This window comes from Misgurnus anguillicaudatus, chromosome 22 (assembly GCF_027580225.2).
Source record: "Misgurnus anguillicaudatus chromosome 22, ASM2758022v2, whole genome shotgun sequence".
In the NCBI taxonomy this organism is placed as follows: Eukaryota; Metazoa; Chordata; class Actinopteri; order Cypriniformes; family Cobitidae; genus Misgurnus; species Misgurnus anguillicaudatus.
The window spans coordinates 30,322,180-30,610,537 of record NC_073358.2 but is presented as its reverse complement, the minus strand read 5'-3'; the positions used below and the strand labels follow the sequence as shown (position 1 = coordinate 30,610,537).

The 288,358-nt window shown below is 37.2% G+C and overlaps 1 protein-coding gene across 2 annotated transcripts; it reads right to left on the bottom strand.

The window, feature by feature from the left end:
* Positions 1 to 99,852: 99,852 nt before the first annotated feature.
* fibcd1b (fibrinogen C domain containing 1b) lies at positions 99,853 to 210,640 on the bottom strand. Of its 2 annotated transcripts, XM_055199613.2 has the most exons (8): positions 209,657 to 210,640; positions 180,162 to 180,245; positions 171,543 to 172,022; positions 161,406 to 161,565; positions 159,990 to 160,126; positions 138,540 to 138,636; positions 113,649 to 113,828; positions 99,853 to 102,761 (listed from the first exon to the last, which is right to left on the bottom strand). In XM_055199613.2, the coding sequence occupies exons 1-8, from the start codon at positions 209,726 to 209,728 to the stop codon at positions 102,493 to 102,495; spliced, it is 1,479 nt and encodes a 492-aa protein (XP_055055588.1). In that variant the 5' UTR covers positions 209,729 to 210,640; the 3' UTR covers positions 99,853 to 102,492. The 2 variants fall into 2 exon arrangements, with proteins under 2 accessions (XP_055055588.1, XP_055055589.1); XM_055199614.2 differs by lacking the exon at positions 180,162 to 180,245 and having other exon boundaries at positions 209,657 to 210,638.
* Positions 210,641 to 288,358: the final 77,718 nt, after the last annotated feature.

The window sequence follows — 288,358 nt, the reverse complement described above, 5'->3', positions numbered from 1 at the left end:
TACGTGGGAGAGCAGAATATACTGTAAATACATTGTATTGCACTATTTAGCGTTAAAGGTATAGCGGAAGATTTTCGTTTTCCAGGTGGATCACCACTGTTATTGGTCATCCCAGATGTCAATCATTCTGATTATATGTTGACGTATAACCGTCGTACGTGCTCGCCTCTACGTTCGCTTTCTGCACATGCGCACTTTCACGTGTATGTGTGTTGTGCTACGGTTTCAACCATTCATTAAAGGTCGCGTTCTCACTGTGTTTTTTTCAAAATGTCTGAGGGTCACACAAAAAAAAATGTCTACGAATTGTATGACAAGAAGTGAAAGGACTATAAAGAAAGAAACAAGACCAGAATGTTTATGGGAGACTATTTCACACGCTGGCGTGAGCTAAAAGGACAGGTTGGGTTTCCCACGCGAAGTTTCTACTGGAAAGGTACATTTTGTCATGCTATTTGGAGAAATTAATTTAAAATCACTGCCAGTAAAAGTTGATGTAAGCTATGATTAGCGATGCTAGCCCTGGAACAAGTCACGAACTGCACAGACACGGTAAACATGCCGACAGAAACTTGTAAACAGAGCGAAGAGAAGAACTGAGCTCCTGCATGCTCTCTCTCTGTCTCGTGCACGCGTTTAACAGGCGTTACCCCTCGGAGAGTGTTGCGTGTGCATCGAGGGGCGGTTGTTTTAAATAATTCGGGAAAATCTTCCGCTATACCTTTAAAGTTCAGGTGGGACGTTTGGCATTACATATTTAAACCAATAATTTTAAACCATACACTAATCTTGACAAACTACATACCGTTGGAAAGCTCTAGGAATGTAGTTTTTATATCTCAACACCATTTTGCTAAAATAATTATGTAGTAAGAGTCGTTTTCTAAAATGTTGAAGGCCAACAGGTGGGCCCAAGGCGTAAAAACATATTTATTTGTAAATATCCTATAAACCTGAAATAACCTTGTCAAACTATATATTGTTGGAAAGCTCTGGGAATGTAGATTTCATATTTCAAGGCCATTTGATGATAGAATTTTTTTTGTAGTGACAGTAATTTTGTTAATTGTCACTGACCCTGTAGGAGTAAATTTGAATTTGTATATATTCATAATTCTAATATTCTTCAAATAAATCAATAAATCTTCAAAAACCTTGACAAATTATATACCGTTGGAAAATGTAGTTGTCATATTTCAAAACCGTTTGGCATTTAAAACAATGCATAGACAGTAATTTATTAATTTGTGACAAGATAATGCAGCTAACCATTGACACCTAGTGGCTTTCTTTTGTAAAACCACTAAAAGTGTGTCAGAAACCTCATATTTTGTGTTTTTAACTTGAAATTTGGTTCAGAACTAGTTGAGACTTGTGCCTATATTGTTGTGGTATTTTGGTAGTAAAATATTTTAATTTTTATATTCATTTGATTAGAGAGTACATACATTATTGCATTATTTTTATTATATTTTATTTTATTACTAATGTTAGCTAATACACCCTCAATGTGAAGTGTTACCAAATTTATTTTTATAATCTGTTAAACCTTTTCCAAAACAAAGAACAGAAAGGTTATGTAAATGTTAAAGGTTATTTATGGATCCAGGCAGTCAAAGGACCTTTTCAGCTTTATACATTATTCACGACCTCATTCTTTATATTAATATTTTACATTCATAATTGTTGTTAAGTTCCTAAAATGCTTAAATAATTTTAATCAAAATGGAGACGCGTGCACTAATAACAGACACTGCAGGGTGGCTCTCAGAGTACAATACACAGTGGTTAAATATGTGTAAGGGGGTAAATATAAGAGGACTATTTCAAAATCTTGTGTAAGTGACACACTGCCTGCAGCCATTTCTTGCCAGTCTGACTGTGGCTCACAATAACCACATCAAGGTAGTCAGCCCCCATGAACAAACATACAGCTCAAGTTTGATCTTCTCAGACTTGAGCTGTATATTTTCTGCTAGTGCACGCAGAAAATATGAGACACTTCCTGTTTTCTTTTTTTGCCAAAAATATTGTCCCACCATGGCAACACTATTTGCAATTTAGCATCTGCAATATGGCAAACTGTTTGACCAATTTGTCACAATCATATAAATCCCCTAGCAGTAAAATGTAACTGAAATTTAGAGCAAGTATCAATAATCCACGTAAAAAAGTGTGCTAAATATTATGAGTTTAGACCTCAGGTGTCAAACTTTAGCTTTAACACACCTGCCTGCCCTGGGAGTTTCTAGTAATCCTGAAATCCTTGATTAGCTGGATCAGAGGTGTGATTAATTAAGGTTGGATCTAAACTCTGGATAGCGGCCCTTCCGAGTTTAACACCCTAACCTAGACAGACGAAGAGCCTTATTCTTCTTATTTTACATTTACTCAATTTTATATAACATGCTTGTACATATACAGTACTTGTCAGGAAGTACAGATGAACCCAATTGCAAACGATGTCGGGGTAACAGAAAATACTTTATTAACACGAAAACAAAAAACCCACGACAGGGTTCAAAACAGGAAACATGAAGAACAGGTCACAACATATAACATGAAATTAGACTAGTTTAGAAACATTTATACTTCACATGAAACGTTGAACAACACCAAATGAACCTGTACAGAACTAAGGACACAATGACATTAAATAAGGAGAACTAAACAAGATACAAGGAGGAACAGGTGATGGGAGAAAACCAATGACTAATAATAAGCAGGAAAACGAGGGGGCGGGGACAAGAGACAAGACACCGGAGGCACATGACCCAATAAGCAAGGCCATGAGCCTCCACATAGAGCCTGGGACTGCCAGAACCCTGCCACCATGCTAGATATAAATACAAAACAAGACTCCTTGGCAGGATCCTGACAGTACTGTGCAAAAGTCTTAGGCCGCCATATTTATTTTTCATTCTTTTTTAAGATACGAAGAGAAAATACTATAAGAATAATATAAGAACTAGATGTCTTCTTCAGGCATCAGTCAGTATTTAGTGTGACCTCTCTTGGCACGAAACACATCTTGAGCTTTTTTGAGGAGACTGAAGTATTGAAGTCATTCGGTTAGAAAGTAGGATTTAATTTTATTCAGGTTTAAGAGATCCTGCAGCTGCCTGCTGTTGCTCAAGTGGAAGAGGAGTTTACATTAAATACTTGACACTTCAGCTTATACTTTTATACTGTTTTTAATACTACATACACATTTACTGTATTTTCTGTATTCTAATAAAGAACCTGAGAAATAATTATATATGATTATTAATGGTAGCATGATGGCCAAAGACTTTTGCATAGTACTGTACATAGTGTCTATTTGTATATTGTATATTTTTTATTTTTATACAACTTTTATATCTTATTTAATTATTCTTTACTTATTTTTTTATTTTTTTTTCTGTTCCTTGCCACTGTCATTATGTTTGTGCTGTGGTAGCTTCTGTCACCAACCAAATTCCTCATATGTGTAAACATAGCTGGTAATAAAAGCTCTTCTGATTAAAAAACAAAATATAATATAAAAAAGTCTGATGTGTTTTCAATAGACAAATCATTTCCAGAATTTTACACATTATTTAAACTGTGTTGTCCTGCGGCCAGTTGGGGGCACTATGGTTATGACTCACAATACAAATCAAAAATTGTTATTTTAAATTCTCATGCATCATGTATGTTTTCTCATTTTAAGCACTTAACATAGTAGTGTATTGTTTTGTATTACCTCTGTGTATGAAATGTGCCACAAATAAATTTGCCTTGCCTAGCCACATGAATGTGATCAGACGCCATTGCCAAACACACAGCTCAATGTATGTAAGATGTATGCCACAAATGTATTGCCTCACAATGGCTACACTATTTGAGATATCAAATAACTGTTTGCAATTTAGCATCTACAATGTCTTGACATACATAACTGGCTTAAGTGTTGTGCCAATCACATGAAGACTTCCTATTGGGAAAAGCTAATACATATACTAACATACAGTACTGTGCAAAAGTGCTAGGCCACCACCAGCACCAGCTTTGTTGTTTTAGCAAAGTTTTAAAGTCCACCCATATTATTTTTTCACTCTTTTTATTAAAATACAAACATAAAATACAGGAAATATGTACACAAAATATTAAAAATACTAAATGTCTAAAGGCATCAGTCAGTATTTAGTGTGACCTCAAAAACACATCTTAAGGTTTTTTGAGGTAACTGGAGTCATGAAGTCATTTGATTAGAATTAGGATTTAATTTCATTTAGGTTTAAGAGATCCTGCAGCTGCCTGCTATTGCTCAAGTGGAAGGGGAGTTTACCCAAAAAACTTGGCACTTCAGCTTATACTTTTATAATGTTTTTAATACTACATACACATTTTTTGTATTTTCTGGTTGTATTCTAATAAAAAAACAGAGAAATAATTATATATGGTCACTATACAATTGCAAACACAACAAATCCAGTAGCATGGTGGCCTAAGACTTTTGCACAGTACTGTATATACAGTGTGATGTTGTTTAGTTCTGTACATGTGGATTTATACAATGTATGTACAGAGTTTTTGAGAATATTAAGTAATAAAGCTTTAAAACCTTAAAATTATTAAATTATTATTAATAATAATGAATCAACAACATACAGTCCTTTGCAGTTTAAGTTGTTGGACCATATGGACCTAAAACACTAGCTATATACTTACATGAATAGTAACACCCTCCATCACTAGATGGCACTAAGAGACCTCAGAAAAAGTTAAATCTTTCCTGAAGGTCTCATCCTGAGAAAAAAATACATCCACTACTTTGAAAAAAGACAGAGAAAAATATCTAAATTAACAGAAAGAAATACTCAAATTTACAACCAAACATGAGGGATACATAGGCCTACAAAAACCAATCCGTCATGAAGTTTGGTTAAACCTCTCACCGTCAGCCCACCACAACGTCAACTCTTCAAGTACTGCAGCATGAAAGCAGACGACCAAAACATAATGTTAGAGAGGTTTGATTGAGAGGCATGAAAGAATTAAGAGAGTTAGAAAATGGGAAAAGATTGAGGAAAATTACAGTGGTTAAAGAAAGACATGGAGAGAGAGATCCAGAGAGTTTTTGATGTGGTTTCTCACAGCAGGAGGGTGAGATGCTAAGAGTTTTAACTGAGCTCTGCGGTCACTCCCGCAGCGCGTCTAAGAGATGGAAATGCTTTTACTTTCAATTTTACTCTGCCTTTTTAGTACTTGCCATATCTGGTCTTAAAAATGCAATAACAGTCTTGTAATGAGATCTAAAAGCAGGTCTAAAAGAATTAAAACAAAGTGCAGATGATAATACAAGGAGCTTTAAAATATTCTGTTAATTAAAACATGCTTTTTAATAGTTTCATTCATTTACTTAACATGTACTGCTTGTCATACTAAACATGATGAAAAAACAACAACAATGTAAATAAACTAAGAGAGTCAAACCCTGTACAGTAACTATATTGATTTGTATATCCCAGAAAGAGGGCAAAAGAGTGCCAAACCACAAAACATTTATTTTTTAGACTGTAATGCTTTATGGACTGACTTCACAATAGACCAAATCTAAAGAAATAAGTACTTCAAATATAGACCCCTTCAAGGTTTGTAAACATTGAATGATTATCGGGTGCGCGCGCAGCACGGGGTCGAACTGTTCATACCATTTAGGCTTTATAATTTAATCTAACAGTGCTGAAAAATGATGACTTACCTCAAATGAAGTGAGCACTACAAACACACGCCTCTTTGATCTTTGCATTGTCCCAGTCTGCACGTTAATTGCTTGCAGACGCAGATGTTGTATTTTTTTGTTTTTGAGATTCTGCATGAATCGCGAAAACTTAACGGAAGACCTCGTGCGATTTTCACAGCCCACGACGTAAGTAGGCATTTTTGACGATACCGAATAATACGCAACTCAATCAGCTGTAATGACTTTTCTGACCCCGACATGCGCAGTGGGAACAGCCTGTGACGTGAACCGTGAAGGGGTCTATTGTATATTTACAATGTTTAGAATGATTTATTCAATCAAAATTTCTTCTGGAACTATTTATATTCACTTTTACCCATGCATATGCTGAGTGTTCCTCCCTGCACAGTGCAAAACAGAGAAACTACTGACAGTAATTACCATGAACATATGGGGTGTTGTGCTGGATGGGAGGGGGAGAGAGAGAGATGAATGAGTAGGTATTATGGAGCTTGAAACACACGGAGGCTTCCTCCAGTGGTGTGAGGGGCACATCCATCATTTCCTGCCCCAGTTGAGTGTACTGTTCCCTGGACACATACAATTTCAGACAAGCTTGTGGTTCAGTGGGAGTCCACCTTAGAAATGCCACAAGATTTCAGTTAATAATCCCCACATTGCTACACAGATTTACAGGAGAGTTGACTTCAGGAAGACAGGCAAGAAAAAGGGTGGAAGGAAACATTGGGTATTGTAAGTCAGTCAAGAATATATCACTTTTGTTCTTCTGAAAGATTATGTATCATTAAAGCACACATTGTGAAAGTATATTAACATAATCAAGCTGATCAGTGATTATTTCTCGCAATATATCATTTTTGCAACCAATGCAGTTGTACTGATTACAGATTTCCTTTTTTTTCCATTCTGACTGTGATGTGTATCAGGTAATGATGCATAACCTCAGGTATGTGGCACACAGTGTGAGCCGTATCTGTGAAATGCTTGTAAAAAGCACCCATCAAAACCACACCTCATTTCTGTCTTTTCCCAATTTTTCCAAGCAATAAAGCTGTTCCAGCTCACCCCTGAGCTTTGAAGTAAATCCATATTCTTTCCACCTGACAGCACTGCAACCAACAGCTTCAGTCAATACAGTGTTTTTTGGGGGTTTTTTATTTGACTTCTACAGTATGTCCACAAACTTATACATTAGCTGTCAGCCGATCTCCAGGTCTGGCGATTACGCTTTTAGCATAGCTTAGCATAATCCATTGAATCTGATTAGACCATTAGCATTTTGCTAAAAAATAACAGACTTTCAATATTTTTCCAATTTAAAAGGTGACGTGTACTAAGACCGACAGAAAATTAAAAGTTGTGATTTTCTAGGCCGATATGGTTAGGAACTATACTCTCATTCTGGCGTAATAATCAAGGACTTTGGTCCCGTAACATGGCTGCAGCAGGCGCAATGATATTACACACTGCCCAAAAATGGTAACTTTCAATAGCTCTGGACTATTTCTGTCAGTGCGTAATATCACTACGCCTGCTGCAGCCATGTTACGGCAGCAAAGTCCTTGATTATTACGCCAGAATGAGAGTATAGTTCCTAGCCATATTGGCCAAGAAAATCGCAAAACTTTTAATTTTCTGTCTGTCTTAGTACACAACGTAACTACAGAAGAGTCAAGTTTTAAATAGGAAAAATATCGAAACTCTTTGATTATTTTTGAGCGTGATGCTTAATGGTCTAATCAGATTCAATGGACCATGCCAAGCCATGCCAAAAGTGGTACCGCCAGACCCAGAGATGAGCTGCATGGACTTCAAAACGACAATAATCAAATGTTTAACACCAAGGGAGCTGGAAAATGAGCATATTTTTGAAAGAAGTGGGGTATTCCTTTAAGATGAGCTGAGGACTTCAGCTAACTAAAACAAGACAGTATTGGACCTGTGCAGGACCTGATAAAAAATAATAATTTTAAATATAAACAAATTGGCTGTATAAGTCATTTTTGACTGAGTTAAATGGGATGTGTGAATGTTTCTGAAATAGTTTAATCAAGATGATACGTCTTGAACAAAACAGACAGAACCACACTTTTATTGAAAGCTAAATGCATAATTGTACCTATACTGAAAAAGAGTCAAACTTTTTTTAGGCACGATAAAGCAAAACTATATAGAGGTATAAAACTGGGGAGCACAGTGATAAAATATGCATAATGTGAGATAATAGTACTTACATGTGACCCAGTCCAAAGTATTTTTGATGTTTTACACAAAAATCATCCTTTATTGTTAAAGGAATACGCCCAGATTTTGGGATTTTAGCTTATTCACCGTATCCCCCAGAGTAAACTAAGTCCATACATACCTTTCTCATCTCCATGTGTGCTGTAAGCCTGTCTGACGCAGGCCCCGCTAGCTTAGCTTAGCACAAAGACTGGAAGTAAATAGCTTCAGCCATGGCCGTAGCCAGGGTTTGAAAATGACCGAGGTCCAGGGTGGGGTGTTAAGAGTTAACAAATGCTATCCCAGGTGAAAAAAGTGCACTTAATTAAAATACACTTTTTAAGTAAACTTAGTAAATGTACTATTTTCGTGCACTCATTTTGTGGCTTATTAGGGCCCGAGCACACCGGTGTGTGAGGACCCTATTGTTTTTGCTCCGTTTATTATTATTAGGGCCCGAGCACCGAGGAGCAGGCCAGAATGGCCTGCACCGTGGGTGCAAAGCCCTATTGTTTTTGCTCAGTTTCTTTTTTGTCTTCTTCTCCAAAATGAATCGCATTTTTTAGGGCCTAAACATGCTCGAAAACTCATGAAACTTTGCACACGCGTCAGAAGTGACGAAAATTTACATGTGGTGCAAGCGTCAGAAGTGGGCATGTAGAAATGACTCTACAGCGCCACATGCAAAATTTCAAGATAACAGCTTTCCCGCTACGAAAAACGTACAGATACGAAATTTGGTAGGGTCATCTATCACCTCAAGACCTACAAAAACGTCCCTTAGAACCAAGCTCTAAACCCCACAGGAACTCAGCAATTTTTAATTTTCTCTGTGATTTCTGTGCAAATTTTGCCATTTCCAGGCTTCGTACTTTAACGAACTCCTCCTAGAGATTTAATCAGATCATCATCATATTTGGTCAGTGTCATCTAAAGGCCTTTGCTTCAGTCATAGCGCCACCTAGAGGTAGCAGGAAATGCCATGTTTTACGCCGTGATTTACTGCTCTTAGAGATTTAATCAAATCATCATCATATTTTGTCAGACTGATGTTAAGCCCTTTGCGGTGATAAATTGCAAAGATCTTGACTTTTCTTAGAGATTTAACTATATAAACGTCATATTTGGTCAGACTAATCTTGAGGCCTTTTGTTATGAGAAATAGCGACGACCTTGACTTTTCGTTAAAGGGCGTGCCCATGGCGGCCTGGCAAAGTATGGCTAAACTAATTGCAATTTTGACAGCCTAGACAAGCTTAAAAAGTCATGACACACGTGCACACGTTTCAAATGTGGTAAATATTTTCATTTGATATAGGCTTCCAACCTGGGGGTGTAAAAAAGGCTCGATAGCGCCACCTGCAAAAATTCAAAACAGCAGTCTGCCAGCTACATTAAACAAACAGATACAAAATGCGGTAGGATCATGTAGTGCCACAAGACCTACAAAAAAGTCTCTTGGAGCAAAGCTCTAAACCCGACAGAAAGTCAGCCATTTTGAATTTTCTCTTAAATTTGAAGGCAAATTTTGTAATTTCCAGGCTTCATACTTTAACAAACTCCTCCTAGAAATTTAATCAGATCATCACCATATTTGGTGTGTGTCATGTAAAGGCCTTTGCGATGCTAAATTGCGGAGATCTTGAGTTTTTGTTGGAGGATGTGTCTGTGGTGGTTCTCTGCCAAATTCTGTATTTCGCAATGAAACAGGAAGTTGTTCTAACTCAGGCTTAAACCGTCCAATCTGACCCTCGCTTCATATGTTTGATAAGTGTCCTTGCCTGAACACATCAACATGGCAATATTCAGTAAAAGGTATGGCGCCACCTGCTGGAAGAAGGAAATGCCATGTTTTACACTTACTGCTCATTAAAATATATTCAGATCATCATTATATTTGGTCAGTCTGAACTTAAGTACTTCAAAATGATAAATTGTGAAGATCTGGATTTTTCGTTAAAGGGCGTGTCAGTAGCGGCCTGGCAAAGTTTGATGTTTCACTATGAGAAAGCTGTTGTAACTCAGGCATGCAATGTACGACCTGTCACAGACTTCATGTTTTACAAGGGTCCTGGTCTGAACACATCAATATAACAACAATCAGTTACAGTCATAGCGCCACCTGCTGCACACAGGAGGTGTGGCACATCAAAGTTCCTTTGAATATCCACCTGAATACCCACTTAAATTTAAATCCCCTTGGTTCACTGCTTTACTAAGGCTATTGGGTGGCGGTGCACATGCGTGCGAGGGCCCTTCCATCACTGCTTGCAGCTTTAAATATTAAATTATAATTTAATACTGATAATCGGGTATTTTAATACTGATAAACATAAACAAAAAAGTTAATTGATTTGAATTAAAGTAAATTTGTTACAGTAATTTTTACAGTAATCTTACACTGCGGGGCTTATTGTTATGGATAAAATTGATAAACAAATTAATTTAACATTGAATGACCACGTGGCTCCCTAAATATATACACACAAGCTTGATTAGATGCGTTGTTTCTCTACACTTGGAATAAACTTCTTATTATCCTATTACCATCATCTGTAGTTTAGTAGACTATTCAGTAGCCTAATATTTGTATGAAATTGTAAAACATTACCTGATTATCTTCGGAGGTGTACTAGAGTGGGAAATTACGACAGTTGCAAGTATTCTCCAGCGACTCTAGGGGTCGCTGTTTGACAAAAATGCAGAAAATGCATAGAGTGGTTTAAGGTCAATTGTTACAGTAATTAATTTGTTTATCAATTTTATCCATAACAATAAGCCACCCAGCGTAAGATTACTGTAAACTTACGCTGGGTGGCTTATTGTTATGGATAAAATTGATAAACAAATTAATTTAACATTGAATGACCACGTGACTCATTCAATGTTAAATGAACCACGTGGCCATCCCACACTGACTAATCTCTCGAAATACAGAAAGCACACATGTTGTGGTCTAAAAGGTGTGTCCTCTCAACCTGAGATCAAGGATACCAAATTCGATAAAAAATGTGTTAATGTGCTGGAACAATGTAAAAAAAAGCAGCATTTTTGTCAAAATCAACATTTAATTTATGTTACTTTGACTTAAAAAAATAAATTAAACAATTTAACTTGATTTTATAAGTTATGTCAACAATTTAACACTGATGTTTTAAAAATTAATGTTTTTAACATGAAATTTCTCAAAAATTAACACTGAAAATTTAACACTGAAAATTTAACACTGAAAATGTAACACTAATAATTTAACACTGACAATTTAACACTGAAAATTTAACACTGAAAATTTAACAATGACAATTTAACACTGACAATTTAACACTGACAATTTAACACTGAAAATTTAACACTGAAAATTTAACACTGTTATTTTAACACTGATAATTTAACACTGATAATTATTTAATAATTTAATACTTAATTATTAAATTATAATTTAATACTGATAATCGGGTATTTTAATACTGATAAACATAAACAAAAAAGTTAATTGATTTGAATTAAGGTAAATTTGTTACAGTAATTTTTACAGTAATCTTACGCTGCGCGGCTTATTGTTATGGATAAAATTGATAAACAAATTAATTTAACATTGAATGACCACGTGGCTCCCTAAATATATACACACAAGCTTGATTAGATGCATTGTGTCTCTACACTTGGAATAAACTTCTTATTATCCTATTACCATCATCTGTAGTTTAGTAGACTATGCAGTAGCCTAATATTTGTATGAAATTGTGAAACATTACCTGATTATCTTCTGAGGTGTACTAGAGTGGGAAATTACGACAGTTGCAAGTATTCTCCAGCGACTCTAGGGGTCGCTGTTTGACAAAAATGCCGAAAATGCATAGAGCGGCTTTAAGGTAAATTGTTACAGTAATTAATTTGTTTATCAATTTTATCCATAACAATAAGCCACCCAGCGTAAGATTACTGTAAACTTACGCTGGGTGGCTTATTGTTATAAAATTGATAAACAAATTAATTTAACATTGAATGACCACGTGGCTCATTCAATGTTAAATGAACCACGTGGCCATCCCACACTGACTAATCTCTCGAAATACAGAAAGCACACATGTTGTGGTCTAAAAGGTGTGTCCTCTCAACCTGAGATCAAGGATACCAAATTCGATAAAAAAAATTGTTAATGTGCTGGAACAATGTAAAAAAAGCAGCATTTTTGTCAAAATCAACATTTATTTTATGTTACTTTAACTTAAAAAAATAAATTAAACAATTTAACTTGATTTTATAAGTTATGTCAACAATTTAACACTGATGTTTTAAAAATTAATGTTTTTAACATTAAATTTCTCAAAAATTAACACTGATAATTTAACACTGAAAATTTAACACTGATAATTTAACACTGACAATTTAACACTGACAATTTAACACTGACAATTTAACACTGACAATTTAACACTGGAAACTTAACACTGAAAATTTAACACTGATAATTTAACACTGACAATTTAACACTGACAATTTAACACTGATAATTTAACACTGGAACTTTAATACTGACAATTTAACACTGACAATTTAACACTGTTATTTTAACACTGATAATTTAACACTGATAATTATTTAATAATTTAATACTTAATTATTAAATTATAATTTAATACTGATAATCGGGTATTTTAATACTGATAAACATAAACAAAAAAGTTAATTGATTTGAATTAAGGTAAATTTGTTACAGTAATTTTTACAGTAATCTTAAGCTGCGCGGCTTATTATTATGGATAAAATTGATAAACAAATTAATTTAACATTGAATGACCACGTGGCTCCCTAAATATATACACACAAGCTTGATTAGATGCATTGTGTCTCTACACTTGGAATAAACTTCTTATTATCCTATTACCATCATCTGTAGTTTAGTAGACTATGCAGTAGGCTAATATTTGTATGAAATTGTAAAACATTACCTGATTATCTTCGGAGGTGTACTAGAGTGGGAAATTACGACAGTTGCAAGTATTCTCCAGCGACTCTAGGGGTCGCTGTTTGACAAAAATGCCGAAAATGCATAGAGCGGCTTTAAGGTAAATTGTTACAGTAATTTATTTGTTTATCAATTTTATCCATAACAATAAGCCACCCAGCGTAAGATTACTGTAAACTTACGCTGGGTGGCTTATTGTTATAAAATTGATAAACAAATTAATTTAACATTGAATGACCACGTGGCTCATTCAATGTTAAATGAACCACGTGGCCATCCCACACTGACTAATCTCTCGAAATACAGAAAGCACACATGTTGTGGTCTAAAAGGTGTGTCCTCTCAACCTGAGATCAAGGATCCCAAATTCGATAAAAAAATTTGTTAATGTGCTGGAACAATGTAAAAAAAGCAGCATTTTTGTCAAAATCAACATTTATTTTATGTTACTTTAACTTAAAAAAATAAATTAAACAATTTAACTTGATTTTATAAGTTATGTCAACAATTTAACACTGATGTTTTAAAAATGAATGTTTTTAACATTAAATTTCTCAAAAATTAACACTGATAATTTAACACTAATAATTTAACACTGACAATTTAACACTAATAATTTAACACTGACAATTTAACACTGACAATTTAACACTGACAATTTAACACTGAAAATTTAACACTGGAAAGTTAACACTGATAATTTAACACTGACAATTTAACACTGAAAATTTAACACTGTTATTTTAACACTGATAATTATTTAATAATTTAATACTTAATTATTAAATTATAATTTAATACTGATAATCGGGTATTTTAATACTGATAAACATAAACAAAAAAGTTAATTGATTTGAATTAAGGTAAATTTGTTACAATAATTTTTACAGTAATCTTACGCTGCGCGGCTTATTATTATGGATAAAATTGATAAACAAATTAATTTAACATTGAATGACCACGTGGCTCCCTAAATATATACACACAAGCTTGATTAGATAAGTTGTTTCTCTACACTTGGAATAAACTTCTTATTATCCTATTACCATCATCTGTAGTTTAGTAGACTATTCAGTAGCTTAATATTTGTATGAAATTGTAAAACATTACCTGATTATCTTGGGAGGTGTACTAGAGTGGGAAATTACGACAGTTGCAAGTATTCTCCAGCGACTCTAGGGGTCGCTGTTTGACAAAAATGCCGAAAATGCATAGTGCGGCTTTAAGGTAAATTGTTACAGTAATTTTTACAGCAATTTTACGCTGGGTGGCTTATTGTTATGGATAAAATTGATAAACAAATTAATTTAACATTGAATGACCACGTGGCTCATATGTTAAATGAACCACGTGGCCATCCCACACTGACTAATCTCTCGAAATACAGAAAGCACACATGTTGTGGTCTAAAAGGTGTGTCCTCTCAACCTGAGATCAAGGATACAAAATTCGATTAAAAAATTTGTTAATGTGCTGGAACAATGTAAAAAAAGCAGCATTTTTGTCAAAATCAACATTTATTTTATGTTACTTTGACTTAAAAAAATAAGTTAAACAATTTAACTTGATTTTATAAGTTATGTCAACAATTTAACACTGATGTTTTAAAAATTAATGTTTTTAACATTAAATTTCTAAAAAACTAACACTGATAATTTAACACTGAAAATGTAACACTAATAATTTAACACTGACCATTTAACACTGACAATTTAACACTAATAATTTAACACTGACAATTTAACACTGACAATTTAACACTGACAATTTAACACTGGAAATTTAACACTGATAATTTAACACTGACAATTTAACACTGATAATTTAACACTGATAATTATTTAATAATTTAATACTTAATTATTAAATTATAATTTAATACTGATAATCGGGTATTTTAATACTGATAAACATAAACAAAAAAGTTAATTGATTTGAATTAAGGTAAATTTGTTACAGTAATTTTTAACACTGTAAATTTAACACTGACAATTCAACACTGATATTTTAACACTGATAATTTAACACTGGAAATTTACACTGATATTTTAACACTGATAATTTAACACTGATAATTTAACACTGAAAATGTACACTGATATTTTAACACTGATAATTTAACACTGATAATTTAACACTGATAATTTAATACTTATTAATTATTTAATAATTTAATACTTAACTATTAAATTGTAATTTAATACTGATAATCGAAATGAGACTCAAAGTGTTAAATACCGGAATTATCCTTTAAGTACATTGAAGCATACTTTATTTTTACCTGGGATCTAAAATATTCTGTCTTAACCTTTTTACACTTTGGGTACACACTCTGTTTTGGGGAATGGACTGGGACTGGTGGATTATTTATAACTTTTTCATGCAACAATGTTTATTTTTGTAATCATTTTAATAAGCAATATTACAAAAACGTTACAAGATTTTAAACAAGAACTTGTTTAGTGCTCTTATTGTTTTCAGCAAGGCTTTAAAGGTTAGCCTCTAAATGAAATGAAATAACAGAATTCTTAATGCTTATGTTTTGTTGAAATTAGCTTTACCGTTTTACACTACATGTTTTAACATATTTGGCATATTTTATTTAAACCCAATTCTTCTACATCTTTGTACCAGAGTTATTTTCTGTTTTTTGATAGTGTTGTTGATTCTGTTGATACTCTTACAGACAAAACTATGATGATTACTGCTTTCATCATACCGAATGTAGTATCAGCAATGACCTGCTTACGCTGAATGATGGATCTTATTTGATAACTTTCAGTTTCCATGTTGCCAGATATTAGTACGAAAAACAAGCAAACATAATTGGCCTTAAAAAACAAAGTTCGTTTAAACCTTGTATTTCAGAAGTAAATCAGATAAATCGCTAATATTAACCTACACCTAACAATCACTTTATAGATAATGTCAAAGTGTCACATTAATTGCTAAAACACTATGTCTAAAGAGGATTTTTAACAATAGGAATTGGCAACACTGCAAATTCTGTACCTGCGTCGTCGCAGCTTAAACCAATCTTTGTCATTTTACACTAAACTATACAGTAAACTGTCCAAATTTAATTATATATCCGTATTCGTTTTGAAAAATGAATTAGTCATTCAGAGAACAAATTTTTTTTATATAAAAAAATTACCGAGGTCCGGACCTCTGTGACCTCATAGCTGGCTACGGCCATGGCTTCAGCTAGCATGCTGCTCCCAATAAGTGACAAAATAACGCAAACATTTTCCTATTTATGTGTTGTGATTTGTTTATTCACACCGTGTACAAACAACAAGGTGAAAATCACTCCGCCCAAGTAGCAGTGCTTCATCTTCTGAGAATATAGTTCCCAGTATGTATACTGTTAAAAGATGTCTGTGTCTCATATGACCTTGCTATTTGTACATGGTGTGACTATACAAATTACAACACATAAATAGGAAAATGTTATTTTGTCACTTATTGGGAGCAGCATGCTAGCTGAAGTTATTTACTTCCAGTCTTTGTGCTAAGCTAGAGTTACAGCACGCACGGAGATGAGAAAGGTATGTATGGACTTATCTAACTCTAGGGGATACGGTGAATAAACGAAATTCCCAAAATCTGGGCGTGTGAGCATTATGTGAAAATATAACCTTGATATCTCAATATTGACTAATTGACTAATTTGGCATGAGTAAGATCATGCCAAAGATAAAAATTAAAGTGAATCCCATGAGTGAAATCAAACTTTGATGTTCTAATTAGATTATAAAACGCTAACCTGAATTTCACAGACAGGGTCACATATATTCCCTTCAACAAGAACAAGAATGTTAACAATGCAAAACATAATAAACAAGAGCAACAAAACAACAGAAACAAAAGAGATCTGAGGAAAAACGGATCTTAGGAAACAAAACAGATCTGAGATGAATTTGTACATGCAAAGATCAAGCAATACAAAGAAAATAACAGAGAGAAAAATAAGTGATGGAGATATTAGAAATATCAGCAAGAAAAAATAAAGGTTAAAGATACTACAAGCTGATGGAATTGTAACTGCTGGCAATGTTGCATTTCGATTGCACAAATACTCAAGTAAACATGCTTAAAAGCTACGATTTACATGGTGGGTTCAGGGGAATGTAGGTGTCTGTGCTTTGAGCAGACTCAGGGCTAACAAACAAACCTACTCTTCTTCACCCAGTGCTGGCTGTGTCCACCCTCCCTTCTCTATACTTTCTGCATGCTAAACAGCCTTAGGTTTAATTGTCCCTGGAGTGGGTCTTCAGCTGTTCATTTATAATGCAGAGAGGCTTTGCCAGGAACTGATAACCTTTACATCAGTACAGAGAGAGGGAGAGAGAGAGAGAGAGAGAGAGAGAGAGAGAGAGAGAGAGAGAGAGAGAGAGAGAGAGAGAATGAATATAGAGGGAATAGTGGGAAAAAACAAAAGTGAAGGGAATGTGAAATGTTGAAATGAACAACATGATTTGTATGTGCAGAGAATCAGCTGCGTGAATCTTAGACTGTGCAGAGGTGGCAATGAGACAGTGATTAAAGGAGGATTTTTGTGTGGCATGTGTTTTGCTTGCCTTAGGGCGCAGTCACACCAAAAGCGCTTTAAACGCTTGCAAACACAAGGCGCGACGCACTGCAAACGCTCCCTGCCCATAGAATATCATTCAAAAAAGGCGCCTGCAACTGCCATAAACGCTTTTGGTGTGACTGAGCCCTTATGGAGACCAGTCAGTGATCACCACAAGTGGCTTAAGATGCATACTAATTAATGTCGTAGGGCCCTATTTTTACGATCTAAATGCAAGGTCTAAAGCACACGGAGCACAGTTTAAAAGGGTGTGTCCGAATCCACTTTAGCTAGTTTAATGACGGGAAAATGGTTTATGCGCCTGACGCACAGTCTAAAAGGGCTGCTCCTATTCTCATAATGAGTAATGGGTGTGTTTTGGGTGTAACGTTCAATAAACCAGTGAAAGTTTTATCTCTCATCCCCTCCTGTCGGTTCTTGTGGTTCCGCATCAAATCAAATCAAATTTTATTTACAGAGCGCCTTACAACAACCAAAAGGAGCACAAGGCGCTTTCCAGTAAAAAACATCAACAATAAACAATAAAACGCATGAACTCGAACAAGTCTACTACGTCATAGGTCGCATGATAACGTCAACATCGCGGATGCTGTCCATACTAACACGAACGTACATACTGTCTTAGCGCAAGCTAAGGTACTCAGTGAAATTCAGTACCTACACAGTAAGTATGCGATTTCGGATTCAGCCACTGTTTTGCTTGTGAGACTGGAAGTATTACTAAAAATGGTAGCTCGCAAGATGCTTACCACAAAAATTCCATTTGCAGCAGAAAGAAGAAGAAATAAAGATTATGAAGGAGGAAATGTTTGGAGAGACTCCTCCCTGAACTTCCAGCTGTCCTGTATTTTGCTCTCTCATTATTTTCAGTCAAATCACATTTCACATGGCATGATTTTGAATCGCCGACAGGTTCAGATATCTCGCATGACAGATATCTCACAGATGTCGGTGACTCGTCGGCGATTCTCTCAGAATGCGTCTTTGATAATTCACAATGTGTGATTGTCACTCGTGTGAACAAGGATCGATTTGCCTGTGATTTCGGGCATTTGTCGGCGATTCCTCAAAATCAGGGCTAAAATCGTGTCTGATCTCGGCATTAGAATAACTGTTACAGATTACCTATTTACATGGCGGAGTTTGTAAGCGGAAAAACTGTAAGCAGGTGAAGAAAACCACCAGTTTAAGATTGATGTTAAAAAATTGCGTTTTATAATAACGCAAAGATTTAATTATAAAAAACCATTTTAATAAATCAAACATAGTTATTTCAGTAATGGAGTAATAAGTAAAATAAGTAGTGTTTTAATTGCTAATAAAATATTACTGTATAATCTCAAAGAGTTTTTTTATAAGAATTATTTACAAATATAAAAAAAATAGTTTGCATGAGTTAAAATCCTTTATTTGTTACAAGCAGGAGATATTTACAAACGTGTATAGGCGTTTCAGCACTCGGACTGCGCAAAAGTGTTTTGAAAAATATTAAAACCTTAAAAAAGGTTCTCATCTCACCATATCCAAAAGTACAAAGTCATCATATACAATAAATCCGTGGGGTAGCATTAAAAAAATGCAATATTAGCACTTTTTAAAATAAAAAAAATATGTATAATACTTACCAGGCTTAACAGGCTACAGGTAAAGCAACTCTTCACGCCTTCGAAAATCCTGTAAACTGTCCTCATTTATGTCCAAGAGACTCAATAATAATCTTTAACATTTGAATCCTTTAATTTTTTATATTTAAAAAACATTTGTGCTGGTGCGCATTCATGCTTGTAAAGAGCAAATTTGCGTTGTCCCGTTTATAGGCGTATAATAATGCACTCTTTAAATAACAAAAACAATAATAGACAATAGTCTATAGTTACTTCAAAAAAGCAACGTGCCAACAATGCCACCTAACACACCTCATTTTCAGACCAGAACGCCCATAGGCACACAAATGGGCGCAAATGCATTTGCTGTTTAAACAGCGTGACGCTGAACGTGAAAATGATAACTTCGCTGGGCTGAAACTAGCAAAAACACTTGCGTCGCGCTTTGCACTACATTGCGCTTGGTGTATGATAGGGCCCTTAATGAGACTCATACAATACAAAATGGTTTAATCAATCTCCCTCATGTTGTCCCACACTGTTAGATTTAAAAAAAACACCGGCGGGTGACGTGTCTCCGGCTGCACCGGCGGGTGACGTGTCTCCGGCGGCTCCGGCTGCACCGGCGGGTGACGTGTCTCCGGCTGCACCGGCGGGTGATCCGGAGCGTCTTTCGTCCTTCTCCTCCTCCGTCTGGATGCGGAGGATGCGGGACGGAGATCAAGCGCAGGAGTGGATGAGGTCGGCGAAGAAAAGGTCTCCAGCACCGGAGGGACGGGAGTCGACCTCCCCAGTCTGACAGCCCCGGTCATAATCCCCCTCACGCTGGACTGAGTCTGGCGGGGTCCAGCAAGCCCAGTTGGTCGCCGCCTGGCATTCACCTCGGGTCCGCATACGAGTGGGTCATAAAACTCGTAACCCGACTCGTATGCGGGACGGGATCCTCTTCCCCGTATCGCCAGGCGGCTGCCAGCAAACATCCTCGCTGGGTTCAGTTTTGGTGCGTGCGTTCTGTCACGACCGGTTAAACACCGGGAAGTGGAAAACAAAAAGGAGAACCCAAACGCAGAGGAATGTATGAAAATATAACTATGAGTTTAATAAATATAACCAAAACACCCACGAGGGGGTAAAACAAGTAATAACAAAAACACTGTGATGAAACACAAAACAAAGCAGAACAAGAGAAACACTGGAACAGATAACTGGAAACATCCACACTGAAAATACGACAACGCACGCACACCACACAGAGAACACAAGGGCATTAAATAGACAGCACATCAATGGGGAACAGGTGAACATAATTAATCACTTAAGACATGATTACATAAGGGAGTAGGGTAAAAGTGACAAGACACTGGGAATACGTGTTACACAGATATGATGTGAATACACACGTATTCCCACATAAAACACTGCTGCCCTGGTCCTGCCCTCTGGATAATAACCAAGGTCAGGCAAGACCATGACAGCCACAAAACACTGGGAACACGTGTCACACAGATATGATGTGAACACACGTGTTCCCACATACACACACTGCTGCCCTGACCTTGCCCACAGAACATAGACCTGATCTACACTAAGGTCTGGCAAGATCACGACAGCAACAAGACACCGGGAACATGTGGCAGCCACACACAGAATGTGATCCCACATGTCCCCACACAGAACATGATACTGCCACGGTCCTGTCAGATGCACTCAGACCTACATCTAGCACGGATGTCTGACAGGACCATGACAGCCGCCATATTTCAACTTACTACACTGATCTGGATGTTTTTACGGATATGCATTGTATCGGCTACTAAAAATTTATATTAGTTTCTTTTAAAGGGGACATTTCACAAGACTTTTTAAAGATGCAAACATTTGGTGTTTCCAGAGTACGTATGTGAACTTCTAGCTCAAAATACCATATAGATAATTTATTATAGCATGCTAAAATTGCCACTTTGTAGGTGTGTGCGAAAATGTGCCTTTTTGGGTGTGTCCTTTAACATGCAAATTAGCTGATCTCTGCACTAAATGGCAGTGCCGTGGTTGGATAGTGCAGATTAAGGTGCGTTACTATCCCCTTCTGACATCACAAGGGGAGCCAAATTTCAATTACCTATTTTTCCACATGCTTGCAGAGAATTGTTTATCAAAACTAAGTTACTGGGTTGATCTTATTCACATTTTTACGCTGATAGAAGCACTGGGGACTCAATTATAGCACTTAAAAGTCAGATTTCCATGATATGTCCCCTTTAACAAACATATTGTTTCCTTGCAGAAGACAACCCAGTGGAGTCATTGAGATAACTATAATAATGGATGTAAGTGCTTTTGGAAACTTCACCATGTTGGCTCCATATAAGATAACATTTCTATATAAAATTATTTGCTTGTGTCCAACTGAAGAAACAAATTCATGTACATCTGGGATGGCATGATGGTGAGTAAATTATCAGAATATCATTGTCATAATGATAAACTATTATGGGTGAGAATAGTTTGTCATTATGTTAATGATATTATGATGACTTAGGTTGTATAGGTAGGGTAAGTATACAGAAGGTATCATTAGTTAATTAGATAAATCTTAAACAAGTGTTTGTTTACATGTATAAGAACGGTGTTGTTGATGATGATGATGAGGGAGAGTGTGTGAGAGAGAGAGAGGGGAGGAAAGAGGGACAGAGACAGAAAGATAAATGACAAAAGATGCGTTTGTAGGAAAGAGATGGATGAGCTATGCTATGAGCCGGACCTCACTGCTTCCATGTTTGTGAAGGGAATCGATGTTAACGAGGAAGACTAGAAGAGCTGTTAAAGCTGATAAGAGTGCGGCTCACAGTCACCAGAATAATGGCTAAGTGAAGACAAGCCAGATTGTAACTAGATTCCTGTCCTGAAGTTTGATACCACCAGTTGTGAAGGGTTAAGTGGGACCTAGGGGTCTAGGGACAGACTAATGCTGGGTACACACTAAAAGATAATCGGGCTGTTTTTGGGCTGATTTCCCCCCTTTCAACAATCCTAGCTATTTCCAGATTATCTTGATGGTTCTACAGATTATTTGATCAGATTTTCCCTTGGTGTGAGGTGTGTTTGAGAGTGTCCGAAGCTGATCGGAAGAACGTTGGTGCCGCCCCGTTCGTGATGTTTAATATTTACGGTCAGAAATCCTGATGTGTGTGGGGGGAACCCCGAGGAAAAACGCATGCACGCTCTTGAGATTATCATGTGAAACGAAACAATATCCAATCAGAAAGCGAGATGATGCAAGACGAAACCATAACAACTACAGTCATGGCACAGCAGGCACAGTCCAAAGTGAGATAGACATCAGATACGTTCAAAAGCACATTTTATGTCATTTCTTTATACCCGTTGTTCGCCATTTATGTTCACTGTGAAGTCACGTTTGGCCATGAGAGACATTGCAAGATCTCCGTGAGATTTCCTGTGTTCACAGTCGAGACTCTGGGTAAAAAAATCTGTTCGTGTGGTGTGCTGTCTTTGACACCTCATGGCACACCACACACTACAGGAGCAAAACGGTTAAATCTAGGATTTTTTATCCTCATGTTTGTGGTCTATCACATTTTTAAAATATTATAAGATATAAAAAATCTTTTGGTGTGTACCCAGCATAAGATGTCTTTACTTAATTCAGGGATTTTAAAGTCTGTTAATGTAACTTGAACTATAAAACTCAGTGAAGTTGTAAGAGAGTCTCAACCTTATTTAGAGATCGATTTGTTCACTTAAATAAGATAATAGCATGAGACAATGCTTTTAGGAATAACTTTAGGAGAGAAAGAGACACGAATACATGAATAAAAAGAGCCAGTTAAATGGTGTTGTCTCAATGATACAATAAAATAAATAAACCGTGTTTTTAGAGCCATTTATGCAAATTAGGTAATGGGGCAAAAAAGCCAATAACACGCCACATGCAATCAATATGTAATTCTATGACTTGCATCATGTCAGTTTTCAGTGCTTAGTTTTGGAGGGCGTACTGAGATCTCTTTGACCAACTCTGTTTAATATTTAATCATGTAGTATTATTTTTCATATAAAGCCGATTTGAAACAATGTAACATACATTGTAAAAAGCGCTATGTAAATAAATTTGATTTGATCTCTACACTGATACTTTGCGAGGATTGTACATCTTTGTGAGAGACCATTAGCCTAGAAAATCCCACTTTAAAATTTTCGTCGGGTCTTAGTACACAATGTAACTACAGAAAAGTTAAGTTTTAAATAGGAAAAATATCCAAACTCTTTGGTTATTTTTAGTGCAATACTAATGGTCTAATCAGATTCAATGGATTGTGCTTAGCTATGCTAAAAGTGGTACCGCCAGACCCGGAGATCAGCTGAATGGATTCCAAAACTGTAAAAATCTAATGTTTAACTCTAGGGGAGCTGGAAAATGAGCAGATTTTCCAAAAAAGTGGAATGTCTCTTTAATAACTAAACTTTTCTAACAGGACAAGTCTGTTGTAATATTTATATTTCTTTATAGATTAAAATGTATGGGTTTTAGAACCGCATGCACAAACTCACATATCTGAGGTTGTCTGCTGTTTGCTCATACTAATACTGTATTTGTGTGCAGTTCTGTTCACCCTGCATCTTATAACCAGAACTTTCTATTTCTCTTCTTTCAATCTTGCTTTGAGTTTCCTCCCTCACTGGAAACAGAATGAAGCAAACAGAAGACAGAGAAATAAAAGGAGTGGAGCACATCAAACAAGTGTGCGCTCACCACTACTGCTGTATGGAAGGATTCTTGTCTCCTATGAGACTAAAGCCCAGCACCTCTCTGTCCTCCTGTTTCATTACTCACATTCTCCTTCTCTTCATCTTTTCCCACCACGTTAAATATTCATCCAGAACTAAAATCTTACACATACACACACAAATCATCCTGACAGAGGTGATGAGTTCAGCCAGATATTGTAAAAGAATGTGATGTTATTCTGTATTATTTTATTTATTCATGCATTGTATGTCTTTTTTAAATGTTTAAGTAATAAACCCTCTTGTTTTTCAGTGGGCATGCTCACTGAATGTGAGTCTAAATGTTATGATATAGGATTGCTTCCTTTCCAGTTCTCCATTAAAACAAACCCATCTCTCTCTCTTCTCTCTCTCTCTCTCTCTCTCTCTCTCTCTCATGCACGCATGCACACACACACACAGATACACACACACACACGCACACACGCACACGCACACGCACACGCACACACACCGTACATCAAAGCTTTTCTTCTGCACCCTTTTTCTCAGGAGCCAGTTCTTGCTGTACTGATGGGCAAAATGGGAGCAATAGAGCTGTGTGTCTCCTATGTGCATTTCCTGATGGACTTCCAGAACATGTTTTTTTTGTTTTGTTTAAAATGCCTGAGGGACAAATTCCATTACACCAAGGCAGACGTTAGCCTCTGGGCTCTAAACGAAAGCCAAAAACAATAAAAATAATCCAACAAAAGTGAAGAAGGTAATAAATAATTCTCTTTGAGACATGCTCATGTCCAAACAAAAGGCTATAACTGGCAGTATCACAGGCTTGTTTTGGAGTTTGAATATCCTAAACCATAGCAGAACATCTGTTTTAAAAACATATACATTTTTGATCTTTTACACATTCAATTCAATTTAATTATATAGCGCTTTTCACAATTGTTAATTGTTTCAAAGCAGCTTTACATGAACAGATGTAGGGAAAAACACAGATAAATCCATAGATAATATAAGAAGCAGAATACAGCGGCTAATAATAAACCATACAAGTGAGCGTAGTAATAATGTATACAGTAAAGTGCTAAGTTAAGCCAATGATGGCTGACTCTCCATGGGATGAAAACCCCCCTAGGAGAAAACCCTGTGGGAAAACTCCTAGAAGGAGAAAAACCCTAGAGAGAGATACATATATATTTATATATATAAACCCAATAGGGATATGAAACGGGTAGGCAGATTAAACTGGTTCAGCCGGTGGTCGCTGGTCAGGTATTGGCTGGGCATCACGGTGAAGGACAGCCAGTAGATCAGTGGTGTGATGACCTTCACAGCATCAGGAACTGGGTCTGTTTGTCTCATTGTCTTCGGGGTCGAGGACAAGACAGGGAGAGAAAAACAGATACCTAGGGGGCTGTTTGCATGTAATGCAAGTGTCATACAGTATTTTGGAATAAAATACGCTCGGTTCCAGACAGGCTAACTATTGCGGCATAAGTATATTAACCAGATGAGTTATGTGAATGCTTTGCTCTGGACAAACTAACTATTGTGGGATAGATACATTTACTTGACATTTTATGTGAATGCTTTGTTAAAGCAGCAGTATGTAGTTTCCATGTAAAAATGACTTACAGGTCCCCCATGTGGTTGTAAAGCGCAACAGTGCCTGGTATCAGACACTCTTCTGCAGGCAGGGGGAGGGGCGGGGCTGTGTGCTCTACCCTCCACCGCCACTTTCAGAGTGTGCTTGTAGCAGCTAGGAGGTTGCTCAGGTTGCAGCAACAGTACAATTTGTCCAGCTAAAAGTTGTTCTATCACTAAAATAATTTTAGAGACATTATTTAAAGGTTAAAAACTACATAGTGTGGCTTTAAAGAAGAATGTCTTAAGTTTAGACTTAAAGTGATCGACTGTGTCTGATTCTCGATCTACCACCTTAAGACACTTTTGATATTCTAGGGATAATTAATTGGCTAGAATTTTGTGATTGCAGTGTACGTGATGGATTGTATTCTGACAGTAATTCTTTAATATACGAGGGTGCTAGGCCGTTTAAGGCTTTGTAGATGATTAGTAATATTTTAAGTTGTATGCAATATTTAACTTGTAGCCAGTGTAAAGATGCCAAAATTGAACTTATGTGGTCATACTTTTTAGATCGAGTAAAGCACTCTTGCAGTGGCATTTTGGATATGCAGTAATTCAGATCTAGTTTTAGAATAAACTACAATATATCCAAATAATCTGAATCATGGATCATTACCACAATGAAGAATGGTCTTCAAAACTAATAAGCGAAAAAAAGCAAGTTTATGCTCTCTATTTATATTTATTATATATTAATATGATTATATATTTATATAGTTATTACACGATTGCTGATCGTTTAATTGTAATAGTATTTTGTTAGTTGTTTTGTTCATATTTGCCTATTCAGACACAAAGGTTGTGTGTTTTACTGGCCTCCCGTCACTGCAGAATACAACAAACATTTATTCATCTGCTTCATGTGATGTTAAACATGTAAAGTGACAAACAGTCATCTTGTTTCTTTACAAATAAAAACACATATTTTAACTTATATGCTCGTCTTGTAAATAAAAAATGTGATTAAAAATTAAAATGTAAATAATAGCTATTATTTATTATCAATAAAATATGAAATGACTGAAAAATAACTGATTATGACAGATTTTTTACGACCATGGACAATGGAAAAAGTCTAATGTGATAATATATACACATATAAAAGGGAGGATGAGAGAACAATAGAGTAAAAATGCATACGCATACAACGTGTATTAGAACAAAAGTTTCAGATCGCTGTTTGCTTGCTAAGCGTCTGCTTTACCTTTTCTACCCAAGCATAACTGACAGAGACAATTACAACCATCTGTTTGCTCTAAATTGCAAGAACCAGCTGCCCCCTCATAGATGCATCGTGGGAGTTACCCAGAATGCACCATGGACACAGTAGGGAAGGGCACAAATGCTTATGGTGTCAACATCCTACTGTATGACACTTACTCCCCTGCTTGCTTTTAATTTTTTATGTGAGGATTATTAGTAGTTGAATTATTTAATACATTTACAAATGTTTACAAACAAAATCTACTGTAGCAGATAGTTGACATTTAGTCAGTAAGTAATCTTACAGAATGTAGAAATTGCATGAAATGCAGATTTTACTCACCCTTCCTTTTCTAAGCACATAGAGAAGCTACAGTAGACACCACAAGACAAACATGTCTGAGACAACATAGTGATAAAACAGTTTACAGCTACTGTAGAAACATGGTGGTGCAAAATGGCAACTTTCATGTAAGGGGACCCACGGTGTTTGTGGATGAAAATGTACCCATTCTAAAGTAATAAACACATAATGGTTTATAGAATCTCTATATGCACCACTGAAAACATAGTTATGTATTATTATATTGCATTTCTGTCAATAGATTCTTCTAAAAATTCACACCCTGCAAGTATAGCAGAGCAATGAAATAACATCGCCTGTGCTAACTGTGTCTAATGAAGGGGATGATATGCCTGGAAAGTGTATATATCTGTAGCAGTGAAGGTTAAGTTTGATTTATGTGGCCATTAATTGAGCATGTCCTCTCAGTTCACTTTTACTCAGACCTACAAGCCAGCTGATACAGGACCGGAGACTAGATAAACAGACATTTTATAGTTTTGCAGCTTTTTATGAAGACAGATCTATAAATCAAATTCTGAAGAACATCCAAAATGTTCTGTTGAAATACTTTTAAATAATTTTGGCTCATGTCTTCTTAAAAACTTCTGTCTATTTAATAATATTTGTTTAGCAAGGTGTTTCTCAAAGTCTGCATTAATCAGAAGTACAATTAAACCTACAGTAGCTATACTTCAGTATTGTGTTGCATTTCAGAGTGAAATAAATAAGGAAAATGGATTGGATCTAGAAAAGTAAGTGTTTCATTCAGAAATGAGCTGGAAGCAAGACTGAAAGTGGAAGTGAAGGGGTTAACTGATATTTTGCTCATCAAAGTCATGACGTCACTGGAGAACGTAAGGCATAAGGCGATCTGATTGGCTGACGTATGCATTGGTGCTTAAAAAGTTTATAAATGTTCAACCTCTGAGGCAAACAACAGCAGTGCCGCCGACGGATCCACAATTCAGTTTGGCAATGCATAACGTCACCCATTAAAAGTAAATGAGTAGTGTTACAGCTTACACCCCGTGTGAATGAACCGTAATGGGCTCTAAAAAAGGAAATAGGGTCTATTCAGATTTCATGTAGACCTTAGTTTATGTGTAAAGTTGATCATTTCTGCATGCCATTTTAAAAGTTGCAAATATAAATATGAATGCATTAGAATTACAGGTAGGCTAATTGCAAAAATGTATCACAAAGCATTATAATCAACACAAAGTGGTGGTTTCCTGGACAGGATTAAGAGTAATCCAGGACTAGGCCTTAGTTATAAATGGACATTTAAGTAGTTCTTGCAAACAAACCTTAAAAAAAAACAATACTAGTGTGAATCTTCAGACAAAATAATGGCACTGATATACAATATGTTAAAGGACAACACCACTGTTTTGCAATATTTTACTATGTTCTTACCTCAACTTAGACAAATTAATACATACCCATCTTTTTTCAATCCGTGCACTTAATCTTTGTACAGCACGTCGTGAATGTGTTAGCATTTAGCCTAGCCCCATTCATTCCTTAGGATCCAAACAGGAATGAATCCAGAAGCCACCAAACACCTCCATGTTTTCCCTGTTTAAATACTGTTACATGAGCACTTAGTTTGTAGCACTTTGACCTCTGCACGCAGTAACATCATAACTCCTGACTACTCCCCCTCTCCCTCAAACTTCAGTCAATATTACTGCGCCAAGGTCGAAGTGCTGCAACCTAAGTGCTCTTCCACCATACAATATACTTCTTATTTTTTATCTGCTTAAAAATTGCCAAGTTTTATTTTGTGCCACCTTACTTCCTCGTGTAACTACTCATGTAACAGTCCTCAAATAGAGAAAACATGGAAGTGTTTGGTGGCCTCCAAATCCATCCCTGCCCGGATCCCAAGGAATGAATGGGGCTAGGCTAAATGCTAACACATTCGCGAATGGTGGCGTTTTCCTTTAAGATTTGTCAGTACATGGTGTTTTAAATGAAGCCATCTCAAACATGCATTTTAGTCTGGGATTAAGCCCTGTCCGGGGGAAAATCGCACCATAATGTTTCAGTACGACAATTAAATACAGCAGCACAAAAAGTGCACACAAACACATCTTTAAGTCACATTTTAAGATTTTCTATGTGATCAACACTTCACATTGGATTGTAGGTAAAGATGAGCTTTTTTTCTGAAGAAGTGAAACAATAGAGTGATTATTTATGAGTATCTTATTAGTTCCCAGACTATACTTTACATAACAGCATGTATACACTTGATTGCTCCCTTTATTATCGAAGCTGTCAATGCTGCAAACATGCATCGCGTCGTTGACTACAGACACAACAGTCTCATTATCAGATGCACAAAGCTAGTAAAATTGTAGACAGGTGGGAAATGAAAAATCAACACAAAATGTATGTGTTTTTATTTGTTTAGTACCGTAAATGTTCACAGTCATGTTATGCAACACAGTGTAAGCATACAGTACTTTAACAGCAATATACTTTGTGTCATACCAATAAACAATTAACATCAAATTGTATACAACTGGATAGATGTACTTAACCCTGTATTTTACCTATTGTATTCCTGTTAAAGACAAATCAAAGTCAAAGAAAACATCAGTAATTCATAATGTCCACTGCAGTTAATGTAACATATGAGTGCTTTTAAAACTAAAAACTTTTTGTCAGTTACAGTAATGTAACCATAAACTCTTCTAAGTATTTTCATATCTCACACTCTTACAATGGAGAGGTATTATTACATTGTTTGTACTGCATGTCTTAAGTCTTAAGATCTATTGAGGAACGTGGGACCAGCGAGTCGTAAAAACCCAATGTTGGTGGGCCATCTTAATCTATTGGCTTTGGGAGAAGCTTAGGAAAGCAATCAATGTTTTCTCTTTATCACCTCTGATGAGCTATTTCACGGTAACCTTCTTCAATAAATGAAAAAACACACCCAGATGCTAAATCTGCAACAAATGCTAGATAACATTCAGTTTTATCTTCATTTCCTCATATGAGAGATGCTCTTAAGCGTGCTTTCACAGCTGGAACCCCTGCAGTTGCTCGAAATCTGGTCTTAAGGATGTCGAGCCCTTAGTCATAGTACGAAGAAAATTCAAAGTAATTTAAATGTGCACTTCACTAATTCACAGCACCGTTCAATGTAAGAAACAATTTTGAGGTTCTCATTGCTTTATTTTGCACCCTAGTAGTTCATAGGGGCGGTTTCTCAGACAGGGATTACACATAAATAAATGTAAAAGCTGTCCAAACCGAAAACAACTTGCATTGACATATCTTAAAATACATCAGTGCCCTTTGATTTGCCTCAAAATACACACAAGTAATGTTTTAGTATAGGCATGTTTGTTCAAACTCGTTATATGTCATAATTAAACTAAGGCCTAGTCCTGGCTTAAACTAATCCCTGTCCGGGAAACCACCCCATAGTGTTCACCTGCAATATACATTTAAGCCTGGTTTTATAGACATGGCTTACCTAAAGCCAATACTATAGGCCTTAGTTAATATTGTTTAAGCATCTTTCATAAACATGCACTATAAATGTGTGCGTTTTTTAAGACAAATCAATGGCACTGAATTTATTTTCAGTGTTTTAGTCTAGGACTTGCCTTAAGCCTTGAACGTGAAACTGGGGTTTAATGCCAGTTAGCAAAATGTAAGTCCAACACCACAAACTACACTGTCAAAAATAAAGGTACAAAAGCTGTCACTGGGGCAGTACCCTTTACAAAAGGTCCTACAATGTACCATTAAGGTACAAATATGTATCTTTGAACTGCCAATATGTACCTTTGAAGTACTAATATGCACTCTTTGGATACAAAAAGTGTACCATTTTGAAAGGGTACTGTCCCAGTGACAACTTGTGTACCTTTATTTCCGAGAGTGTACCAAAGCAAATATCCAAAGCTGCATTTGGAAGATGCATTTATGAATACAAAGCTTTAAAAATAGAGCTCTGCCTGTGACTTTAACTGCAGTGACATAATCAACCAAATAAATACAGACCACCACTAGGTGGAGCTAGGACACAAATAGACCTGATAATGTACACTCTAAAAAAACAAACGGTGCTATATAGAACCAAAACTGTTGCTTTGGATCGTAATCATAGAATAACCGTTTTTAGTGCCATATAGCACCAGTGAAGCACCTGTGTAGAACCATATAGGTGCCATATAGAACCACTATAGCACCAAATATGGTTCTACATAGCACTATATGGTTCTACACAGGTGCTTCACTGGTGCTTCACCGGTGCTATATGGCACTAAAAACGGTTCTTCTATGATTACGAGCAAAGAACCACTTTTGGTGCTATATAGCACCGTTTGTTTTTAGAGTGTAACTACTGTACACTCTTAAAAATAAAGGTGCTTCACGATGCCATACAAGAACCTTTTTGGCTGAATGGTTCCATAAAGTACCTTTAACATCCAAATAAGAACCTTTCTGTCTCAAAAAAGGTTCGGTGTTGTGTAAGTGGTTATAAAAAATACAGAAATGTATTAAAGCCATGGTTCTTTGACTGGAAGGTTCTTTGAGGAACCAAAAATAGGTCTTCTATTGCATCACTGTGAAGAACCTTTCAAGCATCTTTATTTCTACGCACTACTTATGATCAAAATACTTTTTAACATTAATGTGAGATAAAGTGTATTGCTTTACATCTCCTGTGCAGTAATGCAGTGAAACTTACTCTGACAAACTCTATCCATCCACCTGCCAATAAATATTTTTTAATCATCCATGTTTACATGCAAGAATTTGATTTAAGGAGGTTGTAATGGAGTAGCAGCCACACAATGGTCAAAAACATCATACAAATGATGACCTTTGGAGAGCTTAAGAAAATACTTAAGCTGTCTTCTGTGCATTGTGGATAATGTCAAAAATATCTTTAAAAGGACAGTGTCAGCGAGAAGGTTGTTATTGACGTGATAGCAGCAGTTGTGCTTGTCTTTTTCTGATTGACCGAGTCTTTTGCCAAAGGGAACAGCTTGGAAAAGAAGATTACTCGAGTGGAAGGGACGGGTGGTGGGCTTTGGTCCCCCTTCCTTGCCCTCAGGTTGTTGAGAGAAGGCAGGTAAACTCATAATGCGCTCTACAGATTTAATAATGTGCCATGGCTCGTCCTTGGTGTGGGCAGACGTGGCCCCAAACCAGACAGTGATTGATTATGTGAGAACGAACTCAATGATGGCAGTGTAAAATTCAATCATTCATTTGATCTATCCGTCAAATCCAGCATCTTTAAAAAATGGGGTATTCAACTTTGGCTACCTTCTGGTTAGATAAAGGCTATGATCTAATAAATGTACACTGACTCTAAGAGAAGCCCAGTGTGTTAAAAAAAACTGCTTTCCTGAAATGCCGATGTGTGATGGACTAATTTAGACTAATTGCGCTTTTTTGGGACTCCATCTGTAGCGCTCATTTCATGTCATTAAACACGTTTTCTCTTTTATTTTTTCTCTCATGTGTCTCCACATTTAGCAGAAGAAGGTGAGAACAAGTAGGTACGCTCACAATTAACCACTGGGGACCTCTTATTAGTTTTTTATTTTGCCTGAATATCTCATGAAGTATGATATTTTCTGCGTTGGTGTGTGAAAAGCTTATATATCATATCTGTACTGAGCAATTTGTACGTTTCACATATCTGTCAAACGTACGTTTCTGTGTATATGCTCACATTTCCACACCATCTCAAACATTTAGTATTTTTGACTAAAAGGATTTGTACTTCTTTAAGATTATACAGCACAAAGTAGCTATTTAAAAACTAAAAAACAAAACAAAACGCATTTGCTGAGCATTTGGCTGATTCACAATGAAGTGGCTGACAAAAGATAAATTAAAATGCATGGGGTTTTCTTCAGACAGACTGAAACAGCAATACATTGGATAATGCGATTGACTACAAAATAACTGAATTGTAATAACTTTTTCTTCTCAGAATGTACTGTCATCACACTGATGAAAAATCCATCATCCTGATCATTAGCAAAACATCTTCTCTCATATAAAAATATATAAAGAATATTTTTGCTAAGTTCTCTGAAAGACTCAGTTAACCCGGAAACGCTCCTCGTTTTCTGTGTACACTAATGGCCCTTAGGGTCAATATGACCCCAAAATTGAAAGCATAATTGTAAGAAAATTATACATTTTCAATAATACAAATAATACATATATATATTTTTGTTTACTTCTCATCTATACAATAAAGCTGTGTTTTGAGAGATTTGAAGTACTTTTGTACCTGTTTACCATTAAATTCCTTAACTACATCATTAGCTTGCCTGAAAAAAAATCAAATTTTTATAAATATTCACATAAATTTTGATCTAAATTTGATTTAAATTGTTTTTAGATATTGATATAGGTGTTGAATTCAGCCATCTGTTTAAAAAAATAAAAAACATAAAATAATTACAGTATAGGAATTGAATAATTTCGACCAGCAGATCCCCATTCATTTTACTGGATATGGGCAACTGCTCACATCACTACTTTAGTTATATAGTTTGTGTATTTATGTTTATATATTAACATTAGAAAGGACAGTAAAAATAAATATTATTTCAAATAGTAATTTTTGTAGTTTTGATGCATTTTTAAATGTCTGTTTTAACAAAATACCACAGAAATTTGACTAAGTGTAAGTGTGTGTGTCTGTGTGTGTTTGTGAGTGTAAATGTGCGTGCATTAGGCCACACAGTTTTTTGTGTATTTAAAGATCAATTATTTAGGAAAAGTCAATTTTTTTAATATCTTTGTGATGAAGGAGGCCTTTTTTAACTAATGAAATGTTGTTTGGGGTCATTTAGACCCCAAGGACCGTTTGAAAGTTAAACTATCAATAAGCGAGGCTAACCATGGCAATTATTTTTTCCTTGTTGTTGCCATGAATTGTATTTTTTTTATTATATATTGTAATGTTTTTTTTTATTATTAGTACATGTTAGCGATATGCAAAAGTTACAAACCCCAAAGTAAACGATGACGCGAGTTATCGTCTCCAACGTAAATCTCTTTTCTTGGACCACAACAAACACATGGATTGTAGGCAACAGTTTACTTCCTGGGCCAAGCCCGACATTATCATAATTCCTCCCGCTTTGACTCACAGCCTGTAAGTTAACTCCTGTTAGCATTGCATTGTAAGCAAATCTTTTAAACATGGTACAGTAAGGAGCGTCACATTTCTGGCTGACGTCAAAGGTATTCAGGCCAATCACAATGTACACAACTGACACGGCCCTTTTAGATCGATAAGCTATGTACAAAATCAGAGCGTTTGAGGAAAGCAGTATATCTGGAGCTACAAAAATTTACGATATGTGAAAAATAATGTTTTTTTTTAACCATAAACCATTCAAACACATTGTATTATACCAAATACACGCTACTAAAGACATCACGTAGGCGTGGGTTGTTGCGTTTATGTCAAGTCCTAAAACTTAAAAACTTTGTGTGTGGTTTGGGGTAAGGGAATAATATATGTGACGTGGACCACAAAACCAGTCGTAAGGGTGAATTTTTAAATCGAGATTCATACATCATCTGAAAGCTAAATAAATAAGCTTTCCATTGACGTATGTTAGGATAGGACAATAATTGGCCGACAAACATCAATTTGAAAATCTGGAACTTGAGAGTACAAAAAAATCTAAATATTGAGAAAATCACATTTAAAGTTCAAATGAAGTCTTTACCATGCATATTAATAATAAAAAAACTGTTTGAGCAATCTCTACTGGCTTTATAATGACGTTGATGACTGAATGGGGGAAGTTGTAAGCTCTTGCATAAACCAAATTTTAATGTAAATGTAGCAAAGTGAAATTTGTAGAGTTTCTGGTCAATTTTGTTAGCGATTTTGCCGCATCCACTTACTAAAGTTTTGTTATATTTCAGAAGCTGTTCCGCTTGGATCATGATACAGAAAAGAAGAAAATCAGTACTTTTGTCTTATAATGACTTTACAATTCATCTTTGATTAAAATCTAAAAATGTATGTCCGCCTGCTTGTGGTGATACTTTTCTGATGACATCAGTTTGACGGCCAGGGCGGGGAATCTGTTAACCCCAGCCCCACATACTTTCTAGATCCAATCGCTTCACAGTAAAAAACACAAATCACACCCGCTATTTTTTTGTCTGATATTTCATTTCACTCGGAAATACGTCAATATATGGAAGTTGATGGCGACTTCCTGTTCATGAGGACTTTAAATGAGGCACAACTGTCCCCATGTTATTCTGCAATATAATCAAAACCTAAAATGAACAGACCCTAATAAAATTATTTTTTGAGATAACAGAGCTGGCATCAGAATTTGTGATCAAGTGGAAATTGAAAATGGCAAATTATGCAGCTTTACTTTACTTGGTTTATTACAGTGGAACCCTTACAGATACCCTTTCGTGCCAAAAGTTATATATAATTCATGTCATTCATTACTGGCAGCAAAGCTTAATAAAGAAGCACCTTTCAATGCAACACGATTAGCTGTGATATTTGGCAAAATATTCTTGGATTCGTTGGTGACCTACACTCTTAAGAAAAATGGTTCTTCAAAGGTTCTGAAACGATGGTAAAGGTTCTATATGGAACCATAGCTTACTGAAGAACCATTTTTTCCTGAAATGGTTCTTGTCTTGACAAAAAGGGTTCTTTATTTCCCTCCTTTTTTATTTTAAATTTAGTCAGTTATTTTTAAGCTGCCTCTTGATTATTTTCACCTCTAAAAGCCCTGAATCATCAGTCCGGCTGAACTGCCTGCAGACTTACAACACAAACGGGTAAGAGAGGCAAATATTCATCATTTACTGTTAAAAACATTTCGAAAATTGAAGTTTTGTGTTCTTATTGTAATTTATTTATTTTATAGCAGGTAAACTTTATACTATAAGCTTCATTCCCTTTATAACAGGTAAGCTTCATACATTAATTTTTAAATGATATATTTAGAGGACTCTGCTTTAAGACTTAGGATAATGATTTGTTAAAGTGTTAAAAAGCTAATACATGTATATTGTACATTAAGTTTATTAAACTAATTATCGGAAGAATGTGGTACAACGTGTTTAGTTTTTTTTTATAGATATTTCAGAGTTTTAGTATGTGAGGTAATCTTGCTGGGAGTGAAGGCAGTGCTTATGACCGCTTGATATGAGAGACACATCCTGTTTTTAAAGGTGATGTATGCATGTTACCTTTAATGCTGACATTAAAATAATAGTTATTTACTGTTTAAACATTTTGGAGATTGTGTGTGTGATCTTGTGGCACATTTACTTGTAATAGCTATTTTTGTCTATCTGTTGTAGGTGGATCATGAGTGAAGCTCTGCAGGTCTGCCATTGGCTTGATAACAGTTGTTTATGTTTATTCAATTTATGAATAAATCTCTCGCTAACCATTCACCTATTTACTGACACAACAGGTATCTTGAGCAGAGTCATATTAAAACTTTTGTCAAATCATGTTTTACATACAGTAAGCAAACTCCAGGCTAATATTAACTTGTTTTGTCTCCATGTCTTGTCCTTTCTCCCATGTCCAACAGATCCAAATCTTGTTCGGTCTGATGCTCAACCTTGTATGATGACGACCACTGCAAGGTGAGGGGAATCTGTGGTAATCACAGCCTGCGGCTCAAGATCAACATGACAATAGCTGACCATCTCTTATCTTACTCTTATCTGACTAAATGTTCAACTTCATTGCAACAAAACAAAGAACATTGGATGGAGTGTTGGAGTATGTAATGTATAATGATCCAGCAAACAAAATAATATGGACTTTTTTGGCGAGATTCTACAAACATTGACACAATCCTATTGACTTTTATTTTTACAGTTAGTAATGTATTATTAACATCCCCTTAATTTGTATTCTATGTCATCTATCTGTTTGTGCTAAAATGTTTACATCTGAATGTAATGTCATGTTAATATTCAGTATTTATTATCATTTGCATGTTTTAATGTTGCATTTGTCATGATTTTAATGATTTCATGTAATTGTTGTCTATTTAGAATGATTGTCTTTGCCAAATTTTATTGTTCATTTATTTAATTTTGAAGCTGTCATTTAACATCCATATCTTATTTGAGTAATGATTTGTTATATTTGCATAATAATTCATATATTTATTTTGATTGTGATTTTAATGCACATATTTATTATTTATGATATCTCATGTAATGAAAAAGTGAAAATAAAAGTATTTTTCTGATGTCTTGCAGTTCTGTTTACTGTTAAACTGTGTAAAGTGCTATAAATAACAAAACAAAACAAAAATATAAACAAAAATAATCCTCCTGACTGCTGATATATGAAAGGGTTCTTTATAGCACCACTGAGGTAGCACTTTTCAAGGCAAGGTTCTATATAGAACCATCTAAAAAATGGTTCTATATAGTACCAAAGAGGGTGCTGCTATTTTTACAAGCTGAAGAACCCTTATTTGGTACTATATAGAACCATTTTTCTTAAGAGTGTAAATATCTCAGTTTGCCAGCCAGTGGCCTTTTGCTTGAGTTTCCATCAGGTGAAGGACCAGGTTTAAACAGCATTTTAAAGACATGTATGATAAATGAGTGTTTTCATTTTATAGGTTAAAAGCAATATGCAAATTTCTGTTTCTGCATAATATAACACATTGGATATAACCACTAAACACATTTGGTGATGGTACATAAAAACAGCTGGTATCGTGCACATCTTGACATCCAAAGTCTTGTTTTGTCAGTTAGTCCAGCGATAAAGTGTGATTTTCCATGACACCATCCTTTATCCCTAATTTTCACCAAACAGGTTAATTAGCATGCCAGACAGTGACTAAGTGACTGGGATGTATATTTAGCATGGCTTTCTCTAATCAGAGCTGGCAGTGTTCAGTCAAATGAGTCATAATTACTGTCACACCAAGTACCTGGGTCCTGTTGCACGAAGCAAGCTGAACGAACTCAAGTTGAAAAGTACGTTTTGAGTTGACAAAACCTGTGTTGGTTTGGATTTACACACTCATCCAACTGGTACAGACTGTCAGCTCATTTCCCGTATAAAGTGCAGAAGATCACAAACTAATCAGTATTACCATAATCACGTCACAATGCTGTTAACAGTCTTTAGCCACACTTCACATTTAAGCGTACGTAAATTAAAACAACGCATAACTTACCTTTATAAAAAGGCGGCGTGTGCGAACATAAAACTTCCTTAAAACAGTGTCCTTTAGATTTGAAAATTACGCCTCGATCTTGTTGGCCCTAATATCAAAGTTTAAACCAACCCGTGTCTGCATGAAGTCAAATGGAGCAGGTGGTGCTGGTTCATTCTAAATGTTATCCATATTTTACACGATCCATAAAATGTTGCGAAAAATCATGTTTGCTAGTATCAAGTCACATTAATACGCTAAAGACGTAATGATGCATGAAACGCCACAATGCAACCAATCAGAGAAACTGGTCTATTTTACTTTAAAAAAGCATATATCAACTATATTTTCCTCATTTTATTACACAAAAAGTCATGAAACATATACATTTTAATTTATTTTAATTATTTTTGATATATATTAAATTAATAAAAAACTATGTAGGGGCACAACAACCTCTTTGGGGGGGCACGGCCCACAAATGCCCCCCCCTGACGTATTTTCAAATGAAACGGAATATCACACGAGGAAAAGAGTGGGTGTGGCTTGTGGTTTGTGAAATGATTCAATATAGAAAAGTAGGCTTTAATTTCCTTCAGAAATGAAACTCACTGACAGTTGGAGGGACGGGGTTAATGGATGCTCCCGCCCAACCTTTCTAGCTGATGTCATCAAAGAATAGTCGGCACAAAAGGGCGCAAGTACATTTTCAGATTTTGATTAAAGTGTATTAAAGTCATGAATAAAAAATAAATAATAACTCAGACAAATAAATTGCCAGTTTGATTTCATGCAATAAACAGCCTTCAACATGAAAAAAGTAGGTGTGCATTTCACTTTAAATAAATTGATTATATGCACATTTTAAGTAATATTAAATAAAAAGCAACTATTCTTGTTGTTGATTAACAAATGAGGATGAAAACTGACAAAAAATTCAATGCCAACATATTTCAGGGAAATTAATTTAAAACGAATGTTTAATATTAATACAATATAGACTTGAATAACAGGATGACAATGACAAGTTAAAGATAATGAAGAGTCAAAGATAATACCATAAAAGATTAGAAAATATCTTAACTGTAAGGTTTTGTCTTGTATTTTCTTGTATTTTGTGTATTTTTGTTATTTGTACTTGTATTTTGATTCTCTGCTCTGTTTGGACTTTTATTTTGAAACTCATCATGCCATGTCATTTTTCACACTTCCTGTTTGTTTCTGTATATAAGTCACTTCCTGTACACCTGTTCCCCACTGTATATTACATTCGTATGCCCAGCCCGTTACCTGTTTGTTCTGTTACCTGATCTGTTCTTTGTTATTTCTGAATCCTGTATTTTTATCTGCCTGTTATCTGACCCACGCCTGTTTATTGGATTATTTGCCTGTCTGCCGCCTGCCTTGATCTATCGCCTGTTTATCTGGATTTATGATTGTGACTCTGCCTGCCTTGACTTCTCGCCTGTTATTTGGATTACGTTTACTGGATTTGGATTTGGTTGCTGGCCCTTTATGGGATTTTACTAATAAACACCTTTTGCATATGGATTCACCTCTTCGTCGCTTTCATTAAAGCACCACGTTACATTAACACAACTTTATAACGCATCTTTATAATACTTTGATGCAACCCAAACTCCTAAAGATCTTGTCAGCAAGTTAAAATGAAATACTATCTTTTTAAAACATTGTTTAAGGGTGTTTTCACACTGTTTAGGTCGGCCCAAATGACGTGTCGCTCCGAGTACGGTGCGTTTGGGTCAGTGTGAACACAACAGCCGCACTTGGGTGCGCACTAAACGGCCGCTCCGAGACCGCTCTAAACAGGTGGTCACGGAGCGGCTGTTGCCGAACTCTGGGGCGACCCACCTGTGGTGTGAACACTGCTGGACCTCGGGCCGAACCAAATACAGGAAGTTCTCCACATGTTTGAGCCACTGGGCTTTCGTTGTGACGTGAGCCGGGTGTTATATTGTGGGTTAACAACAAACAAGCCAATCCTGGTCCGTTGCATAGAGATTTGCTGTCTCCTTTACGTTTGAGCTGATGATTTTATAAATGCATAGCTGTCCTCCACACACAAATAGTGACATTACGGGCTTTTTAGCAAACGGCTCCGCGAGAAAAGCTTTAATAGAACAGCTACGCAATTTCGCGTTAAAGCAAAGACGTGCATCGTTTATCTCCACATCTTGATAGCTGCGCTCTCCCTGTCAGGCTGGTTGTCGTGGAAACGTGGGGGTGGTCATGAGACGGTAAGAGCTGTCAGAGACCAATGACAGCACTGACCATTGTCACATGGTGTACGGTGCAGCATTTCGAGTAAAGTAAAAAATATATATATGTGAACACGGACCGCACTAACTGAAAAATGATACAATGTATTTTGGTGCGCTCCGAGGCCGCACCACGGTGCGCACCAACATATGTGAAAACAACCTAAGGTGGTGAGAAAGTGCACTGTGGTCTTTCTTGTCCTTTAATGCCTGTGCATATTATAGTAAAATGTATGGTTTATCCCTATTCTTTCCTGCCGAAGTGCTCTTTATATCAACACTAAAGGGTTAACTTAACTGTGATGCATAATATTTACGTTAGCTGTGTGGTCTAGTTATCATTGAAATTAACCCTGATTTGAACAAATTCAGCCCGAAAACTCAGATTTTGCTCAAACTTATCTGTGTAGACACTGAAACAAGGTTTGTGCAACAGGTCACTGTTGGGTTATTTTCAACCCAGCATTGGGTCAAAAAGGGACAAGCCCAGTTGTTGGGTTAAATTAAAATTTTTATATTTGACCCAACAGTTGGTTAAAGCAATCCAGTATATTAAATTACAACCCAAGGGACTGGGCTCTTCCCTTTTTGACCCAACGCTCGGTTGAAAATAATGTATGCTAAGAATAAAACGGGTATCTGTGTCATAAACAACCTCTGTCCCAATTTGCATACTCGTCCACTATTTCCCGTGTAATAGAGGAGGCAGGACCAAACATTTCAAAGGTCACGATTTTCCTGTGATTTTGAAGCCTTGATTGTGTTTACGGTGTACAGTATAACATGTGTTCATGTTTTGTGTGTAGAAAACCGCGGTATATCTCTATACCGCTGTTTTCGCTGTCCTAAAATTGGGCTGATGTCTTCCTTGTTCTATGAAGTCCCTTCTTCAGAAATACGTAATGAGTTCTGATTGTGTAGTTTGTTTAGTGTGTTGTGATTCGAAAGCAGCTTAGCAGAGGCAAAGCTTGCGACTGACACATTCATGTGGGCGGAGTTTAGTCTAAAACTCTTAAATTGACGTCATTCAATCGGGAAGTAGAAGTCTGTAGTCCAAATCGGCCATTCGCTGAAAGCTTTGAAAGGGGAATTCTTTTAAAGAAAATATTTCGCCTGGCACTGAACTTTGAGCTTTATTTTTATTTTTTGCAGGTATTATTTATGCACTAACAGGAACCTTACACACCAACTAAAGTTTGAAAAATGGGATCACGAAAAACGTGACCTTTAAAGAAACAAGTGGCTCATTTGTCTTTTACCTGACAAACAGCAAATGTTTTGGTTCAGTAAAAAAACTTCAATTTGGGACAATACTGTTGCCTAAAATTCATACACTATAGACCCCTTCATGATTCACGTCACAGGCAGTTTCCACTGCGTATGTCGGGGTCAGAAAAGTCATTACAGCAGATTGAGTTGTGTATTATTCGGTATCGTCAAAAATGCCGTTGTGGGCTGTGAAAATCGCACCAGGTCTTCCGTAAAGTTTTCGCGATTCATGCAGAATCTCAAAAACAAAAAACTACAACATCTGCGTCTGCAAGCAATTAAACGTACAGACTGGGACAATGCAAATATCAAAGAGGCTTGTGTTTGTAGTGCTCACTTCATTTCAGGTAAGTCATCATTTTTCAGCCCTGTTAGATTAAATTATAAAGCCTGGATGGTATGAACAGTTTGACCCCATGCTGCGCGCGCACCCGATAGTCATTCAATGTTTCCAAATCTTGAAGGGGTCTATAGCTCCTGCCGTTGACGTCATGCAGCCTTTACTCCGCCAGTTTGGCAGGCAACCACAGAGTGCTTGAACACTGTAGCATTGGTATCGATAGGTTGAAATATTTCAACATGTTGTATAAGGGTTTTATGTTTAATAGTAACCTTAAAATTACATGAAAGAAAATGTCTGGGCTGATACATGGTAAAAGCATTATCGGGATCTGTTATGTTCCATCTATTACACTGTAACAAATTATTTTCTGCATTACATTTTTTGTTCAATCAACTCAAATTCTCTAGTCAAGATAAATACCAAGTTAAAATGACTTCTAAATTTGAGTAAATTTAAGGCATCAAATAATTTTTTACAGTACAAGTTTTCGACGTACATATTTATATCTTTTGCATTAAAGTATGCAATAAACTCTTTTGCCATGAAACTCCTGCTGGCGCCATTCATTTCATATTCGCTCCCAGCTGTCCTTGACTGCCAGTATGGTGGCGTAAACAGAATGGGTCACATGACGTCCGGAAGTACTGTGTAAAATACTGGCTGGAGGCATCAAAAACAATTACTGGTTCATTTGTGAGTTTTCATTAATGAAAGTAATACAAGAAAAATCATGTACTGTGTGCCTGTGACTGTTATTGTCCCACTCCTCAACAATAATGAAGTGACACTTGAGACAAAGGGAAGTTGCATACACAGACATTTATGGATATTAATGCTAGCACAGGAGTATTTGCTATGCGACAACACTGTTGTGTTGCATACTTCTTGATGTCACATGCTTTTGCAGGGTTTTTTGATATTTAAGTGTTGTACATGAACAAGCAGGACCTTTCACTTGTGGCCTTTGTGATGTGCAAAAATAGGAAATAGCAATTAAAGCCATCTGTGGTGCGATTAGCCTGTGTCCTCTTCAAAGCTTTTCTCAAGAGATCCCATGTTCTCTAAAAACACACAGATGTTTCTGAGCTAATGAGGTAGAGAAAGCAAGAACGGAAATATTCTGTATGATACGTAGCCTACACTTTGGGAGCCGAAAGGAACAAGAAACAAACATATCAACAATAATTAGGCTGAAAACAGCATGCATTTCTGGAGCCAATACTTCCTGTTTTGTTGAAGTATAACAATAGAGTAAGATATAGTTTGTCCCAAATCCAACATGATTGGCAAGTCGTGTTATAGTCATGAAAATTGTTATTAATTTATTCATGTCCAATGCACGAAATTTAGCAGTCTTTGTCATGTCAATGATGATTTTCTTTTTTGTGTCATTTTATGTATTGTTTTCTAATATTTTTCTATTTTTAAATCATTGTCACTGGGGGTTGGGGTCAGATTTGGGGTTTGGGTTAGGATGTACTTTTATGTATTGGTTTCTACATGTTTTTCTTCCACTTTAAAAACTATTCTCGGCTGCAGTTGGGGTTAGAGTTGGGGTTTGGGTTAGGATGTCAAAAATGTAACAAAAACTGATTCTAACCCCAACCCCAAGTGACAATGGTAAGAAAATAGGAAAAAACATTGAGAAAACAATACATAAAATGACAAAAAAAAGAAAGTCGTGCCACGGACATGAAAAACTATTTATAAAAATTACTGTTAGTGACACGAAAAAGACGTTCATGCTCAAGGCACAAAAAAAGCTGAATTTCGTGCCATAGACACGAATAAATTTATCATTTTTTTTTATTTTACACTACACTATTTTGTAGTATAAATAGTAAAAAAAATACATGGATGAAACACGTACTTAACCAAAAAATTTAGTGTGGAATGCACTCAACATTCACAGTTTTGCTTACACTCCCCTTAAAGGAATATTCCATTTTCTTAAAAGAAAAATCCAGATAATTTACTCACCACCATGTCATCCAAAATGTTGATGTCTTTCTTGTTCAGTCGAGAAGAAATTATGTTTTTTGAGGAAAACATTGCAGGATTTTTTCTCATTTTAATGGACTTTAATAGACACCAACAATTAACACTTAACTCAACACTTAACAGTTTTTTTCAACAGAGTTTCAAAGGACTATAAACAATCCCAAACGAGGCACAAGGGTCCCATCCAGCAAAACGATTGTCATTTTTGACAACAAAAACAACAAATATACACTTTTAAAGCACAACTTCTCGTCTAGATCCGGTCCAGCGCGACCTAACGTAAATGCGTAGTGACGTAGGGAGGTCACGTGTTACATGTATATAACGCACATTTGCGGACCATTGTAAACAATAAACTGACACAAAGACATTAATAGGTATCAGTTGACATACAACAACGTAGGAACGGTCCTCTTTCAACACACTTGTAAACACTGGGGTGGAGTTTTGCATTCGTCCTCTGTGATCTCTTGACGTCATGACGTATTGCGTGGGTTCACGCTGGCGTATCATGACCGGATCTAGACGAGAAGTTGTGGTTTAAAAGTGTATATTTGTTATTTTTATTGTCAAAAATGACAATCGTTTTGCTAGATAAGACCATTATGCCTCGTTTGGGATTGTTTATAGTCCTTTGAAACTCTGTTGAAAAAAAAGTGTTAATTGTTGGTGTCTATTAAAGTCCATTAAAATGAGAAAAATCCTGCAATGTTTTCCTCAAAAAACATAATTTCTTCTCGACTGAACAAAAAAAGACATCAACATTTTGGATGACATGGTGGTGAGTAAATTATCTGGATTTTTCTTTTAAGAAAATGGAATATTCCTTTAAGGATTATTAGGAACACCATACTAATACTGTGTTTGACCCACTTTCACCTTCAGAACTGCCTTCTACATGGCATTGAATCAACAAGGTGTTGAAAGCATTCTTTAGAAATGTTGGCCCATATTGATAGGATAGCATCTTGCAGTTGATGGAGATTTGTGAGATGTACATCCAGGGCACGAAGCTCTCGTTCCACCACATCCCAAAGATGCTCTATTGGGTTAAGATCTGGTGACTGTGGGGGCCATTTTAGTACAGTGAACTCATTGTCATGTTCAAAAAACCAATTTGAAATGATTCGAGCTTTGTGACATGGCACATTTGTAGTGGAGATGAGTGGTACCCGGTGGGGTCTTTTGCTGTTGTAGCCCATCCGCCTCAAGGTTGTGCGTGTTGTGGCTTCACAAATGCTTTGCTGCATACCTCAATTGTAACGAGTGAATATTTCAGTCAAAGTTTCTCTTCAGCTTGAATCAGTCAGCCCATTCTCCTCTGACCTCTAGCATCAACTAGGCATTTTCACCCACAGGACTGGCGCATACTGGATGTTTTTTCTCTTTTCACACCATTTTTTGTAAACCCTAGACATGAAAATCCCAGCAACTGAGCAGATTGTGAAACACTCAGACTGGCACGTCTGGCACCAACAACATGCCATGCTCAAAATTGCTTAAATCACCTTTCTTTCCCATTCTGACATTCAGTTTGGAGTTCAGTAAATTGTCTTGACCAGGACCACACCCCTAAATGCATTGAATCAACTGCCATGTGATTGGCTGATTAGATAATTGCATTAATGAGAAATTGAACAGGTGTTTCTAGTAATCCTTTATTTGAGTGTATATACTGTAGCAACAGAGTAAAGGGTTTATCATTTCCACCAGCCAAAGTCAAAAACAGAGTATACAAAGAGAAACTACTCTCTATTAAGAGAATAAATGTGTATTTTTCCCATTTTAAAATAATTTGGTGGGTCTTCAGATAGATTATACTTGTCTAGGTGGGTCCTGGAATGAAAAAGTTGGGAACCCCAGGTGTATAATATGTTATTTGGGACACAACTTTAGATTATTACAAGCCTGACCGGTCGATTCAAAAGTCATTAAACACAACACATCTAGGGATTAGGTGATATCGGATTGCTCACCAGGGCTACTTTACCACTGCTACTGCCACTGCTATAACAAAATAAACTAATAAATAATTTTTCTCAAAATATTTTTGTGTATGTTACATTTATATGATAACCAGCTTCATGGTAGAACAGCAGGTCAAGCTACATTTTCACAATGCATTTTTCCCCAACTGTCATTGAGGCAGAAAAGTTTGCACTTAAAGAGATCACATTAATACCTCAAATGTACACAAATGTGCATATTATGACCTTTTTAAAGGGTAGCGCCATATAGCTTTCCTGATTTTGCCGCATGGTAGCAACATTAACATTTTAATCAACCAATCAGACTTTAGAAAAAAAATGTAGAGTTTGTTTTAACTTTAAGCTCACAATCAGGATTAGTTGCTTTTAGGCTATTGTTTTTCACTTATCATTTCCCTCTGATTTTAGGGTTCAGTTAGGGTTAGAGTTAGGTTTAATTTTCAAAAATGTTGTCCTTGCGTCAACACATTACGTTGCCCTGAGGACATCTCTCACTTGGCAAAATCAGGTCGAGCTACTGCCCCACTGACAGCTCGGGACCATTTTTTGAGCATTTTTCTGACATTCACACACATACACTCTACGCGATTGCCTGCTTGCTTTCTAGACTCAACTGAGTGAAAGCTGTGAGTTATGGATGAACCTCACTGTGACAATATAAGCTGTTTTATGACACCAACAAAAGGAGGGACAGAATCTGATGTATGACTCATAAACCTGATATAGCGACACAAACACGCGTGCATCACTGGAGAACAGCCCCTCGGTACAGGTCATAAATCAGAGCACATGCATCTACATCCCGCTGTTACCTTAATTACTGCTTCTATTAACTGCTGTAATTAATCCATCATTATTTCACTCACACACTAAAACTGCACTCATTCACCTGCGTAGATGGACCGTCTTCGTTTCACTCTATAAAATTTAAAAACTTTCATAACTGAGATAGAAAGAGCATGAACTGATAAAGCAGACAGACAGACAGACAGACATGGAGACTCATTACTAAGATGTTCATTTTCAGCCTGTGCCCCTTGAATACATAAATACAGCACACACATAAATCCCTTTATATATCCAGCCGCAATTCCCCTCACTTGCAGTGCAGACATGGAGACGGCAAATGAATTCTCAAAAACAGTCCAGATCATAGTGGGCAGCCTGCTGATAACATTGAGGGGGGCTGTGGGCCAAGCATTGAGTATCAACAGTACCCAGGTGAATGTTAATAGCCCCAGCGCCTGACACTCGACTGAGTTAACGGCTCTACTGACTCTCTTCAGGGCTTTTTAAACATCCAACAGGTTGAAATATATTGGTGGAAGCCACACTTTACAGCTCCACCAGTGACCAGGGAGCTTCTCACCTCACATAACAGTAAACAGGATTGTGTCACAAAGCATTTTTTTAGGGGTTTGGGCGAACAGAGGAAGAACAGTCTGTGTTTATTGTGTGAATCTTTTTCTTACTGTATCTGACCAGTTCCCGTAGCACGCATGAACACATTTTTACGGCAAGCCCTGAAGGGCCAAACACATCACATACTGAATCTTCACAAAGCGAAGGTTTTTCCTAAATTCAGTGATGGTTGTTTTTGTTCAGTCAGTACTTTTTTCTTCTTTGGCAAACATCACATTGATTTGCAGCCAAAATTGGATGTTGTAATATGAGGTGGGAAGGTTCAGGTTTTTATGTGTTTGGCTATTGTACGTCTACTGACTGGACACCCTGCTGGAAAAACCAGCAAGACCACCAAGTGACCACCAGCTAAACCAGCACCAAACCAGCATGGGAATTATGCTGGTCTATGCTGTTTTTTCCAGCAGGGGAATATAAATCATCATTAAATATGGGCATAAACATACATACAGACTTCCAATTAAATGTAGTTTGGGTTTCCTCATGCTGCCTTGCACGCAAATTTATTCACGCTGCAAGTCTAGCATGGAAACCATGGACCTATTTTCCCCTCAAATCCTATCATGTACATGTCGGACTATTCTTGTACTTCCAAAACGCTCTCAATCCTCAAGGCTGTTAAGCCAGATCAAATGAATCAATACCAGATTCAGACCTAAAACAGCTGTTTGTTTGTGAACAGGGATGAAAACGTACAAACATCAGCTGGTAAAGCTCAGCGCTCAACAATCTGGACAAATTGGATCATGACCACAACCTTTTCTGTTGAGGAGGGTAATATTGATTTTCTCTCCCTCTGTTTTCACCTGCTCTATTTTGGGTTTAATTTGCTTTAGTGCCTTTCAATTTCTTCTCTATACAGCGTTAATTATCTTTTCATTGTTGGACATAGATTTTATATCTTGGGAGATGTATTTATTAGGCTTCCTAAATCTTTCCTGTCCTGTTTATTCATTTGAATAGTTGGAGGGGTTGACTACTGCTGTAGTCTTTACGCCACAGATGTCTAAAGCTGCATTCACGCAATACAAAATACGCGCGTGGAGACTTTTTAATGTGCCACAGAGGAGACATAAATGTTTTTACGCAGGAATCACAGTCTTGTTTTGAAAATCTCTTGTTCCTTGTAAATCGTACCCTCTACCAGCACTGCATGTCAGTAAATGTTTTTTAACAGTAAATAGGCCATTGTGCCTGTTTGTAAAATAATGTACACTGACAGGATGGTTCACCCAAACATTTAAATTCTGTCATCATTTATTCACGCTCATTTTGCACTAAACCTTTTGAGTTTCTCTTTTACGTTAAACACAAAAGAAGATATTTTAGAAAATGATGGAAACACACAGTTTATGGTACCATTCACTTTCACAGTATCTGTTTCTCTACTATGGAAGTCAGTGGGTAACATCAAATGTGTGCTTACCATCAATTATCAAAATATCTTCTTTTGTGTTTAACAGAATAAAAAAACTCATACAAGACCTCGAGATAACAAAAGTTGTTTTCTTGTGACCTCGACATAACAACGTTTTGTGATGTGATTAAAGCTTACGTATACTTAATAGAATGTGTTGTTTTGTTTGTAGACAGCAAAAGATATTTTGCTAAATTAGATTTTATTTGGATCAGGCATTTACTCAAGCTGATTTGTCAATAATTGATAATTTGATAGTGGTGAATTTAGGGACCGTCTCCAAAGTAACTCCACAATATACACATTTCTACTTTAAACAGCATTTAAATGGAAGGACTTAAAGTCAACAAACAGTCACAAAACTAACTGTGTTCATGTGGTTGTCAGCTAAAATGCACACTTTTTATATTTTTTATATTTATTCAAATAAACTGTTAAATACTATTGAAGATAGAAACGTGTACATTATTACTTTAGAGATGGTCCCTAAATTTCCGAACAGCAAACCGTCCAAGGGTGTGTCTTAAATCATCTCCCTTGTTTAGTAGTGAGGGCACTGATCAGGGAGTCGGACATTTTAAGGGCTCAACCGCAAAATCCTTCCAGTGCACTAGAATGTCGTTCCCTAAAAATTCCCACAATGCAACGCAAAAACCAGTGAGCATCGATGGTCCCTATGTTCCCTTACCGGAAAACACGTGACCTTTTCTGAAGCTATAAACACACATCGCTAGACAGTAAGGGACCACAATCTATTCAATATATAAAATAATAATATTTATTTAAAATTGTAAAATATTTTTTTATATTTAAAATGTAATTATATTCCTCCAATTTTTTGCACGAATATGTATGAGAATAATGACAGCATTTTCACAATGTACTGTTTAAAATTAAGTCAGGTTGTTGATGAGTAAAAGGTGTGAATAATCACAACGCGCTTAAAGGTGCAGTTCAATTTTTTTCAATTCAATTTTATTTATATAGCGCTTTTCACAATTTGGTAATTGTATCAAAGCAGCTTTACATTAATTGAAGCAGTGAAAAGCACAGAAAATCTACAGATAGCATAACATAATACACGATAGCACACGCAGCTAAATTTGCTGCGGCTATAAATCAACATTAAAGCGAATGTATTACTAATGTAACGTATAGAAGTTAAGCCCAAGAAGGCTGCCTCCCCGGGTTGAAAATACTTTTTAGCCGGGGAAGTAAAAAAAAGTCCTAGGAGGGAAAAACCCTTGGGAGATATACATATGAAGAGTTTGGTTCCAAAACGCAATAAATCCATTTTGACAAATTTTGGTAAAAACGTGTTTTCTATACCAAGAAAGTGACAAGATGAAAACAACTATTTTCTGTTACAAACTTTCACATAGCATCTTTAGGTTATAAAAACATAAAAAATTCAAATCCATAACTTGATTTTCAAAGATTTATTATAAAAACTGATTATTTTTTCCACAAAATGCAATAAATCCATGACAAGTTTTTATTCAAAATGCTATAAATCTATTGAATCAATAGCCTATATAAATGTGCATTCATCTTTGCCATGTTATATTCATTTAGTTGACTAGTTGTACACACCAATTAAAAATATAAACATTAATGTCATTAATCAAAACACTTACTTTGTCATATTAAGATCACTGTCATTGCGGTTACGTCGTCGCTTAACGTCTTTCACAGAGATCAGCTGTAAAATGTTTTTGGTCCTGCTCGATTTTCGTTGACTTTGAGTAAAATAATGTAAAGTTTTCATAAGATCCTCTGGGGTCAATGTGTTAGCATGAGAAGCTTGATGCTGTCTGGAGAACAAGCACCCGTCTCCCGAGTTCCTCTCAGGGAAAATATTAGATGTTGATGGCTTACGTTTCTTTCCCATCACAGAAAACCATCACAGGTTTAGCAATGCAATTAAAGTATTATTTTGTTTTGTTTGTTGATCACGAAGTAAAAAGTAGATGAGGAAAACTAGGACTCCGTGTACTCAGCGCGTCCGCCATTGTTTGTTTACATTGCGTGACTGGTGGGCTGTAATATCAGAAATGGATTTATTGCGTTCTGTAAAAAAGGAGGAGTGGCGTTTATCGCATTTTGGGAAAAAAGGGAGAAAAGATGACAGAATAACACGGCGGATATTGGATTTTGCGTAAAATTAAGAATTTACTTTTAACTACTGACCTGATATAATACTCATTTTGGCAGTAACTCATTTTTTTCAAAAATGGCGTTTATCGTGTTTTGGAACCAAACTCTTCATATATATATATATATATATATATATATATATATATATATATATATATATATATATATATATATATATATATATATATATATATATATACCTTAAAACGGATAAGGAGATTAAGCGGAGATTAAGTGGATTCTGCTGGTGGTCAATTTTAGCGGCATCTAGTGGTAAGACTGTGAGTTGCAACCAACGACTCGTCTACGGCTCACCTCTCGCTACGGTAGCTGCCACCGGACAAACATGTCATCTTTGGAGACAACATATCAAACAACGTTTGTCCGTTAAGGGCTTCTGTAAAAACATGGCGGCACAAAATGGCGACTTCCATGTAAGGGGACCCGCTGTGTATGTAGACAAAAATGTCTTATTCTATGGGAACGAATTGAGACACAGGGCAACTTTATTTATTTATAAGTTTATCGGCAATTAGCTACACGTGTGGTAACGGCGAAGACCCCAACTTATGCATCAGCCGTTCACTTCAAAATACATGAAATAATATGGACAGGAAATGACATTATGACATTTGGATTATCATGCCAGGATCACAAGAAATTAAGTTGTGCTCACGAGAAAACAAGCTAGCAAAAATAAAAATATGGATGACCTCTCGGTATGATGGTGAGTAAATTTTGACAGAATTTTCATTTTTGGGTAAACGTGTTCATCCAGTCAATGCAGTAGATTATCAGTTCATTCTGACAGTTTGGGTACATACAGTTGCTTCATTATTCTTCACAGAATTGTGTTATTTATGTGACTGCATAAACAACAAAATTTACTCCAAAAACATTCAGGTTAAAAAGTATACGCATTGAATCGGCATGGTGTGAAGAGAACTTTAGTGTCATCTCTTCTTCCTCTGCACACTACACGATGTTCAATCTTTTTCTCCATGTTCAATTAGCCGTGTCTCTATACATCTCAGCAGCTCCTGCCTTAAATACAGTACACTTCTAAAGCCCAAAAGTAATTATGAGATGTGGGCCTCAATCAACCCTCAGACTGCTATATTTAATTAAAGTGGTAATGATTGTTAATGACTTTGCTGATGGATTCAAAGAGGGATGTGGGTGGTTTAAAACACATTTTTTTTCTTTTTTCTTTTCTTTTCTTCTCAGTACAGTTCAATGAAATCACTCATGTTGTGTGTCTAGTAACACACGACTACACACAACTCTTTTTGGTACTGTATGTGTATGGTTCCACTCCTAGTGGGATTCGAAGCAGTGACCACGACAGCATGGAAGTCAGGCACATTAAAATCCAGCTCTCACAGGAATTCTCGGCTAAATTGCATGAATTTGTACAAAGTGAATCGTACAAAAATGATCATTAGTAAAAAAATTAATAATGAAGCCCACCCCTTACCGTCTCGATACCCATTGTCACTGGGGCAAAGCAAATTGTACTAAAATTTGTAAATGACAATGTCTAATTTTACACACCAAATAGCCAGCTTGTAAAATGATGAATTACCATTAGATTGTTGTTGGTTTACCACCTGGAGTCCGTTACATGTCAAAATAAATGTATTGTATGCGTATGCATAAACTTGTTTGTATTTACATAATCTCGTTTTATCCTCCAAAATTCTCTTGGGGATTCAAACAAGTTTTTTTACTCGTGAGAGCTGTGTTTGTTTGTGTGTGAGGATGCATGAGAAAGCTAAAAAAATCCCATTTTCTTAATTCCAATGGCGCATTACCAGCTTACAAGCTTTTTGAAGAAAACTCCACATCAGCTAAGTCACATGATCAATATATCCTTCTTTCTAACCACAGTAAGGGCTTTTTTTTACACAAAACAACATGTGCCTGTGTTTGCATGCGATTAAGATGTAATGTGTCCATTTTTATCAGTGTTTGCTGTATTGTTGGTCACCACAGGGGCTAAATATAAAGGTAGATGATGTTAATGAAATTGAATTTAAAAGGCATGTACTGTATGTGTTTAAATAATACCAAACCAGTCTGTCAGAGCACAAACATTGTAGGGAGAATCAGTTAGCAACCGCTGCAGGACTATTGTAATGGTGAGGGCCAGTGTGTCCTCTTATCTTTGTCCACACAGACTGTAACTTCATAGAGACCATGCTGAACAAAAGTATGCAAAAAACCTTTTCACTGATGTTTTAAGTCTCATTTCATGTAACAACAAACTGGGACTCATGGCCGCAAGGCAGAATTGAAGGGCAAGTGGTATTGCGTATAGTATTTAACAACATTCTGTAATGATACATACACTGAAACACAAGGGGTAAGTGAACAGTGTTGTATTTATTAAGGGTGTCACGATTTTGATTTTATATCAAAATCGATCAGAATTAAGTCACAACCTCAAACTTCGAATAAAAAAAAGGAATTGTCGATGCTGCCACGACCCCATGTCACGTCCGGTCTGCTTGCCAAGTGGAAAAAAAACACGTATTGAGTGCTGCGAGTCAACATCCTCTAACTTAGCTAGCTACAGCCGGTCAAAAGATAGCATGGCAGATGCAGGAGACACCACGCGAGCTGCTCTTTACATGTGAAACAAAAAACAGCAAGTGCCTCTCGCCTTTAGATGAACTCAATCAGAGCAGAGCGGCATCTGTGACAGGACCGGCAGTTTCTCTGAACAGAGATCTGTTTAAGTTTCACAACAACTTATTTCAGTTACTTTATGCTGCGTTCACACCAGGCGGTAGAAGCGCGAGTGATTTCAACGTTAAGTCAATGTGAAGACGTGTTGATGCGCGTCTAGAGGCGCGAATGAGGCGTTTTGTGCAGACAGTAGACGCGATTCCGCCTCATCCGCACAAATGACGTGAATTGAGCGTTGCCGCGGCAAACACGCGAGTTGAAAAATTTTAACTTTGGCGAAAAAACGTGCCGCGTTAACGAATCAGGAGCTTGCTCTAGTAGTGATGTGATTACAGGAAGCGAGCGGAGTCGTAGAAGCTCTTCCCATGATGCGAATTTCCATGTGAATGTCTCAATGACTATAATTTCACGCACAAATGAAGCGAGTAAACTCAAACTTTTCAAGCGGCAAACTGGGCACGGTAGACACGATTTTGATGCCTCAAACAAGGCTGGTGTGAACCCACGGTAAGAGTTATAAAAACAGCATTTAAACATGATTTATTGGGCTGTAGTCTCACAATCTCGTCTGACGGTAATTAAAGTGAGTTTTTAAGGTAAGAGTTATAAAAACAGCATTTAAACATGATTTATTGGGCTGTAGTCTCACAATCTCGTCTGACGGTCATCTCCCAAGGGTTTTTCCCTCCTAGTACTTTTTTTATTTCCTCTGCTAAAAGCCCGGGGGGGGGGGTTTCTCCTAGGGTTTTTTTTAACCCGGTGAGGCAGCCTTCTTGGGCTTAACTTAGCTTCCTCTTCTAGACGTTACATTAGTAATACGCTCGCTTATAATGTTGAGTCATAGCCGCAGCAAATTTAACTGCTTATGCTATCGTGCATTATGTTGTGCTATCTGTCGCTTTTCACTGTTTCTATTAATGTAAAGCTGCTTTGAAACAATAAACTATTGTGAAAAGAGCTATATAAATTGAATTGATCAGGTATGTGCGCGTACCGCATTTTTCCACTGGCAGCAGGACTAACATGGCAGGGCATCTCCGAGTTCAAGGTCAGATATTATATTTCATAAAAGTCTAGTCTAAAAATGACATAGCATTTTTTGTGCTTTAAAAAAAGTAAAAACTGAGAATCAAATCGAATATGTAATCGAATCGAGGATTTGGAGAACCGTGACACACCTAGTATTTATTATATGATGAACACTATTGTATTTATTGAAGTTGATAAGCATATATAGCACATATATAAGCATATATAGCATATGTGCATATATAGTAGAACTGGAGATGATAGGAGTAGACTGGTATGTAGCGTGCGCACATGCATGCACGCACAGAACAATTACAGGGATCCCGGTTTGCAATAATTACTTTCCTTATGTCCTTAGGAGGGAGGGATATCTGACAAGAAATGACGACAAAGGGATTGCTTGTTGGAGATATCAGAAGTCTGGTAAGCACACATCTGAAAAGAAAGACAGGTAAGTCACTATGGAGACCAGACAGTGACCGAGTGAGGTTTAAATAGTGTGTGGTAATGAGTGAATTGGGAACAGGTGGTGCTGATTAGAATTCCAGTGAACGGGATCGTTGGTGAGTGAGGGAAGAACCTGGCGAGACACATTCCTCTACTACTGAGCGCTTTAGGAATCGCAATATATTAAACTGTAATTAGGATCACACATCATAGTCAGTTTTATGACCCTGGAGAAGTTTTTGTAGTTTTGAATTTGCCTGAGAAGGCGGACATTTAGAGCAGTCGAATATTTACAGAACATATTCAAATAGTAGATCAAAATACTGGAACCGAAGGAAAACAGAACTCATCTCAAAAATATTGCACTTTGATTAAATAAAGTTTTAATTAAATCTGCTTGTGTTGTGTTTCGACTACAACTGAACAGAAAAATCAACATAGCCTCCGTGTTTGAATACATCTTAACCAATTATCTAGTTTATATATGAATTAAGTTCAATTCTACCATTAGTGAGATCTTACAAAGTAAAATGTTTCGTGATGTTTGTCTTGCTTTTTCATCCTCTTTTTCACATGGAAAACTGTTGTGAGGATACAATGTGCGTGCTGGGACTTGAAAATCAAGTTGTGAAAACAGTCTGACTTAACAGACCTTTAGAAACCCAATAAAAGCACTAGGCAGATAAATCATGATACTCACAAAACACATACCTTACACACTTTAAAGGGCACATGTTATGCAAAGTCCACTTTTACAAGGCGTGTTGGCAGTGTGTGAACACAACAACCTTACAATGAAAAAAATCCACCATTTCCTTCTTACGTAACCACAATCCTTCTTCCTTGCCCATTTAACCAAAGCAGTCTCATTAGACATGCTGTTTTGATTCTCTTGTTAATGTGACATCACACAAACAAAGCTCACCCATGGCCACTGACTGACTTTTCTAAATGTGTTTCTTAGCACATTGTAGTGCCATTGCGGCTAAAGATACTATTGTCTCAGACTGTATTCACAGGAATCAGATCTATTTTAACCAAAGGCGTCCACTGTCTGTTGATAAGGGAGTTAGGAGCGGTAGCCCATTTGCATTTAAAGGTACACACATGTAAACAGTGCTTTTTGCTCACACCCAAATAGGGGCATTTTAGGCATGCTATAACAAATTATCTGTTGGGTATTTTGAGCTAAAACCTCACAGATACATTATAGGAACTTACACGTATATTACATCTTGTAAAAAGTGCCCTTTAAACATGTCTTATTGCAACCAATATCATAATATTTGGCATTAAAGGGACAGTCCACTTTTAAAAAAAAATAGGCTAATTTTCCAGCTCCCCTGGAGTTGGATATTTTATTTTTGCCGTTTTGGAGTCCATTCGGCTGATCTCCGGGTCTGGCGCAACCACTTTTAGCATAGCTTAGCCTAATCCATTGAATCTGATTAGACCATTAGCATCATGCTAAAAAATAAAAGAGTTTCAATATTTTTCCTATTTAAAACTTAAAAATTAAAAGTTGGGATTTTCTAGACAGATATGGTTAGGACTCTCATTCTGGTATAATAATCAAGGACTTTGCTGCTGTAACATGGCTGCAGCAGGCGTAGTGATTTTACGCACTGCCCGAAAATAGTCCCCTGCCATTGAAAGTAACCAAGGGGACTATTTTCGGGCAGTGCATAATAACACTTATCTTTAAACCCTTTACATCCTATTTTGGTCTTTTGATGCTTTAAAGTGGCCGGAGTCTATTTAAGACTGCTGGCCGTTAAACATGATTAGCACCGCTACATAAAATCTGTATGTGACAGCATTAAATTCAATCCCAGATGTGTTTAGCCTATCTTTCTTGCAGCTTTCCATTAAATGGAAATTTCACATTCAATTTCGTAAAAATATGATTGAATAATCACATTAGATTTGTATTATTAAAAATGTCAGGAAGACAGATTTTTATGGGTATACTGTCGTGCAGAATGTGTTTTATAAATAGCAGCTAATTCACAAGAAAACATATTTGTGACCATGGACCACAAAACCAGCCAGTAGCACAGGCATATAGCCAACAATTGTATGGGTCAAAATTATAGATTTTTTAATGCCAAAAATTGTGAGGATATTAAGATCAAGACATTTTGTAAATTTCCTGATGTAAATAAAAACGTAGTATTATTAACGTGTTGATAAGGACTTAATTTGGACAACTTTAAAGGCGATTTTCTCAATATTTTGTTCTTTTTGCACATTATTAGATTATGAGGCAGTTTCACGAACAGGAATTAACCTATTCCTAGACTAAAGTAAATGTAAGAGCTGTCCAAACTGAAAACAACTTGCACTGACATATCTTAAAAAAACATCAGTGCCCTTCGTTTTGCCTCAAAATGCACACAAGCAATGTTTTTAGTAAGGCATGTTTGTTCAGACTAGTTTTATTACATTTGGTCCCCACAGCGTGATAATTGCAGGTGCACGCAAGCGCGTACACACACACACACACACACACACACACACACACACACACACACACACACACACACACACACACACACACACACACACACACACAACCACACACTTCAACACACACCTTGGAAACCTGTTTTATGTGGTGGACGAGTCTTTCAAGGCTTATTTACTTAATTCACTCGTACAGTACTCGGCTCCAGTTTATTAACCACTCTGCAACCTCACATTTCTTTATTTTAATCTTTATCTAATCCTCATTCCACCTTTTAATTTCAAACCCAATTATTTTTAAAACGCTTAGTGTAATTCAATTTTCACTTCTGCAAAGGTGGGTAAAAACGGTGTGAGCGTTATGCTCCTTGGAAGAACTGTTCGTTCATGAAATTCCTAAAAATTGTATTTTTTGCATGTGAAAAGCAGCATATAAATTACCCATCATCCTCGTCGTCATTTGCTAGTTAGTTTTTTCCTTTTTATTTTACAGAGCCACTTGTAAAAACTATCACCTTCCATTCACTTTCAACACTTTCATTGCAATTGTCAAAAGCCTCCCAGAATAGTGTGTATTCTCAATTTATTTTCTCTATTCTATAACATCAAATCAACGACTACGACATGTTTTTCAATGTTCTCTACACACTCAGATACAAGCCTGAAACCTATCATCAAACATTTTTAATCATTTTGTGATTGAAATTTTTGTACTTTTTTAGGTGAATGTGTATATTTTCCACTCAGTAGATTTGCAATCTGTTTCTTTAAGCAAACTGGGCCAGACACAACAACACCTGCTTGAATATTACGTATTGTGGGCTTAGGGTAAGATCTATTTGTCCTACCAATGGCAGATGAAGAAAATGTATGGAATCACCATTGGTACAAAAATGACAAAGTTCACATAAAATTCTTCCCTTTACCCATGCAAGGCACGTTACTTTTAACATAAAGAATTATTAATTGACAATTAAATTCCTTTGGCCTTTTAAATGCTTAACAATGCTTATCCAGTGCAATACGCTAAATTCTGGCTCAGCCAAAACAGACTCAGATATGACATAAACATGGTGCTTGAACATGTTATGTGCACGTGCACAATGAAATGAGCCAGCTACTACACAGCTTTGTTAATTTAAACTCTTTAGAACAACCAAAACGGCAAAGCATTGTGCTAAACTCTCAACTTGATCATTTCTGTATGTTGCTTTCAAAGCTTTTATGGCAGTTATAGTGAATAACCTTTTATTAAAATGAAATTGGAGAAGAGAAGAGAGACAGAGGAACAGGAAGACCTTTCTTTCTATACAGAGATGTTTTTGTAGTTGATCTTCATTAAAGCCTCCCTGAGGGTTTAAAAGCCCCACTAGAAAGCTTGACTGTAGCAGTTAAAGCGTGATGAGAAGAGCTGATGTGTATCTCTATGACCTCCTGAGCAGTCATCTGCCATTTTATGACAGCATATTACGTAATGAATTATTTAGCATTTCTTTATCTTCTAAATTTTCTTCATTCATTAATAATGAGGCTGATTTGAGTTTAACTGAGCAATCGTGTGGATTCCAGTCATCTGACAATGTTTTGGTTAATTCAATGCATAAATACCATCCTGTTCTCCAACCCCTAAGATTATTTTGGAAGTTTGTCCATTCCCTCAAATACGACCAACAGATGTGTTTACTAAATTAGCTTCTCTACAGGCAGCAGATATGAAATTAGTATGAAATTATATTTTGGGGTATTGTTTGGCTATGATGGCATTCATTAGGATAGGATTTTCAATTTAAACTGCTAGATTCATTTTATTAATAATACACTATTCAGGCATACCCATTTATTTATTATATGATATAAAACACAGCATTCAAAACAGTCACAACTTTTTTCAAAAAGTATTTAAAATATTCCAAGTGTCGCAAACTCAAACGATCGATTTATATGAAGAATAGACGCAAAAGTGATCACACTCAGCTGTAGATCCAGGGTACACAAAAACTGCCGCCAGAAGAAGCAATGATACGTCATCTTTGTGAAATAGCATCAGGCTTGTTCGATTTCATGTGGCGCCGCAAGAACTGGCAATCGTATGACATCACACTACTGTGAGAGTGATTCGACAGCTGACTCCTCCGTATGATTTTTTAAAATCCCTCTCGCTGTATTTTGAGGTCATCCGCCTGTTGGTTTCTCGCAGTGCCACATGAAGTCGAACAAGCCTTTTTTCTTGTGTTTCATGACCAATTGCATCATTACGTTAGCTAAGAATGTGAAGCGCTATTGGTTGTCATGACCGACTGCGTTATGCTCTAATGTGCCGATTTATGTTTGAATGACACCCGACTGTGCGTTGCATTCATGGATTTCTTTATATAAAGTAATCGAATGGTTTCAATTAACAAAGGTATGCAAAATGTTTGAAATGCTTTTATACTGTTGTTGTTTTTTGGTCAATTTATGCAAAAATACCTGTGACTGTACTTTTACTGCGTGTTGTGTTTCATATGGTTGAAAACTGGTTGGGTTCAGGGTTTACCGCATTTGAGGCGTCAAAATTGTGTCTACCGTGCCTAGTTTGCCACTTGAACAGTTTGAATGCATCTTCTTCGCTCTAGATGCGCGGAAAAAGCAAGCATTTGACGCGTGTTAGAGGCAAAATCCGCTTCTTGTGGAAGGGGCAAGTGCTATGTGGTTGTCTGTTTGCATTTATCGAAAGAGTTACCGGTTTGTATTTGGTAACCTTACTATAGGGGGAAAATAAACGGCACGGGCGATAAACGTCACATGACTCAATAGTGAAATGTGTATTTACAACTTACCAGGTTGCCAGATGTCCTCACTGACACTCTTCCAAGCAGGGTCCTTTTTATTGCTGTCTCTATAGAAATAAGAACTTGTGTAGCTCCGGGTGAATGTTTACGGACAATATCAAGCATTCCTTCATGTTGAATGAGTGACTCCAGGCGGGGCTGCCGCCACAGCAGCAAACATGCTCCTGATTGGTTAACGCGGCGCAAAAATCCGCCAAAGTTCAAATTTTTCAACTTGGGCGTCAGCCGCAAATTTCCCAAAATGCACAAAAAGCACCATTCGCGCATACCGTGCCAGACGCTCAATTCGCACGAACTAGACGTGGGAATGGGGCGGAATTGTGTCTACCGCGCCGCGCCAAATGCCTCATCCGCGCCACGAGACCTAAAGACCTAAAATGTGACGTCTTCACATTGACTTAACATTAACTGGTGTAAACGCAGAATTACACGTACCTTGACGTAGTATTATGGTGTTTGCACAAACAAAGGTTTTTATATTTGGAGGATAGTATCATACATACTTAAATACATAAATACGTAAATTCTGGTGCTATAATTTAATTGGGAAGGTTGCACTCCTAACAGTGCTGATATTTAGTATGATTTTCTAATTTTCACCTCCACCTGTCTGTGTTCACTGAGGTCGGACTATGTGAGTGTGGAGGGGAAGCTGTGTTTGTCTCACTCCAGAGACAAAGATTGCTTTGAGCAGGAAGTGTCAATTCACTCCAGTTACATACAGTATTCTAATCTGAGCAATGATGGCAAACAGAGCTTGAAAATAGATGGGAAATGTGTCAAACCTCTTTTGCATTTTCTGTGTATAATGTACTGTACAGGGGCGTAGCGGGCATTTTAAAAGTGAGGGGGACAGGGACATGTATATGTACTGTATATAGTAAAGCAAAATAAAGTAAACTGTGACATATTATACCCACAAAGTATTTATACAGTGGTCTACAATTTATTCTTAAAGACAAGAAAATGGTCAGTAAAAGAAAGGAAATAATAAATATATTATATAAAAATTATGAGCAAAAGCCAAAGCTCAAATAGTTATAATATAACAAGCATACAAACAAACAGTACTTTTTATGTTTTTCATGTTGGTCTGTAGAAACATAATCAAATGTAAAAAAAATACTGTATGCATAGTCTATATTGTACAGCCTAAATTAACTATAGATTAATCCTTTTTGCAGTTACGAAAGTTAATTAATCAAGACAAATTAATGATTTTTCTTTGTCCGTTGTTTGATTAAGATTAGAAACAGGAGGCCTATATGAGAGTAAATGCACAGATTCACTAGGCTAGCCTACTATGTGTTTAATTTCTCAATTGCTTACATTTAACTTAAGGCATAGACTGTGTTTATGAGGATATACGCCATTTTTAGATAGTTTTACATAAATATGTGTGTTTAAGTGCAAGATAACATGAACTTAGCGTTTAAGCGCTGTCTGAAACATTAAGATGCAGATTTCCAGGCACATGCTTCCAGTTTTGGGGGTAACGCATTAGGGGCTTATTTACCGATAACTACCGGCTGCCTCTACATTATCCCTTACGTAATGCACGTACTTCTAATGCGTTACCCCCAAAACTGGAAGCATGTGCCTGGAAATCTGCATCTCTGTAGTTAGAGTTTTGCACATGTGACTCCGGTTGTGTCCACTGTCGTTTAGCAATCGGAAAAAAAAAAACGGTATTATTGACTCTTCTAAGTTACAATAAAGTATTACGATATCCTTTGTCACCATAAGTCTACGACCGTGGTATAAATTCATGCTAATTGTCTATACCGCTGAACTAAGATGTCCAGGAATTACATTACTATAGGCAGGCTATAGGGAGGTAAGCCTGGACCTCTGATGATATTCCTTACTTTGATTAAGTTGTTGGATGGCATATGATTCGCTATACCAGGTTAGACGGTGCTAACTTGGACCTCTGGTCATAGTCTGAGATCTGTATTAAGTTGTACATAGGTAGTTGGCTGGGGTTGCGTAAGTATTTTTAATAAGGGCACGCCAGCATGGGGCAGTTGCTTCAACCATTTCCTCTGGTTACACGGATAGACTAATTATATAACCCTAACTAAGTTGGGTGTAATTGTGATTACTATAGGCAGGCTATAAGGAGATACGCCTGGAACTCTGTTTATTACCTCTACTTTGATTAAGTTGTTGTATAGTATATGATTCGCTATACCAAATTAGAAGGTGCTAGTTTGGACCTCTGATCATCTTATGGGTTTGTATCAAGTTGTATATAGATGGTTACAGTGGCCAATGTTGCCAGACCTCTGGTGTGGTCGAGTTTTATGTTTCAGAATCCGCACAACGGCTGGTGTGGGCGGATATGACATTGGTAATCAAATGAACGGGTTTAATGTAAACATGAGTAAATGGAATGATCAAATGTTTATCCAAATTCTATATTTATATCAATTTGATTCATATTACAATATGTCTTTATCTTTTTGGAGTCAGATGAAGCTACCTAAGTTGCGTAACATTAAAGCGTCATTGATAAGCGCCGGAAAAGACCGAACGCGCGACAATCCTTCTGCCATGATGTTTGGATTCCGCCATTGGGCCAAATGGATGGATATATATTTTTATTTTTCCCCTTACACTCTTTCACTCTTTTGAAGCTCAAACAGACGCTCGTGCATGAAAGATGCTTGCTCACTTGTGATTGGGTTAATGATACTTCACTTAAATCTAAGCAACAAACAAAAATACATTGGCGGAATGGTGACAGGGAGTTAAAAACTGTGGGGGGCATGTCCCTCGTGTGATCTACGCCCATGGTAAATTACTTGATATTATGAATTGATATTAAGTACCACAGCATGATTGCTTGTAATATTTCTTAAAAAACACAATTTATAAAGGAGACAAACACATGAGAGGAAATACAGGAGATGGAAAGAAAAGCAGTGTATGAACATTTGACAGTTCTTTGTGACAGTGATATAGACAAGTAGGGGTTGTTAACAGCTTGAGTTGCACATCAAGAATGCATGAAAAGACAACAATGCTCTTTGTACTTATGCATGTTTTCTGCCTGTCATACCAGAGAGTTATTAATTGTGATCCTGCATTCTTGAAGAAAAGCATCATTCCGTTAAACACAAAGTATCCTGCAAACACACTCTCGGACAATTATATTAACCCAACTAATTGAGAAGTATGTCAGTTTGCCAGTGCAACCAAGTACAATTCATTATCCTGTGTCTCCTTAGTTAACTTTTCCTAACCTTTTTGTGTTCACAATAAATCCCGTTTTATTATAGTGTGATTCTCAGTTTGGGAGGTTGCGAGTCTGCCTTTTTGCCATCTCGCCTCAGTGCATGTATCTATGATGTTGCTGTTAAAATGATAAAAGGAAGGGAAATGTCAGAGGAAAATTAAAGTGATTTTATTACCATGGCAGCTGCTTTTATTTCTTGCAGACCTGACGGCTGTGAATGAGGGAACCTATATTAGCATAACAATCAATACCACCATGTAGAGGGAAATGGAACGAGGCAGATTTATTATTATTATTGTTTTAGATTGAGCATCAGGTTCGCCTATAGGAATTTTCCTGCTGGCTGTCTCTGTAGCAAAGGTAAAAGTCAATCTTAGCAAGTACATCGAAAAGAATATGCATGTACTTTTTATTTATTAACCTCTCTTACACACACACACACACACACACACACACACGCACACGTACACACACTTTCCTTAGTTTTTTTCTCCGATTCTTTTTCTCTGAAGAAGAAAAAATAGATATTCTATTTACAAAAATGTCTCATAAACCCATAACATACAACCCAATCTCAAGGCAAGTCGTGTTATAGTTATATTTAATTAATTTATTCATGTTCATGGAAATTTTCGTTTTTTTCTGTGCCATTAAAGGAATAGTCTACTCATTTTCAATATTAAAATATGTCATCACCCCAACCAAGAACCGTTGAATCATCCCTCTGTCATCTGTGTGTGTGCGCGTGGGCGCTGGGGCGCGCTGCGACGCTGGGATGGCGTTTGGCTTGGCCCCATTCATTCAATGGTACCATTTAGAGATAAAGTTAGAAGTGACCAAACACATCAACGTTTTTCCTATTTAAGACGAGTAGTTATACGAGCAAGTTTGGTGGTACAAAATAAAACATAGTGCTTTTCTAAGCGGATTTAAAAGAGTAACTATATTGTATGGCGTAATAGCACTTTTGGGAGTACTTCGACTCGCCTGAAAAGTCCGCTCCCCTTCTCACTCTCATAATGGGAGAGGGAGGGTGTTACTGCGCCGAGTCCAAGTACTCACAGGGGTGCTATTGCGCCATAGGATGTAGTTGCTCTTTTGAATCCGCTTGGAAAGGCGCTATGTTTTGTTTTGTACCACCAAACTTGCTCGTATAACTACTCGTCTTAAATAGGAAAAACGTTGATGTGTTTGGTCACTTCTAACTTTATCTCTAAATGGTACCATTGAATGAATGGGGCTAAGCTAAATGCTATCAAAGCGTCGCAGCGCGCTCCAGCGCTTACGTGCACACACACAGATGACAGAGGGATGATTCAACAGTTCTTAGTTAAGGTAATAACATATTTTAATATTGAAAATGAGTAGACTATTCCTTTAAGCATGAAAGTCTTTTTCGTGTCACAAATTTCTATAAAAAGTTTTCGTGTCCATCGCACAACTTTCTTTTTCATGTCATTTTATGTATTGTTTTCTCATTGTTTTTTTCCATATTTTATTACCAAAACAAGCTATAAAATAAGTTGAATCAACTACAAATCAATATGTTTATGTTTAATATGTGAATGTTTGATTAAGCTTTTATCAAATACACATCTTTCTATGTATGCCAAGCTCTATAATATTTGAATTTGATGGAGTAGGGAGGAGTCAAAAAGGTTGAGATCCATTTATTTTGTTATTCTGTATTCGCAAATATAAATATATGCCTAATTAGCCCTGTAAGAGTTAGAATTAGTCACATGTTAACCCCCTAAGGGTCTTTTTTCCTTTGACAGTTTTTAATAATTATTTGCATAATTAAGATCATAGGCTAATTACAACAATAGATGTTAATAAAAATATAATGCTTGACATGCGTAGCCTTTTGTTTACATAAGAAATACTATAATTGAATAAATAAAAGTAACATTAGTAATATTTCAGAAAATATGCAGTGATTCCCTAAAGCAGTGGTTCTCAAACTGGGGGCCGGGGAGCGAGATGGTGCCAGGGGGGCCCCAGTTTTATGACATTTTATAAAACACATTCATTTATAATGAATTCTGTGTAATTAAACCTAAAAAATAATAAGCCAATTAACCAACAGCACTACTACGTATAATTTAATGTTTTGTTTAATTAAAATATTACATTTTAGAACTGTTTTTGTCATAAATTTTCTTTCGGGGGCCGCAAAATAATGCACTGTACACAAGGGGGGCCGCACCCTGAAAAAGTTTGAGAACCACTGCTCTAAAGAAATATCAATTTCTTTGTCTTGTTTTATATATAAATATGTAAATTAAATATAAATATATAAATATAAATATAAAAACATAAAAAAATATCTAAATGGACGTAGTGTTTGTGAAGAGCTGTCATGAAGCTTAAAGTAGGCGGTGCCTCCCGTCGCCATCTTGACCACGCGCCATCGCGCATCACTCATGGATAACCGAAAATGGGTAAAGAGGCGGGACATGCACTCTGAAAATGTCTGGGTTATTTTTTACCCATAATGGGTAAATATTGGACAGAACACGTGCCGAGTTAAAAATCACCCCGTGCTGGGTTATAAATTACCCAATGTTGGGTTGTTGTTATGCAACCATGGGGTATAATAACCCAGCTGTTCGGTTAAAACAACCCAGCATTGGGTAAATTTTAACCCAGCTGTGTTCTGTCCAATATTTACCCAACATAGGTCACAAACAACCCAGCCATTTTTAGAGTATGGGTGAAGCTGAAGTGGCTGGTTGCTGAAACCACGCCCGCCTAGCTCGATTCCAGTGACAGCAGTGGCAGTTCACCTGTCACTCAAGTGGCCACACCCTTAATTATGCAGAACTTTAAGGCTTAATATAATTGAAACAAATGAGTTACAAAAAAAGTCACAGTTATCATAAAGGGCAAAATGAGCTATATATCAGAAGGTTGCTCCTCGGTGACTATGCACTAAACATGTAAATCAATACATGTCAAAGGCTATGAATAAACCTCCACATTAGAACAATATAAGGATGATTAAAAAATGACTTTGAAATAATTTAGGTGTGGACTAATTATTTTAATCTGCATAGGTACCAAATAGATGCTACACTAGTCTCACTCAAAAATGTGTCTAGGTCTTTCTTGCACTATTAGAAAAAAAATAAGCATGTGTGTGTACTGTAGGAGCATGTCTACAGCTGTCATTGCTGGGTTTGATGTTCGTGAGGTGACGTCCCCACTTCATCTCCCCTGTCACAATCCCATCTCTCCCGCTCGCTCACACATACTTTATTTTGTTTTAATGAGAGGAATATGTCCATCATGACTTATTTGATCCGCTCTCTTCTTTCTCTTTCATCACAACACTGATGCGCTCCTCTTGTCATTAGCTGAACATTCACTGTATGAGTGTTTGCCGTGAGACATATCAATAAGCATCAGATGTCCTGGTTTAGAGAATGTGGAATGTTAAATCCATCTGAAAAGCTACTGTATAACAGTGTCCAGTGGAATGTTTACTATCCTGAGTATTGCCAACTTTCTCAAGATATCATACACATTTTGGAGAGGTTTCCTGGACAGGGTTTAGATTAAGCCACAACATGGCCTTAGTTATTTTAGGACATTCTAGTAGTTTTTCCAAACATACCCTACAGAAAACATTCCCTTAGGCACGGGCCTGTTGATACTGTAGTCCTAGAGGGTTATTGTACTGTAGAGTTTTATTTAAACTCTTAATCAAACACAAAACTTTTTGTTTCTTTCTGTTGTCCATATGTTTGCGTGTACTGTATGTGTGTGAGTGTTTGTTTCAGGGGTCCTGGAGGACATAAGCTGAAAAGATAGAACAGAAAAGGCTTTTCACAGCTACTGATAAGTGAAGGGAGTTCGTCACATGATTCGCAAAGCACAAAGAGCTGCAAATGGAAAGGGAATGATATCAAAGGGGAAAGGTAAGCATGTCTGTCTATCCATTTTTGTGTGTTTGTGTGTGTGTGTGTGTGTGTGTGTGTGTGTGTGCGTGTGTGTGTGCATGTTTCTGTCATTTACTGTAGTTTTTATCACACTGATGTAAATTCAAGTGTTTGTTTTTAAAATAAGTTTGTTTTTAGTTAGTTATTAAATGCTATAAAAACAATGATGTGATGTCATGATTGACAGCTGTGATATGCACATTCTGCGAGGGCGTGGCCTTGATTTCGCAGCTTTACTTCCTGCTCACCAGAGTCCTGCACGGGTCCATTTTTGGAGACCCGCTTCCGCCCGTACCCGCTCACGCATAAATCGCACACACTTAAATTATTCCAATTAAAGTGCTTTATTTTTTATCTCGTACCGCTCTCAACATCACAGCAGGATCATGAATGGGCTAATGAAACAGGCTAAAGTGCACTTTACCTACCATCACAACACAGTCTCACACCCTATTCGTCACATACTGCCGTTTGGTCATGACCCCCTCACGTCCATAGCGGACGTTGAGGGTACCCCCTATTCGTCGCTTGAAAACGTAGAGGGTCGTCCTATAGATTTGAATGCAAACCCCTCATCTTTGAATTTTGACGAAATGGGTTTATCGGTTTGCCTGCGCAATATGGTTTTAGGCGATTGATTTTATGCTGCAAATGTGCATTTTGCACAAGCGTGCGGCGCATAAACGGTTACAATCATTATTGATGCGGTGACCAAACATTTTCGTGGAGCGGAAAGCCTTCTGAATCGGTGTATCACGACTTTTCTCTCTCTTTTTATATAGATATATTTGGTATACAATAAAATGACATATTTACAGGGCTGTATTTGCTGTGTGTTTAAAACATGCCTTAATTAACGTAGATATTTTATTATTTTCGATCACGCACAGTTGGTCATTCCCCCTCACGTCTATAAGCTGACGTTGAGGGTACCCCCCAATTCGTCGCTTGACAACGTAGAAGGGTCGTCCGATATTTGAATCCAAATCCCTCATCTTTGGATTTTGACGTAATGGGGGTATTCATGCCTGCGCTGCAAAGTATGTTTTAGGCGATTGATTTTATTGTTCAAATGTGTATTTTGCAGTAGCGTGCGGCTGTTAATTCATTGGTGCGGTCACTACATTTTCGTGGGGTAGAATCCCTTGTCTGAAGCGGGATCACGAATTTCTCTCTCTTTAAGTTTCTCTTTAAATATATATTGTTCTACATTAAAATGACATGTTTACAGGACTGTATATTTGCTGTATGTTTAATTAAGATATACCCAAGGCAGTTCGTGTAATTTAATCGATTCGTGTCCATGGACACGATTTTCCCCTTTTTTTCGTGCCAGTCAGAACGACTTTCAATCTAATGTATTTCAATAGGAAGTATTTTTCGTGCCTGCACCACGTTTTTTTGTCCTATTATTTTTTTCGTGTTTATAAGCACGAATTTAATCTAATGTATCGCAATAGTATATACCAGGGATTGTTTTACTTTATTTGTCATTAATTGATTACACTTTAAGCGCTACTTTACTCAACATTTAATCAGGAGATGTTTATCCTATAATATTGATTTTTTTTGATCGGTTTCGTGTGTCAAATACAAGAATTAATACTACAGTACCCATGAGCCTTATCGACATCTACTATGGTGAAGGCACCAGCTAAAACTACATGTGGGCCCGCTGCAGATCACAATATTTTCTCAACACATGAATACTAACGTGTGCTTGATAATTCAACAATACGATGTTATGGCCATCAATTTTGATTGTTTCTACTTTGATTGTAAAAAAAATAATAAGTCAGTTTCGGACGCCTGCATTTCCCAGAATCCTCTCTGCCTTCGTTGCTATGGAATCTGAGCCAGTCCTCTTTGCTATTGGGTGATTTCTTCTTCGGTACTCGTAATTGACAGGGATTCTCTCATACGCGAAAATCATTGTCCAGGTAAGTCACGATGCTTTCGTTTAAAGTTCACTATTTGTTTAAATGTTATAATTCACGCCTTTCTTTTGGCATTACGCTGACATTGCCATAGCCGTACGAAAATTAACCATGTTTTTGTGGTAAAAGTGTAGTAACTACGGTTTGTGTATCGATTATTTGCAAAATGGTTTTACTAAACCAAACATGGTTTAACTTTTTTTTTTCAAATTCATGGTTCTTTCTTAACTTGCAACCTATCTCTATATATACTGCATCTGTTGTACCTGTCTGTCCAGCTGTGTGTTTGTCTTTCTGTCTTTGTCTGCTTTGCAATGGCCACCAGATATACCCCTCACAAACAGGATCCCCACTACCAAGAGGGGAGGCTCATGGCTCTTGAGCTGAACCATGACCACATTCTAGCTGAAGCCAAGGTTAGAGTTTTTATTTACCTGTTAGTTTATACTTAAACATAATGGATGTGTGACAACTTAAAATAAAAATGATAAATATGGAAAAGAGATGAGTGTTGAAGATTTAATACGGTATATTGTAATAGCAACTTATTTAGCAACTAACATCCTATAATGTTCCGTGGCATGTTTTAATAAGGTAATATATTTTGGAAAAGAGAGGTTTCATCCCCTGAGTTTCAGAGACTTGGAGAATCTATGCCAAGGCTCATTTAGGTGTTTCAATACTTATGCTGTGTTTCCTTTTAGTTGTTGCATGTCTTTCACGTCCTGTACCTTTATTAGTCTTACAAGAAATATTCACTTCAACACACACAGAGCAGCTGTGGAGACGAAACGTTTATGCCCTAGAAGAGACCCTTCACAGACCTCTAACAGGATCTTTGTTGGCTGGGGCAAGCCGAGGGGGAGGCAAGGAGGGTTACGCCAAGCCTCAGCTACAGGGTATATCTGAATTATTTCAGATTTGTAGGAATTGAAATGTAAATGGTGGACCAAATCAAATTACGGAATAACATTGTAATTGTATTTGAGTATTAACAGTTTAAAACATTTAAATATGACAAAACACATAAGAAATAGAGTATAACACTTAAGTATACTATCATGTCAAGTACTTCGTTATGTCTTTACCAAACCCTTAACAGAAATACATCTGATTTCATAAACAGTTCTGTATATATGTTGAAAAATATCATGTATGTAGTGATAGCCTAACCTGTTCTGTGTACTGTTACAGTGACTTTTACAGGTTGAGTGCTTCCTGTCATCCATTGTGGAGTTTCCACTTAACTGTACCCTCAGCAAAACTAAATCCTCATGAGGAATTTGGTAAATCGCATTGATTAATTTGAGTTTAATTTTATTTAGTCAATAATATTAAACTTTAATTACTTAAAGTATGCTTGCTAAGAATTAATGCACAGTGCCCTGCTTTATGGTTTAAGATGCATGTTTTTGGGGGGGATTTGAGAAACCAGATAAAAACACATTTAAGAGAAAATTAAATCTAGGACCTTCTTGCTGTGAGGTGATAGTGCTAAACATTGAGCCACTATGCAATCCTATACAAAAAAAATCAAACCTAGAATCCAACTAAATCTTGAATAGTTTGGTTTAGTGTATTATTTTTATATGAGTTATTCACCTAGAATAATGTTAATTTATTTTTCTCCCTAGGTGCAGAGAGTGGTTCTGTGTGGACCGTGATGTATTACGTCACAAAAAACAGCCACTCCACAATAGGGAATGTGTAATTAATAGTTTTTTTGTAGCCATCCGTCCAACCAAATGCATCATTAAAGCGGAAGATGGATATTGCACTCAACACAAGGTATGTTCTCAAAAAAGCCCTAATTTTGATGTTTTTATGTGTCTGCAGCGAGTAACAGGTAATCTAAACTAGTGGTTTTCTTTCTTTTTGGCAGTCGGCAAGATGACATACCACTGTTGTAAACGCACAAACGTAATAATGCTTTCAGGCAAACCAATCATTTTAATTACCATCAATGGTAAAACCAATTCACAGTTTAGATTTCCATTTTAGATTTGATGTTTTTCACACTATGTTTTGATGTTTTCAATGCTGTGGCATTGTACTTTCCAGTAGAGTCAAAGTGCATTGTATAGCACATTACAATCCAAGTAGGGCATCGTGAGCAAGGCCTGTTGTGGGAGTCTAAATGGGGGTCAACTGCATGCAATTTATGTTTAGTTATTATTTATTTATTTTGTGATTTTAGATATGTTCATCATTCATCAGTTCTCACTTCCCTGGACTTCAACCTGGCTACACACATGGTATCGTTATTAATCGAAACAAAGACAGATATCTTTATATTTTTGTTCTCTGCAGACAAACAAAAAATGTTAGCTGTTGCAAAGCAATTTGGTGAGTTAGCAAATGATACTACTCGAGAAGTTAGGCAGAAGGAGTGCTATACTGGGATTATAGAAACTTATAAGATGTCTCTTAAACATTCACAATGTGCAGAATGAACTAACTGTTTTAAAATAGTATGTGGTAAATGTTTTTTTTCCAAGGGCGTTTTGACTTGCCTCAGCCACTGTATGTCTGTTAAACATGCAAACAGCAAAGGACCCCAGACCTGAAAGACCTTCTGAGGAGTGGATATTGGCCAGCTTCAATAAACAACACAACACTTTACACACTGGACCTCCTGATCTCCTTTCAAGAACTCAAGGTCATCTCTCCAAGATTTTCCAGACAAGCCTTCGGAAAGCTGCTGGAGCATTGCACGAAGTGTGGAAGAAGAGTAAGTGTAAATGTTATCATTTTATTCAAAACTCCATAAGCAGACAATATCACAATTACTGTTTCATTCTATATATCTTCCAGTTTGGATATATCAACGGCGATGCACTGCAATGCAGCTTCTTGGAGTTTTCATACGCTTCATTTGAATCAGACCAGCTCTGGTGTGGTGCTCCTTTCACCTGCCCAGCCTGAACGCTAGAATTGTTGGCTGCTTCAGCAGATCGAAACAGAAAGCTATATCGCTTTTGCCGAAACAGAAGGTGGTCTTTATTCCAGTATTTTTATTGGTTTATTTATTTACTTTAATTGATGGATTTCCTATTTTTCTTTCTTAGCTCTGGTGTTCCTGTTTTTTGTTTTCTTTTTTGAGGGGCCTTTTGTGGCTGAAGACAGTGCGGTGTCTAGATTTGTCAACACCATACAAAAAGCACTGAAAATGCAAGTTTTAATCATAACTTGACAAAATAGTTGTTACACAAAAAATCTTGTTCGGAGTTGATTTCTACTTTTGCCTACCAAGTACTCCTAAATCAAATTAGGAATAAATGCCATATACTGTATTGTATGACACCATCACTTTAATTTGATTTGTTGTGTTTGTTGTGTGTTTCATAGACTGTGGCTTGCAAATATTGGCCATACTTGAAGAAAGTTGCTAGTGTCCTTCCTGATCTTCAGGAGCTGACCTCAATGAAACCTTTCCTTAATGTCATGCATGCTTGAGCCACGCTACAACGTGTGAGGTATGTATAATATTTTTGCTTCATACGTACATGTGTAATGTACATTCATAAGAAATAGAAGTTAATGGCTTGACTACACTATTTAGATTCTTTTTGGCATAACCATTTCTTGTACAGGTTGTAAAAGCCCTTTGAGGACAAATGTGATATTGGGCTATATAAATAAAATGTATTTGAATTGAATTAGTCTTGAATTCTTAAATTAGTCTTCCACCATTTATTCACAGATTAAATGAAGTGGTAGGAACCAGGAAGGAACAGGGACAACCACCGGTGAGTGGAGCAAGTGAACAGCTACCTTTCACGTTGTGCCCGTACAACCAAATATATGTCCAAAGCAGGTGATCAGAGTGTTTGTAAGATTTTTGCATACTTTTTATATTGAGCATCATACCCTCATTATTTTCTTTCAACAGCACCGGTGGACATGCTTACATTGCATGCAATGGGCTGGAACCATAAAAAAAGTATCTCTCTACATCAGGCACTTTCCACAATATATGTGAAAGTAAGTTTTTTTTTTATATATATATAAATGTTTTGTGTGTCTTTTAGTTGTTGTGTGCATTTTGCCTGATGTTAATTGTACAATGTACAACAATCCTGATTATTGAATAACAGACATCCAGCACGAGACTGCAAGGCTAGCAGAACTAAAAACAAAGCTACATTGCAAAGATGAAGTGCCGTCACAATGGCTTTCTGATGTGAAAGAATGGGCAGCTGGTGGTAAGCGAGACCAATATTCTTCCCACTACTATCTGAATTTTTCAGTTTGATATTAAACAAGTGCCAAATATGGTAGGCTTATCATCTATTTCTTAACCTCCTAAGACAGGGGTGTCCAAAGTCGGTCCTGGAGGGCCTGTGTCCTGCAGAGTTTAGCTAAAACTTCCCTCAACACACCTGCCTCAAAGTATCTAGTCTGCCTAGTAAGACCTTGATTAGCTGGATCAGGTGTGTTTGATTAGGGTTGGAATAAAACTCTGCAGAGACACCGGCCCTCCAGGAGCAGGAGTGGACAAAGCTTCCTCCCCTAAATGGATCTTTCAGTTACCTCTTTGTCAATCTAAATTGTAATTTTTGCATAAAATTCAATTGCTGCTTTCCCTTTTGCTTGTAACATTTTTTTCTTGGTGAACAGTTCACAAACCCCTGTACATGTCTTTCTACACAGCAGCATGCTTCGCCACCGCCTTCGAAGTAAGCTGGCAGAGGACAAAAAGCTCCTTCTTCAGGAGATACAGAAATACAATGATCTTGTACTAGACTCTGCCACAAACATCATTGACCTAGCTTTGGTGGAGCATTCCCTCACTGGAGAGAGCAGTGTGTCTCAGATATGGCCGTGTGACCTTAATGGCAGTGGTATGTCAAGAATTTATTTACAGTTTTGCTTTATAGAGTATTCTGAACAAAAGCATGCAACATAGTCAGTGTTAAAATATTCATTTAATTTATTGGTGTTTGCTTATTATGTATCAGTTTGTAAAAAGTATGCATAATGCTATTATGCAATATTGTCTCAAATTAACATATAACTGTTATTGATTCTTAGCAAACATTTCAGTCAAGAAACGATTGCATGACCAAGTGATGTTGACAATGTGACTGCAAGAGGAAAGGGGCATTGTGGTGTTGGAGATGGCACAAGACTACACATGTGTGCAGAGCCTGGCAGTGGCTCTCAAGAACAAGATGGCTGAGGAGGGTAAGTTAAATAAAAATCCTGTCCATTCAAAGTTTGAATAAAGAAGTCACCCTCAGTCTCTGAACTTGGATGGAGTAGAACGGTTATTGCTCTGTTTACCATGGTCATTTGGCTTGTACATAATAAAATAGGCATTATAGTTGTTCACAACAAATACGGCTTTGCTAGACTGTGATTTAGGTAGTACTAGTTAAACACAGTTAAATATTTAACACAATGCCAGTTTCTTTAACTCACAAAAGTGTTAAAGGGGTCACATTACGACATTTTTTATTGTGTAAAATAAATGTTTGGTGTCCCCAGATTACAAATGTGAAGTTTTAGCTTAAAGTACACCACAGATAATTTATTATAGCATGTTAAAATTGCCACTTTGTAAGTGCGAGCAAAAACATGCCATTTTGGAGTGTGTGCTTTAAAGGAAACAGTCAACATCTAAACCTGGGTTAAGAAAATAACACATAACACAGAGATGGTGATAGAGAGAATAAAGTAAAAGATTGCAGATCTTCATCAGTGTTACTTTTTAACACACTTTAATATTGGGACTATATATATATATATATAACCCAGCAGTGTTAGTTTAACTAGGGTTGAAGGACAACAAACACAAAAAGTTTATAAAAGTTCATTACAGTTAAAATCGAAGCATTAAAAATGAGTTTAAATAATTTAGTTTCACTAAATGACAGGGGACCAGCCCAAACGGAAGACTGAAATGTGTGGGTGGACTGTAATTGCATCTCTAACTGTACGTTCACAACGCTGATGGAGACTGCTAAAAAAAACACTCTGGCTGCCCTGCAAACAACGCTATAGAAAAAGAGTAGCGGACACTCGAATACGTTCTACAGAATCCTTTTCCACCTTCTGATTGGTTGCCGCCGAATGTTTTCTCTGACTTCCGGCCACATTAACGCTCTCGTCGGTGGCGGTGTGAACGCATAGTAAGGAAACTGGCATTATTAACTCTGTCAATTAACTCCAACTCTGAACAACAATTTACTCTGAATATGTTAAATTTACTCTTTAGGTGTTCAATTCAAGTCAGAAATGTTTAACACTGAAATTTTTACTGTCCAATTTTGCTGTGTACTTAAGCACAACTATATTGAAGATGAAAACGGTTAACCAAAAGGACCTATCAGACATTGGCTGAAACACAAAATGTGTTTTTTTTCTGGTTTTGGTCTTTCTGCATTAAATTACCTCAGTGATCCATCATGTTGCCTCGGTTTATATAGAATCATCTAGCCGGGTACCATTGCAACAATGCACAGAAAAATGACAGCCATTCTTGTATGTAGATTTAAATGGGTGAAATTGTTTTATTCTATTGAAGTTTTTTGGCCTCAAAAAGCAAAGTTAATATCAAGTTAGTTTGTCTTTAATGTAATCTCATTTGTATTTTAGACAAGGGAAATGAAGGAGTTTGCTGTCTCTTAAGAAGAAGATCGTCAGTGGTGTCAGAAGGGTTGCAAGTCGTCCTTCAACAATACAAGACTGCATTAGGTCTTGAGGTCTCTGTCCTTCTACATGTTGAAGAAGAAGATCAAAGTGACCTCAGCAGTCCAGATACCAGCGAGGATGAAAACATAATTTAGGTATTTTATTTATTTATTTATTTATTTGTATGTATGTTTGTTCTCAAAAATTGACCAGAGGCTATTCCATCAAAGTGGATAAAGGAAAAGATTTTTGATAAGTCTCACAAATTTAAGTGGGAGTTCTGTTCCATTACTGTGGCTTAAGCCCAGTTCAGATCAAAGATTCACAACAAGACCAAGCTGTTTTAAAAGTTACAGGGGGAAGTTGCAGCAACATGAACTGGCTCATCTCAGCTCTACTCAAGCCAGCTAATGGGGTTGCTGCAACACAGCTTGTCAATTCGCCAGCTTCTGGTTTTAGAAGGTTTCAACACACAGTCAGCTTGTAACAGAGTCAACTGGTCAAGTGACTATTCAACTAAGTCAACTATTGGCTGGTTCAAGTTTTGGACGAAAGAAAGTGGGGAACAATTCGTTTATTTGTTTGAGGAACAGCTGTGTCTGTTTGACTAAAAACGTTAAATGTACTTAACTCTTCAGGGCACCTTATGTGCACGAGCACACTATATACCTATTCTGGCTCGGTTAAAGTCAACATGGACTTGTAATTGCTATATTACACTGACTTTAACTGTAGGCTCAAGCCATTTCACTGACAATGTTAATTTAAGCAAGGCTTTTTCAAGTGAGCACAGCTTTCCTTAGCTGCATTGATGGAATTTCCCCATTATTTTTACATGAAATCACATTTTTGTGTAATTAATAATGCTTTACACACCTAAAACAGCTGAACTTAACATTCTTTTTCTACCTCTTGCTTTCCCAGATAGAAACTGCACAAAGGACTGCGTTTAAGGAAATGGACTTGGCATATATCTGTGTAGTGTTAGTATGCTAACTACATTATTATCTGTATGCATCCTATATTGTTGAAATGTTCAACCTGTGTCTAGATTATCAAGCATGTTATTTAGCACGTTGATGCTCCTTAAATATGAACAAACATCTCAATATAGGTGTAACAATTGTATGATATTATCAGATGTAATAATTGAACTGATGTTATATTTGGCTAGTGTATTCATAATTTGTGTTTTTAAAGTTGCTAATGGGCATTGTTAGCCACATCACAAACTCAATGTTAAAACACTGCTTTTTGTGCTTTATTGTGTTTATGTACTTGCATTGGTGCAGTAATATCGATGTTATGCAGTAAGGTAATTGGTGTGTTTTACAATGGCTTTGAACAGAGCTCAGCCAATCAGAATAATCATTGATAATAAAGTAAAAGTTTTATAACGGGTAAGTTGGTATGAAATATTGTAAGCACATTCATCAGGATGACTTTGCTGACCTTTTGACCTTTATTACCACATTTAGGCCAAACTGTGAAAACTCTACTTGATTGAGTGTATTATAGGATATAACTGTTGTGCACCATTGAAGATAAACATCATAAATTCTTTCTTAAAGATGGATAATTTGTTGGCCATGTGTCTGTCACTATCAGTTCTGTTCTTATAAGCACACTGTACATTAAGCACTATAGTATGCAAAAGAAAAATACACTACATTTATATTTTATGATTATACTTATATTGTGTATTACTACATTTGATAGATAACTTTATTCCCCTGTTCTGCTGGTTGTTTTCAAGTGTACTTAACAGTTTAGTGTTATTAAATTCAGCCTTATGGCTTGATTGACAAATTTGCATTTCATGTATTTTCACTGCTTTTATTGTGAAAGACAAAAAATAAAGTGTTTCTAAACATGAACATATTATGTTTTTACTTGTTCATACATTGTTAGTTAAAAACAAAATGTGATTATGCGTATTTATATGGGCGATCTTGGTTAATTTGACAACAGACTGCATTATACAATAAATGCATTACTTTAAAGCAGGGGTGGGCATTCCTGGTCCTGGAGGGCTACTGTCCTGCAAAGTTTAGCGCCAACCTTAATCAAACCTTTGATTGCAGCCTTTGATTAGGGTTTTTCAGGTGTGTTTGATTATGGTTGGAGCTAAACTTTGCAGGACAGTAGCCCTCCAGGACCAGGAATGCCCACTCCTGCTTTAATGCATGCATTGGTCTCCAACAAGGTTGCCTTGTGAATTGTCAAAGCACACTCTACTAATAGCCTGTTTTTAATTAATTTATTAAACAGGACTATTTATTTATTACATATTTTTATATTAGCTTGGCTTCTTTTATGTACGTTAACATTTTAAACTATTATAAAACATTAACAAGTAAAATAAAATAAAAATCAAGTAATACAAAAAAGTTTTTAGTAGACTATTTTAAAAAAAGTGGCCCTGCAGAATTGTTTTATCCATTGTGGTAGCCCTTGCTCACAAAAAGGTTGGGGACCCATGCTTTAAGGCAGGGGTCAACAATCCTGCTCCTGATGGCTCGGTGTCTCTGCAGAGTTTAGCCCCAACCCTAATCAAACACACCTGAAGGGCTGGAGCTAAACTCTGCAAAGACACTAGCCCTCCAGGAGCAAGACTGGTGACGCTTCCTTTAAGGCATATATTTTACTTATCTTCAAACCGCTTGCTTTTGCTTATATTTGATGATGTAATGATTCTAGCAGAAGTGTTCTAGCAGTGGTAGAGCTCAAACTAGATCAGTAGGACCCACAGCTCTGCATATTTTGTATGTTTTCCTTAACTGACACACCCAGAACCCAGATTTGTAAATGGATCTCTCCCTTAATGATGATCTAAATCAGATAAGGGAGACATGCAAAATGTGCAGAGGAGTGGATCACCTGGGTTTCAGATCATCAGCTCTGAGATTATGGAGAGATCCATAAACAGAAATTGGTTTGTCAGTTAAGATAGACCTAGAAATTATGCATAGCCGTGGGTCACCTGGGACAAGATTGAAAACCACTGGTTAAGGCAGACAACATAGATCTTGGATGTCATTATCCAAATAAGGTAATAATTCAGGCCATGTCAAATAGTTTCTTTTCAAAGGATTCTGTGAAGCTATGCATGCAAAGTCATGTCCAAGAAATTATGAGAATTAAAACTTTGTCACACGACTAAACATATTGAAGAACTCAAACTAATTTGGGCACTATTTCTACATAAAATAACTAAATAAAAATGAAGCTTTGTGTTTATTTGTGTATATAATAGGCCTTCGAAGTGCTCTCTGAACTAGGCCAGGGACAGCTTGAATCAGTGAAATGAGGAAAAAAAAACATTTTATTATAGAGCTATACCAAATGCATCCTTGGAAAGGTCTTGACCTGGGGAGTAACATATGTGAGTGTAAAGATTCTACATGACTCATGCTTTCTAAATTCTGACCCTTGAACCTTAACATTTTACCATTGTTGAAAGCTTATAATCCAGCAACAAGAATGTCTACAGATGTGAGACCAATAGTTATACACAGTTCTGGACCTCACTTATCACATGAGTATAGTCACTAATGGACACCATCCAAAAGTGCAGTACAAATAGCCCATAAGCAATTTTCACCCATTTAACAATTAGACTTTTAAAATCTGACAACACTAATGTTTTCCCCACCCCTTAAAACCCCTAGAAGTACCATCAGTTTTATATTACCACTTTCTAAATATGGTGAATATACCAATGTATTTAAAGACTACAATTCCCAGCAGAGACACGCCCTTGAACTTTTTACTAAGCATGCAAATCGGTGTCCATATTTGAAGTTCTTCAGACTTGAATTAGGGTTAGGGCTATAAAATGTATTTATACTATGCGTTTCAATAACCTACTACAGGTAAAACATACATATACTATATAGCGAGGACGACAGTTTATTGGTGATATTGTAGAGCGTTCAGCCTTCTCCAATGTGCTTATAAACTACAACATCCAGAGTAACGCGCCATAGAGCTTCGTACAAAGCGTACAAATCAGCCATAATACTTGTAGTTCTTCCGGTTTTCAAAGCGTGAATATGGTTATACAGATTTACTATTTATAAATCATCGATATTTTAGTTTGAACAGCCGAAACATAAATTATTATTTTGTATTTACATGTTCATGTTGAAAAACACGGCAGTATGTCAGTTCATTCGGGGTAGTTTAGCTAGTAGCCTACGAACTGAATTCAAGGTCAATGTCGGCGGGTGTACTGTACACTTCAAATAGCGATCTTATATTAAACAGTAAATACTTTCAAAAGCTGCAATGTCTACTCTCCAGACAAAGACTTTCAGTTCACAATAGTTGTTAACTAGTGACAAAAACGGTTTAATGCTAGTATATAATAGTGATTCAGATAAGTGGCCTATATTTATAAGTATTATCTCTAATTGGCATTTCAAAACCATCCACTTAAAACAACCTAAGGCAAAGTTATTTCTTTGTTCTACTTTTTCATAACCATGTCACCGTCATATTGTGTTTGGAATTAATATGATGTATGGAATAGTAAAAACAAAAAGGATTATCTTTTGCAATATTTGTGGCTCTTCACAAAGATACAGGTAAAAGAGACCAAACGCTTATTTATTGCTTAGTTATTTACTAGAAGCTTAAAGAGTGATCAAACAAATGCATTATTGAGATGCACAACAAATTTAAATGATGCAGCCTTTGGCAAATTGACCACATGTAGGTGCAGAGAAATGCATGATATATAAAGGAATCCTCAATTGGAGTCTAAACACTGGTGGTGGTGGTGATGAAGAGGTGAATAGCAATGCTCAAGCTCCTGGTGAATAAAGAATAAAGAAACTCCATGCGTCACATTTCTTGAATTTCTTGAACATTTCCACCTTTTACCACTACAGAAGGAAAATATGACTTCAAATGCAGCACAGAAAAATGTAATAAATAGTCAGAAACCAAAATGGAATTTTAGTGTAATACAATTTTTATTTAATTATTTTAATTAATTTGGAGAGAATCCTTTGGCTGCCAGGGATGGGTCCAAATCTCATCACTAAAACAGAAGAGAAAGTGTGGAGCACAAATTATAACATGTCTTTTATAAATATAAGTTTCTTTTTTGTCATTTGTGAAACAGTTCAGATAAGAAAATTATTGTAGCCAAATAAAAAACAAACAAAGTTAAAGTGAATAAATAAATAAATAAATGATGCATGCATTAATTGATAAAGCAAGCAAACAGAAGATTACATACCATACTGGACAGGGCTCCCAGTCCACCAAAATGTCTGCTTTGCCCTATTAAGGAAACAACAAAACAAAAAAGCAAACAGATGAATTTCATTTTTAGCATGATGTTTAGATTATGTTTGGCTATAGGCATAAAGTTTAACTAACACAGTGGGTCACTGTTGATATTTACAGCATCTGATCATGGATTTTTCTGTTCCTTCTTAGCCTGTAATTCAAAAAGACTAAAAACAGAAAGTATCTACCTAACAATTATGATGTCAATGTTATTTATTACCCACAAGGAAGTATTTGAATCCTATATTAGACTCTGCATATGGTCTACACTATGCATTTCTTTTATGACTGTCTAACCTTTGTGACTGTTGTAAGTAGTTAGAAAAATAAGCAATAGAACTATAACAAATAACCAGGGGTAAAATAGCAATGTCAACACACTGATAAAAGCATCAATGTTTACGTACACTTACTCCTTTTAAGCTTTTTTCTTATCAGGCATAAGCTTTGGTCCACCTGTAGGATAAAAGATTACAGTCCAGTCATATATCCACTAAGAAAAAACTCATTAATAAAAAGACGACAAAATGCTTAGTTGTAATGTGTGTCTGGTACTAAACATGGGCATCAGAAACAAAAAAATGTGGGTGGTTCTAAAATATTTACTGGGGTAGATACCATTTTCTTGTATTCTGGTGCATTTTAATATTAAAAAAATGCTTTTATAACCTAAAAGCTTTGTTTAGCGTGTTGTGGAAGTGCATCATGCAAAGTAGTAAAAACAAAAACAAAATGGAGTTTAATTTATAGGGACTCTAAATTAGACAAGTGAAACGGATTTGAGGAAGCAGCAACTAAAATGTGGAACGCAGTTGAATTTATTAAGGCATTACTCTAGTGCAGTGTTCTTCAACCCTGGTCCTGGAGGACCTCCTTCCAGAATGTTTTAGATGTCTCCTTAATCAACACACCTGTTTTAACTTATCAGCTTGTTAGGAAGACATTCTGGAAGGAGGCTGATGAGTTGGTTCAGGTGTTTTAAATATGGAGACATCTAAAACTTTCTGGAAGGGGGTCCTCCAGGAGCAGGGTTGAAGAACACTGCTCTAGTGGAATAGACTTGATTGCCGGTGCCCTGACAAGTGAAAAGACTAAAGGTACATTCACATAAGCGATTTTGTCGCTCGTCTCTTCAAGAGGTCGTTTGGGGGTGTTTCTAAATCTGGTTGTCATAAACAAATGAGTAACGTCTACTCCAGTAACTGATAAGAGACGGATGACATGAACTCCACTGCTTCGCTCTCACTGGTAGTTGCTCCAGAAAATCACTCATCATTTGCACAAAGTTAAGCTGCATTCAGACTAGCAGTAGCAGTGCGACGCGACCTCATCCACCTCAATGGAAGCTTGGTGACTTCTGGCGACACGACTGACAATGACCGTTGGCTTCTGAATGGGTGTGTCAAATTTGAGACAAGGTTGAGAAAAGTTTAACTTTATACAAATGATGAGCTACTTTCTGAAGTGACTACCAATGAGAGCAAAGCAGTTGAGTTCCTGTCATCCATCTGTAATCAGTTACTGGAGTGGACGTTAATCATTTGTTTATGACAACTAGATTTAGATACTCCCCTAACGACCTATTTGAAAGAGACGAGCGGCACAGTAACAAAGTCACACGTAATATGTATGAGGCTTTAAACTTTTCTTAAATTTGTCGTTCGGCTGGACATGCCCAATCTGGTCGCCAAAGGTCACTGTCACTCGTGTCATCGAGCTGGCATTGAAATTAATGAGATCGCGTCTCTCTGCGCTAGTCACTGCTAGTCTGAATGCAGCTATATGCACTAAGATTAAGATGCATTCTAGTCGATCGGATTACAAGTGGACTAGACTAAACACAGGTTTAAACAGTGTTCAAAACGTTTTGGGCTCATCCACTTTCGACCACATTCAGAGGTAGGCTTTCATTTTGTGAGCATGTAAAAGTTGTGCAAGCTTATTTCATCAATGGCTCTGAAATATCAGAGAAAGCTCTTACATAAACATGTACAAAACACTGTGCAGCATGTTTACTAACACCACAAGCAGCGACTTTGACATAATATTAGTTTGCGTCAATTTAAACCCGCCAATTCTCCCGCTCACTTTTAAACGAAAGCAGAGGGACTCGGTCAGTTTCTCACAGTAATTAGGATGAAGTGGTCGAAAGTGGACAAAACAGATCAAGTCAACTCAAGGTTTATTTATATAGCACAGATTTAACACAAGTGTAGTGTGTTAATCCATCTGTAAAACAGATACATTTAAATACCACCAATAATTACTCTACAAACATTATTTACATACCTGGCTTTTTCTTTTTGTGACAGAGTGCAAGATTTGTGACTGTGGCTGACCATGTGTAGACACCTGTGGGTTTGAAGAAAGAAAATTACTCATTAACCAAATAAACCTTTAACTTCTTATTTCAAATACTGGACAATCACAACATCACTGTGCTGCAGTACATGTATAAGTGTGAAGTACATGTATAGTTATTGTGATTTAAAGTTTTAAGTTAAGTGTTTATAAACAAGGACATTAAGGATCTACTGTATACATGATACTTAACATCTTCTGTAACTGTTTTTTTTTTTTAAATAGCCTTTTGTTATGGGTGATCTATAAGCAATGTAACTGTGTTTCAGCTGGTGCAAAGAGTTTGCTTTACTTTTAAAAATGTCTATAGTGTATTGCATGTACAAAAAATGAAGCATGACCAAAATCAAATCTACTTTATGGTTGATCTGAGTGGCAAAATATTCTGCTGCGGCTGAGCAGATTTATACAACGTTACATGTCATCTTGTAAATACAGATTAGTGCTGTCAATCTTCCTCTGTTATCCCATTCAAAGTACATTTCATAGTATTTTTAATATTCAAATTATCCCAATATATTGACATCTTAAAAAGTAGCCTGGTCACAGGCCTGTAATAAGCACATCTAATCATTCAATTGTGTCTTTATGAAACAAGAAAGACTATGACCATATTTAACACCTACAGCTACAAGTATAAGTGTAATAATTGACTCCGGTCCTTTGAATTATTTGAAATTAATGTACACCTGCGGTGTGATACTTCACTTTGCATCATGCCACATTACCACCTTGAATGTGCATTATTTTTGAATATTCGACTGCCCATCATCAATTATTCCTAACGTAAAAAACATAGGAATAGTAATTTTGCACTTAAGATTTTTTGCACTTACAAATGACAATCCACATTGTGTGTTTTTTGATGTCTTGATGACACATGACAAAGACACCTATTTTAATGTCAGAAAACCCTATAACATGACATGTTTGAGTTCATTTTCGCAACTTGATTTCATGCGTCCTGCAATGTGACCATTTCACATGCACACAATGCAATGTTGATGCTGAAAATATATCAGCCTTAACCTAAATAAAGCTCTATGGGAAAAACACTGGACAACAGGTAGCGTTAAGGTAACCCATAGCTTAAATACTTGAAACCCAGATATAAATTGCAACTCTTAAAATCTGTCTTAATTACCTTGGCCCTTTGTAGTGGTCGCCTGCTCCAGCTGCCCTTCCATAGTGTTCGCTGCCTCCACCTGTCCCTCTGTAGTGGTCGCCTGCTCCACCATGTTTGTCATCTCTTCCAGTTGTTTGCATTCTCCAGTGGGTCACAGGGTGTGAGGTGCAGTGTAACCAGCTGATCATAATGCCACTGGAATCCTGGGTCCAACCTGTGCAGGTTAAATCATATGGATGTTTTAAAACATAAGACTTTAAAGGGATAGTTGACCAAAAAATTTATAACTTTTGATCCTCATGTTGTTCTAAACTTGTATGAATTTGATTTCTTCTGTTAAAAACAAACAGATATTTTGACAAAATATTTTCTTTGTGTTCATTTGAAAAAAAAAAGAATCACTTTAACCATGAGATTGGGCTGTGCCTCTTAAGTGTTTGAATCATATGGTCTAATTTTTCCAAACCAGATTTATTGGCACTTTAGATTAGAGCTGAGGTAATGATAGACTACTGGATGTATTAGATATGTGCAAATCTATATTTGATTGATTCTATAGGACTATAACAAATACAATATATCTTTTGATCAGGAAAAAACTGAGTGCTTATATTATCAATTCAAAGAATAACACCAAGTGTGATGTTTGTTTAAAAGAAAAATGTATGCTTTACGCTTTCAAGTTAGCAGCAGCGCAAGTGTATGATGTCTCCAGCCAACATTTGATGGTTTCCTTTTTTGTGTTATTTCTGCTAATGGTCCATCTGCATTGTAAGCTCTACATTTCATACACAAGAGTATAATGAGATTCATTTTCATTTGATTCGGTAACTGAGTGACCTAAAAAAGGACTTTACAAATTTCATGGGTCTAATTGATGTGTGTCCCTACAAAAAAATGTTTAAGTCAGTGTGCCTAAACATTAAAAATAATGTTGTATGTGGGCTGAAAACAAATAAAATATGGCTTCTACAAAAAATAAAACATTCCAAACATAATAATTCCAAAGTTAACAGAGTATGTATTCAGGTATATGCTTGAACCAAGTTAACTATGGGTACCAAATCCCATCCGCTTGTTTGTCTGACATCACACAGCACTGCTTCCGGATCCAAAAGCTCATCAGATGCTGAGGAAACAACAAAAATACTGATATACAATCACAATTCTAACCTCTCTCTCTATGTGGACATCCCAGATGATTGTTCAGTCGTTACAAGGGTAGTGCTGCGAGCCTGGAGAATGTAGTGCACAGTCTGAGTTTATAAAAGCTTAGCTTAAATGCGTGAAATCAATAAACTACTATGTTGTAAATGTCTGTTTAGATTTCACTCAAAATAAGTTTTTTTTTTACATTTTCTAGGTTGATAGAAGCACTAGGGACCAGTATATTGATCAAATCTTTTGCCTACTCAACACAAGCTGTGAACTGTGACTTTAAAAATACAGTGCATGCATCTCACCTTCACAAAGGTATTCATAAAAGGAACCGATCTTCTGAAGGTAGTCCTGGGCATAGGCGATAATCTCTCACACTTAATATTTTGCTTCTTGGTCTCCTTTTCACGAAGCAGAACTGGCTTGTATCCAGTAGCATGGAGTTTTTCAAGCTGCAATGACAACATTGTGTATTTACTGAATGGAATATTGGTTAATGTCATTCAGGATATTTTTTACTTCATGGTGAGTTTAGCTTTTGCATAACCAAGTATGTGAAACAGGAAAGAGTAATACATTAAAAGAAAACAGCAAAAACATAAATGACATCATAAGGTTATAATAGAACGTTCTGTAACATTAGTAGGTTTGGCTGGTACTATGGTAACTATTGTGCAATTGGACAGTGACAATCTACTGTATAGATTTATTCAAAATAAAGTCCAAACGTTAATCATTAAATGGGTTGCTTTGGATGAACTACAGAATCTACAATAGTAGTATGAATGCAGTCTATTTGATAATTGTCATTCACAGAATTCCCGAGTGTCACTTATATTTTGTTGTGGTAGATAATTTAGGACTGTGATGTGTTAAAGTGAAAATGTGGTTACTGAAGGGAATTGCCACTAAAAAAACCAATATATTAAAAGAGATATATAAGAATATGTAAGAAATTCTACTTACTACAGCTGCACGATAAATCACATGTGATTTTCATGCGCATCTCGTCAGTAAAGCCGGTTGTTTGATTAGTAGTACACCAACATCACCTGCTTTCAGATGGAGCAGCATTTACTACACAAAGCCATAGTTCATTGACAACCAGGGCAACCTCGCATTAATTATCGCCTGCGATATGGCCCAGCTTGTCAGTGAACTATGGCTTTGTGCAGTAAATGATGGCTTTTAAAAGTGCCTTTGGGTTTATAAAATAAGCAACGTTAAATCTAAGTTGTGACAGGTGATTCGAATGACAGGATCTGCAGGGAGAACAGAAAATTTTTATTATGTAGTGTAAATTAGCTCTAATATAAGGCTTAAATAGTGTACCCCAATAGTTGGGATTCCTATTTTCTTACAAATATTATAAGACAAATATTAAAACTTTAGACAATATTAAGCTCACACAATAAAACAATGAACACGTTAAGTTACCCTAAAGGTTGATAACTTAAACTAGGTTAACGTTAGCTTATTAATGGGACTTTAATTAGACTTCCCTTGCAAAAATTAACCATTGTTTTACTACAGTTAAGAAAGAACCATGAATTTGAAAAAAAAGTCAAACCATGCTTGGCCCAGCAAAACCACCCCGCAAACAATCGACACACAAACCGCAGCCACCACACCTCCACCACAAAAACATGGTTAATTTTCGTACGGGTATGGCAATCTCACCCTAATGCCAAAAGAAAGGTGTGAATTATAACATTTAAACAAATAGTGAACTTTAAACGAAAGCATCGTGACTTACCTGGACAATGATTTTCGCGTATGAGAGAATCCCTGTCAATTACGAGTACCGAAGAAGAAATCACCCAATAGCAAAGAGGACTGGCTCAGATTCCATAGCAACGGAGGCAGAGAGGATTCTGGGAAATGCAGGCGTCCGAAACTGACTTATTTTTTTTACAATCAAAGTAGAAACAATCAAAATTGATGGCCATAACATCGTATTGTTGAATTATCAAGCACACGTCAGTGTTCATGTGTTGAGAAAATATTGTGATCTGCAGCGGGCCCACATGTAGTTTTAGCTGGTGCCTTCACCATAGTAGATGTCGATAAGGCTCATGGGTACTGTAGTATTTACTCTTGTATTTGAAACACGAAACCGATCGAAACATCAATATTATAGGATAAACATCTCCTGATTAAATTTTGAGTAAAGTAGCGCTTAAAGTGTAATCAATTAATGACAAAAAAAAGTAAAACAATCCCTGGTATATACTATTGCAATACATTAGATTAAATTCGTGCTTATAAACACGAAAAAATAATAGGACAAAAAAACGTGGTGCAAGCACGAAAAATTCTTCCTATTGAAATACATTAGATTGAAAGTCGTTCTGACTGGCACGAAAAAAAAGGGGAAAATCGTGTCCATGGACACGAATCAATAGATTAAATTACACGAACTGCCTTGAGACTGGGTATATCTTAATTAAACATACAGCAAATATACAGTCCTGTAAACATGTCATTTTAATGTAGAACAATATATATATAAATAACTTAAAGAGAGAGAAAGTCGTGATACCGCTTCAGACAAGGGATTCTGCCCCACGAAAATGTAGTGACCGCACCAATGAATGTAACAGCCGCACGCTACTGCAAAATACACATTTGAACAATAAAATCAATCGCCTAAAACATACTTTGCAGCGCAGGCATGAATACCCCCATTACGTCAAAATCCAAAGATGAGGGATTTGGATTCAAATATCGGACGACCCTTCTACGTTGTCAAGCGACGAAATGGGGGGTACCCTCAACGTCAGCTTATAGACGTGAGGGGGAATGACCAACTGTGCGTGATCGAAAATAATAAAATATCCTACGTTAATTAAGGCATGTTTTAAACACACAGCAACAGCCCTGTAAATATGTCATTTTATTGTATACCAAATATATAAAAAAGAGAGAGAAAAGTCGTGATACACCTATTCAGAAGGCTTTCCGCTCCACGAAAATGTTTGGTCACGTACCGCATCAATAATGTGGTCACCGCATCAATAATGATTGTATGCGCCGCACGCTTGTGCAAAAATGCACATTTGCAGCATAAAATCAATCGCCTAAAACCATATTGCGCAGGCAAACCGATAAACCCATTTCGTCAAAATCCAAAGATGAGGGGTTTGCATTCAAATCTATAGGACGACCCTCTACGTTTTCAAGCGACGAATAGGGGGTACCCTCAACGTCCGCTATGGACGTGAGGGGGTCATGACCAAACGGCAGTATGTGACGAATTGGGTGTGAGACTGTGTTGACCATCAGCTCAAATGGAACCTCATATAGACCTATTAATAAAAAAAAACAAGAAAAAAAAAACAACCTACCTACACAGGCCCTGCTGTGCTCCTAAGTCTCGTCTCGAAATGCTTTCTAAGACGTTCAGCTTCCGGCTATCAACGGCAAAACTTTATGCAACTCCTGCAACGCTCGCCCCAACTAGGCTACGAGAAGAATCAACAAAGGTTGCGCACTGTCGCAGTGGCAATAACTTAAAGCAACACTAAAGACTTATTGCTCTTTGCTCCCCCTACAGGTTAGAAGCGTAATTATTCATTACCACTGTCATAAATACTGCAGCATAGCTGGCTCTGATTGGATTGTAGGTCTGCCGTAAAGCAAGTTTTTGTACTTTTCACTCGAACTACAGGACCACTACCCGACGGTTGGAAACTTCTTTAGTGCGGTTTTGGCCGATAGAGGGCTGCAAAGCGAATGTGAAAGTGCCATTCACCCTGTTTTGAGTGGATGAACCACTGAAACTTTTTTGGAAACGTTATTTTAAGGTAAAAAAAACTCTTTGGTGTTGCTTTAATGATTCGTATGATTCAGATTTACACTATTGCATATGCTTGTCTCATGTGTGTTATATTTATTTATGCAAGTACATCTATGATTTACTTTCATCGTCCTTGGTTATAGGTGTTATCTATGGCAAGAGGCTTGAGGTTTAAGCTTATATTGGTGCCTGCTTGGAGATGCCATGACTACAGCATCTGGTTCTCAAATGACAGCCCTGTATTTGAAAGAAATACATTTTTTGCAAGTAACACATATTGATAATTTTTTCAGTCATCATATTTCATAAGAAAGAACACTATTTTTGGGGTATCTATCTAATGTTGTGAATCTGACTAAGATTTGTCACATTTTAAAATGAGCTTGGGACCACGTTCTTGTGTCCCATTCAGCATTGTCATGATGTTATTTTCTTCAGAGCTAATTCTCATGACAGAATTCAGGTGAGGTGGCAGATTTCAAATAGAATACCTTGTATACAACCTGCAGACTACCGTTTCACATAGACTCATTCAAAAGACTCTAATGTGAATATATAGAGCACTCTGGTGAGATCGAGAAAATGAAAAAGGATAGTTGAAAGCAGGAGTAAAAAGTTAATTCAGCATCGCAGAGGTCATCGCTGTTCCATCAAAAGAGGTTAAACCAATACTATCTGGTAACCAATGGTAACACAGGTTTCAGTTCCCTTATCAACAAAGCAGTTTTTGAGCATATAAAAGGCCAAAAGAATGAGATAGTCTAGATGATGAAGATTATATGTCTTTATATCAACAATCATTTTATTATGTATTAAGAAAATGACTATTGATGCGAACGCCCGAGTCACTTTGCGGGCAAAATGAGTTCCAGGTCTCTGCGGACCCAGAGCTATTGACTGAAGTGTCTCTTACAGGGGATGATATTTTTCCTATAGCTTTGCTCAGTGTTAATGGTGTTTGTAGAGCTTTAGGCCCTCAAAAACACACAGGATTTAGGTTTATTGAGGTGGTCTGTTAAATCAACACAATCCCTCAAACTGAGACTATGTGTGAGTGTTTGTGTGTTTGTTTGGAGACAAGATGTTGACTCAGTAAAGCTGAAAATTTGGTAGAAAGTTGTCAGTAAATGATTCATCAAGCACTAATGTCGACGTCTGCAATTGTTTGATGTTAAAGAGCACCTTTTTCATTGCTTAAAAATACGTGTTTGTGTGGTTTATGGTTAAAAAACACATTATTTTCCACATACCGTACATTTTTGTAGCTCCAGATTTCACTTTCTTCCTAAAAACGCACGGATTTGAAAAGCTCTGTGTCCTTGATTGGCCAGCTAATCTGTACGTTGTGATTGGTCTAAATACCTCTGACGTCCGTAAGAAATGTGACGCTCCTTACCATGTTTGAAAGATTTGGTTCCTGACAAGTGTTAATTTACAGGTTGTAAATCCAAAGCAGGAAGAATTATGATAATGGTGGTCTTGTCTACATCACCAATCCTAGGAAATAAACTGTTGCCTACCATCCGTGTGTCTGTTGTAGTACAAGAAAAGAGATTTACGTTGGAGACGATAGCTCGCGTCATTGTTTACACTGAGGTTTGTGCCTTTTGCATATCATTAACATGTAGTAATACACTTACACACCAAGAGAATTTTCAAAAACGTGAATCGGACAATAGGTGCTCTTTAGATAGATCTATTGCTATTGTAATTGCCACTTTTTTTTAAGTGTACGCAGAAGGTTATTAGCAATCATTTTCAGGACTGGATCTGTTTGTCTAACCAATAAAAGACAGTGGAGATATTTTAGGAAACACATTACTTTTGCATTTGCCTTTGGTGACTCTAATGGAACAGTTCACCAAATTTGCACAAATTGTGCTTTATTTTATCACTGTGTCAGTCCAAATTTCTTCCGTCAAACATAAATGAAAATTTTCTGATGATTGCTCCTGTAGGTGCCACTTTTCACGCAATTACAAAAACACTTTAACGATACTTTTATGGTTCATTAGTGTCCTATTGTACCTTTTGTATTAAAAGCACCAGCCCCCCGTACCCCTCGCCATTGCAACAGCATAGAAAAGAACATTTTGTGTTCAACAGATGAAGTCATGCAGGTTTGGAACTACAGGTCAAACTATTTCTTGTAGAAGTAGCTTCTCAAATCCTGGCACAGACTCAAGTCTAGATTACTGTAACTCAATCCTGGCCAGACTCCTAACGTATGCAATCGAACTTCTGCAGCCCATCCAGGAAGCAACTGACAAGTCGATATTCAGTCTTCCCAGATACGAAGCACCTGGTCTGTACCCTCACTGGATCTTATTCCTGCTCAGGTCATGTTCAAAACCTCTGCCTCGGCATATTAACAGACCAAAAGCACTCTACATGCAGCCAGTGATAAAATGTATGACTCAATCCTATCTGGCAGGCTTTGCCCAGATAATCTTCCCACAAGCATTTAATGACATTGCATTTCATTACATAATGGATTAATAATGAAGAGCTAATTCTTTAAAATGATTTAACTATCAGTACATGCGTTACATAGTGTGTAGTTTCATGAAAATTGTTTATATATTTGTCTATAATATATGTGCCCCTTATTGTGAAAATCTGTTTAAATTCTCAAATGATGAAATTAGGAGCATCAAAGTTTGAGTTTAAGTATTTGACATAGACACTATTAAATATATGACGATTTTATTTTTACAGAATGTTCTTCCAATTAGATCCATACCAGGATACTATAAATGTAGGCATTCACACAATTTATGAGCTATACACATATACAAAATGTATGTGGTAGGGTTCATTGATACTGCAATAAGAATTCTATGAATCTAACCTTGCTGTAAAGTTTATTGGATCCCCATAACCTTATTTTACATCTAGTAGTATAGTGCCTATTTATTTACACATACACATGATCTGAGTTGATACACCTGATCACACTAGTGCATCACTGCATGTTATTTTGCAGATTTAAAGTGAGACAGGCAATAGGAAAGAGAGATAAAGAAAGTGTGTGTAGTGAAATGAGACTGACTGAGAGAATCTTGCAATAATTTATCAGGTGGAATTGACTGAAGTCATTTGGCAATCAGTTTGTCCAGACACACAGAGTAACATACTGTATATTGAAATGAAAATTGTCTTGCTCCATGCATGGCATTAAATATTCAGCATTTTTTAGAGTAACGTTGTGGATTTACGTTTGTGTCAGTTTCAGGCACTCTTGAAAACAAATAAGAAAAAAATATGAAAGACTTGGTCACAAAAATGTATTTTATAAAACGTCCGTATCTGGTTCTTCATTCTGATTGGTTGAAACACGTTCTAAGCCGTGATAAAATTCCCCGGTAAACCCACGGTTCAGACCGCATTACATAAGTATCACTGCGCCACTGTTGCTGCGTACTGATTTATGAAAATAAACACCACAGTCTTTAATCATATTTTTAATTTGTCTACAATTGCACAATTAATGGTGATATCCAGATCAATTTCAATAAAGATTGTTAAGTCATCTCGTCAATAAAGATAAAACATTCTCTGAGGAGTTTTTTTTTACCTCAAATTTATATTTCCGCTATCCACTGGGTGGCGATCTTACCCAACTTAAACACTGATCATTCACTCAACACTAAAAACAGCGTTTTGATCGTGGCTCTGAATCTGATCTCTTACAAAAGTTCTTCACAAAAATGGAATTATCTCCGCTTTTAGCTGAATTTGAGAGGTGATAAGAGAACAAATGAAGGTAGGATGAAACAGGGTTTTTTAAAGCGGAGGGTCTGTTTTTTCATTTGATATTTTATGTTTATTCAAAGAAGATTATTTTTCAGTAAGGCATTAAACTAAAACTGGGTGGCAACTTAAAAGAAAAACGCTGACGGGGAAGAGTTAAGCATGATTCCAAGCATATTTGATCATCACTTCAACAGTTGCACAATTTAAAAAAACACAACAGTCTTAAATCATATTTTCATTGTGTCTTTGCTGCATCTGTGTTGGTTGGGAACTGCACTCTGTTTCAGCCACACTTGATTCTGATGAACTACTTTGTTTTGCGGAAGAGTAATATTTGTACTAATGTAATTACTACAACTTTTTTGTGTTTCATTTTTGAAACCCTGCATAGGAAGTAACCGTTTTATAAACGCAATAACCCCCGCGAAGCAGTGGGGTTACAGTGCATTCTATAACAGCTAAGGGGGTCTCAGGCACTCCGCTTCACGTCATGCCTAACAACGACCCTTAGCTGTTATAAAATGCACTGGTAACCCACTCCTTCTTGGGGCTAATTGCTTTTATATAAATAAAGAATACTAATACTTTAATTAACAAGATAACAAAATAGCATAGTGTAATCTGCAATATTAGAATATTTAACCCAAAATTTGTGTGTTACTGTGTATTTTTATATATATCATGTACTTATATAATCATGTATCATATATGCTTTTTCCAAATGATATTGAGTTTAATTACAAACTCAACTATGCTGGTTAGCATCTTTTGTTTTTTCTTCTTTCTTTTGTTTTGCTACCCTGTGATTGGATAATAATTCCTGAGCCCTTTCACATTAACATGAAAATACATAATACACTACAAAAAATATAAAGAATAAAATGCAAATAGAAAAGCACACCTGAAGATAGGATCATGTATTTTAGCCCTTTATCCATGTCGTATGTTTACATGCCTGTGTGTTTTCGTGTTTACTGCCTGAAAATCACACTGGCCTTTGGTACAAAAAAGCCAGCTCATAAAAACTTTCTATGTCTTGCATATTATTCAACACAAAGGTTTGTACAAACAAATTAGATGTTGCAGTGTTAAATTTATATATAACTGCAACAACGTATATGAATTACAGCTGTTGCTGTCATTAGAGCAACATTGGTTGGTGGCGAGAGGAAGGTATGGGACAATAAATTGGTTTTACTGCGGAAAGTAGATTGTGGAAAGGTGCTGACAGGTTTATGAGCCCTAGCAGGACAAACAGAGTGGACTGCTTCATGCTGAAGCCTCTCTGCGTCATGTTAATAGCAGGTAACTGAGTGCTTCCTCCTTCTGATCAGAGCCTAATATACATCAGAGTCACCACAGGCAGTCTATGCCTCAGAGAGAGCCATACAAAAGATATAATGAATACAAAAGTAATCGTGTACGATGTATAAATTATATATAGTGTACTAGAATAAGTATTAAAGAATAGCATGCTGTGGAAATAACGGAACTTAATTTTATATAGTTGCTTGAGTAATATAATTACAATTATGGAGTGCACTTAAAAAGCGCACATGGGGTAAACAAATGTTTCTTTATGCGTAACAGTTTTATGGAACACAAAGACAAAGTTTTTAAAATTTAACTAAGGCGTCTTTCTATACATTTGCTATAGGGGAGAGTGGAGGAGAAAGTACAATTTTTTAGAAAAACTTAATTTTAAAAGATAATGTTATAGATAGAGATATATTTTTGCTGTGGTCAGTAACTCACAAGTGTGGTCTATCAATACAAGGTGCAGATCTTACGTTTTGGGGGTAGTGTTACAGATCTGCTTGTTGGTTGAGGGTCTGCAGTTATATTTATGAAATACAAGAAGTTATTGTGTTTCTGATCTGGCTCAGTCGTTATACTTTCTTTTGGTTATAGCTCTAAATTAGACATTAGCATGCAGAGTCATTTTGCCAGCATGGGTCACATTTTCATAAAAAAAGCCCTTTGAAATGACAGGAAATATGTCACCATGGGAAAAAGAACTGCATGAAGTTTTTAACACTTAGGCATGGCACACAAATAGCACTCCTCACATGAAGCCCACAGGAGACTCTAGTGTGGTTAACACATCATTTCTTAACAGTTTAAAGTTAGCATAATAACAAATCTGTTTTAGAAGCAAAAACTGTTTTTATGATTGTAAAATAAAATAATAATCAAACACGATTTGCAATTCCAGCAGCTATAAATCCTTTTTGAACTGATGGGTACATCTGCTCTACAGATATAATTATACTGAAGGTCTTTCTGTAACTGCAGTGTTGCATTGAAAACAACCCTGACAAATAAAATATAACCACTGACCTTAATGGGCTGCCGTAATTGCATCCTTTCTGACTGCGGTCCTCACCTAAACAGCACTTTATTATAATTTGCCAATTGTCAAGACACTGTTATCCAGTTGCACTCAGTGTAACGATGAGTGGCCTTTACACTGAATAAGCATCACAAATATTCATCCAGACACCAACAAAACAATTTAATATCAACATACAGTAACAGTTTTCAACCCATTCGCAAGAATCAAAAGTTATTTTTGATTGATACAGGAAAAATGTGCAGGACCTAAAATTGATTGAAGTGGGGTGTTTGAAGTAGAGGGGTTGAGAAGGAAATGGGGAATTATGAATTAGCAAAAGAAAGCAATTATCTGGAGACAATGCTAGGTTTGATATGTAAGGAATAATTGATGACGTGCCATTGAATTATTTGAAAATGATGCCCATGCAAGGTGGTAATGCTCTACAGTGCGGGTGGGCATTATTTTCAAATAATTATTCTGCTTATCACATAAACATTGCCATGATGGTTATTTTAAGTTTAGGTGTGCATTTTACAAAAATAATAACCAACAACCAGAGAACATTTCTCAACCAATCAGAATAAAGCATTCAACAGGCCCGTGGTATAAAAATATTTATTCCACTATCTGTCACGCTGTTCTGGAAGGATGACCATTAGGCCGCCTCTTTATTTCTGATCTGATATTATTTCTTCCACTGGTATCTTCACTGGGGAGTTTGTCTTTAATACAGCAAAATATGAGCCCAGACGAAATCATTCAGCAGTGAACACACAGTCCCTTGTGCACCTCTCTATCATTATCCATCTCTGTTTGTCGCTCAGCCAAAATGCGTACAAGATCCAGCGAAACTGAGATAAAATTTTCTATCTCCCAACCCTAGCACTAAACTTAACCCTCACAGAAATGTTATGCATTTTTAATTTGCAATAAAACATATGGCAAGTTTATTAAGAAATTAATTACAGGAACAGTTGGGGTGTCCTGATCACATTGCAAAAGACATATTTTTTCTACATTTTGGTCCAATTATTGTAGATCAAACCAGCACAGACAGACTCACACTTCTTTTTAAACTGGGAAATGAGAACAGTACGTTCTTCGACAGTTGCCAGTTGGTTTAAAGCACACATAAAGATTCTAGCAGAAAGAAATTTAGACTTATTTATGGTGCAGATGTTTGAGGCAGACCAAAGAGAGCAACTGAAACTGTGCGTGAAGTGTAATGTGTCGACAGCAAACACTCTGAAAGTAGTAAAAAATTTCTGGAGAGGGCAAGGAAAGATTTTCTCCTGCATGAAGAGATGTGTGTACGACTTTAAAAATTTAACTTTATGAATTGTTTTATTCAAGTCTGCAGTCTGAATTGAATGTTATCATACAGATGAGTCAAAATACGAAGAGTTTCGTTGCAAAACGAGATAACCACCGTTTTTTTAATTGTTCAGAAATCTCGTTTTTTGGTTGTGCATTCCATTTAATTTCAATTCAACTGCAGCTGGTTTGTTTTGATTTAAACCTTCATAACTTAAAAAATACAGCTAAGTAGCAGCATAAAACAAAATATTAACATGATAACATAATAATAAACATGTTTTGACAAAATGTAAAAAAATGGATTTATCTCGTTTTGCAACGAAACTCTTCATATGTATTTCTTGGTTTGTGCAGCTTGAACTGAAAAAAAAGACATGTGTGGCATGACATGGTGTAGTCTGATGTCCAAGAGCTGGTTCTTTTAAAAGGCTGCTAACCTAGGATTTTTTAGCAATATAAAAGTCTCTGGTATCCCCAGAATGTGCCTGTAAAGTTTCATCTCAAAATACATTATATGATATTGAACATGGGCACTTGTGGACGCAATAAAAAATGCACTGTTGTGTGTGTCTCTTTAATTGCAAAGAAAGCTTCTGTTCCCTCCCCGTATGCAAAGTAGGGAATAGAGCGCTTACAAATGTGCTTAGGACTACATCAAGACATGTCTCTCGCAGAAGGTTGAACTACATGTTCAAAAGGCAAAGTTTGTGAGTGGTTATGATTGGGACGTAATCAATGTGACATCACATTGACAGGGGAACCCCAACAGCCTGTTTTGTGTAACTGTTGTGGTTTAAAGAAGATTCAGTCCCTCCAGAAAAAACGTGAGTATGCGAGCGTATGATTCAATGCATAATCAGCCAAAGTCCGCACATTTATGCGGCGGCCGCATTTTTGCTGAATAAATGGAGCAGATTTCTCCTCGCAAAATATGCGGGGCTTGCATAAATTTATAATCCCCACATTTTTTTTTACAAAACGTCATATATGTCTTAGCAGAAATTGGAAAAAGTTGCATTTACTTCACAAATGTGGAGCCATGTCCCCTGTTGTCATTGGAATGTTAGGAAGTGACGTAGTTACATGACGTGAACATCTATGAAAAGCTGCAAACAGATTTTGCAAGTTCATGCAGTTTTTGCAAGTTCCCACAATTTTGGCAAGTTCCCGCAATTTCATTGCATAAATATCCTGCATATTCCATTACATTTTTTAAGAAAACGTGCCACAAGATCAAGGATTTTTGCCAGCAACAATCACAAAAAATGATGCATTTTTCTGGAAGGACTGGAGATTACACAAAGAATAGATGGATTTGTATAATAACAGGATGTTTCTGCACACACACTGGCGACTCATTTTCTGCTAGAAACACATTTAAAAGTGCATTTTTAAGGTAAGGGGGCTTTAAAAAAGGTCTGAAGAGGGTAGAGATTTGTGTATGACTTTAAAAATACAATTTTGTGAATAGTTTTTTTTTTTGAGCTTGCAGTGTGAATCGAATGTTTTCGGACAAACAAATAAAGTCACGACAATGTGTATTTATTGGTTTTTGAAGCTTGAACTGAAAAAAACAAATGGCAAAACATTGTGTAGTCTGATGTCCAAGAGCTGGTTCTTTTAATGAAAGATTCACATTAAACCAGGCAAACACTGTGTGATTTACCATCCGTATTTGAGCTGATTTCTGAGATGTGCAACTTTAGTCAGGCCGGATTTCAGCTTCATGGGGTGTCATTTGTCACGCAGTGTGCAGGGGGAAACGAGAGGCGATTAACCTGGTCAGATTTTCTGACATAAGGGTTTGAATCAATCTGATGAATCATCCTCAGTGAACTCACCTGGGATCTCATTTATAAAACCGTGCGTAAGATCCTTACTTAAAGTCTACGTACGTCACGCACAAAAGTCACAAATTGCATACGCCAAAAAATATGAAGACTTATAAAAAAAAGCAATGTTCCCTTTATAAATAACAGATCACCTGCAAGTGTGCGTACATGAATCATCCTCAGATTCCACCCGGCAAGCCCATTCTCCCATTTAGTTGGTTTTTTATAGATCGCAACCTTTGCGTGGAAACTGGCTTTCGCACGTTTCGAGCCCCGTTTTGTGCGTACGCATGCTTTATAAATGAAAGCCCAGATCTGTAAATACTGGACTAACTAACTTGCGGCATCAGTTTGACTTGAAGCAAGAAATTTAAATTAGTATTTTGACTGACTGCTCAAGACACACATTTGTAATAAATGATAAAGATGACAAGCACATACAGAAATTACACCACAGCAGATCTAACTAAAAATCCATGCAGTGCCAAAGCAGAAATCTGTTTATTTCAATGTTGTTTATTGACTTTTTTTAATATGCACACAATATGAAGAGCCAATGTCGTACACAGAAATAACAATTTACTTTTCTTTACACCTATATTTTTTGTTTCATTCACTTTCTCTCTCACACACGCATACACACACATTTCCGCACACACACACATTCTGACAAAGACCCTAAATTACAAATTTCTTTCCTGTTATAATGTGCACTCCTGGTTTCGTCTAGTCTTTTTGTCCTTTCTCAATTTCATGACATTGTTACATAATTTAACATCTTTTCCCTTCATTCACCAGTCTGTTAGCTTTTGTTCAGAGCATCGATGCCATGGCAACGCACTGAAGAAACGTTATTGACAGCCGAACAGGCAGGCATGGTTAACTCTGAGGCAAATGATGACATAGAGAAAAGCGACTGATTGCCGTGTAATTCCACAGAAAGAGAGAAAGGGGAAATCACAGTTAAGCATGAGACGGGGGAAATTGGGGGAAAAGAAGGGATAGACTGAACAGAGACACAGAACAACCGAGGCAACTTTGTAGTTAAAGCAGTGCAGTTTGAAGGGGACTCTAGAGACAGAAGTTGAGAGATGGTCAAGGGATGAGCACTTGGTCGGTCTTCAAGTGTCCATTTAAGTCTCCATCATCCTCCAATGTTGCTTTTACAGTCATATGTGCTCATTTTTCGTGATTGTAGCTTTAAGTTTCACCCCTGGCAGACCGGAAATTCAACAAGAGTCCATTTTTGTGACTTCTGACCCATAGCTCTTTAAAACCCACGACATTGGACACTTTACAGCATTATCATCACAGTACCTATTTTTGTCCTTTCTGGTTTCTCACATCATTTCATTTGTGTGCTTTTGTCAATTTCCTGTAAGAAAACATTTGACATGCGCTAAAAGTCTCTAAAACACACACACTGTACATGAAATCTACACATAATTTAAAGCTCTTGATACATTTATGAAGTAACATAACGAAGAAATATTGCTAATGAAAAAAGATCAAAAAGTCAACACTTCATCATTTTTGTAATAAAATCTAAAATAATGAAATGGACATTTGTTAGTGCGTTAATCATATTACAGTAACAATGCAAATTTCTCAAAATTTAAGAGAAGTTGATGAAAATGGATCTTTATCAAAAGAGTGAAATAATTGGGTGGATAGGGGGATGAATAAAAAACAGGGAGATCAAAGGAAGAACAAAAGAGAGAAAAGGGAACAAGTCGGAAAAGAGCGAACAATGCGGGAACAATGAGCAGTGTAATTGTACTAAATGACATGTTGACCTTTTCTACTTCCACAGGGGACCGAAGAAAATAAACTCCAGGAGCGAGAGAGCGAGGGGGAGTGCAGAGGTAAAACAAATGAGAAGAAGATCACAAGAACAAAGAGAAGGCGAGTGATAAAAGAGAGAGCGAGCAGAACAATACTTGAGAGAAAAAGCACAATATTCAGGTCTGAGATGTCTGACCTTTGCAAAGTGAGCCAGAGGCAGTGAACGTGCCGACATACGTGTCCATGTTAACGCTTAAAGTGAGTTGTGTAGGGCAGCTAATTTAAATCAACAAAACAACACGTGTCCGTTTGTGTGTGTGTGCATCCGACGGGTACTGTATGTGTGAGGCAATGACACTTTGCGTATATGTGGAGGGAGCATTTGGTAAGTAAACACACTCGATCAGCGAGTACGTCGAGCCGATAAAGAGATCCCTCAAGAACACTCCAGCTCCACTAAACTGTCATCCTGACTCGGAATTGCACACTTGCGATGACGACGATATCACATTTCCATTTTATTTCCGTCTGTGTCGCATAAGCGCGTGCGGCCGGCCTCCATCTGTGTATGCGTGACATGAAGAGCTTGGCTGATGATCACTTGTTGGCAATGGCGATCAGACAAAGTGGCCAATATGCTTGTTAATGGCCCGTCAGACAGATGAGAAACAAACTCCCATAGAAACCTCTTCACTCCTCTACTTCCAGCTCGTCCTCTCATATTTCAAACCCGTCGTATTTAAACTACTGTAGCCCTCTTACTTTAAACACAAAAATTTTGGCTGGTTTTAGCATATTGATATGGTAAATAAAGTGTAGTGAAGCAACTGTATGAGTGAATTGGTAGAGCATTAGGTTAGCAACGCGAAGGTCATAGGTTTGAGCACCGGTATAGCTTGAATGCACCATAAGACACTTTTGGATAAAAGCGTCTACCAAATGCATGAATGTATATGGCAACAGGAATGGCATTTGGAACCGTTCTACTGTGTCTTTGTTGTACTTTCTCCTCTGCTCATGAATACTCGGGGCAATATAATGGTATGGTTCATTTACTATCATTGAAAAAATGTAAAGTGTGACTTAAAATAGCTGGGGAGTACAAAAAACGAGGGCCTGATCATTAAAGATTGTCACATGGAGGGCAGGACTTACAGCAGCCACACGACACACGAGTGACTTTTCCGCCAAATGAACAAACTAAACGAATAACAGAAAATTGCTAAGCTATCAACACAAGCTTTCTTTCAGGTGAGCGACAACAACTGTCCAACTGTTGTTTTCCACATTATAACTTCCAGATTTAAGTCTTTTTAACACATACGAGTATTGATTTTTTTTATTCGTTTGTTTACTTGCTCTCTCTCTCTTCGCGCGTTGGCCGGATCTTCATTTCCGTGAATTTTAGCGAGTACTGCCATCCAGTCCAGGACGACCACTCGATCCCGTCGGCGTAGGAGGTGTGCTGTCCGCGCAGGTATTGGCCGTTCAGGTTGGACGTGTGGCAGTTGCGGTACCACCAGGCGCCGTGATAGAACGAGGCGCAGTTGTTTTCGGAATGATCGTTGTCTCTGTCCTTTGTCGTGAACTTCATTCCGTTGTGCTTTAGTAAGGAATCGCCTGTTTGCAGGGCACAGTAGGAGAGTGCCAACAAACACACACACATAAACAAAAAGAAGAGGGGAAAAAGAGCAGAAAAAAGGCAATTATAAAAGTTGAAACAGAGCTGACTTGCAGTATTTTTAATACGTGCACCAAAACACACACAGAAACTCATTTCACACACAAACAAACACCAATGAATACAAACAACTCAAGACGGCGTGCGCACACACTTTCTAGCACACACCGGCAAATCTGCCTCATCTCTGTAGCCCAGACAAATGACAATAGCATTTTCAGCACTTTATCTTATTTCATTGTGAATTACGCATAGGAAGTTACCAAAAGCCTACAATGACTTGGATGAAAGCCATTTGGTTCTCTGAATGTCTCATTTTCTTCTCCCTCTTCCTCATGTTAACACCCTTCAAGACTTTGTTTTCATCACTGACGCACACTCACTTTGTGATGACATCATAAATAAACTTATTTATAACTTTATTTTATCTTTCTCACACAAACACACACACAAATAAGCAGATGCTGCTGTTTAGTTGAACAAATGTGTCACGTTAGGCGGGATCACAACTTAGAGTTCACACCCAAAAATTCCAGTTTAAGATGTGTTTTGGTCAATCGGATGACAAGTGGACGAGAAACACATCTCCATTCACACCTGGGGTCTCATTTATCAACAGTGCGTAGAAAATACATACTTTGTTCTACGAATGAAATTTAGTATGTGCATAAGTCCAAAAAAAATGTGTATTTATCAAACATGCACACGTGGTTCTTACGCACATCAAGTAATGCTTGTTGATAAATCCCACGTGTTCTTAAAGGGGTCATATATTTTGAGATTCTTTTATGATGTAAAATAAACGTTTGGGGTCCCCAGAGTGTGTGTATGAAGTTTGAGCTCAAAATACCCCACAAATAATTTATTATAGCATGTTAAAATTGCCACTTTGTAGGCTTGAGCAAAAGTGTGCCGTTTTTGGGTGTGCCATTTAAAATGCAAATTAGTGGATGAAATGAAAACCCTGATCACAATGAAGGTGGTTTGTTGTAACTGAAACTTAATTATGCTGTTAATTCCTTCTTTTCTCCCTCTTTCTCTGCTGTGGTTGGATTAATGGGCAGTATTATTGTAATTCGCCTTGCTACCTACCTCACAAAACAGGCGAAATCTGAACGCCTAATTTTCACATGGTTGCAGTAAATGGCTTACCCAAACAAAGTTACTAGGTTGATCTTTTTCACGTTTTCTAGGTTGATAGAAACATTGAGTACCCAATTATAGAGACAGAGCGCAACGCGTCATAACCCAAAAACCATGCCCACCGGCGGGAAAACTATCCATCCCTCTCAATTGACTTAGTATTGCGAGAGGCTCCCTCCTTTTCATTTCTGGCTTATAACAAAAACAGAATAATGCCTAAAAACTGCTGTATGACAATATGTACAGCTAACAAGCCAAAAAACCCAGAAATACGTTTTTATAAGCTGTTGACCACAAAAAACAAGCGTTTTTTTTAATAGAAAAGAGTTAAAGACACAAAAGTGGAAACAAGCAACTTTTCATAGTACTACTATTAGTAGAACTGGCCCACTAGAGGGAAACGTAGTTGGTGATTCACCTTTTCTCCTTAAAGGCTGGGTTTTACTGCTCGACAGCTTATAAAAACTTATTTCTGGGTTTTTTGGCTTGTTCGCTGTACATCTTGTCACACAGCAGCTTTTAGGTATTATTCTGTTATTATTATCATTCTGTATTTTGTTATAAGCCAGAAATGAGAAGGAGGCGGCCTCAAAGTGAATGGAGACGGGTGGATTTTTGCATTCTGAAACGCCTCAAATGAACCATATATGGTGACAACACCCTTCCTTAGTCACGTGGTTGTGCTTTTTACCCTCACCGCAAAAAGGGGAAAGAGAGAAAAAGAGGAACTTTACAGACACAGAAATGGAAGTACTGGTGGATGAGGTTGAATCCAAGTAGCACATACTGTTTGGTTCACTTGGTGCAGGAGGAATGACTAACAAAATTAATGACAAAAAAACATTGTTACCAGTGTGGTTAATTCCGTTGGGTCTGAGGAGAGAACACTTCCAGAAATTAATAAGGTGGTTTGACATTAAATTATCGGACAACAAATGCGTCACAGCACACCGACGTGAAATCTGGAGGAGGACAGACAACGCCAGAACTTTCCACCTTGGACAGCTGCATATAGCCAGCATCATCGTCACGATCTTTGAAAACGAGCTCCCGGCGGAACGCATGGTTTGCCAAGTCTTCCAATAATGCAAGATAAGCCATTGCACTGTGTCAAGCATTTGTCGCAGCTTTCTTTAGACACCAATTTGATGACACATCACAAAAAAATCATTAACTTCAACACTGATTTGCTGTTACTTTATTAACACTAATCCACCTGCTTGTGAATAATAAATACACACTTCTTTACACAATGGGGATGATCCTGTGTAGTATCGCTATCCTACCACTAGATTCCCTACGTAAGCATGCTCAGATGTGTGCGTATATTTACACATATTTTCGTAAGCACGGTTGATAAATGAGGTCCCTGGTGTTTTAACCAGTCTCTTTATCTTACTTTTGACCGTTTTTGTCCTGATTACTTTGAGGTGATGGTCTATGGACGAGTGAGCGTGAGAAATGGCATATTAAAGTTGACGTGCAGTAAAATTATGTCAAAGTACCACTGCTTGTACATTTTGTACATGTATATGTAGGGGATATTTAAATAAAAGCACACGCAATACATTTAATTCTTTCAATTCAAATATATCTATATAGTTCTTTTTACAATTGTTTAATTGTTTCAAAGCAGCTTTCCATAACAAATGCAGGAAAAACCCAACATGATCTCACAAAGTTCCGTGGGGTAGTCACAGATTTTTTTGCCCATTTTTCCGTAGAATTTTAATGGATCTCCGCATTTTTCCGTGGCCCTACCACGGACTTTCTTTTCCGTGGTATTCTCACGTATTGGTTACTCAACTGCTTTTTCCTATTTTCAAACCATTGTCGCTTCGGTTTAGGGTTAGATTTTGTGTTTGCATTAGGATGTCACTTTAAGTATTGGTTTGTACTATTTTTTCTGATTTATTATTTTATATTTTCTAAACTTTAAACAACTGTCGCCTAGCGTTAGTGTTAGAGTTGGGTTTGGGTAAGGATGTCATTTTATGTAAATCTAACCCTAAACCGAACCAACAATGGTAGGAAAATTTGACAAAACAGTTGAGTAACCAATCCGTGAAAATGCCACGGAAAAGAAAGTCCGTGGTAGGGCCACAGAAAAATGTGGAGATCCGTGAGAATGCCACGAAAATTTGTGAGATCAGGTTGGAAAAAACAGAAAAATCAATTGACAACGTCAGTAGCAGATTACGGCTAAGATTAAATCGTACTAGTGAGTGTAGTAATAATGTAATGTATATAAGAGGGTGCTAACTTAAGGCAATGTCAGCTGACTCCCTAGGGGTTGAAAAAACTCCTAGGACAAAAAACCTCCGGCTTTTTTAGTCAGGAGGAAAAAGTCCTATGAGGAAAAAACAAGCTCAAGCTTACACTTGTTTTTTGCATCGTCCAGGTGTGATCCGATCGACCAAAATGTATCTTCGGTGTAAACAGGGCCAATGTGGATACTTCTTAAGACTTAAAAATCAAGTATTCCATTTGATTTGTAATGCTATTGAAGAGGTTCTAGTTCACACAAGCAGTTCAATGATCTGTCAGCACCAATATAAACAGATTTAAAAAAATGATTTATTTATTTAACGAGAACATATTCTGAACACAGCTGTAAAAGATCCAGTACACTATGTTCTACTGAGAGAGAGAGAGGGCAAGAGAGGTAGGAATAGAAAGAAAGAGGGAGTGTACTGTAAGTGGATGAGTACAATTGAAGTAAATGTCAGGTAGTACAGCGTAACCTCTCCGCGATTCTATAATCCTGTTCAAAACCCATTTGTGTTTAACCTTTCGTCTGGTCTAAAGGATAAAGAACGATTCATAATAGAGGATCTCATATACAGTTTGAAGCGAAGCGGTAGGCATCTACAGTATTTGTCTCCTCTATAACAGTCCCTGGCCTTGAACATCTCTGGTCTTCTGATCCTCAATCAGTTTCTCTCAATAACATCAAAGACCCTAAACCAAGAACTGATTCCAAACCAATGCTGTATTTTTCTCCCGGAAACACGCGTCATTCAAGCTTGACAAATTTCCTCTGCAGCAATGAAAATAAGCCATTAGTCACACGAGGGTGACACAGAGTCTACCAAAAAAAGAAATACTTTGTGCTGTCTTGACAATTCTGCATAGGAAGCATTTTATCAACTCATGTCCTTGCAAACTGCCCGATTCAGTCACCTGCTCTTGGGAATCACTGTTCATTTTTCATGGCACGATATTATCACCTTTAAAACCCTTAAGGTGATGTGGTGGTAATATCATGTGCAACTGTCTGAAAAAGCTTAGTTAGGTGCACCACCATAAAAAAATCACTGTAATGTTTCGCGCGGGGTTGAGTATGTATGTGCGGGGTTGTTTGTGCTCACATGCTAGAGCGAATACCGAGTCACCTTGGAGCTGTCGGATTTTGAGTTGCAATAGACCACACCAAGCCGGTCCAGAAGAGATCTACCTGTCAAGCTCCGATGCAAATCATCACAATGATAATCTCAGTGCTGTGATTAGGGAAGACCTGTCAGGGAACATGCAGGAAAACCAGCAGCTCAAGGACATGAAGACGCTGCCCAGCAGAGACCACCTGCTCGACTTCTCGACAGATATGCTACGAACACGATCAGATTTGAATCTGAATATACCTGCTGTAAAGACAGGGGATCTCTCACCCCTCCTTCATGCTCTTTCATGGTGTGTTTATGTCTCTCCGTACCCTCCATTTCTCCTCACCTCTTGTCCTCTGGTTTGAACACAAAATGCACTTTCTATTTCTGTTTATCTCTTCGCTACCTGATGTTTGTTACAGGCTCTGAGGCGGTTTTCAATCTGGTCTGTGGAGATGCATTTGTCTATGTTCTTGACATTTATGTCAATGGTAGTAATTGATTTGGAGGCATTTCGTCTCCCGGACATGTGTCTGTGTGTGGTTATTTTGAGGAAGAAATGTGATACAGTGGTGTCCAGAAGTCAGAGAACACACGTACAAATGCTTTAAGTCTTAACAGACCATTTTCATGATTTAATGCTCCAGAAAGCGTGCTTTAATGGGAAAAAATAAATATGACATTTAGCACAACATAGCCCACCATGGTCAATATTACAGATCGTTTAGTGACCCTAAATATTTCATATATTATTTTATTTCTTGCTGTATATGTTCCTTAACTCATTCCCCGCCAGCCATTTTTGTGATTTTCACAAATGTTTCACAAAATGCCTTCCAGGAAAATGTTCTTCTAAAAATATACACAATATATTTATATGTAAAAATGTAAACATACAAATATGTCAAATGAAAGAACAGACACTCTGCTTTTAAACGAACAATTAACAAACAAACAAAAACGTGTCATCCTATCTATATTTTTCCTCCACTTATAATCTCTTAAAGGTGCAGTGTGTAATTTTTGGAAGGATCTCTTGACCGAAATGCAAAATCATATACAAAACTATATTATCAGGGGTGTATAATGACCTTTCATGATGAACCGTTATGTGTTTATTATCTTAGAATGAGACGTTTTTATCTACATACACCGAGGGTCCCCTTACATGGAAGTCGCCATTTTGTGCCACAATGTTTTAACAGAAGGTCTTAATGGACTAAGTGTTTTTTCTAAGTTGTCTCCGACGATGGCATGTTTGTCTGGTGGCGTTTACCGTAGCTTCTCAATGTGTTTCAAAAGCAAGGGGTGAGCAGTGGACTGAGCCGTTGGCTGCAATTCGCAACCCTTACCACTGGATGCCGCTCAAATTTACACACTGCACCTTTAAATATGGGTATTTTTCTTTAAAAATATTTTTTTAGCAAAAAGCTGAAATAATTGAATTTTTGTGAAGGAATTTTGTTAGAGATCAGATTCAGAATGATTACCAAAACATACACAGAGTTTAAAATGAATAAATAACGTTTTGGCTTTAGTTTTTTTCATAAATTGGTTAAGTGCTTAATCGCAGTTAACCATCTAGTGGATAATCGCGGTATTGCAGATTAACATAAAAATTAATCAGAAACGCCTTTCTTATGTAATTTTTTTCTCTTAATTGACCAGATAACTTATTAATGGCGGGGAAAGAGTTAATGGTGTAGAGCAGGGGTGTCCAATCCTGCTCCTGGCGATCGACTATCCTGCAGAGTTCAGGTCCAACTCTAATCAAACACACCTGCCTTCAATTTTCAAGTAATCTTGAAGTCCTTGATTAGCTGCTTCAGGTGTATTTAATTTGGGTTGGAGCTGAACAGTCGATCGCCAGGAGCAGGATTGGACACCCCTGGTGTAGAGAGCATTATGTCAGCAATGCAAAGGTCATGGGTTCGAGCTAAGAAAACACTTTGGGGCATTTTCCCGGACAGGGCGTAGGCTAATCTAGGACTAGGCCTTGTTTATATTAGGTAATTTAAGAAGTTTTTACAAACATACCTTACAAACAAACACTACAGGTGTGCATCTTGAGACAAAAATGTCACCGATATATGTTAAAATTGGTCAGGAACAGGTGTATTTAAATTAAAGCAACTCAAACATGCATTTTAGTCTGTGGCTAGGATAAGACAACGTGATCTCATGAGAATAAATGTGTATTTTTACGTTTCAGTGTGGTTGTACAATTATGTACATTTACTTACGTTTAAAACACACTGAAACGTATAATATTGACGTTCTGACCAGACTAATGCGTAAAATATTTACGTATTTACAGCTTTACAAACTTACAAATTTGTACGTAAGTTATTCCTATTCATAAATATTAAAATTGCGGGCATTGGTGTTTCTTACTCATATTAATAACAATTTTCAGTCATATTTTCTGGCTTATTTATTTAAGACAGTTTACCCATTTACGTAATGATATGATTATGATATTCAGAGAATTTTACAACATTGAACATTTTAAAACCTTAAAATGAATAACATTTCTGTTTTTTTTTTATATTTTTTAATATTTAGTTTGTTTGCCATGACACACAAAAACGTGTTTTGTCCTATGCTGTCTTCTATGCAATACGTTATTATTAATACTAAGCAATAATTACACCAAAATAAAACATAAATTCACAAAAGATGTTACTTTTATTCATTTGCTGTAATCCACATATTTAAAATTCATGCAATTGCGAGGAATGCAAATACAGCCCTTTATGAAGTGACCTTGATCCCAGTTCTCATCAGCAACCGTAAAGTCAGATCGCGCGTTCATTATAAATTTGAATTAAAATATCGGGCCTCAAGAAGCTTTACGACACATTGCTTTACGCCAGTGATATCAAATGCTCATTGGCTCTTTGCATAAAACGTGACATATTTCCTTCATTTCCGTTTCCATACATTTGAAAAAAGAAAATGCGCTGTGACAGAGGGAAGCCGTCCCGGATCAATGTTCTCTTGGATTAATAACTTTAATACTTCTCTTTACTTTACTCCATATACTCCAGAGAGGACCTTGGCTGCATGCAGCACATCGTCATTTTAACTACTTTTGGTACTGATTTATTTACTTTTTGGTACTTTTGGTATATAAATAAGTTGTTGTGATTACACTTGTCTGTCTGTTTTTTGTAACAGTAACATTAAATTATTTTAATAAACAGTTTTGCGTAAGACTGTAGTGGCTTAAAATATCCTTTGAATGCTATATTGTTACTATTGTTACTAAAATGTTCCTAAACATATCTGTCCGTTATGTTACATAATATAAAAAGAATACATTATGTATTTAAACATTTTTTATAAAAAGAGTTTGGGTTTAGGGTAAGGTTTGGGGTAGGGTTAAGGTGGTAACATATCGCTAAAATGGTTAAAGGGAAATTATACATCAATCTTTATGTAATGAAAGATACGTAAATGTAAAAGTTATTTTTAGCTGTAAAAACGTAATAATGCTACATTTAAATGTTGTAAATACGTCTACATTGTACGTTTAAGCATCTTTTTAAACATACAAAAAATATATTTTTTTGTTTTTTAAGGTTAAATGTAGGGATGCACCGAATCCAGATTTTTTAGGTTCGGCCGAATCTCGAATCCACCGTTTAAGATTTGGCCGAATCCGAAACCGAATACCGAATCCTACTCGCATCCTTATTCCATTAACACAGTAAAGCACATTAATGAAGTAAACAACGTCCGCAGTGTATTTTTTTTTATTTTAACTGTACATTATGCCAGGATGACAAGTTGGAAAAACTATTTTGACAATTACCATAAGCCTATGCATAATGAAAGCGATGCGTTGCGACACGCTCGTTTTTCCAATAAGCAAGCAGCTCCGCGTTGAAAACTATATTTAACTTTGAGTGAGAAGCTCCGCTCGTCAATGTCAGTTTTCACACGGCCGTCAAATTACAGTGGTGGAGGGGCGGGACATTACCACAGCAACCAACCGGCTTACAGCTGAAGCATCACAGCTACCAAGCGTTCGGCTGAAAAAAACAGCTGGCATTTGGCGTCCTCAAGGCGTTTTTTAGCCGTGTTTAAAAGTTTTGGTGTGTCCAGCCCCTAAGGCTCACCGAAAGAAAAAGCTCATCTCCACGTCAGCACCCGATGTGTGTAATCAACGGCCGCGTGACGTCGACCAGGGTAGCGCAAGCCAGTGCTGGCGCCAGCCGAGCGCTGATGAGGGGGCGTCTTAAATACCAGAGGGGGCGATCACACAAAATGCATTTAATTCCCCAAGCTAGAAAATACATATAGCTTTGGTACGTCCCTTAAGCTTTAACGTGTTATAAACAAACATCTCTGTAATACAACCACAAAAACTACAGCTATAGTGAGCAACGTACATGATCTGAACACTTTTACTATATACAACAACAAAAAAGCATACCTAAGGTTACTTAACAGCACAACACTGCTCATTTGAAGTTCAGACCCAGAGGTAGTTTCTTTTTAATCCATTTCGACTGTCCATTGTGAAATTAGTTAATGCAATATTATACCCTGAAATTATGAAATGTTCGTACTTCGTGTTTGCTTTCCGTAGTGCAAATAATTTTTACGTAATGGTGGGGGACAGTGTTTGCAAATGGTTTTTAGCGCTAAAACGGTCCAAGCGCAACATTTTATCAAAATTTTGGTTCAATTTGATCATTTAACGTAGTTATTTTAACTGCCACAAGTAATGCACCATAAGCTAGCGATTAAACACCAGCAGATAGAGAACCACAATAGCAAAATGACAATAATTCGTTTACACATTTAGCTATGCTTTAGGATAGGCTAATTCAAATACCTATTCGTTAACTATAAATTCAATGTCTGTTTTTTATCTATGAATATTAATAATAATACACGTATTTTACTTCTGATAAACAGGTGTGTGTGAGAGAGAGATAGTATGCTTACCTTTAACGTTAAATTCAGAACAATAATAGGTTGGTTGTACTTTAACTTGCAAGGATGCTGAAGAACATAAACATCTGAACTTTTCAAAACAGTCTGGCTGTTCATGGTGCCAGAATTGACATGACAGCCGAACATTTGGTTCTGTGCACCTGAAATGCTCCGATAATAATCCATGCCACGGCATTAATTGACGTGTGATAATCCGGAGTCCGGTTTGCAGAATTTGCAGTCCTATTTTACATATATCCATTGCTACAGGGCAGGCCCGGGTCACTCTCCCACTCCTTTCTGTAACTTTTGATATACTCTCGCACTTCGACATCTTGATTTCCCGCTGAGACTGACGCGGGCTCATTGTCGACGTGCGTCAAGCCGTCAACACAAAAGGCTTGTTCAACTCCATGCGGCGCTGCAAGAAACGACAGCCGGATGACGTCAAAGTACCGCGAGAACGATTCGAGAAATCATGCAAAGTGTAATTTCGTCTCGCTCTCGCGGCGCTTTGACGTCATCGCCTCACAGTTCTAGTGGCGCCGCTTGAAGTGTAACAAGCCATGAAGTGGGCGTGTGTTTATTAATGTCACCGTAGAATACATGCACACTTGATTTTTTGGTTTTGTTAAATAATTAGACTCTAAAATTCACTTTAGGAAGACAATACACAAGGCAAATGTGATTTTTAAATAAAATATTATCATTAAAATAAAATCCCATTCAACATTAATGGTGGTCTGAGGGGGCGAGATAGTGCCTGTGAGGGGGCGACGGCCCTGGCGCAAGCCTAGGGTTCGGTTCGGTGGAAAAAAAATCTAGGATTCGGCCGAACCCGAACCCCGTCAAGAAGCCCAGTATTCGGCCGAATCCGAATCCTGGATTCGGTGCATCCCTAGTTAAATGTAAAAACTACGTATTAATAGTGAGACCAGGCTGGATAAGCCCTGTCTGCGAAACCACCCCACAGTGATAATGCCAAATGCATAAATGTTAATGCAAATAATATTAGCCTACATTTCTAATTGTTTATTTCAATGTTTAAATTATGTTTGGAATCTAATAGTTTCATAGACATTTGCATCTTTTAATTTATGCTGCATTAGCAGGTACCTAAGTGAGGGCATTAAGTGCTTTGATTACTCTGACTGTGCCAACAAACACTGAAATTGACCAATTATCTATTCAAATAAACACTTATTAATGTTGACACAGATTTAATCTTGTCGAATTAATTTGCATATGAGGTCTTTCAAAGTAAAACCTGAATATTAGTGGTGAAACTGACCCCCAGTTATTGCAGAGACATGAGGTTGCCCTGTTATATGTACTGTACGTGTGTGTATATACCTGCGGTGCCAGTGTAATCAGCGATGGTTAAGGCGTAACCGTCATCTTCTGGATCAACTGAGAACAATCCAACGCCAAAGACGCCGTACTGTGCGAACGCCGTGCTGTTTTCAAAGTCCTCGAGATCTATGCGCAGTTCGTAGTTGCCTTGAATGGAGAGAGCGTGAATCTGTTTCAAACCTGAGGAGAGAAAGAGTCATTTGTTCAATTTCACTCTCATTTTCACTTTCATTATGCGCGAATAGAAAAAGTGTAATTGGATTAAAAGAGAATTGTGTGAATGTGGGTGTGCGCGGTTTGTCTTTCCTCTGTGTGTCCTGCATATCAAACAATATAATAATAAAGAAGAATATCAAATTTCTTTTCATTATGCAGAGCAGGTGCACACTTGAATACATAGCAGTTGTGTATGCATCTTTAGAGTAAGACTGGTTCTGGTGGCTTTCTTTAAGGCCCTAAAAAATAAAAGTCAGTACGGAGGTATCGAGAAGACCCCCTTTCTACAGTAAATAACCAATAAAATTTTGTTCCTGGCAAAGTTCAGTAAAGCTGAATTTGACAGCTTGTGAGCGCCACAGTTGTATATAAAAAACATAGATATATATGTACATAGATGCAACATTAGGCAGTTCCAGACATATAGTTCATAGTTTCACAATATTTACGTGAATTGCATGTTTGCAGCACATATTTTTTTCGGTTTAGAGCATTTTCATTGCAGTAGTAGAGATGAAGCAGCAGCACCGTGATCATTTCAATGCAGAGTCTATGCGGCACCCATACATATCTATGGCCACTTATTCAACTGTTGAATGTTGATGTGATTGGTTACACGTTTGTGTACGTAGGAAACCAAGGTGATCTCAAACTGCATTTTGAGTCTGTCTTTGGAAAACTGCAATTTTAGAAAGAAAATACGGTAACACTTTACTTGAAGTTGTCATTAAGTGTCATTTGTTCAATTATGTCATTTTTTAACGCAAAGATGACGTTGTTTGAAGTTTCTTTGTTATGACAACTTGACATAAACCAATACATCATAAATTGTCATAAATCTGTCATAAACATGACATAGCAAAATAATGATCAAACTTAAGAAACTACCTAGCTTTATGGGTTAACATTACATCAAACTGTAGTTTAAATGTCATTAAGTGTTAATACTGTGTCAAATAATTTTAAATAACTTAAAATGCAACAGACACGTCAAAATATTATACTGTACTTAACTTTATTTATGTGAACAATACATAAAAACTGACATCTAACTGTCAGGATTTTGGAACGAGGAAGAACCCAAATGCGGACGTGATGGAACAACACAGGACTTTATTAACAAACAGGGTAGAAACAGGAAAACAAAAACCCTCGATATAAAAATATTAATGACGCCAAAATAAAAGTATTAACACTTAATTACATTTTAATAACAAATTATATTTGTACCACTGTAGTTGATGTCAAGAAAAATATTCATTACGCTGTTATAAAACTATGACAGAGTATTAACACTAAATGACGTTTTATTGACAAATTCAATTTGTATCACTGGTAAAAAGTGGTCAGTTATGTTGTCTTGGTAATGTCAAGTTGTCATGACAAATTATGATGTATTGGTTTATGTCAAGTTGTCATAACAAAGACATCTCAAACAATGTCATCTTTGCATTAAAAATTACATAATTAAACGAATGACACTTTATGACAGTTGTCATAAAAGTGCATAAAATCTCCTTCATGTTCATGGCACGTGTCATGTCATATCAGTCTTATGAACACCCCTTCAAGTAAAGTTACCGAAAAGGCTTGGAAATGGTGTTGCATTATCCATTTGAATATGGTTTGTCTTAAGTAGTTTCTTTTTTTTATGCATTTCTGAAAGGACTTCACTAAGGATGAGAGAACAGAATGCACCTCATGTTTATTTTCTTAATTTTGCCTTGCCCTGGGTGTATACTGTATAGTGAAGGGATGAGAGAAAAATATGTGCACACATGTGCAATACATAAACTCTCAGGTTGTCACAAGCGCATACGAACCGAATCCTTGTTTCTTTCCCACTACTTAAGAAAAAGCATCTACAATATAATCTATTTTTAAAAAGAGGAAGAAACTTGCTGCTTTCAGATGCAATTTACATAACATTAATTCAGACATATTTAAAACCCTCAAGACTTTCCCAGAGGCTTTTCTGAAATAATTAAACATTGAGGGAGTTTACATCCATCCTTTTTTCCTTAAGAAAGGACCAGAGAGATGAGTCTGAGTGCATTAAACATAGGTGTGCTCCAATTTTAATTAAACATTATTGTGAAGATATAAACTAAAAACTACGATGCACTTTGTAGGAAATTATCATACTGATTGCTCAATTAACAAGTGAGAGGTAATGTGATTCAGAGTGTGTTGCTTCATCAGGTAAATGTTCTTCCTTGATTATTTCAAAACAGCACTTATGACGAAAAATGAATCACATCAGGGCAGGGAAACATTCTTCATTTTACTTTGTTCATGTGATGTTCATGTCAGGATTTATATAGTAATATCCAGTATTATTCTTTATGCATTAAAACGAAAATAATTCTGATACAAACAATGCATTTCATTGCAATTCATTAATCTTATTTCTTATTATTGCATAACTTCTAGGATAATTTCCATTCTAAACTCTTCATAGAATTATAAATGCACTATGTATTATGGGGGTAGTGGGTTGGAAAAATAGCAGTTATAATGCATAATGTTAAATATATCTCACAACGTTTCATAAACACAATGTGTACATGCACAGCTGACAGACAATAAGCCGCTTGTGTTCGCTTAAACAAAGGGAAACTTTGAGGTGCAGTATAAAAATAAAATGCATTGTCATTCATGCTTTAAATCTTAAACCCTCACAATAAAGCATATATATAAATGTCTCATAAATGTGTATAAAATAATTTTATAATAACTCTTGAAATTAACTCAATAGACCCTTTTTCAGTAAACATTGCGTCGTATTGGCTGTGTTTATGTGGAGGCAGACACTAGCTAGCTATGTTTTGTTAGTTTGTTTGGTAAAACTTTACAATAAGGTTGTATTTGTAAACATTAGTAAAAGCATTAGCAAGAAGTAACAATAAGCAATATTGTTTTTCCATCATTTATTAATCTTTGTGCTAATACACTTATTTATGATACCTCATGGTGCATTAACTTTTGACGGTTAAAATGTATTAGTAATTGCTAAAATTAAAGCAACACTATGTAGTTTCCATGTAAAAATGACTTACAGCTCCCCCATGTGGTTGAAAAGCGCAACAGTGCCTGGTATCAGACACTCTTCTGCAGGCAGGGGGAGGGCGGAGCTGTGTTTCCTACCCTCCACCGCCACTTTCAAAGTGTGCTTGTAGCAGCTAGGAGGTTGCTCAGGTTGCAGCAACAGTACAATTTGTCCAGTTAAAAGTTGTTCTATCACTGAAATAATTTTAGAGACATTATTTAAAGGTAAAAAACTACATAGTGTTGCTTTAACATGAACCAAGATTAAAAATGTGTATTGTTCATTGTTAGTTCATGCTAGCTAATGCATTAATCGAAAATAATGCACAGCCAAGGTGGTAATGCGGCATGTTGCGAAGCAGAGCATTCCTTTCATATAGTCAATTATTTTGCTTAAACCACAGTTGCAACAGACATTGCTCTGGTGGTTATTTTAAGACATTTGACAGGTCAGGTGTACGTTTATCAAAAAATAATGCATACTCGTGGAAAATTTCTCAACCAATCAGAACATAGCAAGTAACAGCCTTGTGGTATAAGCTCACTTAACGGATGGATGATGTGACAAGATTTCCTCCAGTTAAAGCTCACATAACACACGCCGTTTCTGCATTTCTGATGTTAATCTGGAGTACTTATAGAGTAGTATTACATCCTTTATATCTCCGAAGAGATATCCTTTAGTTTAATCAGATTTATAAAAGAAAGATTAGCTTTACCGATTCTTATCAATAACGTACGAAAAATGGGAAGGAGGAGTTACTACCACGGGAAGAGCGAGTACAAGTCATGCAACAATACAACACTGTTTAACTTATGATTCACTACATGTTCGTGTCATTTATATAATGTGCACGCGCCTATTTCCAACAAAAGACAGAAGTATTTCTTACCGCATGCAACTCATGACCCGGTTGGGACTTTTCAATGAAATCCAGCGCATCAAACACACACGCAAAACTACGCTGCTACCATGGATAATAAACTATATCCATTGTTTCCATAAGGCTGGCTTTCTTTTCCTTACATCCAAAAACACACTTTTTCTTTCGTGCCATTGTTGAGTTTTGAAATTAAACAAAGCTGTGTCGCATGATGTGATGTTTGCAAGTTCTAGCGTCTCCCGCTGATTGACGGGTGGGCGGGGTTTTCTAGGGGAAGTGCCCATAAAAAGAAGTGATGCGTATAGAAAACCCCGAAACGTCAGCTGGACCCATAATCGAAAAAAACTTTCGGAAACTTGTACAAACCCTGACGAAGTGCATTCAGCACAGAAATACTCTGTAACACGCCCAACTGCTTTTTTTGACACTTTGCCTACGTTTAGCATGAGGAAACAACTCTATAACTGTGTTATTAAGTCAGAATGCATGCAATACCATTCAACCACCCCTTTAAGTGGCTGACATCTACACCTATCTTATAGAGAAACCCAGTATATTACAGAAAATTGAGAGAGTATGTGCTGAATGGTCATTAACAGGATATGAAATATGTTTCTGGATTATTTGTTTCTATCCATTTTAAAGTCAACCATGATATGACCAACTTTTGAGCCTCTTGGACTAATAAGGATTACCTCAAAATCTGCTCACAAATATAGCCAATTCAAACCTGTACACTAATGGCCCTTTTTTGCAATGTAAAAGCACCAGATACACATTTAGAGAGAGAGAGAGAGAGAGAGAGAGAGAACAGATCCTATCCTCTCTTTTTGTCTGCCACAGAATTATTTTATGGGTCTTCTATTAGATGTCCTGTTATAGTGATACGGGCAGTCAAAACACAGAGGCTTGGACGCTTCCTGTTTTCCAGTAAATATAAATCGTCAGTGATATATTGGGGCAGACAGTGGATTGTGTGTTGAGCACAAATTTAAGGGAGCGCTAGAATAAAAAGCCTACGGGCAGGAGCTCTCACACAGCACACCTGTGATAAATACCACTCTAAAAATGACATATTCCTGCAATTATGCAGGTAAAAATTGGGTCAGAGCAATCTATAACGTTTCAAAGCTCCCTTGGGTCATCCTGCACCACCAACACATTCTAAAAGATTGTATAAAGAACGCAGAGGAAACATAAAAGAGTCCTTTCTCCATGCTCTTATTCACACATTAAATTGTTACTCTCTTCACCCTTGTGTTTTGCTAAGATTTTACGTTTGTGCTCCAGTAGACCCCAATAATGAGCCTCCAATGATGTGTGTGCAAAAATAATGCTAAGACTTTTAATAAAGCTTCTCTTACCTGACCAAAACCCAGTAGACCTATTTAATTGAGCTTTTCAAAAATGTTACTTTTATCCATAAAACATTGTTTCTACTTGGGGTCAAACTGAAAACCTGCAAAAACTCAGCAGCAAATCTTCACTGCATTAGTCAATATCTATACAGTAGGGGAGCGTTTTTGCATATAACAAACAATTGAATTTCTTTATGCTATAATATTCTGGGCCTCTGATCCCCAAATGCACCATTTTTTTAAATATATTGAAAATGTTGCTTTTTATAAGGTATAAAAAGATAATGTCACGAAACATCAACCTGATACATTTAGATTCAATGTACCCTGGGGTCTCTGAGATCCCACACAAAACATAAAGATTAAAGTAATATGTGTCATCAGCAGTTCAACAGACAAAAGGCATCATCTTTATAATGATCAATGTGTTAAAAGTCTTCGATCTGCACCTAATTAGAGTGATACAATTGTCTGGCTCATTAACAATTTATACACAGTGCAGAACTATATTTTTTTCCTTTTTGCAACAGTAAAAGGTTGAAATATTAATGATTTATTTGCTTAGATTTGAAAAGTATGTTTCAAGGGAACTAGTGCGTGCATTGAGTGCTTATAAATATTCCCATAAAATAAAGCCATTCTTCTGTATATTCCCATGGAAGAAAAAGACACATTGCTTGAATCATTACACTACCTATTTCTCTTTCTTCCTATTTCAGTGACATTTCTGTGAGTTAAAATATTCATCATGCTTTTTCTCTATATATGACGGCGTGCAGGAGAAAGGAAATAGTAGGGAGAGTGAAAGGGAAAAAGAACACAGAACAGAATGTGAAGTGTGTGTCTGTCTGGTGGAGAAGAATGCGGAGAGGGGTGAAGAAAGCTATGGAGGGCAGAGGAGAGGGCAGGAAGTGAAGAAGGTGTCTTTAAACACCTGTCTATTCTTTCTCTCTCCCATCAAGACCAGAGAATAGAGGAAAGGATCTCCCATAGACTTCAAAGAGAGAAGCTCAGGGGGGAAAACGCAATTTGTGTGAGCTCCCACAGACACCCCATACCCGTACATGTGAGTGAAGGATACACACAATAGGATTTGTAATGAAGCGCAGACGCAATTCATTCTCATTTTTTTATGTTGACCACAGCTTTGAAGAAAAAGTTTTAAAAGCGCAACTTTATGAACAAAAAGGACTAAATAAAGGGGCAGTATGGTAATTGTGGGGTCAGTTAAACACGGTGTTAACACACAACCCAGTGCAACCACATGCTTCGAAACCCGACCGCCTTAACTAGGTCAACCAAAAAAAAAAAAAAAACATTTCGCTGCACAAAAGGCTGTCAAGTGCATCTCGGAGAATAGCGCGTACGCGCTTCACACCGCGAGCAGGAACGCGCTTCACACGGCCGATATGAGAAAGACGTGGTCCGAACCGTCACTGTCTGGAGGATAACTAGCCAGTTGATAAAACATCTCGGAGAATAGCGCGGACGCGCTTCACACCGCAAGCGTGCACGAGCCGAGTCTCGAAGCACCCATGGGATTGGTGCCTATGTGCGTGTTTATTGTAGGAGTTTCATCCATGAAACAACAAATAAGGAACCTTTTTAGGGTTATAACATACACTGTAAAAAATATGGACGACGCAACGTCGCCTCCCTCCATTGTAATGAACTGAAGCCAAAAATCTCCAACCATGGCCGCCGCCATGTTACGTAAAAACGTCAGTTTGGAGACAAGGCATATGCAGAAGGAATCGTCTGTGGAGCCAGAGGCGGAGCTGCGTTATCAAACGTGCGCGCGCTCAATTCAACCACGCCAATCATAACGACACGCCCCGTTTCTATAACATTAAATTACTAGCTAAAATGAAACTTATCACAAAAATGAACATTTGAACATATATCAGCGTGATATACTACCTGAAAGGACCAAAACCATCTTTCGGAAACTTTTATTGGAAGTGTAAATATTTTTTTTATTTAGAGCAGAGTCCCATTCGTTTGAATGGAGAGGGCGGGGTTTATGACTTGTACTGCAGCCAGCCACCAGGGGGCGATCAAAGTGCCAGAGGCTTCACTATTCAAGATTTATGAGGTACACCCAGGTTATAATGTTTCCAGATCACTTTCTAATGGTGTACTGGTAGCATAGATTGATACTTTTTTCACAACCTTGAGTGACCAAGAGAGAATATTTTGCCTCATTGCTCCGCCCCCAAGCGAGTGTGTCATCACTGATATCAGTTGCCTTCTCTTGCAAATAGCGCACTAACTCTGAGTCTGCTGGCTGTTTGCGTACAGTCTCCCTTAGCAAGATGTCTTCAAGTTTGTGTAAACGCAGACTTTACTTTATATTTTTCATAGTTTGTGACGTGCACACCACCACAACCCGCACTTCATCACCGCAGTGGTTATGACAACCGTCACTGCCCTTGAAATAATTCTAATGAACTAAAATATTCAGACATGGGGTGTAGTTGAAAGCACTTTCTGCATTATAAAGAACCACCACTGTCTGGATTCCAGTGAAATGATGTCATACAGTTACAATAACAGATACTAAGAAACAGTCAGCTGCACCCTCCAAAATCGAGCACTCACAAACAGCCTTTATACGGGTAACTGTGCCATGCAAATTGCGCTCTGACTGAATCCTTTCTTTATAAGCTCAAAAACAATGCAGACATCACATTGTTTGGGTTCGGTTAACAGTAAAGCTTTTTATGGGTCTTAAGGAGCTGGATAAAGACATTTGAAAAAGGCAGATGCCCTGAGATACACCAGAAGCTGTGGATCAGTGTGGATGAGACTGTCACCTTCTTTCACTGTGTTCCAGCATACACTTACAGATGGAAAACTAAAACTTGAAAAGCAACTCGGGGAAAGTGACACCCCTGGGAAAAAGCAGCTGTGTAGTCGCTAACTCTGTTCCTGACACAGTGTCACATGTGTACAGATATTCAAAAGCTGTGTGGAGAGAGAGAGAGAGAGAGAGAGAGAGAGAGAGAGAGAGAGAGAGAGAGAGAGAGAGAGAGAATGCCTAATGCAAACCTAAGTGTAGTCAGGGTTTCATTTGAGACACAGCATGCATTTCCTAACATATCCAGGGTTGTTTAGGAGTCATTATTAAAATTAAATTATTACCAACACAATTCTAAATTTAACATTAAGGTTATTTACAATTGTAATAAAATAATGCGTTCAATCCGTAGTTTTCCTATGAGTTCCACCAGAACATTATCAGAGGATCTAAGCTTGCTGGCTCTAACATGCTCTTCTGCCCCGTGGCCATAGCAACAGATGAGTGAACATGGAAATGGAGATAGTTCATGGTGCTGATATCACAGGGTCATATTTGCAGAATCAAAAGGTGTAGAGCTATGGTTCAGTAGAGGTGACCAGGCCCACACAGCAGCTGTAAATACAGAATACTAGCAAAAGCGCTGCAGATTGTCACAGAACATGAATACCTGTCATTTATCAAATGCTGTGGCTCTGCTTCAAACTATATTGAGTTACACATAAAGGTAGCATTTTAAGCCTTTATAGGCAAACTGCAGGTGCAAAGGCAGTTTCAAAATATAACCGTTTCTTATATAACATAAGAACAAAATGATTTTGGACAATATTTACAGCAGCATCGCATCTAAAATTTAAAGCAGTGATCTCAATTCCAGCATTCCACATTTTGTATTTCGCACTTTTACCCATTTACTCCTAAAACGCCTGCTAAAAAGGCCTATAAAAACCTATGTTATTCTAAGATAAAACCCTTATCTCCTGAGGGTTTTCAGAAAAAATACTAAGAATTTTCAACGTCTACCAAATACGTAATATCTAAACCTCTGTAACACTTACAAGAAATAAAATGCATTTTAAAGGTAAGAATCTCAGGTTTTATTAAAACATGCTCCCTTGCACACTAACATAACACCACATGTTTTTAAAACATTCTTAAATTAATGAAAAAAGATGCCGAATACAAAATGCTGCACCCCGCAGCTACCGGCAGGAGGTTCAGAGTTGCCCAGTCCAGTAACAGGCGGTAGATGTAATGTTTCGGCACGAATGGGTTAAAACAGGGTTCCCACACTATAGTTAACTTCAAATTCAAGGACCTTTCAAGGACTTTCCAGGTCCAATACCCTCAAATTCAAGGACTAAATGTGGGGAGACATTTCAAGTGAGAGCAAGGTTACATCATGTTACCTTTTAAGATACATTGTTATAGTTCCCTTTCGCTGGGACTCGCTTTGAGTCACTGCGGTGACACTTTGGGAACGCCTCCAGGGGTAAGTGCGTCTGAATGTGTATATCAAATTCAACCAATGGTGAGGCTTAACGACAAAGACGGGAGCCAGGAAGTATATCGCTATCTGAAATATTGCAAAAGTCGGCGTTACAGGGACGCAGAAAGTATGGCAAGGGAGATGCAGCGTCTCGTTCCTTCTCAGGGAACAACAGTTACATACACAACCCAAGACGTTTTCATGTGTCAAACCCAACTATGCAAAAAAGCATTTTGGTATGAATCAACATTCGCATACAGAAGATATAAGCATTTAAAGCGAACAGTTTAGCACGTGTGCTTAAAAAAAAAGAATTTTTATGATATTATCCTACACTACACAGGGAATAATATGGATTTTTTCCCAGAAAACATTGTGCTTAAAATAGATTCAAGCACTTTCAATGACCTGTATCTATGTATGTATATTTTCAAAAACTTCCCAGGGCCTTGAATTTTCCCCCCAGATTCACAAACGTTCAAAGATTTCAAGGACCCATGGGAGCCCTGTAAAACACTTAATTCAAATCATCAACTCATTATGAAAGATGAATTGAATTGAGCCTGTTAGATAAGAGAGATATACAAAATGTGCAGAGCAGAGGGTCCCATGGACTGGAATTGAAAACTGCTTTAAAGTAATAAAAATCCCAGAATGCATTGCAAATATGAAAAATAAAAGATATCGGATGAGGCTGGAGTAATGTAAATTTCTATCATTATTAAATAAATGATTTGGATTAACAAAATAAAAATAGTTTTTGGCCAATAATTGTGCCAATAAATTTATTTTTAGACATTTCAGAGTATCAAATAATATTCAAACAATATGTCTATTGAAATCAATTGTAACTCAATGTTCTTTAATGGTTATTATAAAACGGGCAGTTCTGGTTCTTCATTCTGATTGGTTGAAACGCGTTCTGATCTGTGTTAAAATACCCCAGTAACCCCGTGGTTTGGACTGCATTGCATAGTATCACTGCGCCACTGTTGCTGTAGCCTACTAATTTATAAAAATAAACACCACATTCTTTAATCATTGTTTAATTTTTTGAAATAAAACATCTGAATTTTAGCTCAAAATTTGACAGCTGATAAAAGAGAACAAATGAAGGTATGATGAAACTTTGGTTTTTGTTTGAAAACATATTTGAGCCACACTTCAACAGTTGCATGATATAAATGTTAATGTATAAATTAAATTAATGTTAATTTATGAAAATAAACAGCAGTCTTTAATCATATTTTCATTGTGTCTTTGCTCCATCTGTGTTGATTGGGAAGCGCTCTGTTGCAGACACACTTGATTTTGAGGAACTACTTTGTTAGGCGGAAGAAAAGTAATATTTCTACTAATATAATTAAAACTTATTTGCGTTTTATTTATTTTTAATTCTACCCTTTTATAAAAGCAATAAGCCCTGCGAAGACGTGGTGTTACAGTGTATTTTATAACAGCTAAGGGGGTTTTAGGCACTCCGCTTCATGTCGTGCCTAACAATGCTCCTTAGCTGTTATAAAATGCACTGTAACCCACTGCTTCTTGGGGCTTATTGCTTTACTGTGTTGCGTTACAAGGCAGCTCCCTATGTAGACAGAATTTAAAATGGAGTCTAACTTTGCCCTACCCATCTCACGTTCGTTAACTCAAATTACTTTTGAATAAAATTACATTTTATAAAATAAAAATTCAGGTAACAAATACATTTAAATATATTTTAATAAATGAGACAATGCTTTGAACTACCAAATAAAACCAGTATAAAGTAAAATTTTAGACATTTGACATGAAGACTTGCTGAAAAAGTTTACAAATTTTTAACTAAATAAATAATAATAAAATGCATAGTGATCAAGATGGGAAAACAATATTTGGTTTACTAGTCGAAAGGGTTAGGGAGGGAGGGGAGCAGAATGGAGAAAGAGAAAAAAATCAGCAGTAAGTAAAATAATTGCCCATAATTCAAGTAAATAGCAAGTGCAATGTAATCAGTGTATCAATTGATCAACAGAATGGTGCCAAATTTATTATAGTTCAATTTTAAATAACTTATTGGCCTTACAAAACACACACACACACCTTTAAAGTGTATGCATAACTTTACTTTCACCTCCGTGACACTGGAATGAAATGAATGCACTCACTCACTCACTCACTCTCTAAAACATCTTTCATCTCAACATCCGCTCTCTCTCCCCTTCATTCTCCACCTTCTTTTTATGCGTATCATATTTCTTAGCAATATTAAACTCCAATGACACCCATAGTCAGCGTGAGCTGGTGCATTATGGAAAATGCACTCGCTGTGCTCGAGCTTGTGTGTGTGTGCGTATAAATGGGTGTGCGTGAGGGGGGCAACTTACAATTCTGCACAGAAAATGGATGCTCTTTGTTAGACCACTATAAGGCATGATTGTATAATTGATATGAGAGTGTGAACAACTGAGTAGGAGAGAAATAAAAGAGGAGATGCTGAGAAAGAGTGAGAATGATGGAGGAATGTCTTAAAGTCTAAATAGGAAGTGATAATGATCTCTCATCCGCTCCCGTCATATCTTCCCTGCAGTGATAGAGAAGCTCAGTTTAACACGGGTTATTCAATCTGATTAAATCTGATTTGCAGTGAATAGGATGAATATCAATGGATAAAGCAGTCAGTGACAGAGCTCTCCTTTAATGTGAAAGGCTGTGTTTCAAAATGTGTGTCTGAGACATAAAAAGGCTGGACTGTTGGAGCCGTGGCTCAGTGCTAGTGAATATGCTCTCAGCATATAAAAGCCATTGTGCTAAGAGGGATGCAAACTTGAAACCAGTTCCTGTTAAGAGATGTTGCCATTTCATCTCTCTGTTTCTTTTAACCCTTCTGTCCATTGAAGACCAAAAGTATTTTTTTTGCAGTGAATGAAAGTAGCTTAGAGGTTAGGCACAGATGTTTATCAACATGTGAAATTTAATTTAGGCTAAAATAAGATATTTTATTAAATTAAAATATTGGTGTAAACAGTTATGCATATGTCCTATTACCTTAGAGTACCTTAGAGGCATTGAATGGATTTGCTGTTGTGCTTTTCTGCCATACAAACACATAGATTCAACAGGAAAGATGTAGAAATTAGTTTGCAAATGGCCTGTGTAAAATGATCTTTGCCTAACAGCGGTTCAGCCTTTGATGAAGATAATAGCCTCCGAGCACCTTGCGGTGCTATCAATAATTCCCATTTTGTGCACTGGTGCTGGCAATAATGTGCCATTCTTAAGAGATAAATAGTTTTTGCTCCTCAAGGGTGGTCATTTTAACACCCTGTGCCAATGCTATTGTACTCGAACAGAACTCTGACAGCATTTCCACATTCGGATAAATAAATCCATACATGAATACTGAATAATTTGTTGGTGACAAATTAAACATAAAATGTAAAAATTGGTTGCATGAAAGACAAATTGAAACAATGAATGATGCAGAAAAGTAAGAGTGGCCATGGGACATTCAATGCGACTGTTAATCAAATATTGGGGTAACCAATATTTTTGCCCATTACCCCAAATTCACTTTGAACCTAAGCATCTACACCAGCGTTCAAGCAGATTATTCATTATATGGTTTGACGTCAGTGTTGTTCTTTCATTGCCAGGTGTGTGAAATAAGCTCATTTCTGGTTTTCAGCATTTTGTTGTACATCTAAATGCACTAATGAATCATGAACAGTACCGCCGCTCCCTATACATAGAGTATGCATTTTGCGTAGGGCACCAACTCACGGGGGGCACCATCCCTGTTGTTAAAAAAAGTTTCATTCTGTGTATATATATTATTCAAAAACAACAAATATGAAAATATTTATGCAGCATTTTGTAGTAAGCACATGTGACGGGCGTCACACGCCATCTCCGCATCTGCAGCGCCCCCACCTGATGTTAGCACCTGACCGCACATGATCATAATTTTGTTCATATTCAAGTGGCACTGAGCACACTGTAAAAAAAAATCCGTAGAAATTGCAGCTGGGTTGCTGGTAATTTACCGTAGATTTAAATGTATGTTATTTGCTGGCAAGATTTTGTTCAAAGTTAAATAAACATTAGACATTTACAAGTCTTTGTCTTTACAGAATAAAACTAGAAAAACAGCATCAAGCAAAACATTCTGCGAAACAAAATCTGAAGCAAAAAACAGAAAAAGGTTGATGATGATTTCTGGTTCCCAGAATGCTTTGAATGAGGCTGTCATTGTATAGTTTTATTCTGTAAAGACAAAGACTTGTTAATATTTAAAATTTATTTAACTTTGAACAAACTCTTGCCAGTAAATAACATAAATTTAAATCTACGGTAAATTACCGGCAACCCAGGTGCAATAACATTGTTTTTACAGTGCAGATCGAACCGTGTATTACATTAAAGTTCTGTGTTGGCGATTCAAAAGCATGCAGAGCTGGTAGTCATGTGCCGAACGGTCTGTGCAGTACCGCAGAACACACTTCACAATTGATGGGCAGCTATGACCAGGAAGAAACAGCGGCTGGTCTGGGAACGAAGGGAAAAAAGTCCAAACTTTAAAAAAAGAACCAGCATTTACGCAGTCAGTGACACATGATCCAGCACTAAAGCTATACAGGTGCAGATACAGAAAAAAATATTCATATTTTTGTGTAATTGTATAGTTTGTACAGTACAGCTGTTAAGATACAATTATAAAAACCATATATTTTATTATTTATTTATTTATTTTTTAAATAAGACATATATTATACTGACATATATTAGATGTCAGTTTTATTCTGACATCTAAGTTATAGTTATAGTTGTATGTGCGATGTTGTTTTTTAACTGAAGAGGTTGGGGCCACCACAATACAAGACCGCTTAGGGAACCTGGCATTTGGCCAGCAGCGGCCGTGCACATGAACAATTTGAAGCACAATGCTGGTGGAGCTGCAACAGTTTAGTAGAGATTACCACAGTTTGCCATCATTAGCCTGGGCTAAAAAGCTGTTTATGAAGCATCTGACATTCAGACAGGACCCCTGCTCAGAAGAGCTCAGCCTGGTATTCAATCACAGCAAAAGAGGCAGAATCTCTCACTTCACTATGAGTGCGCTGAACTTCTCTGAATTTCAAGAATGCTTTGACACATGAAGTGATCTGAATACATACATATATTATTATTAATTAAAAATATGTCTGAAACAGTACGTCTACTACAGACAGAGTAGACAAAGATCTATTCTATTATATTCATAAATTAGAGACAGTGTTTAAGTGTAGTTATGGGATAGAATTAAGGGATGAAAAATATAGTCATGCATTAATATGTGCTTTATAAGTACTAATAAACAGCCAATAGGCTAGTAATATGCAAGATTACCTGCTCATAAACAGTTTCATTGTGTGGGTTACTTTAATGGTCTGCAGATGTAAGTTACTTTAGTTCTGCAATCGAAAGTTTAAATATTTAGAAATTGTAGTTATTTATTCACCCTTGGGTAGGGTTGTCATGGTAAGCGCATAAACAAAATACTGCCCTTCATTCATGTGTAATGTTTAACTAATTGGTAATAAATTATGACAGTAGGTTTTTATTCATAAATTATTCAAAAAGTAAAAATTCAATTTCACTAAATTTTATGTTGCTGGCTGTAAATGCATGAGAGAATAGTATCATCTGCCGCTAGATGCAGCGAAATCTGGAATTACTTGGATCAATCAGAGCACATTTCATTACAGCCATGCTTACTGTGAACATGCTAAAGAGCTGACTTTGTAGATCCTCAACAAGTAGTTTTTCCTCAACAAATTGTTGTGAAATATAAAGATTATCCAGATTGGAGTGTTAGGCAGTCTGCTTTATTTATTTTTTTTGTTCAATCTTTCCTTTCACACACACATTCTTAATGTGTCCATCTAAAAACCATAGGATACAACATAGATTTCTTGTAGTTAGATAGCTCATTCTAAAAGGGGCCAAAATCGTATTGCTTAAAATAGCGTCTTTCTCAAACTTTATTTAAATATAGTTAATGATTTTATGAGCTCAAACATTTAAATAATAATGAAAAATGCACTAATAGCCTCAATATTCAGTGCCTTTTATATTGCATTAGTTACGCACAATTAGTTATTCATTTTCACTACATTAAAAGTCCACTGTGTTCCGGTGTAATTTGTACAGAGACTCTGTAGATTTGCACAAAACAAGCCTAAACAATTAGCTTTCATTTATTTTCGTCTGCCAATTTATATTTAAATCATACTGGTTAGGCTTATATATTTTTTCCCATTATGGAGAAAAGGTACACAATCTACCTCACATTCTTAATGCAATTCACTGCCCGCAGTGTTATCCATTTAACACTAACAAAATTAAAAGTATTTACATTTCAATTCAACTGCAGTAGGTTTGTTTTGATTTAAACCTTCATAACTTAAAACAGTGGTTCTCAAACTGGGGGCTGGGGCATTTTATAAAATAAATTAATTTATCATAAATTCTGTGCAATTAAACCTAAAAAAAAATAAGACTACTAACCAACAGCACTACTTCGTATCATTTAGTATGTTTTGTTTAATCAAAAGTTGAGTTTTAAAACAGTTTCTTATCATAAATGTTCTTTGTGGGGGCCGCGAAGAAATGCGCCGTACACAAGGGGGGCCGCACGCAGAAAAAGTTTGAGAACCACTGACTTAAAAAATACAGCTAAGTAGCACCATAAAACAAAATAATAACATGATAACATAATAATAAACATGTTTTGACAAAAAAAATGTATACTGCTGAATGCTAAATAACAATAGCCCAAAAATAAGACACATTTATACAGGACTAAGAATAATTGAAGATGTAATACTGCATGTCGAGCCATTCAAAATCCCTGGAAGGGGAATTGACCATGACAGCACAAACAAACAAAACTTTTAAATCTAAAAATCTTTCAAGTGATATAAAATTCCCATGTTTCTGTAGCATAACTTATGTTGTCACTTTTGTTAATGTTAACACAAAATAACACAAAATGACAGATAATGGGGTGGTTTCCCAGACAGGGATTAGCTTAAGCCAGGACTAGGCCTTAGTTTAATTAGGAAATATAACTAGTTTTAACAAACATGCCTTACTAAAAGCATTTTGAGGCAAAACAAAGTGCACTGGTGTATTTTAAGATATGTTAGTGCAAGTTGGTTTCAGTTTGGACACCTCTTACATTTATTTTAGTCTAGGACTAGTCTAATCCCTGTCGGGGAAACCACCCCAATGTGTTAAAATGACACATAATGTGCCAAATAGTATAGCACATAAAATGTGTAATCTTTTTTTAGAGTGATTCAGAGGTCATTTGATTAATCACTGGACACATTCCACCCCTTTCTTTAACATTGAAATGTTTATATGACAGTATACTGTATAAAGAGACTGAATAAAGAAAGAGAGAGTTAGCAGTATTTTTTCCCATTTGCTTATTATTTTGCTCCAATAAACAGATGGTCTTTCCCTAACAATGTGTTATAATTATTCCAATTACCAACCCGACATTTGTCAATATAGTAAACAAACAGAACAGATCATGCGTTGCCATTAACAGACTATGACCAATAATTTTTTTAGCTTTCCTTGTGTCTGTTTTGGAAGCATTTTGAATTAAATCAATGATTGATTTATCTTAATGGTCATTTTAGTAATGAGAGGGGCCTTCGTGCTATTTGTGCATTGATCACAGCCGGAAAAAGAGGAACTGTTTATGAAAGTAAAAAAACACATCATTTCCATTATTATTAGTCTGAGTTATGAGCTCTGTAATATTAAGTTCAAGAAAAACAGGTAAATGTGCTCCCACTCGCTATGACTGACGACTCCTTTAGTCCATTAAACAAGATAAACGAAAAACACCATTAAAACACATTACATCTTTCATATGCTCTTCCTCCCACACATAGCCTATCTATTGATCACAGTATTAGATGAACTGCAAAAATGAAAGAGAGATGAATAATTTCACAATAAAACAATTACATTGCTGCCCATTTTTGATGATGGTTAGTTTTGGTCTTATTAAGAAAAAATATTTACCTTGCAGACCTAAAAATATATATTTTGGTGTGGTTTGTTGACTATGGTGTAAGGTAAGGCTGGTAATACACAGAATATTAGATGTTATCAACATAATTGTGTTGAATATATACAATTGGAGAATCTGGAAAATCGAAATATTATAATTAATGTCTCCAAGAAAGCACTCACCCTTTATGTCTCAACTCACTATTATCAAAATGGCAACAACAAGTGCCATAAGTGTGCAAAGTCTACAAGAAGACAAGTAAAATGTATATGTTAATTTAGTAAAAATTACTACTACAGTAGGTCAACATTTTTACAGTGGCATTGTTTTAAATGTTGTATCATCATGCTTTTTTAAATTGGTGCAACAAATTAGTATTCTAGACCTGCAGAAGTAATGCAATTACTTTTTTAGTTTAATTAATTCAATAAAAAATTCACAAAATAAAACTATGTAGTTACATTATGCACTCTATGCGTACACGCTTGTGTGGGAACAGTTTGATTCAGAAACTGAGATGGCAGGCCAGAGCTCGTCATTTTTGTGTTAAAAAATATGCAATTTCTGAATGCAGAACTTTTCAGTCGAAACACCTGCAAGGCCTGAAAGAGATCAAAAGGATCTAAAAGGTAACGTAAACATTACTTTCCATGAAAAGTAACTAAGTAACGCAATTAGTTACTAATTTGGGAAAAACTTAATATTGTAATGCATTACTTTTAAAAGTAACTTTCCCCAACATTGTTCTAGACCAAAAGCAAAGGCAGCAAAATCAGCCTGATCTCAGGAATTTGTACGTATTTTACGAGTTGAGTAATTTGTATGAATTCATATATGAAGTGAATCGTACAAAAACATATGATTATCCTAAAAAAATTAAAAAACGAAACCCTACCCATAACCCCAACGTCACTGGGGCAAAAGCAAATCGTATGTATGAATGTGGTCATACAAATGAATATGAATTAGCCACTTCGTAAAATATGAACTAATTGCCATGAGATAGCTTTGGCAAGATCGACATCACTAAACAAATCAAAATTTGGAAAGATACAGAGACATCAAATTTTATATATATATATCCCACTTTCCTTTAGGGACTTAAATTGTGAGGAAACAAAATTATTGCTGATCTAGACTCTTAGAAACGATCTTTCTGCAACTTTTCAGTGCAAACTTTTTTGAGAGCAGACCAGGGAGCACAGTGTTGTACAATTGTACTCTTTCCCTATACACATACAGTATGTAAGTTTGAAAGTTGCTTTAACTCTTTACTTTTAAGAGTCAAGGCAACAAGCAAACAAGTTCAGAAACAAATACAAAGCAGCTATCTGTAAGTGCCGATATGTGGGTTGCCCTTAGTCTGGCTCCACTTGACACTGTGCTCTACTCCAGCATCAAGCAACTTATAAATAGAAAGAAAATATTTTTCCAACCAAGAGTTGGAAAACAATGTTTTGTGGTCCTAAGTACTATTTGGATGGGATTAGTTTTACATAGGGATGTGGGGTAAAGCAATTTTTATTAGAGCTTCTCAGTGATTTTAGTCCTGTTCGAATGCTCCATGTCAGTAATCATCATTTACTTGTATTCTAGGCGGAAAAACAAGTCAGTTCCTGAATACCCCGACACAAACTTCAAGACATCATCGCGGCCGCTGTGATTGCGTGTTGTTCAGAGAACTGACGAAACTGCGTCTTTCCTCCTTAAAAATATAATTACCTGAATCGTTGAAATGCTGAATTAAAATCGTTTTGGGGGTCGAATCGAGATCATGATCTTATAACGATTAATTGTGCAGCTCTACGCCCAACACCCACTCCCAAATCCTTCTTGTCGTTTATTGGCTGGAACACTTTGTTATGTTTCATGGTGGTAGGTTTGACCACTTTGTTTTTGTTGCAGTTTGTGGAGCCTGGGCTGTCTACAGATATGTTTACTGTATGAAACAAAAAATGTTGTTTTTGTTAAAAAGTAATTTGTTAAAAAGTAGAAAAATCTTGTCTCAATTATCTAATCTTATCTCAATAATTGTGTTCCTCGCTGAAGATTATCTTGTTGGCAGTGCTTTAAGTGGCCCAAAAGAGGTGCCGGTACTCTCTCTTTTTTTTTTTGCTGATTCGACTCCTATATTGAAGGGGTTTTATATTCAGCAGTCAACAGACGACCTTGTAAAAAATAATAAATCCTTTTATAAGTTTGTGGATTTGCTTGAGCTAGAAATAGCTACTGAACATAAATAAAATGTGCAAAAGGATTTTGAAAAAATGCCCTTAGAAAGAGCTACTGTAGAAAGAGCTATTGAACATAAATAAAATGTGCAAAAGGTAGATATGCGAGTAAAATTTTCAGCATGGTTAAATGCTAAAACTAGTTGTTCAGATAGAAAGAGCTTGAAAAAAAACTTTAAAATGACACCAAGACCATGTCTATGGGTTCAAGAATAACAAAATACTGGCCATCTGAAACTCGAAAGTCATTTATTTTGTCCTATTGTTTTCTATTTTGGGGGTGGTAAAACTACTGTGCACGTCGTTCAAATTTATTGAAATTTCGTTCACTTGTAGTTTAGCAATTAAACTAAATGTATATTACAATTTCAGGAATGTTTTCTGCACATCGCCTGAGGAAATCCAAAGTTGCGTCGAGGGGAACCAAACTGACAGCCACGACAACGGAGATTATCACGTACCTACAAGGCTTGCGTCTGACCTGCAGCTATCATTCTGGCTTGGTGGGATGTCAGCCAGCGAGTCCTCTAATTCTGACCTTGTTCTTTTACTACTCAAGTCTAAAACAAGGAGGGCATATTAAGTGTTCATTGTATTTTCATTTTAACAGAGCAGCTATGCTTGCGCGTTTCACACACAACCACACACCTCTCTTCAGAGCACATTGACACTGACTGACCGACGCATGCGCTTTTAACTTGTAAATGCAAGGGTGTATGGGTAATGTAGTCTCTTGGTGGGACGAATTAGGAAGCGTACATTAAGGGCGCTCTGAAAAGCCACAGCGCAGCCAAAGGATTTCTAAACAGATGTGCAAATGAGCGTTCCAGTATGCTAAAAGCACGTTCTGGGCGCACAGAGAGGTGGTGGTACGCTCAAGAGCTATTTTTGGAAGTGGTGGTACTGAGTACCGGCGCGTTCCAGCCCACTTGAAGCACTGCTTGTTGGACAAAATGTGTTATAAACCTTTATTAAACACATAGTTTAATATACAGTATGCAATAATCCAAAAGTCTATTGGAAAAATTAATGGGCTTTTTGGCGAGGGGAACCAGTGTCCCGCTAACTTCCGGATTGGCCTACAAACATGTCATCCCTGCAGCACTTTATAGAAAGTATCAAATCATAGTTATTGGGCCCTTAAAAATACCTCAGCTTCCTTTTCAACAGGAAATACTTTAACACAGAAAGGAACGCTGTGCTCGCCAGGCGATTTCCTGGGTTCTTTCATAATTCCTCATAAAGTCATTCCAACCGAGAAACTGCAAAGCAATGCCCAATTCGCATTTAACTCAATCTTAAAAGAGTCCTTGCTGCTATAAATGTGAAAAAAATCAATAAATGAATAAAAGTCAGATACTGAAATATTGGCAGACCTGTACTTTTCAGTGCAAGCCGTTTTTTACTTTGGCACAGATTGCAGGCTGAAACTGTAACAGGGTAAGCTCTGTTTTCCAAAAGTCGACTGTTCTGTATCACAAAACCAGAGGTGATTCATCAAAAAAGGGCAGCTTTTGCCATCACTAAAATTCTCATGAGTAAATGTTTGATGACACGGGTTAAGAGTAAGGAAGTAAAGTCATATGGGAATTTGAAAATTTGACTGGTTTAAAGGAACATGATGTAAGGTTTATCTAAATCTCAGGGGTAAACAATGTCTCCGTGTGTGAGATGGAAAGAGGCGATTCATGCTGAGAATATTGCATGCTACTCCTGTGCCTTTCTCAGCCTGTGGGGACCGAACAGAACAGTAAACTCTATAGAAATTGCAATGACCGCCATCCATCTGCAACACGTCGCACACAGTGAATACAAGATACAGTATGTGTCTGCTGAAGGAGAAACGGGGTTGGAGAGTTCACACTTGACTAAACCAAACTGTTCGTCTCTTTGATTTAAATCTATTTAACATAGAAAAGACACAGGGAATTTATTTCTATTCATAAGGATGCCCTTAGGGAGCAAAAGCCTTACTTGGCCACACCAGGGAGATGAGATGAAATAACTGCAGATTGTATCTTCATCTACGTTCTCATGGGTCACTAATGCACATCCATCTGTCATCTGCACACGATTCACTGATTTGTGACCTCGCATGGTGTGTTTTAGTTGTTTAAATTCTGTATTTTTTCTTTCTCTCTCTCATTCTCTGTATCTCAATAGAGACCAACACGCCAGTTGCCACTGCTCATCTCATTATGCACACAGAGAAACAAAAACACTCACACACAATAATGATTCTGGTTTAAACCTCTCTGCAGGTTAAGAGCTTGATTATAGCGCTTTGGCTGTCAAAAGCCATTTTGGCTCGCTAAAATGGTAAACACAGCAATTTGGGCTTTCTTGCTGATTTGAATCCCGCTTGCTACATGAAGAGGAGGAAAAGTAGAGAGAATGAGTGCTGCTGTTCATACTTTGATCAGGTGATAATACCGTGTTATGTTCAATCTCAGTCTTTATCAATTCAGGTTAGAACCTCCAGCCATCATTCCCCACCGCTATCAAAAATGTTTATTCATCCCATTCCAACGGTAATGTCCTCTCCAAACAGTGCTAAGCATAATTAACTGTGTAAAACTCAAAACATGACTGTCTGAGATCAGGTTTAGCAGCAGAGTGTTATAAGCCATTTTTACAATGAACAATGAATGTGACTCTTTTGTTATGTACATACGCAAAACATTGCATTTCTCGTTATAGATTACTCACAGGATTAGGATTGTGTCATTCAAATCTTGCGCTCGAGTTAAATATTTTCAATGTGCATGAAGACGCATGTGCACCGCCACCCCCCGCGCGACTTTGTGTCTATTCGCATTTTTGAATTGAATTTGTGAGTATTCTACTCGCGCAAAACGTTGAATTTGCCTTTGGTGTGTACGCCCCATTACTCCTGGATAGTCAGCAGCAGTTTCTTTGTCATTCATTCAACACATAAGTTATTAACCCTCAATTGGTCCTTGGGGTCTATGTGACCCCAATCGACATTTCATTAGTTAATAAAAGTGGTTCCCTTCATCTTAGAGTAGGGCTGTCACAATGATTAAATAAACGTCTCATCGTGATTGTTTGACCTCATCTTGATGATTTCAGATCACCGCAATGATTGCACATATCTCTATAAACATAAGGGGGAGCTGCAGCGCCTGTATAAACGAGACAGTATCAGATAACTTTTAAATATGTGTTATAAGTATTAACATTTACTGCCAGGTAAACCTTTCAAAATATTTAATTTAAATAATCACAACAATCTGTGAAATTATTTCATAAACAAAGAAAATTTTTTATAAAAATTAAATGTCAAAGCAATAAAATAGAAAAATAATTGTCATAACCGTCAAAGCCCTAAAACAGTCAATTAATCACCATTATAACCGTGACAGCCCTATCTCAGAGATAAACACTTTTGTGACTTTTCTGAAATAATCTATTTATACATACATAAAAACTGGGCTTTATTCAGTTGTTCTGGAGGTATGTAAAAAATAATCTGGTTTTTGGGGTCAGTATGACCTGAAAATCGGAAAATTTCCACACAGAAATGAAGGCCTGGTACTTGTGCACAAATGCATTGAAAAAAAAAACATGCTTACACACACACACGCACGCACGCACATGCGCACACGCACACAAACACACACACACACACACACACACACACACACACACACACACACACACACACACACACACACACACACACACACACACACACACATACACACACACACACACACGGGTATGACTGCCACAGAGAGCATTTGTATAGAATTAGGCAAATAAAATCAGCCACAAATGCAGAAAAAAATATATGAACTGGACCATTTGAGGGTTTACATATATATAAAAACATGTTAACTAATTACATTTATTCCGTTTTTTTTCGTTATATGCAAAATATGCATGAAGTGTTAAATATAACAAAAATACCCGCAAACACACGAAGAACGCTTATAAACATTAATTAACAAGCAGTTTATGTCTTGTATGTGCTGTACTGTATGTGTTTTTATTGTTATCATATATAATATCAGAATGTATACCAATCCATTCAATTAAACCAGCAAAATCTGCATATTTTAATTTTTAAAGTTTATTCTTAGTTGATTTTTTTATATTTTTGTATTTATTGTTCACTTGCAGTTGCTTTGAAAGGCTTTACTGTTTTTACCGTGGTTTTAACATGGTCACGCACATCAGATGACCGCACTTCCTTGATATGTTGACATTACTCTGCGTTAATGAACCATTGGTGTAAGTTACAAAATAAACACATAATGAGGCTGAAAACACTGCTTGTTAGTTATTTAGTAGTTATTTATGAATGATTGAGAGCTGCTTATCCAGCGTGTCTCTCTCTGTGCGGACCGAAAGCCAGTCTTAATCTGGTGGTCATCACATCACATCGGTGTGATCGCTCACTACAGGGAATGACCTAGGTTGATTACGCAAGGTTAAGGATAAGGTTTTAAAAGATGTTGTCCATCCATACTTTCTATAATCAGCCTGTTTCACTGCAGGCTTACTGTGCCCTGTATTCATATGATCTTCTTACTCAATATGCTGTATTGTCAAACCCGAGCTGGGTTTTTATGATAACTAGGCCAGTCTGCATCCCTACTTAAACTGCAGCTAACAGATGTGTAGGAAAACACTTAGTAAAGGGTGCAATTTTCTGCCTGTGTGTGGTTGAAAGAGTGAGCAGGTGTTGAGGTGCTGGCAGGTTTTTACATAGATAATCTTAAAAATCACAGTTTATGCTCGTAGGCTCTGCAACACACACAAAATCACATCTGAAAGTCGACTTACCAAGCCAGTGCTCTCCAGTGATTTTTCCAAATCCTTCCCTGTATGAGTCCCACTCCCTGAAGAAGTTTACAGATCCATCTTCTCTACGCTGGATCACCTGAGACATCAAAACAATCAGATTTAATGATATATAACCAAAAAAAAAATAAAGAAAGGAGAATACAAGCTTTAATATAGGTTCTGCCCGAAGTAACAAATGAGATCTCTTTAATGATCTCTTTTTATTTCTCATAGGGGACATTAGCATTCAGAAAAGTAAACAGTAACTTCTGCTTAAGTCTCCTGCTTTTCATTTCTTTTCTCCTGAGAAATAAACACTCACGTCTTCTCTACAGTTTCAGAAGAGATGTCTCAAGCAATGCACTTTTGAATAAAAGCAAATCTACTTCATGATGTCAGCTCCACTTTTAAATACACTGGATGAGAATTTATTTTTAGGTATGTGTGTGTGATATGGTGGTTTCCCGGACAGGGTTTACATTAGGCCAGGACTAGGCCTTTTTAAGTTGTTTTTACAAACATTCCTTTCAAAACACATTACTGCTGTGCATCTTGAGACAAATCAATGGCACTGAAATATTTAAAGATAGGTCAGTGCAAGCTGTTGTAAGGTAAGACAGCTAAATGTGTATTTTAGTCTGGGACTAGGCTTAAGCCCGGTTCAGCAAACCGCCTTGAAATAGTGGTTTACATAAATGTTTTATACAGTGGCGGCCGGTGACTTCTTTTTCGAGGGCGCTCAATGCGAAGTTCGTAACATATATGTAGCCCGTCATGTGTGTCGTTCGTAATGTAAAATATGTGTTCTGCACATCGAGTGATTCTATGTGCACCACGTGTCTTGTCAAAATAAGTGCCTGCTAAAGGGTTTATGATAAAAGAGACGCTCATGTTTGCCAGATACTCGCATAATCTCATACATAATCAGAGTTTACTGTTAAAAGAATAGTCCATTTTCTTAAAAGAAAAATCCAGATAATTTACTCACCACCATGTCATCCAAAATGTTGATGTCTTTCTTTGTTCAGTCGAGAAGAAATTATGTTTTTTGAGGAAAACATTGCAGGATTTTTCTCATTTTAATGGACACCAACACTTAACACTAAACAGTTTTTTTCAACGGAGTTTCAAAGGACTATAAACGATCCCAAACGAGGCATAAGGGTCTTATCTAGCGAAACGATTGTCATTTTTGACAATAAAAATAACAAATATACACTTTTAAACCACAATTTCTCGTCTAGGTCCGGTCCTAAAAGCGTGACCTCACGCAATACGTCATGACGTCAAGAGGTCACAGAGGACGAACGCGAAACTCCGCCCCAGTGTTTACAAGTGTGTTGAAAGAGGACCGTTCCAACATTGTTGTATGTGGAATGATGTCTTTGTGTCAGTTTATTGTTTAAAATGTTCCGCAAATGTGCGTTTTATATATATAACACGTGACCTCCCTATGTCACTACGCATTTACGTGAGGTCGTGCTGGGCCGGACCTAGACGAAAAGTTGTAGTTTAAAAGTGCATTTTTTTTTTCTTGTCAAAAATGACAATCGTTTCTCTAGATAAGACCCTTATGCCTCGTTTGGGATCGTTTATAGTCCTTTGAAACTCCGTTGAAAAAAACTGTTACGTATTGAGTTAAGTGTTAAGTGTTGGTGTCCATTAAAGTCCATTAAAATGAGAAAAATCCTGCAATGTTTTCCTGAAAAAACATACTTTCTTCTCAACTGAACAAAGAAAGACATCAACATTTTGGATGACATGGTGGTGAGTAAATTATCTGGATTTTTCTTTAAAGAAAATTGACTATTCGTTTAAGGGAGTGTCTTGCGTGTATTTTGTGAACGTGAGCGTCTCTTTAATCATAAACGGTTTTGACGCATGTGCAGCAGGCACTTATTTTGACAAGACACGTGATGCACATGATTCACATGACGCAACAAACACATATTTTAAATTGGCGCCCCTCGGATGAGGAGTCACTAGCCGCCATGGTTTCATATAGTAATTGAATTATTAAATATTTCATTGATAGAAAAACAAGGCAAAACAATGTTAAGTGATATCAAAAGCTTTTTTATAATTAATCAGGAGGAACCAGTTATAAGATTTATTTCAAATCTGAATAGAACTGAAGTTCATTCAAATTTAGACTCAAAGCATCAATTGTGAAAATAGTTTATGGATGAGACATCCTAAGGTCTGTGAGGTATAAATCTAGACTCAAAGAATTAGACAGATCAGATGAGCCCAATATAATTAGCCTGTCAAAATGACTGAGACTTCTAAAACATGAGATGCTAAATGTGTTTGTGTGTGGGTGAGAGTTTATATGTGTTTTCTGTGGCGTTGAAAGGCACTTAGTGCATTATCGTCAGATAAACAACTCTCAGGGGTCTCAACTTGTCCTTTTGCATTATCTGTAATCCTGCTGGGTAAATGGCATTATTTTTTTAAACTGATAATTGTTCTTATTTGGTTGATGGATTAAAGACAGTGTAAAAACTAGACTTTTATTTTAAGCACATTCGGTGGGATCCATCATAGCAATTTTCATGTCTTATGGGTGTAGCAAAAACATCAGTTTATGTTATTGTTCTGTTGAATATCCAGTCCAGATTAGATGTAAAGCTATGGATTTGGTATTTTTTTATTGAAAGGAGCAAGGTTTAGTCGGTACGGGATGACAGCTGTCAATCATCTTTAAGTTTCTGCTCGCTCCTCCATCACATTTACCCCGTGGCTGCCCTGGAGGCTCCTGGGAGATCAACCCTGCCTACACAGAACTGAGGCAGAAATTGCTGTCAAAGTTGAAATTACACATGCACGCACACACATACAATCATAGCTCGGTGATATCTTGCTTTTTTCCACTGATTCGATGCAGGAAAGCAGAAAAGGTCAAAGGGGCTTTGACCATCACTGTCTAACCATGCTGTCAGCGGAGACAGTGAAGAGAGACAGAGAGTATAAAGGTGAAAACAGAAATTGGCCATCTCTTTCCCTCTGTTCCAGTCACCTTACAGATTTCAGGATTAGAGCAATCTTTCTACAGCCCTCCCCTTGCCGTGACAAGGCTTAGAAATTTATGGTAATACTATTTAGCCTGGCTAGGTGGTATGACGGTTTATAAAACAGATAGTTCAGATCCTTGGTGATGATTGGTCAATAAATATGGTTTATTCACATTAAAGCACAGCTATGACCTTTTTACCAAGCTACTGTACAATTTGTATCACTGCACCACACATATACAGTGGTGTGAAAAGGTGTTGGCCCGCCTCCAGATTTCTTATGTTATTGCATATATGTCACACTTTTATGCTTCAGATCATCGAACAAATTTATGCATTAGTCAAAGATAACACAAATGCTGTTTTTACATGAAGGTTTTTATTATTAAGAGAAACAAAATCCAAAACTACATGGCCCTGCGTGAAAAAGTGTTTGTCCCCCTGTTAAAACATAACTTAACTGTGGTTAATCCAGGCCTAATTACTGCCACAACTGTTCGCAATCAATAAATCACTTAGGACCTGCCTGACAAAGTGAAGTAAGCCAAAAGATCCTCAAAAGCTAGCCATCATGTCGAGATCCAAAGCTATTCAGAAACAAATAAGAAAGAAAGTAATTGAGATCTATCAGTCTGGAATAGTTTATTTAACTTTGGGACTCCAGCGAATCCACAGTGTAAGACATTATCCACAAATGGCGAAAACATGGAACCGTGGAGATCCGTCCCCGGAGTGTCGGGCTGACCAAAATTACCCTAGAGTGCAGCGACGACTCATCCAAGAGGTCACAAATGACCCCACAACAGCATCCAAAGAACTGCAGGCCTCACTTGCCTCAGTTAAGGTCAGTGTTTATGACTCCACCATAAGAAAGACACTGGGCAAAAATTGTCTGCATGGCAGAGTTTCAAGACACAAACCACTGCTGAGCAAAAAAACTCAAAAAACATAAAGGATCATCTCAGTTTTGCCAGGAAAATGAGACTTTTGGAAAAATACTCTCATGGACTGTGAGACAAAAGTTGAACTTTTTGGAAGGTTTGTGTCCCATTATGTCTGGTGTAATAGAAACACCGCATTTCAGAAAAAAAATCATACCAACAGTAAAATATGGTGGTGGTCGTGTGATGGTCGGGGTTGTTTTGCAGTTTCAGGACCTGGAAGACTTGCTGTGATAAATGGAACCATACATTTTGCTTTTAACAAAAAATCCTGAAGGATAATGTCCGGCCATCTGTTTGTGACCTCAAGCTGAAGCGCACTTGGGTTCTGCAGCAGGACAATGATCCAAAACACACCAGCAAGTCCACATCTGAATGGCTGAAGAAAAACAACATAAAGACACTGAGTCCTACTCAGATGCTGTGGTATGACTTTACAAAGGCGGTTCATGCTCGAAAAACCCTCCAATGTGTCTGAATTACAACAATTCTGCAAAGATGAGTGGGCCAACATTGCATGTTATCGCAAACGCTTAACTGCAGTTGTTGCTGCTAATGGTGGCCCAACCAATTATTAGGTTTAGGGGTCAAACTCTTTTTCACATAGGACCATGTAGTTCAGGATTTTGTTTTCCCTTAATTATAAAAACCTTCATTTAAAAACGGCATGTTGTGTTCACTTGGGTGATTATCACGAAATCCAGACTTAGGAGGTGTCACTATCAGATTTTTTAAAAAGCCCTTGAAGCCATTTTTTCTTTGCAAATAAAAGATTAAGGTCTGAACTTACTATAAAAATTATTTTTAGAGGATTTAAAACATATTTCCTATAGAATTATCAAAAATGTTTAGATTATCATTATAAAATTATCATTATCGCAACATGATATTACATTAAATATATGGATTTACAAACTCATGTTTTGGTAATGAGAAATAAAAAGGTGTCTAGGTACTATGACAAACAAAATTTCAACTTTTATCTGGAGAGAAAATATAAGACCTGCTTACCTCATAGCCATCTTGAGTGTCACAGTCAATTATGTCCCTTCCAACTATGTTTTTTTTTTTTTTAAATGTTAGTTCCTTGAGGGCTTAAACAATGATTGAAAATTGTTGCGGAGGATGAGAAAATTGGTCTTGGACACATTTATATTCCTTATTATTGTCTCTCCATTTACCAATGATCACCAAATACCACATGTTTCTTTACTGTAAATGTTTATAGTATAACATCCACTGAAGCTTTTAATTATTTAGATTTTTTAATTATAAATATTTCCATGTCAAAGAACCCAAATCCAGTCATGGACATTTTGCGGTAATGAAAATTTCCCCTTACATGTGGAAAAAACAACAAAATTGGTTTGTATGATGTTATTTGAAATCATGTGCAAAATACTACATAAAGAGATGTTTGTAACTGTATGCTTCTTATTTTGATACTCTTACTTTGCATTTACTTTTTTTTATCATAAGTCTAATTTCGCGAGAATCACCCACTTGTGTTATCTTTGACTAATATTTCAATTTGTTTGAAACATTAATGTGTGACAAATATGCAAAAACAAGAAATCTGGAGAGGGGCCAACACATAGCTTTCAGTATTCTGTTACTGTTAATATGTTAAAGAGATCATTCCCCCAAATTCAAAAGCACCATTGAATTCCACAGTATTCTTTTTTCCTACTATGGAAGTCAACGGGGCTTCTGATTGGTTGGGTTACAAACATTCCTCAAAATATCTTCCTTTGTGTTCATCAGAACAAATAAATGTATACAGGTTTGTACCAACATGAGAGTTAGTAAATGATGACAGAAGTTTCATTTTTGAGTGAACTATCCCTTTAAGGACTTTATCTTATAATAGAATTGCTATGCAGTGCCTCCAGTGGTAAACATTGAGCTCTAAACTAAAGTTTATACTGTGGTACTCCATAGTGTGATTGTAAAAAAATCGAATACAAAGAAAAGTCGCATTTATAAGATATAAGCCTTTTAAAAATTACATAAATTTTTTATTACATCATTCTGCACTTCAGCATCTAATCAGATTGTAGGCTGTGGTAAACTAAATGTCACTGGCTACTTTCGAGTGCTCTAATTTCACTTTTTTAGTGAACATAATGTTAACTCATCCAACAAAGCTTCACATTTTAGAGCTCATTTTCCATTCTTAAAGCTTTCCCCAAAGTTTTTTACATGCACAGATACACGAAAAGGGTGAGCTTCACCATTGTGTTAACGCATGGGTTTTGATTGTTAAAGTTTCCTCAAACTAACCGTATACTGTAGACTCTGTACTTTCTCTATTCTTTAAAAAACCAAAAATCTCTTTGAACCATCTGATGCATCACTCATTCACATAATCAAAAGACTTCAAATCGTGTCACCTCATACAATATTAACCTGTTCGCACCCTGGTGTTTACAGTAATTGATCCCAAACTCTTACAGTGCAGTGATCTGTGAATCTCGCCCTGTGGTCTTTATGTCATGGCCCTGCCATTTCACTACAAATGACAAACTGCACCCAAAATGTCAGTCGCTGCAGACTCAACTAATTAAAGATTCTCTTTTAATTAAACTCCCCACCAGAGGATTACAGCAGCTGAGGGCACGGCTATGGCGTTTGCCATCTCTGTAGTACAGAACCTTTAGGAAATTGATCCTATTCTAGCATATGGTAGGAGGAGGTGAAAAATGATTTGTCATTTCAGAAAAGCTCTGTTGTGTTTGCTTCAGACAGGGCAATTTTTGAAGTGTGTGACATTTAATGTGTCACTGGCATTGTTTCTTTTAAAATCCTCAGTCAATATGAATCAAATATTAAGGTATTATTACTTATTATGCATTATTAAAGTTTTGAGTTTATTTCATTCATATATATATATATATACAGTATATATATATACTGTATATATTTGTACTTGATCTGTTATTAAATTATTAGTAGCAATTGTAGTAAAATTGATTTGAGATGAAAGAATAAAAATTACTCCATGATTTACTCTCAAGCCATCCTCGATGTACAGTGTATGATTGTCTTTTTTTAGACTAACACAATCAAAGTTATATTAGAAACTGTCCTGGCTGTTCCAAGCTTTATAATGTTGGTAAATGGTGCATCTGAAAAATATCAATATATCAAAATATAAATATTTAAAACTTTACAAACTAAAAGAACTAGCTTAGAAATGACCAACGCTCGTTCACCGGAGAGTGCATTTCCAACGCATGACGTTGGACGTTGCATACCCTCTAAAAACAGATGTGTTAAAAACAACACAATCAATCAGTGTTATTTTACTAACTATATTTGCGTTGTCCCAAATTTCTAATATAACTCTGATTTATTGAAAAAAGATAATATATACATTGAGGATGGCTTAAGAGTGAGTAATTTATTGGGTAATTTTCATATTTGGCTGAACTAAGACAGGCATTTCTAAATTTAGTGAGACTTTACTCCAGTACCTGCCAAAGGCATAAATGTAAATGTACATAAATACTGAGACCTGGCAAGTGCTTTACTGTTTGGGGAATCTAGATCAAGTAAAATCAAGTCAATAGTGGCTATGTTGAAATCTGAAAAGCTTAATGATACATGAAGTAATACTGTTGGCCTTTCTTGCTTAAGGTCACAGACAAAACAGAATAAATGAATGCAGAATTAAATAAATGATCAAACAGCAATTATCAGGAATAAAGTGAACAGCATATTTTATTCATTATTATATTCATACTAGATAATTTCTATTGCCATAATTACGGTGTGTGATAACACAAAGCATATGGCCATTATTTGATAAAAAACAAACCACTTATATTATCTTATGTTAGAATTAATGGTTTAAAAAGGACCCATTTAATGACATCATAGAATAAGCTTGTCTTCACTGAATCTTTTAAGCATTATAAGCATTTTAAGCATAAAACTAAAAATAGGGGAGAACAGGGATGAAAGTAACGGGGGACGAAAGTAGCAAAGTGATTTTCTCTGAGCCCTGACTACATTTGCATTCCAAAGTAAGACAGCATCTTTGGCACGCAACCCTTTACAGAGCTGACAAATATCACGTTATTTCATCACCGTTTTGCACGTGTAGGTCCAGAAAGCTGTTTTCAATTACTAGTAAATTCAAATAAATTCCTAAAGCAGTTATATTTTTTCATATAACACATTGTGTTTCTCGTTTTATGTGTTACAGTACTGATCAATCTACAGGTTATTTAGTGCTGTAACACATCCTGAAGTTTGACTTCTCAGAGTTTTTCAAAATAAAAGTAAATCGGGTTTAAAGGTGAGGAGTTTCTGTCGGGATGAAAGTAACACCTGTTACTTTTGTCCTGCTGCTAATACTGTTGCATTATGTTGAAAATTTATATTATTCTAGTTTAATTTAGTGTTCATACTGTTGAAAAATGTTTTATTCTCAAGTTCAATTCAAGTTTGTACTGTCGGTTGCTTTTAAAACATTTGATGAAACTGAAATTGAAATGAAAATTTTAATTTTTTTTGCAAAGATAAATGACAAATTGCAATTACATATGAACAAGGTCATAGTAACGTATATTTCCTTAAAACAAGTGTAACACAAAAATCTATCTTGTTCTGCTGTGTTACTTTTGTCCAAGCTGACAAGGTCAAAAGTAACAATGCGCTACTTATGTTCAAATTAAAATTATACTGAAGTCGTTTTACTTTTTTTTTATTCCACATTGTATTGATAGACCACACTTGTGAGTTATAGACCACAGCAAAAATATATCTCTCTCTAAAACATTATCTTTTTAACCCTTAAACCTAACCCTAACCCTTAAACCCTAACCCCTTCTAAACAAAACAAATGTAACTTTATTTTCAAAAAATGTAATGTCACAATAAATGCAAGGAGAGTGAATCCCAAGAAAAAGACCATGTATAAAAACAAAAGTGTTCATCTGAAACGGCAAGTTCAAGAGCAAACAGCCGATGGAAAGACTGCACAAGGTTTTCTGATTTATTGATTCCCTATGACTGCACTGCAAAAAGCTTTCTAAAGAAATTCAGCATCCCTGCATCTATCAACATCTAGGAGATGCTGCTATACAAAGCTTCACTTAAGAATGTTCAAGCCTGTGATAAAAACCCTAGGGTGACAGCTAGGAACAGAAGGCATCACTATTGCTTTTATAAGTCTACTATAAGACAAACAATACCACACTGAACACAAAGCGTGTTGGTGGTGTCCTGTAATGTCCTGCAGTCTCTGGTCCTTGATGTCTAACAGCATTTGAGAGATAGTCCGGTCAATACCCCTGTCTTAAAAATCAGCTGCATTCATTTGCCACAATAGTGGAGAAAAGCTGCAGCTACTAAAGGTTAAAGTTAGGTCTCCATGCATTTTTAATCCTACAATGACCACAACAGGAGCTGCCACATCAGGAACTGCCATAGTCCTGATCCATAGTAGCCCTAAAATGTATTTAAAATCTAAAGAGGACATCTAAGTAAAGCCTTCAATTCATTCACAAAGTCAAACCATGTACTAACCGCAGTAGTAATGTAGCATAAAGTCCAGTCGCGTAAGTTTATGGGTAAATACTAAATACAACAAACAAAATGGGTTGAAAATCAAAACTTAGGGTACCACCACAGCGATAGAAAAGATACAGTTTTGTACCTTTTTTCCAAGAGTGTACTGCACACACACACTAAACTTATACATTTACTGTGCAGAAACCCAAACACACAGGTGTGACCTGTAATGAGATCTAAGCCGATTAGCTTAAACCAGCTTTCCGGTTTTCCACACCACATTGTGATTAAGAGATCAGTGTTTAATCTGTGATTGACAGTGAGGCTGATTACATCACAAGGCCATGTCTAAAAGACATTCAAAACAGATGTCCGGTTTAAATCAGGATGACAATATTCATCAACAGTAATGATTTATGTGCAATAAAGACCTGGGGGGCGAGAGAGAGAAAGAGAGATGGAAACAACAAGAGAATAAATGAACGTGGCAAGAGAAAGATGGCTTTAGAGATTCAGTTGAATGTTTCTCTGACATTATCACATTTGTATGGCTGTGTAAGAATGAAGCAGCACAGATGAGAGCGTATGCAGGTTCAGTGCGGAAATGAAGCTGAATCTGAAATGGTGCTATTTCATTGTTGGCTCGCTCACATTTTAAGAAGCTGCCATTCAACTTGCTTATCTTTCACTAATTATTTCAGAAGAAAACTATTTTTCACAGTTGATCACCCTTCGCCTGTCTGGGATCTGTTCTTTACTTAATCTGGATAGGGAATTAGTATGATGTGATCAGTCTGAAAGGCGGAATCGTGTTTGATGTATAATCTGAAGATTTAGACACTAACATTGACTCAAAAAAGTGAGTATTGGTGTGTTGCAGACTAATCCCATATTTACTCTATAAAACAAGCGTTTTTCCCAGTATTTTCCCAGTCTCTATAGAGGCCGGTCCGAAGAGTCAATCAGGTGATGCAAAACTTGCGAGATTCGTTGTTAAGCTAGATGTTGTTAAGTTCAACGTCATGCGGTGCTGTGCAGACCGACAGGCGTATGACAAAAAAGTTCCACAAGAGTGATTGGTAAGCATGCGGATACTGGAGCAGTGTGCTCTTGTTTTGCTCTTGTCGTTCTGCACAGCTCTGCATGAAGTCAAACATGGTTACTGACTATGTTCAATGGTCTACAGGACAATTCTGCAATGTGCACGTTTGTGCCAAGGAAATCCCATGACGTGAAAAGCACCCCAAACATTTCACAACCTCCTCAGTTAGTCAGGTAAAGGAATATGAGCAGGTTTGAAAGTTAGTGGAAAGCAGCAGAGGTCACATACTCACAAGTAAATCTCAAATCTTAACCCTTAAGTCTCAAGCAAGTCAATTTTTGTGAGAGTCCAGTCAAGTCAAGTCAATTCTTTATGTCAAGCATTGCAAGTCAAGCCGTAGCTTGGGTCAAGCATGTAAATGGCAAGTCATACAAATGTTTGATGATTTAACTGAAAAAAGTTGAATCTACAGTAGTTATGGACTATGGGAGTTTTATTTGCAGCAAAAAAGGCCATTTGCATTTTTACTCACAAGGCGTCCACATACAGCTGAGTTGTTAATGAGGTGATGCATTCATATAAAAGCAATCATAGAAGCGAGAGCTGCTAACCCAATTCAGCACTAGTAGACTAAAATATAATGGATTCATACACTCTAAAATGCGTTAAAACAACCCAGCATAGGTTAAATTACAACCCAACGGGCTGGGCTTGTCCCTTTTTTTATTTAACTTTATTAAATATAATTTATTAATTAAATATAAAACTATTATAAGATCAAGCAAACGATTAAGATCTGAACATAAACTTTTTGTTTATTGTATTAAGCAATGAGTGGATGAAAGGATGACAGAGGTGACAGATGATGTTTATGACTGTGTAGATCAGCTATTACCAAAGACTGCAAAACACTGCAATAGTTATATTTCATCTGATTTTAAACAGCTTTGCTGTTTGTTAACTGTTAAATGAACACTGCTGCTATGTTATTTTTAGTTAATTGAATGTTTTATAAAATAAAATAAAATAAAATAAAATAAAATAAAATAAAATAAAATAAAATAAAATAAAATAAAATAAAATAAAATAAAATAAAATAAAATAGAATAAAATAAAATAAAATAAAATAAAATAAAATAAAATTTAATATTTGACATTTTCTTTAACCATTAATTTTTAATAATGTTTAATAATTGAATAATGACCTCATAGCATTTCCGTAAGTGTTTTTGTAAGAGAGAGAGTGGAAAATGTTGTGCATGTTGCGTGCCAATAAACAGCTGTAGTTTGATTTTTTATATTGAATACTACTTTGTTTTTAAAAATAGACATAATAAATATCTATATGGCTTTAAATTAAGAGTTTGGTTCCAAAACGCGATAAACGCTAAAAGTTACTAAAATCTGGTTAGTATTACAAAGTTCAAAATATCCGCCATGTTATTATGTCATCTTTTCTCCCTTTTTTCCCAAAACCCGATGAATGCCAGTCTTCCTTTTCTGCAGAATGCAATAAATCCGCTTAACAAATTACAGCGCACCATTCCACGCATTGTAAACAACAATGGCGGCATGTTGAATACACACGGATTCCTAGTTTTCCTCATCTAATTTGTACTTCATAATCAACAAACAAACAAAAGCAAAATAATACTTTTGATGGCATTGATAAACCTGTGGTGTGGCGGGGAAGAAATGTAAGCCATCAAAATCGAATAATTTATGTGAGAGGCAGTCGGGAGACGGAAAAATGCCGGCTGTTGCTTGTTCTCCCGACAACATTAAGCTTTTGTCATGCTAACACATTGACCCCAGGGGATCTTATGAAAAAAGTTCCATTATTTTACTCGAAGTCAACAAAAATCGAGCAAGACCAAAACATTTTACAGCTGATCGCTGTCAAAAATGTTCAGCAACGACGTCCCAAGTATAACCGCAGAAATATGACAAAATAAGTGTTTTGATTAATGCCTTTAATGTTTAATCAGTGTATACCACTAGACAACTAAATAAATATAACATGGCAAAGATGAATGCATATTTATATATTGATTCAATAGATTTATAGCATTTTGAAAAAAAAAACATGTCATGGATTTATTGCATTTTGTGGAAAAAATTATCAGTTTATATAATACATCTTTAAAAATCAAATTATGGATTTGAATTATGGATAACCTAAAGATGCTATGTGAAAGTTTGTAACAGAAAATAGTGGTTTTCATCTTGGCCACTTTCTTGGTATAGAAAACACGCTTTTACAGAAATTAGTCAAAATGGATTTATTGCGTTTTGGAAGCAAACTCTTCAAATATACCTAGTGATCGGTAATCAGACAATACTGCCTCAAGTGATCGGTGAATGGCCCCAAAAATCCTGATCTAAGCACCTTGGATACTCATTAAACTATCTAGAATTAAGAAAGCAATTTCATGTTTATAACAGTATCAAGGTGGTTCATATGCCTCTAATTCACTTTAAAGCTTAAACCCCTTATTACATGTCAAAATATAAACGTATATACTATAAATCCTGTACAATGGAGCATGTTGCGAAAAATGTGGGCTACTCTATAAAGTAACAGCTGTAACAACATGCCTTTAGAAATATACTGTACAAACGAGTTGTAAAATATGGATAAGCAATAAAAAGCAGTCTGACATTTTTCCAAAAGGAAAAAATACTTGCAAGTCCAGATTCTGCCATAGCCTGAGTTTCAATCTAAAACTTTTACATTTCAGGTCTCCGTGCTGTTTTAATATTTCAAAGAGGAGTTGTGGGTACTTTTGATAAAAGCACCATTTGATAATGCCAGATCACGTAGCACTCTAATAGATCTGCGCCCATAAATGATTTATAGAGTGCTCATTTTTAGTATTCTCCTTTTAGCAGATAAAATAATAATAGTGGAATACATTATCCAGGGGCAGAGCGCGGGTCATGAACGGAATACAGAACATCGCAGGTGATAATGCGATCGAGTGAGCGTGGTTGTGTGCACTTGGACATATGTGAGAGATGGAGAGACCTCGCGGAAAAGAAAGATAGGGTGAGAGACGGAAGAAATAAAGAATGAGTCTGTACGGCTTGCTCAAATCAAGGTAGAAGATATGAAACATCTCACTTGACTGACACCTCTATTCTACCTTGTCCTGGATCTTTCATCTGTCAAGGATTTCACTAGGTGTGCGTGACAATGTAATTCTATGCTTGGTTTTACCTGAAGAAAAATCAGTGTGTCAGAAACATACAATTGCTAGAATGGTCACCCCCCTCCCTCTCTCTCTCTCCCTTTCTCTCTCTCTATTTAGCATTATTGTTAAAGAAAAGTGTCAATCCTATTTACAGAAGCTCAGGGTGTCTGACAACAGAATGTTCCCTCTCTACTCCCTGTCATGCTTCTTGCTGAAATGAAAACAAGAGGCAACAAAAAGACGAGGGCTAGCAATATCCACTGTGATGGAACCAATGAATGAAAGGACTGAGGACTGAAGGGACGTTTTCTCATATTAGGGGAAATCTGAAGCTATAGCAGTGGCTCAGAACAGCTATATAAATTCTACCATTTCCATTTATTTTAGTGGGACACTGTGGTCTTAGATTGCATGCCAGAGTAAGAGTCTGCAAACACATGCATTCAACTAATAAAAAATAGGTCTGAACAAGGAATGGGATTTAAACTGTGGAGGGAGTTTGAAGGTGAAATTGGGGTGGGTAGTTCTGTTCCTTCGGTTTGCAAAGTGAAGGCAAGTGTGTGTGTTTTAGCTTGGAGTGGTTGGTTTAGCTAGGACCTCTCCTTTGGGATGTGCTCTAAAAGTAATGGGTTGCTTCTTATTATTCTTTTGAATGAGGGTCTATGGCAGCCCCTAGAAATGTACGGAAGTTGTGCCAACTGCGGTGCTCCATAGCGCCACCAACTGTTTAACATTTTATGAATGCTTAAAGGATTAGTCCATTTTCTTAAAAAAATCCAGATAATTTATATTTTTGTAGGAAAACATTCCAGGATTTTTCTAATTTTAATGGACTTTAATGGACCCCAACACTTAACAGTTTTAATGCAGTTTAAAATAGCAGTTTCAACGCAGCTTCAAAGGGCTCTAAATGATCCCAAACGAGGCATAAGGGTCTTATCTAGCAAAATTATTGTCATTTTTGGCAAGAAAAATAAAAAATATGCACTTTTAAACCACAACTTCTCTTCTTCCTTCGGCTGTTTGATGCGCCAGCGTGACCTCACGTAATTGCGTAATGACGTCGAAAGGTCACGTGGTACATATATGAAACGCATGTTTGCGAACCATTTTAAACAATAAACTGACACAAAGACATTAATTAGTATCATTTGACATACAACAACGTCGGAACGGTCCTCTTTCTCCACACTTGTAAACACTAGGGCATAGTTTCTATACGTCATCCGTGACCTCTTGACGTGTATTACGTGAGGTCGCGCTGGCGCGTCACAGGACCGTAGGAAGACGATAAGTTGTTGTTTAAAAGTGCATATTTTTATTTTTCTTGCCAAAAATGACAACCGTTTAGATAGATAAGACCCTTATGCCTCGTTTGAGATCGTTCAGAGTCGTTTGAAACTGCAATTTTAAACTGCATTAAGACTGTTAAGTATTGGGGTCCATTAAAGTTCATTAAAATGAGAAAAGTCCTGGAATGTTTTTCTCATAAAAACATAATTTTTTCTTGACTGAACAAAGAAAGTCATTAACATTTTGGATGACATTGTGGTGGGTAAATTATCTGGATTCTTTTAAAGAAAATGGACTAATCCCTAACACTTGTGCATTGTAGCAATACCCTTTCAAAAATGGCCATGAAATTAAACGGCTGTAAAAATGTATCAGATTAATATTTTTTTCATTTTTTTTTGCATAAATCTGTTAATCAACCTCAGTTCTGATCAAAACTACCAAATTTTTCCAAAAATTTCATGATTTGCTCTGTTTTTTGCACAGGCCTACTAAAGGGTTAATGGTGCCACATGGTGATCAACAGTAAAAATGACAAATTTTACCTCTTTGCAAAAGGTAAAACCACAAAGAATCAAAAATGCATGATAATAAGGTGTCATGGCTCTGCAATCAAAAACAATTGTCATTATGGAAGTCAATGGGGCAAAAATGGCCACAAACAATAAATGAGGGAGAAAAAAAATGCTGCACAAAAACTAAAAATGCATCAAAGCCAATGTTTTCACTAATCTTTTACATGCCCAAGACTGTGAAAAAGGTAAAAGAAAAATCTGTAATTTTGTGTTTTTTTCCCAAATCAGTGACACCACTTATTAACTTGGCAATTAAAGAGTTAAAATCATGGAATTTTTGTAAACATTTGGTAGTTTTGATCAGTACTGAGGTTGATTAACAGATTTATTCAAAAAAAATTGGAAAGAAAATTCATTTGATACATTTTTACAGCAGTTTAATTTAGTGGCCATTTTTGGCCACAAACAACACTTAAGGGTAGTAAATTTTCCCACGTTATATTGTTAAGTTTTTGAAAAATTTCAAAGCATTTTCTCAAAATATGTGTTAATATAAGATTTGTAACCAAAAATCATTCCATTTGCTGAAACACAGAGAAAATTGTGGCCAAATTAAGACAAAAACAAATAACAAAAATGGCCAAAAATGGCCCCAACAACATATAAGGGTTAAGCTAATAACATTAGAATTGCATGGCCTAGAAACAAAATTTGTTTTTGATCTGATTCATGGGGTCACAACAGACCATCTCCAATTTTGAGACATATGATCTTGAGACCTGAAGTCAAGCTTTTTGATATACCAAACCATTTGGATACAAAGCCTCCACAGAGGCATGAGCTCTGGACTTCACTGATTTAAAACTTTCCATCCCAGTGTTTCTGCATCTCTGCATCTCACTTGTTCTTCATGTTGAAGATCAAATGCATCTTTGCCACTTCGGCTCATTTCATTTCTACGTGTCATTAGTCTGCTTTCAATTTACACACACACACACACATTGTGGCAGTGGGTGTCTTTCTCCCAGTTGTAACAGTCTCATGAGCAACAAAAAGTGGGGCAGTTATGAAGAACTAATAGCCTGCCAGACTGAATACAACAGACTTTTTCGTTTCAAGCCATTTCCTCCCTATGACCAATGCGCCAACACATTTCTCTCTCTATCTCTTAAAAGCCTTCATAAGGTCACAGATTTTTATTCTCTTCAATAGGCATATATCCAGATGACTCAATGACTCGATATATAATCAACATTAGAATAATGTAATGGACCATTATTGAAAGTGAGCATATATTTTGATAAGTTGTGCGGTTCATTCATTGTTATTTACATATGGGTGACTTGAGAATATAACCCTGTACAAAAATGAATTGATGTGCATTCAGATCCTAATGATTCCTGAGAAGCCCAGGAAAGAACAGCACTTTGTAGTCATTTCGGTGCAGGAAAACTCCAATTGGAAACAGAATGTATTATCTCTAAACTAAACGAAATCAGCAATACCAAACCTCATTATCGTCATATCATCATCATGATCAAGACCGCAATCAGGCTAAGTGCCGCCATGATATTTTCATCATTTTAAGCAGCCAAACATGACAGTATCTTTCAGCTTTAAAAGATTATCTTATTTTGTTAAGAATCTCAATAAAGATAACAGTACATCTACATATTATTACTCAACTAGATGGAGGATTACTGGTAGATGGTTGTTTGAAGAGATTAAATGAAAAACTGTATATGATATCTAAAGTAAATTTGCTGCTTTTAGCTAACCCCAAAATCTCAGCAATAAGCTGGAAATGTAATGGATAATTTAGCTTTGTTGATTTATTTTAAAGACATCTGTGGATGCAACTGAATGCATTTGTTGAGTCTGTGTAGAGAAAAGATTGTAAGTGCGTTAGAGCCACAGGGATTATTTTTGAATAGGAGCTCAAAAAAGACTGCTGCTTGTTTAATTTATTTCAATGTATTGTTTAATATTAATCTGTTTTTAATGAACAAATGCAACACAATACAGTGAATTTCATTAAATTCAATCAATAGTACAACAGGACTTTAATTAATTAATTAGAACCACAAAATGTTAAACACAGACACGTTTTTATTTAACATTGCATATCTATGTCAATTATTTAATTGTTTGTTAAATTCAAAATTGCATATTTCATGCCACAAAAACATCAATTGCTAATGTTTTATAAAAGGCCAAAAATATATTAAAATATGCCATTATATTTTGTTTAAATATTTGCAACAAGAACAGGCATATTTACACATTCAATGGCATGTAAACAATTGCAAAAGTTTTTATTGAAGAAAATATGCAATATTAGTTAGTGCTATTGAAGGTAAGTGATTTGTGTGAGTACCGCGAGCACGAGCGAATTAATATAAAGTTATCGTTATTGTTCGGTTATGTGGAAACTAATATAGCTATCGTTATAGTAGTTAACATTATAGTTATCGTTAAAGGAATAGTCTACTCATTTTCAATATTAAAATATGTTATTACCTTAACTAAGAACTGTTGATACATCCCTCTATCATCTGTGTGCGTGCACGTAAGCGCTGGAGCGCGCTGCGACGCTTCGATAGCATTTAGCTTAGCCCCATTCATTCAATGATACCATTTAGAGATAAAGTTAGAAGTGACCAAACACATCAACGTTTTTCCTATTTAAGACGAGTAGTTATACGAGCAAGTTTGGTGGTACAAAATAAAACGTAGCGTTTTTCTAAGCGGATTTAAAAGAAGAACTATATTTTATGGCGTAATAGCACTTTTGGGAGTACTTCGACTCGCCTGAAAAGTCCGCTCCCCTTCTCACTCTCATAATGGGAGAGGGAGGGTATTACTGCGCCAAGTCGAAGTATAAGTGCCATTACGCCATAAAATATATTTCCTCTTTTAAATCCGCTTAGAAAAGCGTTACGTTTTATTTTGTACCACCAAACTTGCTCGTATAACTACTCGTCTTAAATAGGAAAAACGTTGATGTGTTTGGTCACTTCTAACTTTATCTCTAAATGGTACAATTGAATGAATGGGGCTAAGCTAATTGCTATTGAAGCGTCGCAGCGCGCTCCAACGCTTAAGTGCACGTACACAGATGATAGAGGGATGTATCAACAGTTCTTAGTTAAGGTAATAACATATTTTAATATTGAAAATGAGTAGACTATTCCTTTAACGTGTGAAAAGCCCTTTATTTACACTGTTAAAGAGTTGGATTCTCAGTCTCAACATAGGCAACGTTTCAAAAAAATAAAACAGTTGGACGTATAACTGAGTATTTCTGTGCTGAATACTCTTTCATCAGGGTTCGTACAAGCTTTTTCCAATATGTCACATAATCTGTTATGTCTTATCTCGTGAAGTTACAGTGGAAGTCCTTCTATGGGCACAAGAGCATCAAAGTAGTAACCCGGGAGTAAAACTGCATCAAATTCTGTGTTTTGTTGTTCGTGTTTAAGAACATATAATGTAAACAACACGAACGAAAGTATAGTAAATCAAAAGTTATCCTAAGATTGGCAGAAACTGTGTGTGTTATGTGACCTTTAAATTTGTACATCAAAATCAAAGAAAATCCAAAGAAAGTATTATTTTCTAAGCGCTTCATTTAACTGTGTGAAAAAATCTCTAGTGAATCATAAAAGTTCTTGACAATGCCACCCCTTCAAATCATTATTTGCCCTTCTCACAGGCCCAGGAGAATGACCACAATCGGAGTGGGTGACAAACATCTTTTTTTTGGCAGCTGTTTTTTTTCTGGTGTATGTAACCCTAGTTACATTTTTATATAATTATTTCTTCATTATTTACATTTCTTTTCATATTCATTTATTTAGGGAAAAAAACACAAATGTTATGCTTTGTAACCTATTTGTATAGAAATGTAGTCAGCACAATGTGGTTTGGAAGAACTGTTAGTTTAACACTGGATTGCTATTATATGTAGACAGACTATTCATGTTGTCAGTAAGTTCATTAATCAAGTTCATCAATTACACTGATGCAGTAACTGACATCCTTTGTGATTTAGCGATAGCAATGAACTGTCACTACATTGGGCGAGAGCCAGACAGGACCACCACAGTGGAGTCAGACAACGCGCATATTGCCAAGAGTTGGAGGGATTGTAAAGTTTGCCGGTTGAACACAGATTCAAGTCAACCGGATGATGCAAAACGCAGACTCCTACCAAATACACTTACTTTTATTTGTGCTCTTATAGAGCGAAGCGGCCAGTTTGTGTTTTGATCGGCCTCAGCGCACACAAGCGACATTCAGGCCTGCAACGAGGTTTGTGTGTTATGTGTGTATGTATGGTGGGCCCACAATAAGTTATTTTCTTTGATTATTGAGTGATATTGTTTATACATGGTGATTTAGTACATAAACACTGGGTTAAAGTTTACCTTTTTGATTGAAGCTTAAAGGTCATTCTAGTCATTATGTTGGCTTAACAAAACCATTTCTGTTATTTCTATACTGTGCATTTAGAGATACCAATGTTATTGGTATAATTTGTTAAAGACCACTGTGTACTTCATGTGAACCAAATGTAATGTGAGGAAAAGAGAGTTACTGCAAAACTGTTGATTTTGATTGCATTTTTGAAAATTAACCCTTGAAGTGCCTGCAATTATAAACAAGTCTTATACACTGTATGGTAAAAATAACTGTTTATTTAGAAGTTTGCTACGCAGTTTCACTTACATTTAGTGTGTTTCATTTTTGTTCATTTATCTTGGGGTTTAAAATGAACCTTTTGGAGATATTTCATTTGTATATGGTGATTACCTACCTGATATTCTTAAGTAGTCATTTATAGTTACTTAAGCTAGTCATTTACTACCTATAGGGAGTGCTTTGTAAAGAACAGAGTAAAACTTAATAGGCAGTCTAGACAGCAAGGGGCAAAGATACTAAGATCACGTCCAGAGACACCAGTAAAAGGATCCAGGTATTAGCGTCTACAATTGGGAGGTTAAACTCCACCCAATACCTGAAGGGGGCTCTACATCATGCACGCATCATGTACTGTATCATTCCAACCCAATCTCACGGAAATTCGTGTTATAGTCACAAAATATTTGATTAAAGGCGCTCTAAGCGAATTCACGCGTTTTAGACCATAAAACATTTTTTGTTACATACAGCAAACATCTCCTCACTATCTGTTTGCTGCCTGTCCGCTGATCAAACTGTAAAAAACGCTATTTCTGTAGACAGCCCAGGCTCCACAAACTGCAATACAAACAAAGTGGCCAAACCTACAAACAGATACCATAACAAAGTGTTCCTGCTAATAAACGACAAGAAGGATTTGAGGGTGGGGGTTGGGCGTGTTCATGAAAGCACGGAAGGGAGGGGGAGCGGGATGAGTTAGCTATGCTCCGTTTGTTTGAAAACAGTTCAAACATCAACAAAAAGTGACGTCACACAGATTATATTTTGTTTTCTCATTGTTTTTTCCTATTTTTTTACCATTGTTGCTTGAGGTTGGGGTTAGAATCACTTTCTGTGACATTCTAAACCAAACCCCAACTCTAACCCCAAGTGAGAATAGTTAAAAAAAAAACATATAGAAACCAATGCATAAAATTGGCACGAAAAACAGCGGAAAAATCATTTCAATAACACGAATAAATTAATCAAATATTTTGTGACTATAACACGACTTACCGTGATATAGGGTGGATCATTCAAATCCAGGTATAGAGACACCATTAAAATAATCCCATACTGGCCCTAAACACCTTTCAATTGACATACCGTTTTCCTCTTATATGTATTTTAATTTAAAATAAAAGCATCACAAGGATTAAACCACAAACCCTTTTACATCCACCTAATGCTATGGATGTTCATGCTATATCATGCAGGCTTAGATAAACATATGTGAGTGTGACTCACCGTCCAGCCACCTCCGTCCGTGCTCATATCACAATAAACCTGAAAGCCGGCAGGGTAATGTGTGGGAAAAATAGAGTAGATGCCATCTTCCCTCTGACCACTGGCATATATATCACTACAGTCACGTGGACGAGAGCCTGAGAGAAAAAGAAACATATATATTGTTTTATAATTTACAATATTTTCTTTGCAATGCTTTGTCAATATAAACTCAAGTATGTTATATGTAATATGAGATAGAAAGAGAGATTATTTATTTAAAAAAAAAAAATATATATATATATAGCATGACTGCATAAAGTGTATCTTACAGAATGTGGTCACCATATTAGATCACCTATCGCAACAAGACAGCAAACAGCTAAACTAGGCCATGGCTAATGTATTGTCCAAGGAAAAAGTGCTAAAGGTTAGCCAATATGACTTCATGCCAGCTTTTCAAGGCATCTGGTGCATCTCAGTTCACTGGTCTCTGCTCCCAAAAGAGCTATACTTTCCTCTGATTATAGCAAACGCTTTCCCCTTCACTGTCACATGCTTGCATACAAGTGTCTGCTTCAAACTGGGGTTCATTACAAACCACACCTGTGGCTCTAGCAGACACATCGGGGTCTTAAAAGTAAAGTGGCGAAATGCTTTTAGACACATTAGACTTCCCGAGAGCGCAATTTAAGCACAGACACTTTCCTCATGTTCCCAGTCAATCGTCTAATGAGAATTCAGATCAGCAGGGTGTACGGAAATAAGGCAGCAGCTATACGCACAATTTAAACACAGTTTTCTGTGAAATTGGCTGATATTCTTTGGCTCGAGAGCGAGTCGTGAGTCAACAGTGGGAGGATTAGCGCCTCTGCTTGGGGACTGGATAGCTCATGGCTCTAAGCTGGTGATGTCGGAGCATGATCCGAGAGGGCATGTTGTGTTGTCGAGATCGTGGGAGTTGATAATTGTCAAGGGGTGCAGGTAGGATGGACAAACCATGTTAAACATTTTAGGAGGCTGCTCAGATGATGAATGAAAGAGTAGAGGGCTGGATAAATGCTCGGAGGAATTAATAACTAATCATCCTACTGGCCAAAACTAGGCAGCCATATTTGCTTTGATTTCAAAACAATGAGCATTAATAGGGAGTTAGTCTATTAACAGCATTTTATAGTACAAGTTAAAACATGACTAGAGAGATTTGGGCCTAATTTACATGCAAGAGCATCAGTGAGGTCAGATACTGATGTTAGACGATCTCAAAGGTCTGTCCTTCGTACAGGCCTGTCGAGTTATTTCACGCTAGACCCTTTCACACAAGACTGCTGGCAACCTATGACATTACCACACTGAAAGTCAATGAGCCCTTTTGTATGACAAAAATATTATACATACAAGAATTAAGAAACGATATGAGCAGACTGGATATCTCACCATTAGCACAGCCTTTAAGACGAACACCTCTGACCGGCGCCCTCTGCAGGTCAGCCTTCACCCTGGCCTTCAGACCACCCGTTTCCTTCTGCATAGCATTCAGGGCATCGCTCACAGAGTTTACGACCTTCACCATGTTAATCTGGCTCTCGGAGAGCAGCTAAAACACAAACATGTAAAAACTATTAAATGATCAGCATATTGTTACAACTCCAGTTCAGGAAGGTGGCCAAGATGAAGTGTGAGGGACAGATTATTTATGTAAGTAATAAGGTACGAGAGGCTGTACACTTGCCTTGAGTGCCTTATTGCTTTTATAAAACATTTACCACACAATATTAAAGTAAAAAAAATGTATTAGTGCAACTTTCATGGAGTTAAATCAATAAATATTCCTTAAATATTCCCAATATTCCTTCCACTAGAAAAAATAGTCCCTGACTGTGAAGAACAATGTTCCAATGTGTAATATGAATGAAAGCATCAAACCGTTGGGTGAAGCAGTCATAGTCGTGTTTTATTGTGAATAAAGCACAGCTATTGGCCAATCAGAATCAAGGATTGGAACTAACCGTTTTATAAGAGCAAATAATATTGATTAGGTTAATTGAGTACACTAAAACATATGTTACGTAATTTGCTACACTGAAAAAAATTATTCATTGAATTTAATCAATTTTTTTAAGGTAAGTGGTTGCAATCAATTTATTTAAGCTACATTTAAACAAAAAAAAATTAGTAAAGTAAAATAAAATATAAAACTTTTGTTTAAATGTAGCTTTAAAAAATTGATTGCAACCACTAACCTTAAAAAAATGTATTAAATTCAAAGAATCTTTTTTTTTTCAGTGTAGGGGTGCAGTAAGCTGCACACCTCTTGCATTACTGATTTTGGCTGTTAAGCTTACTTTTGGTAATACCTGTCAACAGATTACAGTTGAAAATTGCAGGGTTCCCACAACTTCAAATTCAATGACCTTTCAAAGACTTTCCAGGTCCAATACCCTCAAATTCAAGGACTAAATGTAGGGATACATTTCACGTGAGAGCAAGGTTACATTGTGTCACCTTTTAAGATACATTGTTACAGTTCCCTTTTGAGGGAACTCGCGCTGTGTCACTGCAGTGACACTTTGGGGACGCCTCCAGGGGTAAGTCTGAATGTGTATATCAAATTCAACCAATGGTGAGGCTTAACGACAAAGACTGGATGACACGGGATACAGGAAGTACTGTATATCGCTATCTGAAATATAGCCAAAGACGGCATTACAGGGACGCAGGAAGTATGGCACGGGAGACGCAGCGCCTCGCTCCCTTCTCATGGAACAACAGTTACATACGTAACCGAGACGTTTTCATGTGTCAAACATAACTATGCAAAAAAATCATTTTTGGTATGAATCAACATTCGCATACAGTAGATATAAGCATTTAAAACGAACAGTTTAGCACGTGTGCTTAAAAAGTCTAGAATTTTTATGATATTATCCTACACTACACAGGAAATAATATGGATTTTATTTTCAGAAAACTTCTTGCATAAAATAGATTCAAGCACTTTCAATGACCTGTATCCATGTATGTATATATTTTTAAAAACTTCCCACGCCCTTGATTTTTTCCCCAGATTCACACACTTTCAAGGATTTCAAGGACCCATGAAATTAGCTATAACCACCAAAATGGCATTACATAATTTTAATGAACTCTTAGCTAAATAAACCTCTTTAACTCTTTGGCCACCAGCATTTAAAAAAAAAGTTGCCAGCCAGCGCCAGCGTTTTTCATGATTTTCACAAAAGTTTAATGCCTTCCAGAAAATGTTCTTCTTTAAATATATAAACATACAATATATTATCTGCTTTCAAACAAAAAACACAGTTTCATCCTACCTTCAGGAGTTCTTTTGTAATCAGCTTTTGAATATGGGTAGGTTTCTGCAAAAACACCACATTTTGAGCAAAAAGCAGAGATAATTCCATTTTTGTGACGGACTTGTCATAGAGTTCCCATTCAGAGCGATCTTTAAAACAGACACGGACATGCAGCTGCTTGGCATAGGGCAATACTTCCGAGTTTAAAAAGTTGCCACCTGGTGGATAATAGCGGTATTGCAGAAAGACAGAAATACTAGTCATTGGCGGGGAAGCATTTTCTCTTGATTGACGAGATATCTCGTCAATGGCGCGAAAGAGTTAATTCATAAAGTTAAATGAACCTCTATTATACACCCTCTGAAATCATCTGCACTTCAAAAACAAATCTACCTCAAGTGACACTGAGCATAAACAAGGCGTATCCACTTAATTGGAAGCCTTATATTGTTTTCTATACTGAGATCCATTTCAGCACCTTGGACAGCAACAGACCTTTTATAGTTCTGGAGCATAGCAGAAAACAACTCTTAACTTGGAGAAAACCTTATAACTTGCTGGGTCTATATGAAACTTTGAATCACTGAAGTGCACTGTCAAAGGGTTGTTGTCTAATGAAAATCCTTGTAGCCTATGGGAAGGTAAAATCTTTCTGGGAGACTGTTCCCGAAAGGCAACCTGTCATTTGGAGTCAACCGCTTGACGTGCAATAAATCTGTAAAGGTCTTTGTGCCAGAATTATAGTGTGGTTTTCTACTCGAGGCAGTGAGCTGGCCCTGTTACTGCTTGACTACCTTGAAATAAGACCCCTGTAAAATACACAAACAATGCCTACCCAATGTGTGTTTTTCCCCTTAAACGTGACAGATTTGAATCATTTTAGATGGAGAATCCTTTGTGTACCTCTGAGTATGAGTGTGTGGTTGAGTGTACATTCAAATTTGTGAGACACATTCAAAATTAGCATGTTGTGTCAATCAGTGCAGAGCAATGTGCCTTACCGGGTCTTAAAAGACACATGCACACCTGTGCAGAATAAAGTTAAAACACACATAGGTGACCATGGACCACAAAACCTTAAAGGGACACTCCACTTTTTTAAAAATATGCAAATTTTCCAGCTCCCCTAGAGTTAAACATTTGATTTTTACCATTTTGGAATCCATTCAGCTGATCTCCAGCTCTGGCTGTACCACTTTTAGCATATAGCTTAGCATAATCCATTGAATCTGATTAGACCATTAGCATCGCGCAAAAAAATTATCAAAGAGTTTCGATGTGTTTTACTATTTAAAACTTGACTTTTCTGTAGTTACATTGTGTATTAAGACAGACGGAAAATTAAAAGTTGCAATTTTCTAGGCAGATATGGCTAGGAACTATACTCTCATTCTGGTGTAATAATCAATGACTTTGCTGCCGTACCATGGCTGCAGGAGGCGCAATGATGTTATGCAGCGCTGAAAAATAGTCCTCTGCCATTGAAAGTTAACAAGAGGACTATTTTCAGGCGCTGTGTAATATCATTGGGCCTCCTGCAGCCATGTTACAGCAGCAAAGTCCTTGATCATTACGCCAGAATGAGAGTATAGTTCCTAGCCATATTTTTCTATCATATTTGTAGCAAAAGTCAACAGTACATTGTATAGGTCAAATTTTTTTATTTTTCTCTCATAAAAAATATTTTTCATTAGCAATATGTGTTGTCTCAATACTTTGAATTTTTGCACCCTCAGATTTCAGATTTTCAAATAGCTGTATCTTGGCCAAATATTAAAAGAATATTTGTCCTATCCTAACAAACCATTCATCAATGGAAAGCTTATTTATTCAGCTTTCAGATGATGTATAAATCTTAACTTAAAAAATTACTCTTGGTTTTGAAGACCAGAGTCACATATGCACACATACTGCCATAGCTAATGAATGCAGATTTAGCATTTCCGACGAGACTAGTTGTACTCATGAAAGATCAAGTGGATCTTGTCTCACTTCTGTCTATGTTGTTCATCTGGTACACTGTCAAAAATAAAGGTACAAAAGCTGTCACTGGGGCAGTATCCTTTAAAAAAGGTTCCAATATGTACCATTTATACCCCATTCACACAGACCTTTGGTCCCAGAAAATACCCGTAAAATTGCCAGACAAGCATCTGTTTGAACACAAACACGTTCCGTAAATCTTTTGAGATCATTGCAGGAAAGGGGACCTAGTAAGATACACGGAAAACCCTCTGTGTGAACAAGAAGCCGAAACATTGCCGTAATGGGCGTGTCATAATGAGGAGCTTATAATTAACAGAAATGCCCGCTCGTCATCCCAACAATATCGTTCAGCTCCTCAAAATGAGCGTTTTAAATGCATATTAACAATCACGATGAGAAATGTCTGACAACTGTATAAAAGCAGAGATCTGGGAGCTCGTCAAATATCCACTCTGAAGCTGAGATGATTCACCAGCATAGAACGGCGCATCACGCGCTCCTTTATAGTCTTATCATAAACAAAAATGCACGCAAGATGTTTCTGGAGAGAGTAATAATAAATATTATGCAAACTTCAGACGCTGCATAGAAGATAGGGCAGGACTTTAAACAGGTCACGTGTCTTTCCGGGACCTTGCAGATGCTGGCAAATCATGGCAGTGTGAATAAACAAAGAATCAAACGATACCGGAAGAATCCAGGATGCATTTTCCGTTTATTTTCCGCAATGTCTGTGTGAAAAGGGCTTTAGGTACACATATGTATCTTTGAACGACCAATATGTGCCTTTAAAGTACTAATATGCACTCTTTGGGTACAAAGGTGTACCTTTTTGAAAGGGTACTGTCCCAGTGACAACATTTGTACCTTTATTTCTGAGAGTGTACATTGCCTATCACTAAAAATGTCACAATATCAAAACTCACAACTTTCCAACACCCAGTCAGTGGTCCAATAATGAGTCTTTCAAAAAAAATGTCTTTCTTTATTTAATCCCACCACTAAAATTGTTTGTTACATTCTTGTATACAGATAAATGTAACAAATATGGGATTTCAGCAGGTGGAATTTCTCTTACGGGACAAGAAAGCAGACAGGGCCCTTGACAGCTTATAGCTCACTGAACTCTAATAATCAGGGTAGGATTGACACATTCCCAAAACCACTCACACGCAAACACACACATGTAAGTGCAATGGCAGCGTTGTGCCCAGAGGAGGTAACCTTTAGCTTCAAGGCTTTTCCGGGTTTATATCACAGAAGTGGTTGTAATGCTGAGATGATTGACAACGCAGAATTACTTCCCGTAATGGCAGGGCGTAAACGGGGTAGTCTCTAAAGCTAAAATGCCAGTGGAGCTAAAATTAATTCACACAGACCTTGATGCTTTCATTCCTCACAAGCATTCCTCGCTTTTAGGGGTAAAACCATTTACTCTTGGAGGTTGGGGGAGGGGTTGTTCGGCATGCATAACACGATGCTTCACCGAGCGTATGTGTAAAATGCTTTCATGTGTAACCTGTAATCCTACTTCAGTGCACTATCAGTGCTGGTTTTAGCACAAATTAGCAATTAAATTAGCAGTACAATTGGGTTTAATCAGAGGCAGTGAAACAGCCTTTGTGTTCCATTTTACATGTAATAGGAGTTAACTACAGGTATAAATACATTTAATTAATAAGGGTTAATGGGTTAAAGCAAGTTAAAAAGCCATTTTAACCTGGTATCTAAATCTCTGCCTCTGTCATTACTCTCTTTGCAAGCCTGTGCTAAGTGCTGCTTTATTTACTCCTTTCCAAATTTCACACACCCAAATCTAAGTATTCACTCAAACAGCATCAAAATGAAGAGCGCGAAAGACCTCTCAAACGGCACAGACATGCACGCAGACACACCTGCATGGGTCACCGTGGCTGTCGGAAAGTCATTCGAAAACGAAAGGATTATTTTCCATTCAGCAGGGATTTTGAAAACGCTTTTCTGTGTCGGGCAGGTGTTTGGCGGTGATAAACAACTCTCTTTCGCTCCTTCCCGTCGCGTATCCTTGCGTCTGCGCATCACAGCGTGCGCATTTGATAGATTCTCATGTAAGAACTTGTCAGTACCTCGTGGTTAGACAGAGATGGTGTTAATCCTAAACCTTAAGTCTGCGTAATTCAGATTAAAGTCAGGTTTTAACTTGGTGGTAATTCACTTAACACAGGGAAGCAGGCGGCATCTGTCATTCCCCTGAAACTGTAGCCTTTAGAGCAGGAAGCAGTCGGTATCAATGTCTTCATATCGCCCTTCTCTGTCCTCAGCTGGCATTGACACGACACATTTCTCTGTAACACCAGAGCCGTGAATAATTCAGATATTCAGACAAAATATGAAAAGAATATTGGTGTGAAAACCAACATGTTCGTGAAATACCCTTGAAAAGCTTTCTCTACTTATTATTGGAACAAGGCAATAAGCTAAAAAATATTTGTAAAAACTCTGGGACGCTGGCACCAGGTAGACCTTAAAATGGCATAAAAGGATATTTACAAAGGCAAGCTAAGGCTGCTTTAGAAAAGATCCACAGCAAATTCTGCATACAAGCAATTCAAAAATGTGTTTTATTTTAAGAGCATTTACCTCAAGTGTCAGAGGCAAGTCGGAATATATAAAATGCATATTTTTTTACATTTATTATTCCATGTTGGTTATAATATCATGCCTATATTTATAATGCCATACATCATAGCACTGTTAATATATTATTTATGACTTAAAATTTAGAAGAAAAGAATCTAGAAAGAAATGACTACAAGTAATACAACCTAAAATATACAACTTCCTCTTACACATTTACACTAACTTTAAACAAAAATCTTTACATAATGTCCGTGAGAACATTACATTTACTGCTATACCTAATGCAATATCATAGGCAGCGGAGTGCCCCCCCTGTCCCCCTATGCCTATTACATGTACCTGTAAGGGCACCTTTTTGTGTTATATGTGTCTTTTAAGATAAAGCTCTTTTGCCACCTTTGCAGTGAATCTGTTAGAATCTCTTGAAAATACTTGGAGCGTTCAGATGCAAAAGCTACCTAACGCCACCCTTCATACAAAATGAGATAATATATTATACGTACTATACGATCATCAAATACTTTTAGTTCAAATCCAATTATTCTTGGCCTTAAGTCATTCAGAATTACTGGTTTGTTGGCAGAATCTATTAAACGCCACGTCGACAAAAGTCATCTATAGCACTAAATGTGAAACGACTTAGGATGTGGCACCCCTGATGGGAGGGTCAGTTTTTTCATTTTTACCTTTTGAATTCTGACTTTCATTATTTTTAATGCTTCTAGTTGCATCTTTAGTGATTTTGCAACTGTTAACTATGTCTTGTCTAAAGAAGTGGATTTTTTTAACTGTTTTTTTTTTTTTGCCGAATAAGCTTACATGCACTTAGAAGTGTTTGAAGTAAAAGACAGTCAAATTTGTTAAATACCAATGAAGTAACATTGTGACATTTGTGAAAATAAGGCATTTCAGTCACTGACTGATAACCTTTTCAATGCTATTAAAGTGAAATTATCGAAGCTAAAAATAAGAGCCTTATAAAAAATGCGAAAACATGTCAGACGCACTTAAAGGGTTTTTGCATTGGAACATTTACTTGCTTTTGCAGGGTTCTCATAATTTTGTTTTTACTCCAGTCATATGTAGCATGGTTTTGATGCTGTCCCAGGTTCGATTAACCATTATGCTATTTTGGTTATGGTGTCTCAATTGTGCCCCAAGACATGCACTAGGGTCTGTTTGAAAAGATGGTTGGTAGTAAAAGTTTGTAGTTGATATGAACTCAATTTATAAGTAAATGTATAAGTGATACATATTATATTAACATTTCGTATGCGCTTCTCCTCTGTCATGGACGCTCCAGTCAGGAACTGAAGGGCAGTGTATGAACAGACACACGGCGGCACTTCATGACAAATGCGTATCATTATATTACAATCTCTGAGCTTCCCAATATTTCCAGCCACATTGCTGCGTTAATCAATCCCATACATTGTTGTAATAGATCGTCAAATGTTTTTATTTGAATCAGCCCTTTAGATTACAGATGTATGTGATTTATAATTAGGGCTGGGTATCGATTCAGATGTTCCAGATCGATTCGATTTCGATTCACAGGCTATCAAATCGATTCAATTTCGATTCTAGTTCCGATTTTCGATTCCGATTCTCAACTCGATTTTTATACCCGATTCTCGATTCAACTCAATGAATATAGATAATATAGAATATTATATTATATTAGAATATATTCGAATATAAACTGAATGAATGAATGAACAGGCTCGCCTCTCGCTTCTTGGTAACATCGCGCAAGGCAAAAAAAAGGGTGACATCTAGTGGAGAAGACTAGTAATTAGATAAATGTTAATCTTACGTTCAATGTTTGCAGAAATAAAATTGGAAAAAAGTTGATTCGTGGCTGTGAGAATCGATTTTGAATCAACCACAGAAAAAAACGATTAATCGAGAAATACATTTCCTTTACCTGCATAAACTGTTTATTTCCTTTTTGATTGACGACGTCAACAATGCTGCTGTTTTAATTACGCCAGCAAATTCATCATAGCGGACAAAATAAATCGCAGATTAAGGTTTTAATACAGGTTAAAGTTTCAATCTAAGATGTGTTTAAATTTAAGTGGTGCAACACAACTCAAATTAAAATTAAACTGAGATCAACAAACTCTAGATTAGCTCTTAACTCTGCTTAATTTAATCCTTGTTGGTGATTCGAGATCAATGAGTGAAAAGCACAATAGAGGACGTGAAAGGGCTTTTCTGCAGATTTAATAAGACTTATTAGCAAAACTTAACGCAAATAATGCAAATTATTGACAGTCATAGGTAAAAAAACTAGTAGACTAAAATAGTTAACACTTTCCGCGCCACTGACAATTAAGAGAAAAATCATCAATTAAGAGAAATTAAGAGAAAACGCTTCCCTGCCAATGACAAGTTTTTCCGGCAATCCATATTTCCGCTATTATCCACCAGGTGGTGCTCTTACCCTACTTATAAAACCTGGAAGCAACCCCTTAGGGCAAACAGTAAGAACTCCTTGTATGTTTTGATCATCGCTCTGAATCTGATCACAATAAAAAAAATCACAAAAATGCAATTATCTCAGCTTTTTGCTCAAAATTTGAAATTTTGGAAGAAACCTACCCATATTTAAGAGCTGAGAAAAAGAGAAGAAATGTATGGAGGATGAAATATTTTTTGTTTGTTTGTTTGAAAGCAGAAGGTCTGCTCTTTCATTTGATATATTGTATGTTTATATATTTAAAAATAACATTTTCTGCAAGGCATTAAACTTTTGTGAAAATCATAAAAAATGCTGGCACTGGCTGGCAACTTTTAAAAAAAATGCCGGCAGGGAAAGAGTTAAAAGGAGAAAGGAAATATTATTTCATATAAGGGCTTCATATGATTATTAAATATATCAAGCAAAGGATTTGGATCTTATCAGAACTTTTTTATTGGAATGAAGGCAGTAAAAATAGTTTTTTTTTTGTCAAGAGTAGAGAAAAGGATGACAGTAAGCGTGACAGATGATGTCTATGATCGTCTACATCAGCTATCACCATAGACAGCAGAACACTGCAAAAGAGCACAATGAACTGTAGATAAAAAGCATATGTTATATTCATTTGATTTTTAACAACTTTGCTGTTTGTTAACTGTCGAACAAAATAGCTAAGTTGTATTTAATTAATTTATTGTTTAATAAAATAAAAAGTTAATAATAATAATAATATAATACATTGTAAAGTGTGTGGTTGAGCCATGGTACACATGTATGTGTGCTTCATGCACTACTTTAATCTCATTTTGAGCCAGGAAAAACAATGTATGTATGTAATACATAGGCCTAGACAAAATCTGTGGACTTGTTTTGCATTTTCTGATTTGACTGAGGAAAAAATCTGTAGATTCTTTATATTGGATTTAAAGATGGTAAAATGTATTAAACACGGATGAGAGGAGTATTACTGATAACATCATAAAAACTCTTTATAAACAGGGCCAGAGAATGTGTAAAACTTTCTGATGGATGAGCATTCAAATTTTGTGGAAATTTGTGAAGCTTTCTGCTGAGTTCTGCAGGCGCAGATTATGTGTGGGCCTGCTTATATGAAAATGTGTGTGTGTGCGTGCATGCGTGTGTGTGTGTGTGTGCGTGCGTGTGTGTGTGTGTGTAGCGTGCCATTACCTGTATAAGTCTGCTCTGTTCAGTCTGTAATGTGTTCAAGTCCTGTCCCAGGTTGCTTTGTCCTCTTCTCAATGACTCATAGTCCATCTTCAGCTGTCCTGCATGGGCAGACAGCTTCGCAACTTCCTCTGCCAAGTTGACCAATAGCGCGCGGTCCTGACCTTTGACGGATTTCAGATCTGTATCATGGTCTGTAAGCGAGTGCAGCAAAGATGTCTGCACACCTTCCAGTCGAAGAAAGTTACTGTTATAATCAGGGCAGTTGGGATCGATGAAGATATTAATGCGCGATCCATCGCCCCTCTCAACTGTCACCAGTGCATTGGCTTCATCCTGATTGGTGCTTATATGGGGCGGTCCATCTGACATGGGCGGGGCCTGGTAGTGGTTCATAAGAAGAATGGTTCCCGTGACTGTGACCGCGAGGAGAACGGCGACGAAGAGAAGGATGGTACATAGCAGATAGCTACAACTCATCCTCTGCAGAGAAAAAAGACAGAGACGGAGAGTTACAGCCATCATAATATCATAATCATCATTACCATTTCTTCAGAACAGAAAGTGCTTTTTAAAGCCCTTTGGGAATAATACTGCAGTCTGACAGAACTGTGGGAAAGAAAGACATGGGAGAATAGATGAAGGTGTTCCAGAATCCACTCTCTGCTCTATTCTACTCTGCTCTCCAGTGAGCTTTTATCAACTGCCTGTTTTAATAACAATGAGAAATACCTACTGTAGACCTAAAAGAAATCTACTTTTTTGTACTCAATTCTGGGTGAAAATCAAACTTTTTCAGAATTGCACGTTTTTTCCTCCACAAGTGTCACCCTGCTGGCTTGCCCTGATGGGAGATTGCTGACATCAGGTTTTGCATATTCTATTAATATACAGGTGCTGGCCATATAATTAGAATATCATCAAAAAGTTGATTTATTTCACTAATTCCATTCAAAAAGTGAAACTCCAGCTGCAGTCCACTCTTTGTGAATCTCCCCCACATTTAAATGGGTTTTGTTTCACAATTCTCTCCAGGATGCGGTTATCCCTATTGCTTATACACTTTTATACTTTTTTCTACCACTTCTTTTCCTTAACTTCGCCTCTTTATTAATGTGCTTGGACACAGAGCTCTGTGAACAGCCAGTCTCTTTTGCAATGACCTTTTGTGTCTTGCCCTCCTTGTGCAAGGTGTCAATGGTCGTCTTTTGGACAACTGTCAAGTCAGCAGTCTTCCCCATGATTGTGTAGCCTACAGAATTAGACCATTTAAAGGCCTATGCAGGTGTTTTGAGTTAATTAGCCGATTAAAGTGTGGCACCAGGTGTCACAATATTTCCTTTTTAGAGGGTATGCATTGACGTCACTTTTCCACGTGACCACGCCGGAACTCGCCCTTTTGAGTGGCAAGTGATTCAACAAAATGGTTGGTTTTCATAGAGGCTGCTGCGAAAACCGCCAGTAAAACTGACTATTATCAGCTTCAGTTGAATTTAGTTGGACTTGATAGCAGAGGTGGACAATACTTAGTTACATTTTCCAAGCATCTGTGCTTTATTAGGGTGTTTGTATTGGGAATTTTTTTTACTTCATTACATCTAAAGCATAGAATTATACTGTGTATTATTTAATATTGCATATAAAAAAAAAATTATACTTAATTACATTAATATTGTGTACTTTTACTTGAGTAAAAGTAAGTTAATGTACTTAAATATTAAATGTAAAACAAAAACATATTATTTATGAAATAAATAAATGTGATAATATGAAATTTAAAAATTATGATAATATGCTTTGAAATGTATGTTTTCCAAAGAAAAACACGGATAAAATACAAATACTCGAAAAAATAAGTTTAAGTAGAAAGTAAAACCTCTGCTTAGTGACCCTAGCAACTTATCAACCCACCTGTGGTCAGTGGACTTTAAAATAAACAATCAATTTACTTCTCCTTTCAGTGTTTCTTGGCAGTCAGTAACGATAGCTCCGAATTCTTCTTAATCTGTTAGTACAGTCTATCGCACAACAGCTTTTTCCCATTTCACACTGTACTCAAATGCTGCCGCTCTGTCTTTTGCCACTCACTGGGCATAACCACAGTCATTTTCGCCGAAGGTAACGTCACGTGCATACCCTCTATATTCACATTTTTTGATATACTGAATTTGGGATTTTCCTTAGTTGTCAGTTATAATCATCAAAATTAAAAGAATAAACATTTGAAATATATCAGTCTGTGTGTAATGAATGAATATTTCACTTTTTGAATGGAATTAGTGAAATAAATAAACTTTTTGATGATATTCTAAATATATGACCAACACCTGTAGATGGTACTAATATCGGCACAATTATAAAAATACAAACACATAAAATCCATGAGAGAGGTGGTCAAGGGCGATCCTGGGCCGAGGAGCAATGATTTCTTAAAATCATTTGTGCAAATCCATATGAATTAGCCACCCTGTAAAATAGTTAATGTGTCTCAAAAACAGCACTGCAGCAAATCTCAGATTCACATAGAAGTAGAGCGTGTGTTATGTATGTGTGTCTGTAATGTACCTTATTCATTCACTCCATTACCCGTTTCACACAGTTAATAGACGCCACTTTCCATCTCTGCTACCTCCGTTAATGGGAGTAAATTAAACCACTTTGAGTTTACAGTCCAAACAAATGCGTATGTGTTGTCTCCCCACATGTGCATGTGCGTGTGTGTGCGTCTGTATTGTGCAAGGATGCGCTGACTACGTGGGTGTGCTTTCCATGTATACTTTGTAGTTCTCTGCATAAGTGCCCACACATATGTTCTTTTTCAAGCCTTCGTGTTCATTAATATGCAAAACAGTCACGCTTGGCTTTGGCCCATGCTGATGAGTGGTTAATGGCTTGCTTTATGATTTGGATTTTACTACCATCTATGGGAAAATCTGAAAGATTTCTGGGAAGCACTTCAGTGAGCAGTTTACACAGCGAGATCAGATATCCGCCCTGTTTTATATACAGTACGATGGTTGATAAAACATGTTGAGGACACTAGATGTGATAAGCCTCTAGTTTGCTTTAAATTAGATTGTGTCACATTAAACTTGTTGAAGGCACTTGCTTTCATTGCATATATATACTGTGCAAAAGTCTCAGGCCACCATGCTACCATTAGATTTGTTGTTTTTGCAATTGTATAGTGATCATATATAATTATTTCTCAGTAGGGGTGGGCGGTATGAGCAAATATTCATATCAAATGTATTTTCCACTCTTCAGCCGGTATAACGGTATTACGATATGTTGCCATATAGATGGTTTCATCGGACACACGTGATACACGTCTGGATCCTAACCTTACTTCCGGTTTCGTTTTTTTTAAGGTCTGACAAGTTGCTAAACTGATCTCTTGAACAAATGCCTCGTCGAAAATAACAAATGTTTTGGTTTCCTAGGTAATCTATGTGTTGTTTTTTTGCTTGTTATATAAATAAACTACGTTTAAAGGACTTTGTTGTTATTTATTCTTAGCGGATTTTACCGGAAGTTACGTGGAGCCGCTTGTTTATGTTGTTACTGCTGAAACGGTCTATAAGATAAAACATTTTGGAGTCACACTGTAGTAAACCTTAGTTAAATTACTGGCAAAAATTGTATTTTTAACCTTATGGTACTAATAAGTGAGGGATTGGACATAGACATGATCTTTTCTCTTTTCCCATTTTTTCTTTAAAAGTGCCATTGTGTAAGCATCTTTTGCAGCGATTTTTATGTGAGCAAATCAGTGAAGACCCCTGACCACTCGGTGAGTTTCACGTCTTTGTAAACAAAAGTTTAATGCATTTTAGGAAGGATTGTTCCAGTGCACCTATACACCCATTGTAGATGTGTTGGTGATACAACAGAAACCAAAAATTATCGGGCCATCATCATATGTCCAAATTTCAATCAAAACAGTTCTATTTCATCATAAACAATCTGAAAACAGGGCTTTAAGTGTAAAATACAGAACTTGTCCTTTAAACCTAAAATAAATTAAATCCTAATTTTTAATTCTAATCAAATGACTTCAGGACTCCTCAAAAAAGCTCAAGATGTGTTTCGTGCCAAGAGAGGTCCCACTAAATACTGGCTGATGCCTGAAGACGACATTTAAATCTGAAAATAGTTTTATTTTTAATTTTGTGAACATATTTCCTGTATTTTCTGTTTGTATCTTAATAAAAAGAGTGAAAAATAAATATGGATGGACATTAAAACTTTGCTATAACAACAAAGCTGGTGATGGTGGCCTAAAACTTTTGCATAGTACTATCAGAGGCGTAGTTTCTAGGGGGAGACCCCCCAATTCACTCCCCCCAATGTGAGGATTTGACACAAAGAACGAACCCACACTCTTAAAACGAATGTGTTAAATTAACACATCTTGTGTCTAGTTAAGGACAACACATCTAGTGTGTTGTCCTTAATTTAACACATCTCTGTATTATTTTTAGAACAACACACTTTGTGTTGTTTTAACACATCTTGTGTTGTCCCTTTTATTTATATGAACTCTAAATCAACAGAAAATGACGCATAATGTGTTAAATAGTTTAACACAAAACAATGCGAACACAAAGACTAGAGCCGTTTCTTAATATGCGTTCTTGTCTGTACTTGCGTTTTTGTGGACTTGTGAAACGTCATCAGTCGCAGCCCAAGTACTGTTCCAATTCAAAGTTCGCATCAAGCCCAAGTTCACATAAAATCCCCGGATGTGTTCTTGATCCGCCCATTTTATCGAGGATGCATCAGAGGAGACTTGTGTGGCAGCGAAGTTTCCCAGAATGCATTTCGCGTCAGGAGTTCGTTCTTCCGAGTCTGAACTTGCAAGTTCGAACTACGAAGGACACAAGTCCGAGTTTGGCGTACTTGGTATTGAGAAACGGCTTAGATGTCACAAAACACATGATTTCAGACGGGTCCTGACACCCAATACATACAAATGCCGTATTCAGACTTATAACGGCGACACAAACCAAATCTACAGTATGTTCTTGATATACAATGTATGTCATTTTGCTGCTCTGCTTTTTTTTGCCAAAGCCTACAGTTTTTATTTAATAAAGGGTGTATAATTTTATTTTAGCTCCACACTAATGTGATTAAAAAGAAGAAACTACATTGTCAGCATGAATGACAAAACAGCAAAACCCACTGGTCAGTTTTTAATATAGTTTTCCAATTCCGTCATTATTTATAGACTTCTGATGCTTCATATTTATTCAAGCCAACACTTCATGATAAAGGACAACCGGTATGTTATTTAACAGCCTTGGCTGATGCGAGTATAAACTACATGTAATCTAATTGAACTGAATCCAGTAATGCCCCTTGGACACTTTTCTCCTGAGCAGCTGTTTCATCTTGATGAAAAACTGGCAAAACAGATTTATATGCAAAACTTTCAAAGGTTGAAGGTGATATTGATGGTGGGACTATATAAGGCATTTTCCCTGCAGATCAACTGTCTTTGCTATTGTTTTCTGTTTGTATTCTATTGCTGAATTTGCTACAGCTGAGCCACAGTAGATTTATAGCTATTTTTGCTTGCTGTATCCTGTGTGAACACTGCAAAAACTTCAGTCCTGAGTGTCACTCTCATTCTTTATTCCCATCTAAACGTCATAAACAAGCTACACTGAGCATTCTATATACAAAATCTGTGTTCTCCCACACACTCATGTATTCAGTTGAATTTTAATTTTAACACCCAGACAGATGAAGGGTGTTTCTGCAACAAAAAATATGCATTTTGCATAAAATATTCAAGATGCAATGACAGTTCGGTGGATATGAGACAGATGAATCCATAAGAGGGTTGATGCACATTGGAGATTTTGATGAAATGCAGAATGTAAGTTATTCGTGTGTGCGTATATGTGTGCATGTGCCTGATATTGACTGCCTTCTTATAAGTGTAGCTACAAACAAGCAAATCGGATAAAAACATACACATGAAAGTTCTGGCATAAGGCTTATTACTTGATGTAATGCTGCAGTATATAATCTTATTTTGAGCCCATCAGTTTTACCAGCCCATTCTCATGAATTGCGTATAAATAGCACGCCTTCTGAAAAGTCGTGCAATACATACGCCAAAATTCAATTTTGCTTGCATATGATATGCTAGTCCTTCCCGTTCACTTATGTATTGGTTTTTCAATTTTTAGTATTGCCGCTTGGGGTTAGAAAAACTTTTCTGTTACATTTCAGACATCCTTACCCAAATGCAATTCAAACCCCAACTGCAAGCGATAATGGATTAAAAATATAAAGAAGGAAAAAAAAATAGAGAAACCTATACATAAAATGACATCCTAACCCAAATTCCAAATCTAACCCCAAGCGACAATGGTTTAAAAAAAATGGGGAAAAAATTGAGAAACCAATGCATAAATGACACAAAAGACACGTGATGTTAAGTGAACAGGATGGACTGGCATATCATATGCACGCAAAATTGGACTTTAGTGTATGTATTGCATAACTTTTCAATAGGCGTGCTATTTATACAGGTATGCAATACATGAGAATGGGTTAATTTTATGCAGATGGGATTCCAGGGTTTCCGGCAGCACATTTCAGTTCAGGCGGACCGCCTAAGCTTGGAAACCCTACCGCCTTAACTAAGTCGTCCAAAAAAAATTTCTCTGCACAAAAGGCCGTCAAGTGCATCTCGGAGAATAGCGCGTATGCGGTTCACACCGCGAGCGGAGACGCGCGCCACACGGCCGAAATGAGAAAGACGTTCTTGCAAATTTAAAGTAAGTTAGCTGGTGATTTTCTTGTTTGAGCAACCTGCTAGCTAGGTTTCATGTGTCTGTTGATTCGATATAATTGTTGACCGCTTTTGCTCACTTTATTTATGTGCATTATTTACATGCTACAGTAGTTACACTCCTTTAAGATAATGTAATTAATAGTGGGAAATAATCAGTTGTTACCATTTTTGCGCCATCTATAATCGTTTACCTGACGTTCTACAACATCTGCATTAGTTTGTGTTTATCAACCCTTTAGTTTCACTTTATCATGCAGCTATTCCCATTAGAGGTATCTGTTAAAAACATTTAATTCATTAATAATCTAGTATGTGTTCATTTTCTGTCATGGTTTCTTCAAAATTATGTTTTATTTGAGTGTTTTAAATAAAAATATTTTAATTTTCATCACGATGCATATGCCACGCCCCTTTGATTGCCACGCCCACTCACCCAACCCTACCACCTTAACTAAAAAATTTTCTGCGTGAAACCCTGGATTCCATTTGTTTTATCAAAGTCAATTGCTGCAGAAGAGAAAGATACTGAATTCACAAACTTTATAAGTTTTTGACAAAACATGTAGAACAGATATTGTTCTGGATCATTCATTAATCTTTAATATTTGCTATTGATTTAATACTAATACATAGTAGCTTTCTTTAAAAAAATACAGTTAATGATGAACAGTTAAATTCAGTTAATTGCATCAATCAAATGTAGAACAACACAGAAGGAGCTTGAAGCAGCATTGATTTGTGATCCTCTGTAGAAAGCATTGTCTGTAAGTTTGTGATTAATTTTTATTCAGTTGTTTGTTAAATTTACCATTTATAAAGCTAAGTAATGTGGAATTTCAGCTATTTTAGAACTATATACAATGAATTCATGTTAGTGTTATGTTTTTGGAGATAACTAAGTAGTTCTATTGTGTTTACATCTCCTTTCTGTAGTTTCACTCTGTTTTTCGACATATTCATCGTGGTGTGGAATAAAGCAGCATTCTCCCACAAGCTTATGTGTTGGAAAGAGTTTATCTGTCTGTCTAACTTTGGGAAGAGTGACGCCATTGTGAGGGCAGAACAGATATTTTTTGGCGAGAGGGTACTAGGTGCCTACTTTCAAAAAGAATGTAATATGTACAGTTTTGATTTTAAAGCTCATGTAACACACACTGTTTCTGCATTTCTGATGTTATTCTGGAGTACCTATAGAGTAGTATTACATCCTTCATATCTCAGAAGAGTCTTTAGTTTAATCAGATTTATAAAAGAAAGATTAGCTTTACCGATAACATACGAAAAAATGAAGAAGGAGGAGTTACTACTCCTATTTGAGAAAATCCAGCCCATCAAACACACACGCAAAACTCCGCTGCTACCCCGGATAATAAACTATATCCATTGCTTTCATAAGGCTGGCTTTCTTCTCCTAACATCCAAAAACACACTTCTTCTTTCGTGCCATTGTTGAGTTTTGAAATTAAACAAGTGTCGCGTGATATGATGTTTGCAAGTTTTAGCGTCTCCCGCTGATTGACGGGTGGGCGGGGTTTTCTGGGAGAAGTGCCCATAAATAGAAGTGATACGTATAGAAACCTCTGAAACGTCAGCTGGACCTGTAATTGAAAAAAACTTTCTGAAACTTGTACGAACCCTGGCGAAGTGCATTCGGCACAAAAATACTCTGTAACACGCCCAACTGCTTTTTTGACACTTTGCCTACGTTTAGCATGAGGAAACAACTCTACAACTGTGTTAAAAAGTCAGAATGCTTAAAATACCATTGAACCACCCCTTTAAATTAGGTGAGAGACTGGAGCCCTTACCTTGGGCGTTGTTTGTCTGACTGTATCTGAGTCTGACCATCGGTGTTTGAGTTGAGAAGAGTTGGGCACACACTCACAGAATGTCTGCATTAAACAAAAAACAAAACAAAAAAACTAAATGAAGTGCTGTTATGTTTGCTATTTGACACCTTTAGTTGCATTTTAGATATGCGCTGTTCATAAGAGCAAAAGGAGTTTGCATGTAAATTCAGTTGGCATCCACTCTTTGCTCTAATAATATACTCATCCTAGTGATCCATCTCCTCTTATCTCGCAAACACACAAACATAAGGTCGCATGCAATTTGGTATCTCATCTGATTTTCTGTTTTATGTCCCAGGCAATAAAAGCAGACAATATTGCATTAGCATTTCAGTATAATGGTTGGAGAATAAGATCAAAGGAACATTAGGAAGGCCTCTGAGTGTTCTCTGTAATGCAGCTTTCACTTGCTGCATGACTGGTCCGGTTACCCAGTTGTTTTGAGTTACAATGCATTCATATGCTAAAGTCTAGATGTGGAATTTCAAGTTTGTAAAATACGTGTTCCTGCTTTTTCGGTCGCTGCACATTATTCACACTAAAACATTGCCCTGCGCACACCAATGGTGATCACATTTCATTAACCAATCAGATGTACTGGAATGAAATGATGGAATGGTTTGAAAACTGTTACATCGTTACAAAACATTTTTAATGAGACTGAGGATACATGTAATGTTAAACAAAAGAGGGATAAAGGGAAAGACTGTGTGTTTCTTGCATAAGCTGACTGCACAATAAGCTTATTTAAAGGTACTGTAGAAGCTTTACACACATTCTGTCCCCAGCTTAAGAGACACCATAAGCTGAATTATTGAATTACATCAACCACCTGGGAGAGGGAGAGAGAGAGAGAGAGAGAGAGAGAGAGAGAGAGAGCAAAAGAGGGAAAATATATAAACAGAAAAAACAATGAGATTTTGTGAGTTTATGGTGCTTAGTTTTGCAGCACTCTCCGGAGAGATACAAATCACTGGAATCAAAACATAATTTTATAGGGCTTTGGCACATAGCAGCTTTTGGATGATGGTTCTTTGTACTATAAAATAAAAGATCACGGCATAATTTTGAGAGGACTGTCTAGGAACTCCATCTGTCAACCAAGCAGCAGTTTATTTCTGGTAGAAGCAAGGTGGACAAAAATCAATTTTTGTTCACTAACCCCACATCACTAATGTATTACAGCGTTAAAACTAACTGATAACCCATTAACACTCCAGAAACTAGGATGTTAAAATAAAAGATCAGGGAGCAATTTGAAAGGACTGTCTAGAAACTCCATCTGTCGACCAAGCTGCAGTTTATATCTGGTAGAAGCAGGGAAGACAAATCAATTTTTGTTCAATAAACCCACATCACCAATGTAGCATTAAAACTAATTGATAGCCTATGAACAATCCAGAAACTAAAATGTAAAAAATTTACAAAGCAACATTTTAATGAAATCTGATAAGCCAAATCCAGGGTTCCCACACCTTAGTTAACTTCAAATTCAAGGACCTTTCAAGGACCTTCCAGGTCCAATAAGTTCAAGGACTAAATGTGGGGACACATTTCAAGTGAGAGCAAGGTTACATTGTGTTACCTTTAAAGATACATCGTTACAGTTCCCTTTTGAAGGAACTCGCGCTGCGTCACTGTGTGACACTTTGGGGATGCCTCCAGGGGTAAGTGCATCTGAATGTGTATATTATATTCGACCAATGGTGAGGCTTAACAACAAAGACAGGGTGACGCGGAAGCCAGGAAGTATATTGCTATCTGAAATATTGCCAAAGACAGCGTTACAGGGACGCAGAAATTATGGCAAGGGAGACGCAGTGTCTCGTTCCCTTCTCAAGGAACAACATTACATACGTAACACAAGTTCAAGTTTTCATTTGTCAAACACAACTATGCAAAAAAGCATTTTGGTGAATCAACATGCGCATAAGTTAACAGTTTAGCACGTGTGCTTAAAAAGTCTAAAATTTTTATGATAGTATCCTACACTACACAGGGAATAATATGGATTTTTTTCCAGAAAACTTCTTGCATAAAATACATTCAAGCACTTTCAATGACCTGTATCTATGTAAGTATATTTTAAAAAACTTCCCAGGGCCTTGAACCCCCACAGATTCACAAACTTTCAAGGATTTTAAGGACCCGTGGGACCCCTGCAAATCCATCAAATTTCTGAATTTCTGTCTAAAAAGGTCTGTCCAGGTGCTTTTCATGTTCTTTAAATAGCATCACTTAAAGGTCCTAAAAAACATTCTGCTCATTAATATACTGTAAGCATCAGTGTTGATGAGTAGTTACTAACTTAACTACATTTTTCTTGAGGGTAGTTGAGTTACTGTTAATATAGTGTAGCTTTAACTGTAGTTAAATACTTTTTCCAGCAAGTAGCGGTGTAGCGCGACCAGACCCTATATTATGTTGTTCCTCTGCAATGCCTTTTAGCAAAGAGCAGCGTTGAGCGCAGCATCTTCTTTTCTTCTTAGATCACAAACTCAAATTCTTCATTAATGGCATTTATTTTCTGTCACGCATCTTTGCGGAGATCGTCTGATGATTACGTACGGAGCGTGCAGGGGTAATGGCGACACACTCATATTATAAAGTCCGTGATAAAGCGAGGCATGATGGCAGAATCTGACGATGTAGAGATTAATTGCCCATGGCCTTATTTCTCCAAGTTCATGTTAAAGAAACAAACCATAAAGCTAACACTTTCTTACGTAATCTGTGCAAACCAAAGATTTTTCTGTCTGCGTCAAAAACTTCCAGCACATACAAGTGAGTAATAGCCATTTTAAAAATGAATCCTTCCATTTTATTGCTTCTATAACAAATGTCTATTTCTATTTTAAGTGCAGTGATGAATCTGTGTTTGCCATTATTCCAAAATTCAACCTTCCCTGCCTGCCACAAAACAAACAAACCTAAGAACACTAACGTTGTGTTTGCACACAGCTTTATCTGTCAATCAAATAGAAGAAGAAATCCAAATATAACTTATATTATACTTATTATATGTTTAGAAAACCACATGATTTAATTATAAACCTTAGTTTGTTCATAATAATTATTAACAACAATTTATAATTATTTTTATAAATAGCTCAAATAAAAGGGTTTCATTTTTTCATTTAAATGTCATTTAAAATTTATTTTTCTCTTTTTATTTTCAAATATAATTTAACAATAAACAATAAAAGTAATGACTTACAGTGTATCCAGCTAGCCAACTGAGTTTGCCATAAGAAGTGGTGGAAAGCACACAGACTGCAATCATTTGACTCCATTGGTTGATCTGGTCCAAGCCTCTTAATCCTTTATTTATTCTTCAACTGAATGCCTTGTAAAGAGGGATTTTGTAAAAATAAAAAAAAATTCTTTCATCATTTCATGGCTTGCTTCCACAGATCAGTACTGTAACTAGTTACATGACAATCTGCAACTCAGTTACTGTATGAGACTCTGAGAGCGATCCAATCACATGAGGTCAAATAAAAAAAAACTATTTTGATTTGCATACAAAAAAGTTGGAGGGTTTGGGGCGCACAGTGCTGCGCCCCAAGGTGGATCTGAAACAAGCCAATTAAGGCTCAGCCTCGAGTCACATGCTTTTAACAAGTTACTGACCTACATACACACTCGTTCGGGTGGTGCCCCAGACACACACATGACACACACACAACAAACTCAGTTTTGATTTTTTTTATAAATGATAACATGAATAACAGTGAAATAGTACTATAATAGTTATTTTGTATTAATTAGCACTATATATTTAACTTTTTGGAAAAATGTTAAAATAGCTTTCCTCTCTGGCCAACTTTAAGGGGACGGCGTCCCAGCGCCCCCATTGACCAGCCGCCGCTGTACCACGTTTACCATAAACATTGTTCTGGTGCCTATTTTAAGACATTTGACAAGTTAGGACCCGTTAGGACACATGGAACATTTCTCAGCCAATCAGAATAAAGCATTTGGTATAACTACTTTTACTAATAAGTAGCTTGTAGCTTATCTAAGTACAGTTTCAAAGTAGCTTCCCCAACACTGATAACCATTATATTGCAAAGGTAACTTACTTGGATGTTTCAAACAAAACCAATCAACAATCCGTCTCTTTATTTCCTAACTTCTCTGTTTTGTTACAGCCTGTCACACATCCCTCTTTTACACATGACAGGCACAAATGAAAACACATTCAGTACTACATTAACCGATGTATTAACTTACTTGTTCAATAACATTGTTAAATTTAAAGTCACAGACACACCTTGATGTTTTCAAATAAGCAGAAACCTTGAAAGAAAAACTGCATGTTGCACAGACTTGCTACAGTGAGGAAGACAAATGGATGTGAAAACCAGTGCATCTCAAGTATGTCCACACTCATACATGGAAGAGATTACTGTAAATAATGCATGCGATAACAAGAAAATCATTACCACCTAACCACAGAGATGAACTCTCGTATATATACTGTACACACACACTGGCTTTATATTATACATTGGGTGGTTGTGCATGTCATTCAACTCTGATCCACCCCACATACTATCGAGTGCTAAGTGATGCTCATTGAACTAGGAGATAGAAGGGCAAGCCAAGGAGACCATAAACACGCACACACCCCCACACACATACTAAAATACAACTGACCACTGAAATGCAGGGAGCAATATGTGACCAGTCACGGAAAGTAGGGACACAAGTCGGATCTGGGACATTTTGAGTTATTCACAGATTCTGAAAGTGTGTGTAACACATAGAAATCTGATAAGATTCGGAGAAGTTGTGGCCATTTGAATATAGGAACTCAGAAATACTCAAACCGAGAAAATCGAGACGAAAGGGACTCTTCTTTCCAACTGGGGGAGACAATAGGGCTCCTTTACATCTCATTTAGCTAAGCCATACCCTATGTAAAGCCGTTTTGAGATACAGCTGTTCTAGCATGATATGTAGTATTTTATGACCAAATAACAACATGCAAAAATAAACATGACTCTTTTTACCTTTGTGGGGATCACAAGTCGAATCCAGTCTGTTTCAGATTATCCAATGACCATTTTGTCCACAAATGCGTATAATCCGTGAAATATAGATTCTTTACATCAGATTTCGCATGAATGTCTGGTAATACAATATAATATACAATCTGAAGACTATTTACATCGTAACATGTAAGGGTAGGCTATATGAGATTACACTCCGTTAAACACATGAACCCGCCTTTAAAGTTTGTATTTAAAATGGTGAGGTAGTATAATAGATCATCCAAACCGCGCCGTCGAAAACGTGACGTCCTTTAGAGATGTTACCAATCGATCGCTCGTTCCTCCATCAGCCAATAACTTCATGGACAATATTGATAGACAAAGCATGTAGCCAAATATATAAAGAATACAACGATCTCTGTGTAACTTCTGTGTGTTTGGACTCATGCTGCGCTGCAAGAACTGACATAGAGATGACGTCAAAGTACCGCGAGAGCGAGTCGAAATTAAACTACTCCATAAGATTTCTTGAAGAGCTCTCCCGGTACTTTGATGTCATCCGACTGCGGCGCCCCATAAAGTCAGTGACGCGGCTGACGTATGATGCGGCTGATTGTTATTTGTTCCGCCCCAGCTTCTTTTATTTTTCTTTTGTTTTGTGCGCCCGAGCTTTACAGTCTGGGTTAAATGCACGCTATAAGTTTGAAAAAAACCAACAACAACTTAGCAAACATGTCTGAGGAACAGGGCAGCCGCGTCACTACAGTCACGTGACTTCACGCTCGAGCCGGAAGAGAAGACAATGCTGAATAGTCGTAATTCTGCTATTTTTGGATCAAACTGTATTTCCGATGCACCAAAACACAATCTTATTGACCCACTGATGTCACATGGACTACTTTGATGATGTTTTTATTACCTTTCTGGACATATAAACCAGACATAGATTTTCAATTAAGGAGATAGAAAGCTCTCGGACTAAATCTAGTGATAAAACATCTTAAACTGTGTTCCGAAGATGAATGGAGGTCTTCCGAGTTTAGAACGACATAAGGGTAAGTCATTAATTACATTATTTTCATTTTTGGGCGAACTATCCTTATTTAGTAGTCACGCTGTTCCCTTTGGGGGCGGAGGCAAAAACACAAGCTTATACAGTATGTAAATATACACAGACAATGACGCCCCCCGCTGCACGCTAGAATCTCTGGAAAAACAAGCCTATTTTAACCGCAAAATGTACGCTTTTAAATATACAAAAACTGCTATCTCAAACATGGAGAGGCTTCTTCGTGATCTCAACTAACAGATTCTGCAATAAAACGAAAATCACAAATTTTGAAAAAAAAACGTTGTTTCTCATTTTCTCGAAACTTGTGCTGCCGACTTGTGTCCCTGGTTTCCGTGACGGGTCACATATGGTCACAGCCATGTGTGAACTGATCAGTGGTGGCTGGTCAAAGGGGGAGCTGGGGCGCCGCCCCCTTAAAGTTGTCCAGAGAGAAAAGCTACTTTAACATTTTATCAAAAAGTTAAATATATGCTAAAAATTAATAAAAAAAAAATCATTCATTAACTCTTTCACCGCCAGCGTTTTTTAAAAAAGTTGCCAGCCAGCGCCAGCGTTTTTCATGATTTTCACCAAAGTTTAATGCCTTCCAGAAAATGTTCTTCTTTAAATATATAAAAATACAATATACCAAATGAAAAGACAGACCCTCTGCTTTCAAACAAAAAAAAAAATGTTTCATCCTACCTTGAGTGGTTCTTTTGTAATCAGCTTTTGAATATGAGTAGGTTTCTGCAAACACCACATTTTGAGCAAAAAGCAGAGATAATTCAATTTTTGTGACTGACTTTTCATAGAGATCCCATTCAGAGCGATCTTTAAAACAGACACGGACATGCAGCTGCTTGCCGTAGGGCATTACTTCCGGGTTTAAAAAGTTGCGGAAGGTTAAACGCGGGGAAGCGTTTTCTCTTAATTGACGAGATATCTCGTCAATGGCGTTGAAAGAGTTAATCTGCTTCATGTGATGTTAAACATGTAAAGTGCTGCACGGTCTATGTTCATCTGTTCTCTTCTATGACAAAATATTTGACTATGACAAAATATTTATTTCGCTTCAGTTGAATTCAACAGTAACATTTTCAGCATTTTAGCTAAGCAGTAATGATACATTGTCATCGATAAATGGCTATTTACAGTCCTGCATTACTACAGTAAAAGTTTGATTTTGAGTTTGTTTGTGCCCCCCAAATATTTTTAGCACCAGCTGGCACTGGAACTGATGGTACCTTAGGGTAAAAACTTGTGGTGTTTTGATGTGCAACAATAAAACCTGGATTATCCTCATTTGACCTTTCACTCAAAACTGCAGAAGTTTACTTACTAGAAAAAAACTAAGATATATTTAGTCACATGTGGTCTCAAAGCTGGGCGTAGTTCTGTTCATACAAGATGAGGAAATTGGAAATATGAAAGAAATATTCGACAAACTGTAAACCCCTTGAACACAGTGGGGGGGGGAGATAAAATACAGCTTTGGGTTTGTGTGTGTTGGCAAAAGAGAGAAAGACAGATGAAGGATTTTTAGTCTATCATTCTGTTTCTCATATTGACCTTAGTGTGGTTTGAGAATTGTGGTTGGCTCTGCAATCTTTAAACCACTATGGTCAGAGATTTCAGTGGCGTTCGTTGAATGACATACAAACCCAAGCTAAACTAAGAGACCCAATCACCTTACACATTACTCGCTAGACCACAAAGGTTTGTTTCAGTTCACTAAGATACTTGAGTTCATGCCACCCAAAACCATTTTCTTATAATCTTTGAAAGTGATAAAGGTTTCCCTCTCAAACATAATAAATAAAAAAATCCCACCCCAATCAACAATACCATACACTCTTAAAAAAAAAGATGCTTAACCTGATAAGGAACACTGTGCCAAACACGGTACACCCCCTCCCTTGCACATGAGGCTGCATTACGTCATTGTAACTTTGAAGCATTCAATCTTCAAAATATACGGTCATGCGGCACATCGTTGGAAAGCTTAGACTTTCGGGATTCCACACAAAGCATAATATGATTTTTAGCCGTCATAAAACTGTACACCTGTAATCTAGTTGTTAGTTACCTGAACCGGGCGGCGTCGATTTAGGATATTTACTTACCTTCAAAATCTTCCCTTTATCCGCTTCGGTGAAACTATCCAAAACAAATTGTTCATAAATCCCCAAAAGTCCAAGGGAATGGAATATCAAAGCCTTTTAATCCAAAATGATTTGTTCATCTCACAATCTTGACGTTTCTGACCGAATTACGATATAAATAATGTATACAATTAGTTCACTAATGGACATTAATTCAAATCTCACTTTCATTCACGATTTATAATGAAAATATTCGGATGTCACGTTTATTGTGCAACGTCTGAGGAACAAATATGCCCCCTTGTGGAATTCAGCCGTTCCATAAGGGGCTACGTGGCGGTTTACATTTCGCTTATAAAATCGCACTGGAAAACGCGACCGTCGGTTGCTTCCTGTCACATGACCTGCGGTGCGCTTGCGGCATTCTGAAGAGTTAAAATGTTTTTAACTCGATGCAGTGTGGACGCGCCTGGAAGAAAACGAGCGTGTCGCTTCCATTATGAGCGTGCATACCATGTGCCTACATTTGAAAAAACGAACTTGAGCGCCAAAAGACACAAAATGTGAATCGGCCCTAAAAGTTTCTTCACAGCAATGCAATACAAGAACTTTTTTTTGGTTCATCAAAGAATAATTTAGTCAAGTGTTCTTTAAAGAACTATTTCTTATAAATTTTTATATTCTGAAAAACATTTTTTCTCTGTGAAATAAATGTTAAAGGACAATTTAGACAGAAAAGGTTCTTCAATGGCATCATGTTTTATGGCATCATGAATCATCATTTTTAGAGTTGTTAGACAATATAGAGTATCAAACTGATATTCACTTACTTTCTTAAAAATGAAAGTGCTTCATGATGCCATAGAACAACCATTTCTGGCTGAATAGTTCCATCTGGAACCTTTAACATTCAAACAATTGTTTCAAAAATGGTTATTTGTACTGAAAAGGGGTTCTTTCGATTATTAAAAGGAATTCAAGAAGTGGTTCTTTGAGGAACCAAAAAAATGATTCTAATACACTCTACAAAACACTAAAAGCTAAATAGCACTAAAAGTGGTTCACTGGCTCATCATAGGGGAACCATTTTAAGTGCCATATAGCACCTGTGTAGCACCTGTCTAGAACCATACTGTGCTATATAGAACCATATCACCCCCGGATTGTTCTTCATAGGTGCTTTTTAGGTGCTACAGGTATATAGAACTAAAAATGGTTACCTTATGATTACGAGCTTTTAGTGCTATTAATGCATGCAATTTTTTTAAGTGTATGGCATTGCTGTAAAAGCACCTTTATTATGAGGAGTGAAGTTAAAATAAAATAAAACGGCTCATATTAAATTTTGTTTGACCTTCTAAAGGTGCTTCCCTTTCATCGCCTTATGTTCTAAACAGAAAGAAAAAATATTACTTGTGCTATTTTTAGGCCCTCTTTACACCATATTTGTGAAAAATGCCACAAAGCACTTTGGGTGGAAACCACACACAAAACACTTAGCATGCAATTATTCTAGCAATAAGCCCAGAAAAGCCTAAAATGTTACTAAAGAGACAATTACATGTATAAATGCTTAAAACCCTTGACCCTTTCCAGTTTACAATATTCAGCTCACTTACATCCCATGGAGCTAAATACATAATCCCCAACTTATAACACAAAAACCACATATAGTCAAGGAAAAAACATACAAAGCCAAACTCTGTCATTACTCAGTGAACATAAAAGAAGCATTAAAAGAGGCTTTCACACCTTTAAATGAACAATAAAGATTAATTGTTACCTTAAATTTCAGACTGTTTCTTTTACATAATTTTTTTTCTCACTTTCATTATTCTCACACTTTAATTTCTCACACACACCCATCCATCACAAATTTTACTCTCTCTCTCTCTCTCCACATCCAAAAGTGAGCATCAGAGAGGACGCCTACCTAGCAGTGGGTGGATAAGAGAATTAGCAGAGTTGTGTGCATGTGAGTGCTTGTGTAGCTCGTAACCTCCAAAGCTGCACGGGAATGTGTGTTGATTCCCATGTAGTGCAATGCGGGTGTTTGGGCCTTGTCAGAGCCAATCAAAACCCATGGACTTTAAACTATATTATGGTATAATACCACAGCACTAAAAATAAAATAACCTCATTGCGTCATCCATAAAATGTAGGTCTCATGAAGAAAAATAGCTGGACCAAAACAACAGACCTTAATGGTCTATTTTTTGGTAGGTGAAAGGCAGTGATTATAGGGATAGCATTTAAATTAACTAAACTATTAGAAAAAATAATTTATTCTCTCTCTCTCTCTCTCTCTCTCTCTCTCTCTCTCACACACAGACACACACACACACACACACACAGAATAGAATGTCATGTTTGTGTAACAATGAGTAATTTGGCCTCTCGGTTCTTTGGACACTTGTCACAAGGATATGACTTTGAACGTGAGTCGAGAGCGGTTGAGAGTCAGTCTCATGCGGACTGACCAATGAACAGAGGGCCTCAAGTTAAGACCCTCTTCTCATTGGTCAGTCCACATGAGGTGGGTTAAAAGTTCGCTGAGCGTTACGTGATGCAAGGTGTTGCTACTACAGAAAAAAATTAGATATAGAGAAGCTAAGTGGGAGCGTGAAGCGGATATTAAAAAAGGAAAATGACATCAGAAACGCAGAAAATGAAAAGTATAAACAGTGGTGTAGTCTACGTGATACGCAGGCATCTGCGCGATCCGATCGGTGTATGAAATCAAATTACTATAGCGGCGCAAAAGTGACTGTGGAGCAGACTGCTGTGGCCCCACAAGAACCCACAGGGGAGTGACAGCAAAGTACAGCAAGAGCGATTGCAGTTATAATATGGAGAAATCTTTGACATCACCAAGAGGTCTGCTTAGCGCCAAATGAAGTCGAACCTGCAGTGTAGCTGCTCACGCGACACTGTAAACAAACCGACCATGTGGAGAAGTGAACGAGTGGAGCAGTGCACAACATAAAGTCCGGAGAGTTCACAAGACACATGTGAGTAAACAACATTTAAATCATCAATCCAGTTTATTACTTTATCTGGAGGTAAGGCTCCAATAAAATAAAATAAGCCAGTGTTTATGATGGTTTTTAGCTGCCTTCCAGCATGTTTGCTTGTGCTTCACAGTGTTAAACTTCCTTTCTCTGTGTTCATTTATATATCTACGTTCAAGATGTAGCCTATATGATCTTAAACTTCTGTGAGGAAATTCATGTCTGCGTTGATGTTCAGTTCAGACATGCAAATTAAAGATCATTTTCTTCACTTTGGTTTGGGTGTCTAATATTAGGCTATATGATGGTCTTGTAATAATAATTAAGTAAAAGCCTATTTTCATTAAGACAATGGTAGTGCCTTTGTATGAGCATTTAAATATTTGTAAATCAAAATACACCTGATGACAGTTTGAATTTGAAGTATTGAGTATATTTACTGTATATTACAGTAATATATTCTGTATATGACCATATTATGGTGATCCTGGGGTCGTGATGATGGGACCCTTAAATATTGTTGCCCAGGGTATAACAAAGTGTTAATCTGGCCCTGGTCTTAGTACACGATGTAACTACAGAAGAGTCGAGTTTTAAATAGGAAAAATGTAGAAATTCTTTGGTTATTTTTTTGCGCGATGCTGGTGGTCTGGTCGGATTCGGTGGATTATGCTAAGCTATGCTAAAAGTGGTAGCGCCGGACCCGGAGATCGGCTGAATGGATTCCAAAACAGTAAATATTAAAATGTTTAACTCTATGGGAGCTGGAAAATGAGCATATAAAAAAAATTGAGTGTTCCTTTAAAATACGGAAAAGGTTTACTACCATTTCAGAAACACAAACAGAAGAGACATACAGCGAGATAAATATCTTGCTGGAAATGAACCCTTGGTTATTTTGTCTGTGAAAACATCATTATTTAACCAGAACACCTCTTGCTCTCAAGTGTCATCTCTATAGTGACAAGTGACACTTTGATGCACAAAACTCCAATGAGACAAGCGTTTTAATAGGTGTTTAGAAAACACAGAAACACACAGGCAGCATGTGTATAAAGACATACTTGAGCTAAATTAGAATAAATCCTTTGCAATTTCCACCTTTAGCACCTTCCAGCGCCTTTCACAACAAACCTAAGATGTTTCACAACATTCCTGCAACTATTTTCACATATCAAAATAATAAAAAACAGGGTAAAACTGAGTGTAAATTTCATTAGGTTGAAATAAAACCATGTGATATCAAACTGAACATATGTTTTTCTACAAAGTGTAGTAAATGTTTATGCAAATCAGGGAAATGGCAGACATTCACTTGGGGGACTCTAGATTAATTTAAGATGACTTCTTAGATCAGTTTAAAATAACATAAACATATTTATTTATTTTGTGTATGTTTTCTTAAGTATTTAGTCACACAAACCTTTAACAATTGAACAATAAATTTGTCATTACGTCAAAGTGTGAAAATTTGGATATTTAGTTAATGGATATGGTTAATTTGCAACTATATGTCAACTAACTGTCATTAGAGCAGTAGACTGTAAGGGTTAGGGAAGAGGTTAGGGTAAGTAAAATAAGTTGACATGCACTTGCAAAGACTTATAGACAGTTGAATGTCTATTGAGGGATTATCACAATGAAGTGTAAATATAAATTAAGCAGACCATTAACTAATACTCTAAAGATTGGTAGTTGATAAGTAGTTGCAAGCTGGTTAGAAAGTGTACATTTCTGGCAGAGCTTCTGTTGCAAGAAGGAGGGTTATATCAGATAATACCATATAGACTTGTGGAATTTCAGCCGTTCCATAAGAGGCTACTCATTTAATTTGACCCAATAATCCCATAATAATATATATTTAATAAATATAGACTGTCCTTAAAATGATGAGAGAGTTTATTTATTTAATTTTCTTTTTTTTAAACTTATTTTTAAATGTCTGGTCCAGAAAATTGCCCTGTCCCTTTGATCATACATGGAAGTTGAACTGTGTACTTACTATTTTTTTATAAAACAAATCAAATTTACATTTACCTTTAATCTTGTATGAATTTACTATAACACTGAAATGGTAAAAATACACTATTAATATGAATAATATCAAATAAAGGTTTGTCCCCCAAATTTACAGTATGTAATTGGTGTTACCCTACCCAAAGCACTTTTATTTTGTAACAATGCATCAGCTCTTTGAAGTTTTTCCTGGGTCGAGAGGTCAGTGGAAGAAGATCAGTGGAGGAAGGCAAAAGGTTTATGATATGTCTTAATTTATTTGTCTAAAATATCATGATATATCTAAGAATTTTGAGATAAGAGTTTTTGGATGTCATTAGTTACTCTTTTTTATAGCTGGGAGTATTAAGATCTTTACATAAAAATACATGAATAAGTATGTGATTGTAACATCTCTGATGAAATAGCACATGACTAATGGCAGCCATTTTGTTATAATCTAAGTTTTTTTCCCTGTAAATTGTCATTAGTGTTACCGTCATTGGTGTTACTTCTCTAATGAGTACTTCCTAAGCACTATTCCTTTAACTGACCAACATAAAAGCATAAACAAACAAAACAAGATGGAAAAATTTTTAAGTTTATAAGTTTTAACATATTCATTATCTATTATTATATTCTCATTTTGTCAGGTATTGAATATACAACGTCATGGATTCTTTATTAAAATGTATTAAAAAGTTAAACATAAATTAAGCTCCCCGTTTTGCGGATTCATAGATTTGACAAGTTAATTAATGCTATTAAAGAAGTTTTGGGTATGTTGAAAGAAGTTCATTTAAGCATTTCCATCACCCGAATTCCACCTTTTCTGTAGAATGACCCAGGTACAGTTGGTTAGACCAACAAAAGTTCATTTTAAGGGTGAGATAAGATACAAATAGCACTTCAAATTAACAACTGTTAACTTTGTATGCATAGTTAACAGTGTAGTAACATTAGGCCTACCCTAGACCTCCAAAATGCTGCAATTTGATGAAGAACGAGTAAACTTGAGATATACTTTTGTAGTGTTCACATATCCATAGTGAGTCCACCTTTTTGAACATCAGCTTGCAGTTGCCCGCAGGGCTGATAAGAACAGGACATGCAGTGGTAAGAACTGCTCGCTCTATGCAGCTCGAGTGAAGAGGTTAAAGTATTACATTTTGAGACAATACTTACAAAAAATGCGAATCTGCTCAAACGATTTTTTTGCAGAAAAAGCTGGGAAAACACATTTGTTTTGGCATTAAAATGCAAAGATACTGTTGTTGGTAATTAATAATTATGGTTTTGTGAGATGACCCAGCTTGTATTTTAAGAAAAACATGTCTGTATGAAGCTGTTGACACTTGAACAAGCCATAACAGATTTTCAGGCTAAAGCTAAAGTTAGAAATATGGTAAAATTCGGCAAAATGTAATACATCTTACTTCATTAGCGTAGCTCTCTCTCTCTCTCTCTCTCTCTCTCTCTCTCTCACACACACACACACACACACACACACACACACACACACACACACACACACACACACACACACACACACACACACACACACACACATTCTGGTTTCCATGTTTTGTGGGTACATTCCATAGACGTAATGCATTTTATATCATACCAACTGTATATTCTATTCCCCTAACCTACCCCAATCCCTAACCCCAATCACAGAAACCCTTCTGATACTTCACATTTTCAAAATACATCATTTTGTTTGATTTATAAGCTTGTTTCCTCATGGGGATGTCAAAATGTCCCCACAAGGTCACAAAAACACTGGTATTCCTATCTTTATGGGGACAATTGGTCCCCACAACGTGATAATTACCAGGTACACACACACACACACACACACACCTTTCTCTTTCTATCTCTATCTCTCTGTGTATACTATGTATGACCTCATCATTTTGGTTGCTTAACTCTGACGAGCCACCTGCACAAATCATCTGTTACCACATTGACAATTAACCATATATTAACCCATTTAAAATATGTGTAATATTTCTGTCAGAACCCATTATTTCATCTCAAATACACATGAACCGGTCGATCCGCTGTATAGACGGTTTCATCGGACGCACGTGATAAACATCTGGATCCGAACTTTACTTTCAGTTTCGTTTTTTTAATGGTCTGACTACTGTAGTTGCTAAACTGATCTCTTGAACAAATGCCTTGTCGAAAATAACATTATTATTATTAGCGGAGTTTACCGGAAGTTACGTGCAGACCGCGACAGCCGCTTGTTTATGTTGTTACTGCTGAAACCTTCTATAGTGATTTTCAAATAAGTTGCAGCATTCCATTTTGATTTCGCCTCTATATTATTGGTCACAGGTTATTGTACATACTCACAATGCGACAATAAAAATGGGTTATGGGTCTCATAAAAAGCATTTTCTGTTTTTTTATTACACAGTTTGCTTCAGTAATGAGCTCAGAGAACCTTCTTTGGAAAATCAAACAAATGATAAAACATCTTTAAAATCTAAAGATGATCATCTGCAATTTATGCAAACCTTAATTCGAGCTTGTTTAAAGTGAGTTAGCCCAAAACCCATTATTACCTTGTGGCAATTATCACCGTCTATTCTGAATGTTTTAAAATTAAACTTTAACAAGAACTGCTCTAATTTAGTGAATTAGTCAGAAGAGCTAATGATAAAATTGCCATTTGGCTTTCCTTGCTTCTAATTGGGCTCGTTTAAAAGCCTGACAGTATCTCCACTGTGGTTTTAATGTGGAGGACTTTAAAGCACACTTCATTTGCTGTTATTGCAATGCTCTTATGCATTGGAATTTACCCCACATATCCATTATTATCACAGCTCCTGTTTAAGTTTAAAACCCGCCTCAGTATGTTATTCTAGTGCGGTGAGTTCATACTGTATCATGAGTTTGGTGGCAATATTTGATAGGTTACAATTCAAATAAGCTTCCTCTCTCTCACTCCCTTTCTCAGGGTTTTATTATCTGCTTGTTTATTTCTCCATATGTGTTGGCTTGAACTTTGAATGACAGATCTTCAAACCCATCAATCACAGTAGCGTTCAACCTTATCTGAGATTCACACAAGCACATACACATACACACAGGCTCATTATAAAATGCACCTGTGGCTCAAAGTCACTCAGTTGGAGAAAGTCATTATGCTCCTTAGATTCTGCTTCAGGTCTGCACCAAACTTTTGCATAGTCAGCACAAGAAAACTGCAGACAAACGAATTCATCCCTGTTGTTTAAAATCTTACCTTATCTTATCATGTGACTTTTGGGATTTAATGCACAGTGAAGGTAACAGTGATATTATAGATACATGCATTCTTGTGTGCTGCTTTTTAATTGAGTTTCTGTATAATCAAGCACGCACCCCTTCGACCGTTATGTCGCGTCCTGCTGCTTTTTTGTCTTGACGAGTTAACAGGCCATGTTAAGTAAAAAAGAAATGCTCGCATAATATGTGATTTATTATTCATGATAAGAATATTTAGCAGTGTTCTTCATTGTAGCCTTTTGTTAGAATTTGTAAAGCAATTCTTCACCCTGACTCATATCAAGGCCACGCTCACACGGTCAACGTTTAGCATTGACAACTGCATTTACTTACAGGTGTGAGTCTAAAAAATATTCTGTTCACACTGCAGCTTACCGTCACAGCTGGAATCCTTTCTCTTTGTGAACAAGCAACCAAAATCAGGCCTGTATTTTGCACATGATGCCTTAAGTATAACACTTAAATATCAAAGATTGAGTCTTATTTGGCAACAGAAAGTATGACTTTTAGATTGGTGGTGTGTCTTTAAGAAGTGATGATTCTATCCGCATGTGTACTAAATACCAAACGCACTCGAACACTCGAATGCAAACAGTATGCATACACAAGGTTTATGAATTATGAACGCTTATAAAACATCACAAAATATAGCTGTCCTGTGCCTGAAGATGGATTGTGCAGCATTACGAAGCAAATCTGCATTGTAGTAGGGCTGCAGCTATCGATTCTTTTTGTAATCGATTAATCTAGCACTGAATCGATCGATTAATCGAGTAATCGGATACAAATTTTGTGTGTGTTTTTAAACAACCAAAACAAATAATGCATAACGAAAATGACGTGGCTGTAAAATGTCTTTTATTTTTTATTGGCTTTTATTTCTAAAAAAAAACAGAGGTATTTGGCTCCAAAAAATAAGCCTATTTATTTCAATTTTACCCATTTTGTGTTTATAAGTGCCAGTGCCAACAATTAAACACTTTAATTTATTAATATGCACAACAGGTTTCATGCTGTAATCTAGCCCTGACATCAAAGTAAATATCTGGTTTATGTACATTTCTCTACTGCGTCTGGTGTGAACGCACAGTTAGACGCAGGGTTGCTCTAGCAGACAATTTCTTCTTTTCTCTTCTTTGTGTTTGTTTTTGCCTTCGATTGCTCGCGTCCCCTGGCGGTTCGAAGAATAGTGCAACAGCGAGCGTGTCAACTATAAAAGCCTCATCTGTTCATTTTTTCAAGGCGTGTCCGCACGGCATCGAGTTAAAAACATCTCAACTTTTTAGAATGCCGCATGCGCACCGCAAGTCATGTGACAAGAATCTAGACATTTTTGTAAGCGGACCCTTATTTTTTACTATGGGATGTCTAATCCCACCTAGATCAGAAGGTGAGCCAAGACTGCCATATAAGCCACATCACAGTTATTTACTAACCGCTAATGTCAAAATCATAGCCTTAAAAAATAAAAATAAACACTGCAAGGAAGAAAGAAATACAGAATACAGCTTGCCTGTTAGTAAGAGTTTGGTCAATGTTATCTTGTTACACACATATGTACAAAAACAAGAGGAAAGTAAGCACTTCAGAGTATAAATGGACCTGCATCTCTAAAGTTCTCTCAGCACACTTACAGCTACATTTCAACTCATCTCACATGCCCTCAGTAGTATCAACAGCACTAATATTGAGCTTGCTATATTGATTTATACATGCTGGAGAACAAGAGGGACTGTAGATTATTTTTGTTTAACTTTTTTCATGGATTTTGGTTCGACGTGGTTAAAACACAGTACTTCATGATTTTTACAGTATTCGCCTTCATCATTGTTGATTCTGAGCAAATAAGCAGTTACTGGTGATATATTCACGTTTTATTGATCTAATTCTCTGGCCTCCCTCCAAACCTCTCCTTTATCCATTTCCTTCTCTTCACACACCTCACTACATTCCCTCTCTGCCTCAAAATGAGGCAGCTATCTCACAGCTATCCATTCTCAGCTCTTCTGATTGATTTGACATGTAAATAATTTAGCATTTGAATAACTTCTTGAATTAATTTATTAATCTGCCTACTCTCTCTCTTTCTTTCTTTCTCTCTCTCTCTCTCACCCCCTCTTCCCCCTTCCATCCCTCCTCTTCTTTCCCCCATATGTTGTGCAGAAAAATTGATCTGTGTTCGGTGGATTGAACTTAGATGCAGTTTAAATAATTCATGTGCTGAATTACTGTTAGCGAAGACCTGGGTCTTCAGTGGAGAACTGGTGATGTGTCTCTTTCTTCATCCTTCAGTTTTTAAGACCTTCTCTCAATCTGTCAGTTTATTAGACTTTCAAAAATGGCCTGTGAAACCGTTGCTATTAACATCCCCAGTGGCTGCCACCCCCATATGATCATCATCTGACTAACTGTTTATGTGGATCTGTGTTAAAACCAAGATGTGAGATTACAGTCTGGTAAAAGCTGAAAAGGTGAACCATTCCCATCCTTTAATCTCTATCTCTGGGCTGTAATTAGTCCAGTGATTAACCTTGACATTCCTGATCACATCATTCCGCCTTAATGATGCTATTACCACTCCGTGTTAAATCAACTCGCACATTCACGTCCACCTATACAGCACACATAAGCGCGAACATACAAACACAAGAGCGGGAGGGCTAAATAATATCATTAATCAAAGACTTAATACACGGGAACGCCAGTCAATTTGGTGCATAAATACGCAAAGCCCCAATACCAGGGAAATTGAAATCTGAACAGCTATTTGAACCTGTCAAGCAGTCGGCTCAATGTTGTCTGTTAGCGGACATAATTAAGTTCTTTTCTCATGTTCTCTACTTATTTGGACTATTGGGCATCTGATATAAAATGACTAATCGATCAACAGGTCCAGGTTCGTTACAACGGTAGGCTCAAGTGCAGGAGCTAAAATTGTCATGGGCTGGAAGCCAAAAACTGCTTTACTCGTTTATTTTGATTTACTTTATATTCATTTTGAATCTTGAGTTGACAGTTCAATCAACAGTTAATGATTGTTTTGCTCTTTACATGAATTACAAGCCTTGCTTCTTGCGTAAGGCTCTGTAAGACTGAAAAAAGATTTATTTTCTACTGCTATATGCAAGACTTCTCACTCCGGGAGTCAGCTGTCATCTTTATGAATTTTAAATTCATAGCTTTGTGAAAAGTGTACGAGATCCTAATTACTAAACTGAAAACAGAAAGAACACACAACTGAAATATTTATTTTTTTGGTATTTAGTCATTTAGAGGTAATTTATGAGGTTTATAGTCGATATCAGGCGTTCATATAACATGACCAGTGTTGGGCAAGGTACTGAAAATTAGTAATTACTTACAGTTACACTATATATCAAAAGTAATTAGTTACTAGGGAAAGTAAGTCTTTTAAGTTACTTTTATGTCTGCTTTTTAAATGTAAATATGGATAGTACTGAACAGTCAAACAATAAAATGATAGGCCACAGTGGGCATCACTCTTTCGTTAGATTGGTTATGTACTAGGGATGTCCCGATCAGGTTTTTTTGCCCTCGAGTCCGAGTCATTTGATTATCTGCCGATACCAAGTACATAAAAATAGAATAAAGATGAGCGAAAAAAACAGATCCAGGATGTTCCTTATATCATGCCGCACGCATAGAGACAGAGCGCCGTTATGCAAATTTGAAAACCACGCCCACCGGGGGGGAAATCAATCCAACCGTCTCCATTGAGTTTGTGTTGCGAGAAGCCGCCTCCTTGTCATTTCTGGCTTATAACAAAAAACTGAATAATGCCCAAAAGCCGCTGTGTGACAACACGTACAGCCAACAAGCCAAAGAACCCAGAAACAAGTTTCCACAAGCTGTCGAGCCGCAAAACCCAGTCTCCAAGGAGAACAAAGTGGATCGCCGACTGCGTTTCCCCCTGGTGGACGCAGTTCCACCAATAGAAGTACCATGAAAAGTTGCCTGCATCCATTTCTGTGTCCCCAAACACTCGTTCCCTGGGGTCGACAGCCTACAAAAACTTATTTACAGATTAAACTTAAAAACAGAATAATACCTAAAAGCTGCTGTGTGACAAGGTGTACATCTAACACGCCAAAAAAATAAATAAATAATTTTTTATAAGCTGTCGACTTCAAAAAACGAGCGTTTAGACACAGAAATGGAAACAGGCAACTTTTCATAGTACTCCTATTAGTAAAACTGCGTCCAATAGGGGGAAACGTAATCGGCGATCCACTTTATTCTCCTTAAAGACTGGGTTTTACGGCTCGACAGCTTATAAAAACTTATTTCTGTGTTCTTTGTCTTGTTAGCTGTACATATTGTCCCAAAGCAGCTTTTAGGCATTATTCAGTTTTTTGTTATAAGCCAGAAATGACAAGGAGGCGGCCTTTTGCAATACAAAGTCAATGGAGACTGTTGGATTGCTTTCCCCCCCGGTGGGCGTGGTTTTCAGGTTGTGACGCGCTGCGCTCTGTCTCTATTGCTGTTTCTGTGTGGACTCAAAAGGGTCTAACTCTGTGCCAGCGCATAACTATTGATGTGTTTAAAAAAATGAAAATATATATAGTACATATGTACAGGGGGTTAAATTGGGATTTGTTTTGTGGGGATGCACTATACAATATAACACTATGTATCCGAGTCCTGATCGGAAGGTTACGTCCGATTCCGATCGAGTCTGAAACCACGTGATCGGGGCCGATTTCCGATCACGTGATCGGATCGGGACATCCCTATTATTAAGTTTCTTATATGGGTGGGCTATTTTACACGTAAGACTCTAATATATCACATACTGTAGGAGCCTATTTTACTTTAGATTCAACCCATCCTCATTTTTTGACGAACTGGGGACTTCAATACTATTACGTCCGTTGCCAACACATCCTCACCCCATGTCGTCAATATTTGACGACACTTGACCATTCGTCAATATGTGACGGGGAGGGTATACCTTTCGCGTCATTTTTTGACGAACTGGGGACTTCAATACTATTACGTCCGTTGCATTCTCTTTCCTATTTTCTTACCATTTTCGCGTCGGTTTAGGGTTAGATTAAGCAAAATTAAACAGTGTGCGCGAAATTAAACAGTTGTCACCTGGCGTTGGGGTTAGAGTTAGGTACGACAGTTGTCACCTGGCGTTGGGGTTAGAGTTAGGTTTGGGTAGGGATGTCATTATGTAAATCTAACCCTAAACCGACGCGAAAATGGTAAGAAAATAGGAAAGAGAATGCAACGGACGTAATAGTATTGAAGTCCCCAGTTCGTCAAAAAATGATGTGAAATGTATACCCTCCCCGTCACATATTGACGAATGGTCAAGTGTCGTCAAATATTGACGACATGGGGTGAGGATGTGTTGTTAGATTAAGCTTTTGAATATTTTTGTTAGAAATTATCTTAATATATAAGCTTAGTTTTTTTATGTATATCATTTAGACCATTTAAACAAATATTCTGTATGTTTACATTGAAAATATATAATGTGTTAAAATTGTGTACTGTCTCTTTAAGAATTTGGAGAAGCTTGCGGCGGGTAGTGTGCAGGACTACAGTGAAATACAGTGAAGTTGCACAGTTCTCTTTACCGCATCTGTGATATTTAAGATTTAAAGGAACACGCCCACATTTTGGGAATTTAGCTTATTCACCGTATCCCCCAGAGTTAGATAAGTCCATACATACCTCTCTCATCTCCGTGCGTGCTGTAACTCTGTCTGACGCAGCCCCCGCTAGCTTAGCTTAGCACAAAGACTGGAAATGCATGGCTCCAGCTAGTATACTGCTCCCAATAAGTGACAAAATAACGCGATCATTTTCCTATTTATGTGTTGTGATTTGTATAGTCAAACCGTGTACAAATAACAAGGTGATATGAGACACAGCGATCTTTTAACAGTATACATACTGAGAACTATATTCTCTGAAGACGAAGCACTGCCGCATGGGCGGAGTGATTTGCACAACTCTGACCGAATTCTCTGCTCCTCACCAGGGGCTTCTCGTGTGCTGCGAGCAGATCACTCCGCCCATGCGGCAGTGCTTCGTCTTCAGAGAATATAGTTCTCAGTATGTATACTGTTAAAAGATCGCTGTGTCTCATATCACCTTGTTATTTGTACACGGTTTGACTATACAAATCACAACACATAAATAGGAAAATGATCGCGTTATTTTGTCACTTATTGGGAGCAGTATACTAGCTGGAGCCATGCATTTCCAGTCTTTGTGCTAAGCTAAGCTAGCGGGGGCTGCGTCAGACAGAGTTACAGCACGCACGGAGATGAGAGAGGTATGTATGGACTTATCTAACTCTGGGGGATACGGTGAATAAGCTAAATTCCCAAAATGTGGGCGTGTTCCTTTAAGATCATATATTGTTTGCATATTTTTTTTTATGTTTGATTTAAATGTTAAACGAGATTAAATGAAGATATTAAACCAGAAAACGTAGTACGTGGATTGTTTTGTCGGATGGACACAAAGCGAGTGGATTGTTTTGTCGGATACGGAGCGAATGAAACCAAAACTGAACCTAAGTGCGCACTCACACATACTATGGAGTTTTAACATGGGTGTACAGCGCAGGGGGCATATTTTACTGGAAACAACAATCACGGATAGTTCTCTTCAATGAAAGCCGATGTAAACATCTAAGAATAAATTAACATTTCTCAGATTTATTGCTTTTGTGGACTACATGCAAGTGGATGTCATACTGGGATTACAAAGATAATTTACCAACATGAGACCGGATGGATTATGACTAGCGCACAATTTTTAAACAAAGGTATGTTGTCCATTTAGATTCATGTTCATACGCCATGATGAAGTTTTTAATTCATTGCGCCACCACGATCCTGCAACGTTAGATCAAAAAATGTCTTGTCTCCAAGATACAATATAGAGTAACGCGAGTGACAAACTCATGCTTGTTACCGCTAAAAGTAGTGGAATTACTTTATAACGTGTTACTCCCATCACTGAACATGACTCACTGTAAACTATTTACAGGGCAAAATGATCCCCTGAAGCAGCCTGGGGTGTCTTGTGCAAGGGGTGCAAACCTTCTGAAAACTCTTAAACTTCAACCAGTATGTCAGTCCAAATCTAGTAAGGATTGTTCATCCGCTAATGAAACCGAAGAATGCCTGAGGAGCTTTCAGACCATCAGAGACTGACATACCCATTGATGGACTCACACTCTTTCCAGACAGTTATCTGATTCATCTGTCCATCTTGTTTCGTCTGTGTCCCTTATGGTCTCTTTCTCTCCTGGACTCGCTATTCCTCAAACTCCTGCTAAGCAGATGAGCACTTTTGTTGTTCATAAAAGATTCAGTTATTGTAGTTTCCTACCATCACTGTTAAGCAGTTCACAGCCACCAACCAAATAACTGTACTCTGGATGACTGTGTGGAAATGTTCATCAGAATAGGCTATATAAAGAAATTGTCATCAGTGAAGCATTGATGAGGATTCTCTGTGCATCAATGAACAATCATCTTTAATGAGATTCACTTGTAACCAAGTGGAAAAAACCGATGTGCCAATGCCTCTCAAACCTTGATATGCTAATGCAGTAGCTTTACAATAGAGGACTGTATTCATAACAGAAGTCACAAAGGCAATAGAAAGTCAAGTAACTGAATGTGTATATATCAGGTGATCAAAAGTAAATGCATTTTTTACTTCATTCATCTTGCATTGGAGGAAATGGAACTTTGAACGTTCACTTTGAAACAATAAGTGCACTTTAACATGCTTAACCCATAATCTTAATGTATGGAAGCAGCTTGAATTGTGAAGACTTCACTACAGAACTTTACGATTATTGCTGCATCTTAAAATACAGTGTAATGCACATTTCATACATTTTTCAGTGAGTGACAAAGCTTAATGGCTCAGGGCTATTGTCACATGTGGTGTGAATGCCTAACATGAATTAAATAAATATCCCCAATGTGACCACATGTGCAGGCACTAACAGAGAACTTGCCGTGTACAAAGAATTGTGAACAGTGTACAAGGGCACGATACGGGCAAGGCCAACCTTGATCCTTCATTATATTGCGCTGGGTGATGTGTGAGTCTACCCGTGTGTCTGCATGCTCCCTTTAGCTGTGCATGTGTAAGAGATGCAATAACACTGGCAGGAAGAGATGAGAAAATGATAGGAGGTTTAAAGGAAAGGCAGGTCGGGCAGAATAAAGAAAGAAAGCGATCGTGCCTCCCAGGCCTCTATTGACGAAACCGTCAGTGTTTGACCTGATGGAGGGAAAAGAAGCAAGAGATGGACTGACAGGGTGAGACAGCGTAGGGGACAGACGGTGTGAGAACGAAAAAAAGAGAAAAACTAGGATAAAAAAGGGAGAATAACAAATATATTCACAAGGACACATATGGAAAACTTGTCTCATACACACACATTAAGAGATGTTAGGTAAATTTGAGAGCCTTTGAGTTGATGCATAAACAGGGCACTTGTTTCAACCGGAGATCATGCTTTAGAATACTAATCAAATGTAAAACCAAATCCAAGCATGTGTGTGTGTGTGCTTGAGAGTGTGTGTTTGCCTTACAGCGTGTCCTAAAGCTAGAAGAAATTTATACGATTTACTTGCAGTTCAACCTGACATCTCTCTCTTCCTCTCATCTACTCTCTATCTCCACTTCGCCTTGGTTGAGGGAGAAGGCATTAGTTATTAAGAGTTCATTTTGTGAATGGGTGATGTACTTTGCAGCCCCTTATTACATTTGCAGTTTGCTACTTGTCTGTCTTGCCGACATAGTGCAGTAAGTTATGCTACAAACTTCAAGGCTGACCTATACTATACAAATTTTACAACATTGTATATTCATTGATCATCATTTCTTCAGACCAAAACACTGGTTGGTTTTGGAATGTAGACATGCACCCTGTATCATACTTTATAACTAGTATCTTATAATGTTGAAAAGCTTTTGTAGTAAAGACTTATTAATATAACTCTACCACAATAAATATTGCTGCAGAAAATAGTGTGACAGTTTGCCCTGTCTCACCTACTTTTTGTTATTAATTTTGTGAGCTCATTCTAATTTAGGCCTTTACATATTTCACATATAGTGTACGTGCACCAAAAGCTTCATTGTGCACTTTGTTCCTGCTTAATGATAGTCAAAGAATAATTGGCATTGTTGATCGCTGTAAAAGACATTTAAAAGTCACGTTTTTTCTGATGCCATTTTTTAAACCCTAGTTAGTGTGTAATGTTACTATAATAACATAAATAATACTTGTAAAATGAGCTCAAAGCTCAAAGTTCACTGCCAGGTAATATATTTTCAGAATTCGCCTTTCAAAGCCTACAGAACGACCGGTTTGGACTACAATCTTCAACTTCCTTCAATGACGTCAGTAAAACTAAACTTTTTTGACTAAACTCCACCCACAGAAATACGTCAGTCACCAGCTAAGCTAACGGCAAGCTAAGCTGCTAATGCTATCGAATAACAACACACTAAATAAGCTACACAATCAGAGCTCGACAAGTATTTCTAAAGGAGGGACTTCATAGAACGAGGAAGACATCAGCCTGTTTTAAGGACAGTGAAAACAGCGGTATACAGATAAGTAAATTGTTATATTGCGCACTGTAAACACAATCAAAGCTTCAAAACCACAGAAAGAACGGGACCTTTAAACTAAATGTGCTGTGCTCATGCACTAATGTGAAAAGTTGAATGTGTGCTAACACTAAACACAACTGGTTCTGTCCATGGTTCTTAATATAGCACTAGCATGGTGTTGCTGTCCATGGTCCTGAAACGCTTTTTACAAACTAAATGTGTATCAGTGTGTGTACTTGAGTAGCTTTAGAGATCATAGATGAAGAGATCATCCTTTGAGGAAATCAGAGATCTATACTCCAATAAAAGGTTTTGGGTTACACCCATAAAGGTTTTTCAGTCAGTCCCTCTTGGGAAGCTTTAACTCTCAACTGGCATTAGTTCTTTACTCTGTGAGATATCAAATACAGTATTATACTCTTTATGATTGATCTTATCCAATCTGATGCAACAAGAACTTCCCTCAAAATTTATACACTGAACACTTCATCTTTGCTCTCTGACGTTTGTCTGGCACGTCACAAAATGTAAAAAAAATTATCATAATCTTTATTTGTGCTTCATTCTTTTACCAGTTTAAGACAGTTTCTGTGTGCATTAAGTCTCGAATATTCTTTGTTACTTTCGTTTCAGTACTCTTACAACAAAATCTTTTTAGCTAAAGTATAAACACGTATAAAATAAGCAGGGATTTCCAAAGTGACAGTCACCTAAAGTCAATTGTTTAAAATGCATAGACCCTGCCCTGCTGCTACTGACTATTGTCAGCAAAAACTGTGTGTGTGTGTGTGTGTGTGTGTGTGTGTGTGTGTGTGTGTGTGTGTGTGTGTGTGTGTGTGTGTGTGTGTGTGTGTGTGTGTGTGTGTGTGTGTGTGTGTGTGTGTGTGCGTGCGTGTGTGCGTGTGCGTGTATGCGTGCGTGCGTGCATGTGTGTGCCTAGTAATTATTATGGTGTGGGGACCAATTGTCCCCACAAAGATAGAAATACCAGTCAATTTGTGACCTTGTGGGGACATTTTAAGGTCCCCATGAGGAAACAAGCTTATAAACCAAACAGAATGTTGTTTTTTGAAAATCTAAAGTACAATAAAGTTTTCTGTGACGGTTGATTAGGGGAAGGGTTAGGGGAAGAGAATTGTACAGTATAAAAACCATTACGTCTATGGAATGTCCCCACAAAACATGGAAACCCAGCGTGTGTGTGTGTGTGTGTGTGTGTGTGTGCGTGCGTGCGTGCATGTCTGCGTGCACGCATGCGTGTGGGTGGATGTGTGTGTTTGTTTTAGGATATTCTCTATTGATTGATTGAAATTCTTTGACAAACTCAAAAATCAAACCCTAGCTGACATTTAGGTTTGTATCACATTCTTTATGCAATCAATCGGCATTTCATCTCACATACCAACAGCCTAAAACACATCTGAAAGGAAGCAGAAGGGCCTAAACTCCTTTCATGTTACTGATGCAGGCACAATTGCATTAAAACTATAAAACTGAAAACAAGGTATTTCATTTCTTGAAAGTGGGGTAGGTGATTTTGTCCAGAAACGCTGCTGGTTGAAAATCTTTTCACATACTGATATCAATCACTAAGTTACAGTTTTTGTGCTAGGATCATTGTGCTAGTTTTGATTGGCCTACAAAAAAACTAAGAAAAAGTCTAGAGGAAAAAGCAGAGTTTGTGTGGTTTGGCTTTGGAGAGGATTCTGAAGGGAGCTAGCTTTTATGCTTTCAAAGCTAGCTTGCTACGAAATTGCTATATTATACCTTTAATAGATGCAACTTGAATACAAAAACCTCAGACCAGATAATATAATCAGAGACCAGCTCTCATAACTATCTCAGAGCAATAGACCTAACTTCATAAAGTAATTTTTGAAGACTGGCACACTCTAAATTTATTCAAGAAATATTTTCTTGTTTCCTCTCATCCCTGCACAGAGAAATCTTGTCTGGATTGTGGTACAGTCTCATTCCAACCCGAGCACAGAGGAATACTCAGTTGGTTTGTGATACAGTCTCATTCAGCACAGAGAAACACAGGCTGGATTGTGATACAGTCTCAATCAGCACAGAGAAACACAGTCTGGATTGTGTGGTTGTCTCATTCAGCACAGAGAAACACAGGCTGGATTGTAATACAGCCTCGTTCAGCACAGAGAAATACAGGCTAGATTGTGGCACAGTCACACACCAACAAAGAGAAACAGCCTGGATTATGGTAACGTATCATCTAGCACAGAGAAACACAGGCTGGATTGTGGTAAATTCCATTTCTAGCACCGAAAACGCAGCCTGAATTGTGCTACAGTGGCTTTATACTTGGGTCTCTCCCTCTCTCTTTCCCCCATGCATGTGTACTTGATGATGTGGGTGTGTACCTAAGCTTTAAGTATTTCTTGAGCTGTGTTGGTTCTGATATTTTTTGAGTGTGAACGTGTGGGTTAAGGGTCGTCTTTTCAGATGCCGCTCTTGTTCCATTACTGCATTTGACAAATACACACATATAGCCTGGTTTTTAATCACTGTGCTGTCTGTCAATACTCACCTTCGACATAAACATTTTACATACCTGAGGCCATCTGTTATTCAGTGATGCATTTAAGAGTTTTCAGTTTGACGTTTTGCTTATTCTCTCTAAACATTGGCTCAGCAATAACATGCATCTGTGGTTTATCCACACCTGTGGTTTATTCACTACCCACCTTTCCATTTAGTCTCACCCTCCACTGACCCTCAGGTACATACATTTACTTATTTGCCATATAACGTATTACCTGATGTGTGTCCATTACGCACACACACGACTACCATGTTTCAATAACGTGTCTTTTTTCCCACAAATTGACTGCGTTTTCTCGTTGACAACCCATTATCCTTACATCTGTGCTACAAACTGTGCTATTCGCTCAGTTAACCCTTGCCAACCCTACGAAACAGTTTCCAGCGGGATGTTCAAAAATCTAATTATATTTTAAATTCGTCTGGATTGCGTTTTGAGTCACATTTTCTCGTCTACGCTTTGGAAAAGATTGAGATAAACTTCATATTAATCCCAGCACTTTGTGCCAGCACCACATATCAGCTGGATGTCGCATGACCGGTGCCCTTTTCTTCATCTACCCGCATAAACGGGAAACAAAACAGCCGCTTTCAGCCGCGCGCATGATCTATGGGCGCGCTTATGCGGAGTGACAGGAACAAGGCGCGCTCAACTCATTGTGCTATTCACTGTTCTCTGACAGAAGACTCACGAGACTGCATTTACACACATACAGTACACATATAGATGACTATCAGGTCTAATCAGAAAATAACATTAGATTGTACGATACCACGTCTAAAGGGAAAATTGTTGGAGTGGGACACACACCTGGTTTTTGCCCCGCTGTCCTTCTTCGAGTTCCGATGAGCTGTTCATGGTTCCCCATCGATCATTGACCATTCTCCGGAGAAGAGTCAATCCTCAGGCGCCTGTCAGTTACAGGCGGGGTGAAAACACAAGACACTGGGTCCTTCAGTCGCTTTTCTTGCCAGTTATTCCATAGAAACAGACAAAAAACATTTGTGGGAAAGGATAGCGAGGAGAGAACGAGAAGACACGGATCTAGCCTCTACTCCGGGACCACACGGACTAATTCTGGTCGAAAAGGGGCGGCGAAGAATCTAGCACCGCACACATCGTAATATCATACGCACTCGGTTAGGAACAATAATAAAAACTTAACACATTTCCTTTAAAACTTCCTTTTTAACCTCCAAAACGAGAAAGTCCGTTGATATTCCACACCAAACAGCGGCAATTAGAAAAAACGCGCGAAATGAACTCGTCGAGCGCCTGTATAATCCATACGCCACTCCAAAGACGGAAACTCTTGATGCTTCTGTCAGAAAGTGGATATTGAAGCAAAAGACGTGCGGTCTTGAAGATTAATATTAGAAGTGACCTAAAAGCACGTATATTCCTTATGAGGGCTGCGCGTTCGCGGGAAGGTTCGGAGAGTTGTTGTTAAAATGTTGCTTGAAACGCGTGCTTGCGGGTGGTGCGCAAGTTGGTTATGATTTGAAGGGAATCCGTTTTCCCAGGGTGTCCAGTTTGCAGAACGGAGCTGGACAGATGACAACGGATTTCTCGTTGATGTTTTGACAAGAGTAGCGCGCAGGACAAATTAACAGGGTTCCTGCTCTCGTGCCAAACCACTCGCTCTCCTCAAGCTCCAGCCGTTAAGCGCGCTCCCGTCGCTCGCTCAATTTCTTCTTTTCCCTTTCTGATATGACTTCTCCGCACCCTCGTCTACTCCAGGAAACTCCCACATCACTGCGAGGAGCTCAAAATGCGACAAAACGACTCATCAGAACAGATTGTGTGTGCGAAATAGGTCTGACTGACAAACCAGAACCTAAAAGCCATTTATGTGAATGCCTAATCGTAATATAAAGCACGCAGTTTAAGCCAACCAAAACGTTATAATTGACACAGATGTTTTTCTCATGTTACTCTTTAAAAAGCATACCCCTTCCATTATATATGACAGCACAGGGATTCATCTGGACTTTCATATATTCCCAATAGTGTCCCAATTGACTCACCCTATGAACTTATAAAAAATATACAGATGCAGTCCAGGTGAGAGGGCTCAGTGATGACCCCCAAACAATCTGCAAATGCAATATTATATTATATTTATATTAAACAACTTTGTGTGTTTGTTTGTTATTTACACATAAAGAGAACTACAGCTACATGCAATTGGATTTTTTAAAATAAAAGTCATTGTAATGGAGGACTGCTTATTTGGCCAAGGGGTATGATTAACACATTACCTGTTGAGAGTCCCTGATTAATAAAAGCCTGTTTTGCATTTCTAATAAACCAAGTAGCAAGGGCAAATTTGTTTGCATTTTATTTTGTGATTTCACAGGCTTGATTTGCATGAACTGCACATCACTATTTTTAATAAAAGCATTTATTTAACCCATCTGGCCTCAAGTAAGAGAGGAAAGGTTTTTCGTAGGCAGGCAGATAGCAGCAAAAGTGGGCTGGGGCAAAGGGCAAGGAAATGAAAGTTTTAAAGTAGCTCTTTGTTGGGTAATATATGGCTACATAAAGAACCTGTTACATCCATGGATCATTTTTAAAGAGGGGGCAGGCAAAATGGAAAGCAGATGCAATCTGGTAAAACTGTCATGAATGTGCAATAGAAGAGTAATGGAAGATGTGTGTCTGAGAGCTGTGTGCATATAGCGGTAAGCCCGGTCTGCCTCTCTCATTTGTCAGAATCCACACAAATCATATTACAGAGCTATACCAACATGCAATATTTGCAATATTTCAGACTATACAAATAAATACAAATGAAAAAGGAACGGTTATAAGTTGAAATTTCATTTGTGAAGTCACACCTAAAACATACCACTACAGGTTCCTGTACTATACACCAATTTAAAGATTTAATTTTAAAATAAGATCATGCACCCCACCTTTAAATATATTAAAATACAGACAGTGATCAGGAAAGCAGGATTTTTAAATTCTATTTGACCAATATAACACAAATACACTCACCTAAAGGATTATTAGGAACACCTGTTCAATTTTTCATTAATGCAATTATCTAATCAACCTAATCAGCCAATCACATGGCAGTTGATTCAATGCATTTAGGGGTGTGGTACTGGTCAAGACAATCTCCTGAACTGCAAACTGAATGTCAGAATGGGAAAGAAAGGTGATTTAAGCAATTTTGAGGGTGGCATGATTGTTAGTGCCAGACGGGCCGGTCTGAGTATTTCATAATCTGCTCAGTTACTGGGATTTTCACGCACAACCATTTCTATGGTTTACAAAGAATGGTGTGAAAAAGGAAAATATCCAGTATGCGGGAGTCCTGTGGGCGAAAATGCCTTGTTGATGCTAGAGGTCAGAGGAGAATGGGCCAACTGATTCAAGCTGATAGAAGAGCAACTTTGATTGAAATAACCACTCGTTACAACTGAGGTATGCAGCAAAGCATTTGTGAAGCCACAACACGCACAACCTTGAGGCAGATGGGCTACAACAGCAGAACACCCCTCCGGGTACCACTCATCTCCACTACAAATAGGAAAAAGAGGCTACAATGTGCACAAGCTCACCAAAATTGGACAGTTGAAGACTGGAAAAATGTTGCCTAGTCTGATGAGTCTCGATTTCTGTTGAGATGTTCAGATGGTAGACTCAGAATTTGGTGTAAACAGAATGAGAACATGGATCCATCATGCCTTGTTACAACTGTGCAGGCTGGTGGTGTAATGGTGTGCGGGATGTTTTCTTGGCACACTTTAGGCCCCTTAGAGCCAATTAGGCATTATTTAAATGCCACTGCCTACCTGAGCATTGTTTCTGACCATGTCCATCTCTTTATGACCACGATGTACCATCCTCTGATGGTTACTTCCAGCAGGATAATGCACCATTTCACAAAGCTCAAATCATTTCAAATTGGTTTCTTGAACATGACATTGAGTTCACTGTACCACAGTCACCAGATCTCAACCCAATAGAGTATCTTTGGGATGTGGTGGAACGGGAGCTTTGTGCCCTGGATGTGCATCCCACAAATCTCTATCAACTGAAAAATGCTATCCTATCAATATGGGCCAACATTTCTAAAGAATGCTTTTAGCACCTTGTTGAATCAATGCCACATAGAATTAAGGCAGTTCTGAAGGCGAAAGGGGGTCAAACACAGTATTAGTATAGTGTTCCTAATAATCCTTTAGGTGAGTGTATCTCTGAAAGCTAAAAGTTTTTTTTTTCTTTTTCAAAAATTACTTTTGCTCTGTAGTTTCATAAAGATGCACTCATACCAGAAAGTCACATATTGGCATAGACAGTGTGTGAACACTTCAGTGTAACAGGATTGAAGATGTGTGGAGTCTAAACCCTCTTGGGCCTCAGGCAACAACCTGCCACATGCTGAGACTACTTGATAGTGGACCGAGGGGAGCTTTTGGATGCAGGTGTGTATGTTAGTTGAAGCGTCCAGTAAGACTCGCATCTCAGCCAGAAGCCTTAGGCAAAGGACAGAGCAGCACTATTGGCAAGACTTAAACTCATAAGTAGGCGTGCCCACATTCCCTGTTTGTCAGCTTGTGAGTCTGATGGTTGTGGGCATGTGGGCACCATCTTTCGGTAGAGTGCATTTTTTGTGTGATTCGCGTGTGTGTCTATGTAGCTTTGCGTTTTAATGTGCCCTGTTTTTTTTACCATAAAGAACAGCATGTTGCTCAATGTGTGTGCATGTGTGCAGTGTGTGTACTTGCATGGTTGGTGGAACACAGGGACAGAAGCAGAGGTCTGTGAAGAAGCAGCGCTCTCCTTCAAATGCCAAAGCCACAATTTGTAAAACATTTGAGTGGTGGAGGGAAGGAGGGTGGCAGATGATGTGACGGCGAAATAACAAGAAGAAATGTCTGCAGAAATTGAACGATGAAAACTGGATGAAAAGTATACAAAAGTATATTTTCTCTTTCGCCTTTTCCCAGCAAGCACATACTCAAACACGTCTGTGACAACCATCCCCAGCTAGTTTAGAAGGAGACAGTTAAACAAGACTTCAAATGATAGGCTTCGTGGCTGCACTGCCAGTCACGAAATAGCCTAAGTCATTTACACTCCCAAAGAGATAAATGTAAAGAAACCGGAAATGCAATATAACCAGCACCATACTCACATTCAACATCAGGGGGGAATCAATACAACCTCCAGGTGGACACAGGAACGGCCCTATTAATATATAATGATAGTGTGAGGGAGAAACTGATCGAGAAAAGAATAGACCGCAATGAGCTGTATATATTGTAAACCTTGATGACGGAGAGAGAAGCAAAGACGGGAGGGGATTTTCCCCACTGTTTCCTAGGATTGGTGTGGAATGAAGCTGTATCTGCTGCAGTAAAGAGAGAAAGATTCCTTTTATTGATTCCCTCTCACATCACATACTCTCCGCTCTCTGCAATTCAGCATCTCTCTCTTTCTCTCTCTCTCTCTCTCACACACAGAAGGGCTTGGCACATGTAAAGGTGACATTCACTGATGGTGTAATTAGTGGCTGGCAACTCACATGAGGTCAGTGATGCTGATGATGTGATGAGGATGTGATCATGATGTGTGAAATAGCACTGATTATTCTTACAACAAAAAAAGTAAATGGAGGTCCACTGATATTAGATTAAAAGCTTTAAAAGTCATTGATTTCTGAAGAAGTGATGAATTAAAGAAAGAAGATGGACAATGTGCCCCATAGGTTATTTTGAGCCAAATGGATTTTGCATGCAAAACTCAAAATCAAAGAAGTGTCCATTAATCTGTTACCTTCTTTTAATCTGTTCAATATGCACAATATTATTAATTCTGTGCTGCATCCTTGTCCTTGTTGAGATTTTTGCCGTTTTGATAGTGTTTTGATCATGTTACATTACTTTATTAATGTATAATTACTTTATTATGCAGTCAGCCAGCCGCAGACATCAACGTCTGAGCACGCTCACGAGCTTTGCTGTTGCGGCTGCATTGGCTATCTGTGGAATTAAAACGTGTAAGAAACGCTCACAACATTTCCAATCTGGTACGGTAATGCGCAGTTAACCTCCTCTGTGTAGAAAATGTATGGTTTAAAACGCGACTGTCTCTGCGTTTTATTAGTAGATTCTAGATTCATTTTCTTGGTACAACGCCAAAGTTCGCCAGAGTTCACGGGGCGCGGAATCACACATGCTCACATATGAGGTAAAATTGAATGCAAAAAATCTGTTTCTCTAATAATTTTATCTAAACATATTTTTTAAAATTAGTATTGAACAATAAAATCAATTACGTGGCTATAGCTTATGTCATTTTCATTGTTATATACAGTACATTATGGATTTACAATTATATTAATTTCATAGGATAATGCAGTTGTCATTATGTCATTAAACAAAACGTAAATAAACAAAACATGCCATTTCAGTTGTAAATATGATGCCAATATGTCATTATTCTGATTGAATAGTATTTGATATAAAAGTTAGTCAACACTTTTATTTTGGAGGTTTTTGCATGAAGGCGCTCAGATTGTTATATAATATATTTCGTTTGATGTCTGTGTGCACAAATTTCTGTGAGCTGTGCACACTGTGCTCCCTTAAAAAAATTGGTGCATGATGCCCCTGAATGCTGATGGAGGAAGTGTAGTAATATTTTTAGCATTTAAGTCATGGGTCTCCAACCCGGTTCCTGGAGGGCACTTGACCTGCAGATTTCAGCTCCAGTTCCATCTATATATCTATCTATCTAATGTGTGTATATTCATCATCACAGATACAGATATGTTATTACCTAAGCTGATTTTAAAAGAAACGTGTGTTTGGACTGAAAAAAACTTCCTTTTGACATTTTCTTTCTCTCAAGTAGCTCTTTTAGATAAATAAAAGACTTTTAAAATGAAAAGTGAAGTAATATCAGATCAGCAAAAAAGGTTAAACTGATAAGCTAACGACAACCCGATTCAGTTCTTTCACATCACACGGGTCTCTCCATCTACGGTTTCTGCCTCTGTGATTCCACCACTCGTGCGCTGTCTGTCAGCGCAGGGTATCACTGAGAGGTTCATAATTATGTGAGATATTCCCTTGAGCTCTACTCTGGAACTTCCCATTGTTTCGGATCCTGGAATTCACAAAAAGCCAGAGGGAACATGGGAAAAGATACATGCTGGAAGCCATTTTAAAAAACATCCAAACATCCAAATCAAAGTATTTTAATGAGCTTTGATCCTTAAGGGACCAAAATTGACCATCTGTACACTGTAAAAAATAAGCTGTAATTATGCAGTAACTTACTGTAGAAGATAAAGACTAAAAATGTTTCATGTTCATTTAACTTTAAACAAACTTTTGCCAGTAAATAACATAAATATAAAATGTACAGTAAGTTACTGGCAGCTAGTTGCCAGTAATACGAGCCCAGTCTCCTGAAGATGCGTATAAATAGCACGAAGTGTAAAACTCGTGCATTACATACGCCAAATTCCACTTTGGCGTGCATATGATACGCCAGTCCTTCCCATTCACTTAAACGGTGCATCTTTTTTTGTCATTTTATGTATTGGTTTCTCAAATATTTTGCTTTTTTTACCATTTTCGCTTGGGTTTAGGGTTAGAACAACTTTTTGTTATAAAAATGACATCCTAACCCAAACCCCAACTCTAACCCCAACTCCAAGCGACCATGGCTTAAATATGAACAAAATCATGGAGAAACCTGTATATTAAATAACCTCATTAAGCAAATCTAAAATCTAACCCTAAACCCAAGTGAAAATGGTTTAAAAAACAGAAAAAAATTGAGAAACCAATAAATAAAACGACAAAAAAAGATGCACCATTTAAGTGAATAGGAAGGACTGGCATATCATATGCACGCCAAAGTGGAATTTGGCGTATGTATTGCACGAGTTTAACACTTCGTGCTATTTATACGCATCCTCAGGAGACTGGGTAGGTAATACCCAGAAATACTGTAATTTCTACAGAATGTTTTTACAATGTAGGTATATGAGATGGATATGTGTGTGTTTGACTGTTTAGTCCACTATTTTAACAGTTTGCCCAGTTGTTAAATCATCGCTTTAAGAGGATGTGTTTGGTTGTAATGAATCGTATCATTTGACAGCCTCGCTCTCTCCCATGGCTCACTTTCATCTTGTCATCATCAACTAAGCTGTCTCTCGTCGTAACTCAAAAATATAACAAGTTAACCTTTTGAAAGCATAACAACTATATTTAAAATTTATGGCATTTCACTCATTCTGCAAGCCCTCCTGTTAGGGCACAGGGTTTTTTGTATTTCCCTAAAGGGAAAAGGAAATTAAGGGTAGAAAAAAATAAAAGATTCAAACACGACATTATTATTATTTTATTTCATTAATTTCATTCCGCAGCCCCTGCTGAGAACCCAAAGACGGATTTCCTTTGCTGTCCTTTTGTCTTTCTGTCATGCAGACAGAAGACATTGTTCTCCTTGATCATTCCAGGTGCAAAACTGACCCTTAAAGTGTTAAAATGGCACTTACCAGGAAAGAGCAATTAAATATATGGAGAGCGCTATTTGATATTTGAAGAGGAAAGGAGATAAGTCTAGACAAGTTCATTCAATGGCATTCACGCTACTGTGAATGAAGACAAGTGAATCACTAACACATCTGAGAGCAGGATAATAATCTGGGATTTGATCATTCAGTTCAGTCTTATTTAGTCTCAGCTCTGCTCGAAGGCCATGCGCTCTGAAAAACAAAGCTTAAAATGTTGTCCTCACCTGACTCTCAACAAACTATTACTCATCCTGAGACTTTAATCCAAAATATCAAAAGCTTTGGTCCAATGTTGTGCCTGAACAGTTTTTGACATTTTACCTATTTTGATGTTTGGTTTTGCTGCAGATGATACTGATTTCTGTTAGTTAACAAATCATAGCAGAAAGGCACTTTGTATAGGCAAAAATGATATCAAACCAATACAGTAGGTAAACATAAAAGTAGAAGACAATTTATGTTAATTTACTTTCTACTTGAATTGCATTTAAAGTATTTTCATATGCAGGTAATCTATATTTCTTTACAGTGTCAAAATTAATGTAAACAAACTGCAATGTGAAGCAACAAATCCATTGATCAAGTTCCACTCTTCTCCTCAGATGCTAATCACAAACATACTGTAAATGTTTTGCTGTCACTATAAATGTACAGGATAGACCTTTAACAACTTTATATTTTGCAATTGTTTCTGACTACTGCTTCTTCTATTCATTCTGATTTGATGATGCATGGCACTACCATCAAATTAAATGTAGCAGAAAACAAGCTTGAAAACAAATGCTTTGTTTACATTTCCATTTTTGTATTTGGCAGATGCTTTTATCCAAAGCATCTAACAGTGCATTCAGTATATACATTTTTTGTATCAGTTAGTTTGTTACCTTTCAATCAAACCCATGACCTTTGCTTTGCTAATGCAATGCTCTACCAATTAGGCTACTTGGAGGAAAACTGACCAAACAGTGTTTGGCACATTTTCTAAATTGGTGCAGTTAATTAATTGTTAATTGTTAATCGTTGTAAACTTGTGGACCTATTTTTCCAAATGCCTCACACCCGTACATTCTTCCATTGAGAGCTTGAATAATAGACACTCCAGCCCAGTTGGTGGCGATAATCCACCTTTGCCAATTGAAAGAATACAAGCAAGGTTCCCGGTGCAGAGTAATACCGTACCTCACAGCACATCTAATACAAGTCAATGGAGTTGTACAAAAACTACAATAAAACCTGTTGAAAAGCATCTTTTGCAGCGATTTTTGTGTGAGCATATCAGTGAACACCCCTGACCACTCGGTGAGTTTCACGTCTTTGTAAACGAAAGTTTAATGCATTTTAGGAAGGATTGTTCCAGTGCACCTATGCAACCATTGTAGAGGTGATACAATAAAGACCCGAAAATTCTCGGGCCAGCATCATATGTCCAAATTTCAGTCAAAACCGTTCTATTTCATCATAAACAATCTGAAAACAGGGCTTTAAGTGTAAAATACCGAACTTGTCCTTTAACAGAAGACATTACGGAAAATACACAGAAAATGCGTCCGGGATTGTTTGATTTTTGGTTCATTCACACTGTCAATGATTTTCCGGAATCTGTGCGTACATTCACACACATACTGTAAAGATCCCGTAAAGGCACGGCGTATTTAAAGTCCTGCACTTGGTAGGTTTTTTCACAGCGCCTGAAGTTTAATTATAAGGATAAGGGGCGTGTAATGCGCTGTTCTGTCATGCTGATGAATGATCTTAGCTTCTGTGTGGATAGTTACAAGCTCTCTGATCTCTGCTTCAGTCCACTTTGCTGACATTTCCCGTCATGAATGTTGACCTGTGTTTAAATCCCTGTGTCAAAGAGCTGAACCATAACTACTTGTTGCGATGACACGCGTGTCCTCCCTATGACACACCCCTTAGGGCATTGTTTCAGTGTCTTGTTCATACAAAATGTTTACTGTGAATGTTACGACAATTATGTTAGAGGGTTCACACAGAAGCCTCTCTGCCAATTTACAGATTTTTTCTGAGACCAAACTGCTGTGTGAATGAAGTTTAGTGGCAGCATAAAACAATTTAAAAGTATCAGTTAATCATCAATCACACTCTTGATGAGTACATTCTTTGACTCTCCAGGTGTTCGTTATGACTAACTTTCTGCCAAGAGAGGCATACATTTGTGTCAGCAAGTCTTTTCTATGAAATTAGTACATCTGTTTCATTTCAAGTTATTCTAATAAATTGACAAAAGGAGAATAAGATGTAAGTGAATGAGAGAAGAAAAAAAGAAACAAGAAAAGATGACAGGCTTTGAAGACTGTTGAGAGGGAATGAATCTGTCTTAAAGAACAGGTATTCATTTTAAAAACTGAGTTTTCAATTAATTTGACCGATGCTGTTTCTTAAGAATTTTTTCTTATAAAAACAAGTTTTATGTAAATAGTCTGAAAAATGTTTGTGAATGGAGCCTTGGAAGAGGCTTGTGTCATACATTTAATTTAAGATTTTCTGTACATGTTTGCTTAAAACAGCTGGTTTGTAGGAAAGTGTGCTGTTGTGTACTGGACTCTGTCTCAAAAGTTCAAAACTAAACCTGATTCTGTCCTTGTAAATCTGATTAACAAGGCAAAATTTCGGATGCCAGGGAAAGTTTAATGCTGCGTTCAGACCAGCCGCGGTAGAGGCGTCAAGCGCAAGTGATTTCAATGTTAAGTCGATCTAAAGATACATTGACGCGCATCTGAAGGTATCACAGCGTGAATGAGGTGTTTAGCGCGGCACGATAGATGCAATTCCGCTTCATTCGCGCGGCTCATTTGCGAATGGCGCAAATGTTTATGTTGCCGCGGGAAACGCGCAAGTTAAAAAATTTGAACTTTGGTTAAAAAATGCATTGCGTTAACCAGTCAGGAGCTTGCTCTAGTAGTGACGTGATTACAGGAAGCTAGTGAAGTAACAGAAGCCCTCCCATGACGTGAATTTTCGCGTGAATGTCTCGATGACTTAAACTTCACATGCGGCTTTCACGCGTGAATGAAACGAGTAAACTCAAAATGTTCAAGCCCCAAACTAGACGCAGTAGACGCGAATTTGACGCCTCAAGCGCGGCTGGTGTGAACCCACGGTAACTGTGGGTTCACACCAGACGCAAGTGCAACAATTTGCGTGAGTACAGTAGATTAGATTAGATTAGATTAGATTACACACACAAAGTCATCGCGTTGGGCGATGCGAATGACGCAATCAGCACTCACCTCGAGTGAAAAATTCACATGACATGAAATTAAATCCTGCAAGTAATCTAGAGAAGAAATGAAAGCAAACACCTTGAACACCTGTTGACTTTGCTTACATGTGGGAATATCATACATCTTCAAGTTATTTTGGCAAAAATGGCATAAATTGAAGATTATTTATAAAGGGTTACTCATAGCCGGACTATATTGGGTTCTATAGTTAGCCGTCATTTCAACCTCTTGTTTTTTTCTTGCTTGGTTCCTACTCTAAATGTTGGGTTATTTTAACCCAAGGTTGGGTAGATATTGGACAGAACACATGTAGGGTTCTGTCAAAAACCCTCTTCTTCTGTCCCTCCATCAACCACTAATATTTTCTATCGGCCTTAAAACAGGCTGCTGGTCTTGACACAATACTGTAACAAACGATTGTCTATGAGCGATAGATATTCCCTTGCATCCTTTCTTGGCAGCTACACGTTTCGGCTCTTTAAATCACAACTGACATTATTTGCGGAGATTAATAGTCAAAGTCTGCATGAGTGATATGCCGTAACTGAACAGCTAACGCAACAAACCAGCAGAGAATTACTGTCAAGATTTGAAATGTGTCATCTATACAAATTTACAATGAAGGCCCATAAATTATATTCCAGCATTATGGAATGGATGAATTCTGTCTGTGTTCGTGGTTTTACATTCCAAGCAAATATTAAAAAGAAAGAAGTGATAAAAAATGATTGTGAGGTATGCGTGCGTGGTTTACATCAATGTGATATGACAGGCTTGTTAGAGGTTTGTCTATTGTGATAAGGTCCTCGACAGCAGACACTGTAGCAAAGCTACATCAGAGGATGTTTTTATTGATAACCAGACAAAATCTGTTCATGTATAAATACAATTATACATGAATTCAAGCTCAGAGGTAAACTCAACTGCAATTTTCTTTCACATTTTAATGATTGATGTCTCCAATGTACTGAAATTGGCCAATCTTCCTTTCAAGGACATACTGGCATATGTCCAGAATGCTATGAGATTCTGTGTATTTCATGCAATTAACGCTCCATAACATTGTAAAGTTGCTCTACCTGACCCAGCATTTCTATTAAATATGTTCTAAGTTTAAGAGTTGCTATCTCACCACTATCTCAAAACTATTAACCTTTTGTGCTCGGTAAGTTATCTTCAAAACATTTAGCAAATAACAAAAAGCAACCAGCAAATAAGAGACACTGAGATACATCATCTACTGTACTAAGAGTACTGTACTTTTTCTTTTAAGCTTGTTAAAGCTCCAGAGAAATACAAATCATCATTACATCATCCCAGGCATCCTTTAGCAAAGAAATGGGGCTGTCTTCATTTTCTCCTGGTAAATCTGAGAATCCTTATGCAAAACTGCTGCTCTTTAATATTCATTGTTAAACAAGTCCCTCCTGTGCATTATTGTATTGTGCTAGTGATTATGCTGTTCTTAACAAAAAACCCTGTTTCCTCCAGGCTATCAATATTTTGAAACCAATGCTTTCTAGAGATTTTTTGGCTGGCTAAACTTCAGTCATAACATTACTGTATCCACCCAATACCTGGACACATTTTGGACCTAGAAATAAGAATAATACGTTTTTATTGCAGGTCTGATTGTATACAATTCTGGAAAGTACAGTAAGACCACCAGGCAGTTGCAATGAATGTTTATGACCTCTTTACTTCTGCCCCAAGGCAGAAAATAAAACTCTGAATTATGAAATTTCCTGATTGCTTACTCCATATTTACTGCAAACCTATTACAGCTCATATAAACATTTTACATTTCTGATCAGTAAAGCTAAAGGCAAGGATTTCATGACTAATAATAAATCTTTTGGAAATCATCAACTCAATATTTTCTCTTATGTCTGCTAATCTTTTGCAAATTCTTCAAACAACATAATATATTTCAACAACAACAAAAAATATTCTTTGACTTTGGTTCTTTTGTCACTTTATGGCAGCTTTCTGGCACAACCTTTTACTGCAATAACTACATTTCTTTCTTTGTGTCTCTATCAGCTTGACTTATAGTCACATTTTTTTCTATAATTAAAAAGAATACAATTTAACAATCCAGTTTAGTTAAAGGTGCAGTGTGCAACTTTTAGAAGGATCTCTTGACAGAAATGCAATATAATATACAAAACAATATTATCAGGGTTGTATAAAGACCTTTCATAATGAACCGTTATGTTTTTATTTCCTTAGAATTAGTTGTTTATCTACATACACTGCAGGTCCCCTTACATGGAAGTCGCCATTTTGTGCTGCCACAGCCTTTAAAGGACAAAAGTTTTCTCCGACAATGACATCTTTGTCCTGTGGCGGCTACTGTAGCTTCTCTATGCGTTTCGGTGAATGGTGGACTGAGCGTTAATTGCAATTCACGACCTCACCACTAGATCCTGCTAAAATATACACACTGCACCTTTAAGTCTAAAACCACAATTAGCATCCTAGACAGCCCCTTCAATTCTGTTAAAGGGGACATTTCACAAGACTTTTTATAAGATGTCAAATAAATGTTTGGTGTAGACCATAAGTGAAGTTTTAGCTCAAAATATCATATAGATAATTTATTATATCAAATTCTCACTTTGTAGGTGTGTGAAAAAATGTGCTGTTTTGGGGTGTGTCAATTAACATGCAAATAAGTTTATCTCTATACTAAATTGCAGTGGCGTGGTTGGATAGATTAAGGGGTGGTTTATCCCCTTCTGACATCACCAAGGAGACATAATTTAAAGACCTATTTTTTCACATGCTTGTGTGGAGAATGGCTTACCAAAAAGTTACTCTGTTGATCTTTTTCACATTTTCTAGGTTGATAAAAGCACTGGGGACCCAATTATAGCACTTAAACATGAAAAAAGTCAGATTTTCCTGCTATGTCCCCTTTAAAAATTTTCATATTATTCATTTCAGCATTGTGCTCATGATTTAACACCAGCTATCAGACCCGATAATTTGACATAAAACGGCAAGACATGAAACTTGTTGGAATTTCAACTGGTTTGCCATCCAATCCTGACAATCTCATTTGCATAGTATATTTTGCCTTAAATATACACTGTAAAAAATTTGCTGTAATTATGCAGCTGGTTGCCAGTAACTTACTGTAGAACACTGAAAAAAATGATTCATTGAATTTAATCAATTATTTTAAGGTAAGTGGTTGCAATCAATTTATTTAAGCTAAATTTAAACAAAAAATATTAGTAACGTAAAATAAAATATAAAACATTTGTTTAAATGTAGCTTAGATGAGTTGGTTGCAGCCACTTACCTTAGGGAATTGATTAGATTCAATGAATCATTTTTTTTCAGTGAAGATAAAGACTGAAAATGTTTTATGTTCATTTAACTTTGAACAAACTGTTGCCAGTAAATAACATAAATGTAAAATCTACAGTAAGTTACTGGCAGCTAGTTGCCAGTAATACCCAGTAATACTGTAATTTTTACAGGCATTTTTTACAGTGTACTTAATCTGTCTAAAGTATAAGGCTGCATTCCACAGAAATAAAAGCTTGTCGTAAAAATGTAAAAGATGTGCATTTATGTGTTTTAGCAACTTTATGTACACCATGAAATACATGAACAAAGTGCTTCAAATATACACTTTTTATTACACTAATGCACCACTTTCAGAGAAAAACTGTCTCATGTGGGGAAGAGAAGTGTAACAATCAGAAGTAATCATTCGGATTAACTTTATAATAATCCTACATAACTATTTGAAAAAGCATATATAAAAAGGAAATGTCGGTAAAGAATGCACTGCTTTTGGCAAAAAAGCATTGCCCATTCATTTTGTGCACTGCCTCGCATCAGACATACAGTAATGTCACTCTATTCTGCGTAGTGAAGTTATTCATGGCTGCAGGTGTCCAGAACCTCGGCACACACGTGTCAAACCATCCCACACAGACACGGACACGTGAGAAATATTAACAAGCTCCACACTTGCTGTGTTAAAGGTCATTCTCTCATTGACCCAGGCCTGTGGTTAATTATGGACACGAGGATTTGAGACCGCACTCCAAACTTCTCCTCTGGCCACAATATATAAGAAGCTGGCAGTACAACACAGAGCTGGCACCATTCAGCTACTTAATGAGCACAACTCTGACAGCTCCATCACAAGCACAGTCGCCAAGTGATGATCAGCATGTGCGTTAGTGAGCGGAGGGTTACATGGCTGTGCTGTTATCAGAAGCAAGCAGCTGATGTCTTAGCCTCCTTCCTTCTGCAAGCCCGACTAATCGATTCTCTTCATCCTTCTCGCCGCACATTCACCAACTCTATTTTTGCCCTGGCTTCATCCTAGCCTGTTATGGGATTATTTAGTCACTAATTTTCTCACTTGTGTGTCCTTTTGGTCTCGAAATTTGAGGATAGTGTGGGAGATTTCTAACTGGTGTTTTGTTGTTTGTGCAGTTTTGTTTTATATTTAATTATTTACTTTGGAGTCATGTTTAATTGCTCTTATGAATACTTTTGCTTTAAAGCTGAAGTATGCAACTTTATCTGGTTAAAACTGAACAATAATCAGTTATGAGTAAATACATAAATGTACTTCGATTCAAAACGGTAAACTTATAATAATGATATAGAATTTGAGTCTTTCAAATATGGGTAGGTTTCTTTAAAAACACCAAATTTTGAGCAAAAAGCTGAAATAATTAATTTCTGTAAAGGACTTTTGATAAACCCAGAATACACCGCAGGATTTTTGCCCTCCTATAAGGTCATTACCTTATCATCTGTGCGGCATGGATTGTTTAAACTCGGGTACGACAGGCATGTAGACTGTATAGTGATGACACGGAAGCTTCGGCGGCTGCACGAATTTCTGACACTGTTAGAAAACTATTGTAGGCTATCTTTGGATGCAAGACCGGGAAAACGGCCATCTTTGAACCTCTCTCACTGTACGACATAGGACTACCGATGAAGCGCCACGATCAGTGAAATCGCGACGATTGTTTCACAATGGCAATCTTTCGTCTGGGACAGCCAATAATCGTGCAGTGTATCCCGGGCTTTAGACATCAGATTCAGAGCGATCCTCAATACACACACGGACATGCAGCTGCTTGCCCTAGGGCGATAATTCTGGGTTTTATAAGTTGCACCTGGTGGATAATAGCGGTATTGCGGAAAGCCAGAAATACTCGTCATTGGCAGGGAAAAGTTTTCTCTTAAAGGATTAGTCCATTTTCTTAAAAGAAAAATCCAGATAATTTACTCACCACCATGTCATCCAAAATGTTGATGTCTTTCTTTGTTCAGTCGAGAAGAAATTATGTTTTTTGAGGAAAACATTGCAGGATTTTTCTCATTTTAATGGACTTTAATGGACATCAACACGTAACACTTAACTCAACACTTAACAGTTTTTTTCAACGGAGTCTCAAAGGACCACAAACAATCCCAAACGAGGCATAAGGGTCTTGTCTAGCGAAACGATTGTCATTTTTGACAAGAAAAATAAAAAATATGTACTTTTAAACCACAACTTTTTGTCTAGGTCCGGTCCAGCGCGAGCTAACGTAAATGCGTAGTGACGTAGGGAGGTCACGTGTTACATATATAAAACGCACATTTGCGGACCATTGTAAACAATAAACTGCCACAAAGACATTAATTAGTATCAGTTGACATACAACAATGTAGGAACGGTCCTCTTTGAAGACGCTTGTAAACACTGGGGTGGAGTTTCGCGTTCATCCTCTGTGACCTCTTGACGTCATGACATATTGCGTGGGGTCATCACGACCGGATCTACATGACGAGAAGTTGTGCTTTAAAAGTGTATATTTGTTATTCCTATTGTCAAAAATGACAATCGTTCCGCTAGACAAGACCCTTATGCCTCGTTTGGGATTGTTTGTGGTCCTTTGAAACTCCGCTGAAAAAAAACTGCCAAGTGTTGAGTTAAGTATTAAATGTTGGGCTCCATCAAAGTCCATTAAAATTAGAAAAATCCTGCAATGTTTTCCTCAAAAAACACAATTTCCTCTCGACCGAACAAAGAAAGACACCAACATCCTGGATGACATGGTGGTGAGCAAATTATCTGGATTTTTCCCTTAAGAAAATAGACTAATCCATTTTTAAGAAAATGGACTAATCCTTTTAAGAAAATGGACTAATCTTTAATTTCTTTTAAGAAAATGGACTAAAGAGTTAATGTTTTAAACAGAGATGGCGATAGAGAGGCAAAAGTTACGGATTTCAAATAACATTTATAATAAATAAAAATACCTGCAATGCATTGCCATTAACTGCAGGCAATAAATTTAATGTAAGCTGTTTTGAAAGGAAGAAAATAATGGGTTTAAAAGTTTACATCATCGCGTGATTTAGATCTTATTAAGATATTGATGTCTTCATCCATGCTACACCACCATAACAACTTCATCTATAAATGATCCAGGTGTAATTTGTTGTTTCCAGCTCATCTGAAGAGACTACATTTGGCGTGACAGTTTTTTCGCCTCGTTTATATTTAAATTCATTTCCAGAGCACACAGACTTACCCCCTTCCTTTAATTTGATACAGCAGAACGAAGGAATTCACCAGGTTTCTCATTCCTTCGTCTTCTCCATTTGCTTGTTCTATTTTTGCCAGCTGCCTCAGGCCACTATTAGTTTCTTACAAAGAGCCAAGCTTGGCGAGCTCTTTTTATTGTAATGTCAATGTTGTGTATGCTTCTCTCCTTTTTAGAAAAGGTAGGAGGATAGCTGGATGCAGCAGATGTTTCCATCATCTTCGAGTTGTTCGCTTTAAAAAGTTTTGCTGTTAGATCTACCGTAGGTCTGTTTTGTAAATTGTGCATTTAATCTTGGATCATCAACGACCACTTGACACGACAAGCCTGGCCTATGTGACAGTTTCATGAAAATGTGCTGCCAAACATCTGGAAGTCTGTAAGCACCATCTGCGTCCTCATATGGCTTTGCATGTATAAAACATAAACCGGTTAATTACTTTACAATGGATTTAGTAGTGGAGAGCATGGGAGAAAAGGGATGAATGATAATTAAAATAATCCGTTAGTCACAATGGTTCATTGCGAGGCAAACTCGAAAATATTACATAATAAATACAAATAAGGTTTTTTTTTTGCACAGACTGGAGAAAAGATGTGTGATGCGTGCAAATGTAAAAATTTATAGTATAAACTATGATAAAAAGGTGTATAAATATTTTTAAAAAGGTATGATTTTATGTGGGTATTTGTATAAGAATATTTCCGACATATTATCTCCTGCATCTAGAAAACATCATACATCACAAAAATGATACACATTGGAGCGTGTTTATGAATTATTGATTATGTCTAATGTGAGGCTGTACATGCGCAACACTGCCTTTTCATAGTCCAAACACATTTTTGCAATAATTATGTGAAATCATCTATTTATTTATAAGTCATTATGCATAATGTATTGAATTTGTCATTATCTTATAACTTGCTCTCTGCGTGTAAAGAATATGCAATATATTTTGCAGCGTGTATTATTAAAACACAGAATGACTTTGAGATGTAAGTGTTGTTTTTGTCTCCTAAAGAGCACATAATTACCACCAATCATGTTGTTATGCTTAGAAGTACATTCACATTCATATACACCCAGAGAGCATTTACACGGTGGTCCATTAACATTCCGAACGTCGACTGGGAGAAAGACAAAATACGAGACAATCTTTTATCCATTTAGCCACTGTTAGTGTTTGCTTTTGAATTAGTTCCAGACCTCACGACCCTTTCCTCCCAATGGCTATTTTAGATCAATGTCTAAGACAAATATTTCTGCCCTTTGTGTGACCCGTGCGTGAGCTTTCCATTAATTCCACCAGCCACAAATGCTTTCACCTCCTGCCAAATAAATACTGTCTGCGTTTTCTGCAAGGCCTTTTATATCAGGGTGGTTCAAATCTTGGAGATTCAATATCATTGTGGTAGAATACAATAAAAAATCTTATTGGACATATTGGATCGTGTTGTACTCCTGACCAGACATGCGCGTCTATGCTGTGTGTTAAACCCATGTGAGACAGTGTATGTCCATAGTGAGGTTCAATTTGATAACGCAAAATTGTAAGATAATAAAATCACTGTCAAAGTTCAATCACTGATCTCAGGATAGCTCAACTTATGTCATATAGTGTGCACAACCCAACACGGATTTGTAAATGTATCTTTATAACCGTCAGTCAATACTCTAATAAAAAATAAATGATAAAATTCAGCTTTCGGCAATGTGAAAGGGAAATTGTGTGATATTAAAAGAACTTACTGTTAATGTCTAAAGATGATCTATGGCTTTAAAGATGATTTATAATCTCTATCAACACTACCCCCCATATGGTGACATAGAGGATAATGGGTCTCCTGGTCTTCTGAGTGGATAACACACATCAGATTAAATATGATGTCTGTTCCATCGGGGCGGAATTGAAGAACATCTAAATGACTAAATTGTGCTGCTGTTTACCCATTATTTTGCCTTTGACCATTGTTTCGCTGAACTAGAACTGGCATTTCATTCTCTATGCTGTTTATTATATAACTCAATGAATGGAGAGCATTTTGTAAATAGGCTACTGTCCAATTTTGCCAAATTTAATATACAAAGCAATTAAAAAAAGACGTTTCATAAGAGTGTTATGTTTAAGATCAAGTATTTATTTTGTTAATCTTGGTCATGCTAAGCTCATGCAGTATAATATAAATTACACATTGTATAAGAACATAATAATAATTGTAAAATTATTAGAATTCATATTAATCAGTGGCGGCTCGTGACTGCTCATCCGAGGGGTGCTAATTCAAAATGTGTGTTTGTTGCGTCATGTGAACCATGTGCATCGCGTGTTTTGTCAAGGTGGGTGCCTGCTGCATATGCGTCAAAACTGTTTATGATAAAAGAGACGCTCACGTTCACAAAATACAAGCAAGACAGCTTAACAGTAAACTTTGATTACGCATGAGATTATGCGAGTATCTGGCAAACGCGAGCGTCTCTTTTGTCGTGAACCCTTTGGGCGCATCTGCAGCAGGCACTTGTTTTGACGGGACACGTGATGCACATAGGACAACTCGACGCGCAGAACACATATTTTGAAATTACAAACCAAACACATGACGGACTACATACATGTTGTGACGAACTTTGCATCAAGCCCCCTTGAAAAAAGAATTCACCAGCCCCCACTGATATTAATGCAACCTGTTGTGCACAGCAGGCCAAATCGGCCATTACTGGCTAAAACAACAACACGAAGCAAAACATTTGAACAATCTAATACGGTTCATAAGGCAGTAAGAGCTGGAAAACAGGGATTCAACACTGAGCCTGTAGCTACAGCTGCACCTCATTTCACCTGATAGGTGAAGAGGACAAAAACATTGAGCAAAGGCTCAATGTTTTGATAAAAAGATCTTCAAAATCATTTGTGTTGTGTACAAATACAATTTTATTATTCTCTCTAAAACTTATGACTGATATGTAAGGGATAAGGGTGACCATATGTGGCATTCTTTTCGAAGGCGTCCTGGCTAGGATTTCGGGTGCGTCTTCCGGAAGTCGTATTTGTCGACCGCATATGTCATAGAGGATTATTATTATTATTATTACAGAAAAGCAACCATTACATTTGAAGGTAAGAATGAAACTACGATTGTATGTTTAACTGTATAGCGTATGCGGTCAACAAATACGACTTCTGGAAAAAGCATCGAAATCCTGGCCAAGACGCCTCTGGGAAGAATGGCATGTATGGTCACCCTAGGAAAATAAGCCCGGTCAGTGTGATCAGAAGCCAACGCGAAGTGGTTTCTGAACACACAGCTTATTATATGAGGTATATGATTCTTATTGGCTATCTGTTGTAAAGCAACGAGTCATAACAGTCTAACCCAGCTTTGTTTCAAACATTACACAGTTGGCAACACAATGCAGGGTTAACCAAACAAAAGCAGCGCTTCAAAGCAGGGTTTCATAATCCTGGGATAACCTCGCTTCTAAATTATATAGTGTGAAACTCTATTTAATCTGGTTAAAAGCAGGGTTTAGAATAAAGATAAACCGGGGTTAAGCATATTGAAAAGCCCTTCAGTCAGGAAGATAAAAAACAGCTGCGTAAAGAACAAACTGTAGCCTCTTATGGAATGGCTGAAATTCCACAAGGGGGCGTATTTGTTCCTCAGACGTTCCTCAGAAACATGACATCCAAATATATTCATTATAAATCGTGAATGAAAAGTGAGATTCGAACGAATGTCCTTTAGTGAACTAATTGTATACACTATTTATATCGTAATTCGGTCAGAAACGTCAAGATTGTGAGATGAACAAATCGTTTTGGATTAAAAGGCTTGGATATGTCGGAGCCGATGTTGTAGTGGACGGTTCCTCGACACATGGTGCAGGCGCACTTCTGGCGACCCGAGTTCGAATCCCGGCTCGAGGTCCTTTGCCAATCCCATACCCCTCTCTTCACCCTATACATTCCTGTCATCTCTGAAATTACTTTCTATCAAATAAAGGCAAAAATGGCCCAAAAATAACTTTAAAATAAAAAAGGCTTGGATATTCTATTTCCTTGGAATTTTGGGGGATTTATGAACAATTTGTTTTGGACCATTTCACCGAAGCGGATAAAGGGAAGATTTTGAAGGTAAGTAAATATCCTAAATCGGCGCCGCCCGGTTCAGGTAACTAACAACTAGATTACAGTTTTATGACTGCCAAAAATCATATTATGCTTTGTGTGTGCGCTTAATGGAATCCCGAAAGTCTAAGCTTTCCAACAATGTGCCGCATGACCGTATATTTTGAAGATTCAAAGTTACAATGACGTAATGCAGCCTCACGTGCAAGGGAGGGGGTGTACCGTGTACGGCACAGTGTTCCTTATCAGGTTAAATCCAAAACTCAAATTTGATCTAAAACGTCAGCTTGTACGCAGACTCATAGGGACAGTTTGACAGTTAATGAATAAAGACCATAAGCATAAACTTTAATAAGCAGGATTCCATGAGGATAAGTAAAAACAGACGACCCACCTGCCATAAAACCAAAAAAGGCAAAGCTACTGACAGGAGGCAATAACAGGCAATATAGTATAGTTTAATCCTCTGGGGTCAAACCATTTTGGGACACTTGCAGAGATTCTGACATGCTCTTACATTTGGTCTTTTTTTGACAGAACACAAAGATTTGTTGTTATTGTCAATGTACACAAATTAAAGAACACCCTCTACAGTTTTAAATGATGTATAACACGTAAGTGTATGATTATTAATGATGGCGTATTTTAAGTTGATTTTTAAGTTGATTCTAAACGCGGCACCGTGTTTTTGGACCCCAGGGTGTTAACATGCATCAACCTGTACAATCTCCTCAATCTCCCGGTTCCAAACCTTTCTAGACAAATGTTAGATTTTGGAGCAGTTGTTGTAAATAAAACCTAACCTGAATAATTACATGTAACCCAAATCCTAACCCTATAGTAAGTACATGTTATTAATCAGTATTACTCAGTACTTAAGTCAGGACTGTCTGGTAGAAGATAATGTATTTCAATGGGACCTTCCTGGTTAAATAAAATTAAAATAAAATAAATAAGCCTATGGTTTTATTGCGGGCACCAAGTGCAAACACAAAATAATTATACTGTAAAATCTGCTTTAAATTAACAGTCCAAACAATAAGTACAAAGCTAAGTTTCTTGGTAAAGTTGATCATCTTTATTCATTAGACTGATTCTTTCAGCTGGTATACGCTACTGTTTTATTTACTCTGCAGGCTTAGCTGTAGGTTTAACAACAGTGTGAAACCCTCAGCTCATTTCACGGCTCCTTAACCTCTACACTAAATGAGGGAAAGCATATCTGTTTATGGTTACAGGGCTGTAAATATTAATCATAACTTCTTAAATCACTTACCAAGGGCTTAACAAAACTATGACAGAACATTTGAGAAAGATGAGAAAAGGTCTGAAAGGGAAAAGATGACAACATTTCACAAAACACTTGCAGACCAACAGCCTTTGGGACGGTTTCTCCTTTGGGTTCATCCGTTTCTGCAATTAGTGTACTGGAAATCACTTTGAATAAATATTGGCCTCTTACACTATGCCTGAACAACTCTTGCACATTCAGGCTGCTGATTTCAGCCTGTTGGGAAACACATCATTGGAAGCGTGTAATGTTTTTCAATCACCCAGAACACTGTTGAGTATCTGATTTCAGTTTTAAAGCAATATCAGTTGCATCGGATGTCGGATGGTGATGACTCACACATCATGGGAGAAAAGAGGAACCTTTTCGGATATTTTAGAAGGTCAACATTAATAACCAACTACATAAACTGCAAATTATAATATAATATAATATAATGTCAATATACCAAGTTTCCTGCACTTTTACCATGTCTATGTTCAAATCATACCTGTAATATAAAACGCAAACCAGGCAAAGTAGAGTTTTTAAAGTGTCCATGTCAAAAAACAGAAATAGACTCAAGTGAAAGGGTGTTTCTGAAGATCAAATGCAAAAGGGGTTCCACCTCCATCAAAAATGAGATGATGAGATTAAAGAGCACCAATTATCTGATTCACGATTTTACATTTCTTTTGGTGTGTAGGTGTGTAGTACTACATGTTAATGATATGCCAATGTTCATATACCCCAAAGTAAATGATGTTGCAAGTTATCGTCTCCAATGTAAATCTCTTTTCTTGGACTACAACAAACACACGGATTGTAGGCAACAGTTTACTCCCTGGGCTTAGTGATGTAGACAGACCGACATTATCATAATTCCTCCCACTTGGACTCACAGCCTGTAAGTTAACTCCTGTTAGCATTGCACGGTAACCAAATCTTTCAAACATGGTAAGGAGCATCACATTTCCGCCTGACGTCAGATGTATTCAGGCCAATCCAACGTACAGATTAGTTGACCAATCAGGGACACAGCGCTTTTCAAATCAATGAGTTTTCTACATGAATCAGTGCGATTCAAGAAGAGAGGGAAATCTGGAGCTACGGTATGTGGAAAATAATGTGTTTTTTAACCAAAACCATGCGGACACATTGTATTATCCCAAAATCCAAATACACAAAATAATGTTGTTTTTAGTAATGATATAGGTGCCCTTTAACCAAATGCTCCCGTTCATTAAATACTTTCACTTCTAATACGCTTCATCCTAGCCGTAGACCATTCAGAATCTATTAAGGGCGGTTTCACATTTGGTGCGATTGCCTGGTCCGAACCCAAGTTCGATTGCTCCCCCCTCCCCATGCCCCCCATGGACTGTGTTCACATATTATTTTTGCATCCGAACCGAGGTACGCTTGCATCATCAAGCTGCAGCCGGCCACTGATCTATATAAATGACTGGATTGTGCATAGAACGCTTAACGTAACAGCGTAAAGTGAAGCCAGCACAGAGTTCGAGCCGCCATCTTGGTATGCCCAACCCGCAGAGAGCGTCATTGACTTCCATTCAAAATCATGTTTTAAATTCACCCGCTTTACAGCGTATCAGTCACGCAAGATTAATTTTAGGATATGTGTACGTAACTTAACTGTTAATTCTGGTGTTATTTGCCATGTTTATGTTTTAATCGGGCAGGATAAGAGATTTATGAAAAAAACTTTAAGGTGAGTGTGTCTGGTGCATTCTGTTAATGACACGGGTATAAATAACGTTTTTTTGTCATACAGCTACATGTTCAGCGTTATTTCTCGGAATAAGTCTAGGCAACTTGTAAGTTAAGATAACACAATTACAAAACCAGCAAATTATTGCATGCACATACGGTACAAAGTATGATTATTTATTTAGATTTCAGAATGGGCACGTACGTCATTAATACTAAATATGCTGCGGTCTGATAATGTAATGAAGATGAATGTATAATAACTGATTAAAAACTAAAATGTACAACTTTCAGTAAATAACTATGTACATGCTTAGGATGTTTGTGTTGTAATAATGTACAGGGTAACTTCAGATATAAAAACGAAGACTAGTAAAGTGATGTTTTATCATTAAAATCTGATCGCGTCCATTGATTTAATAGAATAGTTTAGGTATACCAACATGGCGGCGCGGTGGCTTCACAGTTGTGACGTCATGCGCAATCCAGTCAATTATATAGATCAGTGCAGCCGGTGCGTTCTCATGTTGCTTGGCAACCGCTGTAAACGAGAAGACGACAAGCGTGATTGACGAACTGCAAGCACAGAGATGATTTCTGAATGCCTCCGCAAAAATTGACGTCGGCGGACAGCCCGTTGTCATCGAAACGACTTTAGTATGTTTGCGGCAGACAGACGCAAGTGCGTTTCTGTATTATTTCTTTGAAAACAAAACCAAAGGTTTAACAAAAATAAGAACAAAAGTCAAGCAAGCATTCTAAGCATTTTGTTGTCAAGTAAGTGCACGCACACAAACACACACGTCTGTTTTAGTGGGACATTCCATATAATACGTAATTAACAGCGGTTCACTTCAGCGATTTGGTACGATTGCGCTCACATCAGCAGCGAACCGATCTGGAGTTCACTTGAACCTGACCCCAGACCACCCTTTTTAAGCAGACTCGAGTATGTTTCGCGGGTGCGCACCCGAGTTCGGAAGACAGCGTTCACATCATCCAAATGTACCAAACTCTGTCAATTGAACCCGGGTGCGCACCAAAAGTGCTAATGTGAAAACGCCCTAAGAGTACAAGAAAACATATCAGAGGTACTTAGAGTTTTGCATCTAAGCTCATTTGTAATTCTCTACTAGTGTAGGTTAAATGTTAGATTTTAAATCTGTGAGGTTTTTGTTAAACACTGTGAGACCAATGCCAGTGAGGAGTAATATGTTGGTGTGTGTGGGAGTATAAAGTAAGAGAGATAGCATGTACAGTAGATAGTATAAGATCAAAAGTATGAGATGTCGTAGAGCAGTGGCAGAGGAGAACTTCAGAAACATCAGATTCAGTGACAGGTGAGACAGAAGAGCGCAGTGTAGTATGCGAAAGGTGGGTGGTTGTGAATGTGTGCTACTGCGAACTGACTACTGATGACTGTTACCTTGTCAGTGAAAGAAGTGGCTAAGTCATCAGCCGTCTGAGAGATGTTGGGACGAGGACAATGCTTTCTTCAACAAGTGTTTGAAGCACTGCATACAGTATCTTATTGTGTAGTAAGATGATTTGGCAATAGAAACACTGGTGGAACAGGAGATGATCAGAAACAGATTATTTATTCATTCTTCAATTTAGTCTAAGATGCTTTAAGGTTGTATTGATGTTTGTGAAGAACGTCAGAGATCCAGATGTTAACTGGTGTTAATGTTGGCCTGGAGGACAGCGAAGAGATGTTGCCAAAACAAAATGGATCATAACATTAGCTAAGTAACTTTGCAACTACATGCCAACTTACTCTCATTAGAGAGTTAAGAGAATGTTATGATAAGGGTTAGGGAAGGGGTTGGGGTTAACAGGATACAACCCTTTATCACGAAATCACTTTGCCGCGTTTGAGCGTGAGCATGTCACGCTTTTCTGTTTGTGTCACTGTCATGTATTGGTTACTCAACTTTTTTGTCCTGTTTTCAAACCATTGTCGCTTTGGTTTAGGGTTAGATTTGGTGCTTGCATTAGTATGTCACTTTAAGTATTGGTTTATACTATTTTTTACAAAAAAGATACAAGACTTATTCTTTTATTTTTTCTAAACTTTAACCAATTGTCGCCTGACGTTGGGGTTAGAGTTGGGTTTGGGTAGGGATGTCATTTTATGTAAATCTAACCCTAAACCGAAGCGACAATGGTAAGAAATTAGGACAAAAAAGTTGAGTAACCAATACGTGACAGTGACACAAACAGAAAAGCGTGACATGCTCACGCTCAAACGCGCCAAAGCGTGACATTGTCCATACATGCCAATAGGTACATAATTACATGATACTGGGTTGCAGGATAAGTGGCCATGTAGTTGCAAAGATACTTTTAGTCAATAGAACATCTTTTGGGGACCATAAAAAGCTGTTTACCGATATTAGGAAGTCTACTAATACTGTAACGATTGATTGTTGATATAAATAAACTATTACCATTACCCCATTCACACCGCATGCTGATCCCAGAAAAGTCCTATACAATTGCCAGTGGGCCTTCTGTTTGAACATAAAGACACCTAACCCCAACTGCTCCCGACGAGCTGGGTGGCGCCTTGCATGGCTGACACCGCTGTCGGTGTATGAAAGTGTGAGTGAATGGGTGAATGTAAAGCACTTTGGATGGCCATTGGTTTATGAAAGCGCTATATAAATGCAGTCCATTTACCATAAACATGTCCCACAATTTCTGGGATTGCTCCCGTAAAGGGAACCTAGTAACATTACCGTAACATTTCTGGAAAGCATCCTGTGTGAACAAAACACAGAAACAATGCCGTAAGGGGCGTGTCATGGACACACGTGTCATCCCAACAAGAAGTTATCTTTCAGCACTTTGACAATAAGAGTTTTAAATGCAGATCAACATTCACAATGAAAAATGTCTGTATACTGGAATAAAGCAGAGATTAGGGAGCTCGACAGGGAGCTCAAGATCATTCAACAGCATGCAAGCACTGCGCATAATGCGCTCATTTATGGTTTCTTGAGAAAGAAATTACAGATAATAAGCAAACTTAAGAAAAAAATGCTTGACAGAAAGTAGACAAAAAGTAAGAATGAGCCAAAAGCAAACGATCCCCAGACAAATCCTGGACACATTTTCCATATATTTTTTGTGTGAAAAGGGCTATAGTTAAGATAACAAAGAGAGACAAGGCTATGGAAGAAAGTCAGGCAGGTGAGAGAGGATACTTGAGAAAAGGCCAGTCGAGGGACTTGATGTCCTCTTGACAAATCCAGGTCCCGGTCAGACTCAAGATGCTAAAAGTTGACTGACTTATGACGGATGAAATGGAGATGTTGTGTTTACTGACTGTCTGGTCGGAATATTTTCAGAGATTCAGAATAAAAGATGCAGGTGCAGACAAGTCATCAGCAACTACACATCTTTAAATAGCCCCATGTCTTTTATAATGCCTATTTCACATGCCGCATAATTGAATGCATACTAATTTGTAAAAAGCGAAATATTGTTTTTTTTTGTTCCCGCCTTTGATAATCACTTTACTTCAAGTTCTCTAATAACGTATGTTTTAATTAAAAGGTATATTAGTTCTATTTCCATTACGGTACTGTCTTACAGACAAACAAAGCTATCACAGTTATGCAAGGCTAATTATTCATGAAGTTAATAAATGCCAGGAGATAAAAGCTCGGTCCACCTGCACAAAAAAATGCTTCTTTTTTCCATGTAGGTGGGTATAAGGGCACACATTTTAAGTATCAGGTATAAAAATATATCAAGCAACAGGAAGCTTAGCTTTGTATATTTCCCAGCAACATATAGATTTTGACTTTCTAAAGATTACAAATTTGTGTGGCATACTGTAGTTTATGTCTGTTTAAGTTAAAATCAGCTTTGTTGTAAGATTCTGTTTCATTTGGATCTAAATTTTGAATTTTCTTGAAGGCGTGTATACAAATTGAGACTTATCACATCCTGGGTAAACATGATGCATATCAGCAAATGTTGCTGATGAAATTATGTTGAAATAAAACAACACAGCAGGTATCACTGAATGTGTACCGCTCAGAATGATTCAGATGTTGATTCTGCCTGCAGCTTATAGTAACTGTAGATTTAATGTGTTGAATGATTATATCGCTCTTATGAAAAGCTTTAAAGGTGAATAAATCTCAAAGCGCAACAAGCTCAAATTTCGATTTATCACGTTTCTTATATCAAGAATAATTTAAGCACTGTGAGCCTTATACGAAACTATACCCATTATTGCCCATTTATCTCATCTTCTTGTACTCTCAAGCTCCTTCTGAAACAATAATGAATTCAATTTTCTCAGAATGGATATAAGACTGATTTCCACCACATGTGGAAAATTGGAAGATTCTTGGGGCAACTTATTATTTTGTCACTGTCACACTCCAGCAATAATATCTAGTATTTTTTTTATTAAAAGTTTCTTGCTGAATAAAGTTAACAAGATTTTATTGCTCACTTGGACAAGATTACTGAAAGAAAATATGTGCCATATACAGGCAAATATATAACTGCACTTTATATGATGTTTCATTTCAAAAGGAACAAATGAGCAAGAAAGGTGTCATCTTCAACCTTAACATTAAAAACTGTGACTTATTTGACAAAAATTACAGCCATTGTATGGTCGGCCATACACACTTGCTTCCAAGACGTCTGAAAACCCAACGCAGCAATCAAGCAATCACCCATCATGCAAAGAGTACAAGCTAATATGTAATATCAACAGCTAATGGAAAAAATAAAATGGATAAATTGTTCATAAATGATACATCTGATCCTTATAGCACACCTATGTAATGTTTTAAAATGCTGTTGTTTTTTGGGGACTATTAGAAAGATAAAGCACACGCATTGATTTCTTAAGTAAGAGACAAAGAATGAGAACGGTGATACATGAGGGAGTAGACCAGAAAAACTCTAAGCAGGATTAAAACTGTTTAAAAGGAAATGATTTTCTCTCCCCGCCCCTCGCTGTTTCTTATCCAGATCTGAGGTAGTTTAATGCTTAATTAGCCTGTTAAACAAAATCTGCCATCTCTTTACAGCAGGCTTCACAGACACTCACATGCACACGCACTTTAACAACATGCACATTTTTACTGCAGTCTCTCATTTGCATTCCCAGATCCCCAGCTATGAGCTCTGATCAGTTGACTCTTGGGAGGAAGCCTTCAAGAGATTCCTGCTAGTTAAGCCAAAACAACAACACCAACATGTGCATATATTTTTGTGTCTGTGCGTGTGTGTTTTTCTCTGACAGATTCCTAACATATGATGTCTTCTTTACATTTAAAGTAGTTTATTTCTGGTAAATTCCTATAGTTCAGAGATCAAATCTAACTCATATCAACTACTACACTAAATTAAGGTTACTTAAGTTAATTTATACCACGGGTCTGTTGAATGCTGTATTCTGATTTGCTGAGAAATGTTATGTGGGTATGCATTGTTTCTGATAAACGCACACCTAACTTGTCAAATGTCTTTGCACCAGAGCAATATTTGTGGTAACCGTGGTATAAGAGGAATAATTGACTCCGGTCCTTTGAATTATTTGAAAATAATGCACAACCTTGGTGAATTGCACCTTGGGTGTGCATTATTTTCTTATAATTCAATGGCCCGTCGTCAATTATTCCTTACGTAAAATCATGCTATGGATCCTTGAATTCTTGCTTGGCTGCCAATTCTCTGAAATCTCTCCTCTTCTTTAGAAACCAAAACATTTTATTTTCCACTTGGTATTTGTTTAAAAGGTCAGTTTAGTCAGTACTACAGGTTGCAAAATTTCGGGAATTTTCAAGGCTTTAAACTTTCCATGGGAATTAACGAGAATATATGGGAATTGACGGGAATATATGGGAATTGACGGGAATATATGGGAATTGACGGGAATATATGAGAATTAACAGGAATTAATTGGAATAAACTGGGAATTTTAAACAAATTGCAGAGTTGCTTAAACAGGAAACTTAAATGTAGTTAAAAAAAATTAGCAGCATAATTTTTTAAGATTTAATGCAATTTCAGTTGAATTTCTACCCTGCACATCCTTCAGTCATGCACACAGCATACTGCTTACTGAAGCGCGATTGACGCCACATCCCCTGCATGTACTTGCATTCTTCCATAACATGCACAAATAATCTCTTGAATATACAAAATAATGTCAAAATATCCATCTTTGCATGTATTCACGTAATTACATGAATTTGTTTAAAACATCCTTGTGCTGTGTGTTAACTAATGTGCAACAACATTATACTATTGTAAAGACAAATACACTGAGTGAGAAAACATTTAGGTGAGATAATTAAAACATTAGTGTATAAAAATAACCCCACACACTCACCCCTCCTAAAATAAACATATCTTCCATATATCACTAAATGGGAATTCTCCTCCATTCATTGAATACCACAGAAGGCACATTTGCTCCATCTATACTTCTAAGGTTAATTAATTTGATCCTGTTGATTAGTTTAATCTACATCAACATGTTATATTTTCTAAAATAAAATTAAAATTTTTCTGGTTCCATATTTATTTAAATAAGGCAGGCAAAAATCTCCGCTGTGTCCCGCTGACTGACGCGTTCGCTCATACAGCAGGTGGCACAAATTATGGATCGTCCGAAGGCTAGACCATCTCATTTCATTTCTCTTCGTGGACTTTAGAAGCTGCAACCTTCAAAGACAGAGTGCTTTCCTTCTGAGGTCGTGTCCTTAGAAGGTCACAGCCTTTTAATTGGGACACAGCTGCAGACACACAGCATGAGTCAAATGTAAACTAAGTACAAACATAGCCTCGGTATGAGTTGGTAGTGTTTTCCCACAGCCCAGTCCCACGAAATTTAGTTATATAGTCACGTAAATTTTTATTCTTTTTTGTGATATTATCACAATTTTCCGTGTTTTTCGTGATCGTATAACGAATAGCTGTTTTCGTGTGATTATCACGTATTGGTTACTCAACTGTTTTGTCCTATTTTCTTACCATTGTCGCATCGGTTTAGGGTTAGATTTACATAAACATATCTTTGGAAAATATTTTCTACCTGTCATTGGCGAAACAATATGTAAACGCATCAGTAATTTTTATCGTTTACTCCTGCTGTCATATGGAGTGCAACTAGCGAGTGCTCCAGGGATGCTCGTTTGCGTCTTTTGTTTACTTTTGGGCCTGGCATTACCAGCTGCTAGTATCTCCTCCTCGTGTACCTTCACAGCCTGGTTGTACTTAATGATGTGGCTAACATGCTGCGCAAGTAGGGAACGTAAATGCACCATACGTTATGTCGCTATATAATTGATACTGTATCACAAGATGACACTTTTTATAATGTAAAAAATTATACCATTGTTGTCATGGATGGTATAATATGGCACAGCCTTATTTGAACTGTAAGTTGTACAAAAGCAATAGTACGCTAGCAATTCTGCTGTTAAACTAACCACCAGTATTCCTTATGGCCATGTATTTGCTATTATTATTTTATTTAAACATAACATTCTCTTTTAATAACATTCTTCTTTTCTGTGATTACTTTTGCTCAGTTTCACATGGTTGGTCATTGGGGAAATTAGCACAAACACAAAATTAAACGACCTGTATGGGAACGAACACAGACAGGCTGTTTACTGCGGTAAGCTTCAGACGTCATCTTCCTGTGCTAAATCACTTTTTCTTCTCCTTATTTTCTTCTCTCCATCTCGCTATTAACCTCCCCCTGTGCCCTCGGTCTCCAGCTATCATTACTTTCTGCCGCTATGTGACATGCTTTTTCTTCTTTGTTACATCATATGCTAATCATCATCATCATCACTTTGCCATCACTGAATCGTTTACATGTGTTCCTCTTTGATCCTCCCCTGTTGCCCTTCTTTACTCCTGTCCATCTCCTTTCTCATATTTATCAATCACCTCTTCCATATCTCTCTCCCTCTCCATGTGAAGGAGCAGATGTCAAGTTTCCCTCTAAATCTGGCTGAATTACAGAAACTAACAGCTGCTACTAATGTTACTAGCAGCCAGTGTGTGCTATACACAGAAAGAGAGAGAGAGTTTGGCAGAAGGAAGAAAAGATGATGGTGAAGGAAGTAATTTCTGCTGAAAAATTAAGATGGTTTAAATGGTTTAAGTCACCTCTTTCACATACCTGGGCAACATTGATATATCATCAAGAGGTGGTTCTGACGAAGACATCAAAGCCAGAATTGGTAGAGCTAGATACGCCTTTATTACCTTGAGACCAGTCTTGAGGTCAACATCCTTATCTGTCCGTAACAAAATACGAATTTTCAACAGCAACATTAAGTCTGTCCTCCTTATGGCTTAGAGACCTGGAGAGTCACCAACACCCTAACCAACAAACTCCAAGTATTTGTCAACGGCTGCCTTCACAACATACTGAAGATCAGGTGGACAGACAAACTAGCAAACACTGATCCCATCAAGCAGCAGATTGCCAGGCGTAAATGGCGATGGATAGGACATACCCTGCGGATGCCCCCACAGGACATCACCCGCTTTGCAGTGGAATTCCCAGTGAAAGAGACGGTCGGTTGCCCTAAGACCACCTGGAGACGATCCTGCGAAGAGGAAAAGAAAAAGTGCAACCTGTCATGGGGTGAACTGAAAAAGGCTGTCCAGAATAGACTGCGTTGGAGAGCTGTTGTTGAGGCCCGTTGTTCCACGAGGAATCCAAGGAGATAAGTAAGTTAACTGGTGTTACCTGGTCTTCCCAGTCTGGACCAGGCAAAGACCAGCTTGTCCAGGCTAAAACCAAATAGACCATCTTAAAGGAATATGCAAATGACCCCATCATTTACTCACCATAATGCCATTACTAGGTGTATATGATTCCCTATATTAAGCCATACACAATCAGACTTATAATTACATATAACTCCTCCTACTGTAACCTTGTAATGTACCGAATTGTACCAATCCATTAACTCCAATGGATTTTTATATATCTTCTAAAGCAAAATGATATGTTTGTGAGAGAAAACAATTCCCATTTTCAGCGTATTTAAAGGGGACATATCAGGAAAATCTGACTTTTGCATGTTTAAGTGCTATAATTGGGTCCCCAATGTTTCTATTAAACTAGAAAATGTGAAAAAGATCAACCCATTAACTTAGTTTTAGTTAACCATTCTCTGCAAGCATGTGGAAAAAATAGGTTATTGAAATTTGTCTCCCCTTGTGATGTCAGAAGGGGATAATACCGCCCGCTTAATCTGCACTATCCAACCACAAGATCAGCTCATTTGCATTTAAAAGGATACACCCAAAATGGCACATTTTTTGCTCACACCTACAAAATGGCAATTTTAACTAATAATAAATGACCTTTATTGCATATTGAGCTAAAACTTCACATACATACTCTGAGTACACAAATTTTACATCTTAAAAAAATCTTGTAAAATGTCCCCTTTAATGACTGATATGTCATGTTTGAATATAAACACAAAATGGTTCCATGTCAGTACGACAATCATTGGTGTGTTTTGTCACCTAGTCGTGAGACTCGTGAGTGTTTTCTCTCACAAACTATTTATTTAAAGCAGCTAAGAACAGCTTAACAACAAAGGCTGGTTTAAGGTTTTTCCAGCAGTGATAGATAACAGAAATGAATAGAACGAGACCAATCCACAGTTGTATATGAACACAAAGAAACGCAGGTATTCAGAGAGCGTATGGTGCGCAAACACAAACACAGCTGTTGTGGTCATTATAGTCAGCAGTCTTTGAACCTCAGCGGAGACGCTACACACTGTGCATATTCTTTGTATTTTGAAACATTATCCATTTCGTCTACATTCTACCAAACCCAGAAACACCACATGTAGGGTTTTAATAGGCCTTGTCTTTAATGTGCTTCTTGCCTGAAAACTACACTCCTCGTCTGAGGATGCAGCGTTAATGGGCGTCTGCGGTGGAGGATATTAGGCGAAACTGTATGGAGAATCTACTTTTACAAGACACTTTTACCATTAGACACACTATGGGGGGTGCACAAACACACATGAACACTTTCTCGTGTACTTAGTCTTCACTGATCTATCAGTGAAGACCCTGGGGAATATACAGTGCGTATGAGTAGGGAAACCTACAGTAGTCAATTTAGGGCTACATCCTGCGAAAACCACAGTTTGAGAGATCTGCTGTTATAGGCCATATCATATGACACCTGGACGATAGATCCAACAAGATCTTTCATCTCTCACACAAATACTAATTGCCTGGAAACTAACACGCTTTAGATTGCTCATAGAGTCTTGTGTAATGTAAACCAGTTAGAGCTCTTAATAAACAGACCTCTGAAACATGCTTAATTATTTACTTCTTTAATACTTACAGTGAACAAGGCCCTCGACATCTGAGTCAGGTTACCCTGGAGAATAAATACGAAAAAATATTTATTCGCCTGCTGGAAATGTCATTCCTGTCATCAGACTGTTTTCCGTTTACCATTACTGTCACCAGGAGAAATGTTTGAGCAAGGGAGGTCTCAGTGTTGCTCACAGATGAGTGGGACCGGATGAAGAAGAAATGGCTTACCAGAGTAAAGAACTGTATAATGGACTTTCACATGACAGAGGCAATCTGAAAGAAGATAGATTGAACGTATACCCTGTGTGTTGTGTGTCACTGTTTGCACCACTGTCTGTGTGTCTGATAGGTATTGATTTATTTGTTTGTTTGTATAGTGTTTACCTCCGAAATATCCGCCAAAGACATCACACATCCACAGTTTTGTATTTAAAGAATTGTAGCCAGTATGCACTTTTGTAAGCAGCTGTTATAACTAGTCTATTGAAAAAAAAGTATTTTTGTTTAAATCACAACTATTCAAGATTAATGGTAACATTTTGTTACGGTGAGCAATAGCTTGCATAAAAATATTGTCTGTAAAGTCCCTGTAAAGTCAATCTTGAAAATAGTTTCTATACACGTTATAAATGTTAGAAATGTATGGGTGAAACACGCAACAAAGACTTGATAGTACGGAACTTGATAGTACGGAACTGACCTATCGTTAAGCCGCACCCTTCGAACTCAGATGAGCCAATAGCAATAGCAGTTAAATATCAGTTGCACTCGAACCGAAACTCGGACAACTGTTGTTTCAGCGCCATTGAAAAGCATTGTAAAATCATAAGGTCACATCAATTTTATTGTGTTTATGCTGTCAAAATGGTAAAACAATGTGCATGGGGTACTTCTTGGGAGAATGGGCAATAAAACATATTTTATTCCATTGTCTAAACCCAAACAAGACAGCAAAATGCCACGTAATGTCCAGATCAACAAGGATGAATACATTTGTTCTAAGGCAAGTCGAAGAAACAATGCTTTTATCTGTGCTATCGTCACCTAAGCTTATCTGATCGCAATCATTATACTAAAACAGCCTCGCCTCTAGTAAGTTAGATAACGTTAGATAGCTTGTGTTCATTGCCTCTCCATATTACACAGTTTAAATGTAAATTCATTTAATCTTACCCTGTGGTACATGAACAGTGTTAATCCTGATTTCATCTGTGATCATGACCAATGTTGGTGAAAGTTACTTTTAAAAGTAATGCATTACAATATTAAGTTACTCCCCTAAAACCCAAAAAAAGTAAATAATTGCATTACTTAGTTACTTTTCATGGAAAGTAATACTTACGTTACTTTTGTGTTACTTTTTACTTTTCAGGCCTTGCAGGTGTTTTTATAACTGAGAAGTTCTGCATTCAGAAATATTTCCATTCCATTTATAGCATATTTCCATTGCAAAAATGTCAAGCTCTGGCCTGCCATCTCCGTTTCTGACTCAAACTGTTCCCGCTCAGGTGCGCACGCATAGAGTGCGTAGTTCCACGTGACTATGTTCAGTTTAACCCTTACGAAAATTTTGAAAGTTTTTTGGTGTATTAATTCCTATCAGCAAAACCATGGTTTTACTACACTAGCCATGGTTTAACTATGGTGTTTGAAAACCATGTTTGTCAAAACCATGGTAATTTTGTAGTTACTATGGTTTTACTACAGTAACCATGTTTTTTGGGTTTTAACTGTAGTAAAACCATAATTTTCGTGAGGGAATTAACATATTTTTTTATCAAATTAATTAAAATGAAAAGTAACTTGCGTTACTTTTTTAAAAAGTAACTCAAATAGTACATTTATAAAATATTGTGTTACTTAACTTGTTACTTCAGAAAAGTAATATTATTACATAATGAACGTTACTTGTAATGCGTTACCCCCAACACTGATCGTGACGACCTTAACACCCCTTGCATTGTGATATGCAAACCCTCGCTTCCGAATTAATCTTGTTTCCCATCATATTAACATATTAATATCCCTTTATGTTATATTTAAGTCCCACTATTTAAGTCGATGAGAGGTGGTCCAAAATATATAAAAAAAATCCTGTGACAATTTTTTCAAACTGACAGCTCACCTTGTAAAACCGCTAGCAACCTTTTGTTTGTCCAAGCTCGATGTGGTAACTAAGGGGGCAGGGCTTAGCAATAGGTCAATTGCAGAGTTACACCGTTAAACAGTTTTTCACCAGTTCTGAGTTCAGAATTTTTAGGCGGACCTAAAATGGTGGCTTCAGCCACCGCGTATGGCCTGCGACACAATCATAATTCATGTTGAAGCGGTATTTGATAGTTGTGAGAGACGGCAGCTTTCACAAAACGTTCACAAAATACTCGACAGACACTAACTTAACACTAAACTCTGATTACACATCAGGTTTCTGGCAAACGCGAGCGTCTTTTTTATCACAAACCCTTTCGACGCGTGTGCAGCAGGCTCGTATTTCGACAAGATGCTGCAGATATTTTACATGATGCAACAAACATATTTTGACATGACAAGTCACACACAAGACGGCAAAACACATGTTGTGACAAGCTTTGCATCGTGCGCCCTCGAAAAATAAGTCACAGGCTCCCACTGCTGAAAACGTTTCTTTCTCCATTTTAATGTGGGTTCATTCAAGGTTTTAAAGCAGACAATATTAAACATTACTGGCATATATTTTTTTCAGTTTATGCTTGTGTGCCTGTGGTGAATAAACATCAGATATCGTTACTATCAGGATTGATCGTGTTTTGGCCAAGGTATGTCAACTCCTTCTTACATTTAAGCTTTGCTTCATTTATTTTTCTTTATGTAATATTTACTATTTCGTTTAATTCATTAAATCAGCGAAGCATCACTGATTTGATTTATTCATTTAGCACAGCGTCACTAAACTCTTTCCTCTCGCAATGAGTTGTGGGTAATATCAGCTGTCAGAGATCTGCATCTGTAGACCATACAGGTACTTTAAGAATATTATTTTCTACCATGATACTAATTCTTATTTCGAATACTATTTAAAATGGATAGTACAGTAGGTATGTTTAAGAGAGTTTTACTAATCATTCTTTCTCAGACTGGAGACAACATACTTTAAAATATCAAGGACAATACCTACAGCATCAACCTACTGTAGTCCATCAGGTATTCGGTAGATATAGTTCTGCATGTAACAGCAATACTATATATTCTCTTTCCCAGATCCACAGGGAGTTTTTTCCTGCAAATATAGAAAAAACATATTAGTATAACCTGTCGCATTGGTTAATGTATTCCTATCCAAGCAAGTCTAGACATACGCAGACAATTTTATAATGTAAAAAAACCTAGCATTTACACACAAACATTCACACTGTCACCCACCCCTGTCATCACGGGAACATCTGTCTCTGTGTTTTGAGAGAAACTGACCTTGTTTACCCCTTTTGCAGCAATTATCCATGACAAATAGGTCTGAAATTGTGAAAACATAAAGCGCACTCAATCCAAGCTCCTGCCTCTGATAAGATTCCGGCTGATGTACATCTTCTGTGTCATTTTCAATAGCAATTAATAAGGCCTTATTGTCTATTTCTGGCTAACAAATAAGGCTTTTAGAAACATACAGTATAGGCAGCTATAGTTCAGTTTTGCTATCCATGTAAGCCGTACACAATATGAAAGCATTTTACTTATTGGGAAACTCAAAAATGCCTTTTAAAACTGCTATAAAAAGATTTTTTATTACACTTGAAATCTACACCTCTCGTGTGACCTTAAAATTAGATTGTGATACTAGATCTTAATACTTCACAAATTCATCAGGGTTCATAAAACAGTTTTAGGTGCATTGGAGAGTGTTGTTAGATTTGTTTATAGACTTTTGAAAGCTGATTGCCTCAGGCCTTGAGATACCCAAATGTTTGAAATGTCGTTTATTTTTAAGGAATGATTTATTAAGGACATTCATAAAAGAGGTTATTGACTGTGCTATGTTTCAGTCGTCCTTGAGAGTCTTTGAGAAGTAGTCCATGAAGCCATCTTCATTTAATTTTCATCTTCATTCTTTTTTTTACTTCGAACTTTAGATTCGTAGAAACACGCTGTATTAAACACATTTTTGACATTTATATTTCAATGAACATTTACATTCAGTTTAATAGAGGAACACTAAAGAGGACATATCATGAAAATCTGACTTGTTCCATGTTTAAGTGCTATAATTGGGGCCCCAGTGCTTCTATTAACCTAGAAATGTGAAAAAAGATCAACCCAGTAACTTATTCTCTGCAAGCATGTGAAAAAATAGGTAGTTGAAATTTGGCTCCCCTTGTGATGTCATAAAGGGAAAATACCACCAATTAATCTACACTATCCAACCACGGCACTGCCATTTAGTGCAGATATCAGTTCATTTGCATTTAAAAAGACACACCGAAAAACGTCACATTTTTGCTCACACAAAGTGGCAATTTTATCATGTTATAATAAATAATCTACAGGATATTTTGAGCTAAAACTTCACATACGTACTCTAGGGGCAGCAAAGATTTATTTGACATCTTAAAAATTCTTTTGAAATGTCCCCTTTAATGATCAGTTTATCAAATTGAAAGCTAGATATCAGGTCTATTTCTATCAGCGAAAGTTTATGAATTAAAATAGAAATGATAAAGCAGATTAAAAGATTGGAAATTCTGCAGACAAACAGCAGACACGTTCAAATGCTCAGTGCAAACTCAAGTCTGAAATCCCCCGCACCTGCACTTCTTTATTCACATGGCATTATTTGAGTCAAAACCAAGGTTTAAAACACTTCAACAACAAACAAAACATTTAAAGATTAATCTTATAAAACCACATATACAGCACCAAATCCCAGCCCATTAAAATTGAGCCAAAAAATTTCACTTATAATCACACCAGAATAGAATTTGTGAGAATTTGTCATTTACAAATTTATGTTTACCTTTTTGTAATTTCAGCAAGTACAATGCAAAGGCCATCATTATTACAGTTTTTTCCAATTGCTAACACACAATTTTGCAAACTAGTCTGGTTTTATCTAAAAACTTAACACAATTTACAAAACCACACACCCAAATAGCAAAATACCACATATATCCTGCAAAATGAAGCACTCTAACCTAAACTACATATAACATTATCAAAATCAAACTTTGACACAAATTGGAACACACTTCATTCATATTACCAGATTTTTGTCTAACCAACTACACACAGTTGGGCATAATGAAAAGTGCACGTTTCTTTAGCATGCTTTGCCATAATACTAAAATATGTATTAGATGCACAAAAATATTTGCAGATACACACACATGCTGTTGAATTTTTTTTAGTTTTCACCAAACAAGTCACAACGCCTCGTCCACATCACAGGCAATATATTCCCTTGCCAGACATCGAAGGAAGAAGCACCTTGAGCGCCTTATCCATCCCTAAATTGCACCAACATCATTCTCATCATATGTCTCTTCCATAGTCTGCAAAAGAGGCATGCGCACAAAGGGCTGCTGGACATATACCTTCCATATAACTCTTCTATGGCAGGTATGGTGGGAGGTATTGCACGATAAATGTTTGGTAGTCAGTTTTGGACTGGAGCTACACGATGAAAGCTCACGTTGTGCCATACTACAACATACCGGTTTCTTTGGTCTACATCATTCATACACTCTGATGGTATGAGAATGTTGTGGAGTCTTTCTAGAAATGTGAGAGAATATGGGCTGTGTTGTATCAAGGTTGGCATGACGGTGGAGGACACCATCCATATTGGAGATGGCAGCACACATTGTGATGTTCCCACCATGTTAGCCAGGAACATCTATAATGGCTCTGTGGCCAATGACGTTCCTGTGGTCTTTTCTAGTGCTTACATCCTGATTGAAGTGTTAACAATTAACCATTCAGGTGTTTGGGGAGGTGGCACATATATTGGCCATTTAGCTCGTGTAGTGTCATTTTGAATGGTAGTGTTTTGAAAAGGCAAACATGTGACTTTATGTCAGATTGTTGTGTCTTGTGCAGAGATCCGTGTTCAGTGCATTTAAAAAGTGCCATTGTGAATTGCAAAATGTGTGTAAAGCAGAAAATGTGTTTAGACTTTTGGAGACTTGAGAAGAGGTGTTGCTCTCTGTGTGTCAGTTTAAATAGTTGTGCTGTTCATGTCATTTTAGTGTGTTAACAATTGGAAAAAACTGTAAGGTACAGGTTTTGTACATTTTGTTACAATCCACAAATAAATAAGTACATTTTGAGTTTTGAGATATTTGTTACTTTTACGACCCCAAACTTCCTCCTTCACTTGCAAAAAGTAACTTTATTTATGCTGTTATGTGCATACAGTCCTTACATAGCAAGCTTTTAATAGAGAAGTTTAATGTGGCAGCTAAATCATAATATCAAATTTCCTTAATAAAACCATTGCACATATTGTACTAACACACTAAACACTATGAGAGAGAGAGAGAGAGAGAGAGAGAGAGAGAGAGAGAGAGAGAGAGAGAGAGAGAGAGAGAGAGAGAGAGAGAGAGAGAGAGAGAGATTAATAGATGGCCTAATAATTTTAGTTGAATAAATAACTAAAAGAGTTTATTGTAGGGCTCTGAAAATGTAATGGATTACTCAGAATGGTTGAAAAATCAAGTGTGTGTGTGTGTGTGTGTGTGTGTGCTTGTGATGGATGAAGTGTGAGAATGTAAACAATCTACTGTGTAGTGACTGATGGATGCAGACGTTTTAAAAACCAAAGCCCTTTGTGATGAGATTTCACTCACTGCCTGCCCCTTACAAATGTAAGGGTTACAAAAGACTTAAAAAATGTCACGAAAATAAATGAAATGTTATAAAGTTACTATAAAAGTATTGGCATGTTTAATTGGTTTTCATTTGAACCAAATACATTCTCCCCTGTATGATAGGTAATCTATAAGTACACTATCTTTCCCATTTTATTGCTTTGTCATACACAGTCTAAGTAAGGCATATTTTCCATTCAATTCATTGTATGTGACAGATCCATGTATATATATGAATGTATGTATGTATGTATGTATGTATGTATGTATGTATATATGTATGTATGTATGTATATATGCATGCATTTTTCCATCCATCCACCCACCCATGTGCGTAAATGTGTGTGGAGGATGTTATTGGTATTTCTCCGAGCATCAGTATGTAATGTGTCCTTTGTGCCATGTGACTGGGAGGATTGGTATTTTTTTCCGATTTAATGTGTCCTCCTGTGTGCCATTTGACATGACGGAAATGAAAAAGGTCAATTCCTATTGATTGATTACCACGGTTAGTTTACTACCTAATGGGAAATAAAAGTGAAATGGTGAAACGCACACAGCGGGTCTATTGATAAACTGGCAAGAGTGGTAAAATCAACAACCCGCTCAATGACAGCAAACTGAGACCAAGAGCCGAGCCCGGCCCTCATCCACCTTCAAACAACCTCACACTAACATTAGCATACATTATATGCAAAGGAGATGACAGGAAATTGTTTTTTATTCAGTCAATTTACCAAATAATTTACTATATTTTGAGCTCCAATGGGATTTTCCAAACATTTATCAAGGAAAATAATGTGACACCTGTGATGGAGACCTTATAGAACAGCAGAGTTCATCTCTTTATTTAATCCAGCTAATGAATGCTCAGCATGACACTCATCCAGCCTTTCAATACAAACACGCCACATGAACATGTGACGTTGACACAGGAGGAAAGCACCACAAGGATTAAGTTAAAGCTCAGGAGATGTAGACACATGGCTGTATACATGAGCTCTTGTCACGTGAATCTGCCATACAAATAAATGCTTAACTAATTAAAGGGGGGTTCGACGGTATTTCATGCATTCTGACTTATTAACACTGTTTAAGAATTGGTTTCCTCATGCTAAACAAATGCAAAGTGTCAAAAAAGCAGTTGGGCGTGTTACAGAGTATTTCTGTGCCGGATGCACTTCGCCAGGGTTCGTACAAGTTTCTGAAAGTTTTTTTTTTTGAATACAAGTCCAGCTGAGGTTTCAGGGGTAAGCCATGACTTCCCCCAGAAAAACACACCCACACGTCAATCGGCCAGAGAGCGAGAACCGAGGACGCTCATGCATCACTTCACGCGACAGCTTTGTTTTATATCAAACTCAACAATGGTACGAAAAAAGAAGTTTGTTTTTGGATGTAAGGAAAACACACTTCCATTATGGAATCAATGGATATACTGTAGTATGTTTATCCGGGGTAGCAGCAGAGTTTAGCGTATGGGTTTGTTTATCGCTGAATTTCATTAAAAAGTCTCAACCGGTTCATGAGTTGCATGTGGTAAGTAAAACTTCTGGGTTATGTTGGAAATAGGTGCGCAAGTGCATATTATATAAACGACACAAACTTGTAGTGAATCATAAGTTATTCAGTCAGTGTGTATAAAGTGTTGACTCAGACTCACTCCTCCCGCAGCTCGTAACTCCTTCCAAATTCTTTGTACGTTATCTGAAAGAATCGGTAAAGCTAATCTGTCTTTTATAAATCTGAAACTAAAGACTCTTCGGAAATATAAAGGATGTAATACTACTCTCAGGGATGTGATTTTTCAGGATTAATCCGGAATTCCGGATTTTCCGACATGAAAATGTGACATACGTGAATCATGCAGATATGTAAAAAAAATAGGGGGTAGGGCGGTATCTCACAGCCGTCGCCATGGTAACCCGGGACGGAACCAGAATCGCCGTCCCCGCGCAACAGGGCCACACCGGGCAGCACGTCAGATGACAAAGAGATGCATTTTCCTTCCTTTCCAAGTATCAACAAGGACGTGTTTCCGACCATTCACAAATGGCGGATGGCGAAGTATGATTGTATTCACCATTCACCAATCAGACCCGATCGTTTCTCTCTTCTCCTCATTTGCGACGTTTGGCTGTCACTCACGTGACGCGAAACAAAGCGGCAAACATATACACATTGGTTTACTTGGTGGATTTGGAGCGGCAATTTTCAATGAAAAGATAGGAAAAACGAGCGCATTCCAGAAAATCCTGGTGGCGACTGAGAGAGGGACGATGCAACAATATTGGTTCCGAAAAAAGGCAAGGAAATAAGTTACCTCTGAATGTTTCTCAGTCGGAAGGCTAGAGCCTCCGGAGGTCTCATGCAGGTTGCATACGTCATCGAGCCTGGTTTTACCTAACTGAGCATTACATTCGGAAGTCATAAACATATTACCACAATTTACGATTAACTAAGAATAATAGTAAACTTTATAATTGTTAATATTGTGACTCTTGATGAGTCTTGATGACGTATGCAGCTTAGAAATGCGATCTCTGGAAGGCTGCAGCCTTAGGATTGAGAAACGGCCTCTGTATTATCGTTTGTTTAAAAGGTTTCGTGTTTTTAAAGTTTTAAGGTTGACCAATTTGATTAAAATAAATAGCTCCTGTACTTTTTTGTAAAGTTACTTTTATTTATTAGTGTCAACCTTCTATTGTTTATGTTTAACAGCTAACAAAGTTACTCATCTACAGGGGTCTAAAATGAGAAAAAGAGACCTTTAAGACACTTTATTATAACTAAAGGTCCTGTGTAGCTCATTTTACAGATATTTGTATTAAAAAAACTCTGGTAAAAATAGAAGTACTAATTTAACTTCTTTACTCAAGTAAAAGTATCAAAGTAAAGGCTTGGAAATGTACTTAAAGTATAAAATTATATACCATGCCAATGATAACCATTTTTTTATGCAAAGCTAGTGTTACCTGGATCACACACATGCTAGAGTGCAAGCTGAGAAACCTAAGTGGATATGGAAAAAAATCTTTGTAAGATTTATTCTTTCTTTATAAGCCATTGCCTACATTTTATTTGGATGTCTGCAAAATAGGCCTTCTTTTGACATGAACATTTGCATGTTGCACATTTAGCTGTTAAAGTTGGGTAAAACTGTAAAACAAAAATAAGTTAAAACATATTTTTTTGTCATGGTTGTTGATATAGAGAGAGGTGGTGATGGAGCAGTGGACAAGACACTTGCTTTTGATTCCCACAGTTACACATCCACCAAATAAGTTGTTATGTGTCATACTGTACAAAAAAGTTGCATGTTGCACATCTAGCTGTAAAATAAATTAAATGTAGTAAATTTTTTTGTTCAAATAAGTTGTTATAGGTCCTACTTTACTATCCGTATAGATCAGCCAATCACATGGCAGCAACTCAATGCATTCAGGCATGTAGACATGGTCAAGACGATCTGCTGAAGTTCAAACCGAGCGTCAGAATGGGGAAGAAAGGTGTTTTAAGTGATTTTGAACATGGCATGGTTGTTTGTGCCAAACGGGCTGGTCTGAGTATTTCAGAAACTGATCACTACTGGGATTTTCACGCACAACCATCTGTAGGGTTTACAGAGAATGGTCAGAAAAAGAGAAAAATCCAGTTAGCGGCAGTTCTGTGGGGACAAATGCCTTGTTGATGCCAGAGGTCAGAGGAGAATGGTCATACTGGTTTGAGCTGATAGAAAGGCAACAGCAACTCAAATAACCACTCGTTACAACCAAGGTACGCAGAAGTGCATCTCTGAATGCACAACACGTCAAACCATGAGGTGGATGGGCTACAGCAGCAGAAGACCACACCGGGTGCCACTCTTGACAGCTAAGAACAGGAAACTGAGGCTACAATTGCACAGGCTCACCAAAATTGGACAGTAGAAGTTGGAAAAAACGTTGCCTGGTCTGATGAGTCTCAATTTCTGCTGAGACATTCAGATGGTAGAGTCAGAATTTGGCGTCAAAAACATAAAAGCATGGATCCATCCTGCCTTGTATCAATGGTTCAGGCTGGTGGTGGTGTAATGGTGTGGGGGATATTTTCTTGGCACACTTTAGGCCCCTTAGTACCAATTGAGCATCGTGTATTGTTTCTGACCATGTCCATCCCTTTATGACCACAGTGTACCCATCCTCTGATGGATACTTCTAGCAGAATAACGCGCTATGTCATAAAGCGCAAATCATCTCAGACTGGTTTCTTGAACATGACAATGAGTTCACTGTACTCAAATGGCCTCCACAGTCACCAGATCTCAACCCAATGGAGCATTTTTGACATGTGGTGGAATGGGAGCTTCGTGCCCTAGATGTGCAGCTGACAAATCTGCAGCAACTGCGTGATGTTATCAAGTCAATATGGACCAAAATATCTGAGGAATGTTTCCAGTACCTTGTTGAATCAATGCCATGAAGGATTAAGGCAGTTCTGAAGGCAAAAGGGGGTCCAACCCGGTACTAGTAAGGTGTACCTAATAAAGTGGCCGTTGAGTGTATACACTGTAAAAAATATTTGTTAAAAAAGTAAGTGTTCATGCTGCCTTAAAATCAACTTAAACATATTAGTTGTCTCAACATGCAACTAGGAACCTTGCAAATGATGAAAGTGAAGAACACATTTAAATCCTCTAGGATGAGACATTACCATGTTAGACCATTGCTCTACTTTCCTTATCTCTTATACATCATTTCTGTGAATTTCCATGCATTTACCAGAATTACTTTAACAGTAAATGAAGAGTTTGGTTCTAAAACGCGATAAACAGCATTTAAAAAAAGAGAGTTACTTCCTAAATCAGTATTACATCAGGTCAGTATTTAAAAGTAAATTCTTAATTTTATGCAAAATGCAATATCCGCCGTGTTATTCTGTCATCTTTTCTCCCTTTTTTCCCAAAACGCAATAAATGCCACTTCTCCTTTTCTGCGGAATGCAATTAATCAGCTCAACAAATCACAGCGCTCCATTCCACGCATTGTTAACAAACAACCGTGTTGAATACACAGACCCCTAGTTTTCCTCATCTTGTACTTCGTGATCAACAAACAAACAAAAAAAAAATAATACTTTGATGGCATTGCTAAACCTGTGGTGGTTTTTATGTGACGGGAAAGAAATGTAAGCCCTCAACATCTAATAAAATGCAGTTGCTTGTTCTCCTGACAGCATCAAACTTCTCTCATGCTAACAGATTGTCCCCAGGGGATCTTATGAAAAGCATTCCATTATTTTACGCGAAGCCAACAAAAATCAAGCAGGACCAAAACATTTTACAACTGTTAAGCGACAACGTCCCAAGTAAAACCATAGCAATGGCAGTGTTCTTAATATGACAAAGTAATTGTTTTGATTAATGCCATTAATGTTTATTTTTTTAATCAGTGTACCACTAGTCAACTAAATGAATATAACATGGCAAATATGAATGCACATTTATATAATGATTCAATAGATTTAAAGCATTTTTTTTTATGTTTTTATAACCTAAAGATGCTATGTGAAAGTTTGTATCAGAAAATAGTGGTTTTCATCTTGTCACTTTCTTGGTTTAGAAAACACGTTTTTACCCAAAATAGTCTAAATGGATTTATTGCGTTTTGGAACCAAACTCTTCAAATATAAAAATGTGCTGTTCACACAAGCAATGACGTTACATATTTTTACCAACAAGATATCATTCACACATCAGTACCAAAATACGTTAAACTCTGTCAGAGCATGGAAGTTTCCTTTAAATCACCACATGGCAAGGTCAGTGTTGTGTTGTAAACAATTGTGGGTTCCGCCGTGTTTCTACTTTTGCGTAACAGTCGTGCACAGACAGTTGTTCTTGACCAAACAGCATTTTATTAGATAACTTCAAAATGAAATTGTGGAGGAAAGAGTCACAACCTGCGTCAAAAGCATTAGACGCGTGTGTGCGACCTCAAGAAGCGTGTGGAGAAAAACTTCCACAAACATTATAGGAGGTAAATGCGTCATCAGTGTAAAAATGTGTTTCAGTGTGTTGATGTCGTCTGTGCTCATACCGGTAATCCTATTCTTTGTTCACATATTGTACCAGGTAATTACTAGTAATCTTACAACTTCTCTTACTGGTTATTTAGCAGAACCAATTAACAAGTACTTTTAAAAATGGTCCTGTTCACAGGGATCAATATTCTCTCAACTGCAATTTATAGGTAATTACCAGTATAGACTGTACAGTGTGTGTGAAAGCAGCTTTTTTCTCTGTCTTTCTTACTCTTATTCTCTGCCTTTCTCTGTGTCACAAAGACAAAATAATATTCTTGTGATACAACTGTACTGAAGTTGCTGTTTTTGAAAAAATAAAAACTTTTACCAGTGAATAAAGTGGAATCTTGTTATTGCACAATATGCTTTTCCACCTCTGAACAATTTATCCCTCATGATGATAATGCTGAGTCAATCAGGCTATAGGTTACTGTAAAATATTAAAATCTCTGCGATTTCTATTCAGACCGAAAGGCGTTCAGCCAAATTGAACACATTTACATTCACATGTAAATGTACCCCTTTCACATTTGTTTATTGCATTTGAACATGCTCATTTATGACATCCCATCTAACGCCTGGCTTTGTTATGTCACTATAGTCCTGATCTGCCTTTCAAGGATTTTATCCACCAGCAATAACAGATTTTCAAGACTGATTGACAGCTATTGATCCCAGATTTCCACCATGCAATTTATTCAATGAATCTGCCTTGGGGAGATGGAATTTAAATGTACGATATAATAAAACTGCTGTCTATGCTTATTGCTGGATTTCAAAAGCCAAGCAGACAAGATCATTATTGCCACACAACATCCATAAACCAGCTGGGATGATTAGAACAATATACCCAATATTGTGAGTGAACAAAAAACTTTTGCAAACATGATAACAAGGCTGCATGAAAGAGACGATGAGGCCCATGGGGAAAATGATTGGTAATTGAATTTTCACAGGTCTGTGTTGAACAGTTGATCATTGTCATTGTGATGAGGTTTATTTGTCTAATTGTAATAACGGATTGATTGTTGGATCCATTGTGAGAAAGAGTGACTGCTAATAACACTATGTATGTTATATAATAACAGTAACAAAAATTGTTAAATTATCATACTGCACACTCAACATAATGTATGCACTGTAAAACTGATATCATATCAAAATATATATTTATGTTACTTTAACCTAACAAATTAAATTAAAGAGCACCTATTTCATTGTTAAAAAACAATGTTATTTTGTGTATTTGGTATAATACAGTGTGTTTGCGGGGTTTATGGTTAAAAACACATAATTTTCCACATACCATACATTTTTGTAGCTCCAGATTTCACTCTCTTCCTGAAACGCAGGGATTTGAAAAGCTCTGTTTCAATGATTGGCCAGCAAACATGTACGTTGTCATTAGGGGTGGCACGGTTCAAGAAAAAAATCCAAACCGTTCGGTTCGCTTTTCTCGGTTCGGAGCGTGTGTGCGTCCCACGGTTCGGTGGTTCATGACATGCGCAATGTATGTAGCCTCATGCCCTGTATGTGACCTCAGATAGCGTGTTTCCCTTTCGCGAATTGCGCGAAAGAAGAGTTGACCGGTGTGGAGAGTGAGTGCTGCAGGTCATGTTACATGTAGAAATGGCAAGTGGGAAGGAAGTCTGCCCGGAGTTGGAGGATGCGCCAGCGTCGTATAAGTTTGGTGTGTGGAAACATTTTTTATTTCATGTTACCCATGATGACAGCGGAAATAAAACAATAGATAGAACTGCAGTCTATGGGTTGAATGTGTTCGAACAGCCACACGCGACAGCCTTCTCTCCGCCCATTTATCTAATCTGAGGTACTGAACACATTGTTTAAACGTTAGGTCTTTTTTGACTTCTGCCGCAAACACACGGTGAATAGCGCTATTTTTAGCCTTTCATTGATAAAACGAAAGCGGCTGATTTCCGCGTAGTTTCATTTTGCTAGCGTGTGAAAGTTGTGCGACCTTATTTCATAAATTGCCCTTCAAAGTAATCAGAACAGAAGTGGTCAAAAGTGACGGATCTTTAATATTACAGGTGTAAACGTTATGTTTCTCTCTCGTCCACATAATCTCTGCAGTATTTAAGTAGTTGGCAGTTTGATAAATGCAAGTTATCTTTGTGTGCTAAAAAGGCACATAAGTTCATGTAGATGGATTCTCTTTTTTTGCCAAATAAATGTAAAGCATGTTGAAATCATCAATGTCTTCCCTCTTGCTGTATCAAAATCTCACCTGGCTCTCCTCAGAGATGGTCCCAATAATGTGCTTAAAGTCAAATTCAGTTTGTGCATGATTACATGATATAACTTTTTAATACATTATCCTAAAATATGGATAATTAATACATTAATAAGATAATACATTTCTGGAGTGTAAAAAAAATTAAAAGAAAAAATAACAACAAGAACCGTACTGAACCGAGAACCGTGACCATAAAACCGTGATACGAACCAAACCGAGGGTTTTGTGAACCGTGCCACCCCTAGTTGTCATTGTTCTGAATACCTCTGATGTCAGCCGGAAATGTGACACTCCTTACCATGTTTGAAAGATTCACTCACAATGCAATGCTAACAGGAATTAACTTACAGGCTGTGAGTCCGAAGCAGGAGGAATTATGATAATGTCGGTCTTGTCTGCATCACCAATCCCAGGAAGTAAACGGTTGAATACAATCCATGTGTTTGTTGTAGTCCAAGAAAAGGGATTTACTTTGGAGACAATAACTCGCATCATCGAGGGTTTGTACCTTTTGCATATCGTTAACATGTACTAATGTACACTTACACACCAAAGGAAATGTAAAATCGTGAATTAGACCATTGGTGCTCTTCCGGGCCGGCGTCAAGGGGGGGCATTCACGGGCCGTGCTCCCCCCAAACAGGTTGTTGTGCCCCCCTACACAGTTTTTGATTAATTTAATATATATCAAGAATAATTAAAATAAATTAAACATTGAATGTTTCATGACTTTTAATGTAATAAAGTGAGGAAAATATAGTTGATATAGGTTTTCTTTAATAAAAATAGACCAGTTTCTCTGATTGGTTGTATTGCCGGGTCTCATGCGTCATTAGGCTTTAGCATATTTGTGACTTGATACTAGCAACATGTTTTTTCGCAGCATTTTATGGATCGTGTAAAATATGGATATTAGAACATTTAGAACGAACCAGCACCGCCTGCTTCATCTGACTTCATGCAAACACGATTGGCTCAAACTCGGAGAATAGAGGTCGAGGTGGAATTTTCAAATCTACAGGACACTGTTTTAAGGAAGTTTAATGTTTGTACACGCCGGCTTCAGGTAAAAGGTAAGTTAGCGTTGTTTTAATTTACGTAAGCTTAAATGTGAAGTGTGGCTTTAGACCGTTAACAGCATTGCGACGTGGTTATGGTAAAGCGGCTTTCATAACGGCTTTTACTTAGGACGCGATGTGCGCTGGGCTGCGCTATGAAACCCATTCATTTCAATGGCTTGCGCCGCGCGAGGGCGGTTTGTTGTTGCGTCGAGCAAAGCGCGAGCGCAGCGACAGTCTGTAACGAGTCTGTAATGAGCTGACAGTCTGTAACAGTTGTATAAGTGTGTGCTTGCACTATATTTGTTGTTTTAATGCCTTGTTTTTGCAAGTTATTGTTGCAAATTGCGGGCCCCCCCGTTGGAAGCCGCGTGCCCCCCTGTCAGTTATGGTCTGGCGCCGGCTCTGGTGCTCTTTAAACAATTTCAATTTGTTTTTATAAGTTATGTCAACTTATCACAAGTCAACATTTTAAATAGTAGGTTGATTTGACTTGCATAATCAAGTTTGTCTATACAGTGGCAAAGAAAAAGTATGTGAAGCACACACTGTAAAAAATACTTTGCTGCCTTAAAATTCTTTGTTAAATCAACTCATGTCAACAGAGATAAGTTGTCACAACTTATAAAAAAAAGTCAACTTAATTTTATAAGTTATAACAACTCACCTGTAGTTATAACAACTCATCTTTAGTCGAGATAAATAATAGTAAGTTGAAATGACTTGTAAATCCGAGTTGATTCAACAAAAAATTTTAAGGCAGCAAAATATTTTTTTTACAGTGCAGGAATAAAATGTTTTTCTACTGTGATTTGCTATAAAATGCGATCTGGTCCTCATCTAGGTCACAACAATAGATAAACACAATGTGTAAAAGCTAACAACACACAAATCATACTTTTGTGTTTTTTGAAAACACCCATTAAACATTTACAGTGCTGGAGGAAAATTTAAGTGAAGCCTTGGATTTAATAGCTTGTTAAACCTTTTGCAGCAATTACTTTACACACATGTACGCACGCGCGCATGCACACACGCACGCACGCACACACACACACACACACACACACACACAAAATAATATGCTGTTATACTCCATATAACTCAATGTACAAGCCAGAAATTAAGCTCTGATTTTGCACAGGCCTACTAAAGGGTTAATGGTGCCACATGGTGATTAACATTAAAAATGACCAAATTTTACCTTTTTGCAAAAGGAAAAACCACCAAAAATCAAACATGCATGATTATATGATGTAATGGCTTTGCAATCAAACATGTCGTTATGAAGTCAATGGGGAAAAACAGCCACGAACAGTAAATGAGGGAGAAAAAAATAAATCTGATGCTGAACAAAAACTAAAAACGCATTATAGCCAGTGTTTTCACAAATCTTTGACATGCCCAAAACTGTGAAAAAGGTAAAAAAAATCCAGTTCACAATCATTTTATGAATTATATTGAAATTCAGTCATTTTGTGTGTTTTTTTCACTAAATCAGTGACATACCTTATGAACTTGGAAATTAAAGAGTTAAAATTATGTCATTTTGTCATTTGGTTGTTTTGATCAGTACTGAGGTTGATTAACATATTTATGTAAAAAAAATGTGAGAAATAATCATGATACAGCCGTTTAATTTATGTTTTCATCCACGAACAACACAAAAAGGTATACATTTGCATTGTTGAGTTAAAATTTTAAAGCATTTCCCCAAATAAGTGTCAATATAAGATTTGTCACCAAAAATCATTTCATTTGCTGAAACACAGAGAATATTGGCCCATAAAAAGACCCAACAACACATAAGGGTTTTAATCCATTTTTTGTTTCGAAACAACAACACCGAAGGGCCAGGGTAAAAAACAAATTTTGCTATACACATTGCAGAGATTGTTTGGAGTTTAATTTTGAAAGATGCAAACAAGAATGGCAAGAATTTCATAGAGGAGACAAGCAATCATAATATAAAGCTTAAGTTATTTATTCAACTAAAATTATTAGGCCATCTATTAATTTCTCTCTCTCTCTCTCTCTCTCTCTCTCTCTCTCTCTCTCTCTCTCTCTCTCTCAGTAAGAGGTCACATTTATTTAATTTATTTATTGCAAAAATCTGCTTTTATATATGAAGTTTATTTAACTAAGTTCGGGAGGAGCATGGTCATGTGATCCAACCAATCAGTGCAAAGAGGTGCCTATAAATGGCAGTCCCTCACCTCTGTCCCGTGACAGATTTTTTGCAGCATTTGGCCCCGCCCATGTTTCGTCACATCCGGTTTCGAGCGTTGTTGTGCGACGACACGCTTTCTCGGCCCGCCACTACTTACTCAGCAAGGATTAATTTCTTTCTACCTGAAAATTTGGGGATATTAACCGACACTTTCCACTTCACACCAGGACGCCGAATCCTACTCTCGCCCCTGCCAGCGAGACGTCCGCCATTTTTTCGCCTCGGTTCCTATCCGGCCCAATCGAGCCGAATCATTAAACAGGGACTGATAAAAGCCTCGAAACGATCACTATTGAACTTTATCTTTCGCGCAGGTTTAACGCTATGACTAAATGTCTCCTTTCAGACTACTAACCATTTCCCATGGAGCCTCTCGTACTCATCTAGCAAGCAAGGCCACCGGGCCCAAATTTCGCGCCCTCCAACTTCCACCGTACTCCGCCGAGTACCGGGTTTTTTCCTAATGCCTCTCACCACCGGTGGCAGGCGCTCGGCAGGTCCGGGCCGCGTCCTAGAGCGCCGGTTTCAATCAGTTCACTCACCCGCATAACAGTGGCTCCCGCTTCCATTTCACCAAATATTTCTGTTATATTCGCCAGCGTCGCAATCCGTTTTCCTCATCTGTATTGTTGTCCATAGGATGTTAACTTCAGGTGCTTCATAGCGTGAGGCTGCCTCCGCTAGCGGCTCAAGCACTGACGCTATTATCTCTCATTCCTCTGTTTTTAGTTCAACCTGTTCTAAATATCACCAAATATAACGGGAGATTGCCTCCGCAGACCACGGATCCTTATTCATTCAGTACCTCCCCATGCAATCGTTTTGAAACGCACGGATTATTAACACAGGGACCCAAAATAGTCATTGGTTTTTAATCGATATAATACATGCTTCCCTTTTTTATCGATATTTTCCTCCGCAACTCGGACTTCTCGATCTCAATGTAGACCGTGTTGATTTTTCTTTCCACGTTACTCTTAAAGTATTGTACTTGCATCCTTCGTTTTGTATTGATTTAGCTACTGTACAGAAATAATTTGCTCTGCTTTTCCCTCTAGTTGCAAACCTAATAAGCAACCGCTCACGCTTTCATCACAACGGCAGACTTTTGCGCTATCACCACCGGCCCGAATCATACTTTTAAATCAAATCTGTCAGTCAGTTCTGTAGTTTTTCAAGTCGTGCGATCTCACATTTACCATTATGTAAGTTATCTAGAAGCAGCGTCTCCAGCTGCTGGTGATACGCTACCAGGCGGACCTAACTCGCTTATTACACACTATTTTAGAATATATTGCGTTTTCTCGTCACAGACCCCCAATACGAACTTACTTTAATGGTTTTTCCCGCTATTAAGACGATCATTTACTGCCGACACCGTGCCTCTATCGTGCCCGGCGTTAAAGTGTCGGCTCGTATGTCCTTCTACAGGACTGTGTTTTGTTCCCTAAGAAGTGCACTAACTAGCTCCATCCTTGCCGCCGACGTTAAAAGCTGTTTCGTGTTCGCGTCATACCCTGATGGATATACAGCTTACCAGGGTTTTTCAGCACCCGCAGCAGCGCGCTCCGCATGTTTCCTTCACGTTAGGGGGTTATTTATTTCAAAATCTAACTCTATATTCGTCACCTGCCAGTCGATTCGTTCTTTTGTAGTCGATGGTGGAGCTATGACGCTGATTTTACCATTTAAATGATGTCTGACATTAATCATTGCTTAATTCTGTCCCAGGATCCCGGCATACTCGAAATATATTATTCCAATCTGCCTCTGCAGATCCCGAGCTGTTTAAATCATATGCCGCACAAGGTAATCTCTTAATCTTCCTTTAAGCGTTTTTTCCTATTTTTAACCAGCCCGTAAAATAAAAACCTGCAAGTATAGACCATGGGAAAGTTGACGTTAGTCTAATACCCTGATTGGCAGCATTCATTTAACGCCCGCTGGCATAGGCTACCGCATTCAATTCCGCATCACGGTTTATTTAACTTGTGGGGAAATCAGTCGCAAAAAAGTTGGGTTTTCGGTTTTATTTAATGTAACTATGCAATTCCCATATTCGCTGAAAAATCTCAATCTAACCACCCGATGCTTTTCCAGCAGATCTCCTTCACAGTTCAAAAAGTTTTAAAGATCCTGGCATTTTGGCATCGCTGAGTGCAAATCATGGGACCCATCCACCTCGTTCGGGTTTCTGGGTTTTAAGCTATATTTCGGTCATATAGCATTGTCGTATTTAATCTCCTTAGCCAGTTTTGTTTTAAATGTAAACTTCTCTCATCTAAAATTTTGTTCTGTCCTACATGCTGCTCTGGTAGCATTCTAAATAAAATTGAAAACGCTCAAATTTTCTAAATTTGTCAACGAAACACTGCGCCCCCTCGCTATGCTTTTACGATGGTCTTCGGAATCAAATTTAACTGCCACGCATGTGCCAGGGAGCAAAATCGTATTAATTTTTTTTTCCATCACCGGTAGTTAGCCTGCCGGCATCAGAACTGGATGCAAGTCCATCCCTAGTAAGTCATCATACAAAACCGTTTTTACAAAGTCACCAGGTAAAATCTTGATACCTCGATTTATATTCAGAGACATTTACCCTATCCTCCAAAGCTATTATTCAACGGTAAATCATTTAACCATGAACTCTTTTTTTCTCTACACTGTAAAACTCAAATTGTTGGCCCAATTAATTATTTTTTAGTAACTAAGAAAATTGGTTTAACTTGTATATATATATTTTTTTTGCCCGTCCAACATTTCATTAATTGGATTTTTACAGTGTAAGGAAACCACACCTGGAACTAATTAATTTGCTCGTTTCCAACACCTGAGCATTCCCGCTGTTACCAATCACATTCGCATGTTCACATGCCAATTCAATCGTGTTTTTTCTAATTGCTCAGCGCTTGCATATCAGCTCTTATTTCACGTAAATTTCTATCAGCATTTGCTGCTTGTCTAAACCTCATTATATTGTCATTAAATAACAATAGTTTTCTTTTTAAGCTCTGCTATTTGCAGTACTGCACATTTCCCCCAATCAGAAACTATGGAAAGTTTCTTTCTTCTGTTTATTCGTCTTGCCCCTTCAAAGTGCTGGGTGAGCCCCATTCGACCGCAGTTGGGACCTACCCGTCTGGTGCTGTGAGCATTCCAGCTAAAGCTCCCGCAGACGCTGCGAGGGTCCTTCCTGTCAAACACTTAAATTCGATGCCCAGTTTTGCTCCAAAAAAAAAACAAAAAAACAAACAAACCAAAAAAAAAATTCACGCCTTTTAATATATGCACTCTTGTTTCGACTGCATATGGGGTCTACCTCTCCGATGCCATGGGCATTTCAGGTCCGTTTCCAGATTTTTCTTTGTTGGGCATCTCATTTATTCAACAGTTAAGTCATTCAGGCTAATTAAGTGGCATAAATTTTTATAATCTAATCTTTGGCAAACCTTCATCAGCTATAAACAACTCTAAAACTCTCACCCGTCATCAAAACTATATTTAGAAATAAGCCCATTCGCCCAAACTCCATGCCGCCCATTACAATTGACTTAATGTCTAGGTGCCTTTCCGCCTTTCGGCTCGGTCACCACTCCCTCTACCACTCCATCCATACTGCCCGCACACTGGACGCAGTGTTCATTTTGTGTTTTTTGCTTTTTTGCTTTTTTCACTGTTCAGGATTTGCAGTCATCTAAAATTTTAGTCCAGTCATCTACCCTACAACTTCTGATTAAAAAGTTCTAAAACCTTGATACAATCTCGTTTTTCTTCAAACAAAGTAAGACTTTCAAATTTAAGAAGGGGCACTTTCTATTTTCAGTTTACCGAACCCCATCCAATTATATAATTCGCTAATAAATTACCTGCAGTACAGACGATCCTGGTCGAAACTTGTTTTGATCCTCTTTTCATCGACAACCGAATTTAATTGGCTACGAGATTTTGGTAAAATTTGTTTTAATCCAGTCTGATATCCAAGCAATTAAATTTTCATTCAGCTAATTCATTCAGCATCAGTGCCCCAACCACTCCCGCTCCAAACGGCCTCTCTAATCAACAAACTTAGGCCCTCAGTTGCCGGATGTCAGAATCATTTAAATTCTACATTAGATTCAACCACTTGCATATCAGAAAATCTCGTGTACGCCTAGTTTGTTTTGTTTGCTTCACCTGCACATTCATTAAAATGAATAAATAATTATATGTATATTTATCTGCGTGCGTTTATACTTGTGAGAATACACTGTATGTATACAGTATTCGTATATACTTTTCCCCAGCATTTTTCACACACAGTTGCACTCTACCGTGCACGTCGTAGTATGGGCTCCCCGTTTGTAGGCAGTGCGGGATTTTCTTTCACCAATTTAAGTTTCGCCCCTTCAAATCGCTGGTCGAGCCCCATCACTCATAATTTTCTTACCTTTATATTTTCATGTTGAATTTGCAACAGGACCTACCCATCCAATGCTGTGAGCATCTCCGCAAAAGCTCCCTTTGGATGCTGCGAGGGTCCTCCTGGTCGGACACCAATTTTTTTGCCTTTTTAACCCTATTCTAGAGCCTTCCTGTTTGACTGCAGGCGGAACCTACCCGTTCGATGCTGTGAGTATCTCCGTTAAAGCTCCCTTCGGACGCTGCGAGGGTTCTCCCGGTCGAACACCAAAAATTTTTGCTTTTTAAACCTTATATCAAGCATTTACTTTTTAATACAGGCGGGACCTACCCATCCGATGCAGCGAGCATCTTCGCTCAAGCTCCCTTCGGATGCAGCGAGGGTCCTCCCGGTTGGACGCTTAATTTTGCTTATTTAAAAAATGTATCGTAAAGCATTCCCGTTTGACTGCTGGCAGGAACTTCCCGTCTGATGCCGTGAGCACCTCAGCCAAAGCCCCCGTCAGATGCTGCGAGGGTCTTCCCGGTCAAACGCCTAATTCAAATTTTGCTTGTCTCGCTTATTAAATTTCTCACCGTCCTCACCAGCATTTCCCCTCTGCATGTGGAGACGTCTCGTTCGATGCTGCTAGCATCTCAACCAAAGCTCTCGTTGGACACTGCAGCGGCCTTCCAGTGAATTGGCCTTAACTCGTTAATTCCGCACCTTGTTCTAGTTCGCAAATGCGCTCCCCGTTTGACTGCTGGCGAGGCTTTCCCGTCCGATGCTGCGAGCATCTCAGACAATGCCCCCGTCGGATGCTGCGAGAGCCCTCCCAGTCAAACCACTAGTTTTCCCACCGCTTTCTATAGGTCTTTACGCTTACACTTTTTGGGGATGTTTTTTCTGGCTGCTGTCTGTCATTTGTGGCATTTTTGGGGAGTACTCTGGGTTCGGGCTAAAGTTCCGAGCTCGGAGCCCTCTCCTCGGACAGCACGCCAAATATGCTTTATCTCATTCCCTATCGATTACATGTTAATGCGAACTCGTGAAATGAAGTTTATTTAACTAAGTTCGGGAGGAGCATGGTCATGTGATCCAACCAATCAGTGCAAAGAGGTGCCTATAAATGGCAGTCCCTCACCTCTGTCCCGTGACAGATTTTTTGCAGCATCCCTCCTCCACCCCATCACCTCACTCTCATCTAGATTCATTCATCACAGTTAAAGAGAGGGGAGTACTCTGGGTTCGGGCTAAAATTCCGAGCTCGGAGCCCTCTCCTCGGACAGCACGCCAAATATGCTTTATCTCATTCCCTATCGATTACATGTTAATGCGAACTCGTGAAATATTAGTTTAATGCATTCAAATGCAGTTCTCATTCTGATTAGAATGGTTGGATTAACAAAGTGTTTTAAATTGACATGTCTATACGACATTATATTGATTGTGTATTGAGAAACACAATTTTTTGGAGTACCCACAACAAAAATGTACTCTTGTCCGAGTTTTTGCACAGCTTCCTGTATAAACACACAAAAAACATAAAAGCTTTTCCTCCAAACAAGACTGACAGACTGAGCGGATAACAAAAGAGAGGGGGTAAATAAGGGAAAACGAGTACAAAGGATCCTGTACTGTAGGTTGAAATGGGATGAAATCAAAAAGACAGCAGCACTCAATAGAATGAACAAAAATTACTGCCAACACAAATGAGTGTCTAAGTCCTTCTGTGGAAACAAACTAGTCAGTTTATATAAGTTTATATATCCAGAAATATCCACATGCCTATTAAGTTTTCAAAACGAACAAATGAACGAATCTGTTATTTTAAAACAGCTAAAATGAGGAGTGCTTGATACGATATGTCTGACATAAAATCCCCTCAAACCAATCTCAATTCCACCAAATCTCATCTTTCTCACTTTCCAGTTTCAAAATGTGACTATGTCATGACACAAATTTAAAACCCCCTTTTTAAACTACATTATTGACACTCACTTCTCACCACTCCTCTCATGTTAGAGTTTGGAGTGCTGATGACAGATTTTGAAAGACATCATCCAGCTGTCAGACAGATGAAGTCTGATCCCTCATGTATTAAAACAGCACATTATCCCACTCAATGCCCACTATCATGTAATCGTAATCTGCTATCTCAATTCCCAGGATTTCCTGCTGTGTGTGATATTCCATTATAAATAAATATATAACTTTATTTGGCTTCCTGGAAAACCTGATCAATCAAAGCATTCTGCATTGAAATATTTTCTACAACCATCACTAATATAAATGGTAATTTGCATGTTCCTCAAACTTATAAATATGTTAAAAATAAATTGAATGACTATATTTTATGTATATTTCACAGTGATTCTAAATCCAGTCCTGGAGTACCACTGCTCTGCACATTTTGTGTATCTCTCTTATTTGACAGACATGGAGATCTCTAATAATAAACTGATGATTTAAATCAGGTGTGCTAAATAAGAAAGACATAAATGTGGTACTCCAGGACTGGATTTGTTCTAGTGCAATGTGTTTTATGTCTTTTATACTTTATACTAATAGCTTGGTTGCTTATGCTGTTGCCATCAAAAGCACCCAGTCCAAAGTCATTTGCATATCAGATAGATAGACAAGCAATTTCACATCTAAGATGAAGTGTCATTATTGATTATTTTTTAAACAAATCACACAAAGCGTCTGGAAGGAACCCATGTATTCTGCACAGGGGGGTTGCCCGGTGGCTAGAGCCACTGCCTTTCTGCCTACATCAGCTGAGGTACCCTTCTCATCAACTGCCAACCTGCCCTTAAAGTGTTCTGTTACTACTCTGCTAAAGATCCACTGATTTCAATAATCCACATCGTCTTTTCCCGGCCGCTCCACACTCTAAAAATATCTGTTTTATTTTTGACCAATAATGGGTAAATATTGAACAGAACACATGCTGTGTTAAAAATGATCCCATGTTGGGTTGTTGTTATGCAACCGTTGGGTATAATGCCCCAGCAGTCGAGCTAAAACAACCCAGCATTGGGTCCATTTTAACCCACCGTTGTGTTCTGTCCAATATTTACCTATTATGGGTCAAAAATAACCCAGCCATTTTTAGAGTGCAGTGCATCTCTCATAATCTGTGTCCGGTCTTTGGAGATTGGATACAACAGTTTCCTGTTTGATGCGTTCACAGGTATATTCATTACATTCATTCATAGTAATTTGGTAGTTTGTTTTCGTATTTCGGTCGGTAATGATTTGCTCTCTGTCTTCTAAAAAACAACTTAGCAAGCAAACAGGTATGCCTGTAAGATTTCTGCTAAAGAGCTGTTATACTTTTAAATCAAAGACGACTTCAATGTCTATATGACATCTTTTAGGAATACCCAATCATAAATATCACCAAATTTGTGCTTGTTTGCACACTTTCTTGAAAACAAAAAAACAAAAAAACAATGCCTTCACAAAAAAGAAGACAAAGTGGAAAGTGAGGCTGCAAAAGGCAGTTCAACATTGCAAACACGGATTCAAAGCTCCAGCAAGCCAGCAGGCAAATCATATAGATTATTTAGCAGTTTGTCACACTTTAATTCTTGCTATTAAATATATTATGATCACTTGTCTTAATTGCTACTTGTAATCTATAGTAATAATCATCATATTTTATTAAAATCATATTAATAGTACCACCCCCCTTAGTTTTGGTTCGGGCCACTGCCCCTCAAAATGTCTGTGCATGGCCCTGGTCTTAATTCATCTTGACATCTGCCCAACATTGGGTATTGACGTGAAAATCCAATGTTGGCCCAACATCAAAATCAGAATTTGATCCGATGTCAAGACCCAACGTTGGCCTGACGTCAAGACTGAACTTTGGCCTGACGTCAAAATCCAACGTTGATCTGAAGTCAAAATCCAACTTTGATCTGACATAAAAATCCAACGTTGTTCTAAATTCAAAATCTAACGTTGATCTCACGTCAGGATCCAACATTGATCTAAATTTAAAATCCAACACAAGTGGATACAGCAATCTGACAACATAAATGTCTGGAACAAATACCTCAGCGAAAATAACTAATGTTTAAATAAATGTTTTTTCCAGCACACCAACGCTTTTATTCTCGCAGCCGGTGCATGTTTTCAATCGTTTCCAATGGAACCTCTGCGTTTTTCAAATAAGCCAGCAGCTAGCGGTTTTCTTCCGCGCTTCCGCTGCGTTTTTTTCTGCGCTCATCGCTGAGCGCCGAGAGTTGAAACATTTTCAACTTTGGATGAAAAGCTCCGCTCGTCAATGTCAGTCCTCACACGGTCAACCAATCACAGTGGAGGAGGGGTGGGACAAGTATTACAGCAACCAACCGTCTCACAGCTGACGTGTCAGAGCTACCAAAGCGCTTAGCTGAAGAAAGCTGTCACTCAGCTAAAAAACAGCTGGCATTCGGCGTTGTCCAGGCATTTTCATCCACGTTTAAAAGTTTTGGTGTGCACAACCCCTAAGTCTGTGAACATTTATTATGAAATATTAGCTTACAACCTAAAGTGTTTCTGCAGATATAAAATAGTCTTAATTCACCTTGACATCTGCCCAACATTGGGTGTTGCAGTCACAATCCAACATTGGCCTGATATCAAAATCAGACATTGATCTGATGTCAGGATCCAACGTTCATCCTTTTTTTGGTTTGGTCCATTGCCCCTCAAAATGTCTAGCCTGGTCCAACCAGACTCTAGTACATTCATTTCATTTGTACAGAGAGTCTGGCCACGCTCAATTGCAAAGTGTTACTTCCGTTAAGGAGGGTCCTCTCTTGAAGTTTAAAACTATTGGATCTGCCCAGAGTCACTCTGAATCTGCCATAACCAATCGCTAACGTTTGGTCGTGACGTATGTCACTCAGTCTGGCGCACAACCTCAATGTCATCGTTCTTAGCCACCCCCCTCTGTTCGCTGATTGGACCTGCAGATTTTTGCTGGAGAAAACAAAACTCTACACAGCAGTCCCAGACGTTGTGCTGAAGCGAAATTAAAATTAAGCGGAAGCACGTAGGAGGGCGGAGCGAGGCTACAAAATGTCTGGGCATGGCCTTGATTCTGCATCCTTTGAAGAAGGAAGCCCTTTCTCAAACTTTTGCTAAAGTAAAATGTGTACTACATAATGTATACAACGTTAACCACAGATCGGCTGCCAAACCTCCCATCACATAGCACTGATCCATTATCTCCATCTCCCCTCGTCTTCAGGAAACCAAAACATTAGTTATTTTCGCTGAGGTATTTGTTCCAGAGTTCATTTAAGTCAATAGTCAAACCAAACAGAGACCGGAAGTTAAGTTCCACCCATATGCTTAACCGCGACAACACACGTGTGTCTGATGAAACCATCTATATACACAATGTCTTTGTGAAATGGTACATAAATTCTTTTCAGTGTCCTATAGACCCCTTCAATGTTTGTAAACATCGAACGCCTAGGTTGGGTCCGCGCGCAGCATGGGGTCAGAAAAAAGGCACGGCTACTAAAAACTAATCATACAATACAGGCTTTCTAATTTAATCTAACAGGGCTGATAAATGATGACTCACCTGAAATGAAGTGAGCACTACAAACACAAGCCTCTTTGATCTTTGCATTGTCCCAGTCTGCATGTTTAATTGCTTGCAACCACGTCGCCCAATTTTCACAGCCCATGACGCAACACGTAGGTGACAATACTCTTTGGATTCAACCGAACAATACGCAACTCAACTAGATAGAATGACTTTTCTGACCGGGACATGCGCAGTGCGAACCGCGGATCCCCCCCCCAAAATTTCAGCTACGATGTTCGTTGATCTGAACTCAAGATCAGCTCTGCTAATGTGCAACCCTGAACTCATTTGCGCTGCTCTTAGTAGATTGTGTTGATCATTATGGAAATCAGCTGTTGCGCCTCTGTTATTTAATCAAAGTTTACATCAAATATTATATTTAGATCAAAGTGGCAATTTTAAAGCAACACTATGTAGTTTCCATGTAAAAATGACTTACAGCTCCCCCATGTGGTTGAAAAGCGCAACAGTGCCTGGTATCAGACACTCTTCTGCAGGCAGGGGGCAGGGGCAGGGCTGTGTTTCCTGCCCTCCACCGCCACTTTCAGAGTGTGCTTGTAGCAGCTAGGAGGCTGCTCAGGTTGCAGCAACAGTACAATTTGTCCAGTTAAAAGTTGTTCTATCACTGAAATAATTTTAGAGACATTATTTAAAGGTTAAAAAAACGACATAGTGTTGCTTTAACATTCTATAATAAATTATTTGTTGGGTATTTTAATTTAAAACTTCACATATGTAGGCTACTCGGGGGACACCAAAGACTTATTTTACATCTTTAAAAAAATCTCAAAATATAGGCTAACCCCTTTAACAATTTTGTGAGTCAAAGAAACTCTGGCCTAGTGTTAAAAATTTTATTATCTTCAAAGTGCTCATTTACCTTTAAGTTTGGAGCTATATAAACTCTGAAAAACTGTTAAAAACTACTTTGTGAGAGCCAATCTAACACTGGACTTTTTGCTGTAGATAACTTGTGCAAAATGTATTGCCGATATGTAATTTATATAATTTATATGAGAAGGGGGACAACTTTTCAATCCTAATTGTAATTTATTTACCCAGAACCCAAACTCCAGAGTGGTCGTCGAAATTCATTTAGCCATATTGAATCATACCTGTCAGAGCTTATATAAAGCTATTTGCATCAAGCCAGATAAACATCTTTAATTCAAACAGCAGTTCATTATTTTATGTAGCTTCACTGAAGCCTAAATAGCACAATATTGAATAAGTCACACACAGTCTGTTAAGATTTCCCTTTATAGACACATGCAAGTGTAAAATTTCTGCTAATGTACGGTAGGAATCGAAATGGAAGATAAGGCAGTATGTGTTACATTTAAATGGTGTGTAAATCAGACCTTAATTTTAGATTAAACATTTTAACAGCTGCTGTATCTGTACTGTATATTTAATGTATACTGCATGTGGTTACACTGCTGAAACCTCTCTAATATTCACACATTTACATATAAAGGTGCTCTATTAATAAATAATCATTCTCAGCTCAGGTATAGCACTGATGGCTGTATAATTTTAGCATGTGGTTTTCCTATGTCTTTACCCTGTTATTATTATACTTATAGGCATTACAGTGGGTTCATGTATACTGTAGCTGCTTTAAAAAGACATGTGTTGCAAAAATTGCAGTTTAGTTAAGCTCGACATGTCGAGTGACTCTCGATTCGAAGTGACTTTGCCTCATTGTTTCCATTTGCCATATCCCCACACCATCAGATTAAGGTGTTCAGGTTTGAGCGCTTATCATAGCCATCATGCTCGCCTTCTGTGACATTCGGTGACTGGGCAACAGGCTGCCTTATTTACCAAAGGGCATGTGGTCAAGCTGTGATAATGTTTCACTGTATTTCTGTGGCCTCTCCCTCATTCCCTCAATTTCAGTCTTAAGTACAAAATAAAGAACGAAAATGACAATAAAATAAAAAGAATTATTAAGGCGCTAGTATTGTTTGTAAAACTATAATTGTAATATACACCACTATGTGAAGAAATTAGAACGCAAATACCATAAAAAACTCCTTTCCTCAAGCTCTCTCTCCCATTCTCTTTTCCCTGACAGGAATTAGAGCTAGCGGCAAGCTAAGCCTCCCAAGCGGGTCTCCATCATGTCGGGATGTGGCATTCTGAAGAAGATGCTCCCAGCTCTTCCATGTCCAGACGTTGCCCTACATAAAAGGCTGTCAAGCTCGCTTGACTCTGTGCAAACTGCAGGGGGCTACACTGTAAAATTTGGAGCACATCTTATTACAAAGGCGAGAATTGAATTTCACAGTTTAAACCGTTACAGAATGTATCTGTGGACAAAATAAGAACTGAGTAACAGTGGATAGGAGATTCGAGTGAGTTTAAGATTGTAAATAGCAGTTCTGCGACATTAAAAATGATTCAGGACATAAATTACGTTCTTTTACCATAAACATGCTAAATATATTTCTTTCAATTTTAAAATTGACAATGTTATATAAAAAAAGGATAAAAGTGTGTGATAAAAGGCCAGCTGTGCAGCTTTGATGGTGTACGATATATTTTATGAGCTGCCTAATTTGTATGAATTTGTACGATCTGATTTGTACATTTTGTTGTTTGATACTTTCATCTGTGACGTTGGATTTGTGATGGTGTTTGATGCTTCATTATTTTTTACTAATAATCAGATATTTTTTGTACCATTATACATTTATACAAATTACTATGAGATTGGACTATAATATATTGTAGGAGCAATGCTTTTACTTACTTGACAGTTATTAGCAGTATATTTCACAGCAAAATCACTAGTGTTAGATGTACACTGCTGGTGTTTATATGAGTACCACCAGACCTGATGATACCCACATTTACACACCAGCAGTGAACATTTAACATTGATTTTGATATGTATATACACTGTAGGCCTATGTGCTTTTCACAAGTTTAGGGTCACTTGAATGAAGTGGTTTTCCTATTAAATGTTTGTCTTAAAACTTTTAAGATCTGAGAGCATTGAACATTTGAAAATGATTACATGGAGAAATATAGAATTGGGCTAACAAAATTGATGACTTGAATCAAATAATGGGCAGCACAGTATGGAGCGAGATATGTTTCTTTATTACATGCGATAAATTAAATGATCTGAGAGAAATAAAACTATTCTAGTTATCACACTGATAGCAAAGAAGCATTTCATGAGAAAAAAGAATATTTGAGAGAAAAAGTTTTCATACCAATAGCAAAAAATAATAATATTTGAGACTAAAAAAAAGTTTTGAGAGAAATTATTTTCTCATGATAGAACATAAAAAAATATAAATTTGAAATTTTTTAAATTATTTCTGAGAAAAAAAATCTCTCAAGTATGTTTTTTGCTATTAGTGTGAAAACATTTTCTCTAAAAAAAGAAGTGTTTCTATCAAAACGCTTTTCTTTGCTCTTGATGCAATTTCTTGCTCTCGTGTCAGGATTTTGCTTTCTCTGTGAAAATTGTGTCATGGGCGGGGCCACGTTCCTATTGGCCAGTCGGGAAGCATCGTCTTGTCTTGGGAATCGAACTGAATCATTACGCCGTTGTTCGGTTCACCTAGATAGATGCCGTCTCTGCTTTTAGTTGAGCACGGACACTCTAATGTTTGAGTAAGATGATGACACACAACTCGATGGATAGCTGGCTGAGCAAGTTCACAGCACTGAAGATTAAACATTAAAAAATGAAATGGTACTCTTATTCATGAATGAATGTGTATTATATTATTAGCTTGCTAATCGCTAATTAGCCATCATGCTAAGTAAACTTGCAAATGCCAAATGAATGTTTTGATTCACTTCTTATTTAGTGAGTAGTGATCTAGTTTCTACCTTTGCACTTGCTAGCCTCAAAGCACCTGAAGAGTAACTGCTTGTTCATACAACCTCCTGTAAATAAGGCCATTGTTGTTGTGACGGGTCAGTTATCTCCTCCGTTGTTTTTGAATGCACTTCAAACGATGCATTGGCTGGCTGCTGCACTCGCGTGACTCGCGTAGCTTACGTGAAACAGCGCGGCAACCAAAACAAGTAAAAAAAAATTGGTGGTTTGACTTTCATGACAAAAATTGGTGATAGTTATTATTTTTATCATAGTTTCACATAAGGGCGCACTCACATTATCCAAACCAAACCATGCCCCAGCGCGATTGTCACCCCTCCCTACTCCCCCAGATGCACGCATTCACATTGTACTTTTATCGATCCAAATCCGGGTGCGCTTTCATCATTAGGACGCAATTGTTTTGATAAAAAGCAGGAAGTAAAGCGCTCTCTTTACACTGGAACCCACTGTAATGATAAGTCTGCGTGCACGATTACAGACAGTCCTCTCACATGTCATCATATTGCTTAGTTGATCTGTCACGTGTGCAGCTCGGATATTCACGTAACACCCGCGGCGCGCATCAAAAGGTTTTTACGGAGACAGATAAAGGTAAGTGGTCGCGCAACTGATGTCTTTACCTTTTGAATCGCGCTCAGGCATGATTGCGCTCACACCACAGCCTTCCGCGCCTGAGCCCAAGTGAACCGCGCTCCAGCCCACCACTGGAACCTGGCCGGGCGCAATTAACCAATCCATGCCCGGGGGCAATACAGAGCGATCACACTAGTCAAACGAACCAGGTTTTGGGGGTCAAACATGCGCATAACGTGCATAACATGGTTTTCCTCGCATGAGAGGGTTTGTGGGCTTCACTTTGTGCAAGAGAGCTTAACGTGCATTATTCCTTCTCTCACGCATCTGGACATGTAATGCACGTGTCTTAGACTTTTCCTTGCAGCTTGTAACATGTGAACGCTACCATTTCCTTGCACTAGAGGTTGTTAGGCACGCAAAGGGTTAAAAACCACTGAGTGTGTTGTTTCCCCTACCTGGCACACAGAAAATTTTAGAGTGCATGGGCTTTAATGACGCACTCAGGATTAATGGCATCAGTTTTAAGAAGGTTGTGGTCATGACAGTGTTGCCCTTAGAGTAAATCAGCTTCTTTATTCATCCACCAATCAAGTGGCGGGTCATAAATGATAAAAAAATGAATAAATGAGTAAACTATTGCCCTGCCCCTGATACTATTGTGATCAGTGACAGTGGCGGCCAGTGACTTCTTTTTTCGAGGGCGCACAATCCGAAGCTCTTCACAACGTGTATGTAGCCCGTCATGTGTGTGGTTCGTAATTTCAAAATATGTGTTCTCTGCGTGAGTGATTATATATGCATCACGTGTCTTGTCAAAATATGTGCCTGGTGATGCACATGACGCAACAAAGACATATTTTGAAAACACAAGCAACGCACATGACACTTATTTTAAATTTGCGTCCCTCGATTGAGCAGTCACAAGCCACCACTGATCAGCAATCACACTATGGGGCATATTGCCCACCGCTACTGAGAACTCATGGAAAACTCTCGTTTAATTAAATGGCAAATTTCCATGTAAAATTATTACATTAATATAGATGTAACTAATCATGTTTGTTTAATGCAACTTAACCCTTTATACGTTGACCTAATGTAATAATTTATGTGGACATTTGCCACCAAGGTTTGAAAATCCCTGGTGTTGAAAAAGGCACCAATAAGAGCCTAGAATAGGTAAACGGCTTCAATGCTGTTTAAAAAGCATCCCAGGAAGCTTAAGAAGCTGCTTGATAAAATGCCAAGAGTACAGAAAGAGAAATTGCGTGTTTGAGTGAATAGGAGGATATTATCTTGATTAGCTCACTTCATTATTATTTTTATCACCACCAGTACTCACAGCACTCCTTGATGACATCACAGTAAAGACAAATGAGCTACTGGTGCAGTCTGACCCTTGTTTATACACTCATTGAAATTCTAAACAATTCATCTTCAGAAGTGAGTGCTTGAACTGCGGAGTTTGTGTAGAATTAAGTAGGACTGCCGAGACTAGATGAACACAGACTGAAGCACTATTCTGAGTTTGGAAAGGATCCAAGGATCATAAAAATAATGTGGGTTCGGATGAGGTGACATGCAGACTGGGACTGAAACAGGCAATTTGTATCACCACTAGCGGATTCTTTTTTTATACATTTGCAATTTTTATGTCAGAGACATCAAGGCGCAGACAGGCAATCTGAAGGGGCAAATAATAATATGTTCCGGTAGCTCAATTGGTAGAGCATTGCGTTGGCAGCACAAAGGTCATGAGTTTGATCCCAAAGAAATACATAACTTGAATGCACTGCAAGTCGCTTTGGATAAAAGCGTCTGCTGAATTAAAAAAATGTAATTTTAATTTATAAATGTCAATAATACAAGTTTGTGTCACAGTTACCACCATGATCTTGTTCTTGTAATTACAGAAAATGGGAAAACAATGGCACTCATTGCAGGTTTTTGGATTCTATGAACTCAAATAACATTTAGACCAGTATTAGTACCAAATTGCTATTTATTTGTTTCAAAATGATTGATTAAAATATCATTGATTTTGAGCTTAAAAAATACAAAGTGAAGAAAAATGTAAAAAGCATAACATTTCCAACAACACAGTGTAAGAAAATAGAGAGAACAAGCAAGTAATATAATGGCTTGGTTTAAGCACACAGGTGCAGTAAGAGAAAAGTGCACCGCTGTTGAATGATCTGTATAACAAACAGGGGGTAGAAACAAATATCCCAGGAGCCTGCTAGGACGCTTCTGGATTCTGGTGGGACACAAATGAAAAGGACTGTCATAACAAAGCCCTGTTCTCTCCCTCTGAATCACACATTTATACTCAAAAGACCAGAGAAACAAATAAAGAAATACAGTGTGCATCAAAACGACTGTTTTCCCCGAGAATGAAGCCACTGCAACATCAAGGTTTGAGGAAATTGCCTGTCTCTTAACCTAACAATACAGACGTTACATAACATGCTTAAAGACGTCATAAACACATAATATGATGTGGACTACCCTTAGTTTAGATGACATTTACATGTACACAATCACAAAAGTAATCTAACCAATCAAAAGGCCAACTTGGGGTTAAGGGAATAGATTATCCCAGAGTTAAAATGATGTCATTAATTAACCTACAGTATGTCGTTCCACACCTATTAATCTGTGAAAAACAAAGTAAGATATTTTTTATGAAATCCAATAGCTTTCAGACACCCCAGACAGCAATGCAACTCACAAAAGTCAAGGCCCAGAATGGCAGTGAAGACATCAAAATAGGCCACATGGTTTTATCATCAATTCATGAAGTGACAAGAATACCTTTTGTGCTCAAAAAGTCGGTCTCCGATGCATTATTTACGAAAGCAGCACACATCTCTCAAACACCTCCAGCTATTCACAAATCCTGCACTGAAAAAAAATGATTCATCAATTTCCTCATTTTTTTAAAGGTAAGTGGTTGCAATCAATTTATTTAAAGCTATGGTCTACGATTTCAAAGATTGTTCATTATTAATAACCTCGTTTAGATGCTGGTTATGGTTCTACAGTCAAATTCTAACAACATGAAGAGAAAAAATAATGAAAAAAAATCCATTCACTCTTTTGGGTGTAAAGCAGCAGAGAAGCTGCTCTCATCCAATCCCGGATCCACTTGAAACTCCACCTTGCGCTCGCGTCTCCACCCCATCGCACCCCGCCCGCGACATGAAATTTCTGACAGTGTATGGTAGCTAGCAAAGTAGCAATAGCTCACAAATGGAGAAAAAACAAAGCGACAGCAGCAAGCAGTCCCTACAGTCAAGGTTGGAAGAAAGAGAAAGTCTGTAGAAGAAAGAGCAGAGATAAAAAATAATGTGAAGAACGCCGGACTCAAAGTCTAATTAATATAAGGTCCGCCATTGGAGGAAGCTTCAGGGCGATTTGGGACTGAAAATCGACGCTGACACGGCTGACTTTTTGTTGAGCAGGTGCGCATTTATTTATACTTTTATGGTGTGAGGTGTTACATAAATATCTTTATATCAGTCTGACAACATGCTCATGCTGCCGGTCGGCTTTGGAATTTTAGCCGTTTAGCATCGGCCTATCACGGGTCAAAGTTATATTTCTTGAAGTGCTTGAATATATTTCAATAGGCCTAGCGGGTTTCTGTTCAAGCCGATCAGAATTTGAACAAGATGCCTTGTGTGCTGCTATAACAATTACTCAAAACCTTAGCAATACTAGCTAATAATTATTGTGCAATTAATGTGCGCTAGGTAGCACTTTTGACCAGGGGAAACGAGGCTCAGCAGGGGAAACGTATGACAAATGTTGTTGTGAAAGTAAATAACGTCAATCAGTCATAATTGTAAGTGTTTATTCCTTCAAAGCTTTATGTGTTCACTGCTTTTAGCTAAATCTCTGTAAATCTCGGTAAATCTCTGTTCCGATGTTTCGTTTCCCAGTGGGAGGGGTGTGTGTGTGGAGGGGCGGGATGAGTTTTTTAAAACTTCCCAACCGTCTCAGGCTTTCTCGACCAATTTTCAACATTGTAGTAGGCTACAGCTTTAACTCTTTCCCTGCCAGCGTTTAAAAAAAAAGTTGCCAGCCAGCACCAGCATTTTTAATGATTTTCACAAAAGTTTAATGCCTTCCAGAAAATGTTATTCTTTAAATATATAAACAAACAATATATCAGATGAAAGAACAGACCCTCTGCTTCCAAACATAAAAAAAACGTTTCATTCTACCTTCATTAGTTTTCTTGTAATCACCTCTCAAACATGGGTAGGTTTCTTCAAAAACACCCAATTTTGAGCAAAAAGCTGATATAATTCCATTTTTGTGAAGAACTTTTGATAGAGATCAGATGCAGAGCGATCTTTAAAACATACAAGGAGTTATTTCTCTTTCACGTGAGGCGCTACTTCTGGGTTGTATAAGTTGCGGAAGTGCTGGTGGATAATAGCGGTATTGTGGAAAGACGGAAAATCTCGTCATTGGCAGGGAAGCGTTTTCTCTTAATTGACGAGATATCTCATCAATGGCGGCGAAAGAGTTAAATTACATTTTAACAACAACAACAACAAAAAATAGTAAAACAAAGCAAAAAACTTTTTTTAATGTAGCTTAAATATATTGATTGCAACCACTTAACTTAAAAAAATTGGGTACATTTAATTCATAATTTTTTTCAGTGTGGTTTGTTGGCAGAATATGGTGTACACCACAAAAAGTGCACTGATAATTAAGTGATTAATTAAGAATGAAATGAATGGTGTATGTTCTGCTTTAAATATGTATGTATGTATGTAAATCAGACAGTTCATTGTATGTGCATTGTATGCATGTATATTTACATTTAGCAGACGCTTTTATCCAAAGTGACTTACAAAGATTAGCAAACAATAAAGCAATAAGTCATAGGGAGGAAATAGTACAAACGTTTTTTTTAACTAAAAGTTAGAAGAGATAGAAATGCGGTCAATATCTATGTCAAGTATTTTTGGAAGAGATGGGTTTTTAATTGTTTCTTGACTGTTGCAAGAGATGTGGCTGACCGGATTGCAATAGGAAGATCATTCCACCAGCAGGGAGAAGTATAGTATATACTGTATATATATTTATATACTAGGCATTTCCGAAAGCGGCACCTGCTAAAGCTGTATTCAAAGTGTTTTTGAGGGTTCATCTATAGGCATATATACTGTACAGTACCTTGTATTACATGAACAGGGTGGCAGTTGCGGCCAGGATGTAGTCTGGAAAGGAGCCAAATTCCTGGCCTATATTATTTGGTCTCAGTTTTTTTTTGGCACATTTTCTGAAGAGAAACGATTTTAAGAAACTTTTGAAAAAGTTTCAATTTTACTATATAAATAAATATGGATGTTTCTTAACCCTATTTATCAAAACCAGTCTGCAAAAGCAATAAACAGCTCAGCAGTGAAAGCATTTAACAGATTCTGTGCTTTCTCCCATTGTGGTAATTATGCTGCTGCTATTTAAATCAGCAGATTGAAATGAATGTTGAAGGTATTTGTGCTCTAACAACATCGATCTCTATTAAATGTGTTCATACTAGCTCAACAGTATAATTTAATCCCATACAATTAAAGATCTCTTGGTTTAAAATAAACAGATTTTTATGAGTTTTGTCAGCTTTTATAACCTTAACTTGCTCCTCAGAAATCTTATGTTATCAAAATGTAATTATGTTTCTGAATTTTACTAAACAACAAGTGGTTCTGATGTGTAATCTCTGTGTTTTGAACAACTTTATTCTAATCATGTCAAGTGAATCAGAAAATAATAGTTTCGTTAGAAAGCAAACACTAAATACTGAATGTGTCTGCTGCCTGAATTCAGTGCAAGCTGAACGCACGTCACATCACAGAACAGCAGGTGTCAGATTTTATTTATTACTGTCAAGAGTGTGCCAGGCGAGCTGACTGACATTGATGATGGCAGAAGCCGCTGCTTACTTGTTTTGTTATAATATACATATATATAATGTGTAATTATATATAATGAGATTGTTTTGTTGTTGTGTTTTTCATTAATATTAATATTAAACTAACTTTGAGCTTTAATTATTTTCCGTCTAATGCACAAGTTTTGCCAGTTACAAGAAGTACTGGAAGTAGTAATACATTTTATACTAAAAGATTACATATACTGTGCAAATTTTCTAGCTGAATATTTTGTTACTTTGTGTGCTTGTGGCAATGTTAGGCCCCGAGTGGAGGGGCCAAGTAAGTTAAGGTTCTCTTATCAAACACTAACAGAAAATCCTGCATCTTTAATTGATACTACAGCTAAAACTAAATGATTTTATTATAAGAAAAAAATTAACGACAGTGGAAGACGATGCCATCCTGGGCATGTGATCTAATTGGTGAGAGGCTAAAGTACCGTGTATCCCCATCTTTTCCTGAGTATGTTGTGTCAGTAGCGTTAGGTCCGGGTTATCCCTGGTTTACACTTCTGCTGCAATATTAATTATAGGTGTGTTTGAATTGCCACTGTGCAGACCAATCATTGTGTGATGGCAAACTATTGTGAGAGCAATTCGAAAGCCGTACTGTTGCATCGTTCTTACGATCAATCTGTGCAGCTCTGCATGTGGAATTAGTAGCCTACCTGAACCGTAGTGCTGGGCAATAATTCGATAACGATATTTTCCGCAGTATTTCGCGCAGGGCATTTTGCAGACTGGCACACATGATCTTGGTTTACAGTGACACTCACTCAGTTGGGTTTCCATCCAAACATGAAGCGAATCTTTTCAATATTTGCAAGAGAATAGAAAAACAAACAAATGTCAATTAGGTGCGTTTCCATCAAGTTGTTTAGAGTGAATGATGGTATTATTGTAACCAACAGTAAATGGAGCCAGGACTTCATGTAGTCATGATTGGGCAAGTTATGAACCTCTTACACCCTGAAGCTATTTTGGGGATTTTCGCCAGGATTTGGCCTACCAAATTTCAAAAGCTTCCCATACCCACATGCAGAGGTTTACATACAAAAGTTTGGTATCATTTTACAGGAAACTCTTTGAAATTACAAAAAACACTGTTGAAAGTGCTAAAAATTGTTGTATGTGTTGTCAGTCCTCTAATAAACACAAAAATAAATAGGCGCTTTTTGATGGTTTGTTTTTCTAAAGTTTTTATTTGAAAGTGTATAACTGTGGACCTGGGTGCTCCAGCTACCTGCATACAGTTTTGTTTGATTCCAGCAATTGTCAGCTTACAGAGGAAAAAGGAATTACCATGATAATTTTTTTGGCCATATCACCCTGCCCTACAGTAGCGCACTATATCAGCCCACACTTTGGGCTTACATTATAATGTAATGGTTATAAAACTGTATTTCATGTCATCCACAAACATGACTTGTGATTCCTGTCAGATTGATTCCTATTAACAGTAAAGGCGAAGACTGCAATTCCACAGCGCTCTTTCACAGCATCGTCAAGCTACGCCGTTGTTGTTCTTTAGCGACCTCTAGAGGGTGAAAATTTTCCTTTTATAGGCTACATCATAGATATGTATAAAGGCTAGATGTCTTACGGTGGAGTCTCTAACATCATCACCTGGCAGCCATCTTACCTCAAACAGCTCACTCTCTTGTAGCATTGAGTTTTAATGGTACAGGTACTTTTAAATTACCATAACGTGCTCAATTTTCTACCAATGTTCAAACGGTTGGGTTTCTTACAAACGTTATTAACGTGACTATAATTCTGGATGCTTTAACATGTTTCATGAATTTTTTATTTTTTTAGTATAAGTATGCAGTGTCATAGGCACATCTTTGACATTTATAACAAACCAAACCGTTTGAAAATCTGTAAAAATTTAAGCAAGTTATGGTCATTTAAAAGTACCTGCATCATTAAAACTCAATGCTACGAGTGAGCGAGCGCCCTGTGGTAAGATGGCCGCCAAAATGCGGACGTTCCACTCAATTGGCCAGCAGCGCGGGCTAGACATCTAGTTTTTAGATATATCTATGGGCTACATAACCAATGCTGCTTGTGTAAACATTGGCACAGTCTAAATATATTTACCCAAAGTCCCTTAACAGCAACTAATTTTGTCTAAATGAAAACGCCCTCGCCGGAGACCTTAAAAAGTAGCAGGGCACATTCTCTTCGGTAGACACCTTGCCTGATCTAGCATGCTAATGTAGTCAAGCTGAACATACAGTTCCTCATTATCCCACTATTCTACCAATTTCCTCGTTTCTCTCCTTTCCCCCTTCGCTCTCTACCTCTCTCTCTTTCTTTCAATTTTTCCTCGGAGATGTGCAATTCTGGAGTTCATTAAGTCAACTTGAGTATTCAGAGTGAAATGAGCTGTAAACTTTGTCTCAATGAGAGTGGGTTGCTGGTTTACCAAAGAGGATTTGCACTCAGAGACTACAATGGGTTTTCAATCCAAAATATGAACATATATTTATAATAAGTCTTTTAGCGATGATCAGAAGTAAGGGACCATTTGAGCAAATTTATCTCTAAACATGCATCCATTAATTTAGTGTAACACAAAAATTGCTGCTGTTCAGAAGATTTTGTCAACAAACCAAATCACACAATCAAACATTATGCTGTTTCTGGTTTAAATTATGTTTAATATGTACTGTACTGCGGTCCATATTATATCTCACCATTTGAATTAAACACTACACTGCCTAAGTGTCTTATATTTTAATGTGGTGTGCACAAGCTGTGTTAAGAGTGCTGATGTTGTATAACAATAACATAATATAATATACAATTCTGGCCGAACCATTAGTTAATCAACATTAACTTTTTTAGAACGGTTGTACATATTTATACAGTTAGGCTATGGCTTTGTGGCTTCAGTCACAGCTGTGATCATATCCAGTCCATTTTCAGTACAACACAATTTGTTGCACAACATAACCAGAAAAAAACGAGAATCCCCTTTTAACTTCAAGCTTTTGGCAGACACTTTAATTCAAAGTGACTTAAAGGAATACATTTTTTATCAGCATGTCTGTTCTCTGGGTTTGAACCCATGACCTTTTACACGCTAATGCATTGCTCTACTACTGAGCTATACAGGAGCACATTTTAAATATCTACTTCTTCATATCGCACAATTTACCCTGTAATCAGATGATATCAACAGTAACTAAATATTTCATTAAAGATCACGTTCAATCTTTAGTTTTATTCGTGTGTAATGTTGCTATAATAGCATAAATAATACCTGCAAAATGATAAAGCTCAAAGTTCACTGCCAGGCGATGTAGACTTTCGGTCTCGTGGACTTAAATTTTGCATGCTCGCTTAGTCTACGAGTCCGTAGGGTGTCCCATCTGTCATTTTTACGCTTTAAAGTGTGCTCATCAGCGCCCCCTTGATGCGGTCTCTCGCAAAGCCCGCACTGTAGCAGGCACCGCGCACTTTACCAACCCAGAAGTCCTTGCGAAAGAGCAATCAGACCAATCCGACGACGGAAGGGAGGAGTTCACACTGCCAGGCAACTTCCCTTCCTATTTCCGGCATGACGCTTGAGTCTGTCCCAAAACACGACTCTGGTGCACCCACATGAACTCGCATCAAGGGTCCCTAAAGTCTGCACTCTATGATGTCATGAAAGTGTGGACTCTGAGGAGGACCACAAGTCCGAAAGTGTGCCATTTGGGACAGGGCCTATAGCGAATGGTCAGTTTGGACTACAGCCCTCTACTTCCCGGTTGAATGATAATCTCCGCCCACAGGAATACATCAGTTGCCAGCTACGGCTCAAATGGCACTGCTAAGCTAAGCTTCTATTGAATCACAACGCACTAAACAAACTACACAATCAGAACTCGTTACGTATTTCTGAAGGAGGGACTTTATAGAACAAGAAAGACATCAGCACGTTTTTAAGACAGTGAAAACAGCGCTATACATATAAGTAAGTTGAGTGAAAAATAATGGGTGTTTTTACACGTGAAACACGAACACATGTTAGATTGCGCACTGTAAACACAATCAAAGCTTCAAAAACACAGAAAGAGCGGGACCTTTAAGACCTTATGATAATAATAAAACATAGGTTTTCAGTGTTTAGATTTAGTTTGGGTTTTTTAATAAGAGCTTCAACAAAACTTTAAAAACTAAACTTTGACTAATTCAAATGTGGAAATATTATAGTCATGTAAGTAAGCCGGGTGGGTACACCTACATCTCCCTATGGACTTTTCATATGACCTAGATGGCTACAGGTTTTATAATGGCTTTAATGATTTTTATTCCTTCAAGTCATTCCAGAATTTCAACAAGAGTTCATAGATTTACAACACATTACATCACTCCATTTTTATTGTTTGATATATTTCATTTCCACTGGATAAGTTGTGAAATGTCTTTAAAGGGATAGTTGACCCAAAAATGAAAATTCTGACATAATTTACTCACCCTCAAACCTGTATCCATTTCTTTGTTCTGCTAAACGCAAAGGAAGATATTTTAAGGAATGTTTGTAATTAAGCAGTTTTGGTGCTCCAATAATAATTAACCTTATTTTATTGCAAGGTCTTAAAAGTTACTAGATAAAAAGAATCTGACTTACAGTTTTTATTAAAATAAATAAATAATAGTCTGGACAGCTGTAATTATATGACAGTCTGAAATTAGCTCGTTCATGTGAGAGGCCATAAAAACCCACCGGCACTTTTATGTGAGAATAATCTGTGAAGTCTCTGCAGCACAATACTAATCATGGAGACTAATTTCATTAGAAATCCCAGATCAGTTCATTCTAGACTA

Bases quoted from the DNA above. Each gene is read 5' to 3' on its own strand.
- fibcd1b (XM_055199613.2), bottom strand. From the start codon at position 209,728: ATGGTCAATGATCGATGGGGAACCATGAACAGCTCATCGGAACTCGAA. The intron at 161,566-171,542 runs GTAATGGCACGC...TTTGTGTTTTAG, and splicing joins AACAGAGCAGACTTATACAG to CTGCTCTCCGAGAGCCAGAT. The intron at 138,637-159,989 runs GTGAGTCACACT...TTGATGTCTCAG, and splicing joins CGGACGGAGGTGGCTGGACG to GTGATCCAGCGTAGAGAAGA.